This window comes from Molothrus ater, chromosome 22, assembly GCF_012460135.2.
Source record: "Molothrus ater isolate BHLD 08-10-18 breed brown headed cowbird chromosome 22, BPBGC_Mater_1.1, whole genome shotgun sequence".
Lineage (NCBI taxonomy): Eukaryota > Metazoa > Chordata > Aves > Passeriformes > Icteridae > Molothrus > Molothrus ater.
This window is the reverse complement of record NC_050499.2, coordinates 7344937-7616457: the sequence shown is the minus strand read 5'-3', so window position 1 is coordinate 7616457 and position 271521 is coordinate 7344937. Positions and strand designations below refer to the sequence as shown.

The window sequence follows — 271521 nt, the reverse complement described above, 5'->3', positions numbered from 1 at the left end:
CTGGGTAATTCAGCTCTGGCTCAGGCTGTCCTTCCCTTGCCCCTTTCCTGCCTCCAAGGAGACCTGGATGGCTCCATCCCGTGGGATTGGGCTGCTCCTGGCTCACTCCCGGCCTCATCCAGCCCAGCCCTACAGGACAGACCCAGTCCAGCCCTGCAGGACAGACCCAACCCAGCGGGACAAACCCAGCCCTGCAGGACAAACCGAGCCTTGCAGGACAAACCAGGCCTTTCAGGACAGACCGAGCCTTGCAGGACAGACCCAGCCTTGCAGGACAGACCCAGCCCTGCAGGACAAACCGAGCTTGCAGGACAAACCGAGCCTTTCAGGACAAACCGAGCCCAGCTCGTTCAGGACCAGCTGCTGCCGACAGACACCCAGAGGGTTTGGGCCTTGCTGGGCCCCATAAACAGCTGTTCTTCCCCACTCCCAGCCATCAATCACGGCTGACAGCCCTCCCCCCATGGTCAGGAATGTGCTTTTCACCTTAATTTCTTAGAAGGGCTTTTTCACCAGTTGGAAACTCATAAATACCACTTTGCAAGCCCAGGTAGGGCTAATGATGGATGGCTGCTTCACAGTTATGCCAGAGGCTGTGACCTAATTGTCACCGAAATACTTCCTGATTAACTAATAGATAAAACCCAATTAAAACTTCTGCTCTTCTCAAAGTCCCTGGCACCTACTATTTCTCCTCTTCTCAAACTCTGTCTTAAATTAGATCCAGCCTGACTGCGCTGCTCTGAACAGATGAGGATGCTCTGTCCACCACCTTCCCTGCAGCCATGGGGGCTTTCATGGGAGTACCAGTGGGCCTGAAGAGGGATTTGCAGCCAGTCACAGGTTTAAAATCCCTCGGGAGAGATCCTTGAAACTAGAGGATAGTGCCAGCAGGAAGGGCACACTTTATTCCCTGGTTTTACTGGTTCTTCCTCCACTGAATAGAACTGCTGCATAGAAAAGCTGCTTTAGCACATTTGCTTTGATGTGCAACAAGTTAATTACTGTAATAGGTTCATCCTTCTCCCCCAGTATTGAATTGTGGAGAACATCCATATCAGTTGTCACGGAGCTCCTCGTTTTGACTCCATTTATTCTTTAAGCAGCCCTAGCAAGAGCGTGCCTGCAGAAGGATTTGTTCCAAATCCCACGTACCAGGTGGACCCACTATTATTCCCTCTCCTGATGCTCATCTCCATCCACCTTTGGAGGGAGGGGGCTCGTGGGTGCCTCATCTGCAGCGGGAGCAATCCCGGGGAGCACGAGGCTCTCAGGCCCACCTTGGGATGCTCTTCCAGCTGCAAGGGAATCCCAGCTGCTCATCGGCGCTTCCAGGTGCGGATCCTCGCTCCAGAATCCACCAGCACTGGAGCAGAGCGGCTTCCCCTGCTCACCCAGCGCTGCCCTGGCACCGGGGACCCCCACACCCTCCCGAGGCGGAGCAGGGAGCAGTTCCAGCACCTTGCTGAGCCCAGGACACTGAACTGCCCTACTCTCTCCAGTTTCCTGCTCTTGGCCCAGCCGGACGGGCATTCACGGGCGTGACCTCGGCAGCGCCGCTCGGGCGGCGGCACCGCGGGGGAAACGGGGAGGGAAACGCGGGGCAGGGAAGCGGCGGAGCTGCCGGGCAGCGGCTGCACACCCCGGCCTGGGGACCTTCCCGGCCCGGGGACCTTCCCGGCCCGGGGACCTTCCCGCAGGAGCGGCGGCTCCCGCCCTGCCCTGGCTGCTCCCGGGCCGGAGGAGCCGCGGGCTCGGGCAGGTCCCGACAGGTCCCGGCAGGTTCCTGTGGCTCCCCCCGAGCCCCCCGGTGCCAAAGGAGCCCCGGGCAGGTCCCGACAGGTCCCGGCAGGTCCGGGCAGGTCCCTGGGGCTCCCCCCGAGCCCCCCGGTGCCAAAGGAGCCCCGGGCTCCGGCTCCCCCCGCTCGGCCCCAGCCCGGCTCGGCCAGCGAGGCTGTTTGCTGCTTTACACAGGCTATCATGTGCTGCGCCACAGCGGGGGACCGAAAATGACTTTATAGTTATTGTTCCTCAAATTGGACACCCCCTTGGAGCTTAGATAATATGAGATGAAACAGCCTGCGGGAGGCTGCAGTCAAGTGGAACAGTGATGGAGGCTTTTTTCCCCTGCCCAAGAAGAAACATTCCACCTATTTACTTCTCCCGCAGCTCTCCTCCCCCGGCAGCCTGTTGAGCGCAGCCACACCTGGCAGAGCCAGGAGCGGGGATAACATCCCCAGGACCCGGGGGGACACAGCTCCCAGGGAGGAAGGGAAGCATCCCCCAGGCCGCGCTCGGGGGGCACAGCGAGGGCGAGGGGGGCTCCGTGCTCCGTCTCCCGGGCAGGCTGAGCGAGGAGCGCTGTGATGGCACAGGAAACGCTATTACCGGCACAGCAGAGCCATCATCTCGTGTCATTTGGCTTCTCGGAGCCGGGGCAGCCATGCGAGGGGTGCAGCGGGGAGGGGAGGCTGCGAGGTGAGAGTGCAGGGAGGAGGCAGAAATAATGAGGGATTCGGGGAAGGAGGATGTCAGGGCTTGCAGCTGGGCGCAGGAAGGCAGCTTGTTATGGAGAGAGGGGGAGCAGGGGCCTGGGAGGACGGGAAAGAGCATCCAGGAGTGGAGAAGTTCACAGGAGGCTGCGTGCCTCTGGCAGGGAGGGAGCGGGGAGGGAGCACAGGACAGGGACGGGGCTGGGTGGGGATGCTCAGCCTGGGAAAGAGAGCTGGGGACAGGCAGAGGGGACAGCAGAACCAGGGGACAGCAGAACCAGGGGACAGACAGGAGGGACAGCAGCACCAGGGGACAGCAGAACCAGGGGACAGCAGGAGGGACAGCAGAACCAGGGGACAGCAGAACCAGGGACAGCAGGAGGGACAGCAGCACCAGGGGACAGACAGGAGGGACAGCAGAACCAGGGACAGCAGCACCAGGGGACAGCAGAACCAGGGGACAGCAGAACCAGGGACAGCAGCACCAGGGGACAGCAGCACCAGGGGACAGACAGGAGGGACAGCAGAACCAGGGACAGCAGAACCAGGGGACAGCAGAACCAGGGACAGACAGGAGGGACAGCAGCACCAGGGGACAGCAGAACCAGGGACAGCAGCACCAGGGGACAGCAGGAGGGACAGCAGCACCAGGGGACAGCAGAACCAGGGGACAGACAGGAGGGACAGCAGAACCAGGGACAGCAGAACCAGGGGACAGACAGGAGGGACAGCAGCGCTGTGGGAAGCACTGGGAGCTTGTAAGGACCCCGAGCCTCCACACATGCCCTAAAATCACAAAGTGGAAGAAAGACATAAAAATATAAATCCGAGAGTGGCATTTCATGGGTTTCCCCAGAGGCTGGGCGTTGCAGGGGGTGCTCCTGCCTGGCAGGGAGCAGTTCTGGGAGGCCCACACCAGCACAGCCATCCCAGCACGTCCATCAGCCCCTTTCCTGCAGGGCACGTGGAAATTTTTGTGTTTCACAGGCACGTGGAGGTCAGGAAGAGGCAGCAGCTGCTCCTGGCTGCTCTCTGTGCTCCTGCAGCCCTGCGAGGGGAGAGGCTGGTGATGGAGGCAGCAGAGGGAGAGCTCCAGCTCTGTTTGCCTTCTCCACAGCAGATCTGATGATTTAAATTAGGTCTCGATTCTTGTTTAAATTATAGTTTACTGTTCTGCGCCCCGCTCAGAAGTGAATTACCTTAAGCAGCAGTATTAATAACACGGTTATAATTAAGCTTCATTACTGTAGGCAGTTTGCTGAAACAAATTGCTGCTTCATTATTATTATGGCACCTTTGGTAAAAAGACATTTCCCCAGAATGCGACCTTGATGCTTTATATAGCAAAAGCCAGGAGATGATAGAGATGTAAGGATGAATTAGCATCTTTTACTTTCTAGATCAAGCTCATTAAAAGGAAAGCAACTCAAGTCAAAACCAAGCAGCCTTGATGGAAATTTTAATCGGAGTGAAATGGGTAATGAATAGGTTTGAACTTTCCCTGACATTTTTACGGCCGTGCTTTATTTGTATTGTGCTTCTGCTGAAACATAAATAAATAAAGCAGGGGCAGGTCGAGGGTGGACGGGGGAGCCACTGCAGAGCCTGCACGGAGCCGCCCCTGCTGCCACCAGTGCTGTGTCCCTGCTGGGAGGTGCAGCTGTGAAAGCCCTGGCGCGTCCCTGCTGCCACTGCCAGGAGCAGAGCGATCCCAGGGAGGCACAGAGAGAGCAGCTCCTGGGCAGGGAGGGCAGGCTGGGCCATGGGCGCAGCTCCAGCAGCCTCCCACCATCCCTGCTGCTAGCACAGCTCACAGACATGAATTCCTGCCCTGTAAGCGCTCTGCAGCTGAAACAGGGCATTGCAGAGGGATGCAAATGGATATTTAGAGTCTGGGAAAGTAAAGGCAAAGCAGTTTTGGAGGAGATGAGATTAAGAGAGCACAGAGAGGAAACATCAGTGTCAGGATATCAGAGGGGGCACCCCGGGCAGAAACACCCCTGAATCACACTCAGAGCTGGGGGTGTTGCTCAGCTCAGCCAAGGAAGAGAGAAGACAAACTGGGCTAAAAACGGAACTTTTCTGATTGTTCCTGCATGCAAAGAGGTCCTGAGGCCCAACAATTCTGGCCTTCCAGTACCTGAAGGGAGACTGCAAGAAGGTGGGAGAGAGGCCTGGGGAGCCAGGCCAGGGACAGCTCCAAGCTGAAGGAGAGGGAGCTCGGTGTTTGCTGAGCCCCCTGCACCCTGGGCTGGTGTCCATGAAGCGCCCCTGAAGTGTCCGGGGCAGCTGATGGAGCTCATCCCCAGGGCAGCTGGGATCTCCTGGCCCTGCTCTTGTGCCATCCTCCCAGCCCTGCAGCCCTGCACCGTGGGATGCTCTGCTGTTTTTAATAAAACCCTGCAAAACCAGATCTGAGTCGCCAGGAGCTCCTGGGACGGCCTCAGCAGCCCCAGCTGGCAATTCCCTGTTCCACAAGGACCACCCTCTCTGGGAGGGCACCAGAATCACCCCCTCCCCACACGTGTGTACACACACACTCATTAAACAAATGCTGGCTATCAATTTCTCTGAGTGCTCCCTCTGATAATAGCTGTATTTATCATTTAGCATCTCTGGAAGCGGTTCAAGTTTAAAATCTATTATGGGTATTATGATATTTAATAACCGTGGTTTATTTTTAAATGCAATAAAAAATAAAGATAAGGAGATGTTTTTTGAAGCCCCCTCCTGGGCTCTGAATCCATCTCTGTCACCAACACGCTGGGTGACCTTGGAGAGGTCGCTGATTCACTCCAGGCTGGAGCTTCTGGGTTGTACAGTGGGGATAATCACAGGAGCTGCTGCCCAGGGTGGTGTGAAGCCTCTTCTTAATGAATGTTCATCGAGTGATTGCAGCTCCGGGGATGGCAGGGGTGAGCTCTGGCTCCGGGGGCAGCTGCACCCTCTGAGGTGCCACAGCCAGTGCCAGGATGGGTCTGGTCCCTGTGTTCTCACTCAGCTGTGCCTGAACACGAGACCATCACCCCTAAATCACCTCCTGAGCTGGCCAGACAGAGCCTGAGCTGCCCTGAGCTCTGGGAATGGGGAGGGAGGCAGCCCCTGGGTGATGGGAGCAGAGCTCGTGGGCTCCAAAGCACCCCCAAGGTCCCTCCTGAGCCCGAGGGCCACGGGGCTCCCGTGCCATCCATCACTGTTCTTTTGTTTAATTATTTATCATTATCAGCAATTCCCCTTTTGCTGGCTGCCCCCATACAGCCTCCCAGAGCCGACAGACAGGCTGCAGCCCTCAATTCCACTTACAGCAATCTCCCCAGCCAGGCTGTGAGTGACTGCAGGGTCCTGGAGCAAACCACGGCTGCTGATGGCAGAGCCCATTCCCGGTAAAGAAATGATGAGGAGGCGGGCGATGTCCTCGGTGAAATAATTCCATGTGAATTATTTATACGGAGGCTGCAATTACACCGAGCAAAACAGTGCATAAAGCACACTTAATTATCCACCCACCTGTTAGGAACAGCAGCCCAGGGAGCCTCCCCCGAGAATTCCCCAGGGAAGGGAAGGGAAGGGAAGGGAAGGGAAGGGAAGGGAAGGGAAGGGAAGGGAAGGGAAGGGAAGGGAAGGGAAGGGAAGGGAAGGGAAGGGAAGGGAAGGGAAGGGAAGGGAAGGGAAGGGAAGGGAAGGGAAGGGAAGGGAAGGGAAGGGAAGGGAAGGGAAGGGAAGGGAAGGGAAGGGAAGGGACCTTGCAGGGCCAGCAGGGGCTCTGCCCTGTGAAAAACGCCAATCACTTGTTTTTAAAATTTTAAAAATTTAATAATAATAAAATGGTTATAAAAATAGTAATACAATTATAGTAATAATAATTTGGACGATCCAAATTAGGACAATATGAGACAATAGAAACAAAGAGTTATGAACAGTCCGAGTACCTTTTTCTGGGCAGTATAAGCCCAAAAATGGACCCACATGAACAGAGGATTAACCCTTAAAAGCAACAGCCTGTTGCATATTCATACACCTCATCCATGATGCAGAAATTCCATTCAAACACAGGATTCTGGCTGGGCAGTGTCAGCTGCTTCCTCTGAATCCTGACGGTGCCTTCAAGGCAGGCAGAAGTTCATTTCTTCTGATAAGGGAGCAATAAATTCTCTTTCTCTGAAAGATCCAGGTGTCCTGTGGCTGCTATCTCAGTGCGAGTCCTTTCTTTAAAAAAAATACCTTACATAGCATCGTTTCTATTTTAACATTTTTTAATAACCTAAAACGATATTTAACACAGTACTTAAGAGAATTAATACAGCATCACTTTCTAGCACAACACATATAACATTCATTTGAATATTTGCGAAAAGCCAATCATAAAATGCACATTTTTCACAGCCCCCAGCCCCGGCAGCTGGAGCACTCGGGGATGTTCCCAGCCTCCCCTGCAGGCCAATTCCTGACGCTGCTTTTCCTGCTGGAAAGGTCCTGCGTGGTTCCCGAGCGTGGCTGGTGGTTGTTTTTCCAAGCTAATGCCTAACAGAGCTTTCAGTAAAGGATTAGCTGCTGCTGTGAGTCCCTGGAGGCTCTCACAGGGCAAACAAACTCTGCTCAGCAGGAATCCCAGGCAGGAGGCAGCCTCAGGGAAGGAAAATCCCCTCTGCTGCTGCCTGCTCCCACTCCACTCCTGGACAGAGCTTTTCTCGCTGATAACTCGGCTCTTTTGGCAGTGCCTGACCCAGCAGCACATGAGCCCTGGGCCCCCAGAGGCTGGGCCACTCCTGAGTGCTTAATGGAAAAGAAACGAGTGCTTTTTCTTTAAAGATTTACCACGTATAAATGTATGAGAGTATTAAAGGCAACAATTAACTTTATTGGAAACTTTATATTCTCCAGCCTCATTAGAACTGCCAACAAGATCTATTATTAGTATTACTATGCAGATAATGTAATAAAAAGGGTATTTAAAGTGGATACTTTTGCACTGAAATAAAATAGTTTTTCTCTGGTGCTCTTTCTGCCTCTCTCCCTTTTGCCCTGCGCGGCATCAGAGGCCTGGACCAAGCCCCAAATCCTTTTTAATCTCTTTTCCCAAAGTCCCAGGCAGCTCAGCGCCCCGGGAAGGAGCCAGGAGCTGCAGCCCTGCTCCCATCCTGCCCTTGCTGCTGCAATCAGCCAGGGCAGGCACCTCTGGCCATGCAGGTGAGAGTCACCGAGCTGGAGGAAGAGGAGGAGGAGGAGGAGGAGGAGGATCTGCTGAAATTATGCTGCACAGCGAGCTCACAGCACAGGCTCAGGTCTAGAAACTGTCAAGTTTCTTTAAATAGCCCCAAGTACTCATTAAAACAGCAGGGACAGAACAAAGGACTGACATGTTTTTGCCAAAGATGACCCTGATAACCCAAAAATATTGTGTGTGGGCAGCTGGAAGGGAGTGATGGAGGCTGAGGAAGCGCTCAGTGGCGTTTGGCTTTTTGCAGCAAATCTGGGAGTTTTGGAGCAAAAAAGACACATTCCATCAGCCTGTTTATTAATGAATCCCCTGGTTCTGCAGGGAAAGGTGTCAATAGCCAATTCCTCCTGGCCAAAGTGGCTTCAGAGCCTGCTCTGGCTGCCCAGAGGGACAGGTAATGATGCTGATTTCTTTCCCATATTCAAGATTCATCTCTCACCTCTCCCACACCTTGGAAAAACCCCAGGGAGCAGAGGGTGGTGCCTTGCTCAGCACCCAGAGAATCCATCCGAGCTGGCTGAAGGGAGAGCTGCAGGGAACAGCAACATTTCAGCTGCCATCAGTGTCCAAGGAGCCCCTGCACGCAGTGAGAGGTGCTGGGGGACGTGGGCCATGGATTCCATCATCATCAAAGAGAATCTGTTTCATTTGTGGGTTTAAATTTCCAATAACTGTTGGAGCAGAGCTGCTCTCGGCTCTCAGCCACTCTATTCACACCCTGCTTCAGCAGCAGTCCCTGGGGCAGGGGATCCAAATGTCATTTAAACAAGCTCATTTCAACTTCCTTCCCTGATATTTGTGCAGGGCAGGGGCAGGACTGCTCTGCCTCAGGCCTGGCTTCCACCCAGCCTGGGATGTGCTCAGCGTCCTCCATCCCTGCAGGCAGAGAGCCCTGGGGGTGCCCTGGGGTGCCCTGGGGGTGCCCTTGAGGTGCCCTGGGATGCCCTGGGATACCCTGGGGTGCCCTGGGGTGCCAGGACAGCAGGGCACGGGGCAGTGGGTTTGGCTCCAGGGCCCAGGATGGGCAGTTCAGCCCAGAGGTCCCTCTGCCCTCCTGCCCAGTGCCAAGGCTGGATGTGGCAGCTCCTCCCTGAGCAGCTCCAGCTCCCTCCGCTTTCCATCACCTTTATTACACCCTGCAGCCTAATTAAGAGAGAGGAGCCAAAGGACCTGAAAGCAATGATTGCAATAAATAATCACTTGGCCACCGTGGAGCTCAGATCCCACCAGGGTCTCCTCCTGGCCTAGGAAGGAATGGCAGAGAGGGAAGGGAAATGGAGCCTTGCAGTGAGGTGTGGAGCAGGGCCTGGGGGAGCAGCGCTGCCCCAACAGCTTCTGCCCCTTCCCACCTCGCTGCCTCCCCAAAACCTTGGCAGGCTTTGACTCAGGGGCTGGGATTTAGGGATGGTCCCGACACTGAAATGTTGTGAAAATCAGTGTGTGCCAGCTCATCTCTTCCAAAGGGACCCTTCCAGAGGGAACAGCACTGCCACATCTCAGACTGCCACAGCTCTCTGCTTCTCGTGGCAGGCTGCAGCTCCCAGCACAGCGGGGCCCTGTCACATATCCAGGGGAACAGTCATGGGGAACATCCAGGGGAACATCCAGGGGAGCATCCATGGGAACATCCAGGGGAACATCAATGGGAACATCCACGGGAACATCCATGGGAACATCCATGGGAACATCCAGGGGAACATCCATGGGAACATCCATGGGAACATCCAGGGGAACATCCAGGGGAACATCCAGGGGAACATCCCCAGGAACATCCACGGGAACATCCAGGGGAACATCAATGGGAACATCCATGGGAACATCCATGGGAACATCCATGGGAACATCCATGGGAACATCAATGGGAACATCCAGAGGAACATCCAGGGGAACATCCCCAGGAACATCCAGGGGAACATCCATGGGAACATCAATGGGAACATCCATGGGGAACATCCAGGGGAACATCCAGGGGAGCATCCATGGGAACATCCAGGGGAACATCAATGGGAACATCCACGGGAACATCCATGGGAACATCCATGGGAACATCCAGGGGAACATCCATGGGAACATCCATGGGAACATCCAGGGGAACATCCATGGGAACATCCAGGGGAACATCCATGGGAACATCCAGGGGAACATCAATGGGAACATCCAGAGGAACATCCAGGGGAACATCCATGGGGAACATCCATGAGAACATCAATGGGAACATCCAGGGGAACATCCAGGGGAACATCCATGGGAACATCCAGGGGAACATCCATGGGAACATCCAGGGGAACATCAATGGGAACATCCAGGGGAACATCCAGGGGAACATCCAGGGGAACATCAATGGGAACATCCAGGGGAACATCAATGGGAACATCAATGGGAACATCCACAGCTCAGAGGAGGAGCAGCGCTGGGATCACTGCTCTGCTGAGGACAAGTGGTCTGTGAGCCCCCATCCCACCTCCTCCTCCTGGGGAAGTGCCATAGGACAGCCTGGACACTTCACCAGTCCCTGCACATCCTTTTCCTGCAGAGCTCTGGCTGCTTTCCCAGAGAACCCGCGAGGCTCCGAGGCTGCCGTGGGACCCCGCGCCAGCCCCGAGCAATTATCCATGGAGAGCTGGGCTGTGCTGATCATTTGTTAGCTCCACGCATATCCCTCCTAATTATAAATCTCAGCTGAGATTTGCATTTTTATGAAATGCTTGTGCTGGAAATCTTTATGGAGAAACGCACATATTAATTCCATCTAATCTCGGTCATTTCGGGTTCTGTGAGGAAACGTTTGCTGGGAGCTCCAAAGCCAACAGCTCTAATTTTGCAGTTTCACCAGAGGATTCCTCCAGCTGAAACTGGACGTTTATCTCCTGAGTCAGAGCTGATGGAGCCCTGCAGAGCCTCCAGCCTGCTCCTGGGACACTGAGGCACAGCCAAGCCCTTGCAGGGATGCTCAGGGCTCTGTTTGCTGGAGGTGTGGGATGGAGGCTCAGGAGTTCAGGAGCCACCCCAGCCCCATCAGTGTCACTGCATGAGCCACGTCCCTCTCTCCAGCTATTTTCTGTTAATCCATGCAGCGCCTGGAAATGCTGACACCCAGCGTGTGAGGCCTCAGCACCTTGTGCAAGTGACCTTCTCCCCTCTGCTGGGGACTCCTTAAGTGGCCCTGTCCCACCTGAGCAATCCATCAGCAATTTGTATCTCCTTCCAAATGCCTTTGTCTAGAGCCAAAGGGGAAGCAGATTAACTTTTCCTCCCTGAAATAGGGCTGCGGGGTGCAGGGGAAGAGAGAAGGCAAATAAGCACAGCAAAGTTCAGCTTTGTGCCCAGAGCTGAGGCTTAGCAGCGCAGATTACAGCAGCAGGTGAGGAGCAGCCCTGTGTAGGCTGCAGAAATCCTGTTAAACCTCAGAGGAGGGTCAGCCACAGCTCCTGGATGGGAGCACAGCAGGCTGAGGCATGGCACAGGAGGAGAGCGCCTGGGGACAAGCTCAAGGAAAGGTCAAGAGTTTCACTTCTTGCCTTTAATAATTTATGAGGTGCCCATCTTCAAAGGAAGTGGTGCCAAGGACAGAACCACGTCCACGGAGGTGTCACAAACTGGGCAGTGGGTGGGTGCTCCTGGGACCACCATCCCTGTGCCCCCCTTCACGTCCAGCTGCCTCAGCACCCACCCAACTGCCTGCCAGGGCCACAGGGGCCATGAAGTTTCTGGCCATTAGCTGTTAAGAAAAAACTAATTAGCTAATTAGTTAACATTTGATCCTTTGTGCCCTGGGGCCTGGCTGAAGGCCGTGCCATCACCACCACTGACCTTCAGGGGGGACACCCTGCCCTTTGCTCTGTCCCCAGGACGAGCCCCTCCCTGGTGTGCGGCCTCAATGATCCCAGGTGACACCTGTGCAGGTGTGCCCTGTGCCCAGCACACCCTCGGGGGGCACTGGCACTGGCACAGCACCCTCTGCCCCGGCCACGCCACGGCTGCCAGGGTGGCAGAGGATGCTCTCAGACAAGAAATCTCTCACCCTCCTCATCCTCCTGTGGGCGGCACATCCCCGGAGCCAGCCCGGGCTGTGCCGGTGCTCCCGTTCCCTCCCCTGCAAAGCCGAGCCGAGAATGTTCGCTTTTTCCCAAAGCAAACCACGCCGGAGGGGCCCCTCAGTTCCCCCCGGGGCCACACAAATGCCAGGGCTTCCCGAGCCCGGGAAGGGCTGCCCAGCTCCGCATGCACAGCGCTGCCAGATGAGCTTTAGAAAAGCAGCAGAAGTTTCCCAGCTTATCCACAGTGAATCTCCGGTCCCTGCGAGGTTTGTCCTTCAGTAGGAATTAGAGACGAGTTTCCAGCGCTTTCCTGCGCCATCTGCCCCAGCCGTAGTTGGAATGCAGGGTTTTACTCCGGCAATCAGTAGGTAATCCTGTCAGCCTCGCTCAGAGAGCCCGGCTCTGTCCTGCCCATCTGATGCTCAGTGCAGCAGAGGGAAAATCACGGCTCCCTCTTGAAAGGAGGGGAGAAATTAAGGTTGACTTTGGCACAGGAAAACAAGCAATCCAGAGATGACAGTGTGCCACAGGAGCTTAAAATAAGCATCAACTAATTCAAACAAAAACAAATCTGCATTGAAAACAGCCTCTTCCCCAGACCACATTCCCGCTTTAAAGTGCCTTTGAAATCTCCCCGGCGCATTTACAGCACGCTCCAGCTCGAGCTGCTCTGCTGTTTGCTGGCAGGCAAATGAGGGCTGAAGCCTGGAATGATGTTTTCTTATTAGTGCACATGCAAATGCTAATAACCAGCTCCCCACGCTGCTGTGCCGGCTCCCGTGCCCCGAGCTCTGCCCAGCCCCTGGCACCCCCTGCCCTGCCCTGGCAGGAGAGGCCAAAGTGACTTTGAAAAGCCCCTCAGCACATTTATTAACGAAGGGCGGAGCCCGGCTCTGTCTGCAAAGGGCACGACCCAGGCTGAGCCCCTCCTGACGCCAGCTCTGCTGGGGTGAGGGGCTGCCAGCCCCCAGAGCAGCTGCTCCAGCAGCAGCAGCAGCAAGGAAAGCAGCAGGGAATCCCTGATTCCATCCTCGGGTGGAGCTGACCGACCTGAAAACCGCCTGCAAATGGGGATATCTGGGGCTCCTGGCCCTTTGGTCCATACGGGCTGCAGGGTCCAAGCTGGTGCCAGGCTCTGCAGGGAGCCAGGGCTGGCACAGCCAGGGCTGGCACAAGCCACCTGCACAGGGCTTGGAGCAGCCTGGTCGGGTGCAAGGTGCCCCTGCCCACGGCAGTGGGGGTGGAATGAGGGGATCTTTAAGGCCTTTCCTGAGCCAAACCACCCTGTGATTCTGTGGGTCTGTGATTTTCCTTGCTAGCTCCAGGTTCTGGAGCAGATTATGAATTGTTTGATATGGAATTTCAAATGATCACTTAAGTAGCTAATTAGCTCGTAGCAACTTCGAGCAACCTGGGTGTAGTGTGTATTTAAGTGTTTAATGCCTTTTTTTTCCTTTCTCTCTTCCTTTCTAATTGGCATTTAATTAAAAGAATAAATAAAAAAGAAGAAAAGCAGCTTTGCCTGAGCTGCTTGGGTTTAAATATTAAACTGCTTGGGTTTAAATATTAAACAGTGCAGGCCCTGCAGCTGAGGGGAGGCAGAGGGGGGTGGCACTTGGTCCCCAGAGAGTCAGAGCACGTCCCCTCTCCTGGTGGCCAGGCAGCACCTCTGGAAGCCTCTGGAAGCACAGCTCTGCCTGTGTTTGCCATGGGGGGTGAAGAGCTGCCAGGAAAGGGCAATGTCCCGAAGTTTAACTTGCACATCTCCATCAGAGTTTGGTGGATTTGCTGCCAAAACCCAGCCCAAGTGCCTGCCTGTGTGTCCCAGAGCCCTAATGGGGCAAAGCAAACCCGGAGCCACATTTGAAAGCTGGCAGATGAAAGTAGATCACAGGGCAAAGATCAAACAATCTAGAACTACTTCTGAGCCTCTTAGTGCTGAGGATTATTAGCATTTGAAAGTGAAGAGCATTAGTGGAAGCAGAGGATGGGGGCCAGGGCAGGAGTTTCTGTTGTGCAGAGGAGAAGTGCAGGAAGTGGCAATGCAAGGGGAAGGATGACCCGCACCAGCGAGGGTCCCAGGCAGGGACAGGGGAGTGATGGTGCCCAGGAGGAAGGGACTGGTGAGCCTGCCCTGGCTCCTTGGCACGGAGCTGCCCCTGAGCTCTGCCCTCCTGCCCTGGGCCACTGCTGGTGACTGAGAGCAGCTGGGCCTGGGCAGCACCAGGGCAGGGCTCGGAGGGCACCCAGCAGAGTCCTTCTAACAACTCCATGTTCTTAGAGGGACAATTTATTATGATATGATTGATATGATATGATATGATATGATATGATATGATGTGATGTGATGTATGATATTATATATATTATATCATATTATACCATATATTATACCATTTATATATTATATTATATTATATTATATTATATTATATTATATTATATTACATTACATTACATTACATTACATTACATTACATTACATTATATTATATTATATTATATTATATTATATTATATTATATTATATTATATTATATTATATTATATTACATTATACTATATTATATTACATTACATTATACTATATTACATTACATTATACTATATTATATTACATTATACTATATTATATTACATTACATTATACTCTCTTATACTATGTTAAATAATAGAGAAAGGATACAGACAGAAGGCTTAACAAGATATTCATTAAAACTCGTGACTCTCTTTTCAGAGTCCTGGCAAAGCCCTGGGACCCAGGTCTGGGGTGCTGGGTTCCCGGGGGGGCAGAGCCAGCCTGTCTGCAATACACAGCAGAGCTGCCTGTCCCAGGGGGATTTGCTAATCCAGGAGATTGCTCAGCACAGTGGAACCACCCAAGGGCTCTGCACACAGCTCTGACTAAACTCCCATCAAATCAATCCAGCTTTTTCACCACTTTTGACAGGGTGTTCTAATATTAATCTACTCCCCTTGTCAGTCAGCTCTGCTAACAAAGGCTCTAATGATCTTTAACCAGGCACAAGAAACACTACACAGGTGGGTGGATGGATGGAAAAAATCCCCCCCTCTGCATCGGTGAAGGGTTTGCATTGCTGCCAAAAATAATCACCCTGTAATTATTATTATTGACAATAGAGCAGTGGAGATGCAAAGAGCAGCAGGGCCCAGGCAATGAACATTTCACCCCTCACATGGCACAGGGAGGGGCAGCAAAGCAGGGCTGGCCTGGGGAAGGTGCTGGGGAGGAGAGGGCAGGGCTGGGGGAGCCGGTGGCCGACAGTGCCCGGGGGCACCTCAGGCTGATGAGCCCCTGCTCTGCACAGCCCCGGGGGAAACTGGGCCCTCTGGAGAGCGTGTGGAGCCCTGGCCCTCTGATCAAGGCTGTTCCCTTCCTCCTGCACTTTGCACGTCTCTGACTCAGGGCGAGCTCATCCTCCTGACAGCTCGACAGCCACCCCGGCAGACGCCTCTGCTCTCTCCCGCTGTAATTAGGCAGGTCCAGAGGCTGTGGGTGCTGCAGGATGGAGCTGCCGTGTGTCCCAAGGGCTGTGAACGCTCTGTCCCCCTGCCCCAGCGCCCACTGCCCTCACACTGAGCCCAAACCCACCCTGCACCCCCTCACACAGAGACTGGGGCATCACTGCCTTCCCCCAGGTCGATTCCTCCCAGCCAGGTGTGACCCCGTGGGGCGGGGCTGCCAGACCTCATCTGGCGGTGTCAAACAGCCTTGCTTTGCTGCTAGATGTGTCCTGAAGTCTAATCACAGGCTGTGGCCAGATCTTTCCAAGCAGAAATAGGTGTTTTCTCGCGTCTGCCCTTCCCTGCAGCAGGCACGGGCAGCTGCGTGCCCCCGGCCTGCACAGAGCATCCCTCAGCTCAAACAAAACACCACAGTGGCCACAGGCCAGAGCTGGGCTGACTTCAGGGTTTATTTATTTATTTTTATACACTGGGGGATGCATTTCTTACCAGGGAACCTCCCAGGTGTGTGATGGCGAGGCGGCTGCCTGGGGCTCGTGTCAGTTCTGCAGCCTCTCCTGCCCTGCTGAGGTTTTGGTGATGTTTTGGTGACTGTGCTGCAGCCAGGGCTCGGCTGCCAGGGCTGCTGCCTCTGCTGACCCAGCCCCAGCCCTGGGGACAGCAGAGGTGGCTCTGGGGAGGGGGCATTTGGCCGGGGCCCGGGACACAAGCAGGGAATCCAGCTCACCGTGCTCCTGATGAGACCCAGGCAGGGCAGGGGTGATCCCAAAGCCCTTCCCCTGTCCCAGGACAGGCCCAGGCTCTGGTCACTGCCCAGCTGCTGTGCCCTGCTGTCCCTGGCACAGCCCCAGCCCCTCGGGAGCTCCCCAGGACCCCATTAGCAGAGCAGCTCTCATCTCCCCCCACGGGTGGGCAGGGCACCGTAATGGAAGTTTTAGCTCAAGCAGCAATGACTTTGACCGTGCAAAATTACACTCTATTCTGGCCAAATTAACTAGGTAATGCCTTGCATTAGTGTAAAATCCTCCATCAGACCATGAAGGCTGCCGTTAAAACCACTCAAGGCCAAAATGTGCGCTGCTGGGGGAAGAGGGCTGCTCGCTTCCAAGGCCACAGGAGGATTTTTGTGCTGCTTTGCGCCTCGTGGGCAAGGCAGGGGTGGGAATTCGACCAGCTGTGCTTGGGGCTCACAGGGGGCCCTGCTCGGCCTGGGGGTCCCAGCTCCTCTTTGCTGTGCCCCAGAGAGGAGCCAGGGACACAAAGGTGTCCACAGGGGGAGCAGGTCCCTCTGGCAACCTCTGGCAGCATCTCCTCAGCAGAGAGAAAGGGAAGAAACTGCAGAAGAACCTATTTGTTTTGCAATTATGGCTGAAAGAAAAAAAATTACTTGGTCTAATTAGGCCTCTCTGAGTACCAGAGCCCTGCAAAATAAACCCCACTCCACTACTGAGGCCTCTCCGAGTCCCTCTTGCACTTTATGTGCTTAAGTGGAAGAGTGGAAGGTCAATATACTATGTAAATTTTCACAAATTTGGCTAAGCTAAAATGATTACTCTAATGTATATGCAAATTAGCTTAATTGATAATGACTTCTCTGGTAATTTTAAAGAGGGGGGAATTATTCCAGTTGTGACAAACCTCTAAAGCGTTTCTTCGCCCAAGAAAAAAATGATATCTTGACAAATTAAAGAGAATAAAATGAAATCAGATTAATTAATGCTAAGACCAATTAGCAGACACAAAGAGAGAGGGAGAGATTTACAGAAGCAAAATTCACTAGAGAAAGGCTACGAGAATTCATCGCCTTTCAGGATGTTTATATCCCTTCGTTTTCTCTGGGGCAATGAGTTCTTTGCCAAGAGGAATCCTTGGATTTGCCCAGGGAGGGTTTGCACAAAGGAGGGGAAAGGAACAGGTCTGGAGGGGCAGCACTGGGGCATGAGGGTGCAGGCAGAGCAGTGCAGGCACCACCAGACCTCTGAGCCTTCCCCTGGCACCGGCCCAGTGCCCAGCACAGCCCCTAACCTGGCACATCCCGCCCACGGGCACAGGGAACATTAATTACCCCAAAATGGGGGGTGGCACCTCTGAACGCGCCGAGCCACCACCATAAACCTCACAAGGAGCCATAAAAATAATTACCAGCAGCACCGTGTGCAATATCCTTGTGTGTCATCTCTCTCCTGTTGGCAATAAAGCTCCCTCACACATTAACTGCGAGGGAGGGCCCGTTATTCACCCTGTAATTAGACCGTGCTGGCAAACACTTCCTGGGGAAGGTGCTGAGGAGGGGGGCACTGGGGGAACTGGGGTGTGCTGGGGTCCCTCAGCAGCTGCTGGGAGCTGGAGGGGTTACCAGGGGTGCCACAGTGGGAAACCCCCAAACCCTGCCCTGGGACTCCCCAGCCCAGCTCCATCCCCATCCCCACCACCCCGGGGCACACACAGAGCCTGGCTCAGCTGAGGCTGGGGCTGGGGGACCCCTCTGCTTGTAGAAGAACTCCCACACGGCTTTTACAGGCTGCAAACTGTGTGAAAGTAAATTTAACTAAAGTAAATTAACTTTACTCCTAAATCCAATTCCCAGCCCTCATCTGGCAGCCCTGGTCCCATAAACACCCCGTCTCTCTTTCCACTGGGGCTTTTTGGCCACCCCCTTTTCTCTCTTTCTCTTTTATTGTCATTTTGTCACCTACAAAGACAAGCAGCACAAGGAGGGAGAGGCTGTGCTGTGATCAGCCCCAGCGATCTCTCCTGCTCCATTTTCCTGGGCGATTTGTTCATTAAAGGCAGGCTGGGGGGGCTGATGTGTTTTTTTCAACTTTGTCTCTCATTTGTTAATTGTGCTCATCAGTGAAAATCGTTGGTGGCAGAGCCAGGGGAGAGAACAAGCCCAAGGAAGGAGCTGATCATATGCAGAGGAAATAACTCAGATGTGAAAATACTTCAGCCGGGGAGATTGCGCTATTTATTCACACAAGGGTCCCGCTGTGCTTCAGAAACGCCATGATTTAATGAGGTGCTGCAAAGGTGTTTGCTAGCATGGAATCCCATCCCTGGTGCTCTCCCCACGTGCTGAGGACAGGCCTGGCAGAAGTTCTGACTCTTATTGAGGGTTAGAGAATCACAGCACCACTGAGGTTGGAAAGGGCCTTAAAGTTCATTGGGTCCAAGCTGTGGCTGATCCCCACCTTGTCACCCAGCCCAGAGCACTGAGTGCCACCTCCAGTCCTGTGGACACCTCCAGGGCAGCCCCTGCCAAGGCCTGACCGCCCTTTCCATGGAGAAATTCCTGCTGATGTCCGGCTTGAGCCTCCCCTGGCACGACTTGAAGCCATTTCCTCTTGTCCTGTCCCTGTTCCCTGGGAGCAGAGCCACAAGGTCCCCCCTGAGCCTCCTTTTCTCCAGGCTGAGCCCCCTGAGCTGCTCCTTATGGCACTGGCTCCAGACCCTTCCTCAGCTTCACTGCCCTTCCCTGGACCCACTCCAGCACTCCAGTGTCTCTCCTGAAGTGAGGAAGGAAAGTGAGATTTGGAGGCTATGCCGTGCCGCTCCTGACTCCACAGCGCCTCTTGAACGCTCTCCAGAGCTCGGCTCCACGAGCCAGGCAGAGCAGGAGGCATTGCTGGGAGCAGATGTTCCTGCTCTCTGCCTGGCATGGAGGAGCCTGGCAAGGGGGGCACGGGGCAGCCAGGGCTGCTGGGCTCTGCCCAGACCCTGTCCAGAGCCTTGGAGAGCACTGGGGCTGAGCAACCCCTTGTGCTGCCCCAATCCCCCCTGTGCTGCCCCAATCCCCCCTGTGCTGCCCCAATCCCCCCTGTGCTACCCCAATCCCCCCTGTGCTGCCCCAATCCCCCTTGTGCTGCCCCAATCCCCCCTTGTGCTGCCCCAATCCCCCTTGTGTGCCCCAATCCCCCCTGTGCTACCCCAATCCCCCTTGTGCTGCCCTAATCCCCCCTGTGCTACCCCAATCCCCCTTGTGCTGCCCCAATCCCCCTTGTGTGCCCCAATCCCCCTTGTGTGCCCCAATCCCCCCTTGTGTGCCCCAATCCCCCTGGAGCTGCCCCAAATGCCCCTGGAGCCCCCAGGAGGAGCAGCCCTCCTCTGCAGTTGCTGGAGCACCACGATTACTGCGAGGCCAAGCAGAGCTCACCGAGAGCGTCTTCCAAGTTTCATTTTCCTCTGTAATGGAAAATGCAAGAGCGAGATTTCAGCCTGTGAGCCCTTCTCTGAAAAAACAAATATCTTTCCAGCGCTGGACAGCCTGCCAATCAGGCACAAAATTGCTGGCTTCTCTTTCTCCCCTGAAGGAATGCCTCTGCATACAAAGATACCAGGAAAACTTCAGGGCCGCAGGATAAAAGGCCCTTCTCTGCCTTTCAGAGGGTGATTTGCAATGCATTGCTTCAGCATAATTTCCCATCTCCAGCGCTCACAAAGGAAGCTCTGTTGCTATCTGAGAGTTTAATAATTTCTCTCCCCTCCACCTTGCATTTGGAATGCATCTTCCACCACCTCGACTCCTGCTCTCCAGCTGGGCTGCGGCTCTGCCCGCACTCTCCCTCTTAGGCAGAGCTCAAGTGGTAATAAACCCACAGCCTCAACATTCAGAGGACATCCTAAATCCCTACACCAGGGTGGGATGCTTGGCTGGAGCAGGGACATGGCAGGATAGCCCTGGGACACCAGCCCTGGCTCTGGAATGGGACCCCAGGGGCTCCATCCCCTGGTCCCACCACAGGTCCCTCTGCATCAGAACACACATCCCCCATCCCAGGGCAGCAGCGGGCCCACCCCACACCCTGCTGCACCAGCCAGGACCAGCTGGCTGCAAGGTTTGTCCTCGTGGGCCTTGGGTGACACCAAGCAGTTCTGAGTGTCCTCAGAGGGAGCTCATCACCACCTGCGCTCAGCACGGAGCACTTGCATGAGTTATTCCCCAAAGCCTGCAGTCCCCACAGGACATATTCTTTATCCATTTAGCCAGGAATGCAGCTATTAAGAGCCTGCAGACATACAGCATTTGCAAAATTAGCACAAGAGGCTCCAAATAATCCATAAATCCATCTGTTACACGAGCCACGTCTGATCATCTCTTTTCCCCGAAGCTTTCCAAGGGGAAATGCTACAATTCCTGCAGCAATGGTAGCAACCATTTTGTGTGTTCAGGCACAAACCCCCGTTCCCCAGGCTGGGAAAGGTGAATCGGGAGCCACCACGCTGAAATCTGTGCTGCTCCTGAGCCAGTGCCCGTGCAGGGACCTCTGCATTCCAGCATGAAAATAAATGTCCCTTGGCTCTCCCTCACCGCCGCCTGACCCTTTATATCCAAACCGTGCAGAGGCTTCTCCTGCTCCAGGCAGGAGCATTTCCACAGCCACGGGGGGAAGAAGCTGCTCCATTATTTATCACCACAGTCCTACAAAGTTTGGCCCCAGCCCGCGGGGAAGCACCGCACTGGGCACCCCTGGCAGCCCCAGGGCATGGATTGCTCCTTATCCCTGGCCACAGGTGAAGGGACAGCCAGGAACAGCAGCAGGAAGGGCTGGTGCCCCCTCCAGGCCCCCCCTCAGCACCAACCCCTTCCCCTGGAGCCCCCGTGCCCAGTGCAGACCCCAGGGGCTGCTGGGGTTTATTTTGGGCGCAGTTTGGCTCACAGCACAACTGCACTCACATCAATAATTCAGGCCACTAAAGGCTGCTGCGGCAGCGACTTTCCAGGGGATTTCATGTTCCTGTCCCTCACACTCCTGCCACAGCAGAACAGAGGAATTACAACGGGATGGGAGGGAGCAGGTTCCCCTCTCCAGCTCCTGGGCTGGGCTCACCTGGGAGCTGTGGGCACCTGATGGGCAGCCAGCCATGCCAGAGGCTGCTCCCTGCTCCTGCCCGCTCCTGGAGCCTCTGCTGCAGTCCTTGACATCTCCCTTCTCAAGGGCCAAGTCCCTGGTGCATCCTCCCAGAGTAATTGTGAAATTATTATGGTTGGTGTTTTAATTTAAATTGGATGGAGGAATGTTGTACTGCGGCTGCCTCATTTGCTATGGATTTTCACTTAACCAAATTGATTAGTCAACCAACTAGACTTACCTTGGAAGTTGTAATCATTCATTATTAGATCTAATTTTCGTGTCGCTCCCAGACTGCGCTCAGAGATGGAAGTGCAAGGACTTTAACAGAGTCAGGGCGGAGTGTTGGGGCTGTCACTGCTGTCTGCCTGGCCAGGGCACGGTGCCAGGGCCAGGGCTGCCTCCCATGCCCTTCCTGGCATGCAGGAACAGTGCCCAGGCTGCTCAGGAACGATCATGAGTACAGCAGCAAAGGCGTCCCTCCCTTTGGTGGCTTGTGGTGCAAATTAATCCGTGCAAGGAAGGAAACACATCTCTCACCCAACACATCTTTCAGCAGAATTGTGTTCCCTGCCATCCCAACTCTCCTGCTTGCAGCAGGTCTGGCTCACAGCGCGCTCTGGGTGCTCTGGGGGAGACTGGGGACAGCAGGGACAGATCCAGCTGGGCATTCCTTGGGCTGCCAGCACCAGCCCTGTCCTTGCCAGGCCGGGACAGAAGTGCCTCCCAAACTCTGCTGTCCCTGTGCCCGGCTCTCTGGGCAGCTCTAATTGCTGCCAGGCACCGCAGAGGCCACTGCCTCTTTCAATAAACAGCCTGCATGCCAATTAATAGCTTTAATTAACAGAGAGGACTTGCTGGAGGCGCTCGGACTGGCTCTCCCAGATGGACTCTGTGCCTGCTGCTCTGGGTGTGCAGCTCTGCCAGGTCAGGATGCCCAGGACCCGCTGGCCAGGCACTGCCCTGCCTGCCAATTAAAATGCCAGCGAGGAGGAAATACTGCAGGGGGACAGACAGAGGGACAGAGGGGGACAGGGAGGGACAGGGAGGGACAGATGGACAGCGAGGGACAGGGAGGGACAGAGGGGGACAGGGAGGGACAGGGAGGGACAGGGAGGGACAGGGAGGGACAGACGGACAGCGAGGGACAGGGAGGGACAGGGAGGGACAGGGGGGACAGGGAGGGACAGAAGGCCCAGCCCTGAGAACCAGCACAGCCCTGAGCTCCGCACCTCCCGCCCCAGCGAGAGCGGGCGGAGGCAGATCTTTATTCAAAGCGATGTATTAACGTCTCCAAAAGCTTTTAGCGGAGGCCATTATCCCCTGCCCCGAGGATCGATGCGTTTTATTTCCCCCCGAGCTATTTGTTTGCCTTCGCTCCCGTTTTTCAGATGCTGGAGCCACCTTTAACGAAACGAGGGGGCCCTGCGAGAGCGGCGCCGCTCGCTGCTTCTTCCCTTGAAACTACTGGAAGTTCATTTTCAAAGCAGGGCAGTTTTCTTAGAATCGATGCATATCAACCAAAATCAATAGTTGCTTTACGCAGATGGGCCGAGACACCTCAGCGATAGCGCTCGGTGCCGTCGGTATCCAAATCCGTGTGGTTTCCAGCAAGTCAATGCATTTAAGCAGCTGCTGCTGTCTTTTCACTTAAAAATAATCTGTTTGTAGATGAGGCAGTTCCTGGCCATGGAGCCCACGAGTATCCCTGGCAGTGTGGGGATGGCAGCTCCCCACCCAGGGAGCTCTGCCCGTGCCACGCAGAGCATGGACGGGAGGACCACGGATATGGAGGACCATGGAAATAAACAGCCTGCATGCCAATTCATACCTTCAATTAACAGAAAGGAGGCGCTGGAGGCGCTCGGACTGGCTCTCCCAGACCCTTGATTCAGCCCGCACCAGGGTACCCAGCCCTGCTCAGCATCCCACGGGGGACACTGTCACACACATCTTTTCATGAAAAATCCTTTCCTTTGGATTTTTCCTCCTGAGAAGCTGAGAGGCCTCAGGAACAAAATGTAACCAATGGTTATCTGCTGCTGTGGAATGCAACAGGTGCATCTGGGATTGGCCTCATGTGGATGTTTCTAATTAATGGCCAATCACAGCCCAGCTGGCTCGGACTCTTTGTTATCATTCCATTCCTTTTCTATCCTTAGCCAGCCTTCAGATGAAATCCTTTCTTCTATTCTTTTAGGATAGTTTTAATATAATAACTATCATAAAATAATAAACCAAGCCTTCTGAACCATGGAGTCAGATCCTGGTCTCTTCCCTCATCCTGGGCCCCCTGTGAACACGGTCACAGGGCACAGCGAGCTGTTCCTGCCATGGGCTGCAGCCACTGGGAGTCCCTTGCCTTCCTCCAGACCGCCAGGGGCTCTGCTGGAGCCCCCCGAAGGCCTCGCTGCTGGTGCTGCCCGTCAGTGCCCAGTGCCCGTCTGGAAGAGCATCCCTGCCCGCTGCTGTGTTGCCATGGAGAAGGTTTCTGTGCCACAGAGGAAGTGGCGCCTCCCGGGCTCGCCTGGGATGCAGCGCTAACCATGAGGAGGAGGAGGAGGAGGAGGAGGAGGAGAGCAGGACCAGGGCTCCCCGCCTGCTGCCTTCCTTCCTCGCAGGGAAGGGACAGAACACACGTGGACAGGCCCACAGCTCATCCCTGTCCCTTCTGTCAGCCTCTGCGGCCACCACGCTTGGTGGCAGGGCCACAGGAGTGCAGGAGCAGCAGCAGCAGCAGCCCCGGGTGGGTGAGGTGGGTGACACCAGCACTGTGTGGCTGCCTCGCCGCCCCTGCAGCCCGCCCGGCTCCATAAATCCTCATTTGCTCTATAGCATTTGATTTTTGAGCGTCTCCCAGACACTTCCTCACTTTACTACAATTGATGGGATCATGTGTAATTTGTAAATGATGTTAAGTGAGGTAATAACACTCTGGGAACCGAGTGAAACTCATAAATTATTAAAAATTACTGCCCTGAAATGTGACTCCTTTGCTTTTGCACCTGACTGATGGCTCAGGCACTGTCTGCTCTGCCCCCAGGACCTTCAGTCCCACTCCTCTCCATCCATTACAGCTGCACGGAGGGGTGAGCCAGAGGAGCAGCTTAGCCAGCACTTTGCTCTGCTCAACTTGGGCAACTCCAGAGCTCTCTCATCTCCCTGAGACCTGCCCGGGAGGCTCCTGCTGGCTTAACAAATCCTCTCTGTGCTGTGCCCGGGGCTTTTGTGTCCCTACAGCTGGACTGGCACTTCCAGCCCAGAGGGAGGTGCCCTCCTGCTCTAGGCCAAGCACTGGAGACCCCCATGAGTGCTGGGGGTTTGGGTCTCCTCCTGCTGCATGCCACCAGCTGCACCAGGCAGTGCCACAGCAGGGTCACAGCCGGGCATGGCAGCGCCCCCCACCCGGGCCAAGCTGCCATCCAGGTGGGCTGGGCACCCCTGGCACTGCCAGGGCTTCTCGGGACAACTGCTTGGGGTAAAATGGGATTCTTCTGGAAGCTGCAGTGAGGAACCGGTGCCAGCTGCAGCAAGAACAGCAATGGGAGGGTTTGGTCTCCCGTGGAGGCAGAGCACGGCTCCACTGCTGCTCCCGGGCTGCAGGGGATATTGAGGAGGAGGATGGAGGCTGAGCTGCCCATTCCTGGAGCCATGAGGATGCTGAGGAGGAGGCTGAAGGCTGAGCTGCCCATTCCTGGAGCCATGAGGATGCTGAGCAGGAGGATGGAGGCTCAGCTGCCCATTCCTGGGCCATGAGGAGGCTGAGGAGGAGGCTGAAGGCTGAGCTGCCCATTCCTGGGCCATGAGGAGGCTGAGGAGGAGGCTGAAGGCTGAGCTGCCCATTCCTGGGCCATGAGGAGGCTGAGGAGGAGGCTGAAGGCTGAGCTGCCCATTCCTGGGCCATGAGGAGGCTGAGGAGGAGGATGGAGGCTGAGCTGCCCATTCCTGGGCCATGAGGAGGTTGAGGAGGAGGATGGAGGCTGAGCTGCCCATTCCTGGGCCATGAGGAGGTTGAGGAGGAGGATGGAGGCTGAGCTGCCCATTCCTGGGCCATGAGGATGCTGAGGAGGAGGCTGAAGGCTGAGCTGCCCCCTCCCAGGGAAGGAGCAGGCTCCTGCATTTTTCAGGCCCCCCACAGACATAATGACTGCACTGGCCTGGATGCAGAGCTGGGCTCGGGGAGCATCTCCTGCACAGGCAGAACAGACAGAGCCCAGTGAGAGCTGAGCATGACTTATAATTTAACTTATAATCTACTGCTCAAAGCCAGTGGTTAAGAGTGGTTAGATGCCAGCATGCCTTTGGAGGAAGGAGCAGGACAGGAGAGAGGAGAGCTCGGTGCTTCCCACTTCCCAGTCCAGGGCACCTGCAAAACCCTTTGCTCGGGTTCTGACCTGCTTTGCATGGCAGAAGCCACCTCCATCATTGACTAAAGGAGGCAGAATGGCAAAATAGAACCCACAGGCTGTGAAAACAGGGAGCCCATTGCCCTCCATGGCAGCCAGAGGCAATCTGGGAGCAGCACTGTGGGTACTGATCACGGACCAGGGGAAAGCCAAAGCAGGCTGGGGCGGCTCCTCCCTCGTGCTCCATCGCCTCAGCAGTGCTGCCCCATCCCCACCCTGTGCCTGGCTGCAGAAGCATCCTCCAGATGAAAGCCTCAGCACAGCAGCTCCAGTGAGAGGAGAGAGCGGCTTCCAGAGCCGGCGGCGAGACGGGGCCCAGGTTACTGTAAAAACGTTTTGTCAAAACTTTTTCCCTCCCACAGAAAACAAGGTTTTCAATCAAACCCTCTCTGGCTGAAAGCAATCTGCTTCCTCTGAGCAGCTTTCCAGACCCAGCAGCTTGGGCCAAAAACGTGTCACTTCCAAGCCAGCACTTTTCTCATCTTTCAGCAGATGATTTTTCACTTTCAACAAAGTCATGAACCATCCCCTGACTGGCACCAGGCAGGTTACAGAGGGCAGGCATCCAATGGGATGTGATAAGGGAGTGGAGATATTCCTCTGGTGACTTCTCCTCTGCCTTTCCCTTCTCTTTCCTGCACGTCTCACCCAAAAACCCAACATTCCAGAGCAAGAGCTCAGCTGCCTTTGAGGGCCAAGCCACAGTGGGAAAGGCAGGACAGAGCTCTGTGCCTGTCCCCAAAATCCATCCTGCCAGGTGTGTGACAAGTCGAGCAAACACCCCAGAGCAAAGACCTGGGCACCTTGGGGGGGTCAGGCTGGGGGCTGCATCCTGCCCACTTCCCCTGCCAGATCCATGCAGCACCCCAGGAGCTGTCAAATCCCATTTTTGGGAGCAAATCGCTTTTTAAATTCATTTAATTACAGTTACAGCACCACGTTTTTGTATTGGCTTAATAAATGTAATCAGGTTTTGCCCTCAGCCTCCTTCCCTACTCCTGCTTCTTTCCCTGAGTTGGGCAATTTGGGGGGGGGGGGGGAAACCCAGGTGCAGCCTGAGTAATTAAAGTTTCAGTTGTTGTTTGTTAATGATACACGTTTTCATTACCTGCTGACTGTGCCCAAGTGCTCACGTGGGCTGTGGCTGCTGGAGGAGGAACCGGCCCCGGCCCCGGCCCCAGCCCAGCCCAGCCCAGCCCAGCCTCGGCAGCAGAGCAGCTCCTGCCAGGGCTGCTCCCTCCTCCCTCAGCCAGGAATTGTGCGTTGCCATGGAAACGGGCGGATGGGGCAGCTCAGCATCTCCCGGTGCCACCGCTGTGGGAAGAGCTGCCAGCTGCCCCAGCCGGTGCCCCCCAGCCCCGAGGGGACCCCAAGCCTCCATCCCAAACCTTCGGAGCCCAACTGGGCCATGTCCCGGAGCCCAGGAGCGCCTCACCAGCACCGATGCCTCTACCAGGCAAGCTTGCAATGGAATCAGAGCGATCCCAGCTCAGCCTGGCAGGGGCCGTGCTCCACACCCCGCGCTAGTTGGCGTTTGCTGCATCACTTGCTTTAAATTTTTATTAACGAGCTCCCACGTCAGCTCTTCCATCACGTTGTCCAGGGCTGGTGCCCGCCTGGCAGGGCTGTAATTACCCACATTATCCCAGTGACTCCCTGGAAGTGCTGCCACCAGGCCAGGAGGCTTCACTGGATGGGCACCACGAGCGCCGTGCCCGCCGTGCCAGCGCCGTGCCCGCTCCCCCTCCAGCAGCTCTGTGCCAGACACAGCCAGTGGGGCTCTCTGGCCTGTCATCTTATTAATTCCTAATTTCCAATTTGCAGGAGAGAACCTTAGCCCTCCATCTCGCCAGCCCAGCAATCACAGCGATGAGCCAAGTATCTCTGGACAGTCTTTAATTTATTTCCCGGCGCACACGGACACTGCTGAGAGACTTGATGGCACCAGCTTAAACATAATAAATTACTCAAGTATCAGAGATTAGTTAATAAAGTGTCAACCGCTTGTAAAGTGCTGCTTTGTCAAAGATACAAAATATTCCTCTGTTTCTCCCAAGATAAATAGCTCGGAGGGCGGGAGGAGCGCCCATCTCCCCGGGCAGGGCTGCGGGGCACTGGGTGCTCTGGGCATGCAGCGTCCCTGCCCAGGAGCGGGCACTGCCCTGTCCCACCCCAGGAATGGGTTATCCCAGTGTGTCCCCGTCCTCTCCCAGCTCTGGACCTGCCCTGCCACCAGCCCTGCCAGCCCCCTCCAGCCCCAAGGACAGCACCACAGTCCCTGCCCGAGCTGCTGGAGCCCCCCGGCAGCACAGGAAACCTTCTGCTGCCTCCAGGACGGAGCCAAATCACCGTTCAGGCTGAAAATTCCCAGTGACTGGCCACGGTTTGGAGCACATCCCAGGCAAACGGAGCAGAGCCCGGGCCAGGCGCCCGTGGCTGGGGCTGCTGGAGCTGCCAGCCCTGACCCACCCGGGGCTGCTGCTCCAGGTGAGCACTGAGCCCCCAGCCCTGCCCCTGGGCCCCCGCTGGCTCACAGTGCTCGGGAACCCCTGGGCGGAGGCAGCACCTCGCTCCTGGGGCAGCGTCCCCTGGCACAGCCTGGCACAGGGTCCCAGGAGATGGGCAATGAGATGAAACAGTCTGCTCCCCATGAGCAGTGGGGAGCTGTGCAGGAAAACGGAGGCATTGGCAGCTCCGAGGTGTTGATGTGTCGCCAGAGTGGAGCTCATGAGGTATTTCTGCCCTTGTGCTGCTTGATTTAATTACCAGAGAACAGAAAATGTGGCTGGAGAAGGGTAATTACAGAGTGAGGGTGGATTACTTGGGGGTAAAAATATAAAATATTCTGCAGGGAGCTCTGGGGAGCCGCGTGTGATGCCCAGGGCTGCTCCCACCAGGCTGGGCTGGGGGATGCTCAGGGCTCGAGCTCTCCCTCACTCCATTGCACCCCATCAGCCATTCCCAGAGGAGATAAAATCCTCAGCGAGGCTTTCAGATCCCCGTGCTGTGGTCGAGAGTCTGCAGGCTGTGTTTGGGCTTTTTCATTGCTGTGCAGCTCTGTATTCCATCCAAACACAGGAGTGGTTTCCCAGCACCAGACCCGTGGAACTGCCCCCCCTGTCCCTGCACAAACCCCGCTGGCTCCGGGCCATGGGAGGGAGGCTCCTTCCCTCCGTGTCCCTCAGCAGCTCAGCGCTGCTGCCCCCTGTGTGCCCGTGCTCACAGGGGTCCCAGGGTGAGGGAAGAGACCAGGATCTGACTCCATGGTTCAGAAGGCTGATTTAGTATTTTATGATAGTTATTATATTAAAACTATCCTAAAAGAATAGAAGAAAGGATTCCATCAGAAGGCTGGCTAAGAATAGAAAAGGAATGATAACAAAGGCTTGTGGCTCAGACAGAGTCCGAGCCAGCTGGGCTGTGATTGGCCATTAATTATAAACATCCACATGAGCCCAATCCCAGCTGCACCTGTTGCATTCCACAGCAGCAGATAACCATTGTTTGCATTTTGTTCCTGAGGCCTCTCAGCTTCTCAGGAGGAAAAATCCTAAGGAGAGGAATTTCCATAAAACCCATCTGTGACAGCCCTGTCCCAGCAGCTCTGCTCGTGCCATTCATTGGTGCTGAGCCCCCGCTGCTGCCTCACAGCTGAGAGCTGCCCTGCTCCTCAGAAATCTCTGATGAGAGCCTAGTTTCCAGGGAAGGTTCCTCGACAGGCCAGGCTCAGCTGGGATGCCATCCCTCACCCTTGGCTGCCCCTTTTGGGGCTGGTGCAGGGACAGAGCCCAGCCCGGGGTTCCCATGGACAGCATTCCCATGAAGGGGCTCATGACCAGGGCTGTCCACCCCACAGGTGCTGCTTGTGTACAGGTAGGGGGGACTGTCCCAGCCTGGGAGGGCCATCCCAGGTGCCAGCACTCCACCTGACCGAGCAGGCAGCTCAGGATGCCCCAAACTGCTTCCAGCAGTGCCCACCCACCACGGCAGAGCATAAAGCAGCCATTCCACACAGACTGAAACAAACACAGGAATAAACACGGCCTGAGACTCCCACAGAGCCCAGTTCCATCACCAGAGGCTGGGATGGGGACAGGGACAGCATCCTGACACTGCTGTGACCGAGCACAGCCGAAGCCCAGCTCAGCCCCCTGTGGTTCTCCTCTTCCTCGCGGGCCCTGCTGTGTTGCTAAGCAATGGGAAGAGCAAACCCAGCCTGGCCTGATGCAGACAGCCCCTGCTGGGCTGGGCGGCGGTGCCTCAGCACAGGGCCTGAGTCCTGCACCTCGCTGTGCCCTCAGAGCCTATGCCAGGTGTCCCCCTGCCAGCCCTGCCAGCCCTGCTCCCACCCAGCCAGCGCAGGGAGCAGGGAGCAATGGGAGCAATGGGAGCAATGGGAGCACTGCCACGGCCGCGCTGCAGATCCAACCTGCCAGCCCTGTTTACACGGGTGTGACTCCCAGTCAATAATCCTCCTCGGGAGGAGCTGGTGTGTTTGCCTGGTGCAACCTTTGGGGCTGAGGAAACCACCAAGCCTGGGAGAAAAAAACCATTTTACACAGGCTTTCCTCCCTTAAGCCTCGGCACAGTAACAGCAGCGTGTTCCTGCTGCGGGTTCCTGCTGGCACAGGGGGAGCGGCGCTGGCTCCCAGGGAGGGCCCTGCTCCTGGGGGAGCATTAATCACCTGCGACTGAGCACTGCCTGGGGACCAGGGACAGGGGGAGCCGGGCCCGCCGCTGTCCCCCGTGGAAAGGCAGAGGGTGGTGAGTGGGAAATGCTGCTCTGTGCGCTCTACACAGGGCCCTGGGGAGGCAGCACCGCCGGGAGCCCGGCTGGATCCTGCATGGGCTCAGCAGCCCTGAGCCAAACGGGGGAGAGCTGTGCCAGGGAACCCCTGCGTCACAGACACCTTCGATGAAAATTCCTGGCCTTGGGATTTTCCTCCTGAGAAGCTGAGAGGCCTCAGGAACAAAATGCAAACAATGGTTATCTGCTGCTGTGGAATGCAACAGGTGGGGCTGGGATTGGACTCATGTGGTTGTTTCTAATTAATGGCCAATCACAGCCCAGCTGTCCGGACTGTCTTGGTCACAAGCCTTTGTTATCATTCTTTCTTTTTCTATTCTTAGCCAGCCTTCTGATGAAAATCCTTTCTTCTATTCTTTTAGTATAGTTTTAATATAATATATATCATAAAATAATAAATCAAGCCTTCTGAACCATGGAGTCAGATCCTCGTCTCTTCCCTCATCCTAAGACTCCTGCGAACACCATCACACCCCTGAGCCATGGAACCCCTGAGCCATGGAACCCCTGTGCCAGGGGATCCTGTGCCAGGGGATCCCTGTGTGGGATGGGGAGCTCAGGGTGATTCCCCTGGGAATGGGGAGCCCTGCCCTACAGGGGCCACCAGGCTCTGGGGCAGCTGGGACAGAGCTTTCTGTGTGCACAGCACCCACAGGGATAGAGGGGTGGTTCAGGAGCAAAGGAACATTCCCTGGCTGCTCCTGGGGAAATCTGGTTCCATGTATGCAGGCAACCAGTACGGTATCAGAAAAGCCAGTGAGCTGACTGGCAATAAGTCACGGAGCTCTTTTGGGAGGAAGTCTCTCTTTCCAAGCATTCCTGCACAGGGGCTGACCTCAGGAAACGCCAGCTGGGGATTGCTTCCTGCAGGAATAATCCCAATCAGATTAACAAGGCCCCAGATCGGATTAGCTCCAAAACATCCTCCCGTGAAATGCGGAGAATTCCAATCACATTTTTGAGTAAACTCCAGCCAGTTAGGCGAGGATCTGTAATTCCCTTGTGTACATCTTTGCATGCTTCAGTAGAGTTTGTGGAGTCTATTTACCACATCTAAGACCAATTTCCTTCCCTTCAGTTGCTTTGAAGATAATTGAAGGTCCTTGCATCGTCTGCTTTCGAATGTAAAAGCCGGCTAATGTCGAAATCGATGCTTCCCAGTTAATGCTGCCTCTCGAGCCTGGGTAACAGCCCTGGCTGCCTGGATCAGCAGATCCTGCCTGCCCAGGTGCTTTGTTAATCAGAGCAGGCTGGGAGCGAGCCCCCGACCCTCCGACAGCACTGGCTCTATTGACTTGTTAAGCTGAATTAAATATTTAATAGCGCACTTTGCAGCTCTGGGCTGTGCTGCTGAGCCCGGGCTATCCCTCTGCCCACGGGGCAGGCTGAGGGCACCAGGGCAGTGCCACAGCCCTGCCACCACCCCCTGGGCCCGCAGGAACCCCCTGGGATCACAGAGACAGCTTCTCCCAAGGCTGGGGTGAATTTTGTGGCAAGGATTCACCAGGAACTGCAGTGACAGGACACAGGGAATGGCTCCCACTGGAGAGGGAAGGGTTAGATGGGATATTGGGAAGGAATTCTTGCTGTGGCTGCCCCTGGAAATGCCCAAGGCTGGGGTGGACAGGGCTTGGAGCAGCCTGGGACAGTGGGAGGCGTCCCTGCTCGTGGCAGGGGTTTGGAACAGGATGAGCTTTGAGCATAAGCAGGGAAAGAAATCCTCAGGAGGTTTGGAAAAGCAGCAGGAGAAAAGAGCTGCCTTTGGGGAGCTGAGCTGTCATAAAAGCAAAGCTTTGAGGAGGAGGAAGGACCCGAAATGTCAGGCTGGAACAGATGAAGGTGCCACAGTCAATAAAACGTGGGACCTGTGTGTGCAGCTGGAACAGGGCCGGGCTGGGGATTAATTCAGGGGCTCTCCCTGTACGTGTCCATGTCCCTCCTGGCCCCCACAGCCCCACAGAGCCCCCGAGCCCTCCTGCCCAGCCAGGGGAGCCCTGCTGAGCCCCAGTGACACCATTGACCCAACCAATCACTCACAGGGTGCCCAAAGCCCCCCCCTGCACTCCCTGGTGCCAGCACGCACGGGCACAGAGCTCCATTCCTTTATCACTTCCATAAAGTTTATGGCACAGCAATGAAAACTCATTGTTCCACCTGAGCCTGTGGGGCAGAACGAGCTGTCGGGCTCTTTTATGAGGGGCTGTGAGGAGGGGCCCCCCAGAGCAGCCTGCAGAGCCAGAGGAATGCCCAGCAGCGGTGGGGTGGGCATTCCCCAGCCTTGCTGTTCGTAGCCCAGGACACAGAGGCTGTCAGTGTCTCCCAGCCCTTATTTACAGTGTGCTGACAGCAGCTGCCCCAAACCCCAGCACTGAGCGTCCAGAGTGGGCACGGGAGCAGGACAAGCAGAGGGGAGGCAATCCACACCAAGAACACCCATCAGCCAGGAAGTGAAATGATGCTCCTGCTGCTGCTCCATCCCTCCCTGAGCTGTGGCTTTGTGGGCCCTTTGCCGTGGCAGAGCCAGGCAGGCTCCAAAACCCAGGGAATGTGCAGAGGCTCCACAGCTGGAGAGGGCCCAGAGGGACAGCCTGGCCCCAGGGCTGGTTCCCTCCTGGAGTTGGGGTCCCTGGGGAGCAGCCCCAGCTCAGCCACGCTGGGCTCACACTGTCCCCTTGCCTCCCTGGGGATCAGCCACCCCCTGGCCCTGGGGTCCCTGGGTGTCTCCAGAACAACAACAACATTTTAACCTCCATCTTCTCCTCCTCGGGCCAGCCAACAGCTGCTTAACAAACTGGATCTGCACATGGCAATAATTCTGCTGCATTACTTAATATAGCTCTCGGCTAAAGACATAATTGAGTTGGTTCACTAATCAATCTCTCCATAAGCAGAGATTTCATTTTGGGGCCCATTTATAAGTAAAAATAATAAAAATAGAAAGCCGTGCTAAAAAGCTGTGACAACAGGGCCTGGAGTCCAGAGAGCCTGGGCCTTTCCTGGGAAGGTGCTTGGAAGGATTTCCTGGGTGGGATGCAGCTCTGGCAAGCAGCAGCTGTGGTCACTGCTGAGCCTCCTGGGGCGCCTTCCAGGACAGAGCAGGTGGGGAAAATGCCAGGGATGGTTTTTGGCAAGGCCGGCACACAGAGTCACAGTTGTGTGGCTTTATCCAGGAACATGCACTTTACTCTCCTGGGACACAGAGCAGCCAGCCTGGGGCAGTTCTGCGGGACAGGGCAGTCAGACACGCTCCCTCCTGCCCCAGGATGGGTCCCTGTGTTCCCCCCTGCCCCAGGATGGGTCCCTGTGCTCCCTCCTGCCCCAGGATGGGTCCCTGTGTTCCCTCCTGCCCCAGGGATGGGTCCCTGTGTTCCCTCCTGCCCCAGGATGGATCCCTGTGCTCCCTCCTGCCCCAGGATGGGTCCCTGTGCTCCCTCCTGCCCCAGGATGGGTCCCTGTGTTCCCCCCTGCCCAAGGATGGGTCCCTGTGTTCCCTCCTGCCCCAGGGTGGGTCCCTGTGTTCCCTCCTGCCCCAGGATGGGTCCCTGTGTTCCCTCCTGCCCCAAGGATGGGTCCCTGTGTTCCCCCCTGCCCCAGGGATGGGTCCCTGTGTTCCCTCCTGCCCAAGGGTGGGTCCCTGTGTTCCCTCCTGCCCAGGGATGGGTCCCTGTGCTCCCTCCTGCCCCAGGATGGGTCCCTGTGTTCCCTCCTGCCCCAGGGTGGGTCCCTGTGCTCCCTCCTGCCCCAGGGTGGGTCCCTGTGTGCCCTCCTCCCCCAGAATGGGTCCCTGTGTGCCCTCCTGCCCAAGGATGGGTCCCTGTGCTCCCTCCTGCCCCAGGATGGGTTCCTGTGCTCCCTCCTGCCCAAGGGTGGGTCCCTGTGCTCCCTCCTGCCCCAGGGTGGGTCCCTGTGCTCCCCCCTGCCCCAGGATGGGTCCCTGTGTTCCCCCCTGCCCCAGGATGGGTCCCTGTGTTCCCTCCTGCCCAAGGATGGGTCCCTGTGTTCCCTCCTGCCCCAGGATGGGTCCCTGTGTTCCCTCCTGCCCCAGGGATGGGTCCCTGTGCTCCCTCCTGCCCCAGGATGGGTCCCTGTGCTCTGTCCTGCCCCAGGGATGGGTCCCTGTGCTCTGTCCTGCCCAAGGATGGGTCCCTGTGCTCCCTCCTGCCCCAGGGATGGGTCCCTGTGTTCCCCCCTGCCCAAGGATGGGTCCCTGTGTTCCCCCCTGCCCCAGGGATGGGTCCCTGTGTTCCCTCCTGCCCCAGGGTGGGTCCCTGTGCTCCCCCCTGCCCCAGGGTGGGTCCCTGTGTTCTCAGCCCAGCTGGGCGCTGGAAGCTGCCCCAGCCCAGCCTGCCCTTGGCAGTTCCCCCTCCCTGCTGCCCTTCCCGCGGCTCTGCCCGCCCCAGCCCCGTGCTGGGCAGGCAGGGCAGGCACGGCAGAGCCCCGCAGCTCCCGCTGCCCCCTCCGGAGCCCCGCCGCGAGTGCCGGAGCCGGCAGCGCCAGCCCCGCCAGAGCCTGGGCGCTAAAAGCTTCCAAAAATAACCCCCGGAGCATCTCTGACTCAAGCGTCTAATTCAGGCGAAGGATTGATCCTCCTCCAACTGTTGTTTCACGGTGTTAAAAGCAAGATTGATTGTAAATTTATGTTGTAAAAGTGCATCATTATTTCGGCGCATTAATGCAGCGCCTTTCTGTGCAAATTGATGTTATTTTTATGATGTTGTTTATGGGCTTGAATAATCGGATTGATTCTTAATTTCTGAGGCGCTGTTGGGAGCACGAGAGGAGACTCCAAAGGCAGGCTCCATCCCAGTGGGGGCACCAGGACCGTGGTGACACCGGGCTGCCTCCCGGGGATGCTCCAGGGACGCTGGACCGCTGGCCACGGGAGTGGTTGCCATGGCGAGAGCATCCCTGGGGCCCAAATGCAGGTGTTGGATGTGCAGGGCTGGGAGTCCCGTGGGGATGGGCTCCTCCTCGCAGCCCTGCGGGTGCCCGGGGCTGGCGCTGGCCGGAGCAGGTTTGGGATTGCTCATCAGGAGGGGACAACAAACGGCTGAGGCAGCCACGGCTTCCAAAGGCGCCACTGGCTGCAGAGCCAGCGCCTTCCTGCAGCCAAACCCAGCCTGGAGATATTCCTGAACCTTGTGGTGCTGGCAGGGATCCTCCCACGCTCTGCTGTGCCAGCTCCAGGGCAGGGACAGAGGGGTCACCCATCCCCTCGCTGCCATCGATGTCCAGGTGTGCAAGCAAAGCCTGCCGGGCTGCTGCCCATGAATGATTAATTCCACCTGCCCACGCCCAGATCTGCCGGCCAGGGGCTGCTCCCCTCCATTTCCTACCACATTTTCCCTCCACCACCACTCCCAGCCCAGAGGTGACAGATACAGAGGGTGAGAAGCCTCTGCTCCTGCAGAAGAACTTTGTTATGAGGCCATTTAAATCATTGTAATTACTCCAGAAACACACCATTAACTTTGCCAATGAGGTCTGCAGAGGGGAGGAAGGGAAAAAAATAACATATATATATATATGTGTGTGTCTGTATATATATATTTATATATATGCATGGAATATGTGTTCTGCAGCTCACAGGAATAACACAGAGGAAAAGGAAGGGCAGGGAGAAAACAAGCAGCAGCACAATGTCCTGACATCAGGAATTCAGAGTTCATTAGAAAAGCATTGATTGCCACAGACTGATTTAGCACAGAGCGTGATTCCAGGGATACAGTAGAGCCTGCAGAAGCGCATTGTAATTCAGAATTAAAAACCAACAAGAAATAGCAGCGCTGCAAGAAGATACCCACAGCACTGCTCCCACTCCTGCCTCCATCCTGGCAGGATTTTGCCCTGCTCAGAGGCACGAGATGGGCAGACATCAGATGGGACTGCCCTGGCTGGGGAAAAATCAGCTTCTGCTTCCCAGGATCAGCCCAGATCTCGCTCTGCTGGAGGCAAACGCCCCTCTAGGGCCCCGTGTGCCCCCTCCCAGAGGAGCCATCCCTCCAGGGAGCCCTCAGCACCAGCAGGGCCACACTGGCAGCAATGAGCTGGACTCAGGACCAACGCTGCTCCCTGGACTTCAGTTCCCTGGCTTGACACAAGATTCCAGCCACTCCTCTGCTTTCCTTTGTGTGATACTGGTAAAATGAAATTAAACCAGAGACATCTCACTTCAGCAGTCATTTTTGAGGTATTTCAGTGGAGGCCAGCCCCTGTGTGGGTCATTATTTCCCCGGAATGCCCCCACATCCCGGAGGCAGCCCCAGGCTGTCCCTCAGTGCAGGGCAGGAGATGAGGCTGTCACCAGAGAGGGGGCCCCATGTCAGCCCTGCTCTCCCTGACACAGCTCATCCTCCTCCGGGTGATCCCAGCCCATGCTGGGATCCCCTGGCTGGTGCTGCAGGCACTGGGGAAGGGAGGGGAGGTGGGGACCCCCTTCCCCGTGCCCCCACACCGTGCCCAGCAGTGCCAACCCATCCCTCACATCCCGTTTCCAGCCCGGGATCCTGGGGTGTGCTAATGAGCGTCATTTTTCCGAGCATTCCTCAGCTGTTAATTACCTCTCTGCTGAGTTCTGCACCCCACCTTTAATTACGGCAGAGTTTGGCAGCAGCACGCCCCGGGGCTGGGCTGGGCTGGGCCGAGCTCATCCCGGCCACATCCCGGCCACATCCCAGGGACATCCCGGCCACATCCCGGCCACATCCCAGGGACATCCCGGCCACATCCCGGCCACATCCCAGGGACATCCAGGGGCACATCCCAGGGCACATCCCAGGGACATCCCGGCCACATCCCGGCCACATCCCAGGGACATCCCGGCCACATCCCGGCCACATCCCAGGGACATCCAGGGGCACATCCCAGGGCACATCCCAGGGACATCCCGGCCACATCCCGGGGCACATCCCAGGGACATCCAGGGATACATCCCGGCCACATCCCAGGGACATCCTGGGGTACATCCCGGCCACATCCCAGGGACATCCAGGGGTACATCCCGAGGCTCATCCTGGGCACATCCCGGGCACATCCCAGGGCACATTGAACACCTCGCTCCTACAGCTAATTGTGATTTTAATTAAGCCAAAGACAAATGGCTGGGGTATTTTAAAGTGGTGAAAAAATATGGATTTGTTAAAATAATAGTTTAAATTCCATAAAGCCCATTCCTTTTTAAGGAGGGCAGAACAAGCTCCCTTTGATGGCGTGAGGAGTGTGGAAGGGGAACGCCGAGGGCAGGGCTGTGGGACAGTGATGCTGGCCTTTAGTGGAAAATAAAGAGGACAAAATTCCAGGGAAATGGACAGAATTCCAGGGCTGGGCTGGGCTCATGGACTCATTCATTTCCCAGAGAGATTTGCTGCCCAAACGGCCCAGCAGAGTCCAAGCAGAGCTCGTGGCCACTGGGCTCTCCCTTCCTCCCGCCTCCCACCGGCCCCTCTGCATAATCCTGAATAAACCAATCTTTTGCTAAATGGAAAACCGGGAGATCTTGGATGTGAAGCGACACTTATTTATCCTTTTACCAGACAGTCTAATGAATAATTTCATGTTTGCAAAAGCTCATGTTGAAATTTGAAGACAAGAGATATATTGCCAAGGCGGCTGGGAGACTGCGACATTCATTTTGTGCTGAAAGATTTACTTAAAAATTAGATTTTACAATTTTAATGCCTCCATTCTTTTCTTTAAATAAGCTGTGAAATGCAGTTAATTAGACTTAAACCCTAGAAGCTCAGACATTTGGGCTGTAGCATCAGCTACAAAAGAAAACACTCTTTTTCACTTGCAAATTAAATCTAAATTTATTAGGTGGCGAAACCTTCCTTCTCCCACATGGAGCCCTAAAGCTGCTGGGATGGGGGAACAGGAACAGGGCCGGGGGCTGCCTCAGCAAAGCCCTTGGGGTTCTCCCAGATTGCACAGGGAAGGAGGAAAACAGGGAGAGAGGCAGAGCTGATGCCCTGGATGCTGAGCTCCAGAGCTGGGAGCGGAGGGAAGGGAGATGGGCTGGGTAACGATGGGGAGCAGGGGGATCCTGCCCCAGCAAGGACAGGGGCTCCTGCAGCCCCAGCCTGGAGTGAGGCTCTCCCAGAGCATCCCCCATCAGAGGGGCTGGAAGCACCAAGGACCCAAAATGAGGAGAGGACACCAAGAGACCTCCCCTGGGATCTGCCTTTGGTCCACCTGAGCCGCCTCCCATCCCAGGCACACTCGTTCATTTGCCAGGGAGAGCAGGTAAATGGCAAAGACCCCAATAAATTCACCCCTGGCGGCTCCCGAGCAAGCTGGGCCCGGGAGGGAGGGCAGGCCCTGGGGCAGGACCCAGCACAGCTCATTGCCAGGGCTGCCCTCACCCTCTGCAGGGCACTGTGGCTCCTGTGGGGAGGAAATGACAGCAGCTGCCCAGCGCCATTTGCTCACACCTCGCTGAATTCATTTTTCACAGTTTTTTAATGGGGGCAAGAAGGTGCAGGTTTGGGGGGTTGGCCCCAAATGAGACAAGAGGGGACTCGAGTGCTCTGCTCTGCCAAGGCCCTCAGAGGAGGAGAGAGGCTCTGTGGCCACTGTGATGAATCAAACCTACATATATTTATATTTTTATGTGTTTATTTACACTCACCCAGAGGAGAGCACACACACAGGCAGCAGCACCAGTGAATTCCCACCAGGGCAGGGGCCCACGTGTCTCTGAAGGGGACAGAGAAGGGCTCTGGGTGACAGCACAGCCTCTGGGGCTCAGCCCCAGCAGCCCTGAGCGTGTTTCAGCAGCAGGCAGCCCTGGAGGGGCGCAGCAGGGGTTGGGAATAGCCTCCAATAGAAAAGGCATCTCGGGGCCCCAGGGGAAGTCTGCTAAAACACGGAATTATGAATGGTGTTAAAGCGTAGAAGACAAAACGATGTCTCTGTTTAGATGCTGAATTTACAGTAAATACCAAGCTCTCCCTGTGGCTGCTGCTGTATTTATTAATGGTATTTGAACACTCCATAGTGCCCGTGCTCAAAGGGGCTGCCAAGAGCAGACACAGAGCCCTGGTGCCTCCAGGAGGAGCTGCCCAAGCCCCAGGGGCTCCTGAGGGGCAGCTCCTCCCCAGGCCCTGGACAGGACACCCCTGGCCCCTGTCAGCCCCTGCCCACGCTGCAGCCACCTCTGCCTGGGGTCTCACCACGGTGCCAGACAGGACAAAGCTCAAATTGCCAGGGGCAAGGAGGATCTCAGGAGCAGGGGAGCCCCTGCATCTCCCACGGGGCTGGGTGGGAGCAGCAGCATCCCCAGCGTTGTGGGCAGTGCCTGTCCCCCTGCCAGCGCCTCTGGGTGAGCCGGGCTGTGCTCCCAAGGAGGGAGCACCCAGAGCTCTGGCCTGGGCACAGCAGGGCAGGGCAGGAGCCCAAAGAGCCTCCCCAGAGCCAGGGAGGGCTCCCAGCTCAAGGACAAGGCCAGATCAGCCAGCAGAGCCAGCAGGGGTGATCAACCAATGAACGCCTTTGGTCCCAAGCCAGGGAGCAACTGGTTAATGAGAGCAACTGGTTAATGAGAGCAACTGGTTAATGAGAGCACTGCCAGGGCTGCCACGCTCGGGGAAGCTGGGGTCGTGTGCCATCTGCCTCCCCAGCCCAAATGGTTAACCAGGAATATTCATTCTGTTCCTATTAAGTATAATTACCCCCTCATCTGTAGGAGCCTTTTATTTCTCTATAATTACAGGATATTTAACAAATAAGCCAGGGAGGGTGGAGCTGGGGAGGGGGCTGGGACCAGAGCTGGGACCAGAGCAGGTGCCAATGGCACAGGGACCGAGGAGTCTCTGTTTGCTGGCCAGAGCTGCCCAGGGATGGCTTCTCCCAGGGAGGAGAAGGTGGAACTGCCCTGCCTGGCCCTGCAGGGCTGCTCCCTCACCCCGGGCACGTTAGCCTGGCCGTATTTACACAGCTCAGTTCCTGGGATCACAAGATTATCCCTGCCTAATTTACAGGCCTGATTTCCACCTTGAAGAGCCCAGCTATTAATTCAGCTTGTTTATTTGCTCCCTGGCCTGCTCCAGCTGCCTGAGCTGCGGTGGAAGAGGCTCCATGGGCCTGGCACGAGCTGCCAGCAGGGACCTGGGATGGGCCCTGTGTCCTGCACCCCCCCCCACCCACGCCCACCCACACCCCCTCAGCTCTGCAGCATCCCAGGGGCTCCCAGCACACCCAGCCCTGCTTTGGAGCAGCCCTGGGCTGTGCCCTCCCTGTGCCCACAGCCCTTATCTCACACAACTGAAGCACCTTTGGCCAATTGGTGGTTTAAATTAAAAAAAAAAAATTAAAAAAAATCAAAGGCATAATTGCTTAATTTAGAGTGATTTATTCCATTAAGTAACTCTTTACCATAGGCCTTTTTTAGATGTTCAAGTGTATTTTTCATTAGTGCTGCATAATAAAATAATTGCAGACATAGGATGGGATTTCTCCTTTTTTCAGAAAACTGAAATACAGAAAATCTCCCCTATTTTCTGCCCTTTTTGCTGTTGCTGACACAAGTCAGGGGTCAGCCAGGAGTGACAAGGGGATGCCTCAGACTCCCTGCAAGCTGGGGATCTCCCTGTAGCCCTGGGTGAGACCCCGAGGGGCTCCTTCAGCCCAGCTGGGCCCCCTCACCTGGCAGGTGGGCACAGGGGTCCAGGGGGGCCAGCCCAGAGCACCCACAGGAGCTGGGACACCCCAGGGTGGCACACACGGTGCAGGGACAGAGACTGAGGGTGAGGATGGGGATGGGATGGGGATGGGATGGGGATGGGGATGGGGATGGGATGGGATGGGGATGAGGATGGGGATGAGGATGAGGATGGGATGAGGATGGGATGAGGATGGGATGAGGATGGGGTTGAGGATAAGGATAAGGATGGGGATGAGGATGAGGATGAGGATGAGGATGGGATGAGGATGAGGATGGGATGAGGATGAGGATGGGATGAGGATGGGATGAGGATGGGGTTGAGGATAAGGATAAGGATGGGGATGAGGATGAGGATGAGGATGAGGATGAGGATGGGGATGGGGATGAGGATGAGGATGAGGATGAGGATGAGGATGAGGATGGGATGAGGATGGGGTTGAGGATAAGGATAAGGATGGGGATGAGGATGAGGATGGGATGAGGATGAGGATGAGGATGAGGATGAGGATGAGGATGGGATGAGGATGAGGATGAGGATGAGGATGAGGATGCTGCGATTGGACCCTGGCTCCCCAGGGGCAGCAGTCCCGCCTTGCCCAGGCTCCTGCCCCCGCTCGGGGCACATCCAGGGGGTGTTTGGGGTGTGAAACCCGCCCGGTGTCCCGGGCAGAGCAGCGAGGGCTCCCCGGTGCCGCCGGTACCCTCGGCAGAGCCGCTCCAGCCCCGCTCGCAGCCCGGGAGAAGGGAAGGAATGAGCTGAGCTCCCCCTCATGGCTCCCGGCGGCAGCACCGGGGAGGACCGGGGGATGCTGAGGGGACCGGGGGATGCTGAGGGGACCGGGGGGTGCTGAGGGGACCGGGGGATGCTGAGGGGACCGGGGGTGCAGCCGGGGGTCCATCAGCCCTGTGCTCTCGCCCCCAGCCAAGCAGGAAAAGGGCTGGAAAGGCACCTAAACACAGCCAGGGTTCTCCAGAGTCTCCAGGCAATTTGCACACAACAGGGAGTGAGAGGAAAGGAAGAAACCATAAATAAACAAGGCTGGCTTTCCTGGGTGCGCCCGAGGATGGTTTGGTGATGGTTGGGCAAGGACCCTCCTTGGGCACAGCAGGTGCCTGTCCTTGTCCCTGTGCCCACTTGGCATTCCCATCCCATCCCATCCCATCCCATCCCATCCCACCCCATCCCATCCCATCCCATCCCATCCCATCCCACCCCATCCATCCCACCCCATCCCATCCCATCCCACCCCATCCCATCCCATCCCATCCCATCCCATCCCATCCCATCCCATCCCATCCCATCCATCCCATCCCATCCCATCCCATCCCACCCCATCCCATCCCATTATCCCATCCCATCCCATCCCATCCCATCCCATCCCATCCATCCCACTCCATCCCATCCCATCCCATCCCATCCCATCCCATCCCATCCATCCCATCCCACCCCATCCCACCCCATCCCACCCCATCCCATCCCATCCATCCCATCCCATCCCATCCATCCCATCCCATTATCCCATCCCATCCCATCCCATCCCATCCATCCCATCCCACCCCATCCCACCCCATCCCATCCCATCCATCCCATCCCATCCCATCCCACCCCATCCCATCCCATCCCATTATCCCATCCCATCCCATCCCATCCCATCCTTGTCCATTCCTCCCTCCTGCAGGATCACACCAGAGCAGAGTCAGAACCTGAAGGGACTCAGGTCTATTTTGGAAATGCTGAAGCATTTGGGGGAGTTGATAATTTTTCCCATCACATCTTGGGCCTCTTGCCACATTCAGTCTCAGCAGTGCTGGTCCTCCACAGAGCCAGTGGGGAGCTCATTTGCCAGGTGTTTGGAAGAACACCCAGCCGCCCACACCTCCAGCCACCGGCTGCTTTCCCGAGCACACCTCGTCTCTGTCCCTGGTTCCTTGTAATTCACTCTGGGAAGAGCTGCCAGCTGCATCCCCCTGGGGCTGGGCAGGACAGCGCTCAGGAGCTGGGCATCCCACAGGAAAAGCCGTGGCTGTGATTCTCCCAGAGCAGCCAAGGAGGAGCAGAGGCAGGTGCTCCATGGAGACAGCAGCCCCGGAGCCTCTGGCATGCAGGGAGCTTAATGGAGCTGTTTGTTTCCCTGGAATTGCCGGTGTCAGGTGCCATTTGAGGGGCTGCTGTCGAGCTCTCCTCCAGTGGCAGCCCTGCATTAGTTTCCATTAACTATTCAGGGCAAAGAGAGATCCCATCAGGAGGAGAGATGAAATCCCAGTGGAAAACCCAAGACACCACATTCCCCTCTGGCAAAGGGCCAGAGCATCCAGGAGCATCCCTGGGAGCCAGAGGCAAAACCAAGGTGTTCAGCAGCAACTTAAGAAGAGAGAAACCTCCCTGCATCCCCTGCTCCTCCCGCATTCATCACCCTCCCATCTGGAGAGGGGTTTTATTTTAGCCATCAATTTATTTCCAATCTGAGGCTGCAGCCCAAACCCACCAAAGGTGCCGGGGCTGGGAATAGATGGAGGAGCCACAGTGGTTCATAAAAAACTCCTGTCAAAGACCATGGGACAAGAGATCTGCTGGAGAGAGCCTGCAGGACACCAGCAGCAGAGCAGCAAACATCCCTCCTCCTCCTCCTCCTCCTCCTCCTCCTCCTCCTCCTCCTCCCACGGCCAGCGCCGGGGCCTTTCAGCAATGGAGATTTATTTATTTGCCTTCTGGATCGCCCCGGCTCACCTTGGGAAGGCAACAAAAGCTTGCAGCAACAATTTACAGGGAGATAAGGTGTGGGGGCTGGCGGGGAGGGCCCGGGTGGGGAGCTGTATTTCTCGGGGAGCCGTACCCTTGCTGCTAAGGTCATGTTGCAGCCGTAGATGTTCTCTGGAACAACAATTACTCTAGATAAGAAAAATCTAACTGGATAAAGGGACAGCTAATCAGGAGACTACAAGCCCCCGAATTGCTCAAGGAATCCTTATTGATCTGAACAAGATATCAAATGTAAAATAAAGGATTTTGCTAACTCCACAGGCTGCTCCAGCCCCTGCAGCCTGGCATTGGATCAGCAAGCAGAGGAGGCGGCAGCCTGCAGCTCCTCTCCCAGCAGACACAGCCTGGCTGCCCCTTCAAAGGCAGGAGCTGCTTTTCCCCCCATTCCAATCTCTCCATAAGCTCCCAAAGAGGGCAGAGGCAGCAGCCCCTGCAGAGGGATCCTCTCTGCTGTGTTCTCCTGGCCGTGGCTGCAGCCCCAGGCTCGGGGTCTGTCTGGCCAGCTGTGCCCTTTGGGCACCAGGGGGGTGCCAGTGCTCCCTGCTGGGGGCTCCATCACCCCCTTCCCACCAGCAGGGATGTGCTCTCAGCATGGATCCTGCTCTCAGCACATCCCAGGGAACGAGCACAGCCCTGGGGAGCCTTTGCCAGCACCCAGACCCGAAGGGAGCAGCTGGGATGGAGCCAGGCCGCGGTGCCCAGGGCTCCAGAGGCAGCTGGCAGTGAGGAGCAGAGATGGATGATGCCCTCCCAGCCCTGCAGAGCGGCACTGGCAGCCCTGAGTCATGGCTGGGAACCACGTGCTGCTCCTGCAGCCATTTAGCAGGGGAGTTGGTTTATGCTAAACAAACACTGTTTGATTAATAAAAGCATATTTATGGAGGCTTAGCAGCTCTGGTAGCAGAGACAGGGCTGGAGATGGTGCCAGCAGGGCGAGCGCTCCATCCAGAGCTGCCCAGGGGCAGCAGGACAGTGCTGGTGCCAGTCCCAGTGCCAGCAAGGAGCCTGCTCCTCCTCTGGAGCAGCACAAGGAGCCACCAACACCTCCAGTGCAGGAAACTCAGCATTTTCCCCTTCCCACACCCTGCTTGCACCCAGCAGCTGGCTGGCACATGAAAAGGAGGTGGCAAGGGACAGCAGTGTCCCAAGGAGCAGCCTTGGCTGGGATGGAGCAGGCACCTGGATCTGTGGGGCAGGGAAAGACCCTTGTCTGTGACATTCCTGCTGCAAGGCAGGGCTCAGTGGGAGTGAGGCTGGATCCCTGGGTGTGTGGGGCAGGGAATGACCCTTGTCTGTGACATTCCTGCTGCAAGGCAGGGCTCAGTGGCGGCTGGGAGAGCTCCCTCATCCAGCAGCAGACCCAGCCTCCTTCACCAGGCTCTGCTTCCTCCTGCTCGGGCTGAGAGCAGCAGGAGGAGATGCAGGGAGCCCCCCGGGGAGCATCTCTCTCCCACTTGTGTTTTGATGTTGCCATGGTGATTGCCAAGCAATAAATCTTGATTATTATTGCCCGGCGCTTTCAGCCACAAGCAAAGGCAACCTTTCCAAGCCACCGGGGTGCCTTTGTTCCTGCTCTGCACCCGCCCCTGCCTTCCCTGCTCCGAGCCCTCCCTCTCCTGGCCACTCACACTGGGCAGGTCACGCTCCAGAGAGCCTGTCCCCACTGTCCCCATCCATCTGAGCTGGGGGCATCACACAGGGCATTGCCAGTGCCACCCCACCCTGCCCCTTGCAGCCAGGAGGGTTCGGTTCCAGTTCCCTGGCACCGTCATGGCCCAGCCAGGAGGGCTCAGTTCCAGTTCCCTGGCACCATCATGGCCCAGCCAGGAGGGTTCAGTTCCCTGGCACTGTCATGGCCCAGCCAGGAGGGTTCAGTTCCAGTTCCCTGGCACCATCATGGCCCAGCCAGGAGGGTTCAGTTCCAGTTCCCTGGCACCATCATGGCCCAGCCAGGAGGGTTCAGTTCCAGTTCCCTGGCACCATCATGGCCCAGCCAGCTCAAGACCAGCAAATCCTCCCACACCCCAGATTCACATGAGCCCCCCCAGCCCATCTCTGTGGGGTTTGTCCAGCTCTAATCAATAGCCTGAGAGCCCCAGGGGAAGCTGGGCAGTTATCAGCTCTCCCCCAGCACCTGAGCACGGGTGATGCCCCCCGGGCCCCCAGCTCTGGAGATGCAGCCCCGCTGTCCCTCCTGTGCAATGTATATTCTGGGCTCCGCTTTCATCTCAGTCCCTTTCGCATTTTGCCAGAATATTTCTCTGTGTAATTTCACCCAGGGGGAATCCGGAGTCTGAAATTTTGCCTTTCAGATTCCCCTTCCCGCGCGGGGCCGGCTCTGCGCCGCGCTGGCTCCCTGCTCCACGCCGACCGCTGCTAAATCCACGAGCCAGCTCCCTTCCCCTTTGAAGTGCTTGGATTCCCTGACTCCTTGCTCCTTTTATCTTCCCCCCTGTTTCACTTGTGGATATTCAGATCCTCAGATTACATTTGTCTTCCAAAATTGCTTTCTCAGTCGGGAGCGCCTTTCCCCAGCTCCTCCTTGCGGGGTTTGTTCAGCGCTTCTGCAAACCTTCCCACCGTGCTATGGTCACACTGAGCCGAGCCTGGAGCCTTCCAGGGGTCAGACCCTCACCCCAAGGCAGGCAGGAGCAGGGGAGAGCCCAGGGACACCCCAGGATCCCTCACTGCCCTTTGGATTCCAGCACTTCAGAGGGGCGAGGAACTAACGGGAACACTGAGCCAAGGGTACCCAGACAGACCAAGCCCTGGGCTCCATGTCCCTCCAGGGAGGGCAATCACGGCTCCATGTCCTCCCAGGGAGGGCAATCACGGCTCCATGTCCCTCCAGGGAGGGCAATCAGGGCTCCATGTCCTTCCAGAGAGGGCAATCAGGGCTCCATGTCCCTCCAGGGAAGGCAATCAGGGCTTTAGCATCAGGGGAGGGTAATCAGGGCTCCATGTCCTTCCAGGGAGGGCAATCAGGGCTCCATGTCCTTCCAGGGAGGGCAATCAGGGCTTTAGCATCAGGGGAGGGTAATCAGGGCTCCATGTCCTCCCAGGGAGGGCAATCAGGGCTCCCTGTCCCAGTGGATGTTTCTGCCACTTGTGTTCCCCTCAGTCCCCCAGCTCCCTTTCATCCACAAAATCAGTAACTGAATAAACTCAAAGTTCTGGGCAGGCTCCAAATGCCATCCTGGGTGCCAACAGAGTTCAGGATGAGCACTGCACAGAGGAGCAGAAGGAAGAGGCCAGGAGAAAAGGGGGTGCCCAGGGACCAGGCCTGTGGGTCGGAACACACACGAAAACCGCAGCGACAGCCAGCCCAGCCCTTCCATCCATTTATCAAAGCCCCAGCAGTTCCTCTTTCAGGGTGAGCAAAACAATAAAACACGCTGAGCATGGAGAGCAGCTCCAGAACACTGTATTAAACACGGGGAAAAAAATAAAGTGGGGACCTGTTGGCTCACGCCATCTCTCCTTCTATATCAACTGCCTGGCTGCAGACTAATGGTGTTATGTAGACTGTTATATTGGCTCTTTGCTTTACAGCACTGTGCCTCCACCCCTGCGCTGCAGATTTATTCTCCTCTGCTCAGCAATAAGTTGCCACGTTGTCCTCAAATGTCACTTTGTGCACCACGGTGCCCAGCCTGGTGCCAGCCCTGCCAGCCATGCCAGGGCTCACTGTGCCCGGGCACCAACCACAGGAGAGGCACAAACAGCCCCAAGCCACCTTGGGCCAGTCACTCCCTGCCTCATCCCTCCATCTCCTGGTGCGTGAAATCTCCTGATTACAAAGAAAACACCTCCCAAAGCCAGGAAAGGTGCCCCAGCCTCCACCCCGGGGCAATGAGGCAAGCCAAGGCTGAGCACCAAGGCTGGGCTTTTCAGGGGCACAAGAAACATCCCCCCCGTGGCTGTTTACAGCTCTGAGAGCTTGGAAACTGCCTGCTGGTATGAAATTGGAGTGAAAATGAGATTTTATTGCAGCACACCAGGCTGTGATGGTGCCCTGGGACAGCTCAGCCTGGCTTCACTGGGCTGTGCCTTTGCCTTGCTGCTATCCCTGAGGGTGTTGAGAGCTCCTGAGATACCCCAGGTGTCAGATGGGCACTCCTGCATCTGAACAGGGATTCCAAGAGCAAAATGTGGGACAATGTGGACACACCTCGGGAATGTGGCCCGGGAATGTGGCACAATCCCCACAGCCCCCAGGGTGGGGGCTGAGCACCCCCCTGCAGTGCAAGTGCAGCAGGCAAACGGAGCTGAAGCAGCCATGCAAACATGCACGGGTGTGCAGGCAGCCCTGGGAGAGGGGCACAGCGGGCCGGGTGTGCGTGGATCAAAGCTCCGTGAGCTCACACAGCTCAGGTGTTTGCCTGGCACTGACTGTGAGTGGATTCAGCCACTCAGACGGCAAAGCAACAATAAAATTGTCCTCAAAGGACGACTTTCAACCTCCTTGGATTTTTCTCTTTTCCCTTTCCCTTTGCTTTTTATCGTTGACAAAAGGTTGGAGATGAAAGCCTGAGGGAAGGTGGCTGAGAGTGCTGGAGTGAGGGGCAGAGCTCTGCCCTGCACCCCTGACCAGCACCAGCTTCCCCCCACCCACTGCTCCTGAGGCTTTGGGGTGCTCAGCTTGATCCAACCCGTGCCTTTCCCATCCATCTGAGACCCCCCACCCATTTCCAGAGCCCCCAGCCCACCAAGGGAACTTATTCCAGTCCACTTTCACCTCTGCCCACCCGGGGCTGAGCCTGAGGAGGAAAACACCAGTGGGAAAAACGCAGGAAGTTTCTCCACGGGGCTGAGCACGCTGCTTCCAGAGCCAGGTATTTCTTATTTATTATTTATTATTATTTATTGCTGTGAGTGTGTGACAGCCCGAGCCAGCCTCATCTGCCCCACACACTTTGTGGATCACAGCGAGGAGCAGAGCCCGGGCAGCAGAGCCATCCTGGCACAGCAAGGGAAACACAGCGGGCCCGAGGAGCTGCTCAGAGACAAGAAATCACCTGGGAGTTCAGAGCCTGCAGAGGGAGGGAAATTGTCACCCTGGGAAGGAGATTGTCCCCTTGGGAAGAGGATTGTCCCCTTGGGAAGGAGATTGTCCCCTTGGGAAGAGGATTGTCCCCTTGGGAAGGAGATTGTCCCCTTGGGAAGGAGATTGTCCCCTTGGGAAGAGGATTGTCCCCTTGGGAAGGAGATTGTCCCCTTGGGAAGAGGATTGTCCCCTTGGGAAGAGGATTGTCCCCTTGGGAAGCAGCGAGGTCCAGCAGCTGCCCAGCCCCGAGGCATGCTGCCCTGGGCCAGGAGATGCTGGGCACTGGCAGGGAGGGTCCCAGCCCAGGAGGGTCCCAGCCCCGTGCAGGAGGGAGAGGGAGAACCTGCCCAGGAGCAGCAGCCCCAGCAGCAGCAGCAGCAGCAGCAGGACCTGGGCTGGGTTTGGCCTTTGAGGAGCTGCTGCTCGTTCAGAGCTGTGAGGAGGGAAGGGGCTCACAGCCCTGGGGCTGGGTGGGCACATTCCTTCCTTTCCCCTAACACGAGGATTGCAGATCCATCGCCCCATTTCATCAGCAGTGTCTGTCAGAGGTGTTTCACCCCAGTGCTGTGGGCAGTGTCCATGAGGGGTTGGCAGCCCTAATTTACCTGTGCTCGTGGATCACAGCAAGGCCCCTGAGCCAAGCAAACTCTGACCTGTGCTGGGGTGAGCTGGGCAGGGGGGAAATCGGGGTAAGGCTGCTGAAACTCAGAACTACATCCCGTGGCTGCCCAGGGACGTTGTGTGGGGCACCTCTGAGCCCTGACATTACATTTATCTTCCTTTCCCACAGCAGCAAAGCCCAACAGGGATGAAAGTATTCACAAGAGCAGCAAAGCTCGCCTGTGGAATGTTTGCCAAGCATCACCTCCATCACCACAGGGCAGGGAGGGACCCGGTGCATCCCAGGCCCCCTGTCCCTGCCCAGGGGACACCGAGATTAAAGTTGTTCCTTTAAAAGTTTGTTGGCTGCCTTCCCCCGGGGGGCTGATAGGAATCATCTGCTGGCACGGTGCTGCTGCTGCCTCTGCCGAGTGTGTACACACACACAGACACAAACGTGTTTATAAAATCCCCAGCTCGGAATTGATGGTGCCTGGTACGAAGCAGTTTGTCACCTGTGCTTTTATGATTACAGCAACTAAGGGGAGAGAGATGTCCTTTCAGATAAGCATTGAAAGGGGGAAAAAAAAGGAGCTTTCAAAGGGTCTTTGTTCTCTTGAAGTGCTCCAGCTCCCAAAGCCGAGGATTTCTCAGAGGAGGGGGAGGAGGGAGGATTTAAAAACAAAATGTGTCCTCATTTTCCAACTGTTTCACATTAGCACTCATCAATTATAGAATTTGCCTTGACTAATGTTTCAGGCCATTATATTACCCTCTATGTTTATAATTGGATCCTATATTAGGATTAATTCTCAAGGAAAATGTTCTGAGCTGAACAGGTGATTTCTCTCTCTCTGGAGCTCCGAAAACGTCCTCATTACCCAACGTTTGCTTTTACATCAATACAGAGAGACCAAAGTCCCTGAAGGGCCTTTCACAGGTCACCCCAGGCTGCATTTTAAGGGCCAGGAGCTGGTGGGGACCCCACGGCTGGTGAGGATGGGACAGCCAGGCCCTGCAGGGTGTTCAGGGCTCCAGCACCTCCTGGAGAACGCGGGATGGCACAGGATGGAATGGGGCAATGCTGCTCCACAGCAGGATGGAACGGGCAATGCTGCTCCACAGCAGGATGGAATGGGGCAATGCTGCTCCACAGCAGGATGGAACGGGGCAATGCTGCTCCGCAGCAGGATGGAACGGGGCAATGCTGCTCCACAGCAGGATGAACGGGGCAATGCTGCTCCACAGCCCTCTGCTCCCAGCCCTCTCCCTCCTGGACACAGCAGGGCCCTTCCCTGACCAGACACTGAGGCCTTGTTATTATTTATTAACCAGTCAGTGTGTGCTTAATAGAAATTTCATTAGGAGCGTTCAGTATAGATAGTCACCGGCCCAGAACCTACAAGTAATTATGTTTAATTATTATGCTGGTATGTTTGGAATAACGATAGCTCCCGAGCACCAGGATTAAGGAGCAAAGTCAATTGCAACAGGAGCTATTTGTTTCTTTGCCTTAACAGTTCCCCTCTGGTCTTAATTGGTTTTCACATTTCTCAGCCTTTGGTAAAAGGGCCAGAGAGAGACACCAGGACATGTCCGGCCCTGCTGGTGCCAGTGGCTGTGCCAAGCACTCTCCTGGCACAGCAGGACGCTCACCCGGGGGCTGGGGTGGGTGGGAGCCCCGGGGGAAGCCAGGCTGGGGCAGGACACCCAGCACACCCAAGGTGCAGCCCCAAACACAACCTTCTCCCACCTTCCCTGGAAACACCAGGTGCTTTACCCCAAAGAGCAGCTCCCTGCAGGGTGTCCTCTGCCTTCAGAGCACACTTTGGGCTCCCAACCCAGGGCTGGCATCTCTGCCCTTTGGCTTGCAGACAGGAAATCTGCCCCAGCAAAGGAGACAGCGAGCAGGAGCCTGCAGGCAGCACCAGCCCAGCCCCTCTCACCCCTGCCAAGGGCACCCGCCTTCCCCGGCCTCCCCAGCTGGGAGCCGGCAGGAATTAGAGCGTTTGGGAAGGAAAACAGAGCTGCAGAGAGACACTGTTGAATGTAAATACCAGTTAAATATGCATTACCATATGGCAGCGCCAGCCAGGGAGGAGAGGCAGGAGCAAGGAGCTGGAGGCTGGGCAGAGCCAGCTCCTTCCCTGCCAGCCTGGCAGCCCAGCCTGGCACCCCAGAGCCCAGGAAAGGAGCAGCTGTGGGGCTGCTGCTGCTCCTCTGCCCATGGCCTGCCCGGGCTGAGCCCACCCAGAGCATCCAGGCACGGATCTGCAGCGTTCCCAGCCAGGGAACCCGGCCAGGATGGGGCTGGAGAGGGTCCCCCCAGCAGGTGAGTGTGACAGCACTCCCTGGGCCACGGGTGCCACCCCTGAAACACTCCCTGTGCCACGGGTGCCACCTCTGAAACACTCCCTGTGCCACGGGTGCCACCCCTGAAACACTCCCTGTGCCATGGATGCCACCTCTGAAATGCTCCCTGTGCCACCTCTGAAACACTCCCTGTGCCACTGCTGAAACACTCCCTGTGCCATGGATGCCACCGCTGAAACACTCCCTGTGCCACTGCTGAAACACTCCCTGTGCCATGGATGCCACCGCTGAAACACTCCCTGTGCCACTGCTGAAACACTCCCTGTGCCATGGATGCCACCGCTGAAACACTCCCTGTGCCACTGCTGAAACACTCCCTGTGCCACAGATACCACCCCTGAAACACTCCCTGTGCCATGGATGCCACCTCTGAAATGCTCCCTGTGCCACCCCTGAAACACTCCCTGTGCCATGGGTGCCATGGAGGCTCCCTACCAGTTCATTGTTTCATGTCAAATCTGAAGTGTCAAGAGCACACCAAGTGCCACAAGGAGCACACCAAGTGCCACAGGATGCACACCAGGTGACAGGAACCACCACAGCCCCACAGCAGCAGGGACAGGGACCCCTGCCCTCCTTCCCCACAGGCAGTGCTGCTCCTGGCATCCATCCCTCCAGCTCCATCCCACCTCTCCAGCAGAGCTCAGCTGCTCATAGACACAGGGCATGGGTTTCTAGGGGAGCCCAGCATTTCTCCAAAGGCCCACCCGTGGTTATTTTGGTGTGGGTGCTGTAACAATGCCCCCCAAGGTCCCCCAACAAATCCCCCCATGCAGGACCCCCATCCCTGCTGGGCCAAGGGACAGAACTGCTGCCTGCTGTGGCAGAGAGTGAAAATCCTTCACAGGCTTACACAAATAAACCTTTCCTGCCTCAGTCTCACTTCTGTGAGGTGATGGTGGCAGGGAGGGAGAAAACCACACAAAAGATAGACTGCAGCAGCAGCAGCAGCAGCAGCAGCAGCTCTACAGCTCTCCCCAGGGAGGGCCCTCCTCAGAGAAGCTGTTCCAGGGAAGTGAATTGACACAGGCAATTACTGGGATGGCCAAAGGAGCCGGGCCAGAGAGTCCCTGCAGCTCAGCAGCCACCAGCACACAGCACAGGCTCACCCCAAAAGAGGGGAGGATGAGCCACAGCCTCATACCAAACCCCACAGGGCTCAGGGCTCACACCATGGCTCTCACCAGGCTGGACAGGCTCCCTGGGCTCAGGGCATGTCCCGAGTCACCCCTGGGTGTCCTGACTGGCGCTCAGCCCTTCTGGAGCCCTGAGAGATGGGCTGGAGGGCCCTGATGGGATTGATGTGCCCCGCTGGGGCTGGGGCACTTCACAGGGGTCAGGCAGGGACAGACCAGGTGCCCCACAGTGTTCCTGCCCCCAAAACCAGCACCAGGCACAGGGAAGCTGCTCCTGCACCCTTTAACAGACACACAAAGCCCTTCTTGGGGTGTCACACGTTGCAAAGTCCCCATTGCTGCTGCCACAGGGTACCTGACACACCAGTATGGGAGGGGCCAGCCTGGATGGCATTTCTAGGGGAAAAAAAGGCTTTTCTGGCTTGGAGAGCACCACAGCGTTTGACCTCGCTTTGTTCTGCTTCCCTTTGCAAGTCTCAGCAGTTTCTGGCCACTCTCCAGCTTCTCCAGCCATTTTTCATCTCTCTCTGGGCTGGGCCAGCTCTGCAGCCACAAACCTTTGGGATGAGCTGGGAGCAGGGGAGCCCCCAGCCCTGGGCAATGCTGGGGGGCCCAGGGCAGCCCCCCAGGGCAGGCAGGGGGGCCTGGCCCACCCAGTGGCTGCTCCTCAAGCTTTTGGCAGGGACACAGCCAACTCTAATTGCAATTTCCATTCTGGTGGCTGCGCTCCGCAGGCAAAATCGCTTCTGTCTCCGTAATGAGTCACTCCTGAATATCAATCCACGCAGGGCAAAATGGAGACAATAGCTGCTTACATGCACAGTGAGTTAATTATGAGCATCTGCTATTAATCTTGCTATCAGACTGCTAATTGCTCCTTCTCCTTCGCAGAGGCAGGCTGGAGGTGAACTGGCTCTGCCGCCCTTCCCCGAGCCCCGGCAGTCCCGCAGGAGCTCCTGGAGCCGCAGCCGGGACGCCGTCCCCACACCTGCAGGCACCAAAGAGGCTCATCCCAAAAAAGGGGAGGATGGGGCAGCCATCCTGTGGGTCCCATGGGTCCTGTGCTCCATGGGGCAGAGGGGCACAGCACGGGACAGGAGCTGCTCTGGAGGGTGCCAGGTGAGGGAGCAGCGCTGGGACGGTGGGGGGCAGCTCCCTCACCTCCACAGGGACCCTGTCAGCCGGGAGGGGGAGGAGGACGTGCAGGGGAGATGTCGAGTTGCACTCTCGCAGGTGAGGACTTGACATCTCATGTGTAATGAGGAAAGAAAATGCATCAGGAGCATTTGGGGAAGATGACAGCAGATCAGAACTGCCTCCTTCTCCCACAGATTTACTGTGTCAAGCAGTCACTCAGGGAAGTGGCAGCAGGCACTGTCAGCAGCCCGGGCATGGCAGGCTGGAGAGCCCGGCCCTTTGATCCTCCGCGATGGATTTAGACAAACTCCGGTGATTGCCGAACGGGAGAGCAGCTCGCACACCTCAATTAGCTGCCGAGCGAGGGAAGAGCCCCAGCTCATCTCATTAAGGGGCTGGCTCTCTTCCCCCGCAGCGCAGGGGTGGAGAGCGGGTGGGAGCGATGGGATGGGGGCACTGACCCCCCTGCTGCTCGGGCAGGAAGGCAGCCAAGGCCGCTGGTAGCCTCTACAAGCTTTTCTGGCTGAGAAAGGGGCTGGGGAAGCTCGAACAACAGCTCCTGGAAAGGGATGCTTGGGGCCTCATCAGCATGTGAATAAATGGGAGATTAAATCTGAGCCCCGAGTATTCACTGTGGGATGTAGGAAATGTTTGTTCCTGTGTTCTGAAAAGCCTGAGACAAAAACAAACCCGGCATGGCTTCCTCCTCCTTGTCCCCATCCCCATCCAGCCTGGATGGGTGCCCTCTGCTCCCTGTGTCTCCTCCAGCCAGGACACCCCCACCCAAGGAGCTGAGCCCCAGACTGAAAGCTTTGCCCCCAAAGCAGAGTCCAGGTGCCCTCCAGCCCCCTGTGCCAGCTCCACTCCCCTCTCTGTCAGCGCTGCCCAAGGCCCAGAGGCAGCCAAGCCTCCTTCATCCCAAACCCTCCTCTCCCTCACCCGGTCAAGCCCCGCAGCCTCATCACCCCCACGCTGCAGAGCTCGCCGCAGCCAGCCAGCAGCCGCCTGCAAGGGAGGGAATTCAGGGTATTTTAAGCCACTTGGAAATCTTCCGTATCGATTTCCCCGTCTCGGTAATTAGATGTAGCGATTAGACTCTCTCAGTAACGGCGGGGCGGCTCCGAGCGGAGCTTCCCGGCAGTGTTTACACGGGGATGCTCCCGCAGGCGCATCCTCATGCACGGCAAACAGCCCAGCTGTGCGACGCGAGACCTCCCTGTGAGCCTGGCACCGGGATGGGATATCCAGAATATACACCGGGGTGTTTGTCAGAGGGGAACTGACCCGAGACACCTCCTGTGAGCCTGGCACAGGGATGGGATATCCAGAATATACACCGGCCGTGTTTGTCAGAGGGGAACTGACCTGACACCTCCCTGTGAGCCTGGCACCGGGATGGGATATCCAGAATATACACCTGCCGTGTTTGTTGGAGGGGAACTGGCCTGACACCTCCCTGTGAGCCTGGCACTGGGATGGGATATCCAGAATATACACCGGGGTGTTTGTCAGATGGGAACTGACCCGAGACACCTCCCTGCGAGCCTGGCACAGGTGTGCGGTATCCAGAATATACACCGGGGTGTTTGTCAGGCAGGAACTGACCCGAGACACCTCCCTGTGAGCCTGGCACCGGGATGGGATATCCAGAATATACACCGGCCGTGTTTGTCTGGTGGGAACTGACCCGAGACACCTCCCTGTGAGCCCAGCACAGGTGTGCGGTATCCAGAATATACACCGGCCGTGTTTGTCAGACGGGAACGCGCCGCAGCGGCTGGTAAACCAGCGCGGAGCCCTGAACTGCACGGGAACTTCATGTATTATTTACAGTACTTTCCCAGGAATGCTGTCAAGCCAAGCCCAGGCTGTGCCCATGAGGATGGCAGTGGAGGGGGTGCGATGCTGAGCCTGGCACGGTGCCTCGGCCAGGAGCTGGCACCCCACTGGCTCCATGCCTTCCCCAGGGGGTTCCGCCAGGCTCCTCCATTCATCTCTGTCCCACGGGAACCTTCCCACATCCATGGGTTTGCAGGTGCTGTCCGTGCCTACCCCACCAGCCCCACCTGAGCTGCTCCTGCCTCATGCTCCACACAAATCTGGGTGTTCCCAGTGCTCCTGCAGGTGGGACATGCCCCCTCCACCTGCCTGGCACAGCACCAGCTCCTCCCTGAGGGCTGCAGTGGGCACAGGAAATCTCAGTCCCTGCTGACACCCAGTGAGTGCAGCCGTGTTTGCTCAGAGCCAGGATCATTTGGAGATTGCTCTGGAGTGAATGGATGATGAATGTTGCAATACCCAGAGCAGTGGAGATCTGGGGTGGGTAAATCAGAGCTCTGGCTCCCCGTGGATGTTCCCAGCTCCCCAGCAGAAGCGCAGAGCCAGGAGGTGAAGCCCCAAATCCAACCCCAGGAATGCTCAGCAGAGCAATGGGCAGGGGAGAGAGGTCATAGAATTGTTTAGGATGGAAAAGCCCAGCCCAGCACTGCTGAGGCCACCACTAAACCATGACCCCCAAGTGCCACACCTACATCACTTTTAAATCCCTCCAGGTCTGGACCACAATTTCAGTGTAGAAACAGGTCCCAATGTCCATCTCAACCTCTCCTGAGGCCCTTCCCTCCTGTGCTCCTGCTGGTTACCTGGGAGAAGGCACTGCCCCCCACCTGGGTACGGCCTCCTCTCGGGCAGGCCCTGCAGGTGTCAGACACCCAGCGAGGCAGAGGTGCCAGGAAAGGACCTTGGAGAGCAGTGCAAAGCACAAACCCCTCCAGGCCGGGGAGATTCTGCCAGAGAGCAAAGCAGCTCAAGGAAAACCCTGCGCTCTGCGTGCAGCTCGGCCCTCTCCCCTCACACCCTGCCTGCCTCTGCTGCCTTTCTCCCCAGATTCTGGGGCTGCAGCAGCCCCGTGGGCTCTTGCTCAGCAGGGAGCAAAAGACAAATGGTTTAATACGTGCTAAATGCGGGCTCCAGCTCCGGCACTGCCTTTGTCTGCTTTCCTGGCAGCGTTTCCCAGCGCTGCAGATAAGAATGGATGCAAGGCTCCCATTAAAGCCCTGCTCTGTATCGTGCACAGGGGTCACGGCGGGCTGCCCCACTATCTGCATTTTTAAAGGTGTTTCAAATCCAGGCTCGCTTTTTCATGGGGAAAATAAAGGAAACCCGTGTGCCAGGCTGGAATAATCCATCCTCGGCTGCAACTGAGACACGGGCTGCTCCCAGGGCCGGCAGGAGGGAAGGAGCTCCCTGCCCGGCTGCATCTCTGCTCCCAGGGCCGGCAGGAGGGAAGGAGCTCCCTGTCCCGCTGCATCTCTGCTCCCAGGGCCGGCAGGAGGGAAGGAGCTCTCTCCCTCCCCGGCTGCAGCTCTGCTCCCAGGGCCGGCAGGAGGGAAGGAGCTCTCTCCCTGCCCGGCTGCAGCTCTGCTCCCTGCCTCCGCTTCCCCACCCACAGATGATGATGCTCAAGCGCTTCCCCAGGAGCAGAAGGCTCCATCCCCCCTGCCTGCCCGCAATTCCTGCATTCCCTGCAGCAGCAGCAGCCGCAGGGTGCAGCATTGGATGGATTAATCCCGGTCTCAGAGGCATTTCCCACACCACCACCTTCCCCCGAGCCTTGTGAGCCACTGTGCCACTGCCCCCAGCGCTGGGGTGGGATATGAGTGGCCACCACCTCACCCAGCCAGGGCTGCCATCCATTCCGGCTCCTCACTCCCTAATTGCCCATTCAGCCGCCCACAACAGCCTGGGACCTCCTTTTGTTTGGGGAAATAAAGACTGCCATAAATTTATGTACTTAAAGGATTTCTCACCAGAAAAGAGCCCCTGGAGACTCCCATTTTGCGAGAGTGAATCTCACACCTAATCACAAAGTGCTGCTTTTTGCTGTATCTGCGATGAGGCAGCAGCTCCGTCCCGCCTTTCCCAAGGTCTATTTACCAAAGCCATCTGCAAGTCTAACATTTCATCGGGCAGGTTCCATCCTGGAGGCATTAACATCCAAACGGGACTCACTCCGAGGCATGGGGCTGGAGCAACCCGGACCATTGCCACTGGGCAGCTCCCAGATGGGGTGCAGTGATTTATTCACGGGGGGGTGGCAGGGGCAGGACCCCCCAAACCTGATGGGGGTGACGCAGGAGCATGAGGGACCCCAGCAAGAGCCTGGGGACAATAAAGCACACTGATCTTCCTAAGAAACCCCACTGGTTTGGAATAAACCCCCTGGAGCCCCAAGGAAATTGCTCGGGGGATGGAGAGGAGCTGCTCCCAGCACATGCCTCAGGGGAGGGATTCGTTAGCAGCGCTCATAAAACATGTTTTATGGGCTGCCCTGCTCATTGGGATGGACGGGAGGGCCCCACTTGACCTCGGGGGGAGCGGGAGATGGATGATGACAGGAGCCAGCAGTATTTCATCCCAGCCAGATTAACGGGCCCTGCAGAGCAGCCGGGCTGCAGGACAGGAGCTCAGAGCCCTCCAACAGCGCAGAGCAGACCCAGCAGCGTCCTCTAGAGCAGGGGAGCTGTGCCTTTTGGGGAATTCCTTGGGGTGTGGGTGTGCAGGCAGCAGCTCTGCAGAGCTGGGCACCAGGGTGCTGGGGACCAGCATCCCTGCCTGGGGTTGTCCAAGATAAACGCTACATTTCAGGCTGGTTACACCTTTTCCTCCTGAGCCAATCCTCACTCTGGTAATCCCCCAGCTCCCTGCAGTAGAGAAGGGACCTGGCACACAGAATCTGCCACCATGAAGTGACATTTCCCTGTCCCTGCACCTCGCACCAGGATACAGCAGCTGCTCAGTGGATGTACCCAGGAGTCACCCAGGCTCCTTTCATGCCTCCCATCTCTCTCTGCCTCCAGCCCTGACAGATTTTAATTATTTGCACCACTTTCTCACGAATTAAATTTGCTCTGGTGCCTCTTGCTGGCACCTGTGGCAGGAGCTGGTGGCACTCGGGGCTGCCAGGGCTGAGGGTGCCTCTGGCTCTGCCCGGTGCCAGGGCTGCCCAGGGCACACTGAGCTGGCAGCTCCACTGGAGAGGGAATGAGGAGGCTCTGGGAGTTGTGCAGGAGGGCAAAGGGGACACGGCTCAGCCGTGCTGTGGCTCAGGGAGGGTGAGCACCAGCCAGGGAGGCTCCATCCAGCATGGCAGGGAACCCACAGCAGCCTCTCCCCTCTGGAAATAACCTTTGCTGGGCTTTATTAGGAGCATAAAAAGCAGGAGAGGGAGTGTGAGTGAAGAAAGGTGAGAGACATTATGCGTCTCGCTCTGGGAGCCAGCAATGGCCCCGACACCAATAAATAAATAACAGCAGAAACGTTCCCCTGGGTGCCTCTGACAAATCTAATTGATATCACCAGGGATCTTCCATGGAGCAAGCAGGAATATAATCCATGGCCTGGCACAGCCCAGTGGCAGCAGCAGGGGCTGCCACGGAGCCTCCCACTCCTGACAGGGAAGTGGAAACCAATTCTGGGCATCCCAAAACAAAATCCCAAACTCAAATGGAGGGCCTGGAGAGGCAGCAGCTGCGCTGGCCTTGGAGAGGAGCTCCAAGGAATTCCTGGGAAAAGCACCATTTTCCAGAGATTCCACGGGGGAGAGGAAGGAAAAGCAGGGGCAGAGAGGAGGTGGCACCACGCTGGAGGTTTCCAGCTGCCCCCAGATGTGCTGGGAGTGGCACAAGCAGACGGTGGTGCCGAGGGCTGGCTCCCTCTGCCACACTGTCCGTGCTGCTCCCTCCACGGAAATGCCCTCAGCCACCACCTCCCACCCTCCCTGTGTAGTTAACTCCCTCCTGATGGAGGTAATGGAGCTCTGGAGCCCTTAAACAAAGATTTAATCGGCCCCAGCTCTGCCCTGGCAGCAGCCAGCTCCCTTTGTCAGATTGGTGTGAGAGGCAGGGCATGGCCAGCCCGGGCCAGCCTCCTCACTGCCAGCATCCCAAGTCCCTGCACAGCCCAGATCCAAGTCCTCTGGGCTCTGCTCACCACCAAAGAGTCACCCGGGTCATTGATTTTTAGCATCATGCAAATGGAGCCAGCGGGGAGCTGGCAGCTCCAGTGCATTATTATTTAGGATGGATAAACTCCTATGCCGAGTTCCCAGCGCCTTGCTGAGGCCAGGGGAGGGTTTCTGATTTGTCCTGATTGTTTCCAGCCCGTGGAGGAAGGGCAGCAGAGAGGGGAGGGGAAGGGAGGGGAGGGCAGCGGGCACAGCCACGTCCACCCACAGCCCCCAGAATCCTGTCCATGGTCTCTGGGCAGTGAACAGCCACCCACAGCCCTGTCCCTGATCTCTGGGCAGAGAACAGCCACCCACAGCCCTGTCCATGATCTCTGGGCAGAGAACAGCCACCCACAGCCCTGTCCATGGTCTCTGGGCAGAGAACAGCCACCCACAGCCCCCAGAGCCCTGTCCCACCCTGGCCCTGCCAGCAGCCCCTCCCCAGCCCCGAGCCCATCAGGACAGGTTGGTGCCTGCACACAGCAATGGCTCTGCACAAAACCATCTCAATAATAAGAGCGTCTCCCAGCCAGGGGTGAGCAGCAGCAGCTGAAGCGCCGGCGTGGATGTCAAGTTACAAATGAGACATCCAACTGCTTCATTTATTAGAGGGAATCAATTGGAGTTTTCATATTCACCAGGAGCTGGAGGCAGGAAGGGCCCCATCAGCGCCGGGCTCAACCCCTGTGCTCCAGCTCCAGCAGCACGGGGGCAATGAGGGAGCTGCAGCTGCACAGCCAGGCTGGATCCCACTGCTCTGTGCTCCTGGCCACGAGAGGAGCAGCGAGGGGAGAATTCTCCGCATCACAGCCCTGCTGGAGGCCAATGGCAGGAGAGAGAGGGGTTATTCCATGGGATGCAGCTCCCTTCGCTGCAGGGAGCCCTGGCTCTGCCCTTTAGATGAAGCCAGCAGGCTCTGTGTGTGTGTGTGAGCGCAGTTTAATCCTCCAAGAGCTGTAATTGCCACTGTACAAAAATATTACAGGTCACTGGAAGCAATTTAATGATAATAAAAATTAGAAAAAAAAAACCAACAGGAAATGAAGCAGCTGCCATCCTCGATTTTCAGGCTTCTTTATCATGCAAAAAGGGCCGGTTGGTTTCTCCACAGATACTTGACACGAATGCAACTGCAGCAGAAAGACTTCCTCATCCTGCCAGGCACTCCTCATCCTGCCCGGGGGACAAGGACCACCAGGGATGCTGTGCCAAGGGGCACCAGGAAATGCCAGGCTGTGTGATGGTGTTCACAGGGGCTTTCAGACTGGGCAAGAGACAAGGATCTGACTCCATGGTTCAGAAGGCTTGATTTATTATTTTATGATATATATTATATTTATACTAAAAGAATAGAAGAGAGGATTTCATCAGAAGGCTGGCTAAGCTAAGAATAGAAAGGAATGAATAACAAAGGTTTGTGGCTCGGACAGAGAGTCCGAGCCAGCTGGGCTGTGATTGACCGTTAATTATAAACATCCACACGAGCCCAATCCCAGATGCACCTGTTGCATTCCACAGCAGCAGATAACCATTGCTTACATTTTGTTCCTGAGGCCTCTCAGTTTCTCAGGAGGAAAAAATCCTAAAGAAAAGATTTTCATGGAAAGATGTCTGCGACAAGGCTGAGCCCTGCCTTGTGCTTGGCCAGGTGAGTGCAGGGCCAGAGCAGGGGGCTGGAAAGCCCTGCATGCAGCACAGGAGCTCAGCTGGTGGGTTCTTACAGACAGGAGCATGCTGGAAGCCCCTCTGCCGTGCTGGGGAGCAGAGCAGCGCTGCCTGTCCCTGCCTGTGGCTCCCCTCTCCAGCTCCTGCCACTTCCACGTCCCAGCAGGGCCAGGGAGGAGCAGCAGCAGCGTCTCAGGGCCCTTCCTGCCTGTGCCACGCTGGCACTTGTCAGAGCCAGCAATGGCGACACTGTTATTACACATGGCCTCAAAGCCCATTCAAGGCACTGAAAGATGAATTATGTTTCATTTATATCAAAGAAGCAATCTCAGAGCCCATTTGTGATCAAATTTGCTGTCAGAGAAACTTTGCTTTATCTCATTACATCTGATATCTCTTGGCTTCTTGTCCTTGAGACTATTAAAGTTTAATGTCAAATTCGAGATGAAATGGAATTGTTGCTGTATCATCTCATCAGGACCCCGTGCGCCCCGTCCATCCTCACCATCCTGACAACCCATTACGCCAGGGCAGCTGGCAGAGGAGGCTGAGGGAGGGAGGAAGGCCCCGTGGTGTGAGGCAGGGTGAGCCCAGCAGCAAGCAGCCCCCAAGGAGGGGCAGCCTCTGCGCCAGGGGGTCTGGGGGACAAGGGGCAGAGCCATGGCCAGGGCTGGCACAGGGCTGGCACAGCTACCCGCCTGTCGTGGGGCTCAGAGGCACAGCCCAGGCAATGCCAGCCTGGAGCCCATCAAACACGCTGCACTCTGCTCCTCTGGAGAGCAGGCTGGGCCCAGGGCGCAGCCAGGGTTTGAAATGCAGAGCCAGCCTGGCAAACAGACCTCTTTGAGGTGAAACATCCCCTCACAACCGTTTAGTCTCTCTGCAATCCTGCTTCCTGCAAAGTCTCAGCGGCTTTGATGATCAGCTTTAGCGGGCTCCCAGGAGAGCCCAGCCCCAAAAGCGCCGTGCAGAGGGGGCTGCAGGGCCCACATGAAAGCCGCTCCTCCTGGGCTGATCCACAGAGCCAAGCACAGCAGATTTGCCAGGAAAACAACTCCTGGGTGCTGCTCTGCCACCTCTCCAAACACACCAGGGGCTCCTGGTGGCACTGAGAGGGAAGGGAAGGACAAGAGCGGGGTGTGGGAGGGTGGGATGCTGGCAAGGACGGGAAGAAACAGCGGCTCCCCAGCTCCTCTGGCCACAGACCCCACAGATCCCAGCATGGGCCACTGGCTCAGGGCAGAGAGCACACTCAGAGAAGAGACAGCGTTTCCCTGGGAAATCTGCTTCTGAGGAGGAGTTATTATCCATCGGGGAGAAAAAAGGAAAAACACGATCAGAAACTTCCCGACAGTCCCTCACACAGTGTCAAAGCCCGCTGCAAAAGCAGGAGAGAAGCACAGAGCCCCGATGGGGCAAGTTCTCCAGGTACCCTCTCGTTTTCAGGTGCCCAACCTTCGACTCTCTGGCTGGGAATTTCAAAGGAGCCGAGGGACACAGAGGCACAATTCCTGCCTCATTGCAAAAGTCTCAAGGAGTTCAGTCTCTGCAGATTAACAAAGGGAAGGTGATGAGGTGACTTGATCAAAGTCTTAAATACCTACACAGAGAACAAAAAAAATTGATAATAGAGGGCTCTTCAGTCTAACAACAAAGGTGGAAAAAAACCAGTGCCTGGGAGCGGGAGCCAGACGAATGCAGGCACCAGACTGAGGGGGATGAGACATCGGCAGCTGGGCAAGACACCCCAGCACATGGAATGGTGGAAGCACTGCTGGGTGTGTGGGTGAAACCCCCCCACCAAGGGAAAAGTGCACCTCCAGCCCCTGGTACACAGCTAAGAGAGCTGTGTAATTTATGTATTCTATCCAGCTGTATAATTGATGTCATTTATGGGAGAAGCCATTCCCTGCGGAGCGCTGGCTGAGCAGATCCCCTGGGGGCATAAATCAGGACACCTCTGTCCTGTGGCTGTGATGGAAGCCAGGCCACAGCCAGAGGGCTGAGCAGAGCCAGGGGCCGTGGCTGGGGCAGGGAATGAGCCAGGGCTGGGGCAGGGAATCACCCCTTGCATCCCCCTGTGCCCGGCCTCTGCACTGTCGGCTCCTGGGGTTGTGTCCCGTGTCAGAGCCTTCCCTCGCTCCCTGCCAGCACTGGCAGAGGCAGGAGGGACTGCAGGGTGGGGAGCAGCTCCAGGCAGCATCCCCAGCGCCTTTCCTGGAGGGCTGTGCTGCTGGATTGGGCTGCTGGATTGTGCTGCTGGATTGTGCTGGATGTGTGCTGGATTGTGCTGCTGGATTGTGCTGCTGGATTGTGCTGCTGGATTGTACTGGATTGTGCTGCTGGACTGTGCTGGATTGTGCTGGATTGTACTGGATTGTGCTGCTGGATTCTGCTGGATTGTGCTGGATTGTGCTGCTGGATTGTGCTGGATTGTGCTGGATTGTGCTGCTGGATTGTGCTGGATTGTGCTGGATGTGTGCTGGATTGTGCTGCTGGATTGTGCTGGATTGTGCTGCTGGATGTGTTTGACCATCCCAGGGCAGCTTTGCCGCCCAGCCCGGCTCCTTTGCAGCAGGAATTTAACACGAGGAGGAATTTAGACACGAGGATCCATCCCACGAGGGGATGCTCCAGGGAACAGCAGCTCTCTGCCATCATCACACACACTTTGGGGCCCTGCAGACACAGCTCAGCCCCAGCTCAGACCCGCGGCCCCCCCAGCCCGGGATTATCGCACCCAGGGATAAACACAAACTCCTTTCTTCAAAGCATCAAGCGGCTTTTCCAGCCCGGGCTAAACCCCCGGCATCAATAGCCGCTAAACACATCATCATCCGCACTTGAAGGAATCAACAGCAGCCTTCATTAGGGCAGCAGGCAGGGGCCGGGGCCCTGCTTTTGTGCTTTCCCAGCTTTAATGGGTTAGTTATGGCACTTTCAAAATGAATGAACTCCGAGCCCAGAGCCCCCAGCTCAATTGTCAGTTATTGCTGGCAGTTTATCAGCATTAACTGATTAGGCTCAGGATGATGGATGCCCCTGCCTGGGCCGAGGAGCCGCCGCCTGTCCCTGGGTCCCTCTGTCACCCAGCAGTAATTGCTGGCTCTAATTCCCCACCACCACCACCTCCAGCAGCAGCTTTTGTTTTCATCCTCTCGCAATCACAGAGAAGTCATAATAATAAAATAAAATTCAAATGAGAGGGAAGCTCAGCCCCGGCAGAATTTAATTGATGATCATTACACTTTGGAATCTAAACTCTTTTAATTTCATTGTGTTTCACAGAGATGAATTATGAAATTACGGCTGGCCAATTACTGATCCTGCCTCGGCTTTGTGTGCCTTCCCACTCCCCCTGCCCCCCAAACACCCAACCCTTTCCTTCTGAAAGGCTGGTGGAAAAGGAGAAGCGCTGCCATTTCTCTCTGGAGCAGCTTCCCAGTGGGGAAAAGCACAGAGTGAGGAAGAGAGAAGGGCTGAGGTGTTTAATCCATGGTTCCCCAGCAGGAGCTGGGCATGGTGGCTGGGAAACCCATTCCACACCCACTGGGAAGGGGATCAGCCTGGGAAAACCCATCCCATACCCGCTGGGAAGGAGATCCAACTGGGAAACCCATCCCACACCCACTGGGAAGGGGATCAGACTGGGAAAACCCATCCTACACCCACTGGGAAGGGGATCCAACTGGGAAACCCATCCCATACCCGCTGGGAAGGGATCCAACTGGGAAACCCATCCCACACCCACTGGGAAGGGGATCCAACTGGGAAACCCATCCCACACCCACTGGGAAGGGGATCAGACTGGGAAAACCCATCCCACACCCACTGGGAAGGAGATCCAACTGGGAAACCCATCCCACAGCCACTGGGAAGGGGATCCAACTGGGAAAACCCATCCCACACCCACTGGGAAGGGGATCAGACTGGGAAAACCCATCCCATACCTGCTGGGAAGGGGATCAGACTGGGAAAACCCATCCCACACCCACTGGGAAGGGGATCAGACTGGGAAAACCCATCCCAGACCCACTGGGAAGGGGATCCGACTGGGAAAACCCATCCCACAGCCACTGGGAAGGGGATCCAACTGGGAAAACCCATCCCACCCCCATCTCAGCCCCTCACCCTGTGCCTCAGCCACCTGGGCACCACCCCAGAGCTCATTTGGCAAATGAACCCAGCAGTGGCTGCAGTGGCTGCCCCGTGGGGCCCAGCACACTCTTATCTCCTGCTCTCCCTTCCTGTGGGGTTCATTACAGAGCTGTCTCCTCTTTTGGGCTGGGTTTGCTTTTTTCCCCCTGGGGCTGAACTGGAAAATAAAGCCTTTTGCAAAACGTCACTGGAAGAAAAATACAGGCCACCACCAGAGCCCCACCAAATAAATAAATAAGTGGAAAGTGATAAATTTTGGCTGTCTTATAAAGACAGACCAGCATTGCTTATCAGCCACGATGTAACCAGATAGCTGCCTCAGAAAACAGGCGCTGGCCCCTGGGTAATAAATGGAGGCAATAAAGGCAAAGTGGCTCCTCTGAGCAATAATTGAGCCCCCGGTGCTGGGGGAGCCGCTCCCCCCTCAGGGGCTGCCCCAGGAGGGCACTGGGATGGGGGTGCCCCGTGCCCCTCCAGGGAGGATGATGCTGCCCCAATGCTGCTGCTAGCAGGGAGCTGCTGCTGCCCAATGCCAGTCCCAGCACAGAGCTGCCCCTGCCCCAATGCCAGAGCTGCTGCTGCCCAATGCCAGTCCCATCAGGGAGCTGCCCCTGCCCAATGCCAGAGCTGCTGCTGCCCCAATGCCAGTCCAAGCACAGAGCTGCTCCTGCCCCAATACCAGAGCTGCTGCTGCCCAATGCCAGTCCTATCAGGGAGCTGCTGCCGCTGCTGCTGCCCGCCGGGATCAGCAGAGGAGCAGGAGGGAGCCCAGGGCCGTGCCTCTCCCGATAAACATCCCCGGAGCAGTTCTCCTTAAAGAGGCGCCTATTTAGCACCATTTCCGTCACAAGCGGCTGCTTTGCATTTCTTCTGCCTTTATTAAAACTGATTTTCTATTTGCTCCACACAAGCCGATCTGATTACATTTCCATTTTCCCCTGAAGAGAGGGTCTCGCTCTCCCGAGGGAAAAGGGAGCTGGGGCTCAGCCCCCCCTGCTCGAGGGCTCTTGTGGCAGGAGCGGGGCTGGGGAGCGGGGCTGGGGCTGCAGGAGCTCTGCTCTGCTCTGCTCTGCTCTGCTCTGCTCTGCAGCATCCCGCAGCTGTTTCCATGGGGACACGGAGGCTGAGATCCTGCCCGAGCCTGCAGAACCCAGCCAGGTGCCCTTTCAGCCCAAAGATGGGTTTGCCTGGCACAGGAGCAGCAGCAGGTGGATGCAGGCAGCAGATTTCTGTCTCTGCATGCTCCCCTGTTGGCTGGAGCATCTCCACACCCGCCCCAAAATGCAGCTGGGCACTGCCAGCCTTCCTGCACAGAGGCTTCTCCTCCTTCCCCTCCTGCTGACCATAGTGCATCCCCGTGGGATGTGTCCTAAACTCATCCCTGTGTCCCAGACTCATCCCTGTGCCCCAGACTCATCCCCCATGTCCCAAACTCATCCCCCATATCCCAAACTCATCCCCCGTGTCCCAAACTCATCCCCCATATCCTAAACTCATCCCCCATATCCCAAACTCATCCCCTGTGTCCCAAATTCATCCCCCGTGTCCCAGACTCATCCCCCATATCCTAAACTCATCCCCCATGTCCCAGACTCATCCCCCATGTCCCAGACTCATCCCCCGTGTCCCCAGGGCGTGCTGGGCCCTGCCAGCACAGGGAAAGGCGCCGCTGGGTGGAGCAGGTGCTGATAAACAGCTCAGCAATGCATCCCCACTGTCGGGGCTGGGCACTGTGACCCTGGAGGGCGCAGCCAAGCCCAGGAGCCCCTCACTGCTGGGGAGGGGACGGGCCAGCAGCAAGGGCTGGGACAGCCATGGCATCCCTGCGGCTTGCAAACTCCACTCCACCCACTCTGGGATGAAAAAACCATGGGGAGTTTTCATTTTGGATAAAGATTTTAAAATTCATTTAATTGGAAAGGTCCCGTTAATGTCCCTGCCCTCTACAAGGCTCAAGGCTCTCTCTCCATCTCTGCCTTCCACTCCTCACCAACCTTGTGGAAAGCCATTACCAGGAAGCAGCTTTGAAGTCCCAACTTTATTAAGATTGATTCCACCTGCCTCCAGTTTTGACAAGTCCAAAGCAAACATGCAGGGCCACGGGGAGATTTGGTAATAATTACCATCTTTAATTACTACTAAAACATCAATTGCTCTTGTTCAATTAGTATCAGAGATCCAGGCATGGCAAATTTTGTAGCACAAAATAAGCTGAAAATTGATTTTTGAGCACTTAACGCAGATCCCAAATTGCAAACCTGATAAGGGCCCTGGAAGAGCCCGGGCACCAACAGGGAGGGATCTCACTGATGGAGCAGCTCCAGAACAGGATTGATAACCTGTAAATCTGCATGGTGTGCAGGGGCAGGAGGGACTCTGAGGGGACAGAGCCCTGACAAGGACACAGGCAAGTGGAGATGGAACCATGGGTGGCCCATGGCTGGAAGGGGACACAGTGCAGTGCCCCCTCCGCTCTCACCAGTGCAGTGCCACCCACCGTGGTCAGCACAGCATCCCTGAGGCTGGAAAGGACCTTCAGGACCATCAAAGCCAACCCGTGCCTGATCCCCACCCTGTCACCGGCCCAGAGCACTGAGTGCCACACCCAGCCCTTCCCTGGAGAGCTCCACCACCTCCTGGGCAGCCCCGTCCAACCCCTGACCCCTTCCCATGCAGGAACTCTTCCTGAACCTGCTTCCCAGAAAACCCTGCCAGCCCTGGAGGACCCACAGCCAGAGACGGGAGAGGGTTCATCTGTTCTCCTCTGTTCTCCCTTGGGTATTCACTGCCCAAACCTGGCCAGGGCACACCACAGCCACAGCTGTCACCAGAGGGGACCGTTCACACCAGAACATCCCAAAACTCCAGCCCAGCCCTGCGGAGACACAATGGTTCGATGCTTCCCCTTCCCTTCCCAGCCAGGAAGAGGAGGAGAAAGGCCCGGTTTGGTTTCCCTGGCCCCAGCTCGAGGGAGCAGCTAATTGCTGCGGCGATGGGCAGAGCCATTTGCATAATGAAGCGTGGAAGGGATGTTTAGCTCATGTATTTTTTAGGAGGTTTATCTTTCATTTTATTTAGCTTAAGAAGGGCGCGTCACTCAAACCCGCGGTCACTTACAGAGACATTTCCACCGTGCCTGTGCAGAGCTGTCTCCAGGCCTAAGTGGCTGCTCCCACCAGCCCCGAATACTAATGGGAGCTGCATCCACACAGGAGACAGGGATGAGGAAAGCAGCAAACCCTTGCTGCTATTCCCATGTGCAGCTTTGTGCAGAAAAATCTCCAGCTCCCCCCTTGTGAGCAGCAGGTTTCTCTGCTCAGCCTCCTGAGCACCATCCCCTCGAGGGAAACGCCAGCACTGAGGGAACAGGTGCCAGGAGAAGCCATGGGCAGCTGGTTCCTGAGGAGAGCTTTGAGCTGGGGCTGCTCGTGGGCTTGATGGGATCCAGGGAAACTGCTGCAAGCAGGGAGAAAATAATTCTCTGGGCCCTTCCAGCCTGTCCCAGATGTGCCCAGCGCACATCTGGGGAGGGTCTGGGACCCTGCAGTGCCCCCAGGACCACCCTGTCCCACTGGGCTGCCAAGGAGGAGCCATTGGTGCCAACCAGGACCTGGCACAGCTCCTGTGACCAGCCCTGGGCTGGAGGGGCCACCCCTCTCTGAGAGCTCTGCATTAGCCCAGTTCCCTGGTTTTAGGGGCAAATCCCAGCTCAGGGGGGCAGCGGGGCTGCTCCCACCAAGGAAAGCTCTGCATTAGCCCCTTCTCCTGGTTCTAAGGGCCAAGCCCAGCTCAGGGGGGCAGCAGGGCTGCTCCCACCAAGGAAAGCTCTGGATTAGCCCCTTCTCCTGGTTCTAAGGGCCAAGCCCAGCTCAGGGGGGCAGCAGGGCTGCTCCCAGCTGGCAGCTCCTCCCTGCTGTGGAACCTGGCACGCACAGGTGGGCCCGAGCTGCAGACAGGGCTCCAAACTAATTAGCACGCACACAGCCACTCATTACTGTTATTACTGTGACATTATTAATTTCCCCACCTCTCGTCTGCAGCTTTTTGGTGCCTTCATTCCAATCTGCCTGAGCATCAGGAGATGGAAATTAAAGCTGGAGTGACAGAGCCCCTTCCCTCCTCCTCCTCCTCCTCCCGTCCCACTGCCCCACGGGCTCCCAGTGCTCCCAGTGCTCCCAGTCTGGGCCAGAACCGGCACCCACAGCCCCGTTTCACCCCTAAATGGGGATTTGTTAACTCCAGGGCAGCAGGGGAGCAGGATGCAGCCGCTGAGATCTATTTGTTGGCAGTCATTAGCTACTCTGGGCGATCAATCTATTACCATAAACTTAAGCTTCCAGATTCTTTCATTTTAAATGAATTTTCACATCGTATTTCCAAACGAGCTCTGCCTCCAGTCAGCTCCCCTTTATCTAATAAAGCTATGCAAATATTTTGTTACATTTCAATGAAATATGTCAAAAAGTATTACCCAGTGCATTATCTCAGCATCAGCAGGGAGGCTCTGGTCCCTGCCATGGGCAGGCTGTCACTCACCAGGCCCTGAGGTGACAGAGGACGAGTGTCCCCTGCCCCACTGCCACCTCTGGGAAGGTCACCTGGGCCAGGTGGTGCTGCCGTGAGCCATGGGGGGCTCAGGGGGGCAAAAGGGACACGGTGCCATGGAGCACGTGCTGCCCTAGGAGGTGGCAGCTGCCCCTGGCACCTGGGACACCTGGAGAAACAGCCCCTGCCTTTGATGTGCAGCAGGGACTGCTCTGCCCTGGACTGCTTACTGCCAAAGGACCCCGTGTGCCAACCTCCCCCAGCCCCCTCTCCCCACCTCAGAACTCACCTTCACACATTTGTTGTTTCAAAAGCACTTTTATATTTTTAATTGGTATTCTGCAAGCTCAGAGCCTTCCCCAAGGAGCTGGGATGTTTGCCTTCAAAAAAGCCTTTCTTTTCCCAACAAATGTTTTCAAGTACAAATTTTGCTGGCGCGGATGAATGAGCTGCCTCGTGCCCCCCGTGCCCTGCCTGGCTTCCCCCATTCCCAGGCTGGGCGTGAGGGGAGCAGAGGCAGCAGTGCAGCGTGCTCCCAGCAGTGAGCCCTGCCCTCCCCAGGCCCCTGGCAGCCCCAGGGACCTGGATCCCAGCTGGGCAAAGAGCCACTGCTCCCCCTGCTCCCGCTCTCCTGCGCTGGCACCAAATTAAATAACTGCAACTCCCTTTTTATTCTCCGCTTGACAGTAACGTATTGCAAATGCAGCTGGTTTTGACATCCTAATATTCAGGCTTGTATCCCTTGGGACAAACACGTCATCTGTTATCTGAGCAAATGATTTGTACCGGGACAGCAGGAGCAGGGAAGTGGAGCAGACAGGAGGGGCAGGGAGCAGTGCCCAGCCTGGCCAGGGCCCTGCCCGGGGCTGGCACTGCAGCCCAGAGTCCTCTGCCACCAGCAATGATGTCCCTGTGCCTCGAGCATGGGGCGAGCCAGCTTTGATCTCACTGCCATGCGCCACATCCCCTCCAGGGAAGCACTGACAGCGGGGACAGAGGGCACAGGGCACAGGGCACAGGGCATGGGGCACAGGACATGGGGCACAGGACAAAGGGCAGGGCACACAGGGCACAGGGCACAGGGCATGGGGCACAGGACAGGGCACAGGGCACAGGACACAGGACATGGGGCACAGGACAAAGGGCAGGGCACACAGGGCACAGGACACAGGGCACAGGGCACAGGACAAAGGGCAGGGCACACAGGGCACAGGGCACAGGGCACAGGGCACAGGACACAGGGCATGGGGCACAGGACAAAGGGCAGGGCACACAGGGCACAGGGCACAGGACACAGGGCACAGGGCATGGGGCACAGGACAAAGGGCAGGGCACACAGGGCACAGGGCACAGGGCACAGGGCATGGCTGAGTGCCCAGGGCAGCTGCTGTCCTTAGCAGGGTGCTGGCACTGCTGTCAGTGACAGGGTGGTGGCCCAGCTCTGTCGCTCCTCCAGCCCTGCCTGGCTGCTGTGACGCACTGGGAAGGCAGCAAGGGCACCCATGGTGTCACACAGCCTGTCTGGCCATCCAAGGACTGGCCCTTCCCTGAGGTCACTCCCTCATGAACGTGTCTGCCACCAGCATGATTTTATTAGGCAGGATCTGGAATGTTTATTTCCTTCCAGTGATGAACAAACTGGAAGGGTCTCAGATCCGTTTTTCATGCCCTTGTAGTGACAAAAGGCAGAGTGGGACCGGATCCCTTGTGGAGTGCTGTGCCCTGGGTGAGAAAACGAAGGCACAGGGCTGGCAAAGCAAAGGGGTCCCAGGGGGAGCCTGGAGCAGGGGTGGTCACAGCTGGGCCTCGCAGGGACAGGCAGGGTCCTCGTTCCATCCGCACAGAGCTGCTGTGCCAGGCCAGGGCAGTGGCAGCACTGGGAATCCCGGCTGTGGCCTCTCCTGAGCGTGCTCCCTCTCAGGCTGTAACAGCCCCATCCCCTCACCACTGCTCCCCATGATCAGGGCTTAGGTGATATCCATTCCCATTGATTGTTTTGCTCTGTGTTTAAGGAATGAAAGCAGAGGAGCTTTCCCAGAAATCCTTTGAGCAGCAAGACACAGCTGTGGCTCGGGGCTGAGTGCAGAGCAAACCCAGGGGTTTATTTCTCCTCCCAACACGGCTCTGGACTTGCTCTGCAGAGGAAAATGATTGTGGAAGTTATTTAATCAAAGGCAGGAGCTGATTCCTGACTATCTGACCTCCTGCTGCACTTGACAGCCTCCCTCCCACCAGGCCTAATCTGTGTGGTGCCCCCTGTGCCCCCCTCAGCTCCATCACTGCACACCCACCTGTATCCCCCAGCCAGGACCGTGTGCCAGAGCCAGGGGCTGCAGGACCTGCTCCCACCTGGACTCCTCATCCACCAGGAGCCTCCTGGCAGCTGCCAGGCATCCCCAGCCCAGGCTCCTCACAGGGGATTCGGGGCTGAGCTGATTTCACACCCAAGTCCCCATCCTTCCCCTGCCACCTCTCCCCTGTCCCTCCCCAGCAGGCTCAGAGGGGGGAATTTGGCATGAGGCTCGAAGGTTTATGTTCAAATCTGCAGGAAGAGGCTTGGTGCCCGTGCATATTCCGTAGGAGGAGATGGATTAGTGACTGAGACATATCTGAAGGGATTTGTGAGGAATTATTTATGGTGGTAACAAGTAAGCACTCATTTAGCTTATATTATACATTATCCAAACAAGGCGTTGAGCTCTGGAAGTTAAGGCAGTAATGCCACTCCAAATTAAATTCATCAGCGCCTTAATTAAGATCTATATTTAGTTGTTAATTACGGGGAGTGGAGCAGAGGGGGCGATGCTGAGGGGGAGCGAGGAGGAGCGCGGTGGGCGCTCACCCCACGGGTCTGGGAGGGAAAAGTGAGCGGGGAGCCCCGGGCAGAGGCAGCAGCGGCCGCAGCTCCGCTCCCACCTCCCTGCACCCGCCTCATCAGCGGCTGCAGCCGGCTTTGATCCCCGAAATCAAACCCCGTCTGATGGGTGACTGGATGCTATGCTAATCCTGGTTGATTGAGCTGAGATAATTACACTTCATCCAGGTTTCCCGGGAGTTTTGAATAAATATTGATGCACAGCTGTCCCCCCTGCACAGGTACCGGCCCTGTGCCTGCTCCGGGCTCGCCTTGGGCCGGTGCCTGGGCTGGGAGCGGGGCCAGGGCCGGGGCAGGGGACAGAGGGGTCCTCCAGCGGCCCTCCTGGTACAGAAATCCCGTCCAAGCTTCCTTTCAAGGCACCGTGGGCTCATCGTGCCTCCTCCTTATGCAGAACGGCACAGCACCCGGCCGGGGCGCCCTGCCTGTCCTCCCTGACGTGCAGAGCCCTCACCAGCGTGTTTTCCATGCCATCCCTGCCCAGGATGCTGCGGGAGAGGCACCAGGACCCGGCTCTGCATCCCTGGGATGGGTAAGGGGCAGCTGGAGCCTATGGCCAGGAGCCATCTGAGCTGCCTCGGGAGCAGGAGACACGAGGAAACAAGAAAATCAAATTATACATTCCTAGGAAGCATTTATAAGCTGTGTGCATTCTTTAATCTTAATTAGAAATCTTAGCAGCTCCTGCCAGCTCTGCAATCAGCGCTGGAGAGGGCTGACCCCCATCGAGCTCACCTTGAGGGGCAGGAGCAGGGAGTGAGGAGGGAGCTGGGGATGGAGATGAGCATGGAGCTGGGATGGAGCTGGGGATGGAGCTGGGATGGAGCTGGGATGGAGCTGGGATGGAGCTGGGATGGAGCCCAGGATGGAGCTGGGATGGAGCTGGGATGGGGCCCAGGATGGAGCTGGGATGGAGCTGGGATGGAGCCCAGGATGGAGCTGGGATGGAGCCCAGGATGGAGCCCAGGATGGAGCTGGGATGGAGCTGGGATGGAGCTGGGATGGAGCCCAGGCTGGAGCTGGGATGGAGCCCAGGATGGAGCTGGGATGGGGCCCAGGATGGAGCCCAGGATGGAGCTGGGATGGAGCTGGGATGGAGCCCAGGATGGAGCCCAGGATGGAGCTGGGATGGAGCCCAGGATGGAGCCCAGGATGGAGCTGGGATGGGGCCCAGGATGGAGCTGGAATAGAGCTGGGATGGAGCTGGGGATGGAGCTGGGATGGAGCCCAGGATGGAGCCCAGGATGGAGCTGGGATGGAGCTGGGATGAAGCCCAGGATGGAGCCCAGGATGGAGCCCAGGATGGAGCTGGGAGGGAGCTCAGGATGGAGCCCAGGATGGAGCCCAGGATGGAGCCCAGGCTGGAGCTGGGATGGAGCTGGGATGGGGCCCAGGATGGAGCTGGAATAGAGCTGGGATGGAGCCCAGGATGGAGCCCAGGCTGGAGCTGGGATGGAGCCCAGGATGGAGCCCAGGATGGAGCTGGGATGGAGCCCAGGATGGAGCCCAGGATGGAGCCCAGGATGGAGCCCAGGATGGAGCCGGCTCCCTGTGCTGGGGCAGCCCGGGCACACGGAGCCAGGATCAGAGCAGAGCAGCAGGAATGATGAGTGTTCACTGAGCTCTAATTAAACATCCCCACTGACAATTCCAGGAGCCCCTGATCATCTCCTGGCTTGGCTCAATACCATCCCTGCTTGCAGTAAATGAGATTTCCTGGTGCCCCAGGAGAGCGGGCAGCTCGGGGGCAGTGCTGGGCACTGACGTGGCAGAGAACAGATGCCAGTGCCACCGAGAGCCTGGGCTCGCTGGAAAACTGGTGCTGGATGGGTGTTCCCTGGAAAACACACTGTCCTGCCCAGCTGCCCTCGCTCAGCTCTTCATTAGTGTGAGGATAAACAGCCGCTCGTTTGCTCACCGTGGTCAGGCTCGAGCTGAGCAAACTTGGACAGGGCTGGGCAAACAGGGAGCTGCTGGCCGGGTCTGGGGGGTCACTGCTGTGGGAGAGCTGTGCCAGAAACGCCACATGGGACCCAGGCTGTGCAGGGGCTGTGGGTCCCCTGCAGCATCACAGAGCCCGCTCTGCACCCCTCCAGCTCAGCCCTGCAGGGGAGGGGGTTCTGCTTCTTCCAGTCTGGTTCTTACACTGGGATGATGCACAGGGTGTTTGGGAGGTGGGGGGCATCAGGAGGGGCTGGCGGAGCCCCCGGGCGGTGCCTGCAGCAGTGGTGGAGAAAGGAACACAGTCCTGCCTCCCCCCTCATCCAGGCGGCCCATATGTACTGTCATTCCCCTATTTTGGATGTCTTCCAGGGTTTTTTGCTCTGCCAACCCCTTCCCACTGCGAGCTGTGTGCTTCCCAGCCCAGCCCCTGTGCATATATCTATATTTATATTATTTATATTTATATTTATATTTATATTTATATTTATATTTATATTTATATTTCTGTGTGTGTGCATGCAGCAGGCACGTTCCAGCACACCCAAACAAACAGAGCTCTCTGTATTTGTACACAGAGGAGGAAACGCCGCCTGCTTGTCCTCAGCTGGGGCTGGAGCTGGCTGGGAGTGGGGCTGGGGCAGTCCCGGGCTGCCAACCTCACAGTGGGGACTGATTTTGTAGGATCAAAGAATCCCAGGAAGGGTTGGGTTGGAGGGAGCCTTAAAGTCCATCCAGTGCCACCCCTGCCATGGCAGGAGCATCTTCCACTGTCCCAGGCTGCTCCCAGCCCAGTCAAGCCTGGCCTTGGGCACTGCCAGGCATCCAGGGGCAGCCACAGGGGCTCTGGGCACCTGTGCCAGGGCCTCATCCCCTCAAAGTAAAGAATTTTTTCCCAATATTTTTTCTGTGGGAGATCCCGCTGGGATGGGCCGCTCTGATGCCATTATGGTTCTGCTGGGCCCTGCCTGCTGCTCCAATTCTACCATTCCTTTCAAGGCTGGGAGTAAACAAAGCAGTGCTAATAAATGAGAGGCACCATCCCGGCACTCCTCGTGTAATTGCAGTTATTTAATAACCTCCTTGTGACTTAAGCAAGGCAGCCAAAATCCTTCCCTCCGAGGGCACGGTGCTGGGGCGCCGCATCCTGCCTTGCCGCTCGCAGCTGCTAATGAGCAATAACGGCTGACTTTTAGGAATAATTAAAGCTCCCGAGGGCTCTCGTGTCCTCGGTGCTGACTGCAGCCCCCTGGCACGGAGAAGGGGAGCAGTGCCACCCGTGCCATCCCTGCTGGGCCATGGCCCGAGGTTCTGGCATGTCCCTGGCTGCTGGAGCGTTGTCCCCTGGCACCCTGCCCTGCCAGAGCCCGGCTCCCTGCCCGGGTTATTTTATCCAGCACCCTCAGCACAGGCAGGACTCACAGCTCTGATCTGTCCCATCGATCAGATTTCTTAGAAACTCATCGGCTAATTAAGTTGTGTCCCTCCCTGGCTGCCACGGCCGGAGTGCTGCAGGGGGGGTGGCAGGACCTGCATGGTGCCATCCTCCCTGCAGTGCCCTGTGGCGTGGGGTGCCACCAGGACCCCCACACTGTCCCCTCCAAACGGAGCAGGGAAAGGCAGGATGATTTGTTGACATCTCAGCTTCTGGTCATGGTAAAAATAAATAAATAAGGGGGGAGAAAAATCCCTGTGAACATGAGTAATGGCCCAGGAATGAGCAACCCGAGATAAAACTGAATAATAACATGTCAAAAACTACACGATGTGGGTTTTTATTCCCCAGCGGAGTTTCCTTCCTGCTAATCCATCACTGTAGAAGATGCAAGATTACTGCTTTCACAAAAAACTCCGGGAGATAAATGTGAGTAAATTAGGGTTTATTATATTATTTAGGGCAATATAATTTCCAAAGTTCCTTTATTAAATTATTTATGCCCCTGGCAGTGGCTCAGCTGGGCAGTGGCCCTCCCTGGCAGCGTCCCCCTGTGCTGGGTGGCTGCGGTGGTGGGTGAGGCGGGGACAGGGGTGGTGACAGCAGCGCTGACAGCAGCAATGCCAGCCTGGGAGGATCCACAGAGCCCTGTCCTGCCTGGATCCTGCTCTGCAGCCGCCCAGGGTGATATCCCTGACACCAGCGAGGGCCAGCAGCTCCCCGGGCCCCCTGCCACTGCCAAACGCACCACACGCGGATGTGCCCTCATCCTGCTCCTGCTGGTGTTCAAACAAGGAGCCAGGCGCTTTTCTGGAAATTGCAGCAAAATTACAGCCCCATCCATAATGAAAGGCTTGTCCTCCGGAGGGGAGGCTGGCAGGAGCCAGCTGTCCTGCTGCACGACGGCTGCAGCCTGTGCTTAAATCCGTGCGCGGCCTCTCCATCAGCACACGGCGAGGTCAGGGCTGGCAGGGGACAAACGGAGCCCCGGGACAGGACAGGACAGGACAGGACAGGGCAGGTGGGGCAGGGAGGGACAGGTGAGCTTTGTCATGGCTGAGAGTGGAGGCTGCAGGGGGGGTCTAATGGGAGCAGCCCCACTCTCCTCCCTTTGCTGGGACAGCTCTGCTCCCCCAGGCAGGCGGTGTCACCAAGCATCCCAAGCATCCCAGATGGGAATACCGCTCATCCCACGGGAGCTGGGCAGCGCTGCAGGGCACTGGGCTCCCTCTCACTCTGGCCATCCATCATCCACAATTCCCTGGGCACTGCCAGAGGGAAACAGGCACAGCTCAGCCAGGAGCAGTTCAGCCAGGGCAGAGCTGGCAGGGAGGGAGGCACAGAGAGACCCTGCACTGGTGAGGACACAGAGCCCACTGTGCCAGCAGGGCCCACGAGGGGCTGCCAGACACAGAGCCCCACGAGAGGCTGCCAGACACAGAGCCCAGCGTGCTGGAAACCCCCACCAGAGGCTGCCACGCTCTCACAGCCTCTCCTGGGCAGGGCAGCACCACGATGGCCTCCAGCAGCCAGTGCCAGCCCTGCAGCCATGCCTGCTCCCAGTCCCTGCTGGCACCAGCACCAGAACCGGGTTCTGGCCACACCAGGCCTGCTGTGGGCTCCCAAGGCATCCCTGCTCGTTAGCTCCAGCCCCGGCAGCCGGCTAACGAGGCCCGAGCTGACAGAGGAGGATTACCCGCTCCCAGGAAGCCGGCGTGATTGTGTTTACTCCAGAACCTGGGCCGATTTACTTGTCGGTGCGCATCATTAATCTTCTTCTACAATCCCTTCCCCATCTGCTCCCACTTTTTAATGAACTGCCACTTGCCACACTCAATAAAATCAGCGCTTTCCCGGGATCGCAGCAAGAGGGGAAGCAAGAGGCAAGGCAGGGAGGGAGGGATGGAGATAAAGAGATGCACTTTGCTTTGGGAAGGTGTTTTCTCATCTACATGGGCAAACAGAGCGCGGCAGCTCTCCCTGAGACGCTTTTGGCTGCCTTGCCCCGAGCCAGTCACAAATAACCACATCAGACCGCGCCGACCGCGAGCCGTACAATGCCGAGTGTCAGCCCAAGTTTGATCCCAGCTCTGCTGTTCTACACAATTATTTTCAGCGCATCAATACTGCAGGCGGCACTGAGATTGTAGTTTTCCAGCTTGCTGGCAGCTCTGGGGATTCATCCGATATCAGGCTATTACCTTCTGATTACTTTCCTTGGCAGCCAACCCGTTTGGAGCTGGCAAATAAACAATGGGGAAGAGTGTGATGGGGAGCTTAGCTTTCAAATTACACTTTTCAATCATTTGTCACACCAAAGGTATAATGAGTGTTTCATACAAAACTCAAAAGGCTGCGGGGCTGGTGGGGGGGCTTCACTTAATGTGGAGGGCGCCGGGTTTGGGTGGAGCTCAGAAACTTCATTTCCATTTCTCGGGATTTTTGTTTGTGGACGTCGCCAGCCCAGCTGGGCAGGACCTGTTGGAAAAGCTCTGTGCTGGGAAAAGAGCCAGAAAGCCCAGGCAAGGGGAAGGACGGGACAGATGCCATCCCGACACACCTGCAGGGACCTCCCTCTCCCTGGAGATGGCGGGGATCATTGCACCCGGACTAATCCCTAAGCATTTGTTCCTAACGCTACTCGGGATCAGAGAATCTCATGTTAATGTGGATCTAACGCAGAAATCCATACGAGCCATTGGATACTAATTACATGCCATCATTCTATTGATATTCTCGGTGTTTATTGCTGGCTGCAATTAGCGCCGAGCCCTCACTGCCGGGGCACTGCCCCCACCACGGAGCAGCCCCTGCCCCTCCCGGGCACCCTGCACGGAGTTCCCTGCGGCAGACTCGGAGGAGAAGCTGCTTTGGGAGTCAGGAAGCTGCTGCCTCGCCCTCGGCATCCTCCCCGAGCTGCTCAGCCCTGTCTCCTCCTCGGGCTCGCAGTCCCACTGCCCACATGTCAGACGAGAGCGGGGAGTAGAAATCGCTCCTTAAAGTTCACAACCCGTCACTCCGTCTTTCAGAAATACAAGCAAAAATGGCAAAGCAGTAGGGGGAAAATCCATTTCTTTCGAGATGATCTTTCCCTGGAACATGTCCTGTTGATCTGCAGTCAGGGAAAGGCGAGTGTGTTTGTCTGAGATAGGGGAATCAGATCTGTCTGAACTCTCCTCTGCTCCAAACTCCCCCCGCCAAAAGAGCTTGTAGACAAAGAAAAGCCTTGAGAGAGAAATCTCTCCTGTTCCAAGACCTTTCCTTTGGGAACGTGCCCCCAGAGGGAGGAGCAGCCCTTCTGTCCCTCTCCTGTGCCAGCAGAAACAGCTGGATGCATCTGGCAACACCCCCGGCAGTGCGGGCAGCACCAGCCCCTCCCCGGCTGGATTTGGGCTGGATGCTGTGACCCCAAAGGCACTGGGGGTGTTTAGGGCAGGATGCTGTGGCCCCAAAGGCACTGGGGGTGTTTAGGGCAGGATGCTGTGACCCCAAAGGCACTGGGGGTGTTTAGGGCAGGCTGCTGTGGTCCCAAAGGCACTGGGCCCACACTCGGGACCTGTTGCATCCCGCCGTGTGGCTGGGCTGAGCGCCCATCAGGAGGCAGAAAGAGCCTTTATTCCTACAGGGATAAAAGGACCTTGTGGGGCCATCTCTGGCTGGCGCAGCTCCTGGGGCACCGGCACAGCAGCGTGGGACAGACACAGCCCATGAGGCCAACACTCAGGGCACCCTCATCACCGCAGTGCCACCAGCGGCGCGGGGACACGGCCAGTCCCGACCTGGCGGGGGCCAGGCTGCCATCGAGGCGGGGACACTGCGGCCGGGAGCACCGCGGAGCCCTGCGGGTCCTGTCAGAGCCCCTCGCTGATCGCAGCGTGCGGGATGGGGGATGCGGGATGGGGGATGCGGGATGGGGCATGCGGGATGGGGGATGCGGGATGGGGGATGCGGGATGGGGGGTGAGGGATGCGGGATGGGGGATGTGGGATGCGGGATGGGGGATGCGGGATGCGGGATGCGTGATGCGGGATGGGGGATGTGGGATGCGGGATGGGGGATGCGGGATGCGGGATGCGGGATGGGGGATGCGGGATGCGGAATGGGGGATGCGGGATGCGGGATGCGGGATGCGGGATGCGGGATGGGGGGTGAGGGATGCGGGATGCGTGATGGGGGATGCGGAATGGGGGATGCGGGATGCGGGATGCGGGATGCGGGATGGGGGATGTGGGATGCGGGATGGGGGATGCGGGATGCGGGATGCGGGATGGGGGATGCGGGATGGGGCATGCGGGATGCGGGATGCGGGATGGGGGATGGGGGATGGGGGATGAGGGATGCGGGACGGGGGATGTGGGATGCGGGATGGGGGATGCGGGATGCGGGATGCGGGATGGGGGATGCGGGATGCGGAATGGGGGATGCGGGATGCGGGATGCGGGATGCGGGATGCGGGATGCGTGATGGGGGATGCGGAATGGGGGATGCGGGATGCGGGATGAGGGATGCGGGATTGGGATGGGGGATGCGGGATGCGGAATGGGGGATGCGGGATGCGTGATGGGGGATGCGGAATGGGGGGTGAGGGATGCGGGATGCGTGATGGGGGATGCGGAATGGGGGATGCGGGATGCGGGATGAGGGATGCGGGATTGGGATGGGGGATGCGGGATGCGGAATGGGGGATGCGGGATGCGGGATGCGGGATGCGGGATGGGGGGTGAGGGATGCGGGATGCGGGATGGGGATGCGGGATGCGGGTGCTGTCAGAGCCCCTCGCTGATCGCGGCGAGCGGGATGCGGGTGCTGCGGGCGCTGTGCCGGTGCAGCAGTGCCACCTCCCGTCCGCGCCGCGGGGACAGCCCGGGGCTCGCCCACCCACCCCTCTGCCCGTGTCCCCCCGCGCTCCGCGTCCCTGCTCCGCTGCCGGGGCCCGCCGTGCCCGGGACAGCCCCCCCAGCACGGGGGCACCTGCCGGGCTTTCGGCTGCCGCCCGCGGAATGGGGATGCTGCGACCCGAATCCTCACTAGCAGGAGAAACCAGAGAAAAATAAACACTCGGTCGAAAAGAAAGGGAAAAACCAGCAGCGTGACCTATAAACATCTGCTCCTGTTCCCTGCAGTTATTGCAGAGAGACAAGCCAGGGATATTTCAGGCTGCTCGTGCATCTGGGAAGGGGTTTGGGGTTTGCTTGCTTCCCCCACCCCCGTCACTTCCCAGGCCGTAAGAACCAAACAGCCTCGCAGAAAGGATTAGAGTTAAACCTCCCTGCCAGTATCTCGAGGCAGTGTCCCCAAATGCTCGCCCAGAAGGGGTGTGCCAAGGGGACACCTGCTGCAGGGGGGGCTGGAAGGACTCCCAGCCCCTCTCTAGCCCTGGGCAGCCCCACTGTGAGGAGGGGACAGGCAGAGAGGCACCTCAGGGCTCCTGTCCAGGGGCTGAGCCTGCTCCTGCCCCCACTGCTGCCATTGCAGCCAGCAGTAAAGAAAGGAATGCTGTATGTTCACAGGAAAGAAAGAAATGCTGTATATTCACAATAAAGAAAGGAATGCTGTATGTTCACAAGAAAGAAAGAAATGCTGTAAGTTCACAATAAAGAAAGAAATGCTGTATGTTCACAGGAAAGAAAGAAATGCTGTAGGTTCACAGGAAAGAAAGAAATGCTGTGTGTTCACAGGAAAGAAAGAAATGCTGTGTGTTCACAGGAAAGAAAGAAATGCTGTGTGTTCACAGGAAAGAAAGAAATGCTGTAGGTTCACAGGAAAGAAAGAAATGCTGTATGTTCCCGTTTGCTCTCCTGCTGTCCAGATTCCCACCAGGATGAGCAGCTCTCCTAAGGCAGCCCCTGCAGGAACCCACCCCACCTCAGGGGAGCTGTCCAGGGTCCCCCCGATGGCCGCCAGCTCAGCCAGGATGGCCTGGAGGGGTCCTGGATGCTCAGCCCTGAGTTATGGGGGATTTCTCTGCAGAGAAGGTGCTGCAAAGTCCTGCCCTCCCTTCAGTCAGGTGCAAGCGATGCTCTCCGAGGAACGATGCAGTGGCAGGATGCAGAAAGGTGCGGGAGAACTGGGAAAGGCAGCGAGGAGCAAAACCCAACTGGTGAACAGCATCGGGAAATCCCGCTGGGAGCTCAGGAGAGGAGCGGGAGGCGGTTGGTGTAACCTTGGAGACGGAGACAAGGAGCCCGGAGGAGCGGAGGGAGCGCAGCGCGGGGCGGGCAGCGGGAGGGGAGCATCGGGAGGGGCTCGGCAGGGACGGCGGGAGCCCCTGCCCAGGGCTGCAGGAGGGCCGGGAGTGCGGGCCTGGAGGGGCACAGAGCGGTTCTGTGTCAGGGAGGGGGAGCAGGAGGGTGAGGCAGGTGAGACAGCGGGGGAGAGAAGCGAGGTGGGCGGATAACGGGAGAGAGGCGGGGAGGAGGTGGTGGTGCAGGAGCAGGAGAAAGATCAGACAGGAACAGGGAAGAGCAGGATAAAAGCTGTACCCAGGCTGCTCCTGCTGCCACACCACAGCCACAACTGTCTGTCTCGTGGGGCAGTGTCCATCTGGATAAATCCTGTCCATCCTCCTGGAAGCAATGGCTGCAGTTCCCCTGGAACCTGGGCCAGCTTCTGCTTCTCTAACTTTCCATGCAGCCCGTCCCACTCCCCCTTTGCTCTCTCCTCTTTGCTCAAACCTGCAGATTGCCTCCTGCCTGGCCCCCAGCTCGGCAGGAACTGGGCACAGTCACTTGTCCCCTGCTCTTCCCTGGAGGGAGCAGAAGCCCAGGCAGCCCAGCCACTTCCCACTAGCTGGGCAAGGGACACCTCGGATAAGGCAGGGCATCAAAGTGCTGCAATTAGCTCTGATCTTAATTACACACAATACTGATGAGCTCATCAGTTTAATCTAATTAGTCTGCAGAGCTCAATTGCCTGTCCCTTTTTCTTAAATAATGCGCTGTATAAGCCTATTATCCCTTTGGATACAACCTGTTCGCTCCCAGCAGCCACCAGCCAGGCACGGCTGGCCCGGCCACGTGCTCCCGTGGCACCTGTCACTTCTGTCACCTCTGCATCCTCTGGGCCCCAAGGAGGGGAAGGTGCTTTCCTGAGGGGCTGCATCCACACAGCATCCAGGCTCTGGGCAGTGCTTGGCATACCCAGGGATCCCAGTGAGCCCCCAGTGCCTCAGCCTCACCCCCGGAACCTGCCCTGGCCCCGGCCCCGAGCAGGGATCAATGAAATCCCCTAAAAGCTCATAACTTGGAGGTAATTATAAGAAGCATCAATTACCCAGTGATGCAGGTTTCATGAATTCAATTAATTTGCATAGTGATCGATTGAGGCAGGGCCCCCGGGGCCCCGGGGAAGGGAGGACATTGTTCTGCACGCCATTGATTCCACAATGTAAAACCAAAGCGCTCTCCCCTCATTCAGAGCTGCTCATTCAGCCATATTAACTTTCAGATCATTTATTTTTGTACGTCTTTCAACTCTGTTTGTTGCTATCACACAAATGCAGAGTATTACATTGTAGAGAATAATTGAATCAATACAGTCATGGTGCTCTGGGTCTCCCAGGCCCGCAGGAGCGCGGGAGCTGGTGGGAGCCCATGCGCAGTTGGGGAGGGCTTGTTTTAACCTTTCCAGTGATTAAAACGCCTGTCTGGCTCTGGATTAACTTTCTGCACCGCGCGGTTGCTGTTGTTTCACCAGGATTGGAGCGGGAGATGCCAGCACTGGGATGAATCCACGGAGAGGCTGCTCCTCTCCCCGAGCACCCCCAGGCTCCGTGGCAGGGTGCAGACCCAGCCAAGCCCTCCTTCCCCTCGCCGCCCTTCTCCATTGCAGGCGGCCACACGCAAATCAGGGCCCGGGAGAGAGGAAGAAGCCCCTTGAAATGAAAAGCCACCGCATAAAGGAAGAATCCTTCAGATTGAAATGGCTCTGAAAAGAGACGGGTTTTAATTCCGCCTCCCCTCCCACTGGGATATTAGACAGCTAAATAGCAGCGCGCCTGTTTCCCTCAGATAACCGGCTCCCAATGAGCACCGTAATTGTCCCCGGCCCCTCTCCGGCGCAGGTCATTTACCGCCCGGCACACGCAGCCAAACACAAATCCGTTTTCCAAGGGAAATTTCTATTCTTATCTGCGCTCTGCAAGAGGGTCGCACGCGGCCCCCGTTAATTGAAGCTTTGATGTTTGTTGGAGGAGGCCTCTGATCAGCTCCGCCGAGGGCTGAGCCACCACCGCACCGGCACTGCCGGGACGGCCACGCTGGGGAGGGAATCCTGAGAAAGGAGGAGGCAGCACCTCCACCCTGCCTCGGTGCTGGAGCTGAGATGCCCCAGGGCCACCTGTCCCCAGCCCCAGGCCGGTGGCGCAGGCGCACCTGAGTGTCCACCCAGGGCGCTTCCCTGATCCGGTGTCCTCTGAGTGCTTTGGCTCGTTTGCTGCAATATCCTCCAGCAAATCAAGCATCCCCTTCTTGGGATGTTTTTCAATCTGTTTTATGTTGATTTTAATTAAAGAATTTGAAACTGAACAAACAGTTCGTAGCAGGTGGCCATACGAGTGTGAAATAAGCAAACTGTTCTCTCTGCCACAAACCCCACCAGTAAATTCCTTCAAATTAATCCCAGCCTCCGAGAGGCTGCCGGCTCTGTCTGAAGCAAGCCGGGCTCTGCCGTTCTCCAAATATTTGCCTTCATCCCAGTGCCAGGACCTGGGGAGCAGGGATGGACAGAAACCACGTCCTCAGCAGGGATGTTGTCCGCCCACCCTCACTCCCTGAGGGCAGGAGGGTGGATTTTCCACTGGGAAAATATTGCACCACGGATTTGGGAGTGGGTCCTGGAGCCTGGCTGCACTCTAACACCACCAGCAGGACCCCAACACGAACCCATCCTAATCCTCCTCCTCTTCCGGGGCAGCACATTCTGCCCAAGCATCCCTGCTCTGCTCCAGGACCATCCTTGGCAGCCAGGAGCTCCTGGCATGACCTCGAGGAACAGAGGGGAAGGCCCCGGCCCAGGTAACAGTCCCTGCATATTGATGGTCCCCAGGCAAGGCAGAGGCAAAGCACAGATGCCCACAAGCTTTTCTTCTTGCAGGGCTGTGCTGGAGATAGCAAGGGAGAGAAAAAGTGAGGGAGAAGAAATGCACACACATGCTCCCCTTCATCTCCAGCTCCTGCCCTCGCTCAGAAGCCTTATCAGCATCTGTAAGAGATCACGTTTCCCCTCTGGAAATGCCAGCAGAAAGCAGCTGCCAGCTCTGTTGGTGTCCTGGGCTCCATTTCCTGCCCCTGGCCCAGGGGTACCCAGGGTTCAGGGGCACCTTGTGCCCTCAGAGCATTGGCATCTCCCTCCCGATGCCCACCTCACCCCCTCTGGCCATGCTGTGAGCACAGCCAGGGAATTATTGCCACATTCCCTGTCACTCACCATCTCCCACCCGAGCTTTTGGTGCCAGCAGCATTTTGGGGAGGGAAGCAGCTCTCACCTCACCCCAGCCAAGGGGCCACAGGTTAGGAGGCCACCAGCTCCCCTTGTGCATCAATCCCCTTTCCCCCTGCAGTGCTCAGAGCATGTTTAACACCCCACCTTTCCCGTCTGCCCTTCGGGGTGACCCAGGGCTCCCTGGATCCCCTGTGCGCCCACGCCGGCCGAGCTGCCCGGGTAATTACAACATGTTCCACTTCCCTGGGATTGCCGACAGTTTTCCTTCCCTTCCCCTCAATAAATATGGATGCACAGCTGCTGCTGAGCAGAACCAACAGCAACAAAGAGGGGCAGGCTCAGAGCCCCACTCCCTCCTTCCCTCCCTGTGCTCCCAGTGCTGCCGCTGGCCCGGATTCAGGCGGCTTGGAGGGGGCGGATCGGGAATTTTCTCCCCAGGTGCCAGGCTCAGGTGCCAGTGAAGACAAAAGAATTCTAACAAACAGCTGGGGAAGAAGATGGGATTTAAGAGAAAATGAGGCAGCACAGCTTCTCCTGCAGCCTCGCCCCAGAGCCGGGAGGAAGCGTGGAGATTAAAGAGTTGAACACTTCCCGTGAAGGCTCCACGGGAACGCCACATCCCAGTGCTTCCTCCCGGCCTTTAAAGGAAAGGATATGCTCTGCTCCATTTATTAATCTCCTAATCACTAAATTAATTTCCATCTCAGTTACAGCACGCTCGGAGTCTATTAGTAAATCCTGGCCTGGCTGCTTGGCAACTTTTGTTGTAAGATTCCTATTAGATCATGTTTCAAACCGGCGGAGATGGAGCAGTTATTATCTTAATAAGTCCAACATTAAAGGCTCTACAGCGGGGATGGATGGGAGTGCTCCTGCTGCTGGCAGCCCTGCATCCAGACATGCTGAGCACACCTGGATGGCTCCAGCTGGGAGAGCCCACCCTGCACCCCGAGCAGCCCAGCCCTGTGCCCTGTCCCGCTGCAGACAGAGCTGCTCTGCTGCTGGCTTCACTGCAGGGCCTGAGGCTGTCACTGAGGGAGGAACAGCCTGAAATGTTTGCTCACCCATCTGGGAATGATTTCGGATTCCTAATTCCTGATATCTGATTCCTGATTTCTGATTTCTGACTCCTGCCCAACACTGGCACCACCGCTGTGGGGGCACGGGCACAGGGGCCATGGGCAGGATGGGCTGGGGGGCTCAGGGCCAGCCCAGGGGCTCAGACAGGATGGGCTGTGGGGCTCAGGGCTCAGGCAGGATGGGCTGGGGGGCTCAGGGCCAGCCCAGGGGCTCAGACACACCCCCAGTGCCCCCGTGGGGCAGGAGCTGTGCCAGCCCCGCAGCGTGCCCGCACCATCCCCTCTCCCCCGCGCCGCATGCCGCCTCCTCCGGCTCATTGGCGTGAAATTTAATTTGCAGCAATCAGCTGGAGGTGAGGCAGGCGCTGAATTAGCTCGACGTGGTGCTCTCGCCTCCGCCCAGGCCCCCTCCCCTGCCCGTCCCCGCACCCGGAGCATCCCAGCAGGGCTGGATCCCGCCGAGGGTGAGTTATGGCCAGGCTGGATGCACACATATTCTGATAAGGAAGAATAATAACTTGTCAAAGATACATATGATATGTGTTTTCTTTCCAGACAGAATATATATTGGGATAATTCATCAACTCGGCCTGGCACTGGCCAGGAGAGGGAAAGAAGAGAAAGAGAAACTCAATAAAAAGAAGTCAAGGCAGAAAAAGCCCTTGGCAGTCAGTGCTGTCTCCCTGCAGGATCCCTCTGCTCTGAGCCGGGTCTGGCAGGGACTCCTGGCTCCCCACTGGAGCCTGGCCTGCATCCACGGGGCTGCTGTGCCACCATCAGCACGCTGGGCTGGGCTGGGCATGTCCCCAGCCTCACTGGGGCAGTGAAACGGGACTGAAACTGCTTTGGGACAGGCAGAAAAGCTGAGCACCAGCAGCCCCAGCTCTCCCAGCTGCTGCCAGAGCCTGCTCTGAGCTCCGGTGCCTCCCTCCTGAGGAGGAGTGCGGCACAAACACCACAACACCCAGGGGTGAAGGCTGGCACAGCCCAAAGCAGCAAACCAGGGACTGGGGGAAGATGCAGAAGGGGTTTGTAAAGTGATTTGTCAACTGACAAGCAGAAATATATTACCAATTTAGGCCTGTGATTTGCCTGCAACTTTTTTATCCTTGAGATGTTGTTGAGCAGATTAAAGTGTCAGCTTTGATCCATGCATTTGGATGGAAACAAAAATATTGCTGCTCTTCTCCTCCCAGCCAGCACCTGCCCCAGGTGAGCATGCCCAGGGGCGCTGCCCGGCCGTGCCCACCCTCATCCCCATCCCTCCAGCCCAGCATTGAGGCAGCAGCCCCAGGAATGGCAGGGCAAGGCCTGGAATTACACTGACATTTCAGTTGGCAGGAGTTTGGCTGGACCTGCCCATGTTTTAAAGTTTGTGTAGAGCATGGGCTCGGCTGCAGAGTGCAGGGTGGATTTTGGATGCACCTGGGGCATGGGATGCACGTCCCAGGTGCAGGAGGAGCCCCTGGGACAGTCCCACCCCCAGGCACACCAGAGATGCCCTGCAGAGCTGCCCCAGCCAGGCACCTGCTGGGGAGCAGGAGCAGAGATCGCTGTTCCAGGTGATTCCTGATGCAGAAATATGCAGCATCATTCCATCTCCAGGCAGGGAAACAAATGAGTCTCTGCTTGCTCCCCTCTCCTGTTTTCCCCTCCTTCCCACCCTCATTTGATCCCACTCCATGTGGCAACATCAAACAAGTGTTGAATATTTTAGCTCCTGTAAAATATTTATATTATAAGGCACGGAAGGAAATCGGTGCTTCCAGGCCATGTAAACATATGCCTGGGAACAGCTGGATCCCTGGCAGTGCTGGGGGAGCACTGGGCTGCACAGCTGCTCCATTCCCAGGTATTTAAAGCCCTGAGAAGCCACAGCATCACGTGTGGGGCAGGGCAGGGGGGTCCAGGACCTTGGAGCCCAAACCTCTGCCAAGGGCTGCCCTTGCCCGACCTTAACATTCACCCCCAGGCAGCTCCTGTGCCCTGTCCTGGGGAAGGGTGGGCAAGGGGGGAGCTCTGAGCCCCCAGAGGATGGCGGGGGCCTGGCCTTTGCCCCATGGCTGGAGATTAATTGAGGCCTGCCATTAAAATGTCACCGAGAAAATTATTAACTTAAGGTAAACCACTTCCACGCGTCAAAAGCAAAGGCAATCAGTCCCAGGCATGTCCCCCTAGGAAATTATGTGGAGTAATTAATCAAAAAGCTAATGAGAAATGTGTTTTCTTTCCCAGCCTAACACCACATCATATTCTTATTAGCCAAGGTTATTACAATAGTAATCATGCATGCTCCGAGTTCAGATTGGGTTTTTTGCTCCACTGCCACCAATTTAGAAAGCCATTAATGGGAGAGATAAACCCCGATACACAAGCCAGCCCTTTGTGTCTGAGTGCCCACGGCTGCTCCTGGCCACACACGACCTGTGCCTGCTGCCACAGGTCCCTGCCACCCCAGCCCTGCCCACCGTGGTGCCCCAGAGCAGGGATGTGCTGAACTGAGGCTGCTGGATCCCCTGCTCTGCTCTCCCAGCCTTCCCCAGCACGGAAATCAAACTCAAACTCCTTCCCCAGCACGGAGCTCACCCCAAACTCCAGCTGATGTTCTGGCTGCACACCGAGGTGCATTAGGGACACGGGGCATGGTGTGATTTATGAGCACCCTGTTCCGGCACTGCCCATCCCTTCTCCAGACCTGTCCCACTAATTCAGACGCCCAGGAGGACCCGAGGTGTTCCATAAATCTGGCTGCAGGCAGGTAATGTGCTGCTGCTCGGGCTCCCCCAGGCCGGCTCAGAGCTCAGCCGCTGCCAATCTCAGCAGCCCTAAAATGCAGAGTCAGCAGCCAGCGCAGGGAAACCAGCCCTGCTTGATATTCAGCATTAAATAATTCAGCCCCCACAGAGAGACGGGGAGAAGAATGAGCCTGACAGAAAATATAAAGATTTCCTATGCTCCGTTAAAAATGCATTGACCTGATTAGCTGGCTGGCAGGGAATCCCAGTCTGCAGCCACGGTGGCACAGGGAGGACCTCGGCAGGCAAATTCCACTCCTCAGAGTGCAGCAGCACCCTCTCTGCTTGATTTTTGTGGGTTTTCTTGCTAAATCTCTTTTCCTTGCTTGCACACAAGTGACACGTGGGAGATGTTGCTGCCTTTTCTCCACAGAATCACAGAATCATTCAGGTTGGGAAAGACCTCCAAGATCATCAAGTCCAACCTCTGAGTGATCACCTCGTGTCCAAGCAGACCAGAGCACCATGTCCTGTTGTTTTACATCCTTGCTCAGGGACACCGCACACCCTCCCAGCAGCTCAGAGCGCCCCTGGCCGAGGGACCGTGCTGTGCCCTGGGCAGCCCCGAGCCCCCTGCCCCGCTGCTGCTGCTGCGAGCGATCCCCAGGGCTCCGATGTGCGGATTCACCAGAGCTGGCAGCGCTGGGGCAGAGCCTTCAGAAGCCCCAAGGCAGGGCCCGGGGCAGGGCTGGAGGGGACGAGGCTCTCTGAGCGCTGCCTTTGGTTGCTGCGGCTCGGGGCTGGAGACGGGCACGGCCGGGCTGGTGGCTGCAGAGGGTGGCGGTGCCCGGAGCCCGGCTGGCACCGCTGGGCACCGTCCCCGGGGCTGGGCTCGCACCCTGGCACCGTCACCCGAGCGAGGATGCGCCAGGGGAGCCACCCAGGGCTGCTCCCTCCCCTCTGCCACCCACAGAGGCACAGGTGAGGGCACGGGTGAGGGCACGGGTGAGGGCACGGGTGCTCACCTGCATCCCTTCCACCTGCCCAGGAGGGATGGGCTGTTCCCACATCCTCTGCTGGAGGGGGGCCACAGGGACACTGAGGCACGGGACACGTTGCTGTCCCCAGGAGTGGCCCAGGGACGCGTTGCTGTCCCCAGGGACACTGAGGCACAGGACACGGTGCTGTCCCCAGGGACACTGAGGCACAGACGCTTTCCCAGCCCAGGGGTGCAGCAGAGTGTGTCTGAGTCCTGAACCCCATGACCAGGGCCCTGCTCACCCTCCAGATAACACATCTAAGCCGTGTTTATTTCCATCCAGGCTGCCTCTCCATTTGATTATTTATCTCCCGTTTAGCCTCTGACAGATCAAAGGCTCGGCGGAGGGGAAGCGGAGCCGGGCCGCGCATGAAAATGAGCCTTGATACATAATTAATTAACATAAAACAGTTTCATTAGGAGATGGTGTTACATGGCTGTTTGTCTTAAAAATTTAAGCTGTGTAAAGAGCACGGGGGAAGCAGAGCTCCCTGCCAGCCCTTTCCTGGTGCTGCCCATCCCAGCCTGGCTCCCGGGAGCTCCGGAGCATGGCCCCCTCTCCCTGCATCCCGTGCAACTTCTCCTACCCTTGATTATTAATCTGTTTTTAATTCTATTAAGAGATAGCCAGGAGAAAGAGTATCAATTTTAGATTAACAAGGTTATTAGCACTTAATTATGTGAGGTGTCTTTGTAATTGAAAAGGAAAAGAGGAAGCACCATAAATATCCCGGCCCCTGAGCTCCTGGGGGTTTGCGTGTGGCTCTTTATTCACGAGGCTGTGGAACCATAAATATTAAATATCTGGTGGAAAAAAAAATTACAAGGCAGAGAGAGGATGCCCTCTGGATATTCCGGCGCCGAATGTTCTTGCATTTACAAATATTCATTAGCTGGGATCTGCAAAGTTATTTCCACCAAGACTCGGTGAAGGAGGAAGAGAGAGGTTATTGAAAAAAAATAGAGTCTAGAGTAAATATTATTAGTAATTTTTATCTCTGCGTGTCCCTAATTATTCCATAATTAGGGAAAGTGCACATATGCATATACAATCACTAACCTGCCAGTCTCAGGGATTCTCACTGCCAGCCCCGCTGTGGGATGGAGTCCCCAGGGCAAACTCTTCTTCCCCAAACGGCAGAGGGGGTGTCTGTGCCCGGGGGGAGCCCCACTGTGCCCCCATGCCCAGGTGATCCGTGCTGGGAGCCCAGGATGACTCAGGGAGCCACCAGCTCTGCCGAGCACCCACGACCTGCAGCTGCTGCCGCTTAGAGACACATTAAATGACAAATCTCAGGCTCTTTTTAATTAAAAAATAATAGAACTCAGCAGGAAAACTGAGCAATAACACAACACTGCCAAAAACCACTTTGCTGGAGCTGCTAAAAAAACACCAGGCAAGAGGCAGCCGGGGGGAGCAGCCACATTCACCTTTGTGGGGACAGGTGACACACAGGCAGGGTGGTGGCCGAGGGTCCCCTCCCAGGACCAGCCCCACTCGTGTCCCACAGGCTCCTGGGGACAGGCAGTGTCACACCCCAGGAATTAAGCTCTTAATCTAAACTGAACACATTACCACGAGCTCATCAACAAAAATCTAATTACGCTGTGCGAGGCCGGGCTTAATTGCTCGTCCTTGACACGAGCGGTGCCCCTGGAAGCCCAGGAGCCACGGAGAGCCTGGGACTGGAATTATCCTGCTCCCTGGAAAAAGCACAACAGGAAAATGGGGAAAAATAGGGCTGTGCAATTAGAGAGAACAGCAGACAAATCAGCTGGTAATTGTCGGGGGGAGCACCCAGGGTCGTGAGCAGCTTTGGGGAGCACTGCTGGCATCCCCTGGCAGGCGGCAGAGGGACACACAGACACACAGGGACCCCAGGAAGGGGGAAATGGTTAAACCCAGCGTTTCCCACAGTAAAGAGAGGCTGGAGCAGATCCCAGCCTGGCCCTGCTCCCCCAGGCAGCCCTGGGCTCCTGGTTTGCTGCTCCTGCTAATGAGGAAATCGGGATGCAGGAGGTGGCTGAGCCCCGCTGCCTCCCCCGCTCGCTCCTCCCCGACTTATCACCACTCACAGGATGTTTACAATAATTTTTAATTTGCGCAATTATTAATCATTTTTCTATCTGTCTCATTTGCATAATAATTACTCTGCTTGCTGTTTGCCATGACTGTGAATGACAGTGGTTTAAATTAAATTAAGATTTTAATATTCATTTTTTTGGGTTAAAGCTAATCAAAGTTGCTGCTCGATGCCAAGACCGGGGCTCTGCCCTTCCAGAACCACTAATGAAGAGATCCAGTGCTGGTGTCACTGCTCCATCTCCATCACCCAGCTCATCCCACAGGATCCCACAGCATTTTGCAATTGCTCTGCTGCCAGAACTGCTCAGACAAGGCCACAGCTGGGACAAGGGATGTGGGATGGAGAACAAGGGCACGGGGACAAGCCCAGCTCCCTTCTCCCCAGGCAGCACACGGGATGGGACCAGGGAGGGAGGCGTTCACCACGTGAGCCCCCCTTTCCTCACAGACATCTCCTAAAAATACAATATCTGGTAGTGAACGAGTAACAGATGTATAAATGCAGCATTGTGATGAACAAGGAGGTCCCCAGGGTAGTGCCTCTAAAATTTTAAAACCCCAGCCTTCCAAGTCAGCTGCAAGAGCAGAACCTGATGCCATTTTCAGGTCCTAAGCACATTTTGTTTAGTACAAGCATTTAAAAGTGCTTTTCCTCCTTAAGAGCAGCCTACAGTCCCAAGAGTGACGCGAGGCAGCTGCTGGCAGCTGTGGCTCTGCAAGAGCAGCCACTGTCACCAGGCAGGTGGGGAAGGAACCAGCATCCAGCTCTGCCCACCAGGGCGAATCCAATCATTCCACAGCAGGTTCTTCACATCTCCAGCAGCACTCAGATTAAGTGAGAGCAAAAACGAATGTGTCAAGTGGAACTGCTCTTGTGGAGGCTGCAGCTGCCTCAGTTTGCAGGGGGGAATGGAACAGGGCCTTGGTGACAGAAGGGGGAAGCACAGCTGGAAGCAGCTGCCTGGAAATGTGCTGCCACCTCACACCACCAGCCCCTGCTCCCAAACCATCTCCTGCCCAGCAGGGCAGCAGGGCTGGGAATGGTTCAGCTGCCTTGGAAAAAGCACCAGCATGCAGAATCGAGTAAAAAAAGAAAGGATTTATTTACAGGTGAACACAGCAATTCCAGGGCTACTGGAAATGTGGCATGAAAAGCATGGGAGTCCCAAGAGTCCGGCACTCCAGGGCAGACTGTGCTGCTGTCCCTCCCACCCACAGCCCTCCCAACGCTGGAGAATCCCTGAAAAGAGCGATCCTGCCCTGCCCACTGCTGCAGCCAAGGCATCTCCATGGAAACTGCTGCCTGCATTCATCCCTGCTGCCTGGGACCTCAACAAGAACAACTGTATTTATTTCCACAAGTGCTTTCTGGCACACAGGGATTAAGGGAAGCTCCAAGACAGACAAATCTGATCACAGGACAGGGTTGTTACACCTTCCACCGGAGCGAGCCAAGTGCCAAGATCAGCCCCAAATCCAGAGGGGTCTGGGGGGAGCAGCTGCTCCAAACTATGAGGGAAGCAATTCCAGGTCTTAAGTCCTAACTCTCCACACATTTACTTCCACTAGAAATGGAGCCCTGCAGAATTGCTGAGGCTCCTGAAGATCGTGCTGCCCAATGCAGCACCGCAGTTCTCTCTTCCAGTGCCAGAGCATTCCCTGCCCAGTTTCCTGCTTGGACAGGGTCAGGAGAAGCTGAGTTTGAACTTTCCTGCACGTTGGTGACTCTGGGATCTACATGGCAAAATAACTGCAAAACTTGACAGAAGTTCAGAAGTTCCACTTAACCTGAGTTCTGGAGCAGACTGACCCACAGAATGAGGGCAACTCTCCCAAGCTCAAGCGTTCAGCAGATTTTCACCTGAGATTTTGGACACCTGAAGACTTGGGAACTGCCCTCAGAAGTCATTTGGCGTAGAACAGAAGTTTGTTAGAAAACAAACAAGAAACCAGTCCCTCGCATGGAGCTGGAGGCTCTGGCTGCCAGGGAAATCCAGCCTGGTCTCTCAGAAGATGGCCCAGGGGGCAGCTGACTGCCGAGCACGGGGCTGGTTGCAGGGAGAGCAGGCCACTCCTCAGGGCTGTGGCAGAGGTGGTGCCTGTGGGGCACTGCAGGAGCTCTCCCTACATGTCCTCCACGCTCCATTTGTAGGCCAGCTCCTGCACTGCCTTCTTGTTGGCGATGCGGGCAAAGCGCTGCTGCTCGAACCCGTTGGACCTGCAAGGGACACCCAGTGACAGCAGCTGCTGCCTCCAGCTCTCCTGACTCCTGCAACCTTTCCAATGATTTACCCTGGCTCAGTCTCCACCTGGACCTGTGGTTACCGAGAGCTGATGCCTCTGAAGTTCCTCACCTGCCTTGTCCCATCTGTCCCATCCCCCTTTTTCACTGAACCCATTCAACCCTGCAGTGCCAACCCCCTCACTCACCACATAACTGGCAATGCCCTGAAGCAGGACTCCTTTATTTTTACTGTTATTCCAACAGGAACAAGTACCTGTCCACACCGTCCCAGCGATGCCCGGGCCAGATGTTGAACCTGTTGAGTGGAGGTGCTGGTCCCTTGTACCTGGGTTTTTCTGGAACACAAAGAGCAGAGGAGCTGTGCTCAGCTGTGTTCAGCATGCCTCCCACCTAGGAGGTGTCTGCACAGGCTCCTGGCAGCCAGCTACAGCTGCCAAGGGCTCCCTGTGACAAAGTGCTGAGTTCTCAGTCAGCAGGCCCTGCTCTCCCAGCTAACAACTCATGCAACTCTTACTGGTAACAGGCCAGGAACTCCAGAGGGTCCACAAGTCCCCCTTGGCTGTTTACTGAAGAGCAGCTGCATTTCTGCACTGCTGACACATTAAACCATACTCAGGTGTATTCCAGGGGCAAACCTTTCTCCTTGTTCTCCTTGGCCTTCCTCTTCTTGATGAGAGCAGCCATGGGGTCTCCTTCCCTCTCCTGCTCCCTCAGCATTCGGTCCAGGTCCTGGTCATCGATGTAACGGGCCAAGGGCTTCTGCATCTCCTTGACTGCATCCTCCACGTTCTGCTGCTGCTGCCTCTCCTGTGCCAGCCTGGAAAACACACTGTGTCACCCAAACCCCAGCCATCACTCCTTGGGAGTGGTTCAATGTGCAGGAGGGGTCACACCCCTCAACTCCCACTGCCTGTGCAGCATTCCCAGAGCACCTCCAGCACAGGAAGGGTTTTCAGACACGTGGAACACGTGCTGGTGCTAGGCTCAGCCTCAGAGCACAACACCAGTCTGGCAGCAGAGTCAAACTAACATCAGGAGATGGGAGGCCCAAGGACTGTGCTTTGGAGTCCCTTCCTCACCCTTTTCCCCACTTGGCATATTGCTCTTCTCTCTTGGCCTCTGCCTCAGCCTTCAGCCTCTGCTCCAGCTGCTCCTGGGCCAGGTTCCTCTTGCGGCCGGACTTGTCTCGGAACACGGTCTGAGCGTTCCGGGATTCCTCTGGGGGGACAGATGCCTCAAGTCACAATTCTGGAACATTTCATCACCTCCAGACAATTCAATGACTTTAACTGTGACTTCTCTTTGGCTTGTCCTCATCTCCCAAAGAGCCTGGCAGCCAAAGCCAGGCAGGATCTCAGCTCGTGCTGAGCTTTCCCTGCTGCCCCACACAGACCCTGGGCTCTCACTATCCATCGGCTCCCTCAGACTTGCAGAGGAGAAGCATTTCCCACTCCCTGTGACTTCCCTGGCATTGCTCTGAACTCCCCATGTGGAGCAGAGACCCTGGCCAAGGTTTTCAGCAGCGTGTTTAGCTGCAGCTCCACAGGGATGCTCCCAGCAGCATCCCAATGCCAGGGCATGACAGAGCAGAGGAGTGAGCTGGGGCTCAGGCTGTGTTCCACTCCCACCTTCCAGGTGCCTGGTGCTCCTCTCGTGCTTCTTGAGCTCCTGCTTCTCCCTCTGCAGCACATCAGCCGACACCAGGCCTGCTTTGGCTCCGGATGACATCGTGCTAGCCTGGAGAACACACAAATCCCATTTACAGCTGGCTGAGAGGGGCAGCCAGAGCGAGGGGTGACCCAAACCACAGGGACAGCCCTGTTAGAACCAGAACCTTCCCCAGTTTCTCAATCATTGGGCTTCCACAGCTGGAAGGGAAAGAGACAGACAGCCTTTACCTTCTTGGGAGAGCCCTTGGCATCCCAGTGGGTCGGGGAGTGCGCCGGGGGGCTCTGTGACCTCTGCTGGTCCCTCTGGGTGGGAGAAGCCCGTCCTGGAGGAGATAAATCAGAGTGAGGGTCTGCTGACTCCCCCAGGAGGAGCACGCTTAGGTGCACACAGCCCAGGCTGCAGCAGAGGCACTGCAGGCTGGCTGAACTCTCACCCAGCTGTGCCCACAGGGACAGACACTGCCAGCTGTGCCAGCAGAGCAGCAGCCCACAGCACTCACCGTGGCAGCGTGGATCCCAGCGGCTCCCCAGGACACAGCGTGTGACACTCACCTTTCGTTCTGCTCTTCCTCCCACTCGGGGACCCCGGCTTCTCTCTGCGAGGTGACAAATCCTGACGCTGTCTCCGGGGAGGGGACAGATCTGGGGTGTCATGTCTCTGTCTCCTGGGAGGGGACAGATCTGGGGTGTCATGTCTCTGTCTCCGGGGAGGGGACAGATCTGGGGTGTCATGTCTCTGTCTCCTGGGAGGGGACACATCTGGGGTGTCATGTCTCTGTCTCCTGGGAGGGGACAGATCTGGGGTGTCATGTCTCTGTCTCCTGGGAGGGGACAGATCTGGGGTGTCATGTCTCTGTCTCCGGGGAGGGGACAGATCTGGTGTGTCATGTCTCTGTCTCCGGGGAGGTGACATGTCTGGTGTGTCATGTCTCTGTCTCCGGGGAGGGGACAGATCTGGGGTGTCATGTCGCTGTCTCCTGGGAGGTGACATGTCTGGTGTGTCATGTCTCTGTCTCCGGGGAGGTGACATGTCTGGTGTGTCATGTCTCTGTCTCCTGGGAGGTGAGGGGTCGGGGGTATCGTGACGCTGCCGCCGCCGTGGAGGTGACAGATCTGGGGTGTCACGACGCTGCTTTTTGGGAGGTGACAAGTCTGGTGTGTCGTGACGGTGCCTCCTAGGAGGGGATGGGTCAGGGGTGTCATGTCGCTGCCTTTTGGGAGGGGACACATCAGGGGTGTCGTGTCTCTGTCTCCTGGGAGGGGACGGGTCAGGGCTGTCGTGTCTCTGTCTCCTGGGAGGGGACGGGTCAGGGCTGTCGTGTCTCTGTCTCCTGGGAGCAGAGAGCCCCAGGGAGCCGTTGTGTTTCCCTGCTGGGGCCGAGGGCTCTGGGGAGTCGTGGCGCCGCCGCCTGTGAGGGCAGAGAAGGTGACAGTGAGCTCCCTTCGTGCCTGGCTTGTCTGGAAACACAGCAGGACCCCAGAGCTGGGAACACCTGGTGAAGGTGGATTCACTGGGATGCTGCAGCCCTGAGCCCCAGCAGACCCCAGAAACCCTCCGAGGCAGCCGGGATCCCAGCAGAGCTGCAATGGGAGAGTCTCCACCATTATTAAAACTCACAGGGACCATCACTCCAGTCTCCCTGGCAGTGTCACAAACACCCAGAGCTGCCAGCACCCCGCCCCAGGCAGGGGCTCTCCAGCTGGGAGAAGTGCCCACATTTCCCAGCAAAGTACAGAACCAGACAGACAAAGCCAGCCAAGCAGAAGGCAATATTCCTGGCTGAGCCCCCATACCTTGTGGCAGACTTGGCAGGTCCCGAGACATCCGAACTCTGCGAGTCCTCATCTGAGGGAAAACAATTGCAATCACCATTACTAGGGCTCTGCACAGCCCAGCAGCACTCCAGCACCTGCAGGATTATTTTGAACTTGCATCATGGTTTGGAGAAACCAGGCATTAGGGAGAGAGGGTGGAAGGAGCTGCTCTCACCTCCCAGGAGCTTCCATTTGGAGTTTGTTCGGAATTCCTCCATGAGCTTCACCTCCTCGGGGCGCTCATCAATGAACTCTGCCACCTACAAACACCCAGCGAGCACCAGGGGCTCAGCAAAAGGCACAGCTCCCACTGCTCACACAGGCAGCAGCTACCCCAGTCCCTCTGCCTTGCTCCAGCAGGCGTTCTGGAGCACAGAGCCCCATGCTGGCCCGCAGAGCACGGGCTGCCTGGATCCGCAGGGAGCTCCCTCCTTCCTGCAGGGCTCCCGCCCACCCCCGAGGCAGAACACGCCACAAGAGAGGGGCTCCAGCGAGTTCTTCCCTAAGGGAGACACGAGGTGAGCGCCAGAACAGAGTGAGGCTGTGAGAGTGCGTCCGCCGGGGCTCCCCGCTCACCACAGGCATGTCCCCTTCATCCTCCTCCTCCTCCTCCTTCTCCGGGGCGGCGGCGATGCTGCTCCAGCTCACATCGTCATCCACGATCCGCATCCTGGCAGCGGGGAGAGGCACGGTCAGGGCCCGTGGGGATCCGCGGCGGGGCAGCCCCGGGGAGGGTCCTGGCCCCGGGGTCTCGGGGCTCGGTTCGGAGCGGGGATTTCGGGGCGGTGAGCTCGGGGCGGCTCCCAAGGCCGGGCAGCGCACAGGGTCGCGCCTGCTGCCCCCTCCCCGGGACTCACCCGCCTCTGGCGGTGCCGGCCGGCGGTTTCCTCCTGCGGCGGCGGCGGGGCGGGCCGGGCTCGGCGGGGCCGCTCAGGTACCGCCGCAGGTACTCGGCCTTCGACAGCCCCGGTGCCGCCATCGCGCTCTGACGCAAAACGGCGGCGCCGGCAGGAAGGGGCGGGGCCTGAGCGTGGCGGGCTGGGATGGGCGTGGTCACTGCCATACATGGAAATGCAGCGGGATGGGCGTGGCCAGACCGCGGATAGGCCATAAATGGAACGGAGGGCGGGGCTATAGGCGTGGCCAAACGGCGGCCAATGCCATAAATGGAGTGGGAGCGGAGCTTTAGGTGTGGTCAGCCAATACCATAAATGGAGCAGAGGGCGGGGCTGTAGGCGTGGCCAAACGGCGGCCAATGCCATAAATGGAGCTGTGGGCGCGGCCAGGCGGCGGTGGCGGTTACGAATGGAGCAGCAGGAGGACACGACGCCATCAGCGTTTTCAAACAGCTTTATTGGGGAGCCACCCCGTGCCCCAAATCAGCAGCAGCAGCTCACAGCACAGCTCCGCAGGGAGGCCCCGAGCCGCTGCTGCGGGCAGGAACAGCTCCCCGGCCCCAGGAAGGGCAGAGGAGCCCTGGCCCCACACAAGTCCTGGTCCCTGGCGCAGCTGGGGCAGGGGGGTGGCAGGGCCGGGCTGGCCCCGCTACCGGCCCGAGGCCGGCTCTGCCTCGTAGCCCTCTGTCCTCATGTCGTTCAGGCCCAGCTCCTCGTTCTGCTCAAAGGTGCGCTCGTAGCGCTGCACACTCAGCTCCGGGTCCTCCTCCGGGGCGTACACGTTCTGTGGGGACAGGGCACAGCTCCTGCACTCCCCTGTGCCCCCAGGCTGGGAGCCCTGGGCACCCCCACAAAGCCAGCAGGGCTTCCAGCATCTGCTGGTGCCCAGAGCTCCAGTGGGAAGCCCACTGCCACCACGTGCCAGGGAAATGAAGCCCCCAAAGGGCTCAGGGAGCCCAGCCCGAGGGCCCAGGGCTGTACCTGAAGGTAGCTGTTGCCTGCAGGGTCGTCCATGATGAAGTGAGCCTGGGCCTTCCCCTCTATGATCTGCAGGAACACAGCATGTCCCACTAAGGCTCCTCCTAATCCTTCAGCACCTCCTGGACCCATGCAAAGCACGGAAAATCCAGAGTAAACTCACATCCTGCAGCTTCCCAATGAACTCCTGCAGCTTCCCTGTCCTGCTGGCCGTGGAGCTGTCCCCCAGGGTGAAGGGGTTCTTCTCCACCTGCAAGGGCAGGTGAGGCAGCTGTGAGGCAGCCAGCCCCCCCAGCAGGGCCAGCCAGGGGGCTGAGCCCCCCAGGAGCACTCACCAGGTCCCGGATGTCCTTCAGCAGCCCCTCCAGCGTGGTGAACTTCCCCCCCAGCGCTCCCATGCCCAGCTCGAACTCCAGCTCAGGGATCTCCACGCTGCACGTCTCTGACTGCAGAGGGGAGCCCCCCATGAGCCCATGCTGGGCCCCCCACACCCCACAGGAGGACAGTGCAGGGCAGGAATCCTGGGCACTGCACCTTCAGGATATCCCTGGTCATGTCGGAGGGATCTGTAATCCTGAGGGTGATCCTGGTGCCCTGCGCCTCGATGGCTCCTCCAGACTTCACCTGGAAACAGCTGGCAGTGAGCTCACACCCAGCCCTCCCCCTGTGCTTTAACAGGCTCAGCCCAGCAGCCCAGAGGCCTCTCCAAAGCTGGGACAGTGGCCTCAGCAGCCCCAGGTGCAGTCTCCCTCCCCAGCAGCCCAGGTGGGAAGCAGAGCTCAGGGACACAGGCACAGAGCTCCACTCCCTGCCCTCTGCCCAGCTCACCTCGTTGGTCCTGTGCCCACAGGAGTCGCAGTTGGTGGCCATGATAATCACTTCCTTGAAGTGGGGGATTTCTGGAGCAGGGAGTCAAGGCAAACATCAAAGCAGCAGCCGAGGGATGGCAGAACCCCACTGAGAGGAGTTGTGAGCAGCCCTGAGTCAGCTCTGCACGCCAGCAGGCCCCAGCTGAGAGCTGCCTCAGGCCTGTGGAGCAGCAGGGAGAGCCCAGGCACGCAGTGCCCCCAGCCTTGTGCAAGGATACGCACTAACTTCATGTTGGTGCTGGCCGGGGCATTGCACTCAGGGCAGTTGGTGTTGAACTGCAGCACCTGGGGAGGGAAGGGGCAGCCTGAAGGTCCCAGCCAGCCCAGGGCAGCTGGCCTGAGTGTCCCTGAGTGTCCCTGACACTGCAGCAGCCCCCACCTCATCCCTCAGGTCCTCGGCAGCGTCCGGCGGCTTCGCGTCCACCTCCTCTCCCTGCAAGGACAGCAAAGTCAGCTCCTGCTCCCTGCTGGGGCTCCCAGGGAGCAGGGCAAGGAGCAGGGGCTGCTGCAGTCACCTGCAGGCCCAGCAGGGCACACTGCTGGGGGCTCCTCCTGTAGTGAGTGACCAGCAGGGCCTCGTCCCTCTGTGGTGCCCGCGGGTTCTCCACAAAGCTGTTCCCAGAGGGATCATCCAGGATCTGCAGGACAAGGGAGGGCCTGAGGGAGATGCCCTGCAGCCTCACCCTGCCAGGCCTGCCCTGCCCTGAGCACTCACAAAGGTGAAGGGGGAGCTGACTTCCTTCAGCTGCTTCAGTTTACCAATGAACTCATCTATCTTCCTGGCCACCTCTTTGTCTGTTGCCTGGAAGGGGACATGGAACCACAGAACCCTTAAAATGGGGACAGCCCAAGGTGGGGCTCAGCTGCTGGGGACAGCCCAGAGCTGCTGACAGAGGTGACTGTGGCACAGACAGAGCTGTCCCCAGCAGCCCTGTGTGACTGCAGCAGGCAGGGGATGGACACCCCAAGCACTCTCCATCCCTGAGGAGTTTCCCTCTCCAGCCCTTACCCTGCGGGTGGGCTGGTCCTGCTCCAGGCCTGCCACAGCTCTGTCAATGATGCCCTCGATGGTGGTGAGCACTTGGCAAAGCAAGAACACAGAGTTGACAACACCATGAACAGACCCCAGGGATCCCCAGGAGCCCCCCAAGCACGGCCCCATTCACCCACCTCCCTTCTGGCTGAAGGCAGGCACCTCAAAGTCCAGCTCTGGAATTCGGGCTGAGGCACAGTCGGTCTTCACCACCTCCCTGTTCATGTCCTGCACAGAGCAGGGAGCAGCCTGAGCCTCCCCTGGCACACAGGGGGAACCCAGAGGCCTGGCCCAGCCAGGGATGTGCAGGTGCTGGAGGTGCTGCAGCAGGGCGGGGTGAGGCGGTGCCCACCTGGCGGGAGGTGACGGCCAGGGTGTAGCGCACGCCCTGCTCCTGGATCCTGCCCGCTGCCTGGATCTCCGTGTTGGACCAGGAGCAGCTGGGGCACGAGAAGGAGCTGACAATGATCTCCTTGAAGAAGGGGATCCTGGTGAGCAGGAGCCGGGTGACTCCCTGCAGGGGCAGTGAGGAGCTTTGTGGGAACCGAGCCTGGGGCCATGGCCCTGACTGCACCTCCGGCATGGGCAGGTCCCTGCCCCTCCTCTGCCTGCCCCACAAACCTCCCCTCACCCCCGAGGAACTCCTGGAAACGCCCTCCCGACCCTGCCGGCGCCCCCTGCTCCGAGAGCAGCTGTGGCCCCCAGCAGGTCCTTCCTCGCTCCTGCCCCCACTGGAACCCCCAGCAGCAGCAGCCCCTGCCCGCCCCTCCCCACAGCCAATGGAGACCCCCGAGCCCAGCCCACACAAGTGTGCGCCCCCTAACCCCACAGACCCCCGTACCGGCCCTGGCCCCGCACACCCCTGTCCTGCTCTCCCCCGGGCCCCCACAGTCCCCTGTGCCCGCCCTAGTCCCGCACACCCCTGTCCTGCTCTCCCGCTGTACCGGCCCTGGCCCCGCACGTCCCTGTCCTGCTCTCCCTCGGCCCCCGCAGGCCCCGGTGCCCCCCAGTCCCCGCAGGCCGCCATTGCCCGGCCCCCCGGGGGCCCCTCACGTTGCGGAAGCAATTCATGCACAGGGACTCGATCTCTGCCGGCTGCTGCTCGCCGTCCTCGGCACTCAGGGGCCGGAACAGGGCCCCGGCGGGCGCAGCCGCCGCCGCGGTGGCCCCGAGGGCCGACATGATGGTGGCGCGTCACGCGGCGGCGCGGGGAGATGACGTAACTGGTCACGTGGCTCGGGCGGATCATGTGACTTGCGCGGGCCGCGATGGCGGCGCCTTTATTGGGGTTCAGCGCCGGAGCTGCCCCGGGCCCGCACTGGGGCCTTCCCCGAGACCCTCCCCGGGATCCCCCCCGGGGCCCTCCCCGCCCCGCTCGCTCAGGCTCAGCGCCAGGTCCCGCCATAGCGCGTCCAGCCGGGCGCGCAGATCCTCCACGGGCGGCGGCGGCGCGTCCAGCGGCCCCTCGGGCGGCTCCGGGCGGGCGCTGAGCTTCAGCCGCATCTCCTCGGTCTCCTGGTCCAGCGCCCGGGTGAAGGCCCGGATCTGCGCGTACGTGTCCCGCCGGAACTCCTCCACGCGCCGCTGCACCTCCCGCGCCAGCGCCTCCCGGGAGCGGCCCGGGGGCGCCGCGGCCCCGCCGGGGTACAGGCTCAGCTTGGCCTTCAGCTGCTCCAGGTTCCGCTGGATCTGCCGGTGTAGGTCCCGCGCGTTGCGGGTCAGCTTGGCCGACAGCTCCTGGATGTGCTGGTTGAGCTGCTCGGGGCTGGCGCGGGCATGCGGGGCCACGCCGCGGTGCAGCTCCTGCACGTTGCGGTGGATCTCGCTCAGCAGCCGCTCGGCGTACGGCTGGAAGATGTCCTTCACCTGTTCTGTGTGGAAGGCGATCTTGTCGCCGTAGTGAGCCACGAAGCGCTGCAGCTCGTCGGCGCCGTCCAGGAGCTGCGCCGCCACCTCCCGGCTGGGCACCAGGTGCCGCCGCAGCTCCCGGGCCCGCAGGGACACCTGGTCCAGCAGCTCCTCCGTGAGCGGCCGCAGCTGCTGCCGCAGCTCGTCCAGCTGCCTGCCGACCTGCTGGTGCACCTCGTCCACGTACGGGGACAGCTGCAGGCGGAGGCTGTCCAGCTCCCTCCGGAGGGCCTTGCGCAGGCTGGCCGGGTCCTCGTACAGCCGGGGGGGCTGCAGCCCCCTGCCCAGCGGGGACAGCTTCTCCAGGAAGGCCCCCATGGAGCTGACCCCATCCTGAATGCTCTCCTTCAGGTTCCTGCACGAGAGAGCCCCCGAGAGCCCCGAGTGACCGCGGCCCCCCCGTGCCCCCATCCCAATAAACGCTGTTCCCCCCGCGGGCCCTGCCCTGCCGGGCCCGGAGGGGAGCGGGGCGCGGCACTCACGTGCTGTCGCTGCCCAGCTTGCTGTGGCCGCGCTCCAGGCTGTCCTTGTCCCCCGTCAGCTGGCTCAGGTACCGCCAGAGCCCGCTCTGCGCCGCCTCGGCCGGGGACACTGCGGGCGAGAGCGCCGCTGCTGCTGCTGCCCGGCCGCCCCCGCAGCCCCCGGTGGGACCCCTGAGCCCGCCCCGGGCCCGCACCCACCTGGGCAGGCGGCCAGGAGCGAGAGGAGCAGCGCGGCCTTCAGCAGCATGCTCGGGCTGCGGGAGAGGGGACAGGAGCCGTCCGAGTGCTCACGGGGGGCTGCACGGCCCCTCGCTGCTCCCCGCAAGGACCTGGGGTCCCCTGGACACCCGCAGCTCCCCTAAAAACCCCCGGGATTCCCCATGACACCTGTGAGTCCCGGAACACCTCGGCTGCCCCGCTGGAGTCACGCCCAGCTCCTCCGGCCGCACAGACTTAAAGCCCCCCGCCCCTCACCTGGCTCGGGTCGCCTCCCGTGTCCCTCCCGCCCGGAGGCGGCCGCTGCCCGCCCTTATGTAGGCTCGAGGAGCGGCCGATAAGGCGGCTTTGGGACGGGAAGGCTTTTTGGACCTCACTCCGTGTAAACACAACGTGGAGGTCCGGGCAGGTGACCTGGGGGCCGCTGTCCCCCGGGCTCGGGGGACGGGGCTGGCCCTGGCCCGGCGCCGCTCGCTGCATCCCGCGGGGAACGCGGGACGGGGACAGCGGTGCCGCTCCTGTCGGGACGCAAAGGGAGCCCGGAGCCCCGCGGTGGGCGCGGGAGGGCGAGCCCGGCTCGGGCTGTGCGGGGCGGGCGGGGATGAGCGGGGTCGGGCTCGCACCTTCCCCTTCCGAGGCCGCGCTCCCGCCGGTCACCGCCGCGCTCGAGTCCTTTCCTTTCCGCCTTGGTTCTTCCCGGGAACGAGCCCGGGCACCGGAGCTGCGGGGCCAAGGTCGGGGTGAAGCGCCGAGCGGGCGTCAGCGCTGCTGCGGCACCAAAGTCCGCGCGGTTCCCTCCCCGACACGGCCTGCGCCGACACGTGAGGTCGCTCCAGGCAGCGCTGGCCGCGCCTCACCTCGTCCCGTCCCGTCCCGTCCCGCCGGCAGAGCGCCTCAGGCCCCTTCCCCTGTCGCTGACCCGCCGAGCTCCCTTGCTGCGCCGCGGGGACGAGGCGAGTGTCCGCCACCCGCAGATCCCCACCCCGCGCTGCGGGTGTTCGGCCGCACCCCGCGGCTCTGCCCCCCTGGGTGTCCCCAGCTGTGCTCAGGGGACAGCGCGGCCGGGGCTCGCCCATGGGCTCACCTGGCGGCCGCCACAGGCACTTCCCACCCGCCTGACCCCACCTCTGCTCCCTCTCCCTGCTGATTCTGGGTGACGCTCCCCCCTCGGAGCAGCTGAGGTGCGCCAGGTACCCCACCCCAGGGGGGGATGGACAGGGGGATGCTGCGGGAAGGAAGGACGGACACGGAGCAGCACGTGCATCACAAGGAGATTTATTTCTGCCACTTCAAGTGGCCAGGAGCGTTTGGAACGTGTGTGGCTGGCGGGGCGGGGCGGTTCAGTTCTGAGGGGGCGCGGCGGTGCTGAGGAAAGCGGCCACCTTGTCCCGCACCTCCTTCTCCAGCAGCTCCAGGTGATCCTCCACGCCGGCCGCGCCCGAGTCCAGCTTGCCGCGCATCTCCTCCAGCCGCTGCACCAGCTGCTGCCCGAAGGTCTCTCCGAAGGGAGCCGCCTGCTGCCGGAAGGTCTCCAGGCTCTGGCCCAGGCGCTGCTCCAGCTGCTGCGCCAGGGGCTGCAGGCGCTGCCGCAGGCTCTCGGCGTCGCCGCTCGCCGCCTCCCGCAGCTCCTGGGCCAGCGGGCTCAGCTGGGCGCGCAGCTCCTCGGAGCTGGCGGCCAGGCGGGCCCGCAGCTCCTCGGCCGCCCGCTCCATCTGCGCGTTCAGGCTCTGCAGCTGCCGCTCCAGCCCGTCCCGCACCTCCTGCGCGTAGGGGCTGAGCCCGCGCCGCAGCTCGGCCACGCTCTGCTCCACCTGCGCCTTCAGCTCGTCCGCCACGGGCGACAGCCGCTGCTTGACGCTCTCCACGCCGCCGTCGATCTGCCGCTGCAGGCGCTCGGCGTAGGGGCTCAGCGAGGCCTGCACGCTCTCGGCGTTGTCCTGCAGGCGCTCCCGCAGCTCGGCCGCGTAGGGCTCCAGCGCCCGCCGCAGCTCCCCGGCGCTGAGATCCACCTGCGAGCGCAGCTCCTCGGCGTACGGGCCCATCCTGGCCTGCAGCTGCCGGATGTTGGTGCCGATCTGCTGGTGCACCTGGTCGGCATAGGGCGCCAGCTTGGCCTGCAGCTCCTGCAGCTCCCGCTGGATCTGCTCCTTGAGGCGCTGCGAGTCCTGCGCCAGCTTGGCCTGCAGCTCCATGGCGAAGGGCTCCAGGCGCTGCTGCAGGTCCTCGGCGTAGGCGCTGATGCTCTGCAGGTTGCTCTTCAGCAGGGTGCTGGGGACAGGGGACACGTCAGGGCCTGTGAGCCCCCACCCCCGGGCCCTGCCTGCCCCCCGAGCCCCCCGGTCCCAAGGCTGGGCTCACTTGAGCTGCTTGCTGAGCTCGGTCTGCTGCAGCTGCTCCGCCGTGTCCTTGGCATTGCTGCCCAGCTCCGTGAAGTACTTCCAGATCACGCTGGCCACCTCGTCAGGGTTCACATCAGCCCGGGAGCCTGCAGGGGGTGCTGGGGTCAGAGCTCACACAGTCCCATTCCCCCGGGGACAGCGGGAACGCTGCCATCCCCGCCCTGCTGGCACCAGGGACCCGCACAACACCTCACCTGAGATCGCCAGGAGAAGCAGGACAAGGGCGGCCGCCTTGGGCGCCATCCTGAGGGCTGGGGACTCCTGCGGGAGCACAGAGAGAGGTGAAGGAAGGCCCAGGGACCAGCAGCCCCCAGCCAGAGGCCATGGAGAGCTGGGCTCCCTCCCGGCTCCCTCCTGGCTCCCTGCAGCCCCTGCACTGCTCACCTGTGCTGCCAGTGCCGCGGTAGCTGCAGAGCCGGCAGCTCCCAGCACTATTTATGCAGCCCGAGGGCTCCTGCAGCTTCCACGCAGGCTGTGACACAGCAAGGGCTTGGACTTTAGTCGGTCACAACGTGGAAGTGCCTGACGTGTGCGCAGCCCTGACATCACTCAGGGCCCTGACATCACCCGCGGCCCCGCCGGCCCCCAGCAGGGGGACAGGGACAGACAGGGGTGGGGGACCCACCGAGCCCCTCCTGGGGACAGGGCCTGGGCTGGGGGCACACCTCAGTGCTCGGTGGAGGCAGCAGTGGCTCTGTCAGTGCTGGCAGCGCAGTACCTGGGATGGGTGGCAGTGTGACAGGACACGAGGGCTGGGGATGCTGCAGGGGACCCGTGCGTGTCCCCGGCCGTGGGCATCGGGCTCTGGGCACGCACCGGGGGCAGCCCCCGGCCCAGCCCCGGGCACAGCGGAGCCGCGGCCGTGTGCCCCTGCGGGCAAAGGGCACGGCGGGCAGGGCAGGGACCCGCCGGGCAGGGGCAGTGCCAAGGTCCGAAGAGCCTCGCGGTGCCCGAGGGTGATGTGCCCGGGGACAGGGCCGCTGGATGTCACCCTTGTGCCGTGCGTGCCCGGGCTGTCCCCTCCGCGGGCAGCGCGCTGGCTGCGCACACGCGTGTGCCCACGCCCGGCTGTGTGCACACACGCACAGACACGCGGGGCCCCAGCAGCTCCGTCCCGCGGCATTTCCCAACTCTCGGCTGGACGCAGCGCCCCTGCAGCCCCCCCGCGCCCTGCCCTGACCTTTGCACGAATCCCCCGGGCGGCCGTGGGGAGGCTATAAAGAGAGAGCCCGGGGCTGCCCCCGCGTCAGAGCCCGGCACAGGTGAGTGGGGACATCCCCGGCGAGGGCCGTGCTGGGAAGGGGACGGGGTCGGGACCCCCGTGCCCCCCCCCCGTGCCCCACATCGTGCGCTCTGCTCTCTCCCCAGCCATGAAGGCGTCGCTGCTGTTCCTGCTCGCCTGCACGGCCGTCCTGGCGCTGGGAGCAAGTAAGGGCCAGGGGCTGCCCTGGAGGAGGGGTGGGGGCTCAGGGCGATGGGGACACACGGGGGGGGCACAGCCGCGGGACCCCGCGCTCTCAGTGCCACCAGGCTCGCCCTTGCAGGGGCCGACACGTCCGAGGAGCCGAAGGCGCTGGTGCAGAAGGTGCAGGAGCTGGCCCAGAAAGTCTCGGCCATGACCAAGGACGCCTTCAGCAGGGTGCGGGAGTCGGAGGCAGCGCAGCAGGCCAGGTGCCCCCGAACCCCAGCCCTGTCCCTGTTCCCGGTGCCGGGGACCCGGCCAGGGCCCCGCGCTGACTCCCTGCCCTCCTCTCCCCTGCCGGTGCAGGCAGTGGCTGTCGGACAACGCGGAGCTGGCGAAGCAGCGGCTGGTGTGGCTCAAGGAGCAGCTGGCCGAGCTCCTGAAGAAGACTCCGGCCTCGTAGGCTCGCCAGGGGCTGCCCGGGCTCCGTCGGGGCTGGGGACCCCCGGCTCCCCCCCGTGTCGCGGTGCTCTCAATAAAGCGGGGCTGATGCAAACGCTGTGCTGCCATCACTGGGGGCTGGCCGGGAGGAGTGGGACCCGCAGGGGCAGGGAGGGCTGGGACAGACACCAGCACCAGGGTACACACGGCCGTGTCAGGGTGCCCAGGGTGGCAGGAGCCGGGTGATGCTCCAAAAAACTCCTGCACATTCAGTGCCACACACCCAGCGCCCTGTGTGGGGCTGAGCTCGGCTGCACCTCGGGCAGAACTGGACTCAAAGACAGCCCTCATCAGCCCAGGGCACCCCTCAGCAGCCCAGGGCACCCCTCAGCAGCGCAGGGCTCCGCTCAGCAGCCCAGGGCTCCCCTCAGCAGCCCAGGGCACCCCTCAGCAGCCCAGGGCTCCCCTCATCAGCCCAGGGCACCCCTCAGCAGCCCAGGGCACCCCTCATCAGCCCAGGGCACCCCTCAGCAGCGCAGGGCTCCCCTCAGCAGCCCAGGGCTCCCCTCAGCAGCCCAGGGCACCCCTCAGCAGTTCCCTGTCTCCCCAGTCCCTCTGGATCCCCCAGTACCCCCAGCTCAGAGCACCCCTTGCCCCCTCCAGCATCCACTGCAAAGACTGAGCGAGCTCCAATAACTTAAGTCAAGTTTATTTCTCAAAAGGGAGGCAAAGCTGAGAGCGACGCCGGGCTGGGGAGGGAATTCTAGGGGAAGAGGGGGTCTCCGGGGAGGACACCCTAGGGCTCCTGCAGCCTGTCCCCAGAGCCCCCCGAGGAGAAGTGCCCGGGGCAGGGCAGGGAGCACCCGGGGCAGCGGCGGAGCGGGGCTGGGGTCAGTCCCTGGCCGCGCCGGCCGGCAGCTCAGGCCACGGTCTTCTGGAGCTCCTCCAGCAAGCTGAGGAAACGGGCCTTGAGGCTCTCGGTGTAGGGGGTGAGGCGCTCCTTGAAGTCCTGCACCAGGGGCGTCATCTTCTCCCGCAGGCTGCTGAGCTGCTCCACCACCTTGGCCTGGTATTCGGCGGCCTGGGGGATGCCCTTCTCCCGGATCTCCTCCAGCTTCTGGCTCAGCTTCTGGCGCAGCTCATCGCTGAATGGGGCCACGTTCTTGCGCAGCTCCTCGACGTGGCCGCGCAGCCGGTCCCGCGCCTCCTCGGCCACCGGGGTCAGCTTCTGCTGCAGCAGCTCCACCTTCTGCTTGCTGAGCTCCTTCAGCTCCTGGGCGAGGGGTGCCAGGCGCTGGCGGTACTGCTCCAGATCCTCCGTCCACTTGGCAGAGAACTGGTCCAGGAAGGGCTTGATCTTCTCCTTCACCTCCTCCAGGTCCTTGGTCAGCTCCTTGCGCAGGGACTCGGTGTCTTTCAGCCACATCTCCCGCACCTCTTTGTAGTAGGGGGCCATGTCCTCTCTCAGCTTGGCGGCGGCCGCGCCCAGCGTGTCGAGGTTCTCGCCCAGCTTCAGGCTGCGGGACGGGAGGGGAGGGACGGAGGTCACGCACGGCGCCCGGGCCCCCCCAGCCCCCCGCCACTCGCCCCCCACTTACTCCAGCTGTTTGCCCACGGTGGAGGCCTCGAACTGGGCAATGGCTTCCTTGCCGCTGGCCTTCACGGAGTCCAGGTACACATCGAGCATGTCCCTGAGGCGATCCAGGGGCGCCTGGGGCTCATCGTGCTGCCAGAAGGAGCGGGCCTGGGTGCCTGCGGAGAGAGCCGATGCTCAGGACACGCCGCCCGGGGACGGCTCCAGCCCTGCCGGGGTCCTGCCCGGCTCGGGAGGAACCGGGGAGCCCCTCGGCTGCAGCCCGGCTCCAAAGCAAAGCGCTTCGGAAAGCGGCCGCTTCCAGCGGCGCTCCCGTCCCGCCCGTGCCGCTCCATCCCGCGGGGATCCGCAGCCCCGGCCGGACCTACCCGTCAGGCAGAGCAGGGCGAGGGTCAGCACCACGGCTCTCATCTTCGCGCTGGACCTGCGGGCAGAGCAAGGGAGTTGGGCGCGGGGAGCCGGGGCAGAGCCAGCCCGGCGGGGCTGAGCCCCCAGCCCTGCTCAGGGGGTCCCGCTCTGTCCCGGCGGCTCCTCGGGGCAGCCCGGGCTCTTACCAGCTCTCTCCTCCGCTGCTGCTCGTCCCGTCTGAGCGGCCGGGGCTCCGCCGCCGCTATTTATGCCGGAGGGGCAGTTCCGCGGAGATAAGCCAGCGGCGGCCCCCGATGTGCGCGCAGGGTTCAAGGATCGCGGCATCGCCGCGGAGCGCGGCTTGGCAGGGGCGGCGAGCAAACAGGAGCTCCCCGCGGGACGCGCCTCGCCGGCCAAGGAGCTGTTTACGCTCCCGGTGACCCAGATTCCCGCTGGCCTTGCCGGGGCCCCTCGCAGCCCCCAGGGATTGGCCGCGGGCCCGGGGACAAGGTTTATTCCCGCAGGGATTTGGCCTGCCGTACCCGGACCCCTCGCCTCGGCCGCGGGTCTGTGCCCCGTCCTTCACGGGGCCGCTCACGTCACCCCCTTTTCCCCGCTGTGTCCCCAGCTCACAGGTCCCCGGAGCGGAGCCCCTGCCCGCCCACGCCGGCCCTCGCTGGAGACCCGGGCAAGGGGAAGGGGAAGGCTCAGAGCAGGCACCAGCACTGGCACGGCCGCCACAAAACCGCCCTCGGCCCGAGCCCCAGGAGCTTCCCTGTCCCACTGCCACCAGTGCAGGGATGCACGGGAATCAGGCTGAGCCCGGCCAGGCAAGGGGAGAGAGGGGCCGTGTCCCCAGAGGGGCTGCAGGGGCTGCGCAGGGCTGGCACCGCCAGGGCAGCTGCTACAGAGGAACGATGCTCCCGTTTCTGGGTGGCACCGACTCCCTGCAGCCCCAGCCCGTGCCAGCCCGCTGGGCAGCGCCAGGGCATCGCACGGGAACTGCCAGCGCAGGTGCTGCAGGCACAGCTCAGCTCCCTGGCCTCCCAGACCCTGCCCGCAGCTGGAAAAGCCCCAGGGCAGCAGATGCCGGGCAGGCTGCGATCGGCAGCACTGCCGGTCCCCACGCCCGCACGGCGAGCCGGGCTCCGGCTGCAGGGGGCTGCGGGTGCCGGGGGGCTTCGAGAAACCCGGCCAGGGGGGCTGCTGGGGACCCGGGCAAGTGACAGCGCCAGGGATGGGCTGGGGACACAGCAGCTGCCGCCCCTTGAACTTTGGTGTTGGGCAACAAGGCAAACAAGAGCCCAGGGAAGATCATAATCATGGTTTTATTTGTTATGATCCCACTGTCCAACTAATTGACTAGTTGCAAGTGACCCACAAAAAATGGACTGAAGATTTACTGAAACTTTTTTTTTCCTGTTCCGTTTTTAGTCCAACATAAATGAGGAAGAAAAAAAAAATACTTCTGACATTTCCAAAAAACAGAAATAATAGCAAAGTATATTAATATACATTCAACATATACTGCGCGTATTGATTACTACAATACAAAGCCATGATAAAAAAAGTGTGATACTGCGGATGGCACGGTGACGGCCCTGCGGGGCAGCTGCTGCTGGGGGGGGCCCGGCGACTCTCCCAGGATACAGTGTCATGTAAACAAAAGGAAAATGAACCAAAGGGACAGAGCAAAAGGCTTTCGGCGTTCCCCACCCTTCCCGCTCCATCCCGCGGGGCCGGGCTCTGGAGCTTCCTTCCCTCCTCTCTGACTCTCGGGATTGCAGAGCTGTCAGCGTCTTCTCCCGGAGAAGGGGAGGCCGGGAAGAGGCACGGGGTAAGGATAGCAAAGTCACCTCTGCCGTGCTGGTTTCACACTTCCTTCTGTGCAAAGTCAGGAGGGCTGGGTCGATGTTTCCTTTAGTTTTAAAAAATATTCCGGAAAAAATGTCAGTAAGAAGGGTCTGAGCTGGAGCTTGTCAAGTCCCAAAGGCAAGGGTGACACCACGTGCTCCTGAGCCCCGGGGCGGGGGGGCCTCCCGCTCCATCCACCACGGAAAGGATGGAAAAGGGACAAAGAAGAGACCTCTGCACGTCCCGACTGTAAAAGGAGAATTACCACTGTCGCCACTGGCACGAGAGAAAACCAGTCACAAGTACAATGTCATTAAAAGAAATAAAATACTTTGAACAAAAGGTGCAAGTCACAATTCATATAGAACAGAATCTAGTTAAAAATTTCTCTCAAACAGAAATTCCTTTTGCCTTTTATTAATAACAATAATAATAAAACAACATTTACCAAAAAAAACAATTCCTACGTGATCAGGAGGAAAAGCGAAGGAAACAAAGAAAAATCCGTCTGCCCTACATTAGCCAGGAAAAGAAAAAACCCCAAGTCGTGGCAGATTTGGAAAGAAAAGGGGAGGGAGGGCAGGGCAGGGGTGATCCTGTCAGCACCCCGACACACGAGAGGGAACAGAGCAGACAGAGGTGAGACAAGAAGTGAATTGCACCGGGGTGGGGAGGGCCCTGCCAGGCCCAGACCCCCCAGTGCAGAGGACAGGGGGGAAGGAGAGCGTGGCCTCCATCCAGGAGCGGCTCCAGCCCCCTTGGAGCTGCCCAGGGCAGGCTCCAGGGAGGCTCAGCCCGGCGTGGGGCCCCGGGCAGGGCCAGCCCCCAGAGCAGCCCCGGTGCCGAGGCCGATCCTCCGTGTCGGGCTCAGGGCTCTGGGTGTAGCTGGAGTTACAGGCAAGTGTGGCAGAAATTAAAGAACCCAAAGGAACGACACACTGGATGAAGTGAGGATGAGGAAGGGGGCCATGGTATTCCAGTTAGTCAGAAATACTACGGCAATTTGGCGCAATGCTGCTAGATACTGTTGGTTTAAAATGGACCTTTTCATTTCAAAGCTGTACACAAACCCTGCAAGAGAGAGAAAGAAGATGTCAGGGGACACCAGAACAGCACATCTCCTCCCACAGCCCTCCAGCACTCCCAGGCCATTCCTGACCCTGCCCCAGGAGAGAGACCCTGCTGTGCAGAGGGGTCTGAGTGCAGCACAAGCCTGGAAGGAGGGATGCTGTCCCTGGGCACACGGGGCACAGCAAACAGCTTCAGCACAGGAGCTCTGAGTGGATGGTCCAACCCCAGCACCGGAGCATGAGCAGGAAAGGCGACCCATGGGAGTGAGGCCCGAGGTGTGGTGTGGTGAGAGAAGGACACAGGGATACTCACTCCCTCCTGGTTACACCCCTGCCTGCTCCATCCCAAAGGGCACCTCTGGGTGCTTGTAGCTCAGCAGGACGTCCGTGATACACGTCGAGGGGTAGCAGGAGGTGTTGAGGTGCTGGCTGCCGTCGCCCAGGTTCGCGTGCTCTTGACCTTCCAAACCCTCCCCGCATTCTGGGAGGGCAAAGAGGAGACTCAGCAGCCGTGGCAGTGACTCGGCTCCCCCAGGGGCTGCCCAGGCCCCCTCCCCTGCTCACCCTCGCCGTCCCTGTCGCGCAGCTGCTGACTGGCCATCAGCGACGACTGGCTGAGCACGGCGTCCGACATCCGGGCCGAGCTGAGCGCTTTCCCTGCCATCAAACTCATCCCAGGCAAGTTATCCAGCTGCACCTGTGGAGAGGGCAGGACACACTCAGGGGGAGCTCAGGGTCCTGCTGTTCCCCATCTGCCCGTGGGCAGGGTGCCCAGGGAGCCTCTGCAAACCTTCAGCAAGGGTTGGGAAAGACAACATCAGGCACAGCTTGGGTGTAGCCTGTCCCTTCAACAGGAGGATGGACTGAATGGTCCAAATGCCTCTGAACTAACAGAATCACAGCACAGCTGGGGCTGGAAGGATGATCAGGAGATCATCCAGCACAAACCCCTGCCAAGGCAGGGACACCTGGAGCAGGTGACAGAGAAACACATCTGGCTGGTTTTGGGATGTCTCCAGAGAGGGAGACTCCAGGCCCTACCCTGGGCAGCTGTTCCAGTGCTCTGCCACCTCCATGGAAAGTTCTTACTAATGTTGAGGTGGAACTTGGCGTGTTTTAGTTTCTGGCCATTGCTCCTTGTCCTGTCACTGGGCACCACTGAACCACTGAAGCTGACAGTCTCACCTACAGCAGGAGGGAGCTGTAGCAAAGCCCACATCCAGATTTGGGCAGGACATTCCCCAGCACCCCAAACCCCAGAGGGCACAGAGCACTGAGGTCTGGGCTACCCTGACCAGCTCCTGCACAGCTGGGCTGGCTGTGTCTGCAGAGCCCTGTGTGGGGCAGGGCAGGCTGTTTCAGAGCAGGGACCTGGCAGGCAGAGGCACCTACGTAGGCATCATCACTGTTCTGGATGGTGTGATGTCTCTGCAGGCTGCGGGGCCGCGGGTGCTCGCTGGACGAGGGGCGCACGGGGTAGCCCAGGCCGTTGTGGTCAGGCACCTGCATGGCTTGGCCAGGGGAGCTCCTGTCCATGCAGTTCCCTACGATGGACTCTTGAAAACCAGACAGGACAGAAAAAGGACAGGTTAGTACAAGGAACCTGCAGCCTCCTGTGCCACACACAAACGCTCCTTGCTGGCAGAGCAGGGACAGGACCCCCGGCTGCTCCAGTTACAGTGGTGCAGCACCAGTGCCCCCAGTTGCACTCACAGAGGCCTCTCCCTCCCATCAATATCCCAAAAGATCCCAATGCTAGCTGCCTTCCACCAGGTCTACAAAAGCAGCCTAAGGCTGGAGGCAGTGGGGCAGGAGCACAGGAACCAGACCCTTTCCCACTTCTGCCTTCCCCTCGAGCCTCAGCTCGACCCCCACATTGTTACACAAGAGCTGGGGGAGCCTCCAACACGGGATGTTCCAGCAGGGCCCCTTGGCAATTGTAAGCAACATAATCCTGCTGAAAGAGCTGGCCAGGATCTTCACTTTTATCAGATGACTTCTCCCTGCCCTCCCACAATCTGGCTGCGGGAGCACACGAGTGCTCTGCCTGGCAAAGTCCATCTGCACTGCAAGCTCTTGTGACTGAGGGCAAAGGCCACATTCCTATCTGGCAAAGCCTCTCATCATCAAGTACACGATGTTTTGGATAAAGTCCTGAGCCATGGAGGAGCCTCCATCGGGGCTGAGCTCGCTGAGTGCAGACCCTGCTGAGCACAAACGCCCGAGCGCTGGGGAGCTGCCCCGAGGTGACACAGCTGCAGGTACATCCCTCGCAAAGCCAGAGCTTTCCCAGGGCTTTGGCCAGTGGGAAGTGATGTCCTGCTGCGCTGGGACACTGCACGGCCCAGCTGACACTGCAACTGCCACAAAACTGCTCCCCAAAGAGATCTCATACAATCCCAGAACATCCCCACCTGGACCCACAAGGATCATGCTTGCCCCCGCGCAGAGCAGTCCCAAAATCTGTCCACAAATTCAGCAGAATTCAAGTGAGACCCCATCCCATGTGGTCCCCACGCTGCCCACAGGCAGCACATGGACAGAGCATGGCAGAGCATGGACAGCACAGGCAGCACACTGCTCCCCGGGCCCTTCCTCCATCAGGAATGTGGCATTCCTGCTGGAGCCCTGTCCCAGGGCAGGCAGAGATGCAGCCTCCCCCTTCCTTTGCACAACCGTGGGGTTACGTGCGGTTAGCAGTCAGCTTTCCCGGAAAAGAGAGAAGGAAAACATGAGGTAACAGATGTTAGCGGATCAGTGCCACCCACACACGGCCTGGGATGCTGCTCCAACTGTGGGAACAGTGGTTGGGGCCAGCAGCCTGCTGCTCCAGCTCCACAAACAGCCCCGGCCCCAGCCCCTGTGCTGTGGGTGACGAGTTCCCTCGGCCTGGATGAGCCAGGACACAAAAACAGCTGCTTCCCCATGGCAGCACTTCACCTCTGGGGATGCTGCTCTAGAGCAAGGGACAGACAGCCCGAATTGACACCCCCAGCCCTGCAGAGGAGAGCCTTTCATGCCCACATCCTTTGTGTCCCCGTGGCATGTGACGCTGGCACGGCGCTGCCGCCAGCCCAGGCTTCCCATGGGCAGCGCTCCCAGCCCCGGGACGGCCACGCTGGAGCAGAACTGGAGCAGGGCTGTTCACAGGCAGCTCAGTCACATCCCAAACAGATCTGGTCAGCTCTCAAGGTCCCCGGCTGCCATCCCTGGCAGCTGCTGCACAGACATCCAGAGCTGTGTGATCAGCATTAGCACGCGCCCCTGGAAGCACAGACACTCCCCAGCCACAGGGAAACTACACTCTGCTCCAGGGAAACCCATCTGGGGAGCTGAGGCAGGGAGGGAAGATACCCTCAAACTGTACCCTCATCACACAGTCTAGGGAAAAGAGTGGGAAAAGCCAGGATACAGGATTTGGTGTAGGTCAGTAGTGGGAAAGCCCAGGGATATGGGATTTGGTGTGGGTGAATAGTGGGAAAACTGAGTGATGTAGGATTTGGTGTAGGTCAAAACCAGGAAAGCCCAGGGGTGTAGGATTTGCTGTAGGTAAGGGTACCTGGGAAGCTCTGAGGTGACTCTGCCTGGACCTGAGGCAGTGCAGGCCTGAGTCCAAGTGGGTTATGGAGGCCATAGGGAAAATGGTACAAGCAATTGCATCCCAGGACATAGTTTACTACAAACAGCCCTGTCAGAAGGGCTTACACAAGCCTATTTGTAAACATCTATTTGCTTTTACTCATTTACAAGGCCTTGCAGTCTAAAGTCCTTCTCCTTTGTGTAACCAGTCCTTGCACCAGCAGTGTGGGGGCTGAGATTTGGCTTCTGACTTCAGCAGACCTCACTGTCCATCTACCAGGCTTCAGTGACAAGATTCAGACTCGTGATTTCACACCAAACACCCCTCCAGAGCTTCCAATCTCCGCTGAGCCTGGGGCGATTCCCCCCACTCCAAGCAGAGCAGGGAAGCAGAGCTCTGAGAGCAAAGAGAATTCAGAACTGAGGAGGATTTCAGCACAGCCCAGCCTTGTCCCTGCCCCCCGCCCACGCTCTGGGGGGTCAGGGCTTGGCAGCCCCACTCAGCCCTCCGAGCCAGCCTATTCCAGCCCGGTACTTTCCCAACAAACCCGTGCTGTGTCCCTGAACAAAGCTGGGCCTCCTGTGCCCTGGACACAGCTCCTCCGCAACAGGGCCCCGAGTGCCAAGGGCCAGCCGGTGGCTGCAGCCCAGCGCCCCGAGTCCTGCAGGGAATACTGATCTGCCCACTCAGCCTCTCCTCAAAGCCCTCTTAGCAAGGGGCTCAAGGGGTGCTTTTCCTGCAGAGGAGCCTGTGATTACAGCTCAGGCAGGAATTCTCTGACAGCCCAGGGCTGCCAGAGCAGCCACTGAGGAGCAAAGGTGCAGCTGCTTCCAAGGAGCAGGAAAGGTCTTCAGATCCTAATGGCAAGTTTAAACTCACTCTCTCCAGAATCCACCCTTCCCAGTTCAAGCAGGGATAGAATCTTGCTGCTGCTGCTGCTTCCCAAAGTGCCAGAGAGACTGCGAGGCTGCTGGAGCCACAGGACACTGACCAACACTGTTACTGTGTGTTTGTGGGAGCTTTAGCAGCGCCTGGGCTAGAGGGTCTGTGCTTAAGAGCAGGAATAAATGGCTGTACTGCCACAGCTGGGGTGTGCTGGCAGCTGAGCTGTTCCTATCCCCTCTTTACAGGGGATGGGGAACATCACCAACAAGAATAAATCTGTGGCCACCATGCAGCACCCCTGAAAAGATGGCACCAAGCTGGGCCCTGGTCTTTACCTGCCTGCAGAAGTAGGTCAAATTCCCAAGGGAAGCAGCCCATGGGGCTCCTTCCTTATTCAACTCTGTTTATTACAGAGGCTGTGCCTGCAATTTACTTCAGGCCACAAAAGCCAGAAAGAATCTTGGTAATTCTGTGCTATGCAGAGCATGTCAGGAAACCCTTGGTGTGCCGGGTGGGACGGCGTCCTGGGCAGGAAGGTGAGTGGCTGGCACAGATGGACAGCTGGCCTGCACTGACAGACAGACAGCTGGCCTGCACTGACAGACAGCCAGCTGGCCTGCACGGGCAGCAGGGAGCCTTACCTCTGCTGGGCACCTTATTCCTGAATGCGGGCTGATGCCTGTACTGGTGCGTTGCCAGCTCCTGCGCGGGGTTAGCAGTTCCTAGCAAAGATTCGGGGTTCCCGTGCCCTCCTGCGTTCACAAGCAGAGGGCTCTCGTGGCAACCTTTGGTCAATGTGTTTGAACTCTTACTGTCAGGAAAGCTGTCCCTGTTTCCCTCGCAGGCGCAGTCCTCCTCCATGCTCTCCGAGTGGAACAGGGCTGGCTGGTGTCCGTATCCCTGCGGTGGCGGTGGCACAGAGGCAGGGACCTGCTGGATACATTCTTGCGCCCTGATTTTTAAGAGATGTTGGGGGCTGTTCTGGGGGTGGTACGTGTCAGCACTCTGATAAGGCAAAGACAATGACTGGCGCTCTGAGAGGTTCTGTCCCATGCTGGTGCCCATGTTCCCAGCATCCCCTTGACTCATATGCCTGAACAACTCTTGGTACTCTTGCTGCTGCTGCTGCTGCTGCTGCTGCTGCTGCCGCCGTTTGATGAGCTGTGCAAATTCTGCCTGGGGCAGCCGCATGTCCGTGTGCCCCGTGAGCGAGTGCCGGGGGGAGAGCAGTCCCTGGAGGATGTGTGGTACCTGCTGGTGTCGGCTGTAGTCGGGCGGGGTCGGGGACAACAGTGCCTGCTGTAGTGCCGATGCCGTGTAGTGCTGCTGCTGCTGCTGATGTGCGTTCGGGGGGAAACTGGGGTACTGCTCAAGCTGTGGGACCTTCAGAGCCTGCTGGGCTGCAGGGAACCCCACCCCTCCCGGCGGGCTGTAGTTGCTGGGGGAAACGCGGGGCTGCTCCGGGAACAGGTGGGGGTGTAAGTGCACCTGGTCGTAGTTGGCGGGGGGATACCTGTTCACGTTCAGACTGCAAGGACAAGGAAAAGGACGAGTGACTGTGCTGCTCAGAGGGAGCCAGAGCTGCTCCTGCACCGGACGGGCTTCCCCAGGCACGCGGCACAGCAGCCCTGGCCCGGCTCAGCCGGTCCTTGCCAGGGCCAGCAAGGGAGCAAGCACAAGCACAGGGCAGAGTGGCGAGGACAGTGTGTCTCACATTGCCCCTCCCCGCTGCCCCGAGCCCCGCAGGCAGGAGGGGCCCTCACCTGTGCGACTCGGCGCTGTCGGCGCTCAGCTGCTTGGACAGCTGCCGGTGGCCGTAGCTCAGCGAGGCCATCAGGTTGGCACGGTGCTGCATCTGGATCTGGCTGGCGCTGGGGCTCAGGGACATGCCCCGGGCGTGGGAGGCCCCGGGCAGGAGGCTGCTGCCCACCATGTCCCCGGGCTCCTGCACCTGGATGGTGACCTGCTGGGGCTGCTGCTGCTGCTGCTGCAGGGCCAGGCACGTCAGCCCCATGGCCGGGGGAGGAGAACAGTTACCCGACTGCGGGAAGATCGTGTTGTGGGATGGCATCCCCTGGAACTGGGACTGGGAGGCAGCACCTGCAAGGAACAAAGACGCTCAGCACCTCTGCCGGCCCAGGGTGAGCCTTGGGAGCGAGATCTGCTCCGTTCCCCGAAGGGCTGGACAGGGCTTGGATTAACCTGGGCTAGGGAAGGTGTCCCTGCCTGTAGCAGGGGGCTGGAGAGGGATGATCTTTAAGGTCCCTTCCAACCCAAAGCAGGCTGTGATGCTGTGATTCATTCCATGACTCTGGGCCAGGCTGGGAGCCCAGTATGTGTCCGTATGGGTGCTCTGTCATGCTGTGCCAGCGTGCAAAGGTCACAGCCAGAGCCCCTTGCACCAAAACAGAAACTCTGCGGAGCTGACAGGGATTTGCATAAACCTGAGAATATCAGCCCTTCCTCCCCACCCCCGGAGAGATAAGTAAGGATCTTGTGACAAGGAACCTGACAGCACATTCCAGCTGGCAGCTTCTCTGAGCTCTCGATAACAGCAGCCCTTGCTGCCAGATGGAGAATCTTTTACATCATCAGCAAACTGTGCAGGGCCTGGGCTGGGGGGGAACGGAGCCCTGGCAACCCCAGGCTGCTCCTGCAGGCTTTGATGGGATCCCACGGCCCTGCCCAGCTCCCAGAACTGCTTACCATGGGGCTGGAGCACGCTGCTGCTCACGGGGGGCGGGCTGCTGTTGGGTTGCCTGAAGAGATGATTGCTGGGGTGGTTTGGGGGTGGGCTGGATGGCTGGATCCGTAACCTACGCAGGGAAACAAGCACCTTCTCACCAGACCCGCTCCTTGTCAAGATGCTGTCTCAACTGTGAGAACTGATGCCAAACACTGCGTGTCTTGTTCAAAATAAACACCATCGAGCCCTTGCTGGGGATCCCAAGGTCTCTGCAGCTTGGCTTCTCTTCTGAGAGCCACCTCCCTTGTCCAAATCACACAGGGAGTGAGCATGAGCTGGTGGCTACCACAGAAACCTGGGGACAAGGACACTGCAGACTCACCTCCTGAGTCACTGCACCTGGTGAGACACCCTGCTGTCATTTCCCGTAACTCAGCCTCCCTCACCCACAAGTCAGGGTGCTGAGGGCAGGGAGGCTGAGCTCACCAAGGGCCTGGCAAGGTGTGAGACACCCAAGGAAGCATGAGAGAGCTTCAAGCCACTCAAAAGCCAGGACTGTCAATCCTCTGCTCAAAGCAGGTCTGTGCCTTTGAATCAGATTTCTCTGATTCTAAAGTCCTTCTGAGAAAATCCAGCCCAAAGGACCAGGCACATTCACCTGGGAAGTGGCAGTGTCATTCTGACTCCATAAACCTCCAACTCAGCCTGGCCTCTCCTGAGTGTGTCAGCTCATCCCTGGGCTTCAGGAAGAGTCAAACCCAGAGCTGTCCTAAAGCCATTTCTTTACCTCTGGAGCTGGTGAGTGAGCAGAGCTGGCTGGTTTTCACATGGAGCTTGCAAGGGTGGAGATGGCTGGGGAGGCCGGATACAGTCCTGAACCAGGCACCACAAGAAAACAAGAAGTGTTTGCAGTCAATGTCTCAGTCAGTAAATTTAGAAACACTGCTGGGTGAAGCAGGACATATCCAGATTCACTGAGTGTCAGTCCCTGACTGCAGCCCTGGCTGCCACAGCTACCACAGCAGCTGTGCAAACATCTCTGCTGAAATCCTTCAGCCTTCCCGCTACAGCAAGCCCAGCAAACGCCCCTCCCTCAATCCCCCCGGGACCTGCTCACGAGTTGTGTCTGCAGCAACACAGGAAAACAGAGCTGAGCCTTCAGCAGCTCTGGCTCGGGCTGCACTACCTGAATCTGCTGATGAAGGATCTGGTGGTGCTGCTCCTGCTGGTACAACATGTGCTGCTGCTGCGTCTTCTCCAGCGTCCTCTCATCCATGTGCCCACCATACATCTTCTGGAGCTGCTCACACTCCTGCAAGGAATCCAGCACGTCCCAAAAATGACCTTCTGGTGCACAGTACCCTGCTGTGTGGGAATGGCACGCTCTGCAGCCCACCCCTCTGAGAAAAGCTGGCAAAGCAAGCCTAATCCATTCCCTCTGACAGAATCAGGTGTGCAGGGACGTGGCAAAAAGCCAGGAAAGCAACGGGTGCACGTGACACTGAGCTGGCACTGCTGTGTTCCCTTAATGCAGGCAGCAAGCTCTGGGAACGACACTTCAAGGTGAGGAGAGCATCTCATTTGTGCCATTGCTGCAAGAGGAAAGGCCTGTCCTGGGGCCAAATCCTGCTCCAGCCATTGGCAAGCTGTGTCTGGCTGTGCAGGGAATATCCCACAACACACTCAGGAGCTGCCCTTTCCTGGGACACCCTGGAACAGCCCCAAACTGCTGCCAGAGGAAATGTGGGAGAGCAGGAGCTGCTGTCTGACAGTGCTGGTGGGACAGGCAGGACACCCATGGGTGGGCACAGCATGATGGTTCTCCCCAGAAAAGAGGGGGCAGGAATGCCCCCAGGTGCCCAACTGCAGGTGAACAGCTCATACATCCAGAGGACACCCAGTGTTTGCTGCAGTCATACAGGGCAGGAACAGCCCCAGCGTGTGAAGATTCCTCTTTTGCCTCCTGAATCAGCAAGACCGAGGCAGTAAGAATTCCTTGTGGAGGCTGTTTTGAGGGCCCCCAGCCCCCTCTCACCTGCTGAAGCTGTTTGATGCTGCTGTTATTGCCCATCTTCTCCAGGTGGGCTTTGAAAGCCTGGATGCTGGCGGCCCCGTCGGAGAAGCGCCGCACCGGGGAGAAGCGCTCGGTGGGGAGGTGCAGAGTGTTGGAGTCCTTGTAAATAGAACTGAACACAGGGGGAAGGGGTTAGAGACATGACACCAGCCAAAACACAAACTGCAGCACAGGCTTTCCATTTCCACCAGCCTCCCAGCTGCCTGGGTGCTCCACACTGGGCAATCAGAATGGGCACATCTGAACCAAGCTGTGCCCAAGGCACCTCAAGCACTTCCCCTTCTCAATGAGGTTTCTTTGCCATCAGAGGGAGCCAGATTTTTTTCAGGAGCTGTTTTCTCCCGAAGCTGGGGCTCCTCATTATCACTGAGCTCCTGCCCTGCCATCAGGTGCCATCTGTGTTATCAGGAGCAGAGATAACCTGGCAGACACTCAGCACAACGTGCCTCACAATAAACAACGGGGGCTCTGCCTGCCCTCATGGCTTCCGGGCAAGTGCTATCTCTGGAACCCGATTTCTGTGCAAATCACAGAAACACAGAATGGTTTGGGCTGGGAGGGACACCTTCCACTAGCCCAGGTTGCTCCAAGTCCTGTCCAACCCGGCCCTCCAGGGATGGGGCAGCCACAGCTTCTCTGGGCACCCTGTGCCAGGGCCTCCCCACCTCGCAGGGAGGATTTTCTCCCATCACTAGAGGTTTTCTTTTGTAAAGATTCTGCAGATGCCATCTCCAGAACCCAGCAAGCAGCATTTAATGCACAGGCTCCAGCAGCAGCCTTTGTGTGTGAGAAGGTCATGGAGACATGGTCTTTACAGCACCTCTGACACCAAACGCAGCAGGAGCCTGCCTGGCTGCAGCTGGAGTGGTCCAGAGGTCACTCTGAGGGCCTGTTCCAGCTCCTCTTGTCACAAGGTGACTGATGCTGCACCACTTCCAGCAGGGTGGGTTCTGTTTTGTCCCTGTCTCTGCCTTGGGAGGACACAGTTCAGCTTCCTTCCAAGGAAAGAGCCGTGCTCCTGCCTTTTGAAGCCATCCCATCCATTATCCTGATCCATTTGTTCTCCTGTTGCATTGGTGGAAAGCAGAAGCTACAGATAAAATCATGCTGAGTTTTTGAAACCCGTGTGGGCAAGGCAGAACAGCTGCACTTCCCTGTACAGCTGGACTTCAATTCTGCTTTCAGACATTTAACGTGACAAATAAGAACACACATAAGATGGCTTAAAATAGGTTAAGGGCTAAAATAAAACCCACCTGCCGTTCAATAATGTGGTTTATTTACACAATGACTGCTAATTCCTGTGCCAGGTATGTAATGAACTCACTGTGGAACACTGTGTTTAGACCGTGGTCAGATGAAATTTCTGTGATTTCACAGGAAAAACACAGGACAGGCTCACAGCACGTTACAACACCAAGAGTGGAAGGAGCAGATACCACCCTGCTCATGATGCAACAGCTTCAGGACTCCAGAGCCAAGAGCCAGAGGTGACACCAACGTTATTTACAGGGTAAGTGTGTTTAAAGTCTTGTAAAAATTCCGTTCCTGCTGTGCGTGAGGGACTTGGCTTACCTTTAGGATTTGCAGCAATCCTGAAAGCAGGACACAGCACATTCTGCTTGTTTTGCACGCTGCACTCCTCTTCCTATCAAGCTGTGGCCCTAGAAATGTTTCCCCTCTGCTCTTCCCATCCCCCAGGCACCTCTGAAGAGTAACTTGAGGGCAGAGAGGTGCTTATCTTGGCTTTCCAGCTCCAGCGTGGCACTAGCACTGTCTCAGTCTGCTCAGAGTTCACCTGTCCCTGCTGATTACATCAGTGCTCAGCTCAGCAGGTCTCTGGCTCCAATAAAAAGGGCTTTGTCAAGCCTGCCACTGTGAGCTGCCTGAGGGGCTGAACAGCAGCACCAGCCTGGCCTGGCAGCCACTGCTTTCCCAAGAGGCAGCAAACCCCAGTGTGCAGCTGGTTTGCTCCTAGCACTGAGGTGTCAGAGCATTTTCAAGCATTTTTAGAAGGGTTTTTTTTTTTGTTCAGAGGAATTTAAGCTCCCTCTGTGGCATTAGCATCTCCGGTTGGCTGCTGTGACGAGGGCTCTGTCACATTAACGCCTCACCAGGACTGTCCCTCCCACACATCCTGAGTGTATTTAGATCTAATTCAAAAGTTCCCTCTTTCCCAAACACTGTGATTGGTTTTCTTTCCTTCCCCACCCAGATTCCTTTTCTCACATCATTCCCATCAAGGGTTCAGGTGAGAAATGAAATTACTCTCGAGGAGCTTTGCACAGAGACTTTGCAGTCAGAACACACAACTCTGGTGCAGAACAGTGAGGGTTTTAAGCTCTGCTGTGGATGACTCTTGGTGCAATCTTTTGCCTGCATCTGCCTCCAAAAACGTTCTGTAGCAAATGTGCTACTTCGATGCCTACCATTACACAGGGAAAAGCTTTCCTCTAAAAAAAAAAAAAGCTTATTCCCAATATTTCTGTGATGGCAGCCATTGCAGCAATCACTTCCAGCCACAAAAGCGGGACTGGAGGGAAGAGCCAGCTGGTTCCTGCTGGTCCCTGCAGGCAGGGGGTCAGACACCCTCTGCTCTGTGGGTCTGCTCTTTGTCCCTGCTCCTCCTCCTCCTCCTCCTCACCCCTCCCTGCCAGCGGGATGTCCTCAGTGCTCCGTTCCAGGGCCACCTGGGCAGGGTTCCTGAGCAAGCTGCCCGGCCGGCCGGTGCCGTTACTCACCGGTGCTGGTCGGGTCCCAGGTGTGGAGCCCAAGCCCGGGGTCGGAAGGACTGCTGTCCTAGCTGCCTCTGCAAGTCTGGAGGGATTTCAGCTGTAGGGTTGGTCATGGCCAGAGTGTGCCTTTTTGACCTATTTGCCAAGTATCTGCAACAAGCAGGAGCACATTTTATAAGAGACTGATGGGAGTACTCCGAAAACAGGGAGTGTTAGATAACCCAGAGAACACGGGAAGGAAGAAGCTTGTGCAGTGCTCAGAACGTACCATGGACATGCTGCCCATGCCCGTCACAGCACTGGCTCCCCAGTGCTTTGGGGACAAATGTAGCTGCAGCTGCTGCTGCTCCACTGCCAGCCTTGGAAGGAAAGAGGAGCCGTTTGCTCTTCCCAGCAGGAAAGCCACGTTTCACCTCAAGGGGAATGCTGGTATGTCCCTTTGGGAATACCCACCTGCCCTCAGCGGGCATTCACTGCAGCAGAGCAGGTCTGGCCCTGTGCCCCAGCCCGGGCAGAGGTAACCCAGCGGGAGCTGGGCACAGAGCAGAGCTGCTGCTCTGCCCGGGAGCCTCGGCTCCTCAGAGCCACCCTGGGCCACCCTGGCTCCGGCCACCAGCAGCGGCCACCTTGTCCCAGCAGGGGAAGGCTGCCCGAGGAGCTTGAGGAAGGGCTGGGCTGAGGCAGGCTGTGCCAGCCCGGTCCAAGTGCGCCATCTAGTCCCTGCTCAAAGTCGGGAATGGCCCGGGATGCGCAGGGAACGGGAACCGAGCAGCTCCCTCCGGAGCCACCAGCACCAGGGCTGGGCTTGCCTCCCACGCCTGAGCTGGGAGGTGACAGCTTAAACAAAAGCCTGCTGTGCACTGGAGAAGAGCTGCGGGTCTCCTGCAAAGCCCCCAAGGATCGGGGAGGAGGAACTCGGAGCCTCTGCTCCGGCAAGGATGTGAGGAAGGGCCAGGCAGTGCTGAGAGCTGCTGCCTGCCTGCTGCTCCTGGCACGGCTGAGCTGGCAGAGAGGGGCTGAAGCCCCTGCCCAGGGCTGGCACTGCACCAGGCTGTGCCTGCTCAAGGCCGCTGGGATGAGCTGAACCCTTTGTGCCCTGTGAACACAAATAGCAACGAGGCAGCTCCAGTAACCAGGCCAGGCACCGCTCGGGCACTGACACCTGCAAGGCCTCACCTCTGCTCTTTTACCCAGCTACTGCCCCCGGGAAGCAGAAAGAGCAGCAAGCAGCACAGACTTGCCCAAACCCAGCCTCTGTTTGCTGCTGAAGCCACTTAAGCAGAAGCAGCAGGTTAACAGTGCCGTGCTGCCCCGCCAAAGCCCGTGCCATTAGCTGTTTAAGAATCATTTGATGTAGACAGGGAAAGGTTCCCAAAGAGCTTTACTGTTGTGGTTTGCTAAGATCATTTTATTTCAGCCCTCCAGGGAACAATCCAATCACGAGCTCTAAGAGCGTTTTGGGTGGAAGAAAGTTTCCCAAAGCTCAGAGGAGATGTGACTGCTCCCTGGAACAGAGAGAAGACTGTGCTCTGCTTTCAAGGTCAGATTAAGGAGGGCAAAAGCTGCTCACTGGTGGCTGCAAACAGAGTATTTGGGGCAGTGTCCTGAGAAGCTAAATATTTGCATCTGTCCCTGATGTTAATGCTATTTACCCTTCTCCTCTGATGACTACTGACATGTTGCAACACAAAGGGGTGGGGAACAAGTTAACACACAACCTGGATGGTGCTTTTTCAAGGCCATCTGGTGGAAGAAGAGCATGTGCTGTGAAAGAACTTAGGGCAGCACTGTCGAGAGCAGTGAAGTGACCTCTGAGTCCAAGGGGACTTGGTTCTCAGTGGGATTTGAACATTTCAGTGCCTTGCAAAACACTGCAGAGGGGTTTCAAAATGTTTCCAGCTGAGCTAATGCTTTAAAGGCTCAGCTAAAACCTTCAGGTTTAGAATAGTGAAAATCTGCCCAGGTAAGATGTCCAGGCATGCCCTTGCCAAGAATGAGATTTATGTTTGCACAGCCAAGAAGACCACCTGCTGTCTGAGGTGCTGTCAGAGGACATTACTGGCCCTATATTAGAACTGTTAATGGCTGTTGGAGCTATTATTGAGGCTACAAGTTGACTTTCCAGGCTGAGGTATGCAAAGGGAGTCTCAGTGCACAGCCTGTCACTGCTCACACCCACTGTTCCCTGGGAGCACTGAGAGGAGCACAGCTGGCCAAGGCTCTGGAGCATGATCTGCACCCACCCCAGTGTCACCCTGCCTGCAACAACCCCCAGCCTGAACCCTCGTGAGCCCCTGAGGAGCCACTCCCTTACCCAGGTGATGACCTGTACAAAGGGGGATCCAGAAAGCTCTTCCAATCTGAGGTAAGAAGCAGGAGCACCCACCACACGTAGTGCCCAGCTGGTTAGCAGAGAGGAAACTATGCAAAAGCTCCTAAGAAAATGTTAGCAAGGCCATGGTTAGTGTGTTGATGGACTGAGAAAGTACAAGCACATTCTACCCACTTCCTACAATGTGTTTAGAGCAGACACAGAGAACAGAAGTTCCCAGCCTGAGAGCTAATAATGCTTCCCTTATTGGAGCAGACTATTTTAAGGCCTGATGCTATAATTAGCAGCTAGAGGTACCCGTAATTCCAGCAAGCTCACTTTGTTTGAGGCATCAGAGTTGGATGTTTACTGCATGTCTTGATACAAAAGCTGCTGCACTGGCACCCAAGGCCACAGAGGAGATTCTCCCACCTCCAGCACCCAGCAGGGAGGGGAATCCCTCGGCACTCACTTGGCAGGTTAGTGTGGATTGCATGCTGGTGCACACTAAGCAAAGGAATTTAGCAGTTTCAAGAGTTTTCTGGAGAACCTACTGCTCAATCAGCTACCCATTTCAGGGGAATCCAGCTTTGCAAGCACCTAGAAGTGCCAGAGGAGCAACTGCCTACAGTAATCAGCACCCAGAGGAACAGGAGAAGTGTTGAGCCTTCGCTGTAAAATCACCAGTGGTGCCCTGAAGAGGTGGCTGTGTTTGAATCAGCTCTGGAACAGGCAAGGTGAGCCTTGTGGAGGTAGGAAGGGCAAATGTTAACAGTGGGAGTTACCTCTGCACAGCTTCCTGGTCCGGCTCCCCATCGGAGCTCTCCTCGTCCACAGGGGTGACAGCTGGCACAGCCTGTGGAGAGACAAGCCACGGCTCAGGGGACACCCAGCACAGTCCCCTCCATGCAGGGGACACCTGATCTTCCCAAACAAGCTTCCACAGGGGTGTGTGCTGGCTCCTCTGCAGCACCGAGGAAACCTGGCCAAGAACCCCTTCCAACATTCCTTCCCCAGTCCAAGTGCCTGGGCAGGGCTGCTGCTACTTGGGGAATTCATTGATACAGATGCAGCCAGGGAGCGGGAACGCGCCTGAGATGGACACTTGGGTTTTCTCCATGGGATCAGCGAAGGGCAAAAGCAACCATTAAAAAGTGCACAAACACCTTCAGCTCCAGAGAGGAGCACACAGCCCCACCTGCCTCCTCCAGGAGAGCACGGCAGTGCTGCAAGGGGAGCAGGAGCACCTTGGGCAGCGAGCAGGCACATCCCTGCAGCGCCGGGCCTGCCGTGACCTGGCCACAGCAGCCTCTGCCTGCACGAGGGGACATTTTCAGCTCTGTGCCTTCCCTGTGCTACTCACTGGCGTCATGGTGACGAGTGGTGAGGGGCCCCGGGGCCGCTTGAGCAGCTGCTGTGCGTGCAGCTGGATGTTGGCCCCGCCGTCGGACGCGCGCCGGCCCAGCGGGCCCATCCCGTTCAGCAGCTGCAGCGTGGGGGGCTGCAGCAGGGACTGCTCCTGCAACACACACACAGCGCTGTCACCCACCCTGCCACAGCCCCAGGGCACACAGCAGGACAGGACAAGCCCTCTGGGCTTCAGGGATGTCACCAGCATCTCGAGGGATGTGGGGCAGGGGCAGGCAGTGTCAGTGCATGAGCAGGGTTTAACTCTGCAGCTCCCTGCACGCTGCTTTAGCTGCCAGGCAGGCTGCAACCTGCAGCTCAAAGCCAGGCAGCACAGTCCTGTTTCTCCCCAGCCCATTTATTCATTTCATACTGCACTGCTCTTTCATTCTTCGGCTTTTTCACAGAATCACAGAATGGTTTGGCTTGGAAAGGACCTTAAAGATCATCTCATTCCAACCCACTGCCATGGGCAGGGACACCTTCCACTATCCCAGGCTGCTCAGAGCTCCATCCAGCCTGGCCTTGGACACTTCCAGGGATGGGGTATCTGCAGCTTTTCTGGGCAACCTGTTCCAGTGCCTCACCACTCTCACAATAAAGAATATTTTCCTAGTATTTGATCTAAACCTACTTGGAATCATACATAAAGAGGGTAATTCTTGAGGCTTATGCAGTCCAAGGAGTGACAAACAGAGGGAGCACAAACACCCTCCCACCTGGCAGGGCACAGAGCACAGCAGGGATCATGGGCAGTACCTTGTACTCCAGCTGCCCTGTGGGCTGCAGGTTCTGCCTGGGCAGCACACTGTGCATGAAGTTCACATTCGGGGTCACCTGCAGGAACGGAGCCTGAGGAGTGACACGGGGGAAGCCAGGCAGGAGCTTCTGCAGGTCTTCCATGACTTCCGTCCTGTACAGCCACATTTGGAGAAGGGAATTAGCCATGATGTGAGGAAACCCCTCACACCCCGCTTCCCTTCACAAAAAGCTTCTTACTGCTCTGGAAAATGGTCACACAGAGCAGCCAAGCCACTCTTTGGTTTTATTTGTCCCTTTTTTCCCCTCCATGTTGAGATTTGGCAGAATTAGCTCTTGGGCATTAACCTCAATGGCATTTATCACAAAAACTTCACCTTGGACATGACAGCAGTGCAGCTCAGATGAGACACCTGCCTTGACCAAAGCACAGCTTACCCAGAACTGATCAGGAAGGGCAGGAGGAAAGTACCTCATCCCCATCTAAAATAGTGACCAAGCTGTGCAGGGGGACTGGCAGCTTTAAAGGAACACCCAGGAGGCCCAAAGTCACGTGCTGGGGTGAATGTGCAGGCTGGAGTGCAGAACTCACCGTGGGTCAGCCACTCCCACTGTGTGCCTCCTCATGGAGAGGTAGCGGACCAGAGCCTCGGGGGATGGCTCCTCCCCTTCATCACTGTCCAAGTTCATTGTTCCATCAGTCTGGGCAGGACAAACATGGGAGATGTTGAAATGCAACATGAGGATCAAAGGAAAGGCTTCGATGTGAGCCAGAAAAAGAGCTTTGCAGGGCTTATGGGGATGTGCCTCACCTCCACAATTTGGTTCTCAGGGTTGATGAGCTGGACTTGGGGCACGTTGATGTTCATGGTGTTGCCTGTCTGTTCTGTCTGCTGAGTGGAGAGATCAGGGTCAGAAGACACAAACACAGCATTGCCTTACAAACACTGCTGGATTAACACCAGCCCTAAGCACCTGGAACAGGGAGGTGACCCTGGAGCCAGTGAAGAGCTGCTTATTCTCAAGAGGTTGCCTCTTTTAGCCCCCTTCCTTCTGTTCAGGCAGGGTCAGCATCTCTTCTGCTTCCCTTATGGCCTGCCTCTCCCAGAGCAAGTGCTCATTGCTCCATCAGCAGCACAGGCGGGGAGGAAGCATCACACAGCAGCCCTGGGCTGGGAACTCCAGCTCCCAATAACTGCCTCAGCTCCTTTCCCTCTGTCACTATGGGAGCAGGAGACTGTCTGAAGGATGTTCAGCCAATGCACAAACTATTCCTAACTCAGGATTAGGGCACCCTAAGCCCCCACCAAACTCTCAGACCGGGAACATTTGACACCCAGCCAAGGTGTGGGCTCCCCTGAGCAAGTCTGGGTTTAGCAGGTAAGGGACTGGCTGGCCTCGCAGGGCTGGAGGAGCCCTGGCACAGGGGAGGCACCTGGATGTTGGCCGAGGTGGGGAAGGTGATGGCGCGGGGGATGCTGGGCGAGGGCGCGATGCGCAGGTTCTTGTGCCGCTTGAGGCGGTCGCAGAGCAGGCTGTAGATCGCGCTGTAGTGATCGTACGCGTCGGCTCGCAGCGACTGCAAGGCACAGCACAGCGGTCACCCTCTCTCGGGCAGTGGTAAAACACATTTTATACTGTGTGGGGCTGCTCAGCTGCCACCAAACACAGCCATTTATCACCAAGAGGAGCAGGCAGGATATGCCAGGCCTCACCTGCACCGTGCGCTCCTTGTCCAGCCCCATGTCCGCCATGGCCAGCAGCACGTCCTCGTTCAGCGGCTCCAGCTGCCTCTCGGTCTTCAGGTGCTGACACTCTGCTATCAGCTGTGAGGGCACAGGCACACAGTCAGAGCTGACATTCCCAAAGGCACACTGATGAGTCACAGCGCTCCCAAGAGCCCAAGCACCGGGCTCTGGCTGCAGCTGGCGTGAGGTCTGATGGCAACCGATCCAAATCCACTGCCCCAAGCTCCCAGTGCCACAGGGGAAGATAAAAAAAGTACATAGATAAGGAGTGATGTGGAAAGCAAGGCCAGGAGACAGAGAAAAGGGAAAGGCCACGCCTGGGAATGAGTGTTCCCAAAGAGCAGAACCAACACTGCAGCACCACGTGCCCGGAGCCCGTTTGAGTCACTGAGCAGACCCTGCTCGCTGCTGCTCACCCTGTCAAACTCTGCATCAGCCTCCCCCAGCTTCATCCACTTGTGTTTGCAGATCTGCTCCATGGAGAGCCTCTTGCTCGGGTCCAGCACCAGCATGTGGCGGATCAGGTGTTCACACTCTGCCAGGGAAGAGAGGCCGGGTCACCCATGGGGAGGGACATGGCTGCTGCAGTGTTCCCTTTCCAAGCTCCCCTCTGTGGAGTCACCTCACAGAAATACTGCTTCTCCTTGCACTTCACACTTGCTGGTCCCCATCGTGCCTCACTGCCGCAGACATTGACTCCCCTGTGCCAGGAAGGAGAGAAGCCACCCTGGCTACACAGAGCCCTGTCACCCTGTCCCCCCCATCCTGATGTGAGTGGATTTTGGAGGTTGAGAGCAAAGGACCCTTAGAATGTTCTCCGGTCCACAGCTGTGCCATCATATTACACCTGTGCTGTCACCAAGAGGGACTGCTGAGGCTCTCCTGCTTAGGCTGGGATCTAAGTTTGCTTTGAAAGCTCCATATTTTAGCAGAATTTTCTGCATGGAGAGAACCTCTTCCCCAGATAAGACAGCAAGCAAGGAAGTCTTCAGCTAGGAAACTCCACGCAGAATGGTTCCTTAACCTGACAGCAGGCAACCAAGTACCTCCACGTGACTCTTTGTTAAGCTGATTTTAAATGAAAATTAATCACACTTTCCACACCCAAGATTTATTATCAAAGTGTTTTTTGCAGCAGCAGGACACAAACGCCCATCTCTGACGGGGCTGTTGCTGTGAATTCATGCCCCACAACGCAGTAAAAAGCCGAACCTGAGGGAGGTGCAGTGACGAGCCCCTTACCTGTGGACATGAAGAAGGGGATGCGGAACTTGCCGCTGAGCACCCGCGCGCGCAGGTTCTGCAGCGTGCTCCCGTCGAAGGGCAGCGCCCCGCACACCAGCACGTACAGCACCACGCCGAGGCTCTGCACCAAACAAACCCCGTCAGCGGCACCACACTGAATGAGAACCCATCCCTGGGCAAGGCATGCTTCTGGCACCTCCCCACGGGGAAAATACAGGATGGAGTAGCCAGAATGCAGCTCTGGAAATGTTCCTTTGGAAAACGCTTTTTGCTGTGTCAGGGCTTTTCTCCAAGACATGTACTGAGCACTCAGGAAGCAAAGCCAAACAAACACAGCAAAAATCAGATCAAAGTCAGAGAGGAAGAGGCTCATCACATACCCAAATATCAACCTTTGGCCCATCGTACTCCTTGCCTTCAAAGAGCTCTGGAGCAGCATAGGGAGGACTCCCACACCAGGTTTTAAGGAGCTGGCCAGGGGTGAAGATGTTGCTGAACCCAAAATCTGAAAGAACAAAGAGAACCGATGAGAGGAATGTGATTCACTCCAACTGTCCTGAACAAATGGTATTTCAGTGACTTGCTGAGGCTGGTAAGGTCACGTACCATCCTGTAATGGGTAACTGGTACACAGACACTGGAAATGGAATCACTGAGGTTAGAAAAGACCTCCAGGGTCACTGAGTCCAACCTGTGCCTGATCCCCACCTTGTCACCAGCCCACAGCACTGAGTACCATGTCCAGTCTTTCCTTGGACACCTCCAGGGGTGGTGACTCCAAACCTCCCTGGTGCCCTGAGCTCTGGGCAGTGCCAGCAAGGACAGAGTGCAAAGGGAAAAAGACTGGGAGTTCTGATTCTTCCAGAAAGCACTACAGGGTTATGGTGGGCAGCTCTACCAACAGTCAAATCCTTCACCAAGAGCAAATAACAAATCCTGATAGAGAAAGGTCTTCACCTCGTAGGCAGCCAACCATCAGTTTATGTGGGCACTAATGGCATTCTCTGTTAATTAATCTGCCTCCCCCTGGCTCACAGCTGGGACCTGCACTGCAAAGGGCAAGGAAACCAGTCTCGATCCAAGAGAAGGGAGCTGGTTCTTGTTAAAAAAAAGAAGTTTCCTTCCTTTTTTTCTTAATTGAATTGAAGCAATCACAGTCACAGAGAGGAGTTCTGAGGTGTCCACATGTTTTCTCTAACACGTTCAAGATTACCCAATATTACCAGCTAGTTACCAATTAACTACCAGTTCCACACGGAATTCCAAGTGAGGAGCAGCAGTGATGCCAACAGTTCTGTGCCAGAGGCAGGCAAATCCCACCAGCACTCCCCAGAATGCACTAACTGCTGAGTCCGTGCTCCCTCTTGCTGTTCTCCTTACAGGATTTTCCATGACCTAATTTCAGGTGACTCCTCTCCTCCTTTGCACAGCGTCTGCAGAACGCAGCAGCCCACCTGGCACCGCTCCGGCCAGCTCAGCTCCAGGGGGACACAGCCAAATCCCTTCTCCCTGTCCCTTTGCAGGGAGGAAATTCTCACTGTGGAGATGATTTATGCACATGGAGAATACCTAATGCAGCCTGCTCCTGTGGAAACACCTGGAGTGCACACCAGACTGCTCCAAGCCCAGCTCCAAACAGAGCAGAGATGGTAAATGCTCTTTAAAGGCGCTGTGGAATCAAAACAAGGCACTTACACGCCCATTGGGTTTTTACTGTTGGCAGTGAAGCCATCTAAACCTCCAGTCAGCCATTGGAGGACAATTCCAGGGAAATAGCACACAGCTGCACAATTGTCTTTTCCACCTCTGCAAGCCTTTGAGCTGCTGTCTCACGTTCAAGGCAGGATGTGTAACAAGCGCCTGAGTTATGGCCACCGGAGCCAGCAATAAACGCTGCAGCACTGGATGCATTTCCCAACACACAGCATTTGTATCAGGTTTAGACATAAACTCCTTACGACTGTGGAATTTTGGCACTTCCCATATATTGAGCAAGTTATCCTAGTTTAGTTACTTTATTTGTCTCTGTAAGTACACGAGCGGGCCTTGGGGAACCACCTGGATTTCCCAAGGAGTGCACAGCCAGGAGCAGCTCCAGCCCTGCTCAGGTGAGAGGCCCGAGGTGCTCCCCACTCTGCTGCACAGGTCACAGCGAGTGCCAGGAGCAGGGGCAGGGCTGTGCCATTCCAGGTCCGTGCCATTCCAGGGCTGTGCCATGCCAGCTGGCAGCACCGCAGCCTCGGAACAGACACGCAACAGCTGCCTCCTGCAGCCTCCTCTGCTTCCTGCAGATTGGTCAGCTGGGAAACTTCACCCCTTCCCCATGGTGCTGAAATTCATCCAGGGATTCACAGCTCTTTTGGGCAGGGAGAGGAGGTGGGGAGAAGGGGAAATGCAGAGTCTGTCCTTAGGGAATGGGGCCAGCGGGTCCCAGAGCTGCCCTGGCTCAGGGTGAAGCCTCTCCCTGGGCAGGGGTGCTGCTGTGCCCAGGCCCTCCTGGGCTCAGGGCAGGCAGGCAGGCTGCTGGGCTCTGCAGGGAACTGGAGCCAGCAGATCCTGCACAGGGACACTGTTCCCAGGCTGCAAACAGCTTCCAGATCCCACCTGCGCTGCGGGACTGAGGTCAAGGCTGGGGAAAACAGCAGGGCTTTAAAAACCCAAGGAAAGTTCATGGGAGGACTTGAAAACCCCGGAGCAACTAAGCACAAAATCTAAACCAAACAAAAACACGAATTACAACTTAAATAAACTTTCTTAAAATCTATGGCCAAGGAGATGCATAAATCCAAATCCTCAGGGAGCAATCAGGTCACATTCCACAAACAGATGCAGAGGGAAAGAGGCATTTTTGAGCAGCAAGGTGAGTCACAATGATGTGATACAGGGAAAATATTTAAAACAAACATCCCTGCTACAAAACAGTGGGTCCAGTCCCTCAAGTTTCCTTGGAGCTGAGCTCAGGGAGTGGCTTCAGTCTCTGCCCAAGAGGGATTTGATCCTCAGGAGAGGAAGGAGCAGCTGACTCCTGCCGACGAATGCAAAGCGACGCATAGATCAGATTCCTCTCCGAAACCATCCCCAGCAAGGCTGGGCTGTTTAGCAATCATCAACTCCTGGCTGAACTCTCGGGCTGGGAGCACAGGGAACACAGTGCCAGCAGCTACTGACTCAGCCTCTGAGAAGGTACACTGGAGAAAAAGCATCCATGGGAAAAATGAGAGCGAGGGTCACGGCGTTGGGACCGCGCTGTTTACGGAAAAATAGCGAGGCAGCAATCAATCAATCAATCAATCAATCAATCAAAACCCAGCCCAAAGAGTGCCCACCACCAGTGAGAGCAGCAGCACTGCCCACCCCGGGAGCTGGCACCTGCCGAATGCCAGGGAAGGGATTTAAAGCTTCAAATGGATGTCAGGCAGAAAGTGCCAGAAAATCTGCACTGATCAGAGTCTGCAAGGCTCCAAAGTTTGAGTTAGACACAGTTAATGGGTTTGGCCCAATAAGTAAAGGTTCAGCTGGTTCTCCACCAGTGTGACTGCTGTGTGCATTTCTCTAGCATTTCTCCTGGGAGGTCTGCTGTGAAGCAGATCTGTTGCTATCACTTTTTTTTTTTTTCTCTTGAAACAATGGAAGAACTGGTGTCAAATTGTAATTGATGAGTTATAGGGAGAAAACTTAATACTTGGAAAATCCTATACCATAAATCAGCTTTTCCAGGCTACTTTTCAAAGCACTACAGATCTTCCTGCCAAGGCAAACACTGCCACCACCAGGGTGGGGACTATCTCCTGGAGTCATTCTGGGAGCACAGATTTGGAAGGAAAATAGTTTCCAACTCCTTCAGATAAAAAAAGGTTTCCACAATTTCCAGAGCTTCTCAGCCTGCTCATGTGGACATTTCTCCAGCAAATCCAGCTGAATTCCAGTTTCCACCTGGGTTAGTTTTTAACTTCTCGCTGTCTGCCAGGCACCCTCCCCCTCCACACAGAGCGGATTTTTCCCGTGAACACAAGATGGCCTCAAACCATTAGTGCAGCCTTTGCATGGAACACCAGAAAGTGCTGCTCAGAGACTTCCCCAGCAGCCTCTCCCCGAGCTCCAGAGCCCTTCCACTCCTTCTCCAAGGAGCTGCACTCCTGCTTCATCAGCAATGCCCCTGTCACTTATCTGCTGCTCCCAGGACAGTGAGGAGCAGGTTATCATCCCTGTGCCAAGGAGGACGTGGTTCACACTGTTAAGCACCAGAGGGAAGTCCATGAAGTCCTGCTCTCCTTCCTATTCCTTCCCCACTCCCTCCCCACAGATGGAGTGTGAGGGAAGCATAAGAAATTGCTGATGATTTTACCACAAACCGAGTGCTGAGCTCTAATCTAACACCTCAGGATGGTACACGAGAGAACAGCAACAATGAGCTAGACTGTTTCCTTTCTTCAAGATGCTATCTAGACAGAGGAGTATTTCCCACGTCCCAGAAGTAACATTGCTCAGAGTGAAGTTTTGTAGCCCTCAGCACTTAAAAAAAATCAAGTTACAAACCCTTGCAAAAGACAACAATCTCACCCAGAAGTGTCCTGGGAGAGGGAGCAACCAAGTGCTTTCTAAAGGTGCTCTGCTGTGCTCTAGGCTCTGGGAGAATGAAATGCTGAGTACAAGATCTACCACTTCCAAAGCCTGTGAAACGAGATGACCAGGGCAGGATCACAGAATGTTCTGAGTCGGAAAGGACCCATGAGGATTGAGTCCAGCTCTTAAATGTTAAATCTCGTTGGTTCAGTTGGTCACAATCCCACCAAGCCCAGTAAAGTCAAGCCTAGTCAGTGCCCCCCAGAGATGAGCCAAGGCTCAGTCTCACGGTCAGAGGATCACAGACATGCACCTGTGTTAGGTCAGGACAGAAGTGCCCAGGGAAGAAGCTCTCTGGAAGGGCAGTTAGTGACAAAAAAATCCCTGCAAAATCCAGGAGCAGGCAGTGAGGGCCCGTGTGTTCAGCTGCTTCAGCTTCTCTCCCTGCAGGGAATAAAGCCCCAAAGCACTGAGGCCGCTCTGGCTCTGTCGCAGCACATCAAGAACGATTCCAGGAGCACAGCTTCCCCTTCACTGCTCCCCCATCCACCTTGTCATCCCTACTTTGCCATTCCTGCTCTCTCACCTAGCCTGACCTGCTCTGAGGAAGCCCTGAACCAGCAGCAGGACTCAGAACAAGGTCAGTTTTGTGACACTGTCTCACCCATCACCCAGAGGAGAGAACGCTGCAGTGTCTGCAGCCTGGGAAGCCAAACCTGCCTTTTTTCCCCTTCTTCTTTTACTTTGCACTACTCGAAGGGAGGTATAAATCTCCTGGCTACAACCTGGCAGTCCCAGCTCTGGGCAGAAGGCCACACAGAAATCCAAAGCTTCCTTTAGCCGCACCGCGTTTCCTTCTCCCTGAATACCTGGAAGCAGCCAGTGCCTACATTTATTAACTCCTGAAAGCAGCTGCCTTCCTCCCACACTGCTCAGCTTAGCTCACCTGCTATTTTGATGTTCAGGTTTGCATCCAGGAGGAGATTTTCTGCCTTCAGATCCCTGTGGACTATGTTACGACAGTGACAGAAGTTGACAGCAGCCACGATTTGCTTGAACTTTCTCCGGGCTTCCTTCTCGGCCATGCGCCCGTGGGCCACGAGGTGATCTGTGAGGTGAGGAGAACACAGGGTTATGGACACAGTGGAGAGAGCTGGGGAGGCGGGAGCAACGTGGGCACAGCGTGGTTCCCAGCTCCAGCAGCAGACGTGAAGGAGGCACAAGCAGGGATGGGCACACCGCTGCCAACCGGTCCTCGCCTGGGCTGGCTTTGAAATTAAAGTTATATAGAGGACAGCCGAGGGGATGCCTGGAAAATCAGAACTGTTTTGTACACAAGGGCAAAGGTTTTAGAATCTTTTCTTCATCAAAATAAAAATGAAGCTTTTCCAGCCTCTGCCCTCAGTCAGACCCCAAGCCTGGTACCACATCACCTCAGAGGTGCAGCTTCCCGGCCACATGCATCCTTCCTTCCCCCTGCTTTTTCCCAGGAAACGTCTCTTTGGTCTAACTCCTGCTGGAACCAGCGAGCTCCCAGGTACTCACAGCCACAAGCAGCTGCTCACCTCAGCTCTCCAGCCAGCACAGCCACCAGCAGCTGCAGGAGGGCTTGAACATCCTCCCTCTCTGTGCATCGATGCGAAATCCAAGAAAGCATTTCATTATAAAAATGGAGCTGGCCTCCACTACGGAAATCTGAGCACTCCCAAATATTTTGCTGAAAGCCTTTACTCTCACTCAAAGGTAGTGTTTGCTGCCAGCTGGGCTTTCCTTGGAAGCCAGCACTGCACACACGGACAGGAAAAGCCTCTCCAAGAGATCACAAAGGCAGGCACACAGCAGTGACCCAGCTGAAGTTCAGTCCACTTAAAACCTGGAAGCACCAGGCTCACAGAAGCCACTTGTCACTGTCCCAGGAGTAGGGATGGACAGGCAGGAGACAGGCAGCAGAAAAGGCAGAGAAAGAAGGAGGTAACTTCAGGAGGTTGTAACTCCTTGGTCAGGCCATCCAGTTGGCCTCAAAACATCTCTAGCCAAAATTAGGCTGAAATTATCCATATCCCTCCCTAAACTCCATTAAACTGGGGGCTCAATACAGATATCTGTTCTTGAAAATAATAACAATAAATCACTTGTGCAGGTTTCTCATCGGGTGGTTGTGTTTTTCCCCAGTCACCCATTCATTAAAATACCTGCGACATAATTGACTCGCAGTAAATACTAATTACCAAGATCCATCAAAGCAGTTGTGCTGCTCCTGACTGCACAGCAACCTACTTCTGCCTTTGCCCACTCACGTTGTGCAACAGACTCGAGGTGTTTTTCAAAGAACTTGTCAATTAACTCTTGTTCATCGGATAAACTAATTCTGTAAGCAAATCTGAACCAGGGCTGGAGAAGGAAAACCATCACCAAGTCCAGTCTGACCCTCAGCTCGCTCGCTGGGCAAAGCAAAGTCACCATCTCAAGTTGCCCCGTCGTATTTCATTAAGGCATTTGCATGGTCATAAATTTGTGACTCTAAGGAGACTGACAGCAGAGCACAGCAAGGGCTGCTCCAATTTAAGCCACTGATCAACAGGTAATAGCTCAGCTCCTAAACAAGATCATTCACACCTTCTGCTCCACTGGGATTTGGAGCCAGCCTGTCCATACAGCAAGTGCCCTTGAAACAAAGCACAAGGCTCCAATCTCTCAACAAATTCTGAAATATTTTAACAATTCTGCAGGCAAGAAAGCAAACCCAGCTACTGCAGCAGGTGTCTTTCTGCAAGGCTTTCCTAAGTGGATTTCTGCCCAAACCAAGTTCACCACTCCCGGCACAGCCGGTGACACCCGCGTTCAATGCTGGCACTTGGGGCACCCCTGCCCCACACCTCTCACCCAGAAAACTCCGCTGCCCCTCGGCCCAGCCATCCTGCTTAGGCTGCAAAAAGCCCTTTTTAGGTTAGGCGTGAAATTTCACTTTTGCTGAAGAACTGGGAGCAGAGGCGCAGGCTCTGCACGTAGGCACCGCGCTCCGAGCCCACTGACATTTCTGCACCAGCTCCAGAGGAAGGACAGAAACAATGAGGCTACAGAATACTTCACATACCACCAAGGGCAACTGTATGCCAAAATTAACCATTGAGAGCTTAGTCTGCACAAACCTCCCGTGCAGGGGAGGTTACAGGGCTGACCTGAGTGCTGAGCTGGGAGCCAGCACCCTGCTCTGAGCGTGCCAAGCACCCAGAGCCTGGCTGGGCCGTGCACAGCGATGCTCCTCTGGGTGTCTTCCAGAGGGGAAGGAATGCATCATTTCATTGCACAACCCCTACACACATCAGTCACTGCTCTCCCTACTTACATGAGGCACCTGACGCTGCTCTCTGCGTTAAAAAAACAATCCAATCCTACACTGGGAAAAAATCACCTTTGGTTTAGAGAGCACTGACACACAAGTTTCCACTCCCCGCCTCTGGACAGACGCCTCGTGCTTTTAAGCTGCTTTCTGTCTGGAAAACAAACGCTGATGAAGCTTCACATCTCCTCTGTGTGGGGGATTAAGTCACATTTCCAGTGAATTTGGTGACCTTGTGATGTCAGAAGCAGTCTGACCTTCTAGAGACAGGCACCACAACATTGTTTAATGTGTCTGCCCAGTTCAGGTTCAAAGTGCTCAGGACAAGCGGGCGGGTGGTGGGGAGACAGGGCAGACGTGGGAACCACATCAACCAGATGATAATTTTCTAAATTTCCTGTGATTTTTTTTTTTTATAATCAACCAAGAACTCATATTCCATCAGTGAGGACTGCAGATTATTTACAGTTTTCATAGTAAACATCTGAAAGCAAACCAGATTTTTAGACTATATTCCATCTGACCTCAAAAAAGGACACTCGAGGGACCTGGAATAGAGACCACCCTATGTTTAAAAGGAGACATTCATTTCTTCATAATGTCAAACCAGCGACCCAACCACACGCAAAACACGGACAGGGACAAAAATAACAATTTACATTTGGCTGCTGGAGCCCACAGCAAACCCAAGGCCTGTCCCTGGTCCCTGCTACGCAAACAAAGTGAATTATCAAACATTTCCAGTAAGAGATGAATCAAAGACTCTTACGGCACAGCCTGGCCGTTGAAGGAGTGCTCAGCCCTTTACTGGAACTTGGGATAAACAGGTGGTGCAGCCCTCCCAGGTGCTGAGCTGGGATCCCTGTGGAGCTCCCAGGGCAGGGACAGGCCAGACACATGGCCAGCCCTGACTGACTGACTGCAGCCATTTACAGAAACCATTGCTGCTGCAGCTGAAAGCTCTGACCTCTGCCACTGCCTGGGAAATACTGACAGCTTTAAGCCTTGGGAAGTTCTGAAAGCATCAGAGAAGCAATTTGTGTTCCTTACAAAAACCTGCAGTTTGCAATGGCACAATGCTGCAACCCTGGTTCTATGGGGCTGCACTCAAATGCCACAAGGCATTTGGCACCCAGAACACCACAGCTGTCAGCCCCCCCTACCCTCCAGCACTGCATTTTAATGCCTACATCATGCAGGTGTTAAGACATGACCCAGAAGAAGACTGAAGAGACTCAGCACAGGCTATTTCACAGAGAACCCCCAGTGCCCAGTAAGAGGCACGGTGCCAGTGGCTGCACTGCCCACACACACCTCACACACCATCCCTGCAGCTCATCCAGCCATTCCCAACCAGCCCAGCTGCCCTAGCAGGGGCAGGCGCTGAGAGGAGGGGCAGGTGAGGTTTTACCCAAGAGGAGAGCCCAGCTGCCCATGCTGCCATGGGCTCTGTCTCCAGCACACAAGGACGTGAGACCCTTCAGCGCTGGAGATGCAGGGACTGCAAGGAAACCTCCCCAGAATGGGCTCCTGCTTCCTCCCTGCAAATTGCTTCCGCTGGTAGAACAAAGTCTCAATGGCTCCTCAGGAAACCCTGAATACAAAAAGCTGAAACTTGAGTTTTCCCCTCTCTGCTCTTGCACTGAGGGCAGTGCCCAAAAATCCTCAAAACTGGGGAGAGAGGCACGACCTCCCGGCTTGAGTCTGGAGATGCCTCACGCTATTGCAGAGCTGGCTGCTCCCAGCTATCAGTGAGGATAAAATGCTGGGCAGCAACATGGAAATTAGCCATGCTAATGAGCTGAATTTACTACAGCAGAAAATCTTTCAGAAAGCAATTAGGTTTTCACTTCGACTCACGCAGAAGGCTATTTTTGTAACCAAAGAATTCATTCCAAGTTTGTATGTGAGCTTGCACATAGCTCTGGATTTAAAAAAAGATGAGCCCATCCCTGCCAAATTCAACAGAAGAGGGAGAAAAAGTAAAAAGAGATTTATACTTTTCTCTGGTGATACATGCCCAAGCCAACTCCAGGACATGTGCAGGTGATTTTGCTGTGCATGGGAAGGTGAATTTCACAAGCCTTTGGAACTGCTGAGTGTGTCCAGCGCCATGATTCATATTTGAATAAACAACTGGAAGGCTCAGCAAGTCAGTTTTTCACCAGGCAATCCACACTTCCCAAACATCAGCTGTCACTTGCTTCCCCTTCGGCTGTCACCTTCTCAGGGAGAAATCCAAGGGACATGGACAATATTGACAAGAAGCCATGGCAACCATCTACAGAGGTACTGAGGAACTGGTGGCAGTTTGTAGTGGCTGCAAAGCAGCACTTTTCAGCTTTTAGCTTCCTTAATTTGGGGCTTCTCTTGCTTCACTAAAAGCTTTGTCTTTTATTACAACTCAGCTTCTCCTCCAGAGAAATGAGAAGTAAAATCAAAAGTGAATCTTCTGCAATGACTGACAAGGACAGGGGGAGTGCTCCCAGGAGCTGACAGACCACGTGTGACTGTCCTCACTTCCTTGACAAAGCTAATTCAAGCACACAGGATTTTCCCCCTTTTTGGAGGCTCATATTGGCAAAGCCAGTACAGACCAATGTTGCAAAATCCCGACTCTGTCACCCGGTACAAAATTCCAGTGTATAAGTAAATTCCTGTTTCTATAAGTTTTGCTATTGCTCACCAAACAAATGAATCAATCAGCCCACAGCTCTTTCAGCTGTGCTGCACAGATACTTTTTTCCCTTTCAGGAACAGCTCCTGTGGTCAAGAACACTCAGCCAAAACTCTCTGGGACAATGGTGCTTGGAAGGAATGTAACCAATGCCTGCTAAGATAACATCAGATATCAAAAAGAAAAGACAAGACATGGTTTTGAGCACAAAACCCTCCAGAACTGCAGGACTGCCTGTTTCTTTGAAAGCTACTGACACATCCCAACAATTCCACTATCATCAACAAGGCTCATATAACTTGCTGGGAAACAAAGCACTCAGCAACACTAAAATCCAACTGCATGACTATTTCCAACATCTTTAATCCCAAAGTGAGCACGAAAGAGGAGCAGCACCACCTGTCAATGAAACCCAAAGAAGAAACAGAGGTTATGGGGGCTATTTTTCCATTGAGTTGGTCTCATTTATTCCTTTACTCCTCTTGTCAATGGAAAGTTTGCAGGCTGAAGGGCACCTCTCGGCTGAAACAAGAGAGTGTGGTGGCTATTTTCAGTTTACTGTAGTTGACCAAGTGCATTATCTGATTAAAGAATGCAATAAATGTACTTACCAAATATTTCCCCTCCACTGGCATACTCTGTCACCAGATAAATCATCCGCTCCGTCTCCATAACCTGCACACAAGGACACAGCAGTGACACATAAGGAGACTGCTGAGTGCAGCGAGAAATACCCTAAAACCACCTTTATTCCCCCTGTAACACAGGGAACTGCTTTCATCAAATCCAAACTATAACCTTCCCATCCTTCCCAGAGCCATGTGCGGGGATGACAGGAATGGGGACAGTAAGGATGAAACAGCAAGTTTCAAACACTAAATCTGTAACTACACATTACACTGCACCTGAACCTTCCTCCTCCTGGTCTGTTTCCCTCCCATTAGCATTTGCTCCCAGGTCTTGTCCATTCCAGCAGCCTGGGAGACTTCTCAGGGCTGCCACCCTGCTCTTCTCCCGCCCTAAACAAGGCCAAGCCCCAAGTGTCACCTCTTCAGTACCACATCAAAAGCTTTAGGTGGAATGAAACAGGTTTAAAAAGGTTTTTTGGCTCAAAAGAAAGGTTTAAGGAGTAAGTTTGCAAAGAAGCACTCCCTGGGTACCTTGAAAGTGCCACAGTCCCTGTAAGCATCTCACACATGGTTTGGCCAAAGGAGCTAAACATTAACCTCTGTCACTTCCACTCAGTTTTAACTCTTTGGAGTCCAAATAAATGTTCATATCACTCAAGTACAGATGGGAAACAGAGTCCCTAACGCCTCTGCTCCCATCACTCTGCTGCACCCTCCTCACAGAGGGGCACAACCAGCTACCTGTGTAAAGGGCAGACTACGTGGCTTCTGCCTCTGGGGGTTTTGTTTGCAGACAAAAAAAAAGTCAAACAAGCTGGAAAAAAAGTCTGCAAACAATATTCAAAAGCAGGTCTGCTGCCAGTATTGATCCCCTTCCAGGAAAGGGCTGAGCAGATCAGCAGGGCCTGGGGGCCACAGGGAGCTGGGCAGGGAGAGGAGAGCCCAGTCCTACTCCTGGGTGAGATTTACTCCCTCCCTTAAAGGGAGAAGGGGAACCTGCATCCGGTTTCAACTGGGAAACTGAGAAGCACACAATGGCCATAAACAAGTGGCAGGAGGCCAGCCCACAGCGGAAGCATGATGGCCCAGAAAGAGAAGGATTAGCTACACTTTCCCCCTGCCCCTCCAGTCAGAGCACTTTGAGACCCTGAAAACATCAAGGGCTTTCCCAGTTCCATGAGGAAGGAATGGAGGGATAGCTCTGGGGGAAGTGCTGCTGCAGTGTAGAGTCAAGGGATGGGAGCTCCATGGCAGAATGCTCCTACCTGGTACAACCTGATGATATGTGGGTGGCAAAGCATCTTCATGATCTGAACTTCTCTAAATATCTTCTTCAGGTTCTCTTCATCCAGCTGAGTCTTATCAATGATCTTTATTGCAACCTGGCAGAGGGGAAACAGAAGAGAAGTTACTGACCCAGCTGCATGATCCACACAGCAGCTCCCTGCACCAGGGCTGATAAACCCCAGCAGTGATGGGAATGGGGGGTAGTGTCAGGCTTTTAACAATTGAGGTGTTTATTTATCTGTTTTAAACCAGAAGTGCTCTGTAACGCTACACTAATGGAGTTTAAACAAGTCTAAGTGCTTCCAGTCAGCTGCTCTCCAGTCTCCGAAATTTTCCCTCGACCTCCCTGGTGCTGGCAGCTCCCAGCTCCTTTGGGCATGGACTGTAGAACCACCAGACTCCAAACGTGGAGACACTTCTGTGCTAAGAACCACCTGTCCTCAAGTCCACTGGGCGCCCTGTTTCATCCACACACAGAGAGCAAGGACAGGAATCTTTTCTGGAATGCCAGGATGAACAGGAGAGAAAAGGCAGAGTGAAACCTTGATGGAGAAAACAGCTGAGAGAAAAAGCTGCTCTGCCTGGCAGAGGAACATCTGCCCTGCTGCTTCTAAATCAAATTTCAGCCTTCAGTATCTTCCTCCCCACCATGAAACACCCCTTTGAGCGAGCAGCTCCAGTCTGGGGATTTGTGGGATGAGCTCCCATCCCCCAGCAGGTTTTCTCACTCGGAGAGGGCTCTCCCTGGGAAAAGAACTGCTTCTACAAATCTCCTGGTTGCTTTGCTGGAGAGCCTAATTTACACAAGTCCTGCCCAGGAAGGCTGCAGGATCATGCAAAGGCCTGGGGAAGGGCATGCAAAGCAGCACTGCCACGAAAACCACTGAGGATGCACAGCCAGAAAGATCTGACACAGAAATGCTTGGCTTGTCCCAGACCCCAGAGCTCAGTGGGGACAAGGACAAGTGCCCTGTGCACGGCAGTGTGCCAGGACCACGGGCACAAACCCACGGGGGCACACGACCCAAACACATGTCCCTGTCCTAGTGCCAGCCCCAAGGGCAGGGCTAAGGGATGCTCTCACAGGCACGCACACAACCACACAAAAGCAGCTTCAGATCCTTTAAGGGAATCTTTCTTTAAGGGAACAATCTGAAGCACATGAAAATTAAGCCCCATATTTTATGATCAAATCCCTGCCAGAGCAATAACCGCCCTGCATGTGAGCAGAACCCAGCAGAATCCCGAAAAGGCACCCAAGCACAATAAGCTGTTTCTTTCATTTGAAACCTTTAATTCAGAGCGCAGGAACGCTTCCAGCCTTCCAAGTCACTGAGCATGCTTCCTCCAGCAGGAGCGGGAGCTGAACGGCAGCCAGGTCTGGCACTCGGCGCTGGGAGCTGCTGGCAGGAGGGGCTGGAGCCCAGGCACGAGGTGAAACGGCAGCAGGGGCTGCCAGGCACCGGGGCTGCGATTAACGGGGGGCAGAGCCCCGGGAGCAGCCCAGCGCGGATCCACACCGCAGGGACCCAGGCACAGTGCTCAGGAGAGAGCTGGGGATGTACACAGAGCCAGAGGGGCATTGGGAAACACTCTCCACATGCTTTTCACCCAAGGTTTTCCTGCAAGAACGGGCTTTTGTAAAGCTGGAGCATAAATACACGTAAAAGCTAAGAGACGCTTCCTCTGAGAGCAAAGCCAAGATGTCTACCCAGAGACATGAGTCATTTTCAGGCCCAAAGACGTAAATGAAAATCCACAGATCTGGAGTATTCCTGAGCTCCTTACTCATTCCCAGCTCTGTGTTTGCTCTAAGGAACTCTCATTTCCCAGCTTAATTATATGGCTCGAGCTGACACTCTCGGCCAAGTTCAGGGTATGTAGAGCATCTGATTGCACCCAACTTGGTCAGTAGGGCCAGACACAACAGAACTGAATTCCTCTGGTTTTCCCTGATAACCCAGGGCAGGGAGCACCAGGCTGCCACCTCCCCGTGTCCCCGTGACGCTGCGGGATTTCCACGCGGCGAGTGAAACTCCACACCCACAAGACACACAATAGCTGGATGGGGAGCAAAGCCAGACCTGCAGCACTCAGGAGATGTTCTCCTTGAGAAGGATCTCATCCTGAGCTCAGCCAAGCAGCCCCAAACCCAAACCCACCCTTTATGCAGGAGAGACCTGAAGGGATTCCTTCCAAATGTTTTCATTCCACACAAATGCCTCCAGCAACCGATGCAACATGAAAGGCAAAAGTCTCCTGAAAAATCCTGGGGAAAGCACCTCGTGCTTCGGTTTCAGGAAATGCAGAGCTTCCTCAGGACCCTGCGAGGGTGGAAGTAGGAAATCCCCTGTGCTCTGGGCAGCAGGGACACGCAGGGAATTCAGGATTTCAGGGGGCTGATGTTCCACCCGGGGCTCTGCAGGGGAGCTGCAGCTGGTCTGTTCCAAAGCTTTGCCCTTTGGGTTCTTTTGGAGAATCGCTACTTTTCCAGAGGGAAGGACTGGTGTAAAGGTTTTCCAGAACAGATCAGGTTGGTTTCTCCGTTCCTGCATCTCCTAGCTGGCTGATATTCCCCCTTCCCTCGAAAGATGATTTGGGACTTCAACAGAAAAGGGACTGGCTGAGCTCCTTGTGTTGCACCAGCCACACTGACTCCATCTAAAGCTCAAGGGATGGCCACAATGAATTCAGCCCTTTATTTTATTATTTAATTATTTATTGGAGATTATAAATTGGAGAAAAACAGCCAAACAAAAGGATCTTTAAGGGAAAAATCTAAAGCATATGAAAACTAACCTTCGTATTTTATGATAAAATCCTTGTCAGGGTGATAACTGCCCTGCCTCCATATATATATATATATATATATATATATATATATATATATATATATATATATATATATATATATATATATAATTATTTATGCAAAAGGAATCAGTTTCAGTTATAATAAACCCCAAAATCGAGTGCATTCCCTCCTGCTTACAAACACCACATAAAATAGAGAGGAACACTAAACATCATTAAGTAAAGCAAAAATTCAGGCACAAGTAGAAGTGGAAGAAAACCATGATCCAAATTCTCAAACAATGAAATACTTTAAAAAAGGAGTCTGAGAAATTAACTATTCTTTTATCAGAAGTTAATGAAGCTTACAGGCAGGAGGATAAATGCCAAGCCTGGAGCATGCATGCTGCTACCAATTAACAAAATGTTCCCGCCACTTGTAAACAGTTCATTTATTCCTTCTTGCATCCAAGTAAAACTTGCACTAGTAATTTGGGAAGGAATGGTTACTTGGGAGAAATGACAAGTAGCTAGAAACAATTGGTGGAGAGCAGGCAAGGTGTTCCAAGTGACAGCTGCAGGTTGCAGGTGGCTCGTTCACTGCTTTTCCAGATTTTTCTCCTCCTGGTGCTCATCTGAACTCTGCTCTGTAACTCCTGTGATCCCAAAGCTGTGCTGAGTGGATGTGCACACCAGGCAAAGCCTTGTGGGGAGGAGTGGAAATTCCAACCACATGAAAGCAGAAGGGGTAGCTGGAAAATGGAAGGAGGGGTACCAAAACTCTGGGGGCCAAAGAGGAGCACCCAGACAACCCCGTACCAGCACATCCCATTGCATCCCATGGGATCAGTCAGGAGGGATGGAAGGCATGTGTCAGGCAAGGCAAGGTGGCTTCAGTCACCCCAGAATGCTCAGAGATGTGGGGAGGAGCCCAGGCTGCCCCTCCACCCTGAGCATTGACCACTTCCTTCAGCCCAGCACACAAAGCCTGGACAATTCTTGCTCTCAAACTCACAGGATTCTCCTGAAGTTCCCAAAGTGTGACATAAACAACATTATAAATTCCTACTTTGCTCTGAGATACCAGATTTTCAAATCTGGCAGCCAGCAGAGCTAAATATGCCAAGGTGAGGGGCTCTGAAACAAGGCACAAGGCTTGGAACAGGAGAGAGGAGAATATCAACTTGCAGGAGTTAAAATTTCTGTGGACGTCTTGTTTCTCAGCTGAGTGTGGATAACAATCCAGACAGACTTCCTTGAATGCACAGTGCCCTGCCAACAGGAAGGGAAATGACCTGCTGGGTGCCCAGGCGGATGGGCAGGGAGAGGACAGCCACTGTGCCCTGCACTGCTCCAGCTGCCTGCAAAGGCTCTGAGGGAGAAAGAGGTGGAAGCACGGTCTGTTTTCAGTGGAAAGGAGCCATGGGACACTGCTTCCTTTTATTTCTGTGCTGTGAACAAAGGAACAAGCCAGAGACCCTGGCCTGAGCTAAAATCTGCTCCTTCATGCCAGGCATCTGCTTAGATCTAATAGAATCCAATGATAAGTAAAATTTTTTGCATGAGTGATCATTCCATAAAGAAATCACCCTTTCCCTTTTAGTTCAGTTGTTTCTGCAGCGGCCTGAGTGAAAATCAGAAACTCCCACTTCTTCCCAAAGGAGCCCATGTGCTCAGTGTGATCAGTGACCGCTGTAAAAGTGTAATTATGGCAGTGGCATTCCTGTAAATCAGCACGGATCTCCTCCATGGAATGGGAGCCAACAGATGGCACCGGCAAAGCGACTGCATTGAGAAAACCAACATGTTTATTTGGGAGCAAGACATTTCCTAGAACTGTCCTGGGGAGTCCTCCTGCTCCAGATTCCTCCTGGAAAAGGCTCAGTAAACAGTCCCAGGGTGTCCTGTGCCATGGATGGAGGTGTCCCTGCAGCTCGGCTCCTGTGTCACCCCGAGGGCACGTGGCAGCCACACTGAGAGCTGTCACCGGAGAGGGTCTCTGGAACAAGCTAATAAACCTGGAGGAGGCTCATCCACCCAAATTCCTCCTGCATTGGCAGTGAGCAAAGGAGCCCCCTCCTCCCTGTCCACTGCAGCCCTCCCGGGCTGACAACGTGAGCTGTCAGAGGGGCTGGCAGGGAACAGCTCTTCCAGCTGCTCCTGCCTGCCACAAACACTTGGGAAGCTCGGGAACACGGCCTGTTTGGATTAAGCAGCTGCTGGAGGGGTAAAAATCACTCCTGTAAGCAGATACCAGAGCTGCACAGGAGAACTCCAGCAGCAGAGACCAGAATTACAGTGAAGAAGGGGGAAAACAGAGGGCTAAGGAAGCACACTGGAGATACGTGTATGAGGCACACACAGAGGCACTCGAGTGGCATATGGACACAGGGCTGTGATAAAAACACAAAACCACAGCGTCAACTCCAGGCCACTGCAGGCCGTGTCCTCCTCGGGAGCTCTGCCGGGTGGATGTCACCCCACACAGCGCCGCACGGACACTCTGATGGCAGAGGCACATGTTTCTGAGGCAAGCTGTCAGCACAAGCCTGCTGGTGTGTTTGGGGTCACCAAAAGCGAGCTCCCTCCATGCAAACAGGCAATTTGTACCGTTTTTAGTCATAAGAAAGTGCTCGACAAAAGGGAAGCACTGACGCTGCCGATTCCCAGACTTCTCTTGGCAAGCTCATGGGTAACACAGGGGCATCTCCTCCTCAGAATTAACCAACACAGAACCTACCTAAGTCAAAGTGATACAGCAAATAAAACTAGGCCAGTCTGCAGCAACATCAGTGGCTTTTGGAGGTGGCACAAATGCAAATATTGGCAGCAACTGAAAGCAGGAAACTGTGGACGAAGATGTGCTCAGAGAAGCTGCATTAGCTCAGGAAGGAAGTTCTCACCTTGTCCACATCCCTCTGCACAATCAATGCAGGGACTTGTGTCTTGCACAAGGTGAAGAAAATACTGATGGTGTTACGAGAAAAGTCAATACATCCAAATCCTCTTGGCCGGCTGCAGTGTTAATGCCCGGCTTGTGTGAGCGCCGTGCTCTGCCGTGACCTCTCCTTGTCCCAGAGGGAGCACAGCTGGGATTTCAGTGGCCAAAGCACAAACCCCACATTCACATCCCCGGCTCACACAACCAGCTACACTCAGGTAAGGAAATCTCATCATTTCAGGGCAGCTTGCAAATGTCACAGGACAGGAAGCTCACCCAGGGCACCCCCAAGGATCCCAGCCTTTATCCCTGCTGCATTCCTCCTTTCCCAGTCCTGGATTAACCCCACGCCAGCAGCTGCAGCTTCTCTTTTCCAACAGAAGCCATCAAAAAGGTCTGAGAGGTAAGTGCCTCCCACCTGACACTTGCTGCTTCACAGCCTCAGTGCCAGTTCACTGGTGATTTAATCCCAAATGCAAACTTTTTCCCATTCTGAAGCTGCAAGGGCTGACAGGTAAATTCTGTCATGTTCAGCCACAGCATAGCTAGTGTAAATAATGTCCTGCCAGTCACGAGAAAGCCTGCTCACATTGCTAGAGCTCTACTTGTCACACTCACCTGGATGCCAGGTCCCAAACCCTCCTGGAGAGCTTCTCCTCATTATTTCATCACCTGGGGCAACAGCGGGAAACGACAGAGACTCAGAGTTACCTGCCCTGGCTGACACACACTACATCAGAGCATGCTGAACAGCATCAAGGGCTTTGGGGTTGCAGAGAAAGGCATAGGGAAGGGAGCTGGAGATGCCAATTAGATAAACAAACCATCCTGGTGCACGAAGAACCTCCCGCTGCAAACGGGAGGTGTCGCGAGGGCGAGCGCCATGAATCATCACCTCGGGCTGCAAACACACACCTGGGAAGAGGCCGAGCACAGGGACAGGCCACAGCACTCCACACAGGGCTGGGAAGAGCCTACCCAGGCTGTATGGAATTAGCACATATCCCCACAAAACCTGATGGCTGCTCAGCAAGTTCCCTGGGCTTCAGGCTGAGCAGGACTCAGAGGACCAAGCGGCAACCGAGGAGGTCAGCCACGCACAGCTTAAGAACAGGAATCCCTTAAGCTACACCACATCTCCTTCTAGCCCTTATCCTTCTTAATGACAAGATTTCCAAAGCTTTTTAAAGTTCTGGTCAGACACTGAATCTCCTGGTCCCTGCCAGTGCTGCCTTTTTCTCCTGGGCCACAGCAAGAGACTCCATGGGACTGAGCCGAAGGCAGAGCAAGTCTCAGCACAGCAGACTGCAGGCAGCCACACCTAACCACCTCAAACACAGCACGGGATAGCCACACCACTCCTGTCTGCTGGATTCCACAGCTTCACACCGTGCCGTGTCTGCATTCCCACTGACCTCCCTGCCTTTTCATTTCTCACTCTGTTACAGCAGAAAACCCCTCCAGCCCCAACAGCTTCGGCTGACATTTATGCCAGTAATTTGTTTTTAGTTCAGAAGCCTTGTAAAATTCCTGTAATGCTTCCCAGATGCAAGGCTGAGAACTTCACAGGAGTCAGAACGTGAATTAGAGGTGGTATGGAAAATTATTTATCCTGGTGAGGGAAGAGAGCAAACCACACAGACAAATGGCAGCCTACAGTGAGTGCTGCTACCTGAAACATGTCCACACGTCCATCCACAGAGAGCAGGCACCAAGAGCTGCATGCCTGGGAGGTCAGTTCATCAAACTCCTCCACACCTGGACCATAAAAGCAGAATATCTAAGAACAAGTATTAAAAATCAGCTTAAGCCAAAGGAAAAGAGGCTGAGGTAAAAGGCAGGTTGTAAAAGCTCCTGCCTGTGGCATCAGCAGGAATTCTAGTGGGATGCAGCAGGACACTGCTGAGCGGAAGGAATGAAGGCTGAGCCCTGACCATGGCTGTGGTGCAGCCCCACGATCTGCTGACAGTCTGCAGCACTACCTCCATGGCTTCCATGCAAATTAAAAGCACTCTTGGCACTTACTACACAAAGACTGCACTTGATAATTAAAACCGGTTTTTGAATGCACTTAAACTGGTGCAGAAGCTCATGGAGGTGCATTTAAATCGATGCAAACTGGTTAACTAACAAATGTGATGTGAAAAAGCAGAGCCCGGTCACGTAAGCTCGACTGCTTGGCCAAGGAGGCTCAGCTCCAGCCTCTGTGACAGCAGATGGGAGCGCTGCAGTTCTGCTCAGGCCTGACTGCACTCCTGCTTGAGCTACAGCTCGGCCTCCCAGCCACCTGCAGGCAAGCAAAGCCAAGAGGTGAAATCAAATTCTGGGAGGACACTTGCCCACCTTGGTCCCCTTCCAGTCCAGGTTGCCCGTTCAAAGCACTCGCTCAATTGCTCTCCCCTCAATTCAGGCACTGCAGCCTAAACATCTCATGGAAACAAATTCAGTTCAGTTTACCAACACCTTGAACACCCACCTGTCAGTATTATTTCAGGAGATGTCAGTTGAACACTGGAACTGACTTCTGTGCAGGATTCTGCCTCCAAACCTCTCCTGAGATTGCCACTGAAGCATTTAAAGAATCCCAGAGTCACTGAGGCTGGAAAAGCCCTCTGAGATTATTGAATCCAACCTGTGCCAAGTCCCAACCTTGTCCCCAGCCCAGAGTACTGAGTACCCTTCCTTGGACACCCCCAGGGATTCCACCTCCTCCTGGGCATCCCCTTCCAATACCTGTCAGGAGTTTATACAGAATGAGAGGGTCCCCCCTGTGCCTCCTTTCCTCCAGGCTGAGCCCCCCCAGCTCCCTCAGCTGCTCCTCATGCCTTACTCTCCAGCCTTGGAGAGAGTTGCTTAGCAGCAGAGTTTTGGAAATGTATTTGCACGCAGGAAGAAATCTGTGACAGCAGGAGATGCATCAGGAATGCTGCTGTGGAACAGAGCCCCAGTGGGGACCATCCCTGAGAGCAGCGGGACCACGAGACATGGAGTCACCTGCCAGGTTTCATGGGAAAGGCCTGGCTCAAACATCAAGACAAGTCTTTAAAAAGCTGCCAGGATATTACAGCAAGCAGGTTTTGAAAGTGTTATACAAAGTTCCTGGATTGTCATTTTGCTCTAATTCAGTCGTGACCTAAAAATGCAAGTGACGGGGGAAAATAGTGCATTTCAGGTACAGAGTGTGCAGTCAGAGGCAGCTTTGAATTACTGGATTATAAAATAAAAAAGCTCCGAAATAAGGAAATTTAGAAGCTGGTGTGCATGAAGTGATGTGCTCAGAACACACTACGTTAGGGTTTGGATTTTTTTAAGCAATGCTTATCCTGCAAAGAACACCACTTGGACTGAGAGGTCTCCTGAGAGGGAATACCTCACCTCACTCCTGTCTAAGCCATATGGAGCACCCAGCACTGGTGCAGCACAAGTTAAGAGTAGCTATTTTGTAATGATAGAAAATGGCTATTTTTTAATGACAAACCAACACACGCAGCAGGAGCGCCTTTGGCTGGGCGCCCCAGCCTGCCGTGCACCACAGAAATGCTCCTGCAGTAAACTGCATCCTGGGAAAACACCTGGCACTGCACCAGAACGTGCAGCACAGTCACAGAGTCATCTGGGCTGGGAAAGACCTCCAGGACCATCGAATCCCCACCTTGTCATCCAGCCCGGAGCACTGAGTGCCACCACATCCAGGCATTCCTTGGACATCCCCAGGGATGGGCACTCCAAACCTCCATGGGCAGCCCCTTCCAAAGTTCAACAGCCCCTTCTGTGAAGAAATTCCTCCTGATGTCCAACCTGAGCCTCCCTGGCACAGCCTGGGGCCATCACGTCCTCTCATCCTGCTGCTGGTTGCCTGGGATTGCCTTTGCACCGGCTTCCAGTGGATTTCCTGAGGCTCCCTAAGGGTTAAAGCCAAGGACTTCTGGAAGATATTAAGCACCAATGTCTTGGCTTCCCTTCTGCAAACAGCAACAAGCTCCAGAGGAATCTGTCATCCCGTATAACAATCCCTTTCACTCAGCCCAGCAGCCTGAGCGTGGTGCTGGCTCCGTGCTGGGCTCCTGCTCCGGATCCTGCTGCATTCCAGGGGAGGCTGGGCCCTGCACCATGCACGGGAGCTGCAGCGTGCATGTACCCTGTGTGCAGCTCCATGCACCAGTGCAGCAGCTCCTGCTCACACCAGGGCTGCAGGAGCCTTAAATATCACCCTGGGATCACCACACAAAACCTACAGGGGCAGAGAGGATGGAAGGAATCGCTGCTCCTCTTCATGTGCCACCAGGTCCATTTGGGAATGTGGGATTCTGGGCTCCCAAACAGACTTGCACAGATATTTTCCTAAACCTGCAAGTGTTGGGTCTTTTCTATACCAAAGTCAAACTAGCTGGATATTCAAAACAAGTCAAAAGCAACAGCCACACACTTACAGAAAAGGAATTTTTCCCCAATATTGAAGATTTTAAATACATCAAATACCTTTTATTGAGTATTTATGATTTCCATGTGCATCATCCTGCTGCTGGCAGAGACTGCAAACACTGCTCCCTTGCCAGCACCTCTGAGAGCACAATTAGGAGGTGACACCATCACCTCTAGTTCTAGGATTATTTTCAAGGTGCCAATTGCATTAACACTGCGGGTCCTGGAGCCCACGGAGCGGGAAGGGGCCGAGATTCTGCCAGGAAAGAGAGGAATAAAGCACCATGCCAGATCTGGATGATACACTGAGGAATTTTTAGACGCTGCGTTTGCAGCAGGAGCCTTTGTGCAGTTTGCCACGATCAGATGGCAGTTTCTATGGGAACAAACAAGCAGTGGCCCTGTCACAAGATGTCTTGTAGAGACACTGATGAAGGCATTGAGTCTCAGGAAAGTTTCTTATGCTGCAGTGCAGCCTGTCAAAGATACTCCAGCTCGGGTTATCAGTTTGGGAGGCAGAACTATCAGGATACACCCAAAGTATTTTCAGTACAAAGTCAGTGCAGTTGTTACACTCAAAATCTTGAATCCAGCCTTTGTGGGCACATAAAGCTTTGGAAGGCTGTAGTTTGCCTCTCAGACACTCCTCCATCAATAATGATGTTTGTTACGTGCCACAAAACCCAGTCACTGGAGTCTGTGCTTGGCTCCAAAAGCAATAGAAATGATCAAACTAGTGAGACACTATTTTTTAGCTTCAAACATCAGAATTTTCATCAGTCACAAGACTACAGCAGAAAGCAATTTTCTTCTCAAAACCACTGCTTCTATTTACCATCCCCACCCCTTAAGTTAATTAAAAATCCTTCAATTAGCTGATTTAGGGAGGGTTAATGTTATTGTCAGGAAGACTGGTTCCCCTGGGCCTGAAAACAACTGTGGCTGCCTCCAGCCCCCGATTACACAGAACATTTTCAGACTCAAAGGTTCCCGAGTATCACCACCCCTCACTCCAGAACTGTTATGAAATGGAGTGGAAATTTTTAGAAAGAGAAGCCAAAAGTGAAACTGTGAGGAATGCAGGCTTCAATACATTAACCCTCAACAACCAAGATAAACCACATCCAAGCGATGGAGAGTCCCTTCCTCACCCTCAGCTTGCCCAGGCTTTGCAGGAGAAGCAAACCAAACTGTGCCAGCTTTAGCACCATGGATTTACCCCCGGTTAGGGGGAGAAGCACTGGCTGCCCCAGCCCCCTGCCTGCCCTCAGCAGAGTTTATAACAAAGGAAGGTGCAAGGTTGGCAGCTTGGGTCTGATTGTAAAGTCCAGACTAAAATAAACTGATGTTCTACAGTGGTATTACCTGAGTGAAGGCAGAAATTCCCTCCCTTTTAGCAAGGGACAATCAGGGAATCTCATTCCAGCTTGCTGAGGACAAAACACCCTTGCAGTCATTTCCACTCAGACCTCCCAGTGATGTCAGAACACAGGAGCTGCCTCTTGGAACTTCAGGAAGTTTCTGCTCCCCCCAAAACCACAAAGATTTGCTTGAAATTTGAATTTGTTTCATAACAAAGCAAGCTTGACAGAAGAATCTTCCACAGCAGTAACTGCACGGACCAACTTGTTAAAGAATCACCTTTCACTTGGGCACGGAGCTGAATTACAACACTAGAGAAGCCTACGAGCCACTTCCAACAAGACTATCTGATTTCCCTTATCAGCAGAAATGACTTAAACCCACAGATTACATGCTCAGGAGCTGAAACCCTACTTCAAAGCCAAGGCATGATCCAGCCCCAGGCTCTCGGGGCCGCGTGGCGCAGCACGGTGTGAGCAAAAGGGCGCCCGGACAGTGCCCTGTGCCAGGGCTGCCAGAGCCACCCCAGCAGCCTGGCTCACAGCAGGGCAGCACCTGGGACACAGGCTGGGCGTCACTGCACGGCCGAGGATGGACCTCGGGCTCGTGATTCGCTTTCTGCACTCTGAGGAGTGAACTCAGGTCTGGACTGGAGCGTCCTGCTAATCACCCCAGCCAGGCTCCCAAATGTCACACACGGCCATTAGCCCCAGGCTGGTGACAGCACGGGGCAAAGGGCCAAAGATCAAACAGCAATGGGTGTCACTGATCCCTGCTGCTCCAGCCATGCAAATCAAACTCGTTGCTGGTGCCAAGAGGCAGCACCAAGGGCTCAGGTGCCCCCAGACTTGGGAGGGAGATCCTGCCCTCTGCACCAACACAGCCCTCACGTGAGGCTGGCAACCATGGCTGTCACCAGCTCTCAAAGCAGGGGACAATGGAGTATTTTTGGAGCACAGACACTGCTATTTTGAAAGCACTTCAGCGCTGTAGTACCCAAATTCTAATTGTGGCTGCTGCTTTGCTTTGCCACCATAAATCCTGTTCCGAGGGAGTAAGACAGCAGCCAATACATGAGCGTAGGCATTGCACAACTGGGCTTCTACAAGCACTTGGTGTGAAGAATAATGTTCTTAAAAGATTTAATTTCTAGGGAATGTTTAAATACTGAAGAGTAAACACTGAGTCAGAGACACGCACTAAATACAGGTAAATGCAGCAGGGGCACGTGGAAGCAAAGCCGCAGCCTGGAATTCTCTCAATGCCTCTCCTTGTACATGGGAAATTCAGGGCCCACAGAGGACAAAGCCTCTTTTATATGTGCAGAAACTGCAAGAAAACAAAAACCAAACAAATACAGCCAACGTACAGATCCGTTTGGGGGTCTTAAACCAAGTCTGCAGCACACAGCTCGGCGCGTCTGAATTTTGGGTATTTGAGCCGTTCCACGCGCACAAAGCCCGGGGCAGGCAGTGGGTACTCACAGCTCACGGGACCACTGAGTAACAGCAGCACAGAGGAGATGGGCCCCTGGCCACTGCAAGTGCCTGGGGAACTGCTGTGCATCTCTGGGGTGCAGCACCGCTCCCATCCACACACACACAGCAAGCTCAAATACATCACTTTTCCCTCATCACTGCATTTCCTACTTCTTCCAAGCAGCAGGTCAGGACTTATTGCACCAGGACACTGACCACACATTTCCATTTGCTTTCAGTAGAACAAAAATATTTACTTTCACAAGCACAAGCTGATGTGCTACTAAATCATTTCACTTAGCCTAGACCTAACAGTCCAGTGAGAGCCATGGAACAGCAAAAGAACTACGTATTAGGGCAACCCTCCAGTGCCAACAGCCACAAAACAGAGGTGTGTTTTCCCTGTCCCCACAGCCCAGGGTACTTTCTGATCCCAGACTACCCTTCCCAAAGTGCAGCAGCAGGAACCGATGGCACCTGGCAGCATCCAGCAGGAGCCAGGAGCACCTCATGGCTCGTGTTAACCCCATCACAGGGGCAAAGGCACAGCTGGGCTCACAAAACCCCTGTGACTTCACAACAGCACAGGTCAGTCCCAGGCAGGGCTTTCCCTGCCCCGCCCCACGTCCCAACAAAGCCCAAACCACGCTCAGCCAAGGGAGTTTTGCCTCCTCAGAAGGGAAAAGGGACCATAGATAGTTCTCTGCAAACTTGGCAGGCCATGTGGGAACTGATACAGCCAGGGTGGGCAAGCTGGAGCCAGGAGAACAATTTTGGCTCCTAAACTAGAAGCCTGAAAAATTGGAAGTGGCGCTCCATTTGTTTAAATTACCTTCTGAAACCATGCTCCATATGTGGGAATGAACAGTCACTCTGGTAGCCCTAAACACAACCAGGAGTAAATTGTTCCAAGATGCACATCTGCACTTACCAAAGATCAGACAGAAGGGCTGGGGCTTCATTTCCCTTACAGGACTTTGTTTTAAGAACTCCTAACTGAAAATGGCAGCCCAGGAAGGTGCTGTGTATGGACCAGACCACCATCACCCCTGCCTCAGCAAATAAAGGTCTGTGCTGCTGCCTTGGAATCATGGAATTGTCCAGGCTGGAAAAGCCTTCTAAGATCAGTCCAGTGACGCTGCCAAGGCCACCACCAATCTGTGTCCCCAAGTGCAACATCTGCATGGCTCTAAAACACCTCCAGAGATGGGGACTCCACACTGCCCTGGGCAGCTGTTCCAGGGCTGGAGAATGCTTTCGGTGAAGAATTTCCCTTAATATCTAAATGTCCCTTGGCACAACTTGGGGCTGTTTTCTCTCCTCCTGTCCCTGTTCCCTGGGAGCAGAGCCTGACCCCCAGGCTGTCCCCTCCTGTCAGGGAGTCGTGCAGAGCCACAAGGTCCTCCTGAGCCTCCTTCTTTCCAGGCTGAGCCTCGCCTGCTCTTGGGGCTCCAGACCCCTCCCCAGCTCCACTGCCTTTCTCTGCACAGCCTCCAGCACCTCAGTGTCACTCAGAAAGCAGGTTTTTGTTTTTCTGCACATCCACACAAAACCACAATAAAATTCAAAGTGCAGATGCAACTTGAAGTGACTCTTTCTTATCTCAAGGATGACAAGAGTCCAATCTCAAGGGAGGGAGGCGGCTCCATCCATCCCTGTGAGCACAAAGCCAGCGCAGGGCAGGTTTCTCACACACAGTTTTTTACGTGGCCCTGGAGCTCGAGTGCTCCAAAGCCCTCCTGCCTGGGCTGTACAGTCAGAGGGGCTGCAGCCAGCAGCTCATACTGTACGGCTCTCGGGTGACGTGCCCAGTAAAACAAGCTGCCTGCCTGCCTGCCTTCTAAACCTGGACTATCACAAGACCACGACATAAATGTCAGGCCCAGCAGTGCCTGCTCGCACCCAGCCCTGCAGCCAAAACACTGAGTGTGCCCCAAAACTGCAAGGGATTGAGCACAGACCTTCTGCATCGAGCCTTCATGTGCAGTTCTGCTTATGTGGGGACAGGCACATTGGTCAGGGCACAGGGAGCATCTGGAGTGCCTGGACTAGGAGAGGGGGGCAGCTGATCTAACAAGTGACTGACCAGTCCTGGGCAGGGCATTTATTGCAGCTGTACAAGAAAGCACAGAAAAGTGGAGCAATCCAAAAACATTGCCTTGCTTATTCACACTTGATATCAACATTTACCCAAATTCTTTCCTTGCCTCTGTGTTCAGGGAAGGGACTGAAGCTGGGAAGGGACTGGAGCCCCAAGAGAGGCTGAGGAGCTGGAAAGGGGCTCAGCCTGGAGAAAAGGGGGATCAGGGGGGCCCTTCTGGCTCTGCTCCCAGGGAACGGGGACAGGAGGAGCAGGGACGGCCTCAGGCTGGGCCAGGGCAGCTCAGGATGAACATCAGCAGGAATTTCCCCATGGAAAGGGGGCTCAGGCCTTGGCAGGGGCGGCCCTGGGAGGTTTGGAGTTCCCATCCCTGGGGGTGCCCAAGGAAGGGCTGGAGGTGGCACTCAGTGCCCTGGGCTGGGGACAAGGTGGGGATGGCACTCAGTGCTCTGGGCTGGGGACAAGGTGGGGATGGGGCACAGCTGGGACTCCATGGTCCTGGGGGTCTTTTCCAACCTCAGTGACTCTGGGATTCTGTGAAATATTGAGTGCTCAGCTTCAGGAAGCTGATTTAACCTTAAGTGAATCCTTCCCCCCTTAAGCATTTTTAACCATTTGAGACACCTGCAACAGCTGAAACCCCAAAGACAATGGTGATGCTATAGGAAAAAAAAAAGCATTAGGGCTGGATAAAGGTTCCTGAGCAGCAAGCCTTGCAGAGCTGTCCACGAGAGCCGTGCAGCTCTGCTGAGCACATACTGAACCAATTACACAGGAGCCTCCCAAGACCCACACAACCTCGGGAGCTATCACATTATAGATCCTTATGTAAGGCACAGTGACGTAAATCCAGGCTCCCTTGACACACGGAGGGTGCGAGATGAGCGAGCCTGCAGGAATTTCAGATCATATTTCCCATCTCCCCTATTCATTCATTTGTATCATTTGCCATGACCTTGCTCTCCAGGGACATATATCACCAGAAGGAGATAAATGAGATTTCTATTAATTTGAATGATAGCAGCAAGAAACTGAAGGCGCTGTCTCACCAGGCTGATTAGTATTTTTTCTCTCTTTAGATGCAGATGAAAACAAAGCTTATTTACCAGCTGCAGGACTGGCCACACTAACTGATGGCTGCTCTCGGTGCCAGCAACCAGATCAGCTTATTTCAGCTCAATCCCAGCAGCAGGATGCAGGAAGATGTCAGCCACCAGGAGAGAGGAGATCCTGCATGCCCAAGGATTGCTTTTTACTCTGTTCAGAGCGTGCAAGGGGAATGCTCAGGCCAGTTCTGCTCTCCACAGCCTGCAGGGAACATGCAGAGTCCTGCTCCTGCTCCAGCCCTGCTGGGTGAGGGCTGCTGCTCCCCAATCCACAGCAGGTACTGTCACTTTTCCAGGAAAATCCCCCTCAACAAGGCAGCTGCCCTGGGTGCCTGCCCCGTGCAGTTACAGGTGTGCTAAGCTGGGGGAGTGAGGACAGGCAAGAGCTGAGTGGAGCCAGCACAGCCAGAGGTTTGTGTGGTGCAGGAGAACTTTTGTCTCTGCAGCAACGAGCTCTGTCGTGTTAGCCTGGCTTTCTATGATTCAGGTACAAAATGAAAATGAGTTTCTATTCTAGCACATACCAAAAATTCCATAAATGCAACAGCTGCCTCAGGAAAAACAAGAATTTTTCCCTGGTTGCAGAATGGGGTAGAGTGTCAGACAATAAACGTGATATCTGAGATAACTATAATGATCCAGGGCCAATATGTGCACCTTGTAAAGAGCCCACAAGGCTGCTGGGGAGCCAGTCACTGCCATCAGACAGGCTCCACAAAAACTTATTTCCTACAAGCCACAGCTTCTGCGCCTCACATTCCTCTGCTCATTCCCAGACACAACCAGCAGGCTCCGAGGTCAGGCTGTGAGAGCTGCTATAAAGTCATCAGCTGCACCCTCAGATCACACAGCCCTGTATCCCAGGGAGCTGCAAAAGCCAGGGCCATCATTCCAGCAGGATTAACAACTTGGAGATGCTTAAAATTACAAAAAACATTCACATGAAGAGGAGGAAAGTGTTTAAATAATAGTTTCACACCCTAACACAGGTGAACACAGCTGCAGGGCCAGCTCATGGCGTGGTGTAGCCAGAGTTCAATGGCCACAGAGGGGGCCAGAGCCAGGGGACATCAAGGTACTGAACGTCACCAGAAGAGCAGGACACGAGGTCACTGCACACATAACACCCAATGGTCCACAGCTCCCCATGGGCACAGAGCATTCCAGCACTGCCCAGCTGAAATCATTCCCAGCTTTCTGCCCAGGAACAAACTCATCCAGGACTGCAGCTCAGCAGCACGCAGATAAACACCCCTGGAAACCAGCCTGGGAGCAGGAGCAGGGCTCCAGTAGGAGCAGGACATGAGCAGGACGGGCAAGCAGCTCTGAGATAAGGCGTACACCGAGGGCAGTTTCACAACAACCGAGGAACAAATCAGCCCCACATCGGCAAGTCTTGAGGAACAGCCTGGAATTATCTCCCTGCAAACCTGGGATCCACTCATCTCCACATGGTACCACAGGCACCCAGGCTGTGATTCTGGCAGCCGTGAGCTGAGCTGTGCTGCTCACACAGAACACGCCTCGTTTCTGGGCAGCAGCTTTGCAGCCTGCAACTCTCCAAGGAGCAGCTGTCGAGGGATGGAAGCAGGAACCACTGCAGGGATGGCACTCCATCACCAACGGGCACAGGCAGCTACAGAGCCCCAGGCACAGCCCTCAGCTCAGTGCCAAACCAGTCTGAAAGCCCAAAGAGAGCTGCAGAACAGCTGTCAAAGCAGAATAAGCAGCAGCACAGCACCTGAGCAGGTGAGGATCAATCTGCTCCCACCCCAGCCTGTGCTCTGCTGTCCTTCCCCCTCGTGTTCACCAGCCCTGCTCTCCAAGGGGAAGCTGGCCAGCAGAGGGTAAACAGCTCTGCTCAGGTCCCTCTGGGGAAAAAGGAAGAAAAAAGCTTTCCAACGTCACTGAAATGGAATGTGAGGGAACCAAGTGCACTTGTAGGGGGAGAGAAAGGAGAGCCTCACACTCCAGCCCGTGTGTACACAGCGCTGGGCTGGGGAAGGCACACATGGAGCATCCAACAGTGCATCTGCTAAAGATCCCTTCAGCTCTGAGGGTCTGAGGAGATATTTTGGTTCACAGAAAAGTTATGTTAATCCAATGAATCATCTGATAGGAATGTACAGTCATCCAATGCAATGGAAAATGTAGAGGTTCGAGTGTTCGATGTACGCACCCAGAATAAAAGGTTAGGGTAACACTTCTTCCAGAGGCATTACTCATCCCTGCCTCGGCTGCACATCCCTGCAGAGGTGTGCAGGAAGGAGGATGAGCAGCAGCAGTAACTTATCAGCTGCAGTACAAAACCACAAGGTAAGAGCCATAAAAAGCAGAAAGCAAGACCTAAACCACCCCTAAAGTATGGATTCTTTGTGCAGCAGGGCCACCTCCTCACCACTGCAGCTCTGAGTGGGTGACATGAGCCCCACTGCACTCTCATGGTATCCCAAGACACTCATGGAATGGTGGGACTCATCCTTCCACAAGCATTGTGAGAAATTCCCTGTCTCAAAGAGCTGACAGGGTTTGCTGAAGCACTGTAGCCATTTACCTAAGGAGAAAGAAGAGAAGAATGCAAGTCTTGGTTGACACCAGCAGGAATTCTGCATTACACACAGGCTTTCCTGGGCTCCTGAAGCTGCACTCCAAAAGAGCATCCAGTCACAGATCACAGTTCCTGCAGTGGCTGCTTAAGGACATTCATTTACAGAGATGAAGCACCCCAGCAATTCTAAATACAGCCCATTCTTCCCTAGGTGGGGGTTTATTTCCAAGGCCATGACATGCTATGACGCAGGAGGTAACAGCACAGAGGCAGATGACTCCCTCACACTGACAGGCAGTGGATTCACCCCGACAGGAGGTAAGCTGGAATCTCTCCATGCCACACACCCTCCTCAAACCCCTCCTCAAGTGCACTCGGCTCTGCTGAGAAGTAACGCAAGGAAAGGAGCATATGGATAGATCCAAAGCTCTTCTGAATCACTGCTGCCTGCCAGCAGACATATTGCTGTCATTAGCCTCTAGCTCCGTTGCAAGATTTGTTTCTGAAAAGTCTTTGAGCCAACAGATTATATAAAGCTCAGACCCTTCCTCTTGCACACGAGCTGATAGTCTCCTCACTATGGAGGGGTGAGGAAAACACTCATCCCTGCACACACAAGGGTGATGCAGCTAATCAAAACAACTTCCCCAGCCAACAGGCAGCGTGCTGCAGCCAGAGCTGAGCTGCCAGATAATGCCCACTGACAGGAGCATGGAATAGAGCCCCACAATGGTTTGGGTCGGAAAGGACCTTAAATACCAACCAGTTCCACCCCCTGCCATGGCCAGGGGCACCTTCCACTATCCCAGGTTGCTCCAAGACCTGTTCAACCTGGCCTTGGACACTTCCAGGGATGGGGCAGCCACAGCTGCTCTGGGCACCCTGTGCAGGACCTCACCACCCTTCCAGATCCTGCAAGGTGCTGGCAGGTCTCCACACCACCTTCTCTCCTCCAGGCTGAGCAGCCCCAGCTCTCAGCTGGCCCCGTAGGGGAGGTCCTCTTATCAACTTCATGCCCCCCTCAGGATCTGCTCCAACAGTTCCATGTCCTGCTTGTGCTGGAGATCCCAGAGCTGTGTGCAGGACTCCAGGTGGGTCTGTCAAGAGCAGAGGGGCAGAATTCCCTCCCCAGTCCTGCTGCCCACACTCCCTTGGATGTGTCCCAGGGCACCCTTGGCTTTCTGGGCTGCGAGCGCTCACTGCCAGCTCACGGTGAATTCTATCACTCATATTGATCCTGTACAGAAAATCTGCAGAGATCAGAGTTTATTTACCCCAAACCCCGGGGCAGGGAATGGTGTGACCCTCTCCTGGCACCAGGGTCACACCATTCCCTGCCCCAGCCCCTTCCCAGCTGTGCTGCCTGACCTGGCAGCCCCACAGAACCGGCTCATTAACTCACAAGCACTTGGAAATAACTGCAGGTTACTGCCCAGGGTTCTCTGTATCTTTTATCTAAGCAAAATGCTACAGGACCAGGCTTGTTTGGTGCAACGCCCTTGTAGCTTCTACTCCCGGTAGCAAGTGAGCAGTTAGCTCTGTGCACCTCACCTGGCTGCCTTTTGCCATCTTTTATGAACCAAGGCCTGAAAAAAATACAAAATATATTCTGTCTTCTGAGCTGTGAAGCAAAGAGAGCCTTTTGGTTTCTTTATTAATACATAGCAGGACTGCCCCCCACCAGGTTGTGATAAACTCCTTGTGGTTTAAGCTTTACTGGAAACCAGGCTTCCTACCTTGTTAGTTTTCCATATTACTCTCTCTCATTAAGCAATTTAGATACTCGAGTAGTAAATCAGAAGTGAAAGGAAGGCTCTTAATCGGCCAGATCTAAACAACACTGGTTTTCGTCACCTCGTAATTCCAGATAACCACCATCTTCTGGTCCAAGCTGTCTCACACACTGCATTATCTTTACACCTTCAGGTGTCTGAAGGAGGTCAAACAAACACACTTTAGTTTCCTTGTAGAAGGCTGGTAGTACTCCTGTGGCTGCTTAATACTTGCAGTGGGATGAGGTCTATTATTTCTCTAAGTTCTGGTAACTCAGCTGTAAATAACCACGGTCCCTGTCCTAAAAACAGTCTAAAAGAGACAAGGTGAGTGCAGAAGCCCCAGTGGTGGTAAGGCACAGCCAGTCAGCCCAGCAGAGCTGCCAGTTACTCCTCAGTAACTCACTGCTGCTCGAGATGTGCCTCATCCAGCAATTCTCAACACAAAATACATAAACAGTCCCTGGAGCACAGATGGAAGCTGATCCCTATCCCCTCCCAGGGGAGTTCCCTCATCACTAGGCTACAAAATCATGTTCTCTCTTGCTTTCAGCCCTTTGATGATACAAATCTTACGTTCCTTCCTACACAGTGCCCCGGTTTCAACATGAGAGGCAGAGCCTCTCCTCCCTCCTCAGCCGGTAGCTTGAGGATTTGGGCACTCTCAGAACTGGAGTCAGGGACGCCCCAAGGCTCGAGGAGATGCCTCACCTGGTATCACACTAAGTGCCCTTTCCCAGCTCCCTTTCACTCACCCACAGGGTACAGAGCTCATCTGCCACTGAGGACGTGGCTGCAGGAGACCATGGAAGCACTGACCTTCCCTGCCCATGGATTTGCTCTTTCCATGACAGCAGGATGCTGAAGGAAAAGGCCAAGTTCTTGAAGAGTAGAAGTCATTCAGGTTTTCTCCTCACAGCAAATGGCAGCTGTACAACAGCATTTTGCCACAGGTTTTTTTTCAGGACTCTCACCCTGACTGCTCACGACTCTCCTGTACAGCTGGTACTCACACAGCACCTCCTGCAGCTGCCTGGCCAGGCCCCAGGCTGTGCTGAAGGGAGCAGGTGAGCTGAAGCCTCTCCTCATCCTCTCTTGCCTGGCTGCACGGCTCAGTCCAGTGTCCCGTGAATGAGGACAGGGAACCCCCACTCCAGGTATGAGTGAAGTGCAGGCAGTTCATGTGCTTCAGGTCACAGAAGCAGCGGATCTTGTAGCTTGAATTATACTTTTAAAAATCCAACGGAAATCCAAGCTCTATCACAGCCTTGCACTGCAGCTTCCCAGAGTCCTCCAGCCGTTTGTTCTCTCCAGGGAAGACAGATAGGTTGCCAACCAAGACTGCACTGTGGGATTAGCCAATGTTTATGAAGTGCTTTAAAGATTAGAAGTGTCACCTATGTGCTAAATATTTCTCTGGCACTATCAGCTCGAACAGCACCCGAGTATCTTGTATCTCCTCCTGCTGATCTTGAGCTGGTTGCCGAAGGCGTCACTCAACCTGACTCCCAACCATGGCGCTTGGCACTAATTCCAGGGGCGGTTTGAGACATATCACAGGAGAGGGCAGAATCAAGGAACCACTTAAACCCCAACTTCTGAACACGACTAGCAGAGTAATGACAGTAACATCACCAGGAGAGGCTTAGGGATTTGTGTTTTTACAACATTCTCATCCGTGTGTGTGAGACGGAACAGCCTGGCGTGAAGCCCAGCCATGCGGAGAGAGGAGCTCGCCCCGCTCACCCAGATGGAACTGGCTGGGCAATGGCATCAAAAGGTACTTTGTACACACCAGCTTGATAGCAGCCCAATGGATCCCAGCTCCTGCACTTCCCTCCAAGCTTTTGGCAATGCTCCTGCAGTGCTTGGAGTAAAAAACTGAGCAGTGAGTCCGAGCACACGGGACAGCAGCACAGCACTGCTCAGGCCCTCTGTCCTGAACACACACAGACCAAACTGCAGGGATACACCTATTTTCCTGCCATTTTTTCTCTTGTTCCCATTTCTCTTCCAGCTGGAACACAGACAGAGCCTGTGTCAAGACCTTTCTACTGATATCACACATAGCCAAGGTGTAAGGCTCAGCTGGACATCTGTGTTTCCCATTGACACACCTTTTGTTACCCAGATCCCATCCATCCTCTGAGGACTGACACTGCATATAGATCTAAAAGCATCCAAAATACAGAGTACAGTCCCTCCCCTCAGCCTGTGGGCCTTCACCAACAGCAGCAGAATCCAACAACTATTATCAAGCAGTCGAAAAATGAAACATTCAATTCCAAGAGTTTACTCTGCACTGGAGAGAGAGAAAAACAAAGCTGGAAATCCCTCACTTTATAAACAACAGCTCCTCTGAAAGCACTGTCAATAGGAAGTTGTTGCTCTAAACTGTGTACACATTTGGCTCACAATTTGCCAACAATGAGGAAAATGAACTCCATGGAAGGATTCCCACACTGGGAGCCCAGTGCTGTCACTCCAAATGGATGCTACCAGGGCCAGAGCAGCAGGACCGTGCCAGCAGGAGCTGATCTGCACCTTTGTGTAGGGCACAACTCTCTTGCTGGCCTTTGGGAGGGCATTTGGGGGAGGAATCCCCCCAAAGATGACAAGGTAGGAGCACGGCAGGAGGCAGAGCACAGCTGACGTGACAGTGCTTTTCTCACACAGCTTTAATGGTTTCTGTGTGACAGAAGGAGCAGAGCCCAGCCAGGAGCCTGCTGAGCGAGGTGCCCTGCTCGGGACAACCCCAGCCAGGTGTACTGCACATGGGCTGGGCTGTGCAGGTCCCCGTGGCTGACAGCTGCCTCCAACTCGAGGTGACTCACTCAAGTCACACATCATAAACACTTCTTACTCCAGCCCTGAATTTGGAGCACAGAGAACTCAAACAAAGCTCCTGTGACACATGCCATTCCTGCAGAGCTGCTCGCAGCCTCTCCTGAAACCAAAGGATCAAAGCAAACAGAGGACTGGAATTGCTGTTCAAGATCTTCAGACACATTTAAGATAAGAAAAAAACAGCTAGCAAAACCCAAAAAGCTATCTTAATCACCATTTTAATTGGGAGTTGATACTCCTATTCTAACAAAACCACTGGAGCACGGAATCCCAACACTCAGATGCAGGGCTGAGGTTTCCAGCAGCGAGGGGCAGGAGGCACCATGGCAGAATGTGCAGAGCAGCCTTTGTTCTGGGACCTGGTGAGGAAAACATCTGCCAGGCCCAGAGCACCGCTCCCTCCAGGGCGATAGGATCTGACCTCGGAGCACAGGAAGGCAGCTTTGTTCCAGGCAGCAGGGAGGGAAGGCGGTGCTAGCACACCGACACCGACACTGCGCGAGGGCTGGCACCTGGAGACCTGCAGGTGGTAAAACAAGAAGCCTCTGCTGCTCACCTCAGACGGAGCAGCCTCTGCAGAGCTGCTCTTGTTTGGACAAGCACGTTTGCTCTGGTGTCTATTTGAATGATGACTCACTCCAACAAGCCAGGGCACCCTACCACACACAGCCCCGAAGTGCTGACTTAGGGCTTGGGATGCAAATCCGGCAGGAAGCGGCGCTTCCCGACCAGGGCCACCCAGGCCTGGTCACTGCTGCCATTACCCTCCTCCAGTTGCACTCCCAGCCTGGATGACGAATCCAAAGAGAAGATGACAAGAACAAGAAAATTGTATAAAATTTGCTCTTAGAGCGCTTCTAAAGTTACTTTTTTCCTCTTTGAATATTCGTGCTCTGCAAAACTGACAGCCCAGTTGCAAGTTCCTCGTGTGCCACCCCGTCCCCGTCTCAGGAATGCTGCCCAGCACCCATCCCTGGCTTGGAGGCGAGCCCGTGGCCACCCCGCTGGTGGCACTCCTCCAGCCACTTCCACTTTTGTCTCCCCAAGCATGTGAGAGTCACAACCCGTGACGAGCCAGGCAGTAATTGCCGTATCGATTTCGACGTTCCTCCGGCCGGAGCAACGCCTGTAACTGTAAACCATAAACCTTTTAATATCCCGCTCAATTATGAGGAAAACAACTCCTGAGCAGCAGCAGCATGGCAGGAGCATCGCTGAGGGCCCGCTGCTGAGCCTGGCTGGGGATGGCCAAACCACGCTGAGACACTGTCAGGGGGACAGAGCACAGACAGCCCTTCCACGTGTCACTGGCACTGCCACTGCCCTCAACCCTTTTTGTGCTGACCTCACCAAAGAGCTGAAAATGCTGGAACACAAGGAATGAGAAGACAGATAAGCAAACGGATGGTGTGCCACCAGAACGTGACTTAGTGCTCGTGCAACCTCTGGGCTGCTCACAAATCCGAGAGAAAGAGCCCAGGAATTAAGCAACTGTGTCTGGGCACTGTCACACAAGGCAGACTAACAACCTCTCCATTATTTACAAACAGTTTCAGGGAAAGGGAAACAATCAGAGTGACTGCGTGGCCTCTAGAAAACATTCCCATGCACTGCAAAAAGCACAGAATCATACAGTATCCTGAGTCAGAGGGACCCATGAAATCCAAGTCCTGGCCCTGCACGGGACAGCCCCAAGGATCCCCCTATATACCTGAGAGCATTGTCCAAACACTCCTTGAGCTCCTGCAGCCTTGGGGCTGTGGGCACTTCCCAAGGCAGGTGCCTTGATGACATAAGAATGAGATCAGTGGAGCACACCTTTAATCCCCAGCTCCTAATCCTGATGTTGGTCACCTCACCAGCCCTTTCCCCAGGAGAAGGGGCAGGTTTGGAGACACTCAGCCTGGAGAAGGCTCCCACCTTGCTCTGTGCAGACCTGACCCGCTTTTGTCTCGCTGTGCTGTGAGCCAGCCGGGCTTTGTTGCCATGGTGAAAGCTCTGACACGTTTAGTTTTCCCACTAATTTCCTGCTGTACTAAAGCAACTGCTGCTCTGCACCTCACTGGCATGGCACAGCAACAAGGAACCCCAAGAGCCCCAGAAACAGGGAGCAGGTCCAGCCACGTGCTGGTCACTGCCAACTGCTCCAGGCAACTTCAGTTACACCTCCTCAATATCCTAAACCCATCTGCCTTTAAGCCCTACAAAAGTTCTAGAGATTTGACCATCACTCAAAAAGGAACTAGACAATTCAGTGATCTCATAATCAGGGGCTGTATCCCACCTTACCTTAAAAGAAGGTGGTGCATCTCAAATCCCAGACGCCAGTCACCAAACCACCCCATTTTCCTTTGGGCTCACATGAAGGGACTGAGTTCATTCCCGACTGTGTCAATGGTAAGTGAAAACAAGGATCCAGTTGTGTCTGTGGAACCAAACTGGGACCAGCAGCACACACACACACGAGGAAAAGCAGAGACTAAGGCCCACACTGTCAGCTGATGACTCAGAAACTGCACAAGCGCCCACTGAGTGGGAAAATACCTATAGTCAGCCTTCACTTGTCATTTTACTGTGTAATGGGAGTCTCAGCTTGGATGAAAAACACATGAATATTTTGTTCTGACTAAGCACAGGTTTCCCCATGTACCTCAGCTCTGCCAGGGCAGTGGGCACACGACACCCACGCTGCAGCAAGGGGGAGGGAGCGACCGTGATTTCCCTCTCCACCAGCTCTGCACTTTGTTTCTAACATAAACCAGCTGAATTAACCAGCAGAAAGGAAAAGTCTTTGGATTTTTTTAAATCTTACACTTCCCAGAGCCGCTCAGGGGAAAAACAGCCTCTGTGGAAGCCAAGTATTAAAATCCTCGTACAGAGAATGAATCAGAATGATTTTTATTGGTTTCCAATGAGATTGTGCTGGAAAACAAACAGTTGCTGTACGACTGACAACCCCCTCACTGTGTCAGAGAGATGGGAGAACATAGATGGGCTTTGTAGAGCTGAGAACATGCTCCTCCATGGCTGCTGGGGAGCAGTTCGATTTCATTAATGGTACATGTGCAAAGAAATAGAGCACGAGCTAAGCTGTATCATAATCAGTTTGCTGGGGGGGTCCTCCGACCTCCAAAACTGCTGAAAGCAGCCACAGCTGCTCCAGCCTCGGGCTGCAGAGGACACCGGCTACAACAAAAGAGCACCATTGTCTGCCGGCCACCTGGGAACGAGCAAACCTGCCATAAATCAGCCAGCACATGATGCTTTCTCTGTCCAAGGCAGGGGAGAGGCCGGGACAATTCCCGGCAGCGGCGCTGGCTCGGTGGGAGCCGGGAAGAGCCGCGCAGGCTGCCCGGAGCCCGTCCGTCAGCGGCACTCCAGCCAGGCTGATAACCTTGACAGAGCCACTTGCCAGATTACAGCCCAAGGATTTCCTACAAGCACATCCAGAGAGGAAGGACTAAGTACCAAGACTAATACTTTTCATCTTTGGTTGCTGCCAGTGCTGTGAGCTTAAACGAAAATTTGGGGCGCACAGAGACATGATCACACTGTCACAGTGACTGACAAAAGCAAACCCATTCCTGTAGCACTACTTATTTCAGCTGAAAGGGGCACAGACAAACATCTTTAAGAATTTAGATATACACGTGATGACAAGAGGCATTTTTCCCTAGTTTATTCACTGTCACTGTCTGAAGACTGTATCTACCTGGCAAGGGTACCCACCCTGAGCATCAGCACCGCTCCAGACTCCTGTGAGCCTGCAGGAGCAGCACGACACCTGAACAGACTGTATCACTGTATCCTTCCATTCCACAGACAGGAACCAGCTCCAATTAGGCTCAGTGCTGCAATTCAGCGTGTTATCTGATCACACTTCACACACACAATGACACACAGCTCATAAACGTACTCCTTCCATTAGGAGCACTTCATGTTGCGAAATGCCACAATTAGTTTTCAGGCATCAGCTTCAGTGCAGCTGCCTTCGCCCAACAGCAAGAAGCCTCAGGGCTCTAAAGATACTGTCCCTGAGAGGGGCCAGAAACACACCTGGAAGTACCTGATGAGCCTGAACACAGGTAAAAAATTCAGAAACGCTTCAGGTTACATGACAGCAGATCCCAGAGCCTTAAAAAAACCCTTGTGCCCACAGTGTGATGGCCACGGGCCTGTCACACACCCATCCCTGCTATCCTCCATACACATTCCAAAGGTATTCCTGCAATTAAACTCTCTGCACAGACAGAGGTTATGCAGGAAAAGGCACAGCTGAAGGCCAAGACAGCCAAAGAGCCAGGACAAGCTGAGACTGACTTGTGTAGGTAAGAAAAGCCTGGAAAAAATGTGTCTTCCCTTCTGCTGCAGAAATCCACGCACACTTCCCCAGCCTTGAAAACACCTCGCTGCATCCCTCTCATTCAGAACTCCTTCCAACAGGACCAACCACATTTTAAAAGTTATTGGAAGGAGACAAGAAACATCCATCTGCTTGCTGAAAGGCAGCAGACGCACACAGCCTCCAAATGCAGACTTTAATTGAAACACTTTAATGCGCTGCCGCGGCCCCGCGTTCTCTGTATTCCCAGCGGTGCCGAGGCGTGTGCTCAGCTAATGGAGCTCTGACAGTCGTCCTGGGCCTGGCTCCCTGTCAAACCACGCTGGCCTCCAGCTCCGGGCCCGCAGTCGCACGCTGATACCCCACAGACTCCTTTTCTTCTAAACCATCTTCCAAATGTACTGTAATTAATGCTCTATAACTGCAGCCGACGCTTTAAGGAGCTGGAGGCAGAGCCAAACCATACAGGAGAGTGGCGAACGTCGAGGAGATCCCAAACTCCAATAGCAACACCCCAGCGGGCCCTGGGGAACAGGCACCCCTGCATTGCACAACACTGGCTCAGGCCAGTCCCTTCGTCCCTCTGCAAATCGAGGCGGTAACTCAACACACAGATCACTGCTGTCAGCAGGCCCTAGTTAGGCAGCCAGGGCAGGATTTGGGAGGCGGGTTGGACTCCCACTGCAGGCCTGGGAGGACATGGCCAGTTTCTGTCCGTGGCTCAGCTGACCTGCTGCAGGCTGTGCTGAATCACCCTGTGCACAAGCTGACCCCAGCACTGCCATCCAGGCCAGGTGAACCACAGCCTGCTGCTGCACCTTGCACTGTGCCAGAGCTCGTCTGGTGTGTGTGTCTGCATCCCCACCTTCCTTCAGACAGCTTCTCAGGAACTGCAGCTCCCAAATCCCACGGGGAGGTTTCCCAGTGCTGCTTGCCTCTGACAGCCGTCACAAACCCTGCACAGGCGGCCACTCCTGCACCCACTGCAGCTGAGGGCACGAGCCAATACTCATACTGATACCTTCATTTCAAACCTTCCATGGCCAAAGCAGCTCCAAGGAGAGCCTCTGCACTCTTGCTATGGAGTTACAGCCACAAAGTGCAGGCCCGAGCCCACCTCCCAGGATAAAGTTCCGTATCTTGCACAGAGGGATGCTGGAGTCACTCCCAGCACACCTGCACTGCACAAGGACCAGCTCCTTCCTGCAGCTCTTCCAAGCTGCAGCTGCCCTAGCTGGAAATTGTCCCCTACACTGGATGCAGAGAAGAAACCAGAAGCATCAGCAACATTTCTCTGGGATCAGACCACGCACTCTGAAAGCACCCAAAGCTTCAAGATAACAGCCAGCCAGGTCTGACAGCTCCAGGGAGATCCAGCTCTGCTGCTGCTGTGCTGCCCCAGGATCTCCTGCCCATCTCTGATGTGCAGAGCTCAGCTCAGCTCGGCTCCCCCCACACACACTGGGCTATTTTTGAGCTCAGCGTGTCAGTTCCACTGGCTGTGGGAGTTTGTTTGTGTGGGATAGCATGATTCGACTACTTTGAAAGTTGGCTGAAGCCACATAATTCCCTTTTCATGGAACCCTTTTGATGGCCATTTAGCAGAGAGGGCGAGGTTTAGCCTCAACTATAGAGACTTGGGGTCAGAATTACTAGAAAAAGACACATAATGACTAATAATGAATCAGCCTTCGGTGGTTTCTTCATTTAAGTGTTAACACAGCATATTAAACCCCTGGCCTGGGATCAGCAGAAAGGCCCTGAATGCATCAAATGAGTACAATGGCTTAACTAGAGAATCTCCAAATTGCTCTGTTTAAACCTGTGCAAGCTCCAAGCCAGTCCAACCTTTGCTGGTGCAGGTTCAGCTAAATGCAGCATCTTGCTGGGGGTGTGCAGAGCACGAGACCCGCCGTGGTCACACAGGGAACTCACAACTCTCATGAGAATCTTTTCAGCCAGAAAGGAAGGGAGAACTTCCACCACAAACTGTGAATTCTACTCTGCTGGCAACGCTGGAGCAACTTCCCAAAGCTTTACTTTCAAGGGGATAAACACAGAGCTGTTATGCAATCGTCTTGGTGAGAGCAAGAAGGGGCAGCACCCTGTACAGCCACTGCACAGGGCTGATACAGGACCCAGGGAGAGGACAAGGGAAAAAGGAGCTTAGAGCTGCTTCTCTGTGAAAATGTCTAATACCCAAGGAGCCCAGTCTCCCAGCAACACACTGCCATTTCCTGATTTCCCTCTCACGTAATTCCTCCTTCAAACACAAATGAGGAGACAGCTTCTAGAAACCCTCATTAGGCCTCTGCAGCATTCACCAAACCTCTGTGAGACCCTCCTGGAAAAGAGACACTGATCCCTGTCTGTCACAGCCCTTCCTCCTCCTGCTCCTGTCAGTGGCTTTCCCTCACAGGGCAGCCTCTGTACCTGCCCAAAGGTGCCCCCACCTCGTTCATCAGGTGTGGATTGCCTCCTGCTGCAGCAGCCCCAAAGCTCTGGGACAGCAAATATTCAGGAGGAAGGGACTCCAGAGAGGAGGTGGGAGGCAGCCAGGTTGAAGAGGTACAGAAGTTGTACCCACCTCACCCCCCAGATAAGCTAAGAGCCACACAGCTGAGAGGTAGGTATTAACTATCCTGGCTCTCTTAGAATATTCTCCCTGCCCCGAAAGGCTCAGGACACATGCCACAGGCCCCCCAGCTCAACCCTGCTCACGGTCAGCTGGCTCTCCTGTTTCCACCTGTTAGCATCTCAAGAAGGAGCCTGGTCTACAATTCAATCATGCTCTGGCATTAACATCTCGGAAATCAAATGTTATTTGCTATAGCAAGAAAAACATTGCAATGAAACATAAAATGTCAGTACTTCAGCCCACAGTTGATATAGGCAATGGCTCTCTCAGGTTTTAGGAAATATTCCCTCTTATCCTGACTGTGGCAACTCTGCTTAGCCAAAGTTCATTTCTAGCTTTTAGGCTTTTGCTAAGTCTCCCCACCAAATGAGAACTAAAATACAACTCTCCTGCAGCACACAAGCGAGGAGAACAAAGGCCCTGTGAGCAGCAGGATCATGCTGCCTGAGGAATTAGCCATCCGCAGCAGAGGCTTTCCTTATGGCCAGGAGAAATAAGAAGCAGGACAGGTGAAGCACCACCAAACACTGCAAAAGAAAATAACTGATGACAGGTGAGCAGGTGTGGGTCATTACAAAACGCGTGGCACCGGTATTGAACAATCCCATCTGACACGAGGCCGATGAGTCAGGGCACGCTGGCACGGGGCTTATCACACGGGCAAGCTGGCTGCAGGGAGCAGCCCTCAGTCAGCCCAGAGCCACGTGCTCGCTGCAGCACGGCCAGAGCAGGACAGAGAGCCACCAAGGCTCTCCCACCCTCTGGGCTGAGAGCGCTCTGCATCGGAGCAGAGAAACCCAGGCAAGGCCTGGAGCCCCCACGCACAGAGATCAGTGTGTGAAACCAAGCCTGAGCATTCCCAGTGTGCCAAACCAAGCCTGAGCATTCCCAGTGTGCCAAACCAAGCCTGAGCACTCCCAGTGTGCCAAACCAAACCAAGCCTGAGCACTCCCAGTGTGCCAAACCAAACCTGAGCATTCCCAGTGTGCCAAACCAAACCAAGCCTGAGCATTCCCAGTGTGCCAAACCAAACCAAGCCTGAGCACTCCCAGTGTGCCAAACCAAGCCTGAGCACTCCCAGTGTGCCAAACCAAACCAAGCCTGAGCACTCCCAGTGTGCCAAACCAAACCAAGCCTGAGCACTCCCAGTGTGCCAAACCAAACCAAACCTGAGCACTCCCAGTGTGCCAAACCAAACCAAACCTGAGCACTCCCAGTGTGCCAAACCAAACCAAGCCTGAGCCCTCCCAGTGTGCCAAACCAAACCAAGCCTGAGCATTCCCAGTGTGCCACACCAAACCAAGCCTGAGCATTCCCAGTGTGCCAAACCAAGCCTGAGCCCTCCCAGTGTGCCAAACCAAGCCTGAGCATTCCCAGTGTGCCAAACCAAACCAAGCCTGAGCACTCCCAGTGTGCCAAACCAAACCCAACCTGAGCACTCCCAGTGTGCCAAACCAAACCAAGCCTGAGCCCTCCCAGTGTGCCAAACCAAGCCTGAGCATTCCCAGTGTGCCAAACCAAACCTGAGCACTCCCAGTGTGCCAAACCAAGCCTGAGCACTCCCAGTGTGCCAAACCAAACCAAACCTGAGCACTCCCAGTGTGCCAAACCAAACCAAACCTGAGCACTCCCAGTGTGCCAAACCAAACCAAGCCTGAGCCCTCCCAGTGTGCCAAACCAAACCTGAGCACTCCCAGTGTGCCAAACCAAACCAAACCTGAGCACTCCCAGTGTGCCAAACCAAGCCTGAGCACTCCCAGTGTGCCAAACCAAACCAAGCCTGAGCATTCCCAGTGTGCCAAACCAAACCAAGCCTGAGCACTCCCAGAGCAAAGCCCAACTCCCCATGAAGTGCCAGCCTGCTCTTCATCCTGGGTTCCAGTGCCACGCTGCCCACCTCCAAGAACTCTGGTGAAAAATGTGTTCCACTGATGACTCCAACTCACACAAAGACAAACCACAGACATTAAGCCTGTTGTCTCATGGAAGGGAATGTCCTCTCCCAGTGAGGGCAGAGCTGCCTCCCATTCTCCAGAAAAGGCTTAGCTCCTTGAAAACCTCAATAAAAATCAGCTCAATTCCAGCCTTTCTCCAGTGCTTGTGCTGGTAGAAGGGCTGTGTTCTGCCAAGGATTAAAGCAACGTGGATTTGGGTGACTACCCACTAAAATAACTCCAGGTACCCCTTAAACAGGATCTCACGACAGCAAGTGAAACATGCTCTGAGCTTTGCCCATCCAGATATTACTGAAATTTAACTCAAACCTAAGTTGACAACCAGCCCTCAAGAAGAGAAGGCAGCACAGCAGGAAGATCACTGCACTTGGGCAGGAGCTGTGTTCTCCCAGGACTGTCAATCCCATTTCAAGAGGAAGATGGACACGAAAGTGACTCCTATCTCCCAGTGAAACTCAGTGAGAGCAGTGCAGCCACAGCAGGTATGTGCTGCTCCGTGCCCCAGCTGCATCTCCAGCCACATGGAGCTGATGGAAGGGATGGAACCAGGACAGCAGAGAGCTCTCACCAGTGCCCAGCGACCACAGCGTCCCTCTGTCCTCCTCAGCCCTAACAGCTCCTGAAGACTCAGACACAGCACCCAAAGGGCATGGGAACATAAGGTATGTGCTCCTTGGCACACTCACCAACATTCCCTGACCAGCCCTCGTGAAAAAATGTGGCATTAAAAACAACCCCACTGCCTGAACAGAGCTGGAATTCTAATGAAGTCACTTGGATGATTTATAAATGGAAATTCTGTGGAAAACAATTCATTCAGCAGGTCACTCTGAAGATTTTTAGCACAGAAACAAGGGTTTCTTGTAGAAGATGAGAAGAGACAAAGGAAGGGGGACAGAAGGAGGGATGCAGCAAGGTATCCCACAGGTGCCCAATTCATCCAGGTCAGAGCAGTGGCTCCAGCTCCTGCCCAGCCATCAGAGCAGCTCTGACAGAGCACAAGAGTCCAACTTTGCATGGGCAGGGACTGCATGCAAATTGCTGCCTTGGTTAATACGTAAATTGCAGACTGTTCCCTTCTATTCCATCGGCTCCAGCGGAGACAATTATGAATACAGGCCTCCTGCCCTTTGGGATGATTAACATTCCCCTTCCTCAGTGTCCCCAGCACTGCTGACCCACATTCAGCTCCTGAAATGCAGTTCTATGTAAACTGCAACGTTGGGTGTCAGCAGAACGTGCCAGCCCAGCAGGGCCAGGCGCTCTGCTCCTCTCTCTAAACAAATGCAGTGCTCAGCTTCCCAAGGGCCAGGAAAATCTCAGTCCATTAAGACCAGGACCCAACTACCCTCCGCTTCTCTTTTTAGGGAAAAGGGAACACAAGCCAGGAATGCTCCAGCTGTTTATCTCGAGCTGTCATGTCAAAGTCCACTTGACCTGGTAAATGTCCGTCAGAAAGGAAAACAGGATCCAACACCCATCCACAGACCACCTCTAACGCCAGGCTCAGCAATGGACACCAGCCCACACCATCACTAGTTCCACCTTCTGGAAAAGGCCCCAAATCACGGGGTACATCATTTCCAAGCTCACACAGACACTCAGAGCGGAATTCCGTCTGAGATGGTGCAGGAGCGCGGTTCCCGAGGAGGGGCCGTGACGAGCAAACCCGCTTTTCTCTAAGAGAACGTGACACGGGGTCAAGTTTGTGCAGGGATTTGGTGGCTATATTTGAGCTGCCCGGTTCTCTTACGCAGCTACTACTGGGAGAGCAGGATCACCTCAGGAAGGGGCTGCCAGCACAGGCAGCAACCGGGCTGCGCCTGCGTTTCGTGATCAAAGAATTCTTTCAGATGCCTAAATGGGACCATTTTGCCAAGGTTTCACTCGCTTCCAAGTTGTTTCCATTAAGTCAAAGTGTTAAAAGTGTAACTGTGATGAAGACAAGCTCGCAGTAGCATTATTTTGTATTTCTGCTGCCAGTCAAAAACGCTTCCCCATAAGGATTTGGCTTTTCCAATGCATTTACATCAACGCCTCCCCTCTAATCTCATGAGTCCCAGAGCCTGAACCAAGCAGCTCCTTTCTCCTTCCCCACTCCTCTCCCAGAGCCAACAGCAACAGCTCTGTCAGTGAAGGAAAAGTACTGAGGCCACAGTGCTCAGGGTCTGCAAGCAGAATCCAATCCGTTCACTCGCACTCCTCTCCAGAGGCTGGGATTTGAAAGGAAACCTGACCTCGGACTTAAGAAAGCTTCCAGGTCAAGTTTCAGCTCCAAGCTATCCCAGCTCAGCCGAACAGATGGCAGTTGTTCCAGCACAGGTATTTCCCCAGGCTCGGGGAGCCCCCAGAGTTCAGAGGGACAGGGACTGGGTCTCCTCCATGCAGGGAAGGTGCTGCAGGTCAAAGCCGCTGCTCCAGAGTCCCCAGCACCTCACCATCCCACCAGAAAGCTGCTTCCTGAACTCCACAGCCCACCCTCGGTCATTCCAGGGCAGTAGGAATGAGTGTACACTGCTGCAAAGCAAAGCTTTCCAAGCTTAGTGTCCCCTTCCATCACGAAAGGCCAACATGCAAAATCCAGCCTTGGCCCTGTAAACCCGTAACACAATTTCCAGACAAAATGTGTGTGCGTACTCTGCTGTTCTTTGGACAAAATCAACTATTCCTGCACAAAAGATGGTCTCTGGTTTGGTGTTTTGCAAACTTCAGCGTCAGCACCACTGAGAAGAAACCTTGACCCAAGGAGGCAGTCTGGAAACAGGAACAGGAAAGCAGCTTGGAGCTAGATCCCTCATTTTCCAGGAATGATCTCCACTCAGAGGGGTCAGTGCCCTGCACTCGGAGCACCTGAACCCATCACCCTGTTACTCTCAGCAAGGTTCAGGTTCATCACGGGGAGAACAACAGCACAGAGCACCTCAAGTGCAGGTTAAATTGTGGCATCGAGCACTTGCAGGCACAAAATAGCTGTCAGGGCAGGCAAATACAGCCCAGCTCTGAAAAGAACTGTCCAGGAGGTGTTATAACTGATGTTTAAATAGCCCCTGAAATTAATTTCATCTTATTATCCGGGCAAAGAGCCAGAGTTCCAACAAACCAAGGCGATGGCGGATTTCTCCTCCTGTTTCAAAACAATGCTGCTCCTGGAACTGACAGAGGGGAAAACCCCAGAAAGTGACAGAGGGGCATCCCAAAAGTGAGAGAGGCATAATCCCTGAAACTGATAGAGGGACAACCCCGGGAACTGACAGAGGGACAACCCCGGGAACTGACAGAGGGACAACCCCGGGAACTGACAGAGGGAAAATCCCGGGAACTGGGAGAGGAATAACCCCAGGAACTGACAGAGGGACAAGCCCAGGAACTGACAGAGGGACAAGGCCAGCCAACACCATCCTCCCTCTGCAGCGCTTCCAGGAGCCAGCGCGGAGCCAAGCGCAGGGCAGGCGCAGGGCTTTGGTTCGGGCCTGTCTGCTGCCTGCCCGTGCCAGCCCCGCTCCTGCCGCAGCTCCGGGGCCGCCCCGGGCTGGCACTGCTGCATGCAGCACCACGAGCCGTGCCCGGGAGCCCGGTGTCACCGGCACCACCGGGAGCACAGCGGCAACAGAGCGGCTCCTCAAGGATCTCCTGCCGCGCTCCGGGGCTCGCCCGTGCCGGGATCCACCCGGATCTCCCGCCGTGTTCCGGGGCTCACCTGGCAGCGCGGCCGTACCTGGATCCACCTGGATCCGCCGCTCCCTCGGGAGGCCCTTCCTTCCTCGCGCTGCTCCCTGCGCTTTCCCACGGCCCTGAGGGCTCGGCCACGATCGATTCCCACCGTCTCGGTAAGAAACGACCTGTCCCCCACCTGCCCTCCGCGCCCCCCCGGCTCGCCGGGAGCATCCCCGGGTACCGCGGGAGCATCCCCCCCGCTCCACCTCCACGTTATCCCGGAGCCACGGGACCCGCGGGGACACCCGTGTCACCCGTGACAGCGGCCCCGCTCCCCGGCAGCGCCCGCCCAGGGCAGGGGGGGCTCGGGGCCGCTCCCCGCTCGCTCCCCGCTCACCGGGCCGGCGCCGCGACCCCCGCGGGGGACTCACCTTGGCGCGGGTCACCAGGTGCGTGGCGAGCTTCACCACGGCGAAGTTGCCCTTGCCGATGGTGCGCTCGATCTCGTAGTAGCCGATGCGGGCGGGCCCGGGGGGCCGCGGGGGCGGCGGGGCCGGGGAGAGCCGGGGGGCCGCGGGGGGAGCCCCCGCTCCGCCGCCTCCTCCCGCCGCAGCCGCCGCCGCCATCTTGTCGCGCGGAGCGAACCCCCCCGCGGGGCTGCGGCACCGCGTGAGCTCATCCGCGGGGGGGGCGCCGGGGGGCGGGCGGCTGCCATGGCGACGGGGGCGGCGCTCTAACGTCACCGCTCGCGTCACGGGCGCGCGGGCCGCGGAGGGCGCCCCCGCGCGGCGGACAGAGGGGAGAGCAAGGAGCGCGCTGCGGGTTTGGGGAGAAACCCGCGGGAAATGGGAAACTTGCCGCGCGTGACGTCACGCCATCAGGGACAGGCCCCCCTCCCCCGGTCACATACACTTGGGTCACGCGTCATCTCGGGAGGAGAATGACGTCATGGAGAGAGGCTGCGGTGGGCCGTGGGTGCCGCGATTTTGGGGAGAAACCAGTGAGATATGGGAGATGAGTCTGACGTCACTTTCCAGTGGGGATAGCTGAATGATGTCATGGTGAGACCGCCCTATCTGGTACATCCCCGGGGCCAGGGAGCTGCTTGTGTTTTGGGGCAGAACCCACGGTGACTGGAAACTTGTTCTTGTGACATGACTCCTTGTAGGGACATCAGGGACCCCGCACATGCAGGGCAGAATGACGTCAGGGGCATTAGAATGACGTCACGGCGAAGGGCGGGAGGTGCCGCGGTTTTAGGGTGAAACCCACGATAAACAGGAAAAGGATTCCTCGTGCCATCACTCCATCAGGGAGTGACTCCATCACCCCCCACCTGGGTGGCGCTTCGCCTCGGCGTGACGTCACGGGAGCGCCGCAGTGACGTCACGGCGGGGGGGGCGGGAGTTCCGCGAGCGCGGGGCGGAAGCGGCGGCCGGGGCGCGCGCGGGGAAGCGGAAGCGGAAGCGGCGCAGGCGCGGGGCCGAGCGGAGGGGACGCGCCCGCCATGGAGTCGCGGGGGAAGGAGCCGCAGCCGCCGTGAGTGCGGGGGCACCGCGGGGCGGGGCGGCGCCCGCCCGCCAGCACCGCCGGGGCGCGGGGACAGCGGGAGGAGGAAGGGGAGGGGGCCGTGGGGGGAACCCGCCCTGCTCAGCCCGGCCCAGCCCAGCCCGGCCCAGCCCAGCCCGGCCCGCCGCGGGGGGCTGCGAGCGGCGGCCGCGGGAAGCATCGTCCCGCTGCTCTTCCCGCTGTAGATCGTCCGGGATGTGCGAGGATGATGAAGGGCTGGAGCATCTCTGTGATGGGGAGATGGGAGCTGGCCTGGCCAGTCCGGAGAAAGGAATCCCATCGATCCGCACAGATATCTCCAGGGAGCACCACAGGATGGTTCCAGGCTCTCGTTAGTGATGCCCACCAGCAGGACAAGGAGCAGGGGCCATAAACTAAAATGCAAATTCCACCGCAACGTGGGGAGGAACTTCTTCCCCTGCGGGGCGGCAGAGCACTGGAACAGCTGCCCAGGAGATGGGATCTCCCTCTCTGGACATTCCAACCCACCTGGATGCATTCCTGTGTCACCTGCTCCGGCTGGCCCTGCTTTGGCAGGGGGGGCTGGACTGGGTGATCTCCAGAGACCCCTCCCGACTGTAATGGTTCTGGGATCAATGGGATCAATCCCACCACGCTGCTCTGCTCCCAGAGCCAGATTATCCACCTGGACTGTGCAGCTCAGCAGCTGTAAGCTGGATCCCTGGGCACTAATAGGGACTTATCCTGGGAGTCTCAGCCGTTGTTGCTGAGCTGTTAAAGCCTCATGGCTCAGGTGTGGGGCTGCAGAGCATCCTTGGAGCTGGGCTTTGTTCTCTGTGCTGGGGCATCCATCGGGGCCTGGCTCCAGGGGAACGTGTGCTGCAGAGTCACTCTGGCATGGAGCAACATCCGTGTTGCTGTTCCCAGCCAGCTGCCAGCAGGCACAGGAGCAGGCAGGAGTTGTGTGCAGCAGATTCCTGCAGCCCTTTGCGAGCCCTGCTGCTGTGGGAGCTGCTGGAGCAGTGGCTGTGAACTGTTCTTCCCACAGGAACAGGATGGGCATGGGGGACTCCAACCCGGCAGCAGTCCCACACGCCGCTGAGGACATTCAGGGAGATGACAGGTGGATGTCACAGGTAAGGCTGGCAGGGGATCCTCCTTATGGGGGGGTGTTGGGCCAGGCTACACTTGGGACCCTGAGTTCACAACAGCCTGGAGCTGGCAGCTGTCACACCTGTGTGTCCTGCCATGATGGGGCAAAGAGAGGTTTGGAGCATCTTTCTGATGAGGAGTGACTGCAGGAGCTGAGCTGGGTTAGTCCTGAGAAGACTGACAGGGGATCCCATCAATCCACACAAAATCTCCAGAAGATGGGGCCTGACCCTGCTCAGTGATGCTCAGTGACAGGACAAGGAGCAATGGCCATGAACTAAACCACGCCAAGTTCCATCCAACCCGGGATCCTCACGGGGTTGTGGAGCTGGGGGCAGTGTCCAGCAGCTCAGGGGTTAATGCCAGCAGGGCTGCTGGAGGGCATGGCGGGGGGAACTGGCAGGGCAGCTGTCCCTGTGCTGCAGCAGGGGTGGATGCCCTGGGGCAGTGTCACCTGGAGCTCACCTTGTCCTCTCTTTGGCAGCACAATCGGTTTGTCCTGGACTGCAAGGACAAGGAGCCCGACGTGCTCTTCGTGGGGGACTCCATGGTGCAGTTGCTACAGCAGTACGAGGTAGGGAGGGAGGGAGGGAGGCTTGCAGCAATTGGAGCATCTCTCTCTAACCCAGTGGCTGATCATGTGTACCACTGATGACTTCCACTGTTCCCGTTTTCACTGCTGTCTCCTGAGGCCCTCCTGCCCTGCTTCCTGAACTCCCCAGGGCCTGGACACTGCTTTACCTGGCTGCTTTTGCCTCCCCCTCTGAGGCCAGGACCGGCTGCCTGCATTTTGGCACACGTGCACAGCCCCTCAGCTCTCAGATCTCAGCCTCCTGAGGGCCATGGAGTTCCCTGTGGCTGTACCTGGCATGGCCAGAACACACTTAGCACCCTGTAGAATTCAGGGTGCCAGGGGCATTGTTCCACTGGTTCCTCCCTAAAATTATTGAGGGAAAGAAGAGTTCTCTTCTGCTGTGGTGGCAGCTGAGCAGCTTTGTTCTGCAAGAGCTGCTTCCCTTTGTTCTAGTTTTGTTACCTGGGGAAGAGAAGGATTTAATCAGGTCATAGACTCCTTCTTCAAAGGCCCTGTGCTTAGGGACACCATGGTCTGCAGTAGATCAGCGCTCTGGGGCTCTGATGAGTGCAGCAAATCACTGCTCCAGAGACCTTTCCTTCCTTTGTGCCAGGTCTGAGAGCTTGAACCTCAGCAGCTCCATCTCTTCTGACTCCACATAAAGCCTCGTTCTTGTCTAAGTGCCCTTTGTGGAGAGAGTTTTCAGAGCAGGGCTCGTGCCTGCCCTCAGTGACCTTGAGGACCCGTGTGGTGTCTCTGCCTCACAGGCAGGATGCTGCTCTGAAGCTGCATGTTGGTTTCTGCTTGCAGATCTGGCGAGAGCTCTTCTCACCGCTCCATGCACTGAATTTTGGGATTGGTGGAGACACCACGGGCCATGTTCTATGGAGACTGAAGAACGGTGAACTGGAGAACATTAAACCCAAGGTATGAGCTGCAGAGCTAGTGAGGGTATCCAGGTGTGCAGTGAAGGTCCCCTGCAGCTGCAGGCCTGGCACAAGTGCCTTCCCTGAGGGCAGTGGGCAGTGCCAGCCCCAGGGCTGAACTCTTGAGCCTGACTCTCCCTGCAGCTCTCTGGCCACAGATGATGTTTATGCAGGGATTTCAGGGTCATCAGCCCTGTTACCACTTGCCTCTGGAAAAGCTGCAAACGTTTTTCTTTCCTTGCAGGTCATTGTTGTTTGGGTTGGAACAAATAACCACGAAAACACAGCAGAAGAAGTCGCAGGGGGAATTGAGGCCATCGTGCGCCTGATAAACACCCAGCAGCCACAGGCCAAAGTGATTGTGCTGGTACGTCCCTGCTCCTGGGCTGTGCCTCTGCCTTACTGGGAGTCACTGGATGGTGCTGGGAGGGCAGTCCCCTGATCTGCCTTCTGCTTTGTGCCTCCCCTCACTGCCTTGGCATTGCAGGAGCCCTCCTTTGGCCATTCCAGAGCTGGGTGGACTCATTCCCAGTAACTATCCCACTTACAATGTTAATGTTTCCCCTGTGAAGAGGAAAATAGGTGCCCAAATCCCAGTTGGCATTGGGAATCCTAGTTGGCTTCCTTGTCCTAAGGAAGTTGCCGCCTGTCTTGCTGAGGAGCTGAAAGTGTATGGAAAGAGCACAAGCTGATACATTTAAAGTAAAAGAAAGCAGTTTCCCTGCCAGTCAGTGCTTGGAGCTCATCTGGCTCCTTCACTTGCATTTCACATTAGGTCTGAATGGACAAATTCTGATTGAAGGGATGATGTCCTCTTGTCACAGACATCCTAAGTCTTGACAGGCAGCCTGAATTGGAAGGGAAAGCAGGGCTCCTGATGCCATCAGAGCATCAAAGCTCTTTTCTGCCTCCTCCCGTGCCAGGGCCTGCTACCTCGTGGAGAGAAGCCAAACCCGCTGCGGCAGAAGAACGCCAAGGTGAACCATCTGCTGAAAGCCTCTCTGCCCAAACTGCCCAACGTGCAGCTGCTGGACGTGGACGTGGGCTTCGTGCACTCGGATGGCACCATCTCCTACCACGACATGTTCGACTTCCTGCACCTGACGGGCGGGGGCTACGCCAAGGTCTGCAAGCCCCTCCACGAACTGATCATGCAGCTGCTGGAGGAGACCCCCGAGGAGAAACGAGCTGCCCTGGCCTGAGTCGCTGCTGTCAGCGTGGAGAGCATCATCCAGCCCATCAGATCAGTTCTGTCACTGGCACTACAGAATCCTTCTTTCTTAAAGCACTTTCCATTGTAGAATGTTACCGGATGTCCGTACCTAGTGTTTTGAGGGGGAAGGCTCATGTTTAACTGCTCTTGTACATACGAGGGCCGGCTGGGTTGGTTTTATTGCAGGAGGAAATTAGCTGAAGAAGAGTTTTACTTTTAAACCATTCCTCATTTGAAACGAGAACAGGACTGTCACTCTGTGCCCCTCTCATGTCTTGTTGCCCCGTGGTTGTCCTAGACCCCCTGTAGCCTGTCCGACAGCCCGCTCCTGGCTGCAGCCATCGTGCTCTGTGTATTTGCCTGGGAACAAGAATCACATTCCACTTGCAAAAGCCAGAACAGATGCATTTTTCCAAACTCGGTTCCACCTTTTAGGCGGTTTTGGGGTTTTTTTGTTTGTTTGTTGTTTGTTTGTTTTACTGAAGGGGGGTTAAATGACACGTGTTGCTTTCTCACTCCTTTCTGAAGCAGCTTGAAACTGGAATTCAGAAATTCAAAGAAGCAAACAGTTACCTGAACTCGTGTAACACTCCCCAGTGCTTGTCTTGTGCTCGTTTCCCCAGTCCTGCTAGCGGGGGCACCTTCCCTTCCTCCCACGCAGCCCTCCTGGGAATGCTCCCATTTGGGTGCTGCTGCTGGCCCCTGCTCCTGCTGCCTGTGATGTTGCTGGCTTTTAGCAGTTGCTCAGTGTAGGATTTTAATGATCCAGTAATTGGCAGTCACTTCCTCACTCCTCTGGAACTGACAGACATCCCTCTGAGGTGCCCGGGCTCTTCGCAGTTTTTTTTCTATTTTTTTATTAAGTATGACTGTTACATCCTTTTTTTTCTAAAGCAAACCCACATGAAGAGCCCCTGGCTGCAAGGCCTAAATCACTCTGAAGCTTTACAGATCCCAAGGTGTATATTTCCTTATCACTACTGGTTTACTTGTATAAACATTTTATTTGAGCAACTACGGCCTCTTAGAGTAAAAAGTGGAGTTAAGATGTAGCTTCTCCTGCTCTAGACACTGCTCCTCACCTCGAGCAAGGGAGCCAGAGGGGCAGGTGCCCTCCTAAAGGGCTGTGGCTCAGTGCGGTTTTGGTTTGGTTTGTAGTTCAGAGGGCTGGTTGTAGCAAAACAACTTTTCATTTCAAACTCAGAGCTTCTCTTCCAGAAAGAAGCGGTTTGGAGCCGAGAGGCAGAGCCCTAGATGAATTGATAACTTGCAAATAACCTATCTTAAACCAAGTCTGTTCCTCCCTGCCTTACCTGCTGGAGCTGGAGCTCAGTTGGTGCCACGCTGGGTTTGTGCTTCCTGTGGGTTGCCAGGCAGGTAATCCTGGGAGGAACAGAGAGCTTCACTCTGTGCTCCAAGGGAGGGGTTCAGGTGTCAGGTGGCTTTGCTGAAGCCCATAGGTACTGTACATAGTCTGTCTGCCCTTTGCTGTAGCCAAGGGCTGGTGTGTAACTCTGACCTAGCGTTGAGGAATCCCCTAACGTCCCACCTCATCCCCCTCCTCCTGTAGGATTGATCATAGCAGGATTCCTGCCTGGATTGCATGCATAGTGTGTGTTTTGTTTCCAGTATATGTGATCTACACACAGATGAAGGAAAGGTGAAGCATTCCCCTGGCCAGGATCAGACACAGGGAGCTGCAGAGTGCCATGGGAGAGGAGGGATCACATCCTACCCCCATGATCCAGACCAGGGGTGCTGCTCCCTGGAGCTCCACGGCCTTGCAGGGCAGGCTTTGAGAGAGCACTGCTCGTGCTTCCCATGAGCTTTGGCTGGAAATACTGGGGAAAGGCAAGTGGAAAATCAAATGTTAAAAGTACAGTGCAGGTGGAGAGTTCTTGGGGAAGGGTTTATCCCATCCCCAGCCCCCTCAGGGAGCTGGGATAAAACCCTTGTTGCTCCCTGAGAGCTTTCCATCTCCAGGCTTGTGAGAAAAGGCCGTGGGCTAGTTTAATCTCTGCACCCCTGCTCCCTTCCCTCCCTGCTGCTGCTGCATTTGGCTGAAGCGATGCTAACCAGGAATGTACTCTGCAGTAAAGCTCTGACTGCTCAGCACCCTGTGCTCGCTGTGAGCCAGCCCCGTGGGCAGGGTGCCGAGTGGCCCGGGGAATTTGGCAGGCTCTGGCATCACCAGGGAGGCTCTGCTGGCTCTGCTTAGGCTTGGCTTGCTGAGGTGCCATGCTCTGTGCTGGTTCAGTGCTCTCAGCTCTGCTTGTTGCTGCCTGGCAGGAAACTGCCCTGCTCACCTGAGAGGTGTGGTGGGCAAGAGGGGCTCTGCCTCCTGCTCACCCCGTGCTGAAATCCGAGTGCCTCCTGTGAGAAAAATCCAGTTCCAGCTCTGGATGTCCCTCGGGACAGGGCTGGGCTGGAGCTGTGGCCTCTTCTGAGTGAGCGTGTCCAGTTTTGTGTTTATGCAGCAGAGAGGAAAACAAACAAAAGATGTGAAATGACAGAGTCTTGTGAGGTGCCGGGGAGGGTGAGGCAGGAGCAGGGAGGCCCCCATACCTCCCCTTGCTGCCCACCCGCTGCCCTGAGCCTTCCCCGGGACACAACCTTTGTGATTCTGCTTTGGCAAAAATGCATCGGCTGGTAGAAGTCACTGTTAGTGCATATTTCAATATAAATGTCAATGTTTCACCCACTGTGTCGCAGCCTGTGTGTGTGTGTGTGTGCCCAGCCGTCTCCTGCCCTGTCCTGGTCACTCCTGGAGCTCTCCATGGGGCCGGGCAGGCGCTGCCAAAGCTCCCACTGCGGGTCCTCCCCGCCTCTGGGAGTTGTGCTCAGCCAGATCCTTGCTCCTCGTTTAATTCCTGCTTTTCCCACTCCGTTTCGGGCTGGTTTTGTCTGTTTTTCCTCCTTTCCCCGTGCAGATCTGGGTGCTGCACCCAAACCTGTGAGCACGGTGCTGCAGGTGAAGGGGACTGGTTTATTTTGGCCCTCGACAGGACATCGGCCTGTGTTGGATTCCCGGGAGATCGATCTCAAATGGCCCTGGAACAAACAGGGAATGCACATCCCCACGCAATCCCGCTCACAGCCATCCTGCAAGAGGCGACTCGAGTTCCACCAGGGCCGAGGAGTCGGCCGGAATTCTGCTTCTCTTCCCGCATGTCTGTCCCTGAGGTTGTCCCATCTGCCGCCAGCGCCACCACCTGCACCTGGAAACCATGGGCAGACTGTCCAAGCTGTGGGATCCTCAGGGACAGGAGGGCCCGGAGAAATAAAGTGCACAATAGCAGCAGAGCCTTGTCTCGTGGCGTTTGTCCCCTGGAGCAGAGCAGGAAGCTGGCAGCGGTCCTGGATGTCAGAGCCAGCCCAGGAAGTGGCTCTGAGTGAGGTGACACGGGGCTGAGCTCCTTCAGAGGGGGATTTTAAATCAAACCCCCAGCTGCAGGCAAATAAAATGGGATAGAAAGGTCACAGAGCTGTTGGAGAGAGGCCTGGAGGCAGGAGGCTCAGCAACGGCTGGAACTGGGGGGTGTTTTGGGAGCCGGGGTCCTATATATGGCCAGGGGCTCCCCTATACAGCAGGGCTGCCCCTATGTGGTCCCATATGGAGCAGGGCTCCCTTATGGGGAATTTTATGGGACAGGGCCTGCCCCGTAGGACAGGGCATCCCTTGTGTAGTTCCCTATGGAGCCGGGCTTCCCCCGCGGGGTCGAGTACGGAGCTCAGTGCTCTGGGATGGGGGTTCCCGGCCGGGCTGGTGCCCCCAGCTCGGGCCGTTCCCCCTGGGCTCGGGTCGCTCCCCGTGCTCGGGCCGGTTCCCCGTGCTCGGGCCGCTCCCCCGGGCTCGGGCCGCTCCCCCGGGCTCGGGTCGGTCCCTGGGGCTCGGGTCGGTCCCTCGGGCTCGGGCCGATCCCCCCTGTTCGGTCCGATCCCCCCTGTTCGGTCCGATCCCCCCTGTTCGGGCCGATCCCCCGGTTCGGGTCGGTTCCCCCGGTCCGGGCCGGTCCCCAAGGCTCGGGTCGTTCCCCCAGCTCGGGCCGTTCCCCCGGTTCGGGCCGGTCCCCCCGCCCCGCCCGCCGCGTCACTTCCCCGGCCGGGCGCTCGGCGTGCGCCGGGGCTGACGTCACCGCCGGTCCGTGTTTACCGCGGTGCGGAACGGGAAGGGGACAGGGGACCGGCACCGGGATCGGCCCGGAGCGGCTCCGCGCCCCGGCACAGCCCCGCACCGCGCCCGGCACCGCTCCGGCCCGGCCATGGCGCAGCGCGCCCGGGCGCGCCCCGGCTGAGCGCCCCGTCCGTCCGTCCCGTCCCGTCCCGACCCGTCCCTTCCGTGCCGTCCGTGCCGTCCCGCCCCGCGGACCTTGGCCGGGGATGCTGGCGGGATGTCGGGCGCCGGGGCGGCCGTGCTGGCCTGGGCGCTGCTGGCCGGGGCGCTGCTGCCCCCGCCGCCCGTCCGGCCCCAGCCCCTGCCCCACGGGGACCGCGAAGTGCACGAGAAGGAAGCGCAGTTCAACACCACCTACAGCGACTGGGTGCACGCCAACCTGCTCAACATCTACGCCTTCAACCACAGCGTCCGCAGGAACAGGGTGAGCCGGGGTGGTCGCGTCCCCCGCGGGCTGACCGTGCCCGGGGCGGCTGCGGGGTGCGCCGGGCACGGCAGCCTCTGCCACGGCGGCCGAGCAAAGTCCAGCCCTCGCTTCGAGCCGCCGCGGCCCGACCTGCCCGGCCAACGCCTCAGCTGCCCCTGTCCCTGCAGACCGAGGGCGTGCGGGTGTCGGTCCATGTCCTCTCGGACCAGAAGGACCAGCCCGTCCTCTTCGTGGTGAGGCAGAAGGAGGCGGTGGTCTCCTTCCAGGTGCCGCTCATCCTCCGGGGCCTGTGAGTACCAGGGGGCGGGCAGGGACTCCTCCTTTCCCCGCAGGAGTTCCCCAGGCTGGGATGCCCCACTCAGGAGCTCCCCAGGCTGGGATGCCCCACGCAGGAGTTCCCCAGGCTGGGATGCCCCACGCAGGAGTTCCCCAGGCTGGGATGCCCCACTCAGGGGTCCCTGGGAGGGGAGGCTGGGCACACACCTGGGCTCTCCCTGCCCAGGTACCAGCGGAAATACGCGTACCAGGAGGTGAGCCGCACGCTCTGCCAGCCACAGACCAAGGCTGAGGTGGAGACCCAGCACTTCTACGTGGATGTCTCCACGCTCTCCCTCAACACCTCCTACCAGCTGCGGGTCACCCGCGTGGAGAACTTTGTGCTGCGGTGAGGGGAGCCCTGCGCCCTGGTCCCCTTCCCTGCCTGCTGCCTGTAGGGGCTGCAGGGACTGTGGGCTCTCCTCTCCACCCATCACCTCTCCCGTGCTCTCTGCAGGACCAATGAAAGGTTCAGCTTCAATGCCACGGCCGCCCAGCCGCAGGTGAGGCAGCCAGCACGGCGTGGCACAGGGGGTCTGCGCCCAGGAGGGGAGCGTGGCCGCCATGGCAGCAATGGGCCCTTTCTCCCCCCAGTACTTCAAGTATGAGTTCCCCGAGGAAGTGGACTCGGTGATTGTGAAGGTGACCTCAGCCATGGCCTTCCCCTGCTCCGTCATCTCCATCCAGGACATCTTGGTAGGTCTGGGCAGTGGGTCTCCTCTCTGGCTGACCTGGGGTGCCCAGGGGGGCTGACGGCCCCTCTGCCCCCGCAGTGCCCTGTCTACGACCTGGACAACAACGTGGCCTTCATCGGGATGTACCAGACCATGACGAAGAAGGCGGCCATCACAGTGCAGGTGTGCACAGGGCTATGCCACAGGGCTGAGCTGTGCCTGGGCCCTGCCTGGTGCTGCCAGAGCCCACAAAGGACGTCCCTGGGATAACGTCTGGCGTGGGACATCCCCTGCTGGGCTCTGCTGACCCCCATCTCTTGCTGCAGAAGAAGGATTTCCCCAGCCATAGCTTCTACGTGGTGGTGGTGGTGAAGACGGAGGACGAGGCATGTGGGGGGGCTCTGCCCTACTACCCCCTGTCCAAGAACGCCTCTCCAGGTTTGCAGTGGGGCTGCCACTGTGGGCTGTGTGTGGGGACAAGCTGGGGACAGGGCAGAGAGCTGAGCCCTGTCCCTGCCTTCTTCCAGATGAGCCCGTGGATCAGCACAACCGGCAGAAGACACTGGAGGTGATGGTGTCACCCGCTATCACCTGTGAGTCTGGGAGGGGCTGGGGGGGCTGGGGGTGCTCTGTGGGGACCCATGGCAGGGCCCCTGAGGTGCCACCCCTGCTGAGGGCCTGTCCTGGCTCTGCACAGCCGAGGCCTATGTGCGCAGTGTGCTCTTCTGCCTCGGCATCTTCCTCTCCTTCTACATCCTCACGCTGCTCATCGCCTGCTGGGAGAGCTGCCGGTGAGTGCTGGGTGTCACTGCCCTTGTGGGTGCTGAGCCCGTGGGCACAGCCCTGCTGGGGACCCTGGGGCCGTGTCCCCTCACCCCGGCAGTGTCACAGACGGGCTGAGAGCCACTTCCCTCAGCAGGCAGCACAAGAGGAAGGGGCTCCTGGCAGCCATGGATTCGCCCAGCCTGGACACAGGTGAGGGCTGGAGGCAGCAGCCAGCAGCATGGAGGGCTCTGCCTGGGGAATTCCTCATTGTTCTGCCCTCTTGAGCCTGTGGCAAAGCCTCTGCCTCTGCAGGAGTATCCCCCTGAGTCCCTGGGGGTAAATCCCAGTGTCAGGGGGACAGGGAGGTCCCTGCTGTGGGGCTGGCAGGGCTGTGCTGGGGCTGTACATCTCACCAGGTCTATCTCTTTCTTCTCGTGGCTTTCCGGGGACTCCCAGCATCACTCCTGGGTAGGTGCAGCTCTGTCCTTGGCTCTGAGCTCACTCCGTGCCAGGGCAGGGGTGGTGGGAGCTGCTGTGTGCCCAATGGCCTTGCAGCCCTGGGTGAGGGGTGCCACACAGGGTGACAGGGACCCTCCTGTCCCACAGGTCACTCCCGCAGCATCCCCGACTCCTTCCTGAACCACGGCCCCTACGACAGCTATGGTTACGGCTCCTTCGGTGAGTGCCACACACTGTCCCCTGTCCCTCAGCCCTGCCCATGGGCTGTGCCCAGCCTCTGCCTGTCCTTTGTCCTTGTCCTTGCAGGGAATGGCTCCTCCAGCAGCACCGAGGGCATCACAGACAGCCTGGGCTCAGCAGAAGTCTCCTACAGTTACGTGGGTGAGTTGTGTGGCCGCAGCCCTGCGGAGCCTCGTGCCCGCTGGCATCCTGGCTCTGTCCCCTCCATCTCTGGGAAGGGTCCTGAGGCTGCTGGCCCCTCCGTGCAGCCCCCAGTGGGGTTTCCATCTGTGACACACCTCAGGGAGCTCTGCTTCAGTAACTCTGGCTTTCCTTTGAAGGGCAGGAGCAGTTCAAGCGGCGCACGCCCTCCGCCCCGACGAGGCCACTGAGCATTCCCATGGGTAGATGCTGGTACTGGGCAGGGTCGGGCCAATGAAGGCGAAATCTGCCCAGCCCCAGGCTGTGCCCAGGGCACAGAACCCCCGCTCCCCTCCCTCAGAGCAAGGACAGCACCTGCGGGGCTGCAGAGCCCCTGGCCCTCGGTGTTCCCCAGCGTGGCAGAGCCCCGGGGAACAGACATGGGGCAATGCTTGCCCATGTGGGCACAGCCACCAGCTGTCCCCAGGGCAGGGCTGTAGGGAGCTGAAACCTGTCCCCAGTGTGAGTTGGCAGGGAGGCAGCCCAGTGGTTAATTGGGACTGATTGGGGTTCTGCGGGGTGGGCACCAAGGCGGGCTGGCCCCGGGGCTCTGCTGATGGCCCTGGGGAACTGCTGATGGCCCTGGGGCCCTGCTGATGGCCCCGGGGATCTGCTGATGGCCCCGGGGATCTGCTGATGGCCCTGGAGCCCTGCTGATGGCCCTGGGGCCCTGCTGATGGCCCTGGCCCGGCCACAGGGGAGCGGTCACTGGAGAACGTGGCCAGTCGGCCGCGCCTGGACTCGCTCAGCTCCGTGGAGGAGGACGACTACGACACGCTGGCCGACATCGACTATGACAAGAACGTCATCCGCACCAAGGTGCGTGTCCCCCCCAGCCCCAGCGTGTCCCTGCTGGCCAGGCAGGCCCCTGACCCCCCTCTCCTTCCAGCAATACCTGTGCGTGGCCGACCTGGCGCGCAAGGACAAGCGGGTGCTGCGGAAGAAGTACCAGATTTATTTCTGGTGAGTGGGAGGCAGTGGGGAGGGGGGCACCCAGCAGTGTCCCAGCCTGGGGTGCACAGCAGGGCCCCCTGACAGCCCCACCCTCTCCCAGGAACATCGCCACCATCGCTGTCTTCTACGCCCTGCCCGTCATCCAGCTCGTCATCACCTACCAGACAGTGAGTGTGGCCAGGGCAGCGGTGAGGGGCTCCTCTCTGGGAGCTCTGGGGGCTGTAGACCCAAACCGAGCTCCCCAGCATGGTGGGGACGTCCCTGGGAGCCCCCTGTGTCCCTCACCCTGCTCGTGCCCACAGGTGGTGAATGTCACTGGCAACCAGGACATCTGCTACTACAACTTCCTGTGCGCCCACCCGCTGGGGAACCTCAGGTGGGCTGGGGGCCGGTGGAGGGTGGCTGGGGGTCCCCTGTGCCCAGGGCTGGGCTGCAGCAGGACCCCAGGGAGGGAGGGGGTTCACAGCACCCACGCTGGGACCGGCTCCTCGCAGCGCCTTCAACAACATCCTCAGCAACCTGGGCTACGTGCTGCTGGGTCTGCTCTTCCTGCTGATCATCCTGCAGCGCGAGATCAACTACAACCGCGCGCTGCTGCGCAACGACGCCCACGCCCTGGTGAGGGACGGGGCTGCCTGGGGGGCTCCAGCTGCCTGGGGGGGCTCAGACTCCCGGGACCCTCCACTTCCCCTCCCTGCCTCTCCTCTGCCCCGCAGGAGTGCGGCATCCCCAAGCACTTCGGGCTCTTCTACGCCATGGGCACCGCCCTCATGATGGAGGGGCTGCTCAGCGCCTGCTACCACGTCTGCCCCAACTACACCAACTTCCAGTTCGGTGAGTGCCCCCCCGGTCCCCTCTACCCACAGCAGGGCCACCCACACCCCTCTCACCACTGTGCCCCCCTAGACACCTCCTTCATGTACATGATTGCGGGGCTCTGCATGCTGAAGCTCTACCAGAAGCGTCACCCGGACATCAACGCCAGCGCCTACAGCGCCTACGCCTGCCTGGCCCTCGTCATCTTCTTCTCCGTGGTGGGCGTGGTGAGTGTGGTGGGCACTGAGGGAGGGGGGCTGGCTGCCCCCAGGGCTCACTGCCCGCCCCCCCGTTCGCCCTGCAGGTCTTTGGGAAGGGGAACACGGCCTTCTGGATCGTCTTCTCCGTCATCCACATCGTGGCCACGCTGCTGCTGAGCACCCAGCTGTACTACATGGGGCGCTGGAAGCTGGGTGAGGAGGGGCACCGGGAGCGAGGTGGGAGGGGACAGTGTGGTGGCCCCCCTGTGTCACCTCCCCTGTCCCCACAGACTCGGGCATCCTGCGCAGGATCCTGCACGTGCTGTACACGGACTGCGTGCGGCAGTGCAGCGGGCCCATGTACGTGGTGAGTGCTGGCACGGGGCCCCCGGCTCTGCAGAGACCGTCCCTGGCAGCCCCCCCAGAGCAGCTTCCCCCAGCCCCTCACAGCCCCCTCCTCTTCTGCAGGACCGAATGGTGCTCCTGGTCATGGGGAACATCATCAACTGGTCACTGTGAGTGCAGAGCTGGGCACGTGGCAGATCCCACCCTGCTTCTCCCCATCCCTGCTGCCCCCACCTCTCTCCTGTGGCACTGCCATCCCTCCATGGAGCTGGGCTGGGGACTGGCAGCTCATGGCAGCTGTGAGCCCAGCATGACAGGTCCCCCTGCAGCTGTGGCACCCCGGAGTCCCCACGTGCTGCCTGATCTCCTGGGGGCTGCAGACATGCTTTGGGGACAGTGGGCATGGCAGGGGGACCCCCAGGCTGACCCCATTGCCTGTCCCTGCCTCCCCAGCGCTGCCTACGGCCTCATTGTCCGCCCCAATGATTTTGCTTCCTACCTGCTGGCCATCGGCATCTGCAACCTCCTCCTCTACTTCGCCTTCTACATTATCATGAAGGTGGGAGTTGAGCCCTTGGCCCCCACGGGCAGGGCAGGGCAGGGCAGGGCAGGGCAGGGGTGGGCACTGCTGCCAGCTCCTGCCCACACGGTGACCCCGGCCTCTCCCGCAGCTCCGCAGTGGCGAGCGCATCAAGCTCATCCCCCTGCTCTGCATCATCAGCACCTCTGTGGTCTGGGGCTTCGCCCTCTTCTTCTTCTTCCAGGGGCTCAGCACCTGGCAGGTGAGCAGGAGGGTGGCACGGGCGGCGGGGTGGGCAGGGTGGCCACGGGCAGGAGCAGTGACGCTGGCCCTGTGCCCGGCAGAAAACACCAGCTGAATCCCGGGAGCACAACCGTGACTGCATCCTGCTCGACTTCTTTGACGACCATGACATCTGGCATTTCCTCTCCTCCATCGCCATGTTCGGCTCCTTCCTGGTAGGTGCTGGTTCCACTGGCACGGCAGCCGCTGTCCCCAGGTCACCAGTGCCTGCTCCCCTCACTGCCCTCACCCCACAGGTGCTGCTGACGCTGGACGATGACCTGGACTGTGTCCAGCGGGACAAGATCTACGTCTTCTAGGAGCCTGCAGCCACCCGCTGCCCTGGGACCGTGCCAAACGCCCGGCTGCAGCCCCGGGAGGGGCACCCGCCCCTGGGGAGGGATGTCTGCGCTGCAGGTCCTGCCAGCCACTCTGTCCCCCTCCCCACACAGCCCTGGGGTCCTGGTTTGCCTCCTCCCCGACAGCCGGGTCCCTCCAGGCACTTCGTGCCCATCCCTGGGCCCGTCACAGCCAAAAATGGGGCCGGGGGGCCACCAGAGCATCCGTCCTCTGTGGCAAGTGACACTGGAAAAGTGCTGCTGCTGCTGCTGCTCCGTGTCCGTGTGCCCGTGGGCACGGGGGGGATTGGGGCGAGCGCCGTGCCAGCAGCCCCGTGGCCCCCCGAGCACGTGGGTGTGGGTCTCTCTTCAGTGCCTGAGTCGAGTGGGTGGGAGGGGGGGTGCGTGGGGCCAGCACGGTGGTGGCAGTAGCTGGAGAGGCCCCACTTGTGTCTCCTCCAGGAGTGTCCCAGGAGGGGTGGCCACAGTGGGTCCCCATCACTGCCCACCGAGGTGCCGCGCTCCCCGCGGGGATCTGCTGGGAAGGGACTCGCATTAAAGTGTCTGCACTTTGCCCGTGCCTCTGCTGCCTGCCAGGGGTCCCTTCTCCCCGCAGGGTTTTGGGAGGGGGGAGATGCTGCAGGGGCTGGGAAATGCTGCCCTGCAGAGCGCATGTGGGGAGGGTGGGGTTATCCAAGTAGCTAAGGTTAAAAAGCAACTGAGCTGTCACAAGCCCAAGATGCCAATAAGGCCTTCACATCAAAGAAGATCTTAGAACAATGATTAATTGGACTCCACGAAAGCCAGGGCCCAAGCTGGGATTAGTTACCCCACTATGCCTGGCCCTAAATCTTGATGCTTACCCCTGCTAAAGGCATCGGCCTGAGAACTACGAGCACCAATGCCTAAAACTCTTAAGGACTTGGTGGTGCCCCAAACCCACCTAGAGGAGCCTGTTCTGTAATCGATGATCCACTATATACCTGACCATTCCTTGCCAAAAGAGCCTCCAAACCGCCGTTGCCAGCCCACCTGTGGGCCACGAGGGGACTGGCAGCCCCACAGGTGGGTAAGGGATGCCCGGGGAGCTGGGGCATCCTCGCAGCGCGGTGCCAGGTCTGCTGCGTGCCCCGCTGTGCCCTGACCCGCTCCAGCTGGTGCCCGCGGGGCAGAGGGAATCCCGGCATCTGCGTGCGGGCTGCCCAGGCGCGGTGCCCGCGGGATGCCGCGGCCTCGCCGCCGGTCCCGGCAGCCCCGGGCGGACCCCGTGGGTGTCACCCGTGCCCCGCAGCGTCCCCGCGGGGGGGACCCTGCGCGGCCGGTGGTGAGCACACGGGAAAACCAGCCATGAAGTCAGAGCAGGAGCCCTCGGCGCTGCCGCCTGGCTATAAAAGGATTTACTCCATCAGCCCCCGGCCCGGTTCCGCCCTGGCCCCGGCCGCGCTGGGGCGGAGGCACGCGGGGAATGCTCCAGCGCGGGCTTTCGTCGCTGGTTTTTCGGAGTCTTTCCCCAAATATGGTGCCTGGGATGGAGTCACGGAGCGCTGCGGGGCCGGGCGCCCCGGGAGGGAGGGTTTGGGGGGGGCCGGGCTCCGCGCCCCGCTGACATCACCGTCCCGCCGCCCGCCTTTTAGCACAAGGTCGGGGTCCCCGCGGGGCAGTGCGCTGGTCCCTCGCCGAGCATCGCCCTCGCTCCGTCCGCAGCCGCTTGTAAGTCCTGCCGCGGGGGAGGGGGGCGGCGGGGAGGGTCCCCGGGGTGGGAACGCCAGCCCCCGGCACGGGGGTGCTGCTCCCGGGATGGGGACCCTGTACCTGGGACAGGCAGCGCTCCCGGGACTGCGATTTGCGACTCCCTGGATGCCGCGGATTCCGCTCCTCCGGGATGGGGATGCGGCTCCCCGGGATGGGGATGCGGCTCCCCGGAGGAGGGTCGGGCTCCCCCGCTCGGGCTGGGGTCACTGCCGAGGTTCTGTCCTGCTGCTCCTCTCAGGACCGCGTTCCCGTCAGGGCTGGCAGCCGCGGGTCCCCGCGGTGGGGCCGTGCGGGGCTCAGGGCAGCGATGGAGGGGCAGCTCCAGCCCCCAGTGCCCGTTTCTGCCCTGTGCTCGGGAGATGGGGACGGGGCTGGCGCGCCCGGGGACAGGCAGCGCCGTGTGGCCGAGGGAGCCGTGGTGACCCCTCCGAGCCAGGTGGGGCCAGGGCACGGAGTGGGATTGCTGGGGCATCTGTAGCATCATGGGATGTGCCCATGATGAGGTCTGGGCACGCGCTGCCCATAGGGCTCGTGGGGTATCACCACATTAATCACGGGGCTCGGGGGGCACCCCTGCATTGCTGGCAGCAAGCAGGGTCGTGTCCTCTCCTGCACTGAGCTGTGCCAGATCTCAGCCCAGCCCGCGGGAGCCGGGGTGCCCCGTGGTCAGGAGGAGCCCACTGGAGGCCGGGTGTGGATCTGGGACATCCACACTGCTCCTGGAGGCACCGTGTGGATCTGGGACATCCACACTGCTCCTGGAGGCACCCGGAGGCTCCCAGCCAAGCAAGGAGCTGGGCAGGAGGGAGCGATGCCAGCTCCACCAAAGGCTTGGCTGCCACTCCCAGAGCCTCTCCCTACTGGCATCTTCCCTGGCATCCTCCCTGGCACCCTCGGGGCCTGCCTGCAGCCGGCTACCTGCCATCACTGCCCGCAGCATGTCCTTACAAGGGCACGGGCACGGCTCCCGCTGCTCCCGCCTCACCCGTGCTCCTCCCCAGCTCCTGGACCTGCCGTGCCAAGGCCATCCCACGGCCACCCTGCTGTGCCACCAGCCACCCTGCTGTGCCACAGGCCACCCTGCTGTGCCAAGGCCACCCTACTGTGCCACAGCCAGCCAGCCTTGACATGGTCACCCTGCCCTCTGGATCCTGGCATGGGTCACAGCAGGGACATCCATGCCAACCAAGGGCTGGCAAGGGACAGGGATGAGGCTGCTCCTGTGCACCGTCTGAGCTGGGGATGAGGCATCTCTGCCAGGACACCAACCGTCTGTCTGGGCAGATTTTGATGGTGGTGAATTTTCCTCCAAACACACCTGGATGGAGCTGAAGGGCGAGGGAAGAGTTGGAAGGGCTTGTCCCCACTGCAGCAGGCAGATGACACCATGGTGTCTGCGGGGTCCCTGGAGAGGAGACAGCATCTCCACAGCTTGACTGTCCCTGTCGTGCCACCAGGTCTCCCAGCACCGCAGCCATGGCAAACAAAGGGCCAGCCTATGGCATGAGCAGGGACGTGCAGTCCAAGATCGAGAAGAAGTACGATGACGAGCTGGAGGACCGGCTGGTGGAGTGGATCGTGGCGCAGTGCGGGGCTGCCGTGGGGCGCCCCGAGCGGGGCCGCCTGGGCTTCCAGGTCTGGCTGAAGAACGGCATTGTAAGTGGGGCTGGGGCTGGGCGGCCGTGGGGAGCTCTGAGGGCAACATGGGGGGCTCCAAGGGCAGCACAGGGAGCTCTGAGGGCAGTGCAGCAAGCCCAGGCTCCCCTCTGTGGCAGGTGCTCAGCAGGCTGGTGAACAGCCTCTACCCCGACGGCTCCAAGCCCGTCAAGATCCCCGACGCGCCGCCCACCATGGTCTTCAAGCAGATGGAACAGATTGCCCAGTTCCTGAAGGCGGCCGAGGACTACGGCGTGGTCAAGACAGACATCTTCCAGACCGTGGACCTGTTTGAAGGTGCGGGAGGGGGGCAGGCGGGGTTGGGGGTCCCAGGGGGTCCCTCTGTGCTGTGCCCATCCTCATGCTCCTCTCTCCCTGGGCAGCCAAGGACATGGCAGCGGTGCAGAGGACGCTGATGGCCCTGGGCAGCCTGGCAGTCACCAAGAACGACGGGAACTACCACGGGGACCCCAACTGGTTCATGAAGTAAGTGCGGGAGTGCAGAGCTGGGCATGGGGACTGCCTTGTCCTGTGGCTGCTCAGAGCCGGCTCTGCTGTGCCTGGAAGCGCGTGCAGCTGGGATGCCAGACCTTCATTCAGCTGGGGAGGGAGGGAGGGTGGCTGGGACATTCCTGGGGATCGGGGGGTGCTCCCGAGCAGCCGGGGGTGCGGGTGCCCCACGGCCTCTCCCTGTGCCCCGCAGGAAAGCTCAGGAGCACAAGCGGGAGTTCACCGAGAGCCAGCTGAAGGAGGGCAAGAACATCATCGGGCTACAGATGGGCACCAACAAGGGAGCGTCACAGGCGGGCATGAGCTACGGCCGGCCCCGGCAGATCATCAGCTAGGCACTGCCGCGCCGCCCCCAGCCCTCCCCAGCCGGGACCTCCGTCTCCGCTCCCCCGGCCCAGCGCCGCCGCCCATCCATTGGTATTTATTGAGGAGCATCCGCCCGCCAGCCCCATCGCCCCGCCAGCGGCCGCACGAGCCCCGCCGCAGCCCCCGGCCCGGGGCCGTGCCCCCAGCGCCGAGCCCCGGGCAGCCCCCGCAGCCCCCGGCCTCGCACCCCCGCCGCCAGCCGGAACCCTCGGGTGGGACCCCGGGAGCACCGCCCGCCCTGCCCGCACCAGCCCCGCGCCACCGCCGCAGAGATCCCTGCAACGGGGAGAAGAGAGAATTGGCCTCGGTTTTGTACTTCGTTTTTGTCAAAATTAAAGGGTTATATTCATCGAGCGTGGCCTGGTGAGGTTTCCTGCCACCCGCCCTGCTGGTGGCGCCTGGAGAGACCAAGTCCTTCTCCCTAAAAGGGAGCTGCTCCTTCTGCCACCTCCAAACCCGGGAAAAGCTTGGATTTTCCCTACCTGGCTTGGAAAACTCTGCCCTCTCCCCGCTGAACCATGACAGCCGCTTTTGTCCTGTTCCTGCCAATGCTGTGGCCCAGCCCTTGCCTCCCCCTGCCTGGAGCAGCCCCTTTTCCCCCAGGGCACAGAGGGCTCACAGCCCCCCCAGATGCAGCACCCCAGCACTGGGTCTGGCCCCGGGGCTGGGAGCTGCTGTGTGACACATTTTTCCACAGTGAGGAAGCTCTGGGAGGGCAGAAGAGTGATGGAAGGCGGGGGAGAGGAGGGTTTTTCAGGCTTTATTTGGAAAGCTACACAAAAGGGCTTTGCTGATTAAAAAACAAACCCCAGCTTTAAAAAAATAAACCACCGAACCCAAAGCCATGTGAAGAAGCCAACCCTGCTCAGACGAGCCACTGCCAGAGCAACTCAGCCTCCCCTCCCCAGCCCAAGCCTGGCCTACCTGCCAGCAGAGTGACACAGGGACAGCCCATCCTGCCCCAGCCAGGCTGGCTCCTGCCGCCCCCAGCCCACAGCTGCTCTGTGCCCGCAGGAGAGGAGGAATCAGCAGCGTTGGAGCACGGGGGCAGGCAGAAGCGCTGGCTGGAGATGAGTGAAATAACTCCCTGCTTCTAAACTGGGATAACTGGTGGGTAGGGAGATGCCAGTGCTGCGGGGTCCCTGCCTGCAGAGGAGGCTGCTGGGGCCCTGCTGCATTTTCCAGGCTGGCTCTGCAGAAATCAGGGACAAAGGGACACGTCTTGGCCCTGCTGCAGCGCAGGAAGGGGCTGGGTGGGAATGGCACTCCACTCACAACGGCGCCCTGAGCGTCCAGCAGGGCAGGCTCCACCAGGAAAGGGTTTAAGGCTTGCTTTGTTTGCCAGGAGGAGGGAAGGGGATCTCCCTTTCCAGTACCAGCCCTCTCTCCTTGTTTCCAAGCCCCTTCCAGCACCACCTCCCGCAGGACACAGTGGCAATGGTCCGTGGAGGCTCAGCAATGAGTCTGTGCTGCCCGAGCCCAGGCAGGTCGTACCAAGGCAGGGCCCCAGCCCAGCCCCAGTCAGCAGGGCTGGTGCTCCCTGTCCTCCCCGAGCAGTTCAGTCGATGCCTCCCTGCCCAGGAACCCCGTTCCACTGGGGGCTGCCTCGTGGAAGCTCCCAGCTCTGCCATTGCTGGAAAGTTTGGGGTGTGTGGGGCTCCAGGACCCCTTCTGCCCATCCTGGGCAGGCTCCAGGTGCTCACACTCCATCTCAGCCTCGTCCACGTCCTTCTCCCGGTACAGTGGCACCGACTCCATCTCCAGGTCGCTCTCCAGGGCTCGGTGCTTCCTGCCCTGCTGGTACCACCTGCAGCTGCTGGAGCTGGAGCAGGCCAGGTCCAGCCCCACCTCGTTCCTCGTCAGGCAAACCTCCAGCATGTAGTAAAATGTCCAGAACACGGCAAAGCATCCCAGGAGCAGGAGGGTCTGCAGAGGGAAACCCCTTGAAAAACACAGCTCTCAACCCGCTCAGGGCCCTGCCCACTGCCCAGCAGAGAGGGCACAGAGCAGGGTCCTGCTCTTCCAGCTCATCCTGAGGCATGCAGGGCTCTCAGCCTGCAGGCAGGCTCACCTTGAGGGTGTTGGCTGTGATGGTGTAACGCTGCTCCTCGGGGATGTCCAGCCCTGGGGGACAGGGCAGGGAGAAGTCACTGCTCAGGTACTGCCCACTCATGGCTTCCTCCAGCAGCCTGGGGACAGAGACACCCTGTGAGGCTCCCACGGGTAGGAGGGGCTCCAAAACGCCCACAAAGGGTCTGCACTGTCTCCTTCAGCACACAGAGCTGTGTTCTGCAGCCCTGTGAGGTGTGAGGGCAGCAGCCCTGGCCTCACCTGGCAGCAACACGGCTCCCACCCACCCCCTGCTCACAGGGAGGCAGGGATGAACCCCCCAGCCCCCCTCTGCTGGCTCCCTCCACGCTGGGAACGGGGTGTTCTACCCCTGGGGGACGTGGTGCCCTACCTCTGCCGTTCCTTCATCTCTGCTGGGGACCAGGAGGAGCCGTACAGGGTCAGCTGCCACTGCCTCAAGGTGCCAGGCCTCAGGCTGTCGTCCCCTGGGGAGGAAGCGGGCTGGTCCAGTGGGGAACTCTCTGAGCCAACCAGGCCATGAGCTGGCAGCTCCCTGGGACGGGGCACAGAGCTGCCACCAGTGCTGAGGGTGCCCCGAGGGCAGCACTCACCGATGTCCCTGATGAGCAGCCTGTAGGTGCCCTGCGCCTCCTCGCCCCAGCAGCGCACCGTGGAGAAGGTCCAGTCAGAGAAGCCATTGGGGTCCCTGCCAAGAGGGGAGGGGAAACAACCCGTGAGGGGTCACAGAGGCAGCGGGCAGGACACGGCCCCAGCCCTGTGCCCTCGGTGCTCACGAGTCCATGCTGCGGGTGGTGCCGATCAGGGACATCATCCCGCTGGGGCACAGCAGCCGGATCTCCAGGTTGCCACGGCGAGGGTGGGTTATGGTGACAGTGACAGCCACGTGCTCCAGGGTCCTCATGCCAGACAGCTGCAGGTCGGCAGGGGTCACTGGGAAAGGGAGATGGGGGTTGGTCAAGGCTGGTGGTGCTGGGATGGAGTCCCCACTGCCAGGCAGCCCCACTGGGCTGTGGTGCCACTTCACGGGACACACACGTGGTCTCTGCCTCTTCCCCACTGCCCTGTGTGGGGCTGGCAGCAGAACCCAGGTGTCCAGGCTGGCCAGCCCATCTCCAGCCGTTCCCAGCTCCAGGAATGCTCACGGCCCCAGAGCTGCTGACCACGGCCCCTCTGCAGTGGGGAGAGCTGGGTGGGGCACATGGCAGGACAGGCAGGGGGGACGTGGGCACATGGCAGGACAGGCAGGTCACAGAGGCAGCAGTGTCCCCTGCCTGCAGGCCTGCTGGGGGCCGGGCAGGGCTGGGCTCAGCTCTCCCTGCCCCTGGTAGCCTGGAGCAGCCGCTGCTGCTCGGCACAGCCCGGCCAAGTCAGGAGCTGCAGCATTTCCTAAAATGGTCAAAGGCAGCAGAGCGTCTCTGGCCACTGCCCAGCCCTGCTCCTGAGCCCGTCTGGCTCCCCAAACACATCAGAGCAGGGATGGGATGTGGGGAGGGGATCCCCTGGGGATGGGCAGCGGAAAAAGCCCAGGCAGCCCAGCATTTAACCCCTTCCTGGACTCCTGCAGCCCAGGGCTGGTCCTGCACGGCTGTGCCACACGGCAGGGCAGGCTCAGCTCTCCATCCATGGCACACCTGCTCTGACAGGGCAGGGTGGTTCTGCTCTCCATCCATGGCACACCTGCTCTGACAGGGCAGGGTGGTTCTGCTCTCCATCCATGGCACACCTGTTCTTACCATTCCAGGCCACCTCCAGCTCCTGAGGGAGCCAGGGGATGCTCCTGCCCTCCTTCAGCACGGGGCTCACGTACGAGGCCAGGTAGGGCACAGACTCCCAGATCTGCCAGGGGAAGGAGAGAGGGTTCAGCACGGATTGCAGCCTCCCTGCACACCCATCCCTCCAGCTCCCACAGGCTGCTCCTGCGCTGGATGTGGGCCCAGGCCAAGGGGCCTCTCCCGATGGTGCTGTGGGACACCCCAGGGATGGGAGCAGTGCCCACATGCCCAGGAAAGGAGGGAAAGTCACTGCCTGGGAGCCAGGAGGGCTGATCAGGGCTTGGGACTCCCCAGCTCTGCGTCTGTCACAGCGGCTCTGAGTGGTGTGCTGAGGCTGTTCCACTCCACCTCTGGCACAGGGGACAGGGAACAGCAGAACCCAAGTGCCTGCAGGAAGAGGGAGCAGCCTGGAGGTCCCTGTGACCCCGGGGGCACGGCTGGCAGTGGCAGTGACCTGACACAGCTGCACAGAGCTCCACACACAGCTGGGACCAAGTGCCAAAGGGATGCGCCCTGGGCTCCGTGTGACAGAGGAGGAAGAGATGGGGATGCCCCAGCCTGCTGTGAGCACACCACTCCCCCAGAGCTGCCAGCTGAGCACAGCCTGGTTCTGGGGCAGGACAGACCCTGTGGAGGGAGGAAGGTGCTGGGGCTGCTCCTGGTGCCGTGGATCAGGGCCCTCACCATGGCTATATATAGTGCTGGAGAGCAGCAGCTCTCAGGCACTGCTGGGAGCCTCGTGAGCTCATACCCAAAGCAGCCTCGGAGGCAGGGCCAGCAGGATGGTGGCCAAAGTGCTGAACGGCAGCGGTGTCACCCCAGGCGTCAGCGGGACAGGAGCTGTCCCTGCCATGGGGCTGCACCTGGGCTGGGCTGCTGTGCCTGCCCCCAGGGCAGGTGTGGCAGGGCAGGGCATTACCTTGGCAGCGTTCACCAGCCTCCAGGCGTTGAGCAGGCCGAAGCCATGCTGGTGGCTGTGGCTGAAGCCAGCCTGGTTCGTGTCCCACTTGGCGTGACGGTCCTCATACTGCAGAGACACGCGGGGGCTCTGCTCACCTGGGGGCTCAGGCAGCCTGAACCCCCAGGCCTGGAGGGAAGGAGGCCCAGACGCATCCCACAGGCGTGGGGAAGCAAACCCACATGGCCTTATTAGAAAGGAACAGGTTGATCTTTGTTTGAAACAAATCCCAGGACAAAGCGGCTTCCAGCTCCTCAGAAAGGAAATGGAGCTGCACAAAAGGGCACAAATGCCTCTGCTCTGAAACATCCCAGCTGCTCCCTGCTGCCCAAACCACTGCCTGTGGCATGGCAGAGGCCTTGGAGAGAAGGAACCGAGTCCTTTAAATCACCAAGAGCTGGGGCAGGACAGATCTGGGTCCCATCACTTACTGAGTTGTACTGCTCTGGCAACATTGGCTTGGAAGTTATGGAAAACACTGTCTCATGCCAAAGAGAGCACAGCATCAGCTGGACACAGCCTCCTGCTCCCCAGAGGGGTGAGGAAGAAGCCCCATCCCTCCAGTGAGTTCCCACTCCTGCTCTGGGTGAAGGGCAGGGCTGTGTTTGCTGCCCAGCTCTCTGTTGTGCCTGTTTCCGGGAGCCCAGTTCTCTGGAGAGCCCAGGAAAGGCCAGGGCAGGGCAGAGCTCCTGTTTCCCACTGCCTGGGCTGTGAGGTGACATTGCAGAGGTGGCAGCCCTTGGGCTGGGCCAGCCCCACCTCCTGAGCCCTGGAACCTGCTGAGCTCTGGAACCTCCTGAGCCCCTGGACCCTGCTGAGCCCTGGAACCTTCTCAGCCCTGGAACCATCTGAGCCCCTGGAAGACCCCTCCATTGGCAGATGGAGGCATTCCTGAGGCAAACAACCCATTTATTATCATGACAGGGGAAAATGCCTCAGCCACATTCCTGGAAGGAACAGGGGGTGAGGAGAGAACCAGACGAGGCAGAGATTTATGGAGGGGCAGCAGACACAAACAAGGATGTGCACAGCAGGGCCCAGCATCCTGCAGCACCCTGAGGGGAGGGAAGGAGGGAGGGAGGAGCGGGGCCAGGCCCTCACCTTGGTGGCAGTGAAGACGATGAGGGAGGGAGGGAGGGAGGGAGAGAGGGAGGGAGGGACTCACCTTGGTGGCAGTGAAGATGATGAGGGAGGGAGGGAGGAAGGGAGGGACTCACCTTGGTGGCGGTGAAGATGATGAGGGAGGGAGGGAGGGACTCACCTTGGTGGCAGTGAAGATGATGAGGGAGGGAGGGAGGGAGGGACTCACCTTGGTGGCGGTGAAGACGATGACGTGCTGCACGTCGCGCCAGGTGAGGCAGGGCCGCACCTGCAGCATCAGCGCGATCATCCCCGCGGCCAGCGGGGCGGCCGCCGACGTGCCCGTGTGCCCCTCTGTGCAGCCCGTGCCCTTCTGCAGGTCCCAGTCTGTCGTCACCTGCCGAGGAACGTGGGACAGGCCCCTGTCAGGCTGCTGGGCTGCACAGGGACGTGTGCTCCTGGCCCCGAGCCAGCCCCAGCTCAGCCTGTGACACCACCGGCCCTGCTCACAGCCAGGAGGGGTCCCTGACACCACTGGCCCTGCTCAGAGCCAGGAGGGGTCCCTGACACCACTGGCCCTGCTCAGAGCCAGGAGGGGTCCCTGACACCACTGGCCCTGCTCACAGCCAGGAAGGGTCCCTGACACCACTGGCCCTGCTCACAGCCAGGAGGGGTCCCTGACACCACTGGCCCTGCTCACAGCCAGGAGGGGTCCCTGACACCACTGGCCCTGCTCAGAGCCAGGAGGGGTCCCTGACACCGCTGGCCCTGCTCACAGCCAGGAGGGGTCCCTGACACCACTGGCCCTGCTCAGAGCCAGGAGGGGTCCCTGACACCACCGGCCCTGCTCACAGCCAGGAGGGGTCCCTGACACCACTGGCCCTGCTCACAGCCAGGAGGGGTCCCTGGGACAGCCTCACTGCAGGGACAGTGATCCCAGGTGGGAAATGGGGCATGGAGAACAGTTCCCTTTGGAGACACAGAGAGGAACTAGCCCTAACTAAGGAACTCTGAGGGAAACCCCTGGCAGACGCAGTGTGGGCTCTTCCTCACTGTCACTGCTGATCAGTGTCACAACCAGACTGCAGGGGCCATGTGGGGCTGTGCAGAGCACACACAGCCTCTGAAGAGGCATCAGGCAGCTCTCAAATTGTGCCGCCTCACTGCAAAGCAAGTGCATCCATCTCCCTCTGCTCCCCGTGGGGAGAAAGCCCAAAATCTGAAGGGTTTCTTGTGTTTTTGCTTGGCTCCATCCCATTTTTCCAGCTGTGAGTGGCTCCAGCTCACACTGGGACACTGAGTGTCCCACACAGAGCACCCTGAGAGCACAAACTTTCAGTAGGAAACACATCCAGTGCCAGAAGCTGTATTAAATTCTTCCCATTAAGGAAACCACACGAAGTTTATGGTCTGGTAAAAGAAAAAAAAAAAGCTGGAGCAGATGGCTGCAGGGAAATGAACTCTGAGTTAACTCTGGCAGCACTGCAGCGAGCTGCAGGGTGCCCAGGAGCAGACTGTGCTCCTGAAAAGGGCTGGGTGGGGTTTAGCAGGGCTAGGGCTGGCTGAAGGAGCCACTGTGGTACCAGCTGTTCCCAGGCTCCGTGTGCACCTCGCCCTGGCTGCCCCATGGAGAGCCAGCTCCCCTGTTAGTGTCCCACAAAGCCAGCGTTTAAACTGAACGTGCATTTGTGACCTCCAAAGCGCTCACACCGTGCTGGGGGAAGCCAGAGCAGCCCCCGAGCCTGGAGCTCCTGATGGAATGCAGCACAGCCCTCGCTGGTTCCCTTTTTTCCCAGGGTCAGCACTTTCCAAACCAGCCTGGGACAACTGCAGGGATTTCTGGCAGCAAGAATCAGCCCTGCTCTGGGTTTTACTGTCCCTGTGGCAGATTGTGGCCTGCCCTGGCTCTGGGCTGCAGGAGGAGCTGGCTGAGTCCCAGCCAGGTGCCTGAGGATCCCAGGCTCTCCCTGTTCCCCAGGTTTCCCCAGCCCTGCTTGACAAGCCTGGACTCAGCTGCTCTGTGGCAGGCACAGAGCCACAGGAAAGAGCTCTTGGGAAGTCCTGTCCTGGTGGGAGATCCTCCAAACGTGGCCAACCCAACCCTAAATATCAGGAGGCAGCGATGCTTCCCCCAGGCTGCCCTGGGGCGGGTGGGCTCTGCAGTCCCTGCTGGCCCCACAGGACAGGAAGGGGTCACACCACGGGGCTGGGGGCAGCCTGGCACCAAGGGAGGGACGGGCTGGGTCAGGCCTGCAGGGGGGAAAACAGCCCTGGCTGCTTGGCTCGGGCAGAAAGGACGTGTTGTTGACAAGAAGTCGTTTTTTGGCAAAAGAAGGGAAAAGCTGATAAAAATATTCTTAAAAATTCGGCTGGGAGAGGCCCACGTGCCAGAACAGAGGAGAAGCTGGGGCCAAGTGGTTTAAAGAGCCCGAGGCTCTCCCTGCCCTCCATGCTCCAGCACCCCTTGGGAGCAGAGAGAGGGGGGCTGGCTGGGCAGCACTGAGGGGCTGAGAAACAGGAGCCTCCCTCTGTTTGTGCAGGGCCTGGATTAAAGGCACATCAGAGGGAATAAAAAGCAATCAGAGGGGACAGAGCCATGTCCTGGCTGTCCCTGGGGCGGCCAGGAGGGCACAGACAGGGGACACAGGTACTCACGATGCTCCTCATCATCTTGTCCCCGCCGCTGAAGGTGACAGCCAGCATGGAGGCACACTCCTCAGCATAGAAGGGCATGGAGCCTGTCTCATCCACAGCTCCTGGGGAAACAGCAGAGGCACCCCCTGGGTGAAACTGCCCTGCTCCCACTGCTGGGACTTGGGGGTGTTGATCCCGAGAGCCTCTCCTGCCATGTGCTCCTCCAGGGCCTGGGAGCTGGGCAGGGAAATCAGAACCAAGCCTGTGTTTTGCCCACCTGGAAGATCTACAGAAAGGGCAGCAATGATAAATAATCCCTCGCTGTGCTCAGTGTCACACAGATCTCCTGCCCCTCACGCAGCTTCTGCTCTGGAGAACGTGGATCACACACTTCTCCTCTAACACAAATGCTGGGAATGCTGCATTCCAGATCATGCCCTGAACATGGCAGCATCTGTCACAGCCCTGGGAGGGAGGCCTGGGCACGGGCAGGAATTTCTCTGGCCTCCTCTTGCTCTGTAGCTCAGACACAAACTGCAGGGATGGAGGCTGAAGCCCAGCACACCCCAGCCACTGCCAGGCTTGTCCCCAGACATTCCCCACAGATTCCCAGCATCCAGCCAGCTCCCAGATGGGCAGGCTCTGTGCTTTTGGGATCACCTCACTGCTCCAGGCTGGGAGGGGAGCAGACAGAGGGCTCACCTATGGTGACAGTGTAGATGGAGTTGGCATATCCATCGTAGTTGCAGTTGTCACTGTGCTGGCCCCCGTTGCCACTGGCCACCACGAAGATGCTCCCGAAGCCACGGCGACCCGCGATCACCCCGTGCTGCAGGGCAGCCTGTGGAGAGGGACAGGGCAGGGGGCTCCTTCCACACTGATCCCAGGGCTGGGGGCTCCTTCCACACTGATCCCAGGGCTGGGGGCTCCTTCCACACTGATCCCAGGGCTGGGGGCTCCTTCCACACTGATCCCAGGGCTTCCTGCAGCAGCCAGCCCAGCACGTGTGATCAGGGCTCCCCACTGCCCCTCTCCGAGTGCCCAGCCCCACAGACCCCGGGGCTTTGCCTTTGCTGGCACACGCCACAGCCGGGGCCCCACCTGGCAGCACATTTCAGCCCAGACTCTGCTCCCACCTAGGGGAAGGACACGTCTGAGGGATGAGCAAGAACACAACCCCACTGGAAGTAACCACCCTGCTCTCCCTCCCCTGGCAGATGAGGGCACATTCTGCCCATTCTCTGTGGCACAGCGAGCTCTGCCTGTGCTTTGTGTCCTGGAGCTTGTTCCAGCTGTCTCTGCAGGCAGGAAGGGAATAAATTAACTTGCAGGACTGGGGACTATTTGTTATGGTGAACGAACAGCTCGGTTGTCAGCGCTGCTGAGCTGTGGTTGGAAAAGCACAGCAGAAGAGCACTGGAGCAGAACCACACCCCACTGCTGGTTTTGGGGCCCCTTGGTGACCCCTTGCTGCAGCACAGGCAGGCTGGGTGTGTTCTGCAGCAGTTCTGCAGCACAGGAGCTTGGAGAAAACCTTAATGGCCTGGGAAGGAGCAGCCTCAGCTCTGACTCTTCCTCCCACTGCAATCCCACCCCCCCTTATTTACTCCCAGTATCCAAGGGCACCATCCCTGCCTGGAGAGCCACCCTAAGCACAGGCAAAGCTCGGCCTCCTGAGCAGAGAGCACCCCATGGGCTGCACAAGCTGTCAGTGCCACACCTTCCATAGATTGTGAAAGAGCCTTTCCCTGCTGGAAGCAGCCTCTGCTTGGAAAGCTCACCCTGCCCTGCCCTCCTGCTGCAGCGTGGCCTCTCCCAACCCCACAGTGACAGGGACACCTCTGCTGGCACCGAGGGACACACGCAGATGTGCAGAGTGTCACAGCAATGGCCCTCCCGCCCTGAACGGGCAGGCAACAAGCCACAAGCCCTGGAGGCTCCCCCAGGGCTGCTGGAGCTGGGATTTACCTTTCCCAGTTGGTGGGGGCCATCCACAGTCTTCCCATCATCGTCGGGACCCCAGCTGCAAAGAGAGACACCGTGAGGTGACAGCCCCAGGAGGCACAGGAGGCTCTTCCTGTCACCACAGCCAGCTCCCAGCTGCTCCCAGAGCCATGACTGGGACTGCAGAGCACTGCACTTTCCCACCCATCAGGATGGCCCCTCGCTGCTGGGACATGGCTGTCGTGTCTGCACTGTGCCCCTGGGTCAGATTCCAGTGCACAAAATGTTTGATTTTTATTTAACAAGAGGCTTCTCACACATTCCAATCCCCGTCACACACGGCTCAGCCGGGGCTGCCTGACCACAGAGGGGAGCACAGTGCCCCCTCCAGCACAGCCAGCCCAGAGGATGTGCTGCAGCAGCACACACCTCACACCTGTGAGAGCTGTGCAGAGCCCAGGACAGGTCTCCAGGAACAGGATTGTGGTTAACAAGGCCATCTGATAACAAGGTTATCAAGGCTAACTGCAGCCACAGGAGGATGGGAGCTGGTGTGAGCACTCAGCCACGAGCTGTGACCCCATCCCCAGGCAGAGCAGGGCTGGCAGCCAGCTCAGGGTCCCAGGGCTCACCTGCAGCTGTAGATGTCATTGATCTGATAGTGCTTGTTGAAGGCAATGGCCTCCATGCTGTCCGTGAGGGGCCCGTCCAGCACTCGGATGCCTGCAGGACAGAGGACAAGGGACGTGAGGAACACGGGTCACACGAGCTGCACAAACTGCAAACACACTCCTGACTCGAGGCTGCCCCGCTGTGCTCACCCTGCAAGGTCAGCCCAGCTTTGGAGAGCCGAGGCAATGCCAGGTCCTGCTGGATCTGGGGTAAACCCTCCTGTTCCCTGTGCCGCTATTTGTCCAGCACCAAGGGCCAGCCGAGCTCAGGCAGGTCCTGTCCAGCTCTAGTGATGTTATTGCAGCACCCAGGGACGGAAGGCAGGCCCTGGCAGGGTGACCTACCCGCGATGCGGCTGCCGAAGGCGACCCCCACGGTGCAGAAGCTGTTGTTGGGCACGGCCGCGATCTCCCCGGCGCAGCGCGTCCCGTGGTGGTTCCCGTTCTCCTCGTCGGGGTGAGGCATGGGGTCAGGGTCGTTGGAGTTCAGGTCATAGCTGCCTTCTGGGCTCTGCAAACAGACCCGCGGTCAGGACTGGGGCTCTGCTCTCCTCAGTTTGGGAAAAGGAGGAGTTAAGAGAACACAACACAGGCCGGGCATCACGGGAACTTGGAGGCTGCTTCCCAACACTGCCAGCTGCTGCTGTGGGGAAAGGACCAACCAAGGCAGCTCCAGGCACTGCTGTGGGTCAGAGGGATGCCAGCTGCCTCCCATGGGTTGCACAAAGGCAGGTAACCCCAAAACCTGGGTGCAGAACCTCCCAGGAAAGGTTTGCTGCTGGCACTTTCCGCCCTGGCTGAGCCAAAGTGATGGCACAGGCAGGACTCTGAGCTCTCACACACTCCTGTCACACTGCCCGGCCTGCAGCCTGCACGGCACTCACGTAGTTTGGCTGGATGTCCTTGATGGTGTGCTCCACGCCGTCGTCCACCACCACCACCGTCACCCCGCGCCCCGTCACGTTCCGCTCCCACACGCCCGTGACGTTGATGTCCTTCCCGGGGCTCTTGCGGTTGTTCTAAGCACCAGAAAGGACAGTGAGGGGACATGGTCAGTGCTGAGGGGACCTCCTGGGGGCACTGGACATGAAGTGTGGGGCTGGGGCCAGCACGGGAAGGACTCACAGGACAGTCAGGGAAGATTAATTGAGGCTGACAATGAACAACAGTTGCTGGAGCCATGAGGTGGGGGACACAGTGTGCTCCAGCCAAAGCCCTCTGCCCACCCCAGTGCCACCAGTGCACAACCAGCTGCAGGAGCTGCTTCCTCCCATCATCACAGCAAGCACACGGCAGGAAGGGTGAGCTCTCAGCGAGCTCCCTCCTCTCCAAAGCACAGAAAGAGGCTGCTCTGCCTCCTGCATGACAGCTCGCCCGTGGCCACACAGACAGCCCGAGCCTGGGAGCACAGCAGGAGCTGGGACACCACTCACCAGATGCCACTGCTGGGGGTATTTGGGATCGTTAAAGTGCAGGCTGCGCTTGGAGCGCTTCAGAAGCTTCTGTTCCGAGTGCCACCGCACGCTGTCGTGCTGTGCAAACAAAGTGTCCACGGATCTCCTGATGGCTTCGTGCTCAGCCGCTGCGTGGCCGTCGGGCTGGTAGGCAAAGAGGTAATGGCCCTTGAGCTCCCCGACACGGCCCATGTTCACCAGCCCTGCAGTCCGGGCCAGCTCCTCTGCCCGCTGCTCCAGCTCCTCCTCGGGCGCCTCCAGGCTGACGGCCCACGTCAGCTTCCCGTGGCTGCCCTCAGTGTCCAGGGCCGGCGAGGCCAGGGGGATCCAGGAAGCGCTGAGCCAAAGGCACGTGTGGATGCAGAGCGTGGCCTCCATCCCCGCACTCCATAGCGGCGCTCCCCGCCTCCAATGCGGCATCAGACACGAGGGCTGTAACAGCACACGTGAAACTGGTGAGAACCCCTCCTGATGAGGGACACGGTGGCCGGGGCCACCTGAAGGTCCCACAGAGCCCCATAGGGATTGCCACCAACCCGCTGCACGGCAGATCCCTTTCCCGGGAAACACCAGCGGCTCCTTCCCAGGGTTCAGAACGGGAGGCACACCCAGGGATCGATCCCAGCCCTGCCCTGCCCTGCCGGGTGCCAGCCCCGGGCCAGGAAACACCGCGCGGGGCTGGCAGGAGCAGCCACTTCCCCCTCCTGCCTCTGATAAGGAACTGATAAGAAACTCTTGATGCGTGGCTCCCCAGAACAAACACCACGGGCACCGCCATGCTCGGCGGGCAGCCCAGAGCCGCTTCCTCTTCTGCAGGAGCCCACCGAACTCGTTCCTCACCTGCTCCACGACCGGAGGAACCTGCTTTTCCCTGGCACGGGCAGAAATCACCGTCGAGCCCCGGTTCAACCCGCAGCCCGCAAACCACGGCACCGCAGAGCGGGGCAAACACCTCCCGAGATCCCGCTGCCTCGGCCGTGCCCGGAGCTCGACACTCCCGGCCCTTCTCCTCCTTCAACCCGGTCCATTCCCCTCTGACACAACTCATCAGCTGCCGCTGCCGCTGGACACCGAGCTCCGCGCTCCTCTCCCTACAAGTCGGGCTTTAAGCGCCCCGGCAGCGGCACCGCGCAGCGCCCCGGGGCAGCCGCGGCGCTCCCCGCTCCGCCGGGCACCGGCACCGGGGACACCGCGGAGGTCACCCCCGGGCACAGCACCCCCGCTCCCCTCCGCCACTCCGCCCGGGCCCGCGGGGAGCCGGCGGCAGCGCTCCCCGGCCCGGTGCGCATCCCTCCCGCCGCCCGGAGCCCGCCGCCCGCCGGTGCCGCCCCGCAGCGCTCACCGGGCATGAGCCGCCGCCGCCGCCGGAACCGCGGTGCCGCTGACAGCGGCGTCACATCCGCCGGGGCGCGGGGCGGAAGGGGCGGCGCGGCGGGGGCGCGGGTCGTGCGCTCCGCCCGGTGCCGCTCGGTGCCCCCCGGTGCCGCCCGGTGCCGCTCCGCCGGCCCGGCCCAGCCCCGCAGCCGCCCCCATGGCGCTGGAACAGGCGCAGGGCGACGGCCCCGACCCGCCGCGCCTCTGCGAGCCCGGCCCCGCCGCGCTGCCCGGCAGGTAACGGGGGGGGCCGGCGGGGCGGCAGCGGCACCGGGATGGGGCGGGGATGGAGCGAAGATGGGGCCGGGATGGAGCGGGGATGGAGCGAAGATGGGGCCGGGATGGAGCGAAGATGGGGCCGGGATGGAGCCGGGATGGAGCGAAGATGGGGCCGGGATGGAGCCGGGACGCGGCCGCGGCGCAGCGCTGAGCCATGTCCCCGTTCCGCAGCGGGAGCCCGCTCTCCGCCCCGGAGAGCCCCAGCGAGCCCGGGCCCGGCGGCGACGCGGAGCCCGCGGCCGCCCCCGGCTCCGGCGGCGATGCGGAGCCCGGGCCCGGCGGCGCGGAGGCCGCGGGGCAGAGCGGAGCGGCGGCCGAGGAGCCCGACGAGGAGGCGGCCCCGGCCAGGCCGTCGCAGAACATCGCGGTGCAGGTGGGTGCAGCTCCGGGCTCCGCGTGCCGTGGTGCAGCTCCCCGGGGCTCGGGGTTGTGCTGTGCGGGGCCAGGGCTCTGCAAGGCTCCTGTGGAACCCAGAGGACAAAGAACTGAATAATCCGTGACTGAAGGGCAAAACACATCTGTACCGCTGCTGTGTGCCCAGTCCTCTGCTTGAATTTTAATTAATCTTTAATTAAAATTTGACCCTGGTGAGGCCACATCTGGAGTGCTGTGTTCAGGTCTGGGCTGCTCAGTACAAGAAAGAGAAGGAGCTATTGAAGAAGGATGCAGTGGAAGCTGTGAAGATGATGAGGGGTTTGGAGCATCTCTCTAATAAGGAGAGGCTGCAGGAGCTGGGCCTGGTTGGGCTAGATAAGTCTGAGAGAGGATCCCATTAATGCATATAAATATCTCCAAGGAGTGTCAGGGGAGGGTGCCAGCTTGTTTTTGTTGATGCGCAGCTATAGGATGAGGAACAATAGCCATAAACTAAAATATGTTTCATCACAATATGACAGAGAACTCCTTTCTGTGGAGGGTGGCAGAACACTGGAACAGGTGCCCAGGGAGGGCTTGGAGTCCCTCCCTGGTCACTGCAGGGGCTGAGCTCAGTCATCTCCCTTCACAGACCGACTTCAAGGCAGCTGATGCAGACGTGAACACGGACCAGGACATCGAGAAGAACCTGGTGGGTATCAAAGCCCTGTGCTCAGGCTCTGCTGCTCACACTCCCAGCCGCACGAGCTGGAGCTGTTCTTCCCACTTTATTCCTGTCAGAATAGAATCACAGAATCATTGCAGTTGGAAAAGACCAAGACCATCAAATGTCAGCCTTGAAGTCTGTTACAGGCTGTCCTTGTCACAGAGGAGTTGTGCTCTCCACTGCAGGACAAGATGATGTCCGAGAGGGCCTTGCTGAAGGAGCGTTACCAGGAGGTGTTGGACAAACAGAGGCAGGTGGAGAATCAGCTGCAGGTCCAGCTTAAGCAGCTCCAGCAGCGGAGGGAAGAGGAGATGAAAAACCACCAGGTATTTGGTGAAGGACTTTTTTTGTTTAACCTGCCCTGTAATTAATTTTAAAGTCATTATGAAGAGGCAGGAGAACCTGCAGTCCAGAGCATCAGTCTCCCGAGTTTCCTCATAACAACCAATTTATATCTTGACTCAGTCTGCTAAAAATAAAGAGTTTGCTGTGTAATCTCATTAATCAATTAATCAAAAAAAAAAAAGTATTTTAAATCAAAACCATTACTTGGTAATTTTGCTCTGTATCTGTGTGATGCTTCTCTTACTCCAGGAGATCCTGAAAGCCATTCAGGATGTTACGATCAAGCGAGAAGAGACTAAGAAAAAGATGGAGAAAGAAAAGAAAGAATTCCTGCAGAAAGAGCAGGATCTCAAAGCTGAAATTGAGAAACTCTGTGAGAAAGGCAGAAGGTATTTGTACAGAAAAGAAATCTTCTTTTTGGGGAAGAAGACCTTGCTTAACCGTGATATAAGCCTGATGGAGCAAAGAGCTTTAAACTTTTAGGAAGCAGCGAGTATTTAGGTCAGACCTGTACGTGGATGAATTTAGGATAGGCCCTATATTTGAATTGGCATTTTTATGGAGCCATTCTGTTATGTCATAGAGGTCTGGTTTTTATTCTGAGGGCTCGGTGATGTTTTTGGGTAAAACAACTCCAGTGATGGCTCTGAGTGCTCAGCCCTTTTCCCCCAAGTGCTGGTGGCAGAGCACGTGCTGGGGGAGCAGCTCAGCTGCCTGCAGCCAGCCTGGTTCTGTGCCACAGCCTTTGTGCAGTGCCGTGAGACAGCAGGATTTGTGCTCCAGAGGCTGCTGTTGGTGGCTGTTTTCCCACACACATTGCAGGGAGCCATCCCCAGCCTGTGGTGTGGGGTTGGGCCTGGGGATGCTTGGATGTGGGCCCTGCTCCCTTGGGATTCCAGCTGTGCTGTCCCTTTTCTCCCGTGCAGGTTGCTCAAGGAGCAGGAGGAGAAGGAAAACAAGATTGCCTCTCTGATTGCAGAGCAGTCTGATGAGAAGTAAGGCTCTTATCCCTCACCTGATTAGTGCTGCCCAGAGCACTGTTCCTTCCTGTCATTCTGCCTCAGAGTGAATCCAGTGCTTTGGTTGGGACAGAGGAGAGACAACGAGCCAGCACTGCTGGCCAGTTACGTGCCCTAGAGGTTTTATCTCCTCTTTCAGCATCAGGGCTCTGGATTAAATCTTCCTTGATCCCAGTCACAAGCAGACTCCTGGATACTTGTGACATAAAGATCCCACAAGATTAGAGTTTGGGCTTGGTGGATTGACTCAGCTTGTAACTGCTACTTCTGACTGAGCTTCGACTCCCCAGAATTAGGGCAGACTGATTTCCCTGTCCGTTCCCCACAGCTGTCCAGCTACACTAAGCTCTGGGTATTTAAAGCTGGGCAGGGATGCTCCAGGTGTTCCCAAAGCACGGGTGGAAATGCCCAGCTTTAAACTTCTCCAGGATCAGAACAGCACAGCTGCTCAGATTGATTCCTGGTACAGATCTTCCCTGGGGCTGGACTGAATTTTGCTGAGGGGAATTCCCCTCGTTTGGCCCAGCATCTTTGCACGCTGCTTGTTTGTGTGCTCTGGAACAGCTCGCTGCTGGGACAGTGACTCACACAGCCCAGGGAGCTGGGGCTGCTGTCACGGCCTGGAGACTGCTGATCTTCCATGTCCCAGCCATCCAGAGCTCCTGGGATCCATCCCCTGGGGCCATTCCAGTGCCTGAGCCTAAGGGGGGCTCATTCTGCTCTGCTCTGCTCTGTTCTGTTCTGTTCTGTGTGCAGGCAGCTGTGGGAGATGGAGCTGGACAAGCTGAAGAACCAGCACAATGAAATCAACAGGAACATTCTTGAGGAGACAGAGCGGGCCTGGAAAGCAGAGGTGAGCAGGTGACTCCTTCCCTGCAGGGTGGTTGGTTTGAGGTTCTAGCTGGGTAATGGGCAGTGCTGTGAAATTAGGAGCAAGGCCAAGTCTCACTCTGTGGGATAAGAGGAGAGATGAACACGTGTCAGTGCAGGGAGCATTAGCAGGGAGCCGTGCCCAGTGCCTGGGCTGGCAGCAAGAAATGGGAGTACAAAAACAGCCTCTGTCCGTAGATCCTGTCCCTGGAGAGCCGGAAGGAGCTGCTGGTGTTGAAACTAGAAGAAGCAGAAAAAGAAGCAGAGCTACACCTCACCTACCTCAAGTAAGTCTGTGTCAGAAGTGGCAGGGAGGGTCACTCAGGTGTCCCTGTGTCCCATCTCCTCTTCCTCTGCTTACGTTGGAGGTTGGACTGGAATAGTTCAGGATTTCCTGTGCTTTTCTTACTGGATCAGTGTGATTCAATAATGTCTCACAGCAAGGGCATGTGGGCTGTGCTTGTCCCCTGTCACTGTTCACCAGCCAGTGCTGCTGGCTGTGGTGTCCCTGTGTCCCCCAGGTCAGCCCCTCTCCCTTGTGGGGTGCCCCACCTGGGGGTGAGCCCTTCCCACCCCTCTGGAGGAGGGGAAGCCAGGAGGGTGTGGGGGTTGCTGTTCCCACTTTGCAGCCAGTGAGAGCACAGTTGCAAGTGGGAAAGTTCAGCTGTGCTTGCAGGTCTGCGCCGCCCACGCTGGAGACCATGAGGCCAAAGCAGGAGTGGGAGATGAGGCTGAACAGGATACGTATGACCAAGCAAAGCGTCCGAGTAAGTTCCTGCTGAGCTCTCCCAGCCTAGCAGTGAGCAGTTCCTCACACACACAGTGAGCAGCCCTTCACATACACAGTGCTCCTCCCTTCAGCTCCTCTCCATTCCTTGTGGAGCCAAACAGTGCCACTTTAGGGCCTGCCACCGCCTGCCTTAGAATGCCCAAACTTGCTTAGGTTTGATAAACGTGCCTGTTTTCTTTCCTCTCTGCCAGGATCAGTTCAATGACCACATCCAGATGGTGAGGAATGGCACAAAGCTGAGCAGCCTCCCCCAGATCCCGACACCGACGCTGCCTCCTCCACCTTCAGAAGTGAGTGCCTCTCCAGCCCCACAGCATGGTGCTGCCAGGCCCTGGCACAGCCTGCCTGGTGCTGGGCATGTGTGGGATGGCCCATTCCCTGTCTGGGCTTACTAGAGAGGAGGGGAAGGGTCTCCTTCCCTTTCCAGCCGCCAGTGCCTGCAGTTCCCACCTCGCTGCCTGCAGAGGAGGGCACTCAGCTCTGCTTCCAGGTGCTCTTGCTCTAACCAGCCTTTCCCTCTTGCCCTACTTTTCTTTCTCAGACAGATTTCATGCTGACGGCATTCCAGCCCAACCCATCCCTGACCCCCCGGCTCCCCTTCCCCATCGGGCCCGTCCCCGTCCCCATGGTCATGCCCAGTGCCGATCCCCGGGCTCTGTCCTTCCCTCTGCTGAACCCCGCCATGTCCAGGCCCAACCAGCCCTCCCCACCCCTGCCTGCCTCCCAGGGCAGGAGCAGCCCGGTGGTGGCGTCGCTGCTGGGCACTCACAGCCCCCACATGGCCCCCGCTGCCCCCATCCCTCCTCCGCCCGGCCTGGGCGGCGCCCCCGAGTTCCCCCGGGCCCAGCCGGCCGACAAGCTGGAGAAGCTGCTGGAGAAGCTGCTCACTCGCTTCCCTCAGTGCAACAAGTAAGGGTCTGCTGGTGGTTTGGGGAGGGCAGGGGCTTGTGAGGGCACTGGGAGCTGGGATCAGGGCAAGGGGGGCTCCTGGTGTTGCGGGAAGGGAGGCTGGCAGAGGTGGTGGTCTCCAGCAGGTTTGCTGTAGTGCTGGGGATCGCTGGGAGCTTTGCAGGATGGCAGGGATATCTGGGCACGGCCCCCTCAGCCTGGCTCTGGGGGTTCCCTGCGCTATCCCCAGTGGTTTGGGGAGAGGAGCTCCTCAGCACGTGGCCCACCTCACTGGAGGTGGAGGGGAAGCACCCGGATTCCCGCAGGCAGCAGTGGCTGAGGGATCCCCGTGTGTGAGCACCAGGAGCTCTTAGCAGGCTGCTGTCCATGCAGGGCCCAGCTCACCAACATCCTGCAGCAGATCAAGACTGCCCGGAGGACCATGGCCGGCCTGACCATGGAGGAGCTGAACCAGCTGGTGGCAGCCAAGCTGGCAGAGCAGCAGGAGCGGGCAGCGGCCGGTGCTCAGGTGGGACAGCCTGGGGGCTGCTGCAAGGGGGCCTGGGGAGCAGGAGAGCTGCCTGGGGAGCAGGAGAGCTGGCTGGGGAGCAGCAGAGCTGGCTGGGGAGCAGGAGAGCTGCCTGGGGAGCAGCAGAGCTGGCTGGGGAGCAGCAGAGCTGGCCGGGGAGCAGGAGAGCTGGCTGGGGAGCAGGAGAGCTGGCTGGGGAGCAGGAGAGCTGCCTGGGGAGCAGGAGAGCTGCCTGGGGAGCAGGAGAGCTGCCTGGGGAGCAGCAGAGCTGCCTGGGGAGCAGGAGAGCTGCCCCTGCTCCCTGGCTCCCCACAGAGCTCAGGCTGTGCGTCAGGGCTGTCCCCTGGGCTCCCTGTCCTGCTGACTGCAGCGTAACCAGGGAACAGTTTTCCCTGGGGTGACTCCTCTGTCCTTTCCTCCCGGGCTGTTCTGACGTGCCTCCTCGGCCTCGCTGCAGCCTCTGGGCCGGATCAGAGCCCCCATGTTCTCTGCTCCCCTGCCTCAGATCAGCACGCCCATGTTCCTGCCCCCGGCCCAGGTCGCCTACCCAGGAACGGCGTCGCACGTAAGGCTGCTTGTCTTCCCTGGGGAGGGGGGAGCCTGCCTGGGCTGTCCTGAAGGGATGGGATGAGCCCCTGGAGCTGGGAGCTCTCTCCTCACACGGCTACCTGGGCTGCCGAGGTGAAGGGGGGAGGACTGGGGGCACAGATCCTTTGGGTTTCACACTGGAACAGAGGGACACCAGACATGATGGGTGTGATGGCTGTGGGCAGAGGGAACTGAACACCCTGTGGCCTTGGGCTGCAGCTGAATCTGTGGTCAGAGCTGTGTGTCTGACTTCCCTGCCTCCTCCTTTCTTTCCCTCACTGCCCCTCCCAGACCCCAGCTGCCTGTAAGCTGTGTCTGATGTGCCAGAAGCTCGTGCAGCCCGGTGACCTTCACCCCATGGCCTGCTCACACGTGCTGCACAAGGAGGTGAGTGTGTTCTGCTGCTCAGAGCCTCCTCCTGGTCCTTCCAGGTGACCCCTCCCCAGTCCTTGTTGTCCTGACACCTTGCCAGGAGAAGGGTACGATCAATAAACAGCTTCCCTGCATCCTGTCATCCCATCCTTTACTCTTGGCTGGGCCACCCTGCATGGCCACTGGGTGGTGGCTTTAGGAACAGGCTGCCCTTGTGTCCCTGAGCCTGTGCTGTGTCCGTGAGGGTTGGATGCTGGAGCAAAGCAGTCTGGAAGGATCTGGAACACAGGATGAGGGGAGAGCTGCCACTGCTGCCCAGGTGTCTGGGTGGGGATGCCAGAGAGGAGCTCTTGGCAAGAGGAGGAGACTTTCCTGTCCCATGGGTCTGGCCGTGGGTCACCTGTGTGGGCAGCCCCAAATCCCAACAGCTCTGGGACCTCCAGCCCAAGGAAATGGAAACTCCTGTTGAGGAGGGCCTGATGGTCCTGCAGGGGTGACAAGGGCTCCTTCCTTAGGGTAACCTTGTGTTGGAGGCCGCAGAAGCAAAGGAAACCAGCCCTGAAGCGAGTGCTGTGGACAATGATGGCACCTCTGGGTTGGCCCAGTGGCTCTTGACTAATTCTCTCTCTTCCAGTGCATCAAATTCTGGGCCCAGACCAACACGAATGACACTTGCCCCTTTTGCCCAAGCCTCAAATGACGGCTGCTGGGACAACGTGGGCCCCTGGGAGGAGTTGCTGTGAATAGACAGGATCAGTTCTAAGATTTCTACAGTTCTATATTTATACGATCATGTATACACATGTACATTTTTATTATATAGGTAATGTGTGTATAGAAAGTCTGTAAACATACAGATTCATAAATAAAGTGTGTATATTATGCAGTGATCTGCTGCAGCTCCTCATTTCTTACTCTGCAGCCTTGCTGGCTTCTTCCAAATGAGGGTCAGCGTTCCCTGCTTGCTGGGAACCACCTCTTCCCACTTGGCTCGCATCAGCTCCTTTCCTAGGGCCATTCCTCATGACCTGCTGCCTCACCACCCCCAATCCCTGCCACTCCTCCCCTGCTTTTTCCCCTCCTGCCAGCGAACGAGTTGCGGACGAAGAGCCGATTTTTTTGTGGTCATTTATTTTAATGTCATAATAATTTACCGTGTTAACATTCATTGTTCTTACATAGACACTGGGTTACAGAGTACTGGAGCCTCCAGCGACAGCCCGTGGTCCCATCCTGTCCCATCCCATCCCTGCTGTCCCCGGGCCCGGGGAGGGAGCGGAGGGACGCGGCTGCGCTGCAGCTCGGGATAAACCAACCTGTCAAAATTCCTGCGTTCCCCCTCCTGTCCTTCCTCCTAAAGCTCGGGCTGGCTCACCAGCCCTTTCTCCATGGATCTCGGTGGGATTGCGAGGTGCTCAGCACCGCTGAAAATCTTGCAATGACTCTCTAAAAATCCCCTCCGTTTCCTGTCAGTCTGTGGTAGGAACTGGGCACCGCTGGCAGCCCCTGGTGCCCACCTGCTGCAGAACTGGGCACTGCTGGCAGCCCCCGGTGCCCACCTGCTGCAGAACTGGGCACTGCTGGCAGCCCCCGGTGCCCACCTGCTGCAGAACTGGGCACTGCTGGCAGCCCCTGTGCCCCGAGGGCAGGGCAGCCCCCGGTGCCCACCCGGCTCCTCCGGCGCGCGCGCTCGGGGTGTGTTTTAAGGCAGTAGTCCACAACAGAGTCTCTGGGGTCCTGGGGGTCCTGGGCAGGCACGAGGGTGGGGGGAGAGCGTTGTCCTCTTGCAGGGAGTGGCTGGCTGGGGTTTGGAGCGAGGCTGGGGCCGGGGGGCTCTGTGTGAGCAGGGGCAGTGTGGGGGCTGTTGTGGCAGTGCCCCGTGCAGGGCTGGCTGGTTTCCTACTCTGCCTGTGTTTCCTGGCTGCCTCGCTGCCTTCCCAGAGAAACGTTTGGCTGCAGGGTTTAATTAACAAGCTCTGTGCTCGGTGATTGCTGTGGGTGCTCAGTCTGTCCCTGCCTGACCCGGTGGCTCCGTGGGCAGCTGCCAGCTCGGCCCTGGCACTGCAGGTATCCCCTCTTTGTTCACGGAGGAGTGATGCCTTTCAATTGTGGAATCTCTGTGTCTGGGCTCTTTCCTATCCAGGCTGGAGGCAGAGAAGCAAGGGAATACAGCACTACCACTGCCTGCAGGGTCACAGGTGTCTGCTCTGGGGAAGGGACGGTGACCCTGCAGCACGGGGAGGAGGGGTTGTCCTCACACACCGAAAATCCTCTCTGAGGACAGAGGTGCCTTCTGTGCTCAGGGTCCTTTGGGCTTGTGAGCCCCTGCTCTGCGTGCTCCAGCCCTGCAGCCCCTCCTCGAGCCACCACCACGTGCTCCCACCACACACACACGGCTGCAGCGTGAGCCCCGGCCCTGCGTGCTGCCCAGAGCGGCTGAGGGCTGAGCAGAAGGCTAAAAAGATTAAAAAAAACCCCAAAACAAAACAGGACCGACCCCTAACGTTGGAACAGTGGCTTTCAGGGCTAGAATTAAAAATAGAGATATATGGATATACTGTACAGGTGAGAGGCGGCCGTGCTCTGTACACGTGGGACCGGCTCTGTACACGCTCTCAACGCGCAGCTGCGCTACCAGTGACACGCTTTGTAAAAAAAAAAGAAAATAAATACAACCATGTGTTTACAAAACAATAAATGCTGCAGTTCCCGCAGCTGCCGCCTGTCCCCGGGATGCCAGGGTGTCTCACAGCCAGGCCTGGACGTGTGGAGTGAGCAGGGAGGAGCTGCTGTGCCGTGGGATGTGCTGGCGGTGAGCTGGGGGGGCTGCAGGGGGGGCCCAGGCTCCCCTATGGCTTTCGAAGGGCTGGGTGGGCTGGGGAGCAGCCCCTGCCAGGGCTGGGAACTTCACTCCTGGCACTGGCTTCTGCATGGCAGCCACTGCTGATGCTGGAAGCCAGGGCAGGGAGTTTCCCATCCCGTGTGATGTGGGGAGAGGATGGGTGCCTGCTCCTGCCTGTCCCAGGAGAGGATGGGTGCCTGCTCCTGCCTGTCCCAGGAGGGTGCAGGGAGTCCTGGGGCTGGCAGCAGCGGCAGCACAGCTTGGGAAGGCAGGAAAACGCAGGGGAAATGTGAGAGTGAGCCGTGTAGGGGCAGCAGGGCAGGAGGGAAAGCCCTGTCTGGGCAGCCCAGGCTGGCCCTGCAGGGCTGTCTCTGAAAAGCCTGAGGCTGGATGGCTCCAGGATGATCCCTGGAGTCTGGCTCAGTGCAGGGAGTCACAGGGGAGGCACAGCTGCAGCACAGCTCCCTACAAGAGAGCCTGGGCTGGCAGCTTCCCAGCGGGGTGAGCTGGAAAGGGACGCGCCGGGATGGATGGGGACAGGCAGGGGATGGCTCATCAGCGTTACTCCATCAAGCCAGGCAAGGCTGGGTGGGAGAGCTTGGTCCTGTCCTGGTGCTGGAGCAGAGAAGCTGCCCTCAACTCCCAGGATGGGGTTGCTGAGCTCTCCCACTGCCCAGTGCCACGCTCCTGCTGCAGCTCCCAGACAAATGGAGCCCGGGCTGGGGCTCCCCTGGCTGCTGGCCCTGATGGACACCGAGTCCCCAGGGTGTGAGAGCTCCCCACACTCCACCACACCCCAGGAGCGAGGCCCCTGCCCTGCTGCCTCACCTGCTGCCCCGGGGCTGTGCCCATGCTCTGCCGTCACTTCAGCAGGGAGATGTCGTCAGCAAAGTCGTCGTGGTCCCGCCGCAGGCAGCGGAAGCAGCGCCACTGGAACACCATGAGGCACAGGGGCAGCATGAAGAGGGCGCAGATGGCCGCCATGACGTAGGCGATGGTCATCAGCGTGGACTCGTCCGTCTGAGGGATGTTGTAGCCGCAGTCCTCCATGTTGGAGTGCAGGTGGGGCCCGTCCACCGCCGCCGTCCGGAACTCGTCGTGCACTGTGGGAAGGGGAGCAGGGTCTGGTCTCTGCACACCTGTGACCGTGTTCACAGGGGTCCGAGGGTGCGGGAAGAGATGAGGATCTGACTCCATGTTTCAGAGGGCTTGATTTATTATTTTATGATATATACTAATATTATATATATATATATATATATATATATATATATATATATATATATATATATATATATATATATATATAATATATATATATATTAATATTATATATATATTATATAATATTGTGATATATTTTAATATTACAGTAAAACTATACTAAAAGAATAGAAGAAAGGATTTCATCAGAAGGCTAGCTAAGAATAACAAAAGAAAGAATGATAACAAAGGCTTCTGTCTCAGACAGAGACTCTGAGCCAGCTGGACTGTGATTGGCCATTAATTAGAAACAACCACATGAGCCCAATCCCAGATGCACCTGTTGCATTCCACAGCAGCAGATAACCATTGGTTACATTTTGTTCCTGAGGCTGCTCAGCTTCTCAGGAGGAAAAACCCTAAGGACAGGATTTTTCACAGAAGATGTCTGTGACACACACCCACTCCGCTCCATGCCCTCCCCGCGGGCCCAGCTCACCGTGGCAGGCGCTGACGGCGAAGCCGATGCGCTTGCGGGCGCGGTCGAACACCACGTAGAAACCCTCCATGATCACGGCGCCCATGACGGTGCCGGTGGAGGACTGGGAGATGGCAAACTTGTAGCAGTCGTCCTGAGAGGTGGCCACGTCCTCCACCGGGCGCAGGTATTGCTGCAGGGCGAGAGGAGCGCTCAGGGAAGGGGGCACGGGAGGCAGCTGTGTCCATCCAGCGTGGCCCTGCCTGCCCTGCCCTCTCCAGCCTGGGTCTGGCCAGCCCAGCACTCACCTGGGGCAGGATGGTGATCCGGAAGGACTGGTTGGTGGCCTCCCCCATCAGGTAGAGGGACAGGACCGGGAAGATGTGCCAGGGGGTGGTGCCCACCTGCCAGCAAACCAACTGCTCCCCCAGCCAGAAGCCGTCTGGGAACTTCTCCGTCTACCAGAGGGAAAGGGAAGGTGAGCGGGGCCAAGCTGGGCAGGCAGCAAAGATGCCAGGCTGGTGAGGGGCAGCCACACTGCCCACAGCCCCTAGCCCATGTCTGTGGGGAAGGGATGGGCTCCACTGACCGAAGATGCTGTTTTGATGGATTTCACTGCAGCCTCAAACACCTTCTTTGGCAGCCTGAGGTTGGTGGTCCCGCTGTCCACAATGCTCTTGTCGTAGTTGTACTGGGGGGGCAGAAGAGGACGAGTGACCCAGGTGCAGGACCCCAGCCCACTCCCCTGACCAATGCTGGGTGCCTCCAGTGCCTGTGGGGCAGGTCCCACCACTGCCCACTCACCTCCTTGCAGTCCATGTTCAGGTCCTGCCCGTTGACCTCCAGCTTGACGATGATGACCTCGTAGTACCACTCCTTGCGGATGGGGGTGTACCAGATGTCACCCACGTACAGCGAGCGGTCGATGCCACCGATGATCTGCAGGGCAGACAGGACGGCGCTGCCACCACGCGCTGGCAGTGCCACAGAGGAACCCCCCAGCCACCTGTGGAGGGCTCACCATGCTGCCTCCCACCGAGGCCACGGCCTCTGTCTCGTTGGGAGAGAAGCCTGTCCCGCACAGCTGCAGGGAGAAGATGTTGGGCACCCGTGTCTGCTTCACCAGGGAGTCAAAGAAGGGCTCCAGGCTGTCGTCGGGCTGGTGGGAGGAGAAAGCAGAGGCAGGACAGGGATGTGTCAGTGCTGTCCCTTCTCCAGGAGCTCTCTGCACCCATGGGAGCTCCCCTCAGCAGCACTGCTGTGCCCCAGGGGACAAACAGGGACAAGGAAAAAGGCAACTGAAGCGTTTTGGTGCTGACATCCAGGACTGTCAGCCAAGACTCACCCGGGCAATCTCAGCATACGCCAGCCCCAGGATCCCTTCCCAGTTGGAGCCGTTGATGAAGAATTTGTCAGACTCCGTGATGGCAGCGATGTTGGCTCTGACAGTGACGTTGGGGCCGTGGGGGATGGTGACAAGGTCAGTGCCCAGCTCCCCTTCCCACTTGCCCTGGGTGTAGGGCACGTACACCCCCTTCCGCAGGTCACGGTAGGTGCTGGACCTGCAGCAAAGGGACGAGTCAGACCAGCAGGGTTTATGTACACCCAGCCATTCCAGAGGCCAGGTCGTACCTGGCAGGGTCTGGTCAGACCTGCAGCAAGGAGAAGCAGTGTGCCTGAGAGGCTGTGCCCTGTGTGCCCCCAGAATACTCACAGCTGCCGCTGGTAGTATCTCCGGAGGAAGGGGTGTGGTGCAGCTCCCACAGCGAAGTTACTGCTCCCTGTGTCCACCAGGATATTCAGCTGGAGAAGGAAGAAAGACAGGAAGGCTCATGAGTGCAGTGGGACCCCCCTTTGTTGTGCCTGGAGAGAAGGAGGAGGTGGAGCAGGAGGCAGCGACATCGGGGAGTTGCACAAAGAGCAAACATCATCCTGCACTGTGCAAACAGAGCACGAGCTCCTCGCTCGGCCTCAGCCCCCAAATGCACAGGCAGGACTCAGGAGGCACTTGGCAGGTGTCTTGGGGCCGGAGAGCAGCAGCACAACACAGGGTGCACAGGCTCCCCCTGCCAGGAAAGCAGATTTGCTGGCACTGCTGGTGGGCAGCCCCCGTGGGTCCCTGTGCCCGCTAATCACCACCCATATGCTGAGCCCTGCTCCTGATTCATTCCTGCCTGGGCAGGATTACCATGCTTGGCGAACATCCACTGGCAGGGCAGGAGTGGGCCAGCCTGACCCTGCCCTCAGCTGACCCTGCGGCCCTGGTGAGGAGAGAGGTGGGATGGCCGGGTGGGACAGCCCTGGTGGGACAGCCCGGGTGGGACTGGGGCTGTCTGAGCCTCCTGGCAGTGCTGGGCAGCAGAACTCGGGGTAAGCCCTGGCCCCAGAGCCAGGAGCTGCTTCACAGCAGCACCCCGGGCAGCAGCTCCAGGCTTTGGCCCCTAATCTGTGCAGTCAGAGGCAGAGGAAGGAGGTTAATGCGCTTGTGTTAATCGCAGCAGCACCGGCTGCAGCTGCCCAGTGCTCTCCCTGACAGGGGCTGGCATGTCCTGAGTGCCCCAGCTCCACCTCCCTGCCAAGGGGAACGTTTCAGGCCGTGGGTAAAGACCAGAGCAGCACGTTCAACCCCCCAGTACCCACCCTGGGTGGGTGCCAGCTCAGCACCCACCACACAGCCTGGCAACCCGGCACCTGCATTCCCAGGGCCGCTCCCAGCTCTGTGCCATTAGGGGCCACCTGCTCCACACAGCTCATCTGCAATCCCCAGGGCACCCAGAGGAGACTGGTTTCCCTGGAGAAGGACCTGCTGAGCTGACGCTGCAGGGAGAGAAGGCAGGGAGGGCTTTTAAAATCACAGGCTCCATCCTGCTGAAGGGTCACGCACAGGACCCACGTGGAGAGGACCCAGATCCTTGAGACTCAGCCCAGCCATCCATTCAGGCCAGGACATGGCACGTGAACTGGGGAGGCCAAGACATGTGTGGCAGTCCCTGCACTGCCTGAAACCTGTCCCTGGAAGTGACAGCCCCTCCAGGCACCTCAGCAGCAGCACTGGCTCTGTGCCACACATGCCCCTAGAGCTGTGTGCTGCTCCTGGGGCACCAATCCTGTGCCATCTGTCCCAAAACACCAGCTCCTGCTGCTCGGCTCACCCCTCTCTCCTGTGTGTTTATGAATCAGCCCGTTCTGGGGAGCCAGGGAAACCAACATGCTTGGGCACATGGAATGTGTGAGCAATCAGCTGCTGACGGTGACTTGGCAGCACAGCACGGCTCAGAACCAAAATTAAAGCACAAGGGGATACAGAAACTTCCTTGTCAGCATCGGGAAGGTGAAAGGAAAGGTGAGGAGATGGATCACCATCTCCCTGCCTCGTGAGAGCCTTTGGGAAGGATGCACCCACCCCGGGGCAAGCAGGCTCCCAGTTTCCTGCAGAGGCACAGCCCAACTCTTTCATAGGAATCCTCTCATTCCATTGCAATGCCTGGAGGGATTCTGCTCCAGCACACACACACACACACACACACAGAGGCACCACCGTTGCATTTGGAAGCAATCCAAGGCTGGGAGATGCTGCCCAAAGGGTGGCTGGCTCCGGAACGCGCGGGTGCCTGGAACAGGTGGTTCGCACGGAAATTATCTGGCAGCTGCGACACGTGGCAGGCAGGAGATGATGAAATCACATTTAAAACTAGATTTTAGAAATAATCTCCTCCCTTTATTTTTCCTCCTAAACACACCCTGCCAGGCAATATATCCCAGGCACACAGGGACAACACAACAGTGCTCCCAGAGATGCAATTTCCAAGGCAGTGGTATCGTTCCTCTGTCCACATCTTGCTCCCGTCGCTCTCTCCCACCACGCACGCAGAGCACAGCCAGCTTGTGGGGAAACCAGCCTTTATTTCAGAGCCTGTGTGGGTGCTGGCTGTTCTGGCAGCACCCAAAAAGTGACGGCAGGCATGAAGGAATGTGGCCCTGTGCTTGAAGGAACCTGGAGCCTTGATCACTGAGCTGGCCCCCTGGGCCAGACTTGTTGCTGGTGACAACGGGGATCAGGATGGGCACAAAAGGATTTAGCAGTGGGAACCTCCCCGATCTCATCCATAAAAGAGGGGAGGAGCTGGTTGTCCTGTGCTGTGTGACTGGCACCTGGCCCTCAGCATTCACCCTGTCCCCAGCAGGCAGGCACACGGTGCCACACGAGCTGGGCAGCATGTGAGGGATGCTGACAAAAAGATGGAGCAGGATCAGAGCCCGGTGACGCATCAACGCCTGCTCTGCCGGCTCCCTTTCCATCCCATTTTCCTGCACTTTGTCTCCCCACGCTGCCCCAACTCCTGCACAGCGAAAACCATCACGAGGTCCCCGGGAAAGCCGAGCTCGGGAGGATTTCTGGAGAATTTCCGCGGCCGGGAGCAGCAGGCAGAGCCAGGCAGCAGCTGCGCCCGGGTCTGTGCTGGGAGGAGCTGCCAAGCCCGGCTCGGCCGTGGGCTCCTCCGTGCCCGCATGTGCCCGCTCCAGGCGGGCACGGGGCTGCGCAGCCACATCCCACCCGCCTGCCGCCCACAGCCCGCGCAGCTCCAGCGGCATCCTCGGCTCGGGAGCGGGGAGGGAGGCACGGAGGGAGGAGGGATGGAGCGGGAAGGGAGGGATGGAGCGATGCAGCCGGGTTCGCCCGCACGTAGAGGCACACGCAGCACCGGCCACCGCGCCCGGAGTGCCCGGGCAGCCCCGGGAGCGCTGGGGTCACCTTCGGCGGGGCCCTGCGGCCAGTTTTAGCCGAAAGGCAGCAGGAAAAGCATCGCCGGAGCGATGAGAAGCAGGAATGCTGCCCGGGCCGTGCGGCGAGAGGCACGCGGAGCCATGGTGGCACCCGCAGCGCCTCTGCTCTGCGCCCCGCAGCCCCGCACCGGCCCGAAGGGGCACCCGCAGCCCCCGGGGTGCGGGGAATGCAGGGGATGGGGGAGATGCGGGGGATGCGAGAGATGCGGGGATCCCCTCCCACCTCACCTTCTGCGGGGGGCTGCCCACCGTCATCTCCACGTAGTAGCCCTGCCCGGACTTGCCCCGCAGGTTGTCGATCATGTCCACGAAGCTGCCGGCGCTGTCGGGCTCGGCGTCCAGCGGCGCCCGGCGCTGCCGGAGCCCCGACGGCGGGGCCGCGCCGCCCCGCAGCGGCAGCCGGATGCGCGGCGGGGCCGGGAGGGCGCGCAGGACGCCCAGCCACAGCAGCAGCCAGGGCCAGGCGGGCGCCATGGCCGCGGGGAGCCCTCGGGGGACGCGGTCAGCGGGCCCGCAGCGCCCCGCGCCTCGGCGGGGCGGCCGCGCCGGGGCGGGCGGGCGGCGCGGCGGCGGCGGGCATGGCGGCGCGCACGGACCCGCCCCGGAAAGCCCGCCCGCCGGCGGAAGCGCTCGCCGAGAGACCCGCCCCGGCCCTGCCCGGTGCCGCGGCCCTTGGCCGGTCCCCCTGCCCGTGCCCGTCCCGCTGCCCCGTCCCGCCCCGCCGGGACACACCGGGACACGCCGGGACGGACCGGGCCGGGCCGCGGGCGGTACCCACGCGTCGCCATGGCAACCGCAGCCCCCGGCGGCCCCGCCGCGGTGACGTCATGCATCCCGCCTCCCCGGCGGCCAATGGGGTGGCGCGCATCGCCCCGCCGGCCAATGGCGGGCAGGGGGCAGGCCCCGGGGCAGCGGCCGCGGCGGCTCCCGCGCTCCCGGCAACCGGCGGCACCCGCGGGGCGGCGGACGGGGCCCGCGGCACGGTGAGCGGCGGGCGGGGAGGGGGCCCACAGCGGCGGGGAGCCGGGCCCGGGCCCCGGGAGGGTCCCCTCGGTGAGCGGGGGCTGCGGGGAGCGGCCGCGCGGTTCCGGCCTCCCGCCGCACGCGGGCTGTGCGAGTGTCGCGTGGTTGCTGTCGTGATACGGGCGAAAATGGCTTTTTTTCCCCCTTACTTTTTCAAATACCCTATCAACAAAGCTGTTTGTTCTCCTTGCTCGCCGCGCTTTTTCCATGGCTCCAGGCTGGCGCGGCGGCGGCTGCACTGAGGCTTCGGTTCTGTTTGCACAGGGCTATAGAACGGTTTTTTGGGTTGGAACGGACCTCAAAATCATCCTGTTCCACCCCCATGCCATGGGCATGGGCCTTCCGCTACCCCAGCTCGCTCCAAGCCCCCCCATCCAACCTGGCCTTGAGCACTTCCAAGGATGGGGCTGCTGCAGCTTCTCTGGGCACCCTGTGCCAGGGTGTCCCCGCCCTAACCGGAAAGAATTTCCTCCCCAGATCTCACCTAAATCCTCCTCTTTTAGTTTAAAGCCGTTCCCCCTTGTCCCCATCTATTACAGCTGCCCCTCAAGCACTGAAAGGTCGCACCGAGGTCCCCCCCATATGTGGCAAGGCAAATTCTCCAAGAGAGGAGTGAGCCCATCATTCATCCCCCAGTGCCAACACCAGGGATGGGAGACGGGGCTGAGATAGTTTTGGGAGAGGAAAATAAGAACAGAAGGCCTTGAGCGAGGTGCCCACACCCAAACGCTCAGAGTGGGGATGTTTGGGAGGGGCAGTGGTGCGAGCTCGGTGCTGCTGGTGTGGTTTGGATCTCCTGAGGATATCATCAGCTGGGGGTGCCAGGATTAGTTAGTGGCTGCTTCTAAGACTTACTTTACATAAGAGTTATAAATACAGAGTGGGCTGAGGACGCAGGGAGGTGGAGAGGGCACTGCTGGCCGTGTCACAGGCGCTGATCCTGCTCTGGCTGCTGTCACTGCGGGTACCTGGCAGGTACCACAACCCCTTGGGTCTCACAAGGAAAGCACAGGAGTGCTTTTTGCACTGAGAATTCGGGGGGGTTTAGGCTGGAATGTTTGACCTTGGCATTCAGTTGTGTGTTTGAGCAGCAGTTGTGGTCCCACAGTGCTTGTGCTGGCCAAATGTGGCCACACAGAGCCGCAGGTGAGGGTGTTTGGGGTGAGCTGGGTGAATTCCAGCTGTGTGAACCGTGCTGGATGGGCTGGAAGGGCCCAGCTGTGGTGTGCTCTGGGAGTTAAATCACAAAGCAATGCTTTGGGAAAGGTGCTGCTTTCTCTTCCTTCCTTGTCTCATTTCAGCTTATTTTGTACCTGCTTAGAAAGTGCCTGAAGCACCTTTCCTGTAGGAGCTGTGAGGCCTGGGGGATGTGGTTATAACTTTGTTCCAGTTCAGCTCTGCTCTCCGTTTCCACAGCCCGTGGAAGTGTGTGTGGAGGCTCTTTGGCTGAGTTTTGCTGTGTGTGCTGCAGCAGAAGGGCTCTGCCATGTGCTGGGGCTGAGGAATTGCCTTTCCTGAGGGAAGCTGTGACTCTGTGTGGTTCCTCCCCGTGCCAGGTGTGGCACCCATGGCAGGAGCCGTGCGCATTGGGGACCAGCTCATTCTGGAAGAAGACTACAATGAATCCTACGTTCCTAAGGAGCAGGGTGAGCGAGCCCCTCTTCCCAGGGGCTGGGAGGGGGGATTCGGGCACGCAGGTCACTTCCAGGTGTGTTCAGAACACAGGGGTTGGTTTCTGGCGTGGCTGGAGAGGGCAGAACACGGGGGATTTCAGCGGAGGCAGAGCTGAATGTCCCTGCCCCTGTCCCCAGCCTGGCTCCACAGGCACACAGGACTCTGCTGCTGGCTTTGCCTCAGGATTTCCCAGTGTGCCCACAGCTTCACCTGAGGAGGGTGGCTCTGCTGGGGGGACCAAGCTCACAGATTGCTCTCTGTTTCCCCAGAAATCCGGGATTTTGCACCAACAATCGGGATTGACCCCGACAAGGAGTCGGAGCTGCTGTGGCTGGCCAGGGAGTGCCTGGTGACCCCAATGCCCCCCGAGTGGAAGGCCTGGTGAGAGCTCTGGCAGCAGCTGTGCTGGGCATTCCCAGTGACAGGACAAGGGGAACGGCTCCAGCTGGCAGAGGATTGGCTTTGGTGGGGTATCAGGAGCTCAAGGCTTTTTGGGGCGGCAGAAGGGGAGGAAGGGTTTAGGAAGCTGGGTAGGAGCATCCTGGGAGAGCTGCTTCCCACACTGGTACATTTGTGGCCTCCTGGACACATCACACTCCTCTTCCCTGAGCTTCAGGTGCTCCCACCATCAGCAGGGGTGTTCTGGCCTGTGCAACTGTATTTTTAATTTGTGCTCTTTCACCTTTCCCTGCTGTTTTTGCCCTGCAGCCAGAATATTGCAGGGGGTGACATCTATTTCTTCAACTTTGAGAGTGGCATCTCCACGTGGGAGCACCCCTGTGATGAGCACTACAAGAAGCTGGTCATCAGGGAGAGGGAGAAGCTGCTGGCACGGGGCAGCCTGAAGAAGGAAAAGAAGGAGAAAAAAGAGAAGAAGGACAAGAAGGACAAGAAGGAGAAGAAAGAGAAGAAGAAGGACAAGAAGGAGAAGCAGCTCCTGAAACAGCTCCCTGTGAGTAGGATCTGCCTGCAGTGCTTTGGGGAGGGCTGGGCAGAGGATGACAGGGACACAAAGTGCTTTGTGACCCCAGACCTGGGTGATGGGCAGTGAATCAGCTGGGATGGGAACACCGGGTACAGAATCACCTTGGATTTTGGCTGTGAGACACTCTGCAGTAAACACCCACTCTTGGTGTGTCTGGGAGGGAGGGGAGTAGCCAGGACCCACTGAGGATTCTGAAAGCAGAGTGTGTGAGTGACCCAGCCCCTGTTTCCTCCCCTGTCCCGTGTGCTGGGGTCTCTGAGCAGGGCTGGTCCCACAGCCCCTGTTTGCCCAGGGGAGCTCCTTGTCCCGTCCCAGGGTCAGGGGTGTGAGCTGTGCTGTCCTGCCCGTGACCTCCCTGTGCTCCTGCAGCCCCCAGGCTCCCAGCTGGCCCCCATCCAGCCTGCCCTGGGCAGCCTCTCTCCTCTCCGTGGCCTCACCCCACCTTCCTCCGTCGCCCTCCGTGGGGCCCTGAGCCTGGACCTGGCCAACGCGGTGGACTCCAGCCTCACCCCCAAGGAAGGAACGCTGGTGAGGCTCCCTGTCCCCTGGGAATGTGCCCTGGGAGCACACTGCACAGGGCCACAGGCGTGGGGGCACTTAAATGACAGGATTTGCCATCTTCTCTCAGTTTGGAAACACTGTTGTATGTTAAAAAGCTATTTCTTTTCTTCTATTTCTAGTGCTAAATTAGTGGTGAGCTTTCTTCTGCTGTCTTTGGCAGATTGAAAGAATTGCTTCAATAAATATTGAAGAGGAAAAAAAGTGTGTTGAGTTTTAGTAGAATTTGGTGTCCAAATGAAGCATGACAAACAATGCAGATAATGCAATTTAATAATCTATTTTCACTCTTCTATTTGAGAATAAAATGAAAAGAGCTATTGTCCTGCTGAGTGTAAGGTTTACAACCATGTGGAATGCTTTGTTTATTTATTACTAGAAAGCGACCTGAGGGTCAATAGAACTTGTTAAATGGTGAGAAATTGACCCTTTAAAGGAAGCCAAAGCAAAATGTGTGCAAAACATAGACATAAACACCTTCAGAAACAAACCGAGATGTTTAGCGGTAGGAAACTGCCAGAACGCAGCAGCTCAGTGTCTCAGTGGGTCTGTGTCTCCCCTTTCCTCTTGTCTGACCCCTCACTTCCCTGGCTCCTGGCCTTCACAGCCTGCAGAGGTCCCAAAGGCCACCAGGCACACCGGGAACCTGCTGGATTTGATCTGTGAAGAGAAAAGTTCCTTGGACGTGGCAGTGCCAGAGAAATGGAGAAATGAAGATGAAGACAGTGAAAACGAGGTATTTGTGTGCCCTGGCTGTGGGCAGAGTGCTGGAGCCTCCTGGTGCTCCCCTGTTCCATTTGCCCCTGGGCTGTCATTTGTGCTCTCCTTTCTTTGTGCTGCTTGGTCCCCAAAATCGTCTGATCCTATTTTCATATGGAATCCCTTTTAGTGAGCATCTGCCATGGTGTCATTCCAAGATGAATTGGCTGTAGGTGCATTGCCATGGCTCTGCTGCCCAATTTCACTGCTGGGGAACCCTCCTGTGGCATTGCACAGGTCAGAACTCAATTTTGGCCATTTATTTGTTTGTTTTTTATCCTTCAGAGTTTCCATGGGACTTCAAGGCTGTTAAGAAACGTGTACCTGGATGTTGAAGCCCTGGCAGGCAGCTTTGACTTTGAGGTGAGACCACGGTGCTGGGATGGGCAGGGGAGGCTGCCCAGGTGGGAGGGGGACTGCCAGGGGATGAGGGTGCAGGAATAGTGCCAGAGGGACGAGTTTCCTGTGAGAGGAACAGAGGGAAGGAGAGGAAGGCTCAGCAGCAGGGCTGGGGGAAGCCAGGTGTGGCCCACAGGGGACAGTGGGGTGGGCATTGAAGGGACATTTGTGCTTGGGGTGGCTGTGGTTTGGGAGCTGGGATTGAGGAGACATCTTTGCCCAGGCTGGAGCTCTGCTTCATCCTCAGACAGGGAAAATAAAGGCAGGTAGGTGGAGCTGGCAAGGGGGAAATCTGCTTTTCCAGGGGGCAGCAGGAAAAGGCTCTGGGGTCAGAGGTGCTGCTGCACTTGGTGTGGAGGAAGGCTCGGTGAGGAAGAGGCACCTCCATTCAGCTCTCTGTTCATCAGGGGTGTGGAGGAAGGCTCAGTGAGGAAGAGGCACCTCCATTCAGCTCTCTGTTCATCAGGGGTGTGGAGGAAGGCTCGGTGAGGAAGAGGCACCTCCATTCAGCTCTCTGTTCATCAGGGGTGGGGAGGAAGGCTCGGTGAGGAAGAGGCACCTCCATTCTGCTCTCTGTTCATCAGGGGTGTGGAGGAAGGCTCAGTGAGGAAGAGGCACCTCCATTCTGCTCTCTGTTCATCAGGGGTGGGGAGGAAGGCTCCTTGGCAGTGCTGGCACTGGGGAGGGGACAGGGGAGCGTCCTTTGGGAATGCTCTGCTGCTGTCCCTGGGTTCCACAGGGACCCTCACGGGGGCTGCACGTGGCCCCTGCTCTGTGCCAGCACAAAACCTGCTCTTCTTTCTTCCCAGCCTGCTGCTAAATCCCGCGGCTGAGGCTCAGAGCAGGCAGTGCAGCCAAGGCCTTGAGCTGGGGCTGTGCTTTCCCTGCGCTTCCTTAGCTGGGATCAGGCTTAGGATGACAAGGGCACAATGGGAAGTGCGTTGTAAGCAGCTCTGGTGATTTGGCCCGACTGTTTGTGCTGACATTAATCCTTTTTCACCGCTTTGAAAATCCTGTTCCAGTATCTGAAAGGCAAATTAATTTCTTTTAAAGTGTTTTGGAGTATTTTCCTTATCCTTTTCACAGCGCAGGAAAATTAAGCTGTAAAGTACTTTGCTGGAGAACCTATTCAGGGTGCTGGGCAGGATCTGCAAAGGCTTATGCTAAAGTGGATGTGACAAAGAGAGCCCTGACTCTCTCATCTCCAGACAACAGCAGCCTGTGGGGGCCCTGTTCCTCACTGAAATGTTAATGTCTGCAGGAACAAAGAGCTGCCTTGGCATTTCAGTGCTGTGGGGATGGGGCTCTGGGAATCCATTATGGAATGGCAATTGCTGCCCAACAGCCAGGCTGTTAACCCAGATGGGTGACAGCCTAGTCCTGATTAGACAGCAGTGCCCGACTGGAAAATAGAATTCCTCTGTAGCTCCATGAGATGGCAGTAGAAAAGCACTCCTAGGAGGAGCCTCTCTCCAGCTCCCTTGCAAAGCAGCAGACAAGGGTTTGTGTAGCAAGTCCTAAGGGGGAAATCTAAGCAAAAATGGGTGAAATAATGAAAAAACTGCTTCATGTAGGCCGTGGCCAGGGCTGGATGCCTGTATTTGAAGGAAATAGGAGGTTTAGTGACTTGCTGAGCCAGGATGTTGGGTGGAGCAGAGGCAGCATCAGACAGGGCTCCCAGGGAGCTCAGAGCAGGAGCAGTGAGTTCATGGAGCTGGCCAGCAGGAAGAGCAGCAGTGAGGCATCCCACAGCTTGGTGTTTGGGAATCTGGGCCTCTGAGTCCCTCTGTGCTCCAGGGCTGCGGGTGCTGGGTGCTGACCTGTCCTGGGTGGGCAAATCCTCCAGCTTGGGAAGGTGCTCTGGGGAATCCTGCAAGTGGCTGTGTCCCCCCAACTAGGAGAACAGCAAGGAGGAGCGTGGCAGCCCTTCACCAGCTGGTGCTGCTGGTGCTGCTGCCCAGCCCCGCCGGAGCCCTGAGGAGGAAGCTGCCAGCCTGGGAGAGGTGACAGTGGCTCCCTGGCATCCCTGGCTGCTTGCACGGTGCCACCCAGGCTTTGCATGCACTAGGCAGCTGCTGGTGTTGTGGTGTGTGTCTGCAGCTGCTTGGCCTGTTTCTGGTGCTGGTTAAAGTTTGGTGCTGCTCACTGGGAGCAGTGATTTGATCGGCAGGGATTTCCCATCAGGTAGTGCCACTTGGGGTGGGTGGAATGTTACAGCTTGTGAAAAGGTCACCCAAAGCCAGTTATAACCCAGCTGATTTGTCCAGCTCTGAAATCCGGAGAAAATCTCCAGTCTGTTGCTGCAGGAGGAAAAGCCTCCCTCCTCCTCCTCCTCTTCCTCCTCCTCTTCCTCCTCCTCCTCTTGTGGGTCTGACTGCCACGGGTCCCTCTTCTGCAGATCCGCGTTTGTGATCATCAAGGTGTGAGGCTAACAAAAGGATGCCTGTTATTGCCATTCAAACAGGATTCTGCCAGCCAAAGAGATTATTCTGGGATATTTCAGTAGCTCAGGTGAACCTGCCTGGGGAGAAGTCCTTTTGTGTGCACACACATTGCTGGTGTGCTGATCCATTTTGGGGTGTGTGTGATCCTGTGTTCAGGCATCAGGGCCCTGCTTGGCCTCGTTTGGGATATCCTGGACACTGCCAGGTCCCCTGGTGGGATGTCCTCAGGAGAACTCTGGAGCAAGTTGTGCAAAAGGAGCAAAACTTTCCAGCCACCGTAATCCCCGTAAAAGGGGAAGCACTAAAGGAGGGTGGCTAAAGAACTTCCCTGTGCCCACCTTTCTCTGGGTCCTGCTGTGCCCAGGGAGCCTGGTGTGGCTGCTTGGTGACCCTGGGCTCTGCTGTCAGTGCCAGGGGATTGCAGCTGAGCCCCAGAGCTGCAGGATTGCCTGGAGTTGGGCTCCTCTGTCCTCTCCATCCTGCTGGATGCTCTCCCAGCCCCGGGGAGGTGTGGCAGAGCAGTGACACACTCAGAACATGCTCCAGCAGTGCTGCAGCCCTGGCCTGGGAGCTGAGAGCATTCCAGAGGCACTCTGATAAAAATACACAGCTAAAATATGCGCTCAGTGTACAGAACACGGCGTGCACAGGAGGCAGGCAGTGTTTGACAAGGCACCGTGGCATTAATAAAACAGTGAGGAAGTGGGACGTGCCAGCAGCTCTGTTTGCATGCTGATGCTGATGAGGGAGCCTTCCCCTGGCTATTCCCCTACCCTTGGGCAGTGCTGTGGCCTCCCCTCTGCTGGGAGAGGCAGTGGAACCTTTGGGTGACTAAGCTTTAATTTGGGGTTGTTTTTCCCCCATCTCTCAGCCTCCTGTGTTGGTCACAAGCTCTTTCTGAGCTCTGAGTGCTGCATCAGTCAGTGCCCACCCTCCAGTCTGTCCCTCTGGAAGGTGGGATGGAGATCCTGCCTGCTCTCCTCTGCTTGAAATGTCAGGCAGGAGTGAAATGTCCTGTCGTGGTCTCTTACAAATTTCCACCTCTCACCAGGCAGATCCAATGTGGGAGCATGAACGGGCCTGCAGTGGGCACGTGGGTGCTCGCAGGGGCTGGTGGCCTTCCACAGCCACTCTCACCCACTGAGACCCTGTGAATAAAAAAAACAACAGATCAAAAGAAGTCAGGGCCCAAGAAATGAGTGAGGTTATGTCAGTGGAGTCCCTCGCCTTGGAATGGGACTGTGTGGAAAGAAGTCAAACAGGTCTTGGAGTCACCCAAAGATTTGTGATTGATTGTGCTGCTTGCTGTAGGAGAGCCTGTGCTGATCCTCACTCCTGCATCCCCCGGAGAGAATATTGGGTCTGTAATTGTGTTTGACTTGCTGCCTAGAAGGAATCCTTAGAATCGAGGCACCCTGAAGAGGTGGCAGAGTGTTCCCTGGATTCTGGAGCTGCGTGCCCTCCGTCTGCAGCTCAGCCCCTCTCTGGGGAGCCTGGCAGCAGCCTGTGTGCCCAGGCAGAGCAGCAGGAGCCTGCTGGGGACCAGGCAGCGCACAGAGAAGATGCTGAGGTGGAAGGAGACGCCTCTGCAGCTGAGGAGCTGCCTCTGTCTGAGGGGGAAAGGAGCTCAGCAGGGCTGGAGGTGCCCAGCTCTGCCGGGCAGCCCCGAGCTGCTCCTCTGCCTGTGGAAGGCACAGATCAGCCAGCCAGCCTGGCTGCCACTGCTGACACCCTGTCCTGTGCAGAAAAGCTCCTGCAGGAAGAGAGGGAAGAAGCAGCAGCAGGTTCAGTGTCAGAGGACAGGCTGGATGATGGCAAAGTAAGAGTCCTGCCCGTGTGCTTTTGGTGTTGGCTGTTCCCATCGTCTCGTCAGGCCCTGCCTCAGGCCAGCTCTTGGAGCACTGTCTGCTTTTCTGTGCAGCCAGCCCAAACCTTTCCTGGTCAGCAGGGCAGTCATTCCCGGGGGGGCACGAGTGCTCTGAATCCCCAGCTGGGCACCTTCAGGACTGAGCAGGGCAATCCTTCCCTCCTGCACACAGCATTGCTGCCCACAGGCAGAGCCCTGGCTGTGTTCTGAGGCTGGAGGAGGAGCAGCCCCAGCTCCCAGTGCCTGTGCTGGGCCGGCAGGGCTGATCATGAAGCTCACACCGAGCCCAGCTGCCTGTGCTGCTTTGTTTCTCTCCTGCTGTTGTTTCTCTCAGCTTGCTCAGAGCTGCGCTCGCGGCTCCGCTCGAGCTGAGAGCTGGGAGTGGGACAGAGCCCAGGGCTGGTTCTGGAGCTGGGAGCACAGATTCTGGGAGCACAGAAGCTCCCAGCCCTCCCAGTGCTGAGGAGAGGTGCAGGAGCAGGGCTGGGGCTGTGTCACACACGCTGCCTGCCCACAGCTGGGCTGCCAGAGCCGCGCTGCCCGCCCGTGCCCACGCTCCAGAGCAGGATCCCAGCCAGAGCTCAGGCTCTGATGGACGATCTCTCTGCAATCTGGCTGCCTTCCTGCTGGTTCCGATCATTTCTCAAGTTCACTGATGCGTAGTGTCTGTAAGAAATGATGAACTGCAAATCTGAGCCTGGAAAATGCTCTGTGCCCTGAAGAGCTGAGGGTGCTGCTTTCCCAAGCTCATCCGTGGGCTCTGTGCACCTGAGCCGTTCTGCTGAGGTCAGCAGGGCCACAGGGTGCTCCCATCGAGCAGTTCCCTGCAGCTGCAAATGGCTGGGAATGCAGGGGCCCTCGCTGCACTTAGGCACAGCAAAGTGGAATTTTAAAGTGCTTTTATGGCTCCAGCACTGTGCTGCGTGGTGGGCTGGGAGCGCTGAGAGCTGCACAGATCCTTGCAGATGGAGAGGAAGCGAGTGCCCTTTATCAGGGGTGTCCAAGGAGCACCTCTCTGCCCTTTGCCCAGCCTCCCCTCCTGCCCTTGTGGTGCTTTGTGCTTGTCCTGTGGGTCACACCCATCCCCGTCCTGTGGGTCACACACATCCTTGCTGTCTTCCCCATGATGTCCAGTCACCTTTTCTCCCCTGGGACAGGCCAGATTTGTGTTGGCAGCAGCTGCCAGGCTGGCAGTGCCCAGGTGAAGCTGCAGGGGTGGGACCTGTGCAGGCTGTGATGGGTTTTTCCTCTCAGCTTTCAAAGGCATCTGGGCTCAGTGGCTGTGAGCAGGACCTGCCAGTCTCCAAGAGCTCCGACCATGAGGTGCTTCAGCCTGTGGTGAGTCACCAAAAACTCCTTTTTCTCCTTTTCTTTCCTCCTTTTCCTCCATTTCCTCCTTTTGCTCCTTTTTCCCTGGGTGTGGGCATCAGCTTCCCCTGGCATGGTCAGTGCCCAGCTCTGCAGTGCCCTCCCGGCTGAGTGTGGCACAGGCCAGCAGTGCCCCCCTGGCCCTCGTGGCTCCTGGGGCTGGGCTGAGGTGCTATCCCTGCAGAAATAGGTCCCACAGAGCTGGGAGCCTGCTTGGGTGATTGCAGGAAGGAAAATAACAGGCAGAGTAGGGGTTGTGCTGAGGGGGCTGTGCCTGGCTGGACACCCCACTCTGGAGGGGAGAGCAGCCCTGGGCTGGGGGCAGATGCCCATCAGCATCTCTGCAGCTCCACAGGAAGCTGCCACTGCCATCTGCCAGTGGGAGCAGGGGCAGCAAATGGCAGAAAATGTTCATTATTGCCTGTGTGGCACCAGCCTGTGTGGCCAGGGGCTCTGCCTCGTGTGTGCAGGGCCCTCAGGCTGCACAGGGGGGTTGTCCCAAAGGGGGAACACCTTGGGGGGCTGGCTGTGAGCACAGGGATCCCTGGAAATGTGCAGCAGTAGCACAAAGGGGCTGGGAAGATGTGCCCTGTGCCCGTGCTCACAGGGGTCCCAGGATGAGGGGAGAGACCAGGATCTGACTCCATGGTTCAGAAGGCTTGATTTAGTATTTTATGATATATATTATATTAAAACTGTACCGAAAGAATAGAAGAAAGGATTTCATCAGAAGGCTGGCTAAGAATAGAAAAAGAAAGAATGATAACAAAGGCTTGTGGCTCAGACTCTGTCCGAGCCAGCTGGGCTGTGATTGGCCATTAATCAGAAACAACCACATGAGCCCAATCCCAGATGCACCTGTTGCATTCCACAGCAGCAGATAACCATTGTTTGCATTTTGTTCCTGAGGCCTCTCAGCTTCTCAGGAGGAAAAAAATCCCAAGGAAAGGATTTTCCATAAAAGATGCCTGTGGCAGTGCCCCCTTTGGGTGTTCCTTGTGCCACCCCCTCCTGCTGAGGTTGGTTGGTGGCACTGGGGGGTGACAGTGCCCTCCCTCAGTGGCACTGGTGTCCCTTGGTCCCACGGGGAGGGGAATGCTGCTGAGCTGCTGTCAGAGGGGTGCTGAGGGGGGTTCTGAGCTGTGCTGGGATATTGGTGTCAGGATCTCTGCTTGCTCATCACAGACTGATCCTTTCTGCTTTCTCTTTTAGGGCCTGGACTCCAAGGGCCAGCTGTCCCAGGAGGTGCTGGGTGTGGGGACTGTGTCTCCTGACCTGGACAGCGCCAGGAGCAAGGTCAGCGCTGTGTGGGGGATCAGGGGGGCTCTGCCAGTGAAGGCCCTGCAGAGCTGAGCAGGGCTCGGTGTGTGAGGTGCCCGGGGTCCCAGCAGCACCAGCAGTGCATGGTTTGTTCTGCAGGGAGGAGGTGCAGGAACACAAGGAGCACAAACCCCTGAGCAGGGGTGGCTGGAGGGGTGTGCACAGGCAGCTGCCCTGGCTGCTGTCCCTGCCCCAGCAGGAGAGCCAATAAATAAATGGCTTTTCCTGGGGGAATGGAGGGAGCAGAGTCTGTTCTCCTTTCTTCTTTTGTGAGTGTATTTGTCCTTTTCTTTCTCCTAAGCAGATGGGAAGGATTTGAAATCAATGGGTAGAAAAGGAGGTTAACTCCCTCTGACAGATTTTGGTGGAGGGAAGCTTATTTTTAAGCATTTGGTTGCCTTGCCTGCCTTAATGCAGGGGGGAAAGGGGCTCCTTTCAGCGGGTCTGTGGCACATGGAGTGAACGTGTGTGCACATGTCTGTGCCAGCCTGGCACGCAGCACCGCCCAGGCAGCTCTGCCTGCAGATTGCTGTGATCTCTGCTCCATCCTTGTCTCCTCAGCATGGCTCTGAGCCACTTTGCTCGGCCCCACGTTCCTCTGGAGCCCTCCCAGCCCGTCTCTGTAGCTGCAGGATGCAGCTGGGCTTCCTCAGCCTTGCCCTGATTGGGAGCACATCAGCTGCTCTGGAGGAGAGCCCCTGAGTGGCAAAGTCCCCGCCTGCCCAGCAGAGAGGAGCAGTCCTGTCTGCAGGGCCGTGTGTGCAGAGTACACCTGTCCTCTTGTGCCTAACAATGAGCACAGTCAGATGTGAAGGGAAGACAAAACAAATGCCTGCTGTGCTGGCCCTCTCCTCCTCCCTGCACAGGCTCTGTGCATGCAAATGCTGCTTGGAGCAGCCACCATGGGTTTGTTACAGCCCTGCTTGGGGAGAGCTGGGTGTGAAATGGAGCTCCCTGCAGAACTGCAGCTGCTCTTTTGTGTCTGTGCTCAGAGGCTGGGCTGGAGGAATGTGCCTGCTTCCCTGTGAGGGGCTTGCCTTGCTTTGAATTCATTGGCAAAATATCCTGTTAAAAAAAATAAAAATAAAAATAAAAGGCACCTCTGGCAGCTCTGTGAGCACAGAATGGGAGGGGGCTTGTTGGTGAGTTTTGGCAGGAGCTGTGGTGGCTGCAGAGGCTCTGTGGGATGTGTCCTGCTGGACCTGGGAGAGGGGAGGCTGCTCCTTCCCCCTGTTCCCTTTCCCTTTTCCTCTCCCTTTCCCCCTTTTCCTTTTCCCTTTTTCCTTTTCCCTTTTTCCTTTTTCCTTTTCCCTTTTCCCTTTTCCCTTTCCCTTCCCCAGACTGGAGGTTCAAGATGCAGAACTGTGGAGCCACAGAATGTCCTGAGCTGGAAGGAACCCACAGACACCATCAAAGTCAAACTCGTGGCCCCACAGAGACAGCCCAAACCCCACCGTGTGCCCTGTGAGAGTGCCCTGGCAGCCTCGGGGCTCTGACATTCCCTGGGGAGCCTGGGCAGTGCCAGACCCTCAGGAAAAAGGCAGAGCTGTCCCAGGTGCTCAGTGCTGGCACCTTGCAGCGTGATGTGAGCTGATGTGAGATGCTCCCGTGGGGCCTGGGCTGTGCACGGGGAGGAGGTGGCCCAGGATCTGTCAGCCCTGTGTTCACACCGCTGGGTCTGTGTCTGGAGCATGGGAAGTGTCCCCCGGGGATGCAGCTGGGCAGAACCCTGAGCTGCTGGGGCTGCAGGGACCCTGGGCCAGCAGGAGGGGCAAGGATCCGGTAATTCCACAGGCAGGGCTTCAAATCTGCCCTCGTGCCCTGCAGATGGGGGCTGTCCTCACCTTCCCAAGGCGTCCAGAGGTTCCTGCAGTGATCCCAAGGGAGGGAATCACAGGGAGGGCAGCAGGAGCCCCAGGGCTCACAGGGGTTCTCTGTGAGCAGTTCCCAGTCAGGAGCCCCAGGGCTCAGAGCAGTTCCCTGGGAGCAGTTCCCAATCAGGATCCCTGTGCATGGCTCAGAGCAGTTCCCTGTGAGCAGTTCCCAATCAGGATCCCTGTGCATGGCTCAGAGCAGTTCCCTGTGAGCAGTTCCCAATCAGGATTCCTGTGCAGGGGCTCAGAGCAGTTCTCTGTGAGCAGTTCCCCTGTAGGATCCCTGTGCATGGCTCAGAGCAGTTCCCTGTGAGCAGTTCCCAATCAGGATCCCTGTGCATGGCTCAGAGCAGTTCTCTGTGAGCAGTTCCCCTGTAGGATCCCTGTGCATGGCTCAGAGCAGTTCTCTGTGAGCAGTTCCCAATCAGGATCCCTGTGCATGGCTCAGAGCAGTTCTCTGGGAGCAGTTCCCCTGTAGGATCCCTGTGCATGGCTCAGAGCAGTTCCCTGGGAGCAGTTCCCCTGTAGGATCCCTGTGCATGGCTCAGAGCAGTTCTCTGTGAGCAGTTCCCAATCAGGATCCCTGTGCATGGCTCAGAGCAGTTCTCTGGGAGCAGTTCCCCTGTAGGATCCCTGTGCATGGCTCAGAGCAGCTCCCTGTGAGCAGTTCCCCTGTAGGATCCCTGTGCATGGCTCAGAGCAGTTCTCTGTGAGCAGTTCCCAATCAGGATCCCTGTGCATGGCTCAGAGCAGTTCCCTGGGAGCAGTTCCCAATCAGGATCCCTGTGCATGGCTCAGAGCAGCTCCGTGGGAGCAGTTCCCAATCAGGATCCCTGTGCATGGCTCAGAGCAGTTCCCTGGGAGCAGTTCCCCTGTAGGATCCCTGTGCATGGCTCAGAGCAGTTCTCTGTGAGCAGTTCCCAATCAGGATCCCTGTGCAGGGGCTCAGAGCAGTTCCCTGGGAGCAGTTCCCCTGTAGGATCCCTGTGCATGGCTCAGAGCAGTTCCCTGGGAGCAGTTCCCCTGTAGGATCCCTGTGCATGGCTCAGAGCAGTTCCCCTCTCTCCAGGATGGTTCCTGCCCCATTGTTCTGGCTCCTGCCTGTTGCAGGGTGCACTGTCAGAGCCCATTTGGAGCCAGGAAAGGTTTGCTGAGCCCCTCGGTTCTGGGGAACTGCAGCCATCAGTTCCAGGGGCAGGAGGGGCTGGGTGGGGGCCCTGCCCAGGCTGATGTGATGGGAGGTGACAGCACTTGCAGGGACTCCTTCTGCCGTTTGCTCTGCTGCACATTTGCATTAATTACTGCGGTGTTAATTCCGCCCTGCCTTGGCCCTGCTCCACGCACAGCCAGGGCTGAGCTCACCTGCTGGGGTCCCCAAAACCCTGGGAATGGGCCCTCCCTGCTTCCCCTGGGGCTGACAGGTGAGGAGGGAAGTCCTTGCCCTCCTCAGGTGTCCCTGCTGCTGCAGGGACAGAGGGATCTGGGAGCCGCAGGAGGGGGAAGGAGCAGCTGACTGTTTCACACTCAGATATTTTCTGTTCATATTTCTGGTATTTACTATGCCATAAATGAGCCATCTGAATGCTCAGTGTGCTGCCAGGGGGGCTGGGTTGCTGATGTACCCTGGAGTCAGAAATGCCTGGACTGGTGACTCTGTGCAGCCCCTCACACCCTGGAGCCCAGGTGGGAGACAGGACTGAGTCCTGATGTGGTTTTTGGTGCCAGACAATGCATCCTGTGCTTCACTGCCACAGCACTCTGTGTGTGTGACATTTCTCTTCTGGGTGATTTCTCTCCTGTGCTTTCCAGGGGGTTCAGTGGGACTTGGGATTGTAAAATGACCTTCAGGAAAGAAAAGCCAAACCTGTGTCCCAAGTCCTTAGTGCTGGCTGGGAGTTCATCCTTTATCCTGAGAAAGCTCCCAGGCCTCCCCTTGTGCTTCTGGAAGGATTCCTGGGATGGTTGGAGACCCTTGGGTACCCTCAGGAGAGGAGCCTGGCACCTCCAGCATTCTGGAACAGCCTGTGGGTGCCACGTGGCCCAGCTGATTCCATGGACACTCAGCAGAACTCCTCTGAGGTCTCTGATGCTGAGGGAGCCACAAACTCCACCCTGTTTGCTTTTACCTGCAGGCCCAGGAGCTGGGAGAAGAGGATGAAGACCAAAGCAAAGCCAGTGCAGAGGAAGAGCAAAGGAAAGGAGCAGAAGCTGCTGAGAGGTATGGTACAACCAGAGGCACAAGGGAGGCCTGGGCAGCTCCAGCTCCTGCTGCCCTCCCTGCCTTGCCCTCCCTGCTGTGCTCACTGCAGCCTGCCCAGGTGTGCCCTGCAGCCTCTCCCAGGTGTGCCCTGCAGCCTCTCCCAGGTGTTCCCTGTGCTGCAGCCTCTCCCAGGTGTGCCCTGCAGCCTGCCCAGGTGTGCCCTGTGCTGCAGCCTCTCCCAGGTGTGCTCTGCAGCCTGCCCAGGTGTGCCCTGCACAGCTCCCCCTGTGCTGCAGCCTGCCCAGGTGTGCCCTGCAGCCTGCCCAGGTGTGCCCTGTGCTGCAGCCTGCCCAGGTGTGCCCTGTGCAGGTCCCCCTGTGCTGCAACCTCTCCCAGGTGTTCCCTGCAGCCTGCCCAGGTGTGCCCTGTGCAGGTCCCCCTGTGCTGCAGCCTGCCCAGGTGTTCCCTGCAGCCTGCCCAGGTGTGCCCTGTGCTGCAGCGTCTCCCAGGTGTGCCCTGTGCTGCAGCCTGCCCAGGTGTGCCCTGCAGCCTCTCCCAGGTGTTCCCTGCAGCCTCTCCCAGGTGTGCCCTGCAGCCTCTCCCAGGTGTGCCCTGCAGCCTGCCCAGGTGTGCCCTGCAGCCTCTCCCAGGTGTGCCCTGCAGCCTCTCCCAGGTGTGCCCTGTGCAGGTCCCCCTGTGCTGCAGCCTCTCCCAGGTGTTCCCTGCAGCCTCTCCCAGGTGTGCCCTGTGCTGCAGCCTGCCCAGGTGTGCCCTGCAGCCTCTCCCAGGTGTTCCCTGCAGCCTCTCCCAGGTGTGCCCTGTGCAGGTCCCCCTGTGCTGCAGCCTCTCTCAGGGGCTTTCCCACTGAACCTCTCTGCTCCTGCTGCCTCCTTCTCCCTTTCTCAGCAGCTTCTGGCTGGGTGGGCAGTGGAAGTGCCAGCCTGTCCTTTCCCTGGGGCTGCCCCAGCTGGGCTCTGGCCTCTGCCTCCCCCACAGCTCCCACTGCTCTTGCCAGGATGGTCTGAGCTGGTGCTGCCCTGTGCTGGCTGTACCAGGGCAGATGTGGCCTCTGGCCCCTGCCTGGTGCCACCTCACTGGTCCTGCTGGGCTGAGCCTGTGGCTGAAGCTCTCAGGTGTCTGTTCCTGATGCCAGGAGGGCCCAGCTGTGATGGGAACAGTTCTCTGCCTTCCACAGAGGTGGCCTTGGGCAGGTGTGAGCATTTCTGTGTCCTGGGACATGGACAGGTCACCAGCTGTTATCCCAGAGCCCTTCCTGGGCTGTCTGGGCAGCTGTTCTCAGCCTCCTTGTGGGGATTTCTTTGGAGCAGTTGGAATGCTGCTCCCTTGAGCTCCTCCTGCCTGGAGAGCCCAGCCTGGCATTTCCAGATGAGTGGTGTCAAAGCCCTTGGCCTCCAGCAGAGTCACACCTTCTCCAGGGCCCTGGGAACCAAGGAGCTGCTGCCTGTGCCAGGAAAAGCCGTGAGAGGAAGCTGCAGTCCATCCTAATGACTGCTCTGTGGGATTTGCAGCCTTGTTCTTGGAGGAGCTGTTGGTGTGAGGGTCTCCAAAAACGTGTTCTGCCTGCAGGAATTGTCTCCTTATCACTTGGTTCCTGCTTCCCAGTGAGCATTCCCTCTCTCTCTCTCTCTCTGCCTGTGGAGCTGCTCGTGCTTGCCCTGCCTCTCCTCCCTGTGCTTCTGACACAAGCATGCCTGCCAACCCTCCCATCTTTAACTGGGACAGCAGTGTGAGTATGGCTGCAGGGCTGGCACACCTTGGGCACGTTCTCCAAGGGCCTGGAGAGAGTGGCATAACCCAGGGGAGGGGTCCAGCACTCTGAGCTGGTGCCCACCATCTCCTCAGCTGCCCAAAATGCCCAAAATGAGGCGCTGGGAATGGTGTGGAGCTTCCCTGTGGCATTGGCAGCCCCAGGCAGGTCCTGCTGGCAGGCATGGCTGTGTCACCTGTGTCACCTGCACATCCTTGCCCACCCGCAGCAGCCCCTTCACCCTGCCCTGAGCTCACCTGATCTTCTGTCCCCTCTTTTGTGCTGCCCAGTGAGAGGGATCCCAGTGCTGCTGAGACACCCCTGGAGCCCTGGGGGTTAGGAAGTCCCCGTGGGGAGGAGGCTGTGCAGCAGCAGGAGGGAGCCCTGGCCAGCCCGGTGGATCCTGAGGAGCTTCCTGGCCCACAGAACGTGTAAGGGCTTGGTGGCAGTGCCTGGGTCAGTGCCTGGGCTCAGTGCCTGCTGTGTGGCTGTGACAGCTCCTGTCCCCCTGTCCCCCTGTCCCCCGGGTGGCTGCATCTGGGGTTGGTGGCACGGTGGGGCTGTGTGCCCATGCCAGCAGCTGTGCCCCTGCCACAGTGCCAGGTGAGCAGCCTGGGCAGGGCCAGGGCAGCAGCTCAGCCCTGGGGGCTGTGGCTCAGGGCTCCCTGGGTGAGGGGAGCTGCTGCTTTGTCTCTGGGAAAGCCTTTCCCGTGCAGGTGTCACTGTGTCATTCTCCCTCCCTGAGGAACTCCCACACAGAACCTGCTGAGTGCGGCTGAGCTGGGCAAAAAAAGGGCAAAACCCCACAAATCCACCCCATTTACAGCCACTGGGCACCTTGGGGGCGTTGAAAGAGTGGGGTTAGAGCTGAGCTGCTGCCCAGGCTGCTGTTCTGTGCAGCTCAGGGGGTGTGAGCTGCTGACTCTGCATCCCTGCCAGTGACACAGCAGCAGCTGCAGAGATCAGGCAGCGTCTCTGGGGACAGCGTGGTGGGGAAGGAGCTCTGTTCTCCCAGGAGCTGTGTAAATGTGTGTGTGTGTGCTGGGGCTCCTTTGGAGCACAAACTGGGGCAGAGGAGCAAGGTGATAACCAGGTGGAAGGGGCTGCATTGCTCTGCAGAGCAGCCTGGTAAAGCTCACCTGCAGCAGGTGGTGAAGGGGGATTGTTCCAGAGCCCCACCACTCTGCTCTGCCTTGCTCTCTTTGCTAATGGCTGCAGGAATGACCTTTTCTCTCCTGACTGGAGGCTGAGGAGCTGGGGCTGTTATTTCCCTGGCTCCTGGCAGGAGTCCCTCTGCCTTGCCCTGCCAGTCTCACAGCGTGGTGAGACCTTCCTGCTCCAGCCTTCACGAGCAAAGAACAAAAATCTTTCTTCCTAGATTAATCTCAATTTTCCCCTCCTTCCCCTTTAGCTTATATTTTTGCTGCTGTCTCTCTGAAAAAGTACTTAATCAGGACCAGATTGGGTTTGAATTTTTGGAGTGCTGAGGGCTTTCTGTTGCCTGGAGCTGGCAAATTCCCAGCACACTTTAGGCTGCAATTGCAGAAGGATACCTGGTCCATGAGAAGCACCAGTCCCTGGGCTGGGAGCAGGTCCTGATGGCATCTGCTCCTGTGCCTGGCAGCCTGGCCAGGGCTTTTCCTCAGGCCAGGTTTTATTGACCTCTCAAGGTGAGCTCTGGTGGGCCAAAATCAGAGTTATTTGGGTCTGGAGTGCAGCTGGGGCTGGGTTCAGTTATCAGCTGGAGATTCTCTGGAGTCACCCAGAGCATCCAGCAGTGATCCTCAGGACCCCCCTGAGGTCAGCAGCGAAGCTTTTGGAGTAGGTGGCTCTGAGATCGTTGGTTTGGAGTTGGTGCTCTGTGGAGGAGGTTCCTGTTCCTTTTATGTTACTCTGGTTTCTGCCACCCTTTTGCCAAAGGAGCTTTTTGTCTTTGGTAGGCAACCTGAGAGGGAAATGGAGCAGTCCGTGAGCCAACCTCATGATGAATCCCTGGAGGAAATAGTCAAGGAGGTGGAGACAGAGCTGGAGCAAGAGGAAATACATTTATTTCAAGCAAAGGAGGAGAAAATCCAGCAATTCCAGGAGGAGATGAGGCAGAAGGAGGAGGAGGAAGCTGAAAAGCTTCATCAGCAAAAAGCAAAGCCCCTCAGGTACTTTCCTTTTTTACTCCATCTCCTGCAAGCCTTTCCAAGGTGGGATTTCAGTGCTGCTGTAGCCACCACTGGGAAGTGGGGCAGAGATGGGGAGGGAGCAAGATCAGGGCTCTCAGGGAGGAGGAGGAGGAGGAGGAAGGACAGGCATTGGCACAGGCAGTTCAGTGTGTGAGGATCTGCACACCCAGGGCAGCTCAGGAAAGGGCTCTGGCACCCTCCAGAGGGGCAGGAGAGCATCCTGAGGCTGAGCTGTGGTCACACACACACACAGAGCCAGAGCCCTGGGTTCTGCTGAACCTGGGGGGAGATCCCAGCTCAGTGCCTGCAGCTCTCCCAGCTGGCAGCTGCTCAGATCCTGGGTAAATGCTGGGAGCAGGGTGGAAATGGGAGCATTAGAGAGGAGCTTACCCCAGGGGAGCTGAATGCAGCTCTGCCAGGGGCTGTTCTACACAGGGCCTTCCACACAAGGCTCCTACAACAGGGCAGGGATGGCTGTGGCAGAGCAGGGTCTGAGAGCAGGGCTGGGTCCTTTCCCTGGGGGAATTCTGCTCTTGAGCTTTCTCTGTTACCTTGCTGGGCTTGGTGCTCACGTTCTGAGCAGCCAGAAACAGCATCTCCACATGCAAATCATGGGGATGCAGTCAGGGTGTGAAGGAAGATGCAGAAATGGCACCTGAAGGGGAAAAAAACGTGTAGCAAAAGGTACAATATGGAAATGTGGAGCTTCCAGATGTGCTCATGCATCCAGGTACCTTGCCTGGGAGCCTGCATCCATTTAATGAGAGTGGATTTCACTTACCTGCAAAAAGAAAAGAACGAAAATCCCCACAAGAAGTGTAAACTATGATGATATAGCAAGTTTTAAACCCACACTGCTCAGGTTTGGTGCTGGGGCTGGAAATGAATGTGTCAGCCCAGCCAGTGAGATCCCCAGCTGAGCTGGAGCCCCTGGACAGGGCACTGGGACGTACTGAACCCGTTTTCTCTGTTTTTATTTTCTGTCAGCTCTCCAGAAGAAGATTTAGCAAAGTCTGAGCAGGAAGAGGAAGAGCTGCTTCTCAGAGAGGAGAAAGCCAAGAGACTGGAGAAGCTGCGAGCCCAAATGGCCTCAGAGATGGAGGCAGAGGAGCAGAGGATGAGGTGGGAGGTTCTGCTGCCATCCCTGGGGCTGTGCAGGGCTGCTTTGGGAGGGGAGGGCAGGGCACAAACCCAGCAGGGATGAGCTCTGAGGCCCCTGCAGTGCTGGATCCCAGTTCTGTGCTCTGTCCCACACCCACCAGGGCAGAGCAGGAGGCCAGGCTGCAGGAGCTCAGGGAGGAGTGGCAATCTCAGCAGCTGCTGGACAAGGAGAGGCTGCAGAGGCAGCAGCAGCTTGCCCTGGAGGAAATGAAGCTGGCAGCAGAGGAGGCCCAGCAGAAGGAGATGAGGGAGCTGGAACAGGAGCAGGAGGAGTTCCTGAGGCAGCTCAGGGACAGGTTGGACAGGGAGAAGAAGAAGGTGAGATCTTTATTGCCAGGCAGGGCTGGCCTGAGGGGCTCCTGGCTGGCAGGGCAGTGCCAGCTGTGGGATTAACTCACTCCTGTAGGGTTTGGTGACAGCTCTCTTGGGGCACCAGGGGCAGGTGCCAGGGCTGTTGGAGGCACAGGGAGGGGGGCAGGAGAGCTCCCCCGTTGTCATTGATTAACTAACAATTACTTCAATGGCCACTCTGCATCTGAAGACAAGATAAGGATCGCGTGTGTCCCCCAGCCCTGTTACCAGATCAGAACTGAGCTGAGCCACTTCATCAGCCCCCAACACCTCTCTGGCTGCTGCTTCAGCCCTGCAGGCACCTGGGGAGCCCCTCGGTGGGGCATTTCCAGTCCCTCCAGCCCAGCATGACTGGGATTCATCGAGATCCCCTGGAGGGAGAGCACAGAGGGAATAAGGGCACTTGCAGTGATCCCGTTTGGACAGGGGTCACTGCTGTGCCTTTTGGTGCCTTTGGACAGAATTTAATTGCAAGTGCACCTTGTCCCCACAGAAAAGCAGAGCTTTCCCAGCAGGCTGTTCTGCTCGTGTTTCTACAGGCAGCAGAGGAGCTGGAAGAACAGTTTGCCAGTGAGCTCCAGCAGCTGAGGGCTGCAGCAGAGGAGAAGCACTGCGAGGTGAGGATGGTGTCCTCAGAATGTCAATTGTCGTTTTTTATTTTTTCCCTCATGCTGTCACTAAAGGTGGCATTATTTTTTTCCCCCTCCCTGGCTGTGGTTCTGGTCTGGCTCAGTGTTTGGCCGTGCTGCAGGCAGGGCTGGTGAGGCTGTGCTGTGCCCTGTGGAGGGCACGGGATGGGTCCTGTGCAGAGGCTGAGGAGTCTCTGTGGGTGCCTTTCCTGACAGGCCATTGCCAGCCTGCAAGCCCAGCTGGCAGAGGCACAGAGCAGCCAGGAGGCCCAGCTACGTGAGGAGCTGCAGAGAGCAGACCAGAAAGTGCAGGAAAAAGCCCTAAAAGTGAAGGAGTACGAGTGTGAGGTGAGTGGTGGCTCTGTGCTGAAGGTCCTTCATGCTCTCAGGTGTGGGGAGAGCTCTGGGTGCCCACATCCCTGCCTTAGGGGGCAGGACATCCCTCAGCATCTCACCTCAGCGGGGTGAAGGCTCTGTGCTCCCCAGGACACAGTCCCTGATCCCGGGCTGGGTGAGAGGCTGATTTTGGGGAGGCGCAGTGCTGCAGTTCAGGGGAGCCTCTTCCCCTGTGCCCCCTGCAGCTCAGCGAGCTGATGGGCGACAGACGGCGGGAGGTGGAGAAGGAGCACGAGAGGAGAATGGAGAGGATGAGAGAGGAGCACAGGGAGGCCCTGGAGCGGATCCAGGAGCACTACGAGGAGGAGGTACTGCCTGGGGGGCTGCACTTGCACTGGGTGCGTGTCACTGCTGCATTGCTGGAGGTGCAATGCTGGAGAGCCCTGGGTGTCCATGCTGCATTGGAGATCCTTGTGTGTCCATGCTGGAGATCCCTGTGTGTCCATGCTGGAGATGCCTGTGTGTCCATGCTGGAGATCCCTGTCTGTCCATGCTGCATTGGAGATCCCTGTGTGTCCATGCTGGAGATCCCTGTGTGTCCATGCTGGAGATCCCTGTGTGTCCATGCTGGAGATGCCTGTGTGTCCATGCTGGAAATGCCTGTGTGTCCATGCTGCATTGCTGGGGATCCCTGCATGTCCTTGCTGCATTTCTGGAGATCCCTGTGTGTCCATGCTGGAGATCCCTGTGTGTCTGTGCTGCATTGTTGGAGATGCCTGTGTGTCCATGCTGGAGATCCCTGTGTGTCCATGCTGGAGATGCCTGTGTGTCCATGCTGGAAATGCCTGTGTGTCCATGCTGCATTGCTGGGGATCCCTGCATGTCCTTGCTGGATATCTGGAGATCCCTGTGTGTCCATGCTGGAGATCCCTGTGTGTCCGTGCTGCATTGGAGATCCCTGTGTGTCCATGCTGGAGATCCCTGTCTGTCCATGCTGCATTGGAGATCCCTGTGTGTCTGTGCTGCATTGTTGGAGATGCCTGTGTGTCCATGCTGCATTGCTGGGGATCCCTGCATGTCCTTGCTGCATTTCTGGAGATCCCTGTGCCTCACAGAGGTGTTTCCCTGCCCCCTGGGCTGGCAGGAGCGCAGGCAGAGGTCGGAGCTGCTGGAGGGGCTGCGCAGCGAGGCCGCGCGGCTGCGGCAGCTCCACGACGCCGACCTGAAGGGGCTGCAGGCAGAGCTGGAGGGGAGGCTGACGGCCCTGCAGCAGAGGCACAGGGAGAAGGTGAGCAGCAGGCTCTGCCTCTGGCCCTTGGGGCTCCTGAGGGGTGGCCTGGAGGCTCCCCACCCTGTCCCCCTGTCCGTCACCAGTGCAGGGTGATGGGCACGAGCAGCAGGTCACACTTCCCAGTTTGTGTTTTACTGGCGAGGGAGGAGCCTGTGCCCTTCTCTTTAACTCGGCTCCCTGTGCAGGAAAGAAAGCTCCAGGATTCAGAGAACGAGCTTGAGATCCGCATGAAGAACATCCAAGCCAGATCAGAGCAGCTCCAGAGCCAGGTGAGTCCTCTGCTGGGCTCACAGAGCTCCCCTGACCCGTGCCAATCCTTGGGCTGATTCCACACAGGGAACTGCTCAGGAAAGCTCAGCCAGGGCTTCTGCTGCCATCCCACTTAGAGGTGAAGCTTTGTCACCAGTCAGAGCAGGGCGAAGCATTCCTGGTGTTTGCTGAGCAGGTCTGAGCTCTGGGTTTGCTCCGTGCTCTGGGGGGCAGTGAGAGGGGTCACAAAGCAAACCTGACAACTCTCCTTGTTTTGGAGTGGTCGTGAGACTCATGAACCTCCTGGCTCTGTCACTGCCCTGCCCTTCCCCTGTGACAGGAGGAGTCCCTGCAGAGGAGGAGGCAGCTGCTGCTGGATGAGGACGGACGGATGCAGCTGGAGAGAGACGTACGGACCCCCGGGCTCTGGAGAGGGGCTGTGCTGCTCTGGGCTGAGGGCAGCACCTCAGAACTGGGGCTTTAGGGAAGCAGAGTGCAGGGAGGTGGGCTAGTGCTGAGCTCCCCAAAGAGAACAGTCCTGTTTTCCCAGGATTGGAGTGTGGCTCTGGGAGCCCGAGAGCTGTGTGCCCCTTGTTTGGCTCTCGGGGAAATGACTGTGAGGGATCTTGTGGTTTTCTCCCAGGAAGCTGCTCTGGCCTCTCAGCTGCGCCTGGAGGAGAGCAGGAAGGAGCACTGCAGCCTGCTGGAGTCGGTCCGGCAGCTGCGCAGGACCCTGCAGGAGCTGCAGGACCAGAAGGCTGAGCTGGAGGCCCAGGTGGATTTGCTGCAGAGCCGCAGCCAGAGGCTGCACAAACGCATTGGGTGTGTGTGAGAAATTGCCTCTGATACCCCAAAATCTGCCCCGTGCCCCTGGTAAACCTCCCCAACCTAACCTGGGCCTCTCCCCGACCTCTGAGCTCTGTGTTGGGCCATGTTCCTTCAGAATCCTCAGGTGCCCATGGGGACACAGAGTTCCTGGGGGCTCTTTCCAGATTTTTCATTAACTCAGGGTGTGAATTTCAATTCGCTCCTTCACCTCTGCAGGTCAGGTTTGTCTCCTCCACTCCTGCCTTGGGTGGTTAATGAGGTGCTGTGAGAGGGGCACTGAAATGCAAAGAGGTTTTCCTGAGGGGGCTGAGCTGCTCAGGAAGGGTGGGAAGCAGTTTCCCTGCCCTGGTGTTGCCAGCCCTGTGGCCATTTCTGTGCTGGAATCTGGAGCTCACTCTGGACACCACTGCCGGCTAATCAAGTGCCTCTGCTGCTGCTTTTTCCTGTGGCAGAGAGCTGGAGGAAGCAATCAGGAGCAAGCAGGAGGCTCTGAAAGAACTGGAGGCAGAAGAAAGTGTGGAATCTCCAAGGAAGAAAGCTGAGCTCTGTGTTGAAGACCTGAGAGAAACTCCTCAAGCTGTGAGTAAAGCAGCCTGTGAAGGTGTTTGCCTTGTGAGATCTGAGGCTGAAACTCCCTTGAAAATCCCAGCATTTGTTCCTTCTGTTTGAAACCATTTGAGGTGCAGAGATGGGTTTCTCTTTGCTGGTGTGTTCAGTAGTATTTGCAGGTGTCTGTCTATTATTAGTGGGTGGAGAGGAGCGTGGGGTACTCAAATCAAAAGCAGGGACAGAAATGTCTTTGTTTCCTTCAAGAGCCACATCAAGAGCAGCCCTGGTGCTGTGCTTGATCTGGGCAGTGCCATGGTGGATCCTTAGGGGGCCTGGACTTCTGTTTCCTCCATAAACACTTGGTTTTTGCAATGTGTCACCCCCAGCACTCATCCAGAGAGCCTTCCCCAGCCTCCCAGAGCCCCGAGGAGAGCGAGCTGCAGCTCGACCGGTGAGATGCCTGTGCCAGGAGAGCTCCCTGCTCTTTGTCTGGTTTTGGGGCTGCTGTGTGAGCTGTGCAGCAGCACAGGGAGCCAGCACAGCCCTGCCTTTCCCCCCAGGGTGCAGAGCTACCTCTCAGCCGAGGGGCAGTCCCTGCGCAGCGCCAAGGAGTTCCTGCAGCGCCAGAGCCGCTCCCTGCGCCGGCGGCGCTCGGCGCTCAGGGCTGCCAGCCTGCACTGGCACCAGCACCTGCACAGGGCCCAGGGCGCCGAGCAGGGTCCCCACAGCTCCCAGCTCCTGCAGGGAGTGCGCCAGAACCTGCAGGAGGTGAGCCCTGGGCGCTGCCCGAGCACGGGTGCTGGGTGTCACAGAGCGCCCGCAGCCCTGGGGTCTGCTCCTGCTGCTGTGGTGGGGGCTTGGGGACCCTTGGTGGGGGCTTGGGGACCCTCTTGGATGGGGGTTTGGTGTCCCTGGGCTTGGGGACCCTCTTGGATGGGGGTTTGGTGACCCTGGGCTTGGGGACCCTCTTGGATGGGGGTTTGGTGTCCCTGGGCTTGGGGACCCTCTTGGATGGGGGTTTGGTGTCCCTGGGCTTGGGGACCCTTGGTGGGGGCTTGGGGACCCTTGGTGGGGGCTTGGGGACCCTGGGCTTGGGGACCCTCTTGGATGGGGGCTTGGTGTCCCTGGGCTTCGGGACCCTCTTGGATCCGGGTTTGGTGTCCCTGGGCTTGGGGGCCCTCTTGGATGGGGGTTTGGAGGTGAAAGCTCCTTTTCCTCGGGCTGAGCCTGCTTTGAGCCATGTGCTCACTGTGCACACCCCTTCCCACGCTCTCGAGGGCTTGGAGGGATTTCACTGCAGCAGCACTTCCTGTGCTGAGCAGAGTGAGGTGGTGACACCCCAGCTGCTGACAGGGATTATTTCAGTCATTGCTGTTTAATTTCCCTCCTTGGTCTGCGCAGGAGGCAAAGGAGCTGGACAAGATGAAGTCGGCCATGCAGAAAGGACAGATGCTGCTGAAGAAGAAGGAGGAGAAGCTCAGCCAGCTGGAGTCCTCACTGCTGGAGGAGGTAAACTCTCCTGGTGCTGGCAGCAGAGCTGGATTGTGGAACCACTTGGTGTGAGAGCACCAGAGAGTGCTGAGTGTGTGGCTGCAGAAGGCAGCGTGGAAAAGCTGCATGGATTGAGCCTGGAGAGAGCAGGGCAGGTCACTCCCGTGAGCTGGGATGGAGCCTGCTCTCCTGACCAAGGCAAACCTCGGAGCCCTTGGCTCTGCCCTTGGCCTCAGGCAGGGCAGCAGCAGATGCAGGAGAACCAGACCTTTGGTGGTCAAACTCCTGCCCTTGGCACAGAGAGCCCAGCCCTGCAAGAGCTCTGAGGTTATTTACAGCACAAACCTCCTGCTGCAGGGGCTGCTTCACGTGGCTGCTGCTTTGGCCTCTGCACTCTGAGAGCCACAGCAGTCTCTGGACATTCAGACTGTGCTGTCAGGGGCTGGAGACAAGTTTGCCTTCACTTGACCTGTGCCTGACTGCAGTCCAGCACTGCAGGCAGATTTCCAGTAGCTTTTATGTTCCAGGGATGATACAGCAGCTTTTACTGGCTTTGTTTTCCTGCTCCTGAGCAGCTCTCAGATGAAGATACACTGAAGAGCTCAGCGTGCAGGAAGGTGGTGACGTTTGATCTGAGCACCTCTGAGGACACAAACAGCACAGCCAGTGTGAACCTGGGCCAGTCCAGGTGTAAGTGCCCAGCATGGGAGGCTCTAGGCCTGTTCTGCCTTTCCCTCTCACCTCTCTGATGTCCTTGTGCTCAGCTGTGTCCAGGGCAGGTCTGGGACTGCTCTGTGTCCCACCCCTGATTGCCAAAACTCATTTCCTGCCTTAGTGGCAGATAAGAGGGATGGGATCTGTGGGTGAACCTGCCTTTTAAACCTCTGTGGATTATAAAACCTCTCTGGTTTCCCTCTGGTCCTGCAGATCTCTATTGCTCTTCTGCAGGACTCTGGGCTTGCCCTTGCTCCACCATGGCAGGAGCAGCTGCTGCCACTCCCTCTCTGCTGCTCCTGCTTTCTCTTGGGCTTTGCTTGCCTGGAGTGGTGCTGGGGGAGGAAGGGCAGGCAGGCAGCAGGGCTGGGTTCCTTGCACACAGGCTGCTCCTGTCAGGGCTGGTCTGTGATCCTTTTCTTCTCCTTTCTTCCTTCAGCTGACTTGAGGGTGGATTTGTGGCCCGTGCTGCAGCAGGACAAGATCCAGCACCTGAGGGACTCAGTGCAGAGCATCACCAGCGAGCTCAGCGGCGTCCTGGGGCTCCTGGACTCCCTGAGCCAGCACCAGCCCCCTCTGCTCACCTCCACACCCCATCAGGGCATCCCCCTTCCCACCTACCCCTCCCTGGGGAACCCCCCCAGGGTGTCCCCCCTGGACCGGTGGGCCCAGAGCAGCAGGCCCAGCTCCAGTTACCCCAACCCAGGGCAGTCAGTGGACAGCATGCTGGCAGAGAAATGGCACAGGTACTTCCCAGGTGAGTCTCCTGGCCTCGCCCCACCTGCTTTGCTGCTTTTGTCCCAGGCTTCCAGTGCTGGGGAGGGCGGGGGCACTGGTGCTGCTTAGGAAGGGTGCAAAGGGGATAAGGGATGAGGAGCTGCCTCCAAAAGTGCAGCATGGGGGCTGATCCTGCCCTCCTGCTCTTTAATACCCAATGGAGCAGCAAAGGAGGAGCCAGCCCTGTCCCCTGTGTCACCAGGGGTCTCCATCTGTGTCCTTGGTGTCCTTGTGGGGCAGGAGAGCACACCCAGGCAGAAATGTGGATTTTGTGGGCTCTGTGTTTCACGTCTGTCTTGCAGAAATGTGGATTTTGTGGGCTCTGTGTTTCATGTGTGGATTTTGTGGGCTCTGTGTTTCATGTCTGTTTTGCAGAAATGTGCATTCTGTGGGCTCTGTGTTTCATGTCTGTTTTGCAGGTGGGTTCTCATGGCTTGGTGGGACTCCTGTGCCCCTGGACAGCAAGCTGGGCTATGTCCCTGCAGAGTAAGGACTTTTTCCTTGAGTTCCCCTGTGTGCTTTGTTTCTCTGCACTGATTATTGGTCACTCCTCACGTAACCAGTACATTACAATTTGATAATTACTGTGAACTACTTACTAAGGAGAAAAGGTGAACTATCAGTAGATACATTACTGGAGGTGTTTTTCGCAGCCCATCACTTTCTCATCTCTGGGATAATTTCTTCCCAGACCTCTTTTTTCCCCCACTTACCCTCTCTCTCTCTCTCTCTCTCTCTCTGTCACAGTGAACAAATCAGGCTCTTCCAGCATTCCAAGTTCAGTGAGCCAGAGACAAAGAATATTGAGGGGATGATTGAGAGCAACAAGAAATGGCTGAAAGACTTCAAGAAGGATTCCAAAGTGTATCTTTTACCTGGCTCTGGTCTTTAATTGCATTCCTGCTTCCCGCAGAAGGTGGGAGGAGGGTGGCAGGAGGGGTGTGAAATGAAGAACTGAGCAGCAATTTCGAGGCCTTGGCCTCTGTTGCAGTTCCTGGTGCTGCAGGGGTGTTCAGCAGATGGAGCAGGAGTGATCTGTGTGCTGCTCTCTGGGCTGTACCTGACTGAGGGAGTTTCCCACCTGTGATGGTGTTCAGTGATGCTGCTCAGCTGTAGGGGAGCAGTTTGGGCAGGGAAGGTGAAGATTTAAAAATACGGATTTAAACAGTGCAGAGTGGAGGATGGGGTGGGCAGGAAGGGGATCTGGCTTTGCAGAGCTGCTTCTGGTGCTGTGGATGGAGCCCTTGGCATGGGCAGAGCCTTCTGGGCAGCCTGGAGGAGGTGAGGGCCCCTGCAGATGTGTGACTGGTGGGGCAGGGAGGGCTGGGCTCCCCCCAGAGCTGGATCCAGGTCTGGTTTGAGGAATCCTGAAGCACGGGGCTGGATCCAGGGGGCAGGAGCTCTCTGTGCAGCGAGCAGGGATGCTCCCAGGCTGTGCTGGGGCTCTGGGTGTCTCCTCAGTGCACTCTGACATTAGCAGCACATCCCCGTGGGCTCGGTGCTGCCCTGAGCGTGGCGTGCCTCTGAATTCCCTAATCCCCCCCTAATTCCATTTGGCTGGGATGGAGCAGGCCAAGCACAGCCTGTGTGCACCGGGCTGGCTCTGGTGCCTGGTTCCTGTCCTGGCTGGGCTGGGCCCTGCTCTGAGCCAGGCTTTTCCTTCACCCAGCTGCCAGAGCTCTCTCCCCACGCGCACAGCAGCCCCCAGGCAGCAGCCCCAGGCTCCTGCAGCTGGGGCTGGATGAAAACAGAGAGATCAAGGTGTACCACTACTGAAAGGTGCGGTTCTCCTCTGCAGGCTCCCCACCATGGGCTGGGTTTTGGGGATCCCCACCCAGGCACCTCCACTGTGTCTGTGGCCACGTCCTTGAAACTGGGTGATTCTGCAAGGGAGTGGAGGAAGGGGGAAATAGAACTTCCCAGGCGGGTTCTTCTAATCCTGTAATGTGTCCAAATATACTTTATAGACTGTTTAATCCAGCAGTGACATATCAGGGCTTCAATAAATCAACATTGCCCTCATTGGTATTCCAGCGATGGTGAGGCAGGGCTGTGAATCACAGAGGATTGGAGTTAACTGGTCAAGGGGGACGATGTGGATCCAGCTGAGGCCCTGCTGGAGGAAATGGGCCAGGGAATGAGCCTGCCCCCGTGCCCAGCAGTGCTTGGTGGCAGGTGGGCAGTGCCAGGTGGCCTCTGGCACGTGGGAGCAGCAGAACGGGGGTAAAATCAGGGAATGGCACGTGCTGGCTCCTGGGGAATGTTCTGCTTGTTTGGGGTGTGGGAGCTGAGCCAAGAGTGGCAGATCTGGAGGAGCCCTCCCTGCTCCTTTCGTGCCAGGCTGGCCAGAGCTGAGCAGCAAAGCAGCTGCTGCAGCTCTGCCCTGTGCTGGCAGCAGGAGCAGGATGGTGGCAGGACTCAGGAGGGTCTGTGCAGGCACCGTGAGGAGCTCCTGTGGGTGCTGGGACAGCCCCACCTGCATCCTCCATGCCCTTGCGGGGAGAGGGATCCAGCTCAGCAGCTGGGACCCCTTTCATGCACGGGTGGGAGCCCCTGCCATGAATCCTGGAGCCCCAAATTGTTGCTCCTGCAGCAGATCCGTGGGGATCAGGGCCGTGGGAAGGCTGGAGAGTGGCTGAGGAGTTGGGATGGGCAGCTCCTGGAGCTCACAGCAGCTCCTGGCTTTGCTCACCAGGTTCCTCTGCAAAGGCCACATGCAGAGGGTGTCCCAGCCCGCTGGGATGCTTGGGGCTGGGAGGGCTTTCACCCTACCCAGCGGGCAGGAGCCAGGCTTTCATGGGAACGTGCTCTTTGGTTGTCTTTGTCAGTATTTGCTCCGAGCTGACTCTAAATATTTGATGCTTTAAAAAGCTGCCGAGCCGCCCGCCCGTCGCGGCTGCCGAGGACGCTGCGCTGCAAGGACCCGTCTGTGAGGAGCCATCTTCAAAGCCTTTCTCCTGAGACAGCTGCTGGGGGAGGCTCTGGAGCTGCTGCCCCACGCCCCCCGTGCTGGGAGAGCCCCTGGGCTGGGCGAGGGCGGGCAGGGGGAGCCCCCTGCTCTGCCCGCTGGCTGCAGCGTGCTGGCACACACCCTGAGCCTGGCGCGGGGATGTTTACATGCAAATAGAAATATGGAAATATATTTTTGATGGACGTCATTTTGAAGCTCTTAAGAATGTATTTATTTTATTTTTCCTTGCTGTTTTTCTAGAGTTTTTGTAATTGCTCAGTAGCCTTATTCCTTCCTAGGAAAGGAGGGATCCAAGCAAGGGTATCCCCCCTGGTGCTGGACTGCACAAACCCCTTCCTGCAGGGATTTTGCTTTTAGTTTACTGCATACTCAGAGGACACAGGGCAGTCCTTCCAGTCAGGGGTTTTAGAGGGGACCCCACAGTTGTGGTTGCTGTGGCCCAAGCCATATCACTGAGTCCATTCTGTGTTTTGGGAGAAGCATGCATTAATGGTGCAGGGAAATGCCATTTTTTTAAACAATACCTTGGTTTGAAACGTGCTCCTTTTTCCTGTTAAAACCCGGGACAGCAGCTGTATCTGGTTTTGTATAAATTAAATCAACATGAGCCTGTTTTGTATGATGCTGGTGGTTGTCACTCTGTTTTGTTGTAGCTGGGTATCCAGCTGTACTTACCTCTCACATCTCCCCCTGTCTCTGGGCTCTCTCGTGTTTTTTCTTGTCAAGGTCACTTCTGGCAGTTCCCAAGACCACTTAAGCTCGCTGGGGCTTTGTTGCCATTATTCTTTTAAGCATCTGGACCGGGTAGCAAATGCAGAGGCAGAGAGAAGAAAGCTGAAAACCAAAACTACAAAACGCAAACAAGGCACCGCTCTGGCAGCCTGGGACCTGTGAAAGATGTCTCACTGCAGCTTGGCTCTGGCTGCCGCTTTCCCCTGGCTTTGGGAGCAGCCAGGAATTGTCCCAGCAAGGTGCTGGGTGCTGTGGGATCTCTGAGTAACCAGGAGCTAGGGAGGCTTGGTGATGTGTTCTTCTCCTGCTCCCATCTCCTGCTCACCTCCTGCCAGCAGCCTGTGGGAGCTGGTGAGGCCCAGAGGAGCAGGGTGTGCATCAGGTGAGGCACAGGGGGAGCAGGGTGTGCATCAGGTGAGGCACAGGGGGAGCAGGGTGTGCATCAGGTGAAGCTCAGGGGAGCAGGGTGTGCATCAGGTGAGGCACAGGGGAGCAGGGTGTGCATCAGGTGAGGCACAGGGGGAGCAGGGTGTGCATCAGGTGAGGCACAGGGGAGCAGGGTGTGCATCAGGTGAGGCACAGGGGAGCAGGGTGTGCATCAGGTGAGGCCCAGGTGTGCATCAGGTGAGGCACAGGGGAGCAGGGTGTGCATCAGCTGCTTGGGGACAAGTGGAGGCCGATAGTTTTGTCCTCAGAAAGAAAACAAACCACCACCAGGCTTTTTTGCCCCAGTTGCTGCTGTGCCTGAGCTGCCCTGGTGTGTCTTTGCCCTCTGGAGAGCAGGATAGGAGCTCTGGAGGCAGCACAGTGTCCAGGCAGGCTCTGCTGGGGACAAGTCTCCCACGCCACTGCTGAGCAGTTCAGGGAGCTTCTGAGACATCCCAGTCTGTGACCCTGCTGAGGTGGCTCCCCAGGGAGCAGCTGTGGGCTGGGCGAGCTGTCCCTGCTCCTGGAGCAGAGGATTTGCCTTTCCTGGAATGCCAGCACTGTCTGTTGGAGAAACTCTGCGATTAGAAGAGCAAAAGGGCAGGGCCTGATTACTTCAGCAGGCTGAGCAGGGCTGTAAGCTCATTAAGGGGCTTGGCCTGTGCCTGCCCAAGGAGGCTCAGCTCAGTTCTGCTGGTGGAGGTCCTGGAGTGCTGCTCCCAGAGCTGCTGGGCCGAGGCAGCCCTGGCCATGCTGGGCACCCTGATGACAGCGCTGTTCTTCGTGGTCAGGGTGGTCAGACAGGTGAGTCCTCCCAGAGGGAGCTTCTATTGCTGCAGTGCTGTTCTCACCTGCCTGCGGTGGGCAGAGGAGGCAGCAGCTCCTGCCTGCCCTGCTGGGAACGGCCTCTGTGCCTCCTAAACCACCTGGGCAGGAGGGCTGGGAGCTCTGTGGGGTTGCTGTGGCTGGGCAGGGCTGGGAGCTCTGGTGCTCAGCATGGCTGAGCAGCTCTTTCTGTTCCTCTTCCTCTCCTGTGCTCTTCCCTGCTGAAAAACCTTCCCCGTGTGCAGCTGGGGACCAACCTGTTCCGTGAGGAGCCCCTGCCCTACCTGGTGTACCAGCCCCTGCCCTGGCAGATCCAGTGCGTGTCCCAGAGCCGCCGCACCAGCCGGGACAGCGAGGTGAGGGAGGCTGGGACACGGAGGGGAGGGAGGCTGGGACAGCCAGGTGAGGTGAGGGGTGCTGGCACTGCCAGGACAGCCAGGTGAGGGAGGCTGGCACTGCCAGGACAGCCAGGTGAGGTGAGGGATGCTGGCACTGCCAGGACAGCCAGGTGAGGGAGGCTGGCACTGCTGGGACAGCCAGGTGAGGTGAGGGATGCTGGCACTGCCGGGACAGCCAGGTGTGAGGTGAGGGATGCTGGCACTGCCGGGACAGCCAGGTGAGGGAGGCTGGCACTGCTGGGACAGCCAGGTGAGGTGAGGGATGCTGGCACTGCCGGGACAGCCAGGTGAGGTGAGGGAGGCTGGCACTGCCAGGACAGCTGGCTCAGGGGGTGGCAGTGCTGCTGCAGGGGCAGCTGTGAGCCAGGCAGCCTGGAGGTTTAGGCAAGGGGGGAAATGTAATGCCAGGAGGGCAGGGTAAGCTGGCATTTGCAGACAAATTCAAGCTTATTTTTAGAAATGGAAATGTCTCCTGGAAGACCTGGCAGCCCAGGAGCTGCAGGTTCATGGTGTAGGGGCTGCCTCCTCACTGGTTTGAAATGCAGATCCAGTGAGCATAGCCAGTGCCAACATCCATCCATGGACTGCAGCATCTCACAGCTCTGAGTTTGGATGCAAAGCTATTGCCTGCCTCTCCTTGGAGGTCATTTCATAAATGCAGATTAATTAATCAGTGCTCTTTAAGGGAACAGCAGTGAGCATGTTCCAGTTTCCTAAAGGGAATGGAGAGTGGAAGGGTTCCTGGCTGGGCTGAAAGGGGCTGCCCTCACTGCCTCTGCCTGGGACAGAACTAACTTTTATTTTATTTCTCTACCTTTCTAGAGAGGCAGGAACTCCCGGCATAACAGCATCTACTCGCTTTCTGGAGAGAAAGGTGAGTGTGGAACAGGCAGGGAGGCAGGGAAAACCCCCCAGTCAACACAGGAAACAGGTGGAACTCATGGCTGGGGCTGGGGCTGCAGCAGAAGAGCAGGCATTGCAGTACCTGCATCCTTCTTGGTGTCTTTCTCCTTCCCATCCTTCTTGGCCTCCTTCTCCTTCCACAGACCTGTCTGTGATGTTATTAAGGGGTATTTGATGGTGAGATAATTGTTAATGTGTGTGGCATCAGCCAGTGAAGTCCCAGTGCTGCAGGGCTGATTTTATGACCCCAACGTGTCTGTGCAGACCCCAGCTCCCCTCTTCCCAGGAAATCTGCCCCACTGGCTCAGCTGGGGCCGTGCTGTCCCATCAAACAGCCCCTTCTCCTGCTTCTGGGAGAACCACCTGGCATTCCCCCTCCTCTCTTTGGCCTTGTCTCGAGGCCCTGCAGTGCTCAGCAAAGAGGATTTGAGCCCTTCTATTCTCAGTGCTGAGCGGATAATGGGTGTGGGGGGGCTGGGGGTGCCACCCTGCCCATGGCCCAGGAGCTCTGCCCAGCCTGGCTGCTGGCCTGGGGCTCCCTGCAAACAGGGGCAGCTCTGGGGTGCCAGGGGCTGATTTTATAACCCCAATGTGTCTGTGCCAGGGCTCACCCTGCCAGTGCCCAGCTGTGCCTGTCCTCAGCCTCTGCCCCTGGGCAGGGTTCACAGCTGGCAGTGTCTTGTTGAGCAGGGCAGAGAGGAGCCCAATGCCTCCTTTTATTTGTCCTTTTACTCTGCAGTTTCTCTCAGGCAGGCAAAGGAGATGGGTTCAGGTGGCAGCGGTGAGTTTATTCAGCAGCATCTGGCCCCAGGATTGCTGATGGCTGCTCGGGGGGTGCTTAGCAGTGACACAGTGGCTTAGAGGAGCACCGCTGAGTGCCTTTGATGCAGTTCCTGTTGAATTTCACAATACTTCCCTAATGCCACATTAGGCAGGAGTGGGGAGGGCTCCCATTTGTCAGCGTGAGAGCTTTATTGCTGCGCGGGGCCGGGCTGGCTTCTAATCTTATTTGTGTGTGCGAAAGTAAGTGAGCATCCTACGTGCTGATTAAACGTGGGGAAGCTGCTGCCTTCGGGGACTGGGGCTGGGTAAACAGAGGGCTTAGCCCTGCCAGGGAGGCTGGGCTTTGCTCTGCCTCCTGCTCCCTGCTCCTTCTGCCACGGGGGTGTCCCTGTGGTTTCATGGTGTGAGCCCTGCAGCAGGGACAGCTGTCCTGCCTGGGGAATGGGGAGGCCACTGACCCTCTGGGGGTGATGCCAGAGCCCTGCCCTGCTCCATGGAGCCTGTTCAGGGCTGCTGGCACTGTCTGTGCTCACTGGGATGCTCTGTTTGCCCCCCAGGTGACGTGACCCCTGATGGCAGCAAGGAGAGCAAGGTCACTGACCCATCTGAGAGAGCAGCTATCACCATCCAGACCCACTTCAGGAGGTACCAGCAGCAGAAGCAGGAGAAGAAGTAGCCACAGCAGCCACCTGTGGCCTGCACTGTCCCTCCTGTTTATGTGTTCTGTTCCCCAGAGACATTTGGGGCCGTGGTGACCGTGAACCTGCCCCCCATACGTAGCTCCTGGTGCAGGTGTAGGTTCTCTGCCCTTGTGTTGGTGCTCACAGGGAGTTCTCTGTCCTGCTCAGTCCTTCCCCAGACAGCATCACTTCGTGGGCCAGGTCACAGCTGCTGAGGAGCTGCAGGGGACGGGGCACAGGGGTTACAGCACATTTGGGAGCCTTGGCCAGCCCTTGAGTGATGCTGTGAGCCCCAGCAGCTGTGTGGGTGGGAGGGGGTCCTGCACAGCAGGGTCTGGTTCTGCAGGCTGGTCACTGCCCAGCTGGGGCTTGTTTCACCCCAAGGACCCTCCCCTGTGCCTCCACCTCCTCCACTCTGCCTCTGGAGCTGGCTGGAACAGTTGCCTTTGTCCCCTGCTCTGTGTGGGGCCAGCCTGGGTGGGACATTGCCAGGGGAACGTGCTGCAGGCGAGGAGGGGAGCAGGAGGTGAGCTGGGAGCTGCTCTTACCTTTCCCTGGGGAGAGCTGCTTGGGGTGTCCTGGTTCCAGAACAGGGACTCTGTGTCCTGAGGGTGACCCTGCTCTCCTTCCCCACACAGCCCCCTGGCAATGCTGGGGTTGGGTTTGGAGCCCACCCGGCCCCTTGGCCTGCCCCTCTGAGGCATTCCTGAGCTTGGGGGCTTCTTCCCTGCTGTTGGGAGGCAGAGCTGGGCTGGCATGGCCTGAGGGGGCTGTTCTCCTCCCATCCTGCTGTGGTGAAGGGCAGGGGGCTCCCTGGGAGCAGGGGGGTGGCAGGGGGGCTGCTGGAAACTCGTGCTGTGTTAAAATGTGCAGGGCCAGGGCTTGTGCCTGCTGGGGAAGGGAACGGGGGGGATCCTTGCTGAGATGTAGAGGGAAATCTGTACCAGCCAATTCCAATAAAGTTGTATTAATCTCTGTTAATCTGTTCCTCTTTTTATCTTGCTAATCTGCTTACTCTCACAGCTGAACACGCTTGCCTTTTCTTGCCTCTTCTATTTTTAATTCTGTTTTCCCCTTCCATTTCTATTCTAAGCCTGGGGTTGGTATTTTGGAGGTGCTGCCTGGCTGTGACCCTGGTTTAAGGGCTGGGCACTTGGTTTTCTTTAAAACCTGTGTTGTGTAATGGTTTATAGATGTTATGTGCTCTGATGCCTCCCCACCAGCCTGGCTGGGAAGGGTGGTGCCCCTCTCCACATGGGATCTTCCTTGACAGAGGTTGGCTCTGAGTGGTACCTGAATAATGGCCAAAAATGATAAAAAATGGGCACAAGATATTGTCTCAGCAGCTTGTTTCTCAAGGCCCAGAGGTGAACAGCTGCCAGGCTCTGGCCAAGGCGCTTCCTGCTCTGCAGGATTCCAGGAGTTACCTCAGTTAGGAAGAACCAGATGGCAGAGGAGGATCTGCTGGCCAGTGTGCCAGCAGGCTGGGAAGGGCACTGCAGAGCTGCAGTAACATCACTGTATTTGCATGTCATTTTAATTTGGGTACTCCAATTAAAAAAAAAAAATCAAGGAGAGAGAGAGAGGTTGAAAAAAATGACCTCTGCAGTGCTTGATTATAGCTGATGATGAATTAAACCCTGTCAAGAACAAAAAAAAAAAAAAAAGAGAATGGTACAAATCTGTGTGTAGATACTCCAACTGCTTTGGGCTAAAACAGGAAATGGATCTGTTTGTAAGGAAAGAGCTGGACCCAGCTGGTAGCCTGCATGGATGGGAAAGTAATGGAAACCTGAGTTTATAAATTACAGGAAAAAAGGAAATGAAAGTGCAATTAGTTAACTACACCTCAGACAGCACCAGAAGCTCCTCAGAAAGGGGAAGTTCTACTTTGGGTAACTAAAACAAGAGTTAATAATGGCCTGAGCTGTTTTTTGCCTTTGGAGCAGGTAAGGAGGGCTGGCAGCCCTGGGGTTCCAAGTGCTCCTGTTTTCACAACCTTGTATGAAGCTCCAGCATTTCTTTGGTCTGATATTGGTGTGGCTGGTGGTGAAAACTAAAGGGAAAATAAGAACAAATTACGGGGTGAGGCGGTGCTGGGTGGTGCTGCCCTGTGTCCTGGGGCACCTGTGCTGCCCTGAGCCAGGACTCACCATGATTCAGGGAGGCAGGGACACCAGGGGCAGGGCTCCGTGCTGCATTCCCTGGGCTCCAGGCTGTGCTGGATCCACCACGACACGTTCCAGAGTGACCAAGGACAGCTGGGGCTGGGACACAGCCCAGGGAGCAAGACCCTGCCTGGAGGAGCTGCTGTGCCTCACTGGATGCTGGATCCCGTGCTGGAGCCACCCTGCACTTACCGTGAGTTGCCAGGGCTGTGCTGTGGCTCCCGAGGGCTGGGCAGCTGTTCACCCCTCTGCAGCTGGGCCAGGATTCCTGTTTGGCACCATGCTTTGTCCTGGGCTGGAGCTGGACTTGG

General features: G+C 57.5%; 13 protein-coding genes across 28 annotated transcripts; 5 read left to right on the top strand and 8 right to left on the bottom strand.

Moving 5' to 3' along the window:
* Positions 1 to 94094: 94094 nt before the first annotated feature.
* BUD13 (BUD13 homolog) lies at positions 94095 to 99727 on the bottom strand. Its single transcript, XM_036397595.1, has 11 exons — positions 99603 to 99727; positions 99322 to 99415; positions 98921 to 99005; positions 98725 to 98776; positions 97483 to 98339; positions 97159 to 97253; positions 96889 to 96997; positions 96340 to 96478; positions 95896 to 96077; positions 95514 to 95595; positions 94095 to 95233 (listed from the first exon to the last, which is right to left on the bottom strand). The coding sequence occupies exons 1-11, from the start codon at positions 99722 to 99724 to the stop codon at positions 95140 to 95142; spliced, it is 1911 nt and encodes a 636-aa protein (XP_036253488.1). The 5' UTR covers positions 99725 to 99727; the 3' UTR covers positions 94095 to 95139.
* A 350-nt stretch (positions 99728 to 100077) lies between these two features.
* On the bottom strand, positions 100078 to 103714 carry ZPR1 (ZPR1 zinc finger). The gene is made up of 14 exons (XM_036397350.1): positions 103575 to 103714; positions 102874 to 103035; positions 102659 to 102749; positions 102498 to 102568; positions 102204 to 102290; positions 102004 to 102126; positions 101868 to 101921; positions 101707 to 101773; positions 101448 to 101518; positions 101154 to 101243; positions 100955 to 101065; positions 100783 to 100869; positions 100623 to 100688; positions 100078 to 100425 (listed from the first exon to the last, which is right to left on the bottom strand). Exons 1-14 carry the CDS (start codon positions 103701 to 103703, stop codon positions 100291 to 100293), a joined length of 1344 nt encoding a protein of 447 aa, XP_036253243.1. The 5' UTR covers positions 103704 to 103714; the 3' UTR covers positions 100078 to 100290.
* Positions 103715 to 103811: 97 nt separating this feature from the next.
* APOA5 (apolipoprotein A5) lies at positions 103812 to 105158 on the bottom strand. Its single transcript, XM_036397313.1, has 3 exons — positions 105086 to 105158; positions 104912 to 105053; positions 103812 to 104784 (listed from the first exon to the last, which is right to left on the bottom strand). Exons 1-3 carry the CDS (start codon positions 105156 to 105158, stop codon positions 103812 to 103814), a joined length of 1188 nt encoding a protein of 395 aa, XP_036253206.1.
* Positions 105159 to 106397: 1239 nt separating this feature from the next.
* APOA4 (apolipoprotein A4) lies at positions 106398 to 107847 on the bottom strand. The gene is made up of 3 exons (XM_036397352.1): positions 107721 to 107847; positions 107486 to 107612; positions 106398 to 107395 (listed from the first exon to the last, which is right to left on the bottom strand). Exons 1-3 carry the CDS (start codon positions 107767 to 107769, stop codon positions 106468 to 106470), a joined length of 1104 nt encoding a protein of 367 aa, XP_036253245.1. The 5' UTR covers positions 107770 to 107847; the 3' UTR covers positions 106398 to 106467.
* A 2215-nt stretch (positions 107848 to 110062) lies between these two features.
* APOA1 (apolipoprotein A1) lies at positions 110063 to 111603 on the bottom strand. Its single transcript, XM_036397353.2, has 4 exons — positions 111518 to 111603; positions 111332 to 111387; positions 110968 to 111121; positions 110063 to 110886 (listed from the first exon to the last, which is right to left on the bottom strand). Exons 2-4 carry the CDS (start codon positions 111372 to 111374, stop codon positions 110289 to 110291), a joined length of 795 nt encoding a protein of 264 aa, XP_036253246.1. The 5' UTR covers positions 111375 to 111387; positions 111518 to 111603; the 3' UTR covers positions 110063 to 110288.
* A 1017-nt stretch (positions 111604 to 112620) lies between these two features.
* On the bottom strand, positions 112621 to 182742 carry SIK3 (SIK family kinase 3). 4 transcript variants are annotated; one of them, XM_036397616.2, is made up of 25 exons: positions 182552 to 182742; positions 146140 to 146256; positions 144857 to 144920; positions 139175 to 139336; positions 134046 to 134170; positions 133663 to 133786; positions 132837 to 132955; positions 132388 to 132498; positions 132108 to 132251; positions 131485 to 131565; positions 131265 to 131374; positions 130673 to 130826; positions 129870 to 130025; positions 129292 to 129362; positions 126202 to 126345; positions 123422 to 123572; positions 122573 to 122698; positions 122174 to 122259; positions 121407 to 121516; positions 120464 to 120800; positions 119342 to 120228; positions 115628 to 115791; positions 114800 to 114932; positions 114549 to 114716; positions 112621 to 114236 (listed from the first exon to the last, which is right to left on the bottom strand). In XM_036397616.2, exons 2-24 carry the CDS (start codon positions 146179 to 146181, stop codon positions 114559 to 114561), a joined length of 3759 nt encoding a protein of 1252 aa, XP_036253509.1. In that variant the 5' UTR covers positions 146182 to 146256; positions 182552 to 182742; the 3' UTR covers positions 112621 to 114236; positions 114549 to 114558. The 4 variants fall into 4 exon arrangements, with proteins under 4 accessions (XP_036253509.1, XP_036253511.1, XP_036253512.1 ...); XM_036397618.2 differs by having other exon boundaries at positions 131485 to 131562; XM_036397619.2 differs by lacking the exon at positions 126202 to 126345 and having other exon boundaries at positions 131485 to 131562.
* PAFAH1B2 (platelet activating factor acetylhydrolase 1b catalytic subunit 2) lies at positions 182208 to 190816 on the top strand. Of its 2 annotated transcripts, none has more exons than XM_036397621.2 (6): positions 182208 to 182293; positions 184699 to 184786; positions 185287 to 185376; positions 186187 to 186303; positions 186547 to 186669; positions 187226 to 190816. In XM_036397621.2, the coding sequence occupies exons 2-6, from the start codon at positions 184706 to 184708 to the stop codon at positions 187502 to 187504; spliced, it is 690 nt and encodes a 229-aa protein (XP_036253514.1). In that variant the 5' UTR covers positions 182208 to 182293; positions 184699 to 184705; the 3' UTR covers positions 187505 to 190816. The 2 variants fall into 2 exon arrangements, with proteins under 2 accessions (XP_036253514.1, XP_036253513.1); XM_036397620.1 differs by lacking the exon at positions 182208 to 182293 and adding an exon at positions 183584 to 183659.
* An 852-nt stretch (positions 190817 to 191668) lies between these two features.
* On the top strand, positions 191669 to 198778 carry SIDT2 (SID1 transmembrane family member 2). 5 transcript variants are annotated; one of them, XM_036397573.2, is made up of 27 exons: positions 191669 to 192113; positions 192284 to 192405; positions 192619 to 192780; positions 192889 to 192934; positions 193026 to 193127; positions 193205 to 193288; positions 193432 to 193543; positions 193633 to 193698; positions 193803 to 193896; positions 194025 to 194080; positions 194327 to 194338; positions 194477 to 194548; positions 194636 to 194710; positions 195447 to 195568; positions 195639 to 195712; positions 195804 to 195870; positions 196006 to 196079; positions 196198 to 196321; positions 196420 to 196537; positions 196610 to 196746; positions 196824 to 196932; positions 197010 to 197086; positions 197188 to 197234; positions 197518 to 197623; positions 197736 to 197846; positions 197929 to 198042; positions 198124 to 198778. In XM_036397573.2, the coding sequence occupies exons 1-27, from the start codon at positions 191907 to 191909 to the stop codon at positions 198184 to 198186; spliced, it is 2553 nt and encodes an 850-aa protein (XP_036253466.1). In that variant the 5' UTR covers positions 191669 to 191906; the 3' UTR covers positions 198187 to 198778. The 5 variants fall into 5 exon arrangements, with proteins under 5 accessions (XP_036253466.1, XP_036253465.1, XP_054373086.1 ...); XM_036397572.2 differs by having other exon boundaries at positions 194022 to 194080; XM_054517111.1 differs by lacking the exon at positions 194327 to 194338.
* Positions 198779 to 199822: 1044 nt separating this feature from the next.
* On the top strand, positions 199823 to 202842 carry TAGLN (transgelin). 2 transcript variants are annotated; one of them, XM_036397452.1, is made up of 5 exons: positions 199823 to 199914; positions 201414 to 201612; positions 201732 to 201909; positions 201996 to 202098; positions 202316 to 202842. In XM_036397452.1, exons 2-5 carry the CDS (start codon positions 201433 to 201435, stop codon positions 202455 to 202457), a joined length of 603 nt encoding a protein of 200 aa, XP_036253345.1. In that variant the 5' UTR covers positions 199823 to 199914; positions 201414 to 201432; the 3' UTR covers positions 202458 to 202842. The 2 variants fall into 2 exon arrangements, with proteins under 2 accessions (XP_036253345.1, XP_054373071.1); XM_054517096.1 differs by having other exon boundaries at positions 199895 to 199918.
* Positions 202843 to 203232: 390 nt separating this feature from the next.
* On the bottom strand, positions 203233 to 216475 carry PCSK7 (proprotein convertase subtilisin/kexin type 7). Of its 3 annotated transcripts, none has more exons than XM_036397576.2 (16): positions 216435 to 216475; positions 215072 to 215524; positions 214523 to 214657; positions 213984 to 214149; positions 213600 to 213690; positions 212992 to 213046; positions 211726 to 211864; positions 211045 to 211145; positions 208619 to 208786; positions 207271 to 207378; positions 206313 to 206415; positions 205353 to 205509; positions 205170 to 205264; positions 204950 to 205043; positions 204560 to 204677; positions 203233 to 204414 (listed from the first exon to the last, which is right to left on the bottom strand). In XM_036397576.2, exons 2-16 carry the CDS (start codon positions 215510 to 215512, stop codon positions 204010 to 204012), a joined length of 2376 nt encoding a protein of 791 aa, XP_036253469.1. In that variant the 5' UTR covers positions 215513 to 215524; positions 216435 to 216475; the 3' UTR covers positions 203233 to 204009. The 3 variants fall into 3 exon arrangements, with proteins under 3 accessions (XP_036253469.1, XP_036253468.1, XP_036253470.1); XM_036397575.2 differs by lacking the exon at positions 216435 to 216475 and adding an exon at positions 215933 to 216249; XM_036397577.2 differs by lacking the exons at positions 207271 to 207378; positions 216435 to 216475 and adding an exon at positions 215933 to 216249.
* Positions 216476 to 216527: 52 nt separating this feature from the next.
* Positions 216528 to 224117, top strand: RNF214 (ring finger protein 214). 2 transcript variants are annotated; one of them, XM_036397368.2, is made up of 15 exons: positions 216528 to 216703; positions 216917 to 217118; positions 217752 to 217811; positions 218012 to 218152; positions 218421 to 218560; positions 219098 to 219166; positions 219947 to 220043; positions 220259 to 220347; positions 220725 to 220827; positions 221042 to 221140; positions 221392 to 221759; positions 222132 to 222267; positions 222725 to 222832; positions 223147 to 223242; positions 223862 to 224117. In XM_036397368.2, exons 1-15 carry the CDS (start codon positions 216624 to 216626, stop codon positions 223925 to 223927), a joined length of 1854 nt encoding a protein of 617 aa, XP_036253261.2. In that variant the 5' UTR covers positions 216528 to 216623; the 3' UTR covers positions 223928 to 224117. The 2 variants fall into 2 exon arrangements, with proteins under 2 accessions (XP_036253261.2, XP_036253260.1); XM_036397367.2 differs by having other exon boundaries at positions 216531 to 216703; positions 220737 to 220827.
* A 222-nt stretch (positions 224118 to 224339) lies between these two features.
* BACE1 (beta-secretase 1) lies at positions 224340 to 233034 on the bottom strand. Its single transcript, XM_036397369.2, has 9 exons — positions 232764 to 233034; positions 229465 to 229553; positions 229096 to 229312; positions 228772 to 228909; positions 228555 to 228689; positions 228340 to 228441; positions 228059 to 228208; positions 227772 to 227943; positions 224340 to 227172 (listed from the first exon to the last, which is right to left on the bottom strand). The coding sequence occupies exons 1-9, from the start codon at positions 233007 to 233009 to the stop codon at positions 226931 to 226933; spliced, it is 1491 nt and encodes a 496-aa protein (XP_036253262.1). The 5' UTR covers positions 233010 to 233034; the 3' UTR covers positions 224340 to 226930.
* Positions 233035 to 233459: 425 nt separating this feature from the next.
* On the top strand, positions 233460 to 264914 carry CEP164 (centrosomal protein 164). 4 transcript variants are annotated; one of them, XM_054517112.1, is made up of 32 exons: positions 233460 to 233518; positions 235115 to 235204; positions 235502 to 235613; positions 235941 to 236184; positions 236587 to 236745; positions 237383 to 237511; positions 237820 to 237897; positions 239832 to 239936; positions 241768 to 242196; positions 243499 to 243582; positions 244825 to 244908; positions 248939 to 249024; positions 251065 to 251205; positions 252715 to 252927; positions 253936 to 254070; positions 254211 to 254427; positions 255000 to 255077; positions 255306 to 255437; positions 255671 to 255793; positions 256570 to 256713; positions 256902 to 256985; positions 257306 to 257374; positions 257609 to 257787; positions 258246 to 258372; positions 258729 to 258793; positions 258903 to 259110; positions 259744 to 259851; positions 260409 to 260523; positions 260987 to 261304; positions 261744 to 261810; positions 262072 to 262188; positions 263001 to 264914. In XM_054517112.1, the coding sequence occupies exons 2-32, from the start codon at positions 235126 to 235128 to the stop codon at positions 263098 to 263100; spliced, it is 4329 nt and encodes a 1442-aa protein (XP_054373087.1). In that variant the 5' UTR covers positions 233460 to 233518; positions 235115 to 235125; the 3' UTR covers positions 263101 to 264914. The 4 variants fall into 4 exon arrangements, with proteins under 4 accessions (XP_054373087.1, XP_054373090.1, XP_054373089.1 ...); XM_054517115.1 differs by lacking the exons at positions 239832 to 239936; positions 241768 to 242196 and adding an exon at positions 250536 to 250628; XM_054517114.1 differs by lacking the exon at positions 251065 to 251205.
* Positions 264915 to 271521: the final 6607 nt, after the last annotated feature.

Excerpts from the sequence above, each read along its gene's own strand:
- BUD13 (XM_036397595.1), bottom strand. The coding sequence starts at position 99,724 with ATGGCGGCACCGGGGCTGTCGAAGGCCGAGTACCTGCGGCGGTACCTG. Across the intron at positions 98,777-98,920 it reads CAAATGGAAGCTCCTGGGAG|ATGAGGACTCGCAGAGTTCG; the intron begins GTGAGAGCAGCT and ends GTTTTCCCTCAG. Across the intron at positions 96,479-96,888 it reads GAGCACCAGGCACCTGGAAG|AGGAATCCCGGAACGCTCAG; the intron begins GTGGGAGTGGAA and ends CTGTCCCCCCAG.
- ZPR1 (XM_036397350.1), bottom strand. The coding sequence starts at position 103,703 with ATGTCGGCCCTCGGGGCCACCGCGGCGGCGGCTGCGCCCGCCGGGGCC. Across the intron at positions 101,519-101,706 it reads CACCAACATGAAGTTAGTGC|AAATCCCCCACTTCAAGGAA; the intron begins GTATCCTTGCAC and ends TCCCTGCTCCAG. Across the intron at positions 101,066-101,153 it reads TGACCAGGGATATCCTGAAG|TCAGAGACGTGCAGCGTGGA; the intron begins GTGCAGTGCCCA and ends TCCCCTCTGCAG.
- APOA5 (XM_036397313.1), bottom strand. The coding sequence starts at position 105,158 with ATGCTGCTGAAGGCCGCGCTGCTCCTCTCGCTCCTGGCCGCCTGCCCA. Across the intron at positions 105,054-105,085 it reads GTGCGGGCCCGGGGCGGGCT|GGGCAGCAGCAGCAGCGGCG; the intron begins CAGGGGTCCCAC and ends GCGGGGGCGGCC. Across the intron at positions 104,785-104,911 it reads AAGCTGGGCAGCGACAGCAC|GAACCTGAAGGAGAGCATTC; the intron begins GTGAGTGCCGCG and ends TCTCTCGTGCAG.
- APOA4 (XM_036397352.1), bottom strand. The coding sequence starts at position 107,769 with ATGGCGCCCAAGGCGGCCGCCCTTGTCCTGCTTCTCCTGGCGATCTCA. Across the intron at positions 107,613-107,720 it reads GCTTCTCCTGGCGATCTCAG|GCTCCCGGGCTGATGTGAAC; the intron begins GTGAGGTGTTGT and ends CACCCCCTGCAG. Across the intron at positions 107,396-107,485 it reads GAGCTCAGCAAGCAGCTCAA|CACCCTGCTGAAGAGCAACC; the intron begins GTGAGCCCAGCC and ends CCCTGTCCCCAG.
- APOA1 (XM_036397353.2), bottom strand. The coding sequence starts at position 111,374 with ATGAGAGCCGTGGTGCTGACCCTCGCCCTGCTCTGCCTGACGG. Across the intron at positions 111,122-111,331 it reads CGCCCTGCTCTGCCTGACGG|GCACCCAGGCCCGCTCCTTC; the intron begins GTAGGTCCGGCC and ends CTCTCTCCGCAG. Across the intron at positions 110,887-110,967 it reads ACCGTGGGCAAACAGCTGGA|CCTGAAGCTGGGCGAGAACC; the intron begins GTAAGTGGGGGG and ends CCCGTCCCGCAG.
- SIK3 (XM_036397616.2), bottom strand. The coding sequence starts at position 146,181 with ATGAAGATGCTTTGCCACCCACATATCATCAGGTTGTACCAG. Across the intron at positions 132,252-132,387 it reads ACAAGGAGCGCACGGTGCAG|TCGCTGCGAGCCGACGCGTA; the intron begins GTGAGGCCTGGC and ends TGTGCCTTGCAG. Across the intron at positions 114,933-115,627 it reads AGAACAGTGATGATGCCTAC|GTGCAGCTGGATAACTTGCC; the intron begins GTAGGTGCCTCT and ends CCCTCTCCACAG.
- PAFAH1B2 (XM_036397620.1), top strand. The coding sequence starts at position 183,628 with ATGGAGTCGCGGGGGAAGGAGCCGCAGCCGCC. Across the intron at positions 184,787-185,286 it reads ATGACAGGTGGATGTCACAG|CACAATCGGTTTGTCCTGGA; the intron begins GTAAGGCTGGCA and ends TCTCTTTGGCAG. Across the intron at positions 185,377-186,186 it reads AGTTGCTACAGCAGTACGAG|ATCTGGCGAGAGCTCTTCTC; the intron begins GTAGGGAGGGAG and ends TTCTGCTTGCAG.
- SIDT2 (XM_036397572.2), top strand. The coding sequence starts at position 191,907 with ATGTCGGGCGCCGGGGCGGCCGTGCTGGCCTGGGCGCTGCTGGCCGGG. Across the intron at positions 193,544-193,632 it reads GTCCAAGAACGCCTCTCCAG|ATGAGCCCGTGGATCAGCAC; the intron begins GTTTGCAGTGGG and ends GCCTTCTTCCAG. Across the intron at positions 193,699-193,802 it reads GGTGTCACCCGCTATCACCT|CCGAGGCCTATGTGCGCAGT; the intron begins GTGAGTCTGGGA and ends GGCTCTGCACAG.
- TAGLN (XM_036397452.1), top strand. The coding sequence starts at position 201,433 with ATGGCAAACAAAGGGCCAGCCTATGGCATGAGCAGGGACGTGCAGTCC. Across the intron at positions 201,613-201,731 it reads TCTGGCTGAAGAACGGCATT|GTGCTCAGCAGGCTGGTGAA; the intron begins GTAAGTGGGGCT and ends CCTCTGTGGCAG. Across the intron at positions 202,099-202,315 it reads GACCCCAACTGGTTCATGAA|GAAAGCTCAGGAGCACAAGC; the intron begins GTAAGTGCGGGA and ends TGTGCCCCGCAG.
- PCSK7 (XM_036397576.2), bottom strand. The coding sequence starts at position 215,512 with ATGCCGCATTGGAGGCGGGGAGCGCCGCTATGGAGTGCGGGGATGGAG. Across the intron at positions 208,787-211,044 it reads ACAAGATGATGAGGAGCATC|GTGACGACAGACTGGGACCT; the intron begins GTGAGTACCTGT and ends GTTCCTCGGCAG. Across the intron at positions 205,044-205,169 it reads GCTGCTCATCAGGGACATCG|GGGACGACAGCCTGAGGCCT; the intron begins GTGAGTGCTGCC and ends CTTCCTCCCCAG.
- RNF214 (XM_036397368.2), top strand. The coding sequence starts at position 216,624 with ATGGCGCTGGAACAGGCGCAGGGCGACGGCCCCGACCCGCCGCGCCTC. Across the intron at positions 220,044-220,258 it reads AGCGGGCCTGGAAAGCAGAG|ATCCTGTCCCTGGAGAGCCG; the intron begins GTGAGCAGGTGA and ends CTCTGTCCGTAG. Across the intron at positions 222,833-223,146 it reads ACCCAGGAACGGCGTCGCAC|ACCCCAGCTGCCTGTAAGCT; the intron begins GTAAGGCTGCTT and ends TGCCCCTCCCAG.
- BACE1 (XM_036397369.2), bottom strand. The coding sequence starts at position 233,009 with ATGGCGCCCGCCTGGCCCTGGCTGCTGCTGTGGCTGGGCGTCCTGCGC. Across the intron at positions 228,209-228,339 it reads CCATCAAAACAGCATCTTCG|ACGGAGAAGTTCCCAGACGG; the intron begins GTCAGTGGAGCC and ends TCCCTCTGGTAG. Across the intron at positions 227,173-227,771 it reads CGCCGTCAGCGCCTGCCACG|TGCACGACGAGTTCCGGACG; the intron begins GTGAGCTGGGCC and ends CCCTTCCCACAG.
- CEP164 (XM_054517112.1), top strand. The coding sequence starts at position 235,126 with ATGGCAGGAGCCGTGCGCATTGGGGACCAGCTCATTCTGGAAGAAGAC. Across the intron at positions 251,206-252,714 it reads CTTCCTGGCCCACAGAACGT|GCAACCTGAGAGGGAAATGG; the intron begins GTAAGGGCTTGG and ends TGTCTTTGGTAG. Across the intron at positions 261,811-262,071 it reads CTGGGCTATGTCCCTGCAGA|TGAACAAATCAGGCTCTTCC; the intron begins GTAAGGACTTTT and ends TCTCTGTCACAG.